The 269,021-nt window shown below is 36.4% G+C and overlaps 2 protein-coding genes and 1 long non-coding RNA gene across 5 annotated transcripts in view; 2 read left to right on the top strand and 1 right to left on the bottom strand.

Moving 5' to 3' along the window:
* The window catches only part of TMA16 (translation machinery associated 16 homolog), a 17,858-nt gene extending 453 nt beyond the window's left edge, over positions 1-17,405 (top strand). Inside the window, exons 2-8 of one of the 2 annotated variants that reach the window (XM_029962177.1) lie at positions 763-875; positions 7,697-7,734; positions 8,528-8,612; positions 9,683-9,831; positions 15,702-15,744; positions 16,700-16,841; positions 17,137-17,227. In XM_029962177.1, the coding sequence (XP_029818037.1) occupies positions 763-875; positions 7,697-7,734; positions 8,528-8,612; positions 9,683-9,831; positions 15,702-15,744; positions 16,700-16,835 (564 nt within the window). In that variant the 3' untranslated portion in view covers positions 16,836-16,841; positions 17,137-17,227. Of the gene's footprint in view, positions 1-762; positions 876-7,696; positions 7,735-8,527; positions 8,613-9,682; positions 9,832-15,701; positions 15,745-16,699; positions 16,842-17,136 lie in introns of both variants that reach the window. The other variant, XM_029962174.1, reaches the window with a different exon arrangement.
* Positions 17,406-25,588: 8,183 nt separating this feature from the next.
* Positions 25,589-175,334, bottom strand: MARCHF1 (membrane associated ring-CH-type finger 1). Of its 2 annotated transcripts, none has more exons than XM_008933124.3 (7): positions 175,272-175,334; positions 114,644-114,783; positions 71,456-71,506; positions 59,672-59,751; positions 46,570-46,750; positions 29,878-30,025; positions 25,589-27,898 (listed from the first exon to the last, which is right to left on the bottom strand). In XM_008933124.3, the coding sequence occupies exons 2-7, from the start codon at positions 114,743-114,745 to the stop codon at positions 27,597-27,599; spliced, it is 864 nt and encodes a 287-aa protein (XP_008931372.1). In that variant the 5' UTR covers positions 114,746-114,783; positions 175,272-175,334; the 3' UTR covers positions 25,589-27,596. The 2 variants fall into 2 exon arrangements, with proteins under 2 accessions (XP_008931372.1, XP_029819014.1); XM_029963154.1 differs by lacking the exon at positions 175,272-175,334 and adding an exon at positions 152,867-152,884.
* Positions 46,661-56,683, top strand: LOC108639441. Its single transcript, XR_001920490.1, has 3 exons — positions 46,661-46,771; positions 54,829-54,879; positions 56,530-56,683. It is a non-coding gene; the product is annotated as an uncharacterized LOC108639441 (long non-coding RNA).
* Positions 175,335-269,021: the final 93,687 nt, after the last annotated feature.

Below are 269,021 nucleotides of genomic sequence, written 5' to 3'. Positions count from 1 at the left end.
GGAATTCAGGGTCGTTTGTGTTTGACGTAATCTTTTTTTCCGCAGCCCTAAGCACTGATGCGAACATAGGTAATAGGAGGTACTAAAAGTGTCCCGTTTATTGATTGCCATTTATTGCGATGCAGGAAAAACCTCCTTGCTTTCGTGTGTTTTCTTTAGCACGCAGTTAAATTGCCTATGATTTCATAAAGCCTTTCAGTGCTGTTCAGACATTTTTCCACCAAAAAGTAACGTAACTTAAAGTAGTGTTACAGTGGTTTTGAAATTTATGAGTACTATTCCCTCTCTGTGTGCCATGAAGGGCTAGGAAAGGAAGGCCCCTGGCTGCTCCCTGGTGTGAGGCATTCTCAGGGTCTCTTGGGAGGGGCAAGAAAATCCCTTTTTTTATGCTGTACAAATTGCATATGGCCTTTGTCAGAAACCCAGATGCAACAGTCTGATAGAAGCTTGAATGGGGACATTTACTGAAAAGGTACAGAGAGGTAATCTTAGTTTCCTACCTGCAGACTTCTACAGAATAGGTACTTGGAGAGTAATCACTATGTAAGATTTCTTACAGCGTTTTCTGTGCCCTAGTGGTTTTGTTACAGCATGTACTGACCTCAGCTAATTTTGTTGTTGGAGAGAATGGAACTGATAAGTGCTTTCTGGGACATCGATACATGACCTTTTAAGTCTGAATCATGATGTATGTGCCTGTCTTCCCTTTCCTTTAGTTTTACTTGACTTTGTTAGTGTATAGTATCTTTGATTTCTTTTCAGCCAAAGTTACGAAAAACCCAAGGAGGGAAGCAAGAGAAGAAAGTTATCCATCCATACAGCAGAAAAGCTGCACAGCTTGCAAGGGAAGTACACAAACAGGAAAAGAAAGAAAAGTAAGTTGACTGCAAAATCTGTGTACAGACCAAAGAACGATATCACAGAGGATACTTTTTGTTTGGGGAAGCAGAGTGGTAGTGAAAAGCAGACTGGTATGCTGATATAACAACAGAAAGGCCTGTAGTCTACTGCTGGGCCACGTGAACTGACAGGTTTACATTCATTAAATCAGCCTTTACAAAGTTTTTCTGCTACTTGATTTTGGGTGTTGTCCTTACAAGGTAGGTTTCTAGTTATCGCAGTATTTTGCTTTTTTTAATCTGAGTAGCACAATGCTGGTGGTTTCAAATGAAGGTTAGTCACCTGCTTTGGCTTTACTTCAAGTTCAGTGAGAACTGAATCCTCCTAAGGATCTAGCTGAGTTTATAGAAGTGCTGAGTTTATAGAAAAGAAAACTTAGAAACCTTCCAGCAGAAGAGAGACTTCGGAATAAAGCTGAATAGTTAACTGCTCTTTGGTGGTTTCCAGCTCTTCCTTGGCAAGTTTGGTTTTCTGCTTTTAAGTTTTACCTCCCCCTCCCACAGAGGGAAAAGATAGCTGGGGAACACTGGCCTTTAATTTACATTCTCTCAGCTTGGTAGTTGTTATGCTGTGGCTGTTTTATTTAGAAAGTTATTAAAGGTAACTTAATGCATTTTCTGTCAAAGTGTAGCATAGTACTGTATAAACCATATAAAGTATAATGTGTGGATGGGCCATGTGAGCTGATCCCAAATACTTGTATGTCTGAAGGTGTTAAACTGGAAACTCCTGGTACAGAGACTGTGCAACTTTATTGTTGGGATTGATGTACAACCTTATCCAGAGCAAAGTTGTAGGGTTGCTTTAATTAGAAAGGGCCCCTTTACTAGCACAGCAGTGTCATGTAGCCTCCAGCAGAGCTGCTGTGAGAATTTACAAGTAGCATGTGTTGAGGATTGGGCAGTTTCCTAATGTGCAAGAAGTTTTTACTGCTGCTTCGTGTTTTGACTGTGCTCTCTGACTGTTGAATTTAAGTTTTTATTGTAGATTATTTTCCTAGTGCTAAACTGACCACTTTTTCCCTTAACTCTCTCACCTTGCACCATAACAGCCACTCAGAGTGCTTAATCACAAAAGATAACTGGATCTCACTTGATTCTTAGTGCTTGCATCTGTGACTTTGCCATAAAGAAGAACATGAACAAGAAGGCTTAGCAAGGGAGTGATGTACTGATTGTTCAGTACAACATGGCACACTCAATCAAATCTTTTAATGATAGCATCTGTAGCTAGATTTGTACTGATATGGACACCTGTGTTGATGTCTCTTGTTAGAGGGCTTTGTTAGCTTTTGGATCCTCTTGCAACAGCAAAAAGTTAAAAGGCTTTGCTGAAGTCAAGGTAGACAATACCCACTGCTCTTCCCTCATCCATCCAGGCAGAAGGCAATCAGGTTGGTCAAGCATGATTTACGTCGAGTGAATCCATGCTGACTACTCTTGATCACCTTCTTGTCCTCCCTGTGGATACAGATGCTCTCTAGAATGAGATGCTCCGTTGCCTTTTCAGGAATTGAGGTGAGGCTGATTGGCTGGTAGTTCCCTGGGTCCTCCTTCTTGGCCATTTTGAAGATTGGGGTGACATTTGCTTTCTTCCAGTCCTCAGGCACCTCTCCTCACGCCATGACCTTACAAAAATGACCATGAGCAGACCAGCTATGGGGTCTGCCATCTCTCTCAGCACTCGTGAATGCATCCCGTCAGCACCCATGGATTTGTGGATGTCAAGTTTGCCTAGATGTTCTCTAACCCAATCCTGCTTGACCTAAGGAATGTCTTCCTTCCAGCCTTCTCTAACCTTGGTCTGCTGGATCAGAGATTCCCAAAGGCTGGTCTTGTCAGTGAAGGCCAATGCAAAGAAGGCGTTCAGTAATTCTGCCTTCTCCGTGTCTTCTGTTACCAGAGTCCCGGCTCCGTTTAGTAACATTAACCTTAGTTTTCCTTTTGTTACTGTTGTATTTGAGGAAGCTTAATCCTTACTATTTCAAGTGTGAGGCCTCCAGGCTGATGCTAAAAGATGTAACCTTTCAGTTTGCATAGAGAAACTGTTTGCCAAGAGTAGTGTGTCAGTCTGGACCATCCAAAGTGTACTGTGATAGTAAAGTGGTCTATCTATAAATAAGATTTTTACATCTTACGCTTCTGGGTTCTAAACAATTAACTAGTGTTGTTCACAGATCTACACTTTGTAGATCACTTTTGTTGTGTTGTTCTAAAAATACATTTAAAAATTAGTTGGATTAAAAACATCCTCCAGTTGTCTATGTTCTATTTTCTGTCCTGTCTTCGCTTGAAGAGCAATTTAAATTGAAAGATACGAATAGTGTTGATTTCTTTTTTTCCCTAGTGTTTTTAAAAGACTGTTAAGGGTTCCAGTTTCTTTTGAATCTCTATTATCTTAATGATCAGCTTGTTAAATTATCAGGGTTTCTTTTTTTGGGAGTTAAACATGTGTTAAGTCTTTTAGTGTAATTACTTAGCTTTCAGTTTTGTAATATAGTGGTGAAGTTTGCATTTGTTTTGCATAGCTCTGAAAAAGACAAAATAAATTTCTGATGCTGTGGATGGAGGAAAGCTTTCCACTCCTACACTCAGGAAAATGAGGTAGCCCACACCAATTTTGTTCTTCCACGTTGCTTCTACAGGTCTATTAAATGTCTTGCAACAATTTTCCAAATTGCTTCTCTTGAACACAGTCCTGTTCTCTGGTTGGAAAGTTAATAAATCTTTTGGTACTAAATAGGAGAAGCTGCCTTGTAATCTACAGAATTTATTTTCCCAGTCCCATTTACAAATCTGGTACTTTTTGACCTTGCTTCTTATTATATAGAATAAGTTGTCTGAAGTTGGGGAGGACCCAAAACTGGAAGCAATATTCTCAATATGATCTCACCAGCCCTGAGTAAAGGGGATAGTTTCTCTGTGCAGGCTAGTGCACTTCTGCAGCATGAAAAATATGGATCAGGGCAGTAGTGAATCTAGGAAGTTCATAGAGTTCATCTGTATTATTTTAATTAAGCTGTGGATTTCCTTGCCAGAAAATGCTCTGTGATTGGCTAAATTTGTGCAGTAATACTTTTTGAACATATGTGCATTTTCTCTGATTTCTGTTCAATATAAAGGTATTACCTTGGGTGTAGGAAGCCCTGGAATGGCATGTTACTGGAGGGTGAGAATGTTTTATAGAAGTATCAGTCAACGTTTGCTTTGGTTTTGTGTGGTTTGTTTCTTTTGGGTTTGGTTGGTTTAGTTTTGTTTGTTTTTTTTATTTTTCCTTTGGTACTTGTCTGGAGACAGGAGAGAGAGACTTGTCTAGAGACAGTTTAGGCTTCTATTATTAACTTTTCTTCTATATGTTGGAGGGAAAGAAGTAACTACTGTAAATGTTGCCGTTTATGTTAACAGGAAGGAAAATTGCATGTAGTTATTAGATGCATATTCAAGTATCTTTTGCCCAAACAAATAATAACAAAGGGAAGACATTATCCACAAGGAATTTCAATACTTAAAATGCAGCACTGGGTAAAAGGAGGGAGAAATTCTTCACTATGTTGCACAAGTCTTTTACAGCTTCCGTTGTCCAGATATTCTTCATTGCAAGCATTCTTAATGAAATATGACAGCAGTAATAAGCTTACTGTCCAGAAACTGGCTGCACTACAAAAGACCAATCTTGACCATAATAAGAGGAGACAGACCAGTTGCTTTTGGAAAATTGACTGCAATCTTAAGTCTTGTTCACTTGAATTACATCTTTTTCCTGCCTGCATCCCTCTTCCTTCTCGGTTCCTTCAAGGTCTAATGAGCAGCAGCAATTTCCAGTATATTACTACCAGTTTATTCTCTCTTAATCTACCTTATTCCTTTAGGTGACTTGTTTGCTCTGTTAAGTAGTTACAGAGATGTTTTTATGAGACAGCAAAATCTGGTTCACTGGTGCCAGTAGAACACTGCTTTTTCTACACTTTAGGATTTCATACCTAAGCTAATCTAGCACTGGAATTTTTTTTTCTGTTGTTTTCCCTCCTTTCTATCGTGCATACGTTGTAATTTCTTTAGGAGTCTGAGGATTTTCGTTACCAGTATACCAGTCTAATACTGTCATGCTCTGAAATATGAGAGCTAAGGAGTTTTTACAGTGAAAGAGGGACATGGAGTGACCCCTTGGGAGTAAGCAATAACCTTCAAATATCTCCTTGAAGAGCTATTTGTTTGATTTTCCTTAGGTTTTACATTGTCTACCTTGTTAATCTCCCTTGCCCCACTATGCTTCTACTTGTGCTGTTTGCAGCAGTCATGCTTTGTGAGGTGGTCTTGCAGATTCTTCATGAGGAACTGAAAAAATGTTAGGTTTTAAAATTATTTGTTTTGCTTACAGAAAAAAATGAACTGCAAAAATCAAAAATTTTAAGTCTTATAGAGGGATTTTCATACGGAAGTATCCTAAGACGCTTAACCAAGCTAACAAAAGTGGACATGTGTATGGAGAAATATGGAATGTATTTAGCAATCTGAAATAACAAAATACGTCCTGTCAACCATGAATTTTTATTTTATTTTTTTCTTAATGAAAAACCTATCATAGTTTTCAGAGCCAAAGAAGACGTTTGTATGTGTGGATATGATGGGTAAACTGATTTGGGAAATATTTATTGTTATTATTTAGAGTAGAACAGTTGAATACAATATCTGAGATAAAGAGCTGCTGAAGCAGCATGGAGATTTTAAGTACCTAGTAGACATCAAGAAAACCACAAATCATTCATACTCAGTGCCTAAGCAGATGATTTTTGGGAGGCGAGGGGAAGAGAAAATCATCCAGAAGCAACAGCCTGCCACAAGATTGTATCCCTGTCCCTACCCTCTCCTTCCCTTGAGCAAAAGATACTACTCATTGTGTGGAAGGAGATGAGAGGAAGTTTCTTTGACCCACCTTATTTGATTAGCCTCCCTGTTAATGCTATTGTCTTCTGGCAGTCAGTGAGGTGAGGTTTTTATGAAAACTATAATAAGGCAGCATCCGAGCCCATCAGTCTTTATTTCTCTTACTGAAATAAGTTGTGTACACCAGGAGACTGAAGGTTTTTCTTCCAGAAGAAAAACTTCACTGCCTTCATAAATACATGATCTAGTGACCCTAGCAGGTGCAGGTGACAGTGTGTAGTGGTTTAGAACATAGATCCATGGCACGATTCTATGTACACAGCTTTTCTAGATGGCATCGTAGTTTTCTCCATAGCAACGCTTTGCAGAGGTGCTCGGCTGGCAGTGTTGCCATGGAGAGTTCACAGCAGGGACTGCTGGTGTGGAGTTCCACTGGGTGGAGTATGTGTCCTTTCCTTGGTCGCTGCTAATATCCAAAGCTCCCTGCAGTAGGTCCTCTGAAGGTGCCTGCCCTAGCTTTTATTGAAGGCTTCTAAAAAAATAGCTGACTCCTAAGTCCTTTTTTTGTTTCTTTTTTACAGTCTCATCCAGGTCTGTCCTTTAACCCACACAAGCAAGAGTAATTTTTGTTTTAAAATGAAAATACTTTATTTAATCACTAGCTTGTTGTCATTTTTTTTTTGGCAGGTATGCCAAACTGCAAAACCCTTGGTGGTGGGGTATCTATAGAAGTAAAAAAGGCTTTTCTTGAATGTATTAGTGGAATTCTTAGCAGCTAACACATGCTGTGCATTTGCTTTTATGTGGCTTTTAGATGGTCTAAAGTACTTCTTGAAAAAACTAATCTTTATTTTAATAATGTGGTTTTGTGGACAAGTGACTAAATTATGATTGTGTCTGGAAAGGAGGGGTTTATCGTTTGATTCCAGTTTTTGTGACAGGTGACACACTTCTGTGTCTTACTTCAGGTAAATTCTATAGAGTAAAAGAAATTTAATGAAGGAGCACATCAGTTTTGAACTGTGATGAATTTTGGCATTATTTGTTCTTTGTCAGTTATATCCTTTATGATTTACTTCATCCTTTATGAGTTTCCTATTTAATAATAATAAAAATTCAGTTTTATCAAGGGTCCTTGAATACACTGAACTTGCATGGCTAAGATATTTTTTCTAGTGACAAATTTCATATTTACTTGTTTTCTGGAAACAACAGAAAATTGCAACATCCATTGCTGCAGATTGAATCTGACACCTTCACGACAAAAGAGTGTGAGGCACAGTATTACCTGTCTTCTTTGAGAACTGCTAAATAGGATGGGAATGAATCCTAAACAGAATTGTGTACACACATCCCATAGAGTACAGAAGGCCTTGAGTATCCTGCCAGAGGTGGAGGTGGAGTTAAAAATACTTTGAGATAGGTTTTATAAAGTTTTTAATTTTGGTTTCTTAACACAAACTTTAATGATTACAAGCTTATTAGATAATAGAATGCTATTTTTCACATTGCATGCTTGATTGCAAGAATGCAGTGCATTGACATCTCCAAACTCATTAAACATACCAGCAGAATATCAGAAATACTTAAGGAAATTGTTACAATGCAGCTCTTCTGTGAAATTCCTTTTTTTCTGCTCTGAGGAAAGTTTTGCATCCTTATTTCTTCCAACAAACTGTTTAGCATAATAGATAAACTGGACAAATTTCAGATAGTAGTTTTACCAAAAAGTATATCTTTTAGATGAAACAGAATAAGTTTTACATTGTTCGCAATTTGGAAAATATTTCTGTTTGAAATTTTACCTTGACTTTCATTGTGACTAAAAAAAAATATTTTTTGGGGAATGAAATAAAGGTAATTATCTGTATGGCACTCGTTCCTGGCTGACATACCTGTTTTTTCTCTGCTAGGTTGAAGACTGACAAAGCTTTGCGTTTAAGTATCATTGGTAAGCAGAAACTTCTATTACTGAATACACTATGCAGCTTCTTAGTATAGATTCTAAGCTTTACCAACTTTATAAATAGTCCAGTTATAGTTTCTTTCTCTATAATCTGATTCTGCAGTCTTCAAATAGACTGTTGAAAATGCTAAAATAGCTGACATGTTCACTCAAGTAATTTATACAGGATTGAATCTTGGGCTGAGTATAGCCTAATCTTTGGTCGCTGTACATGACAACAAGGCAATATAGACCAAACAACTCTTTGTAAATGTGTACATGTGTTTATTGTACTTTGTCTCCATGCTATTTTTAATTGTTTGTAAATGAAGATGATATATGTAGGGTAAGAGACACATTGGGCTAGCATGTAAATTCAAAACTTTGAGAGACAACCTGGAATATTTTTCTTTTCCATGTGATTGACACTGCACCTTTTCAATTTAACTGTTTAAAAATGGTGATGATCAGAACTTTACTCAGGCATTGTGTTGTTTTTTTCCTCTTTCTAAGTTGCCTTCCTAAGCAATTGATATAGTGATATTTTAAACACTAATTTCAAGTAAATGTCTTTTTTTTTTTTCTTTTCTGTAAGGAAGGTATAAAATACATCTGAAATGATGTGAGAATGTTTCTATTACAGCTGCCTTCATACCTGGTACCTACAGTATCAGAGAGTCTATGATGCCATTCAAAGTCTTGAAAAACTGGGGGGATATTTAAAAAAATTTGAGGAACTTTAATCTGTGTTGGTGCTACAGTGCTGATACAGTCATTAATGTTAAATATATTCTTGTAGGAGAAAAACTGCAATGGTTTCAAAGCCACCTTGACCCTGACAAAATTGAGTACACAAAGAAGGAAGCTGGTGAACTAATTGAAAAGTAAGACTGCTGTTAAAAACAAGATTAAAAAGCTTGATTTGTCTTTAAAAATAATGTTCTTAAAATAACATCTGTGAAGTCCTCAGAGAAGGATTTTTTATATTCTGCTATTAATAATATCAAGTAGTTGATTTTGTTGCTACTGACATTTAATTCTATATTGAAAGATATATATATTCACAGTAAAATTAATAAGTCGTGCTGTGGGGTTTTTTTAAATTATTTAAGTATATCTAGTTTGTAGTGTGTGGAGGACTCTAAATTATTTGGACAATAGTAATGGCATACATTTCCTAGTTGTTATTCCATGGCAATTGAATGCACATATTTCATACTACTTACTCCTTTAATTTTCCTTGCTGAGAAGATTAAACAGTAGCAAGGTGGGTCAGTTTGTAGGGCAGGAACTATGAAAATTGTCTGCTAAGAAAAATCTGACTTAATTTTTGTGCTGCTGGATATATGTACCTGTGGCTTGTCACTATTTTTCACCTGCTAGCTAAATAACATAAGATACGTATTCTTACCCAGGTGTACTATATCAGTTTTCTTTCAGAAGCTCTGACATATTTTCTACAGTGTTCATGAACAGCATGTTCTCCATGCTCATCAACACTAGTAATACAGCAAAAGCAGGAAAGCTTTCTTTTTGCATTTGGGTTGGAAGTCTGCAAAAAGATACAGAACATATGCCAAAGAAGAATTTTACTTTAAAATATATGAGGTGGTAAAATCCAGCAATTAAAAGTTAGGAATACTTAGATTTAACACTGGTCTTCCAAAGTACGGGAACTGTTATAATGAGGAAGTTTTGTTTTATGCAAACACAGTTTGAAAAAAAAAGGCAAATAAGAAAACCTAATCCTTCTGGAAGCTGCATGTGATTTAAATGAAGTTCTAAATGGAGATTCCACTTCAAAGATTAAAGTAATTGTTCAAGTCTAAGAAATATCTCTAATTGAGAAAATAAATACAATTATTAAAAATAACTTCCTAGATTATCTAAGTAATTCTGTTTGCAAAATTTTTGCATGACTGCATCTAGCATAAATACATTTTATTTCTTTCAGTTATATGTGTCGATTCAATGCTGAATTGGAGCAGATTGAATTACAAAACAGTATTAAAGGTAGACAAGGAAGACAGCATGGTTCACGGGAAACTGTCATCAAGCAGACAATAGAACGTGAAAGACAACTCTATGAGGGCTATGGAATAGGTATGTAAAAGCATTAGAGATCATTCTGTGGTCACACCTGCTCATACGGCTAGATTCTAAGCGAAATTTCTAGGCATTATCTTTATTTTTCTTTTTAAAGACATTATTTTTGAAAGTAAAGCGAGATTTAATGCACCTATCTTGCATACAAATTCTGTTCAGCAGTCTTGTTTGGACCTTCATTTGACAGCTGGAACTAGACTGAAGGGAACCAGCCGTAATCTGGTGAAATGAGGAGAAGGACAAAGGGATAACGAAAGTGCAAAAAGCAGAGTTGTTTTGAGGAGAGTCAAGTACGAGATAGCAGTGACGTATTTTATTTTGACCAATAATCATGTTGGAGTAGAGTGATGAAATTAGCTTTTATGCTACAGTATTGTTCAGACATAATCAGTCCTTGTAACAGTAGAAGTATGTCGTGGAAGACATGAAAGTTCTACATTGTTCTGTGGCTTGGACTCAAAACACAGCAAGATTTGGGTTGTGTGTCATATTCCCCTTTACCCTATGTTGTGGTTTAACCCTAGCCAGCACTAAGCACCACATGACCGCTCGCTCACTCCCCCCACACTGGGATAGGGAAAAGAATTGGAAGAGTGAAAGCGAGGAACTCATGGACCAGGTGTTCAGCTGGCTCCAAGACAGCCAGGCTCCTTCACCTGTAACAGTCACTTGCCATCACTCCGAATGTCTCATCTTCCTCCTTCTTCCCCCATCTTTATATGCTGAGTGTGATGCCATATGGTATGAAATATTCCTTTGGTCATTTGGGGTCAGCTGTCCCAGCTGTGTCCCCTCCCAGCTCCTTGTGCACCTCCATCCTCCTTGCTGGTGGGATGGGGTAAAGAGCAGAAAGGGCCTTGGTGGGATGGGGTAAAGAGCAGAAAGGGCCTTGGATCTGTGCAATCGCTGCTCAGCAATAACAAAAAACGTTCTGTGTCATCAACACCATTTCCAGCACAAATCCAAAACACAGCCTTGTGATAGCTACTGTGAAGAAAATTAACTCTATCCCAACCAAAACCAGCAAACCCTGATTTATATTGTACAAATAAAGAAAACTAATGGCTTTAAATTTTTGGCGGTGCAATGTGCAGAGGCAGAGGAGTTCAGGAATATCTGTATGACTTGATGTGTAATCTTTGATTTCTTAGAAGGAGGGAGAAAAAATTAATAGGAAAATAGATGCTATGAATGTCATCAAATAGCTCAGTTGTAGAAAATCTTTTTGTTTTTGGCTTTTAAGTTTTAGTTCTTTTTTTCCTTACTGCTTTGTGGAAAGCTGAAAGAAAAAAGCAATAGGACTAGAGAAGAAGATGTCAAATGCACAAGCACAACATAAAAATAACAAAGAATCCAGAAATATTGTAGGCAAAATTTGAGGTTATTATAGCATTAGTAAGTAAAGCATTCAGAGAGCACAGTGCAACTTCACATATTAAATACACTTTCAAACCATTCATTATTTGTTATCACAGCTGTTGCAGGTTTTGCTCTCTGTCTAGAACAGTATTCATTCAGAGAAAATAGTTGCTGCTAAGTACTATAGCAACTAAATACTGTAATTAGAGATTGGGCATAAATGGAAATCAGCTGGAAACAGTGCTTTTATGCCTCTAACTCATTATTATTCCTGGAAGCTGTAGTGAGTGGAGCTTTTATAATTGACTTAGTATTTATTGGGGTTTTTTCCCCCCCTATTCTCAGGTTTTTTTGTATGCATGTGCATTTTCTATGAAGAGACTGCATAATATGTATTGTTTTCATATATGAAAGTCTCCTAAAATTTGATGCTATCTATATCATAGAATCATTAAGGTTGGAAAAGACCTCTAAGACCACAGAGACCAACCTTTAACTGAACAGCACCATGTCAGTTAGACCATGGCACTAATTGCCACATCCAGTTGTTTCTTGAACACTTCCAGGGATGATGACTACCACTTCCTTTGGGAGACTGTTCCAATGCTTAACCACCCTTTCAGTGAAAAAATTCTTCCTGATGTCCAACCCAAATTTTCCTGGGTATAGCTTGAGGCCATTTCCTCTTGAAGGAGGCCATTTCCTCTTCCCGTTGAAGATATGTGTAAATGAAAAATTAATTCTATATAGCAATGTAAAAATTAGTTTATGAAAGTGATAGATATCCAAAAATATAGAAAATTTAGTCCATTTTAAACAAACAGTACCTATATAGGGAACATTTAGTCTATCAGTGAGGTTGTTGAGTTTTGTTATCAGCTGCTTTTAGTTTACTTACTCTTTAAATAAATCTACATTAATTTTACTGAAGTTTTCTTCCTCATGTTTACATTTTTGTATATTTTTTTTTAATGAGGTCTTACATGTTTATATGTAAGCTAATGAAAGGAAACCCTAGATATTTATTTACTTATTTGGAACTCAGAGTTAGCATGCTTTTAGTGGAAAAGCATAATTATTTCATCTGAACATCATACATTTTTGATAATTTGCTTCTAAACACCTTGCATGTTCTCTTAAAAGCATAATAATAATCTAGAGGAAAAATGGCTTTTAAAACTAAACACACTAGTGTTATTAAATCTTAAGACTTCTCATTACAAGGAAATCAATTTAATTCAGATGAAAGGTGTATCATTTCCATGTATCTGCTGATGTAGCTGCTGTACTGTTTGTTAGCTGCTGTTTTCTGTAATGATCATTTTTGGATAACTGAATGGTTCTTTGTCTAAAGAGCATCTACAGTTTCCATCTTTTTAACAGGCTGTTTGTTCTCCCTCAGAAGAAAGAGAACTAAAACTATCTGAAAGGGTCAGAAACATTAAAAATACTTACTTAAATTTTTCACTGTTGTTTTGTTAAAGCACATAAATTGCTGAATAGTTCATCTTAGAAATGCCAGTGTCTGTTCCCTGAAGGACTGTCTTCATTTCTTTTCCACTAACTCCATATTTCTCTCTTCCATTTTTTCTATCTTTAATTCAGAAAAACATGCTCCTGTGACAACATTTGAAAGCAAATGAAGGAGTTCACGAGTAGCAGCAAAACCCATGACATTGGTGCATGCTAAGGAGATGCACCTGAGTTAAACAAGTTTTATTAATTCACCATAATTTAGAAAATCAGTTACTGTGCAGTGTAGAGTTACTTGATTGCCACACACGGCACTAGAGTTTCTACTTCTATTCTTAATTTGGCAACTCAGTGATTTTTATTGTGCAACATATTGCAAACACACATGTAAGCATAGCTTAAAAATTTTGCCATTGCCAAAGTAGTAAAGATCAGTTTAGTGCCAGATCTTGATTTGTTACAGAATCTTCTCCCTTCAGAATACCTGCTTTCTCGTGATGTTGGTGAGCCCTGGATGGCAGGCTAGATAAAATTGATAGAATATTCTCTTTGGAAAAGGTTCTGCATAAGTAGGTAAAACCCAATAAGTGCTTTCCCAAAACAGTCAGTTGAAAAGGTTTCATTTGGAAGTCTTGTCATTTAGTCCTGCTTTGTCTGACAAGAACACTGAACTGTTTGTTGAATCAGTGGTTTGATAGAGGGAACAAATACAAATCTCAGCCTATTTCTGGGACAGTTGGCCCAAATTAGCATGGTGCCACTTCTGCCAAACCCATCACTAAGCTCTGTCCTAGAGGCAAACAGAATGGCACTGCTCCTTGTAAAATACCTGAGAGAAGGGAAGAAGTACTTGTGAGAGTTAGAATGTTTCAGTATTTGGCACTTTGCTGCCAAGAGTGCAGTTCAAGGGACTGCAAAGAAAGCAAGCGCAACCGTAGCTTTGTTTCAAGGCTTCACTGGAAAGTATGGACGTAATGTGGCACTGATGTGTATCAGAACCAAGGAATCAGCAGGCAAAACAAGCATTTGGTAAATATTGCCTTGCCTTGCCTTGCTCAGCTGTGAGCAGTATCATATTATCTCTTTTCTGAGAAGTAGGCTGCAGAAACCAGTATAATTGTTACCAAAATATTTTGCATATATATTGTTCTTCAGTTGGTAACTTTATAACCAAGTGTGAAAGGAAGGAATAGTTTTCTGAATAGTAAAGACTATCTAACCACAAAGATGTGACCCAGGTATCACCATGCTACATTTTGTTATAGAAAAATCATCTATAGTCCTGCATTTGATAGCATGAACTCATTTATTACTGTAAGACTTGAGAAAGCTGATAAACAAAGGCAGAACTGTATTTTCAGGGTTTGTTCAAAGACAATATAAAAGTTGCTGAAATGCCACAATTTTAAAAGCTGAAATAAAGTGGATTTAATGTTACAGAGGTAGAAAGTGTCTGCCATGTTGAGAAAACTGCTGGCTGTGAAATCTGAATAGTTCATAGACAGTACTGAGGTATTTTGTACTCTGGAAAGTTTTCAAGGCTTTCTAAGGCATAAATCTCCATAAATTAGTGAAGATGTTAAACGTGGGTCGCTTGCAATACTTCAAGACTGACCAAAAAAAAGAATGACACTGAACGGAGGCAAAGTAGCTTTGGCAGCCTAGGTAAAAATCTGCATGAGTTTATGAACTGTACACCTAGTAGGGAAGTTTTGTCTGCTCCAGGAGTCAGGAAGCAAAATGGTCTGTCCTGTAGGTCTCGATACAAAGTATTTGCCTTTCTTTTTACTATCAAAAGCAATACGGATTTGTTGTGAGGATATGTTAATTATTTCTGTTAACAGGGAAGACTGAAAACTTCCAGTTATTAAAACTGTTACGTTTGTTTCTGTTCAGTCAAGAGGAACATCAGCTTCTGAGAGGAGACAGGTGCCAACAGTGTCTATAAATGTTATGTTGCATTTACTGCAGTATTTAATAGGCATTTCAGTAACCGCAGAATGCTGGTTTCCCTGTTCGTAGAACAGGTATTTAACAATGGAAACTATAATTTAATTGGAGTGAGACTAATCGTTATCAAATAGCCATTCTTTGTTTTCAGACTGTCTCATTGCAGGTAGAAGGAAGTAGTAGTATATTCTAAAATCCTAAATCCTAAATTCTAAAATGTGTTATGTTTAAATGCCTGATGTCTTACTGTACTGTTTCCAGTGTTTATATATTAAAATCATACACACACATGAATATTCTTGTACTGCATAGTAAATTTTACGAAGTGTATTTAACTGTTTCTTATATTTTCTTACTTGAATTACCAGAATGACTTTTCTAACTGTTCTGCTGATCTGTCTTGTTTGCACCAGAGACTTAAGCTGCTCTTTGAAATTTTTTCCAGAAACATTTCAAAATACTTATGGACCACTAATTTACTCATAAATTATTCTAAATTACTCATTAATTTAGAGTAAGGCTTGTATATTTAGGTCAGTTTTGAAACTAAGCTTTTTTATTTTACCTTTTTTCTGTTATGCATATTTATAATAAGTTCTGCAGAGCAGAATTGGGGGTTTTCATTACGTGGGTGAATGCACGTCTATTAAAACAGGCCTTGATCTTGGTTGAGGAACTTAGTTATGCTTTTAGAACAAATAATAATGTATGTTCCTAGTTTCTTCACTGAACATTTCTAAGGGGAAACTTTGTGTGCTTTTTGCTATTTCTGAGATGTGTAGGTTTAGAGAAAAGGGGGCACCCTTTTTTACTAAGTTGGCAGGAGTGGATTTTCAGTAACAGGTACATTTTCATTCTGGAAGTTTGTCGGTATAAAGTTCACTTCCTTTTCTTTAGCAGGGAGAGGTCTTCCTAATTATATATTGCTCTAGAAACTTTGTAATATAAATCCTTGTTCTCATTTTCTTGGGCTGTTTCCCTCTGAAGTAATATGTTCAGCTGTTTAGCTCACATTTCCTTCTTTGAAATGAGACTCACTTGAACAATGTAACTCATCTAATAGAACTTAATTTAATTCCTATTAGAAATTCCAGACATCATGAACAGAAAGCATCTCAAATTTTTCAGGTAAGTTCTTTTTATTACCACTGCTAGCCTGTTTATGCAAAACAGTGTCTCTGAAGTTGACATATTGTAAGTCTTTTTTCATTAAAAAAAAGAATTTTTGCAAAACTGTCAAAGAATTTTTCATTTGAAAAAGTGGAGTAGGCATGGCATTGCTATTTTGGCATTTCTTAGCTGTTACAAGCGAAATGCTGGTGACTGTTATTAAAACATCAGAAGAGTTAGATTCAACAGTTAGAATTCCGTTACTATAACTTAAGTATCTTTTCTTCAATATTCTTTTATTTTATTTTCTCTTTACCTAAAATTCTGACCTCAGCTGATCAAAGTAGTGTTGGTATGTGTATACAGGAGTTGAAAGTCTTAAGGAAACTGATGACTTGCATCCAGTTAAAAGATTTGGGAGCTGCAAAACTTGCTGCTAGCTCATCCGGGCCAGCAAGTCAGTATGTCCTGGTAATAGACTGCATGAACATATTTGCTGACAGCTCTGTCACATGAAATACTTTAAAGGAGAAAAAAAGGCTTAGGCATGCTTACATTGCAAGGAATGATATATCACTAACTCCCAGGGGTGGTACGTAGCCTGAGGTCATAGGATGTTAGAATGAAGCCAAAAATCTCCAGGAAGAGACACTGCTGTGTTTATAAATACACTATTGACTTCTTGACCTGGGACATCAGATAGAAGTGTTGTTGTATTGCCTTGGTAGAGCAAAAACATCTTGTAACTGGCAAATGCTGCCTTTGCCCTTGAGAAAAATTATCCATGAAGTGCACTTAGTATAATCAAGAAAGCATTCTATTAATTGAGTACTGGATTTGACTTATATTTTAAATAACCTTTTCTCCTTCATGCAGCCTTTTGAAATAACATACTTAACCATGTGAATGAATGTTTACTAACACTTTATGTCCCCTTGAAGTCAGTTGTTCAACATGTTAACATTTACCATAGATTTATGAGGGACTTTATGTATGTACGTGGCATAATAGATCTGCAAATTAAGCATCCAGATGAAGAAACTGTTCCAACCTGCTTACCAGACTGGGAGTTGAATGAGACAAACCTAAAAGCAGGTGGCCTAAAGTAACTGAAGGTACAGTAAGTCTGTGGGAATAAAGTGAATCTTGTATAGTGAATCATGTATTTTTTGTTCAGAAATCTTTCAAATCTGAAAGTACTCATTTTTTCATAGAGAAATTACAGGTTCTGTAGTTTAAAAAATCAGGTTAAATCTTTGGTGTTTATTCATACCACAGTGGGACTGATAAGGTAATTTAGAAAAGCAGCCTCAGTTGAGTTAGTATCTTCTGAGGAAAGGTGAACTAACTCTGCTGTTCCTTCCTTTCTATTAGTAATTGGTTTTCATTACTTTTCTTTTTCTTTCTAAGAGAATGGGATGGTGATCTGAGGAAACTGCCAAACATCAAAATGAAAAAGCTGTCAGCTAGGGATGCTGCTTGCAGTCACCCTGAGGTGGCAGATGTGGAAGCAAAAGAAGACTTGAATAAAGGAGAAGAGGTGCCCTTAATGATTAAAGGAGAAGAGGTGGCCCTAATGAGCACCAGCTGATTGGAAAGCTGAAACAGTGAAGGGAATTATAAGAAACCTCTTTTAATTATCACTAGAAACAAAAATAAAATTTAACTATATTTTTGAAGTCTTTGCTAGTTGCTTTTTTTTATCATCTCACTGTGTACCTCTGGTAAAGAGTAAACAGTAAAGAGTAAACAGTGTATTACTGGGTAAAGCTATATATTATTGGTTAAAATTTTTAAATATAAATAAATACTTAAAATCTTAATCTTAAAGTCCTGACTGGTTGAGTACTTCTTCCCTGGTCATAGGAACAATCTAGATTCAGACTAGAATACTTTGTGGTCAGAAAGCCTTACATTTTGCTGGTAATTGCAATAATCAGTTAAACATGAGGAACTCTTGTCTTGTACCTTCCCTTCTCTGAGAATCTCTCTCAGGAACATAGCTGGAAATGCTTCAATAAGATACTGAGTATTTTATGTTTTGCTAAGAGAATTTGAGAGAGTTACACTGTGTTGTAGAATTCAGTTCAGAAGCCAATTAAAGTCCCTACAGTCTGTTTTTAATTGTATTTTTTGTCCATATTTTTTTTCTAACCCCTGTCTTAAGCTGTGCATTTTAAAATTAAGATGCTCAGCTCTTTTAAATAGCAGGCTTGCTTTATGAAGCAACTTTTTAAATGCCTTTAAATGTGTCTTTCAGGGAAGTTGTTGGCAGATTGTCACTTTAATAACTGTAAGATGAATGCAAAAAGAGGATAAAAGGGCAAATGCAAAACTGTAATTTCACAGCAGGCATTAAGTAGGACATCTCAGTGTGTACTGGATTGGGCACAGAAGTCACAGTTCGGTTGTACTGTTTGTACACATAGTAGTAATCACAGCTCAGACACCTGTTAATTATGTGGCAATAATTATTCCTGGTGGATAATCTTTCTAGTACTTGATCCCTAGTACACTTCTGCGTGCTAAACAGCCAAGTTTTTGTCATGGTAGATAGTTACGTGGGTTTCCTAGATTTCATTTACAGATACCAATCCAGGTGTGTGTTTCCATAGCTGTGCAGCAAGAGTTACTGATGAGTGTTAAGTCTGCTAACATGTATATTGTTTTTTCCTCTTTACGAAATGGGCTTGTGCTATCCTTTCAAGTTTTAGGAAACCAGTCCGTTTCGGTTATATAGAATTGTCCTCTTTAAATTCAAGAAGAAACCTGAATAAATTTATCAGACCTGAAGCATGTGTGAGTGATCTAATGCATCTTCAGATGGACTGCAAGTCTTAAACCTGGATAGAGGTCTTGTCCTCTGACACCTGCATATCTCTAGGCCGTCATGTCATTGCTTTGTGTTTGTGTTTTAGAAGTAAGTGTGCTGAAGTTCAGGGCAGGTCTTTGTTATTTTTATAACTGTGTTAAATTTGAGCTAAGTTGTGGAATTTATCTTGTTTGATTTGTAAAATCTGAGGTGTTGAACTCTGGTGGAAGCTGAGCCAAGGTAATTGATTTGAACTGAAGTGGTGTATGTGGTTTTTCAGTGCTTTGACAGATTTTGCCTTTCAGAAGTTCGTCTTAAATTTTTGCTTGTATAGAAGGTCTGATGTGCTTTGAAATTGCAAGTAAAAACATTGCAGAAAAAGTCACTTTCCCATGACAGTGTGTAAAATACAGAAGGAAAATGAGCAGTAAGGTAACTAGAAGGTGTCATAGCAATTACAGTATATCAGGCTGACATTCTGGTGAATGCTTTAAAAAAGATTGTCATGCAAAGTTATGAAAAATGAGATGTTCTGTATTCCTTGAAACAATCCAGTAATAAGACATTACAAAAAGAAATTACTTGTGTGGTAATGTGGTAGTCAAGTATTTGAAATTACCTCTTTTTTAACATTTGTCTTTCAGACTACAAGTACATAGCACAAGTCCTATGAGGAGAGGCTGAGGGTGCTGGGGTTGTTTAGCCTGGAGAAGAGGAGGCTCCGGGGAGACCTCATCACTCTCTACAACTACCTGAAAGGAGGTTGTAGCCAGGTGGGGGTTGGTCTCTCCTCCCAGACAACAGCAGTAGGACAAGAGGGCACGGTCTTAAGTTCTGCCAGGGTAAGTTTAGGTTGGATATTAGGAAGAAATTTTTTACAGAGAGAGTAATCAGACACTGGAATGGGCTGCCCAGGGAGGTGGTGGATTCACTGTCCCTGGAGGTCTTTAAGCTGAGACTGGATGTGGCACTGAGTGCCATGGTCTAGTAACCACAGCAGTGTTGCATCAAGGGTTGGACTTGATGATCTCAGAGGTGTTTTCCAACCTGGTTGATTCTATGATTCTATACATGTTTACAGTTTGGACTTCGTTGAATCTGTGGATTTTCTGCCTTGAAGTCTACATATTCACTGCTTGTTTAGGTGGGTTTTAAACTGTCTTGTTGACCTACTGCACAAGTAATGAAAAAAGAGCAATTTCTGCATGTGAATTTTTTCCATTAAATTACCAGAAAAAATCATATGTAGCTGCCAGATATTCATAATTGAATTGAAAATAACCTAGGCATAAACTGATGGTGTGCAAGACCAATTTACCAGACAAGTTGTTGCAGAATACTAATGTAGCAGTGGCAACAACAACAACAACAAAAGTATTTATTTCTTAAATATTGATTTCTCTGCTGAGAGTTTATTGTCCTGAGAGGCCAGGAGTGGAGGGGATGCAGAGAGAGCATTTAGCCTCTCATGTTACTGAGATGAGGTAATGGAATCTCTTCTATCAGTTTCACAATGCAGTCATGCCTGTGCTTTAAGTCAGCTCTTAGGGTTTTGTATGTTGATGAATTTCTTCCCTACGGTGGACAAAAGATGAATGCTCTCAGGAGTTCTGAATTGTTATTCTCTTTTTTTTTTAAATCTAGAAAGCAGATGCTGGTAACAGTGGGAATGGGAAGTATTTATGTGATGTTCTCCATTCTTACAAGCTTGCTGTAGGGAATACTTTGGAATTCTGTTCATTTGTAGCTAAGAATTACAGGTTTTAATGTTACATCCTCTATTATAATTCTCTGTAATTTATAGGTCCTTTTTCTGGTTAGAGATTAATTTTAGGGAAGATTTTTTTTCATTCTAACTTGTCAGATAACTGCTTTGCAATATGTCCCTGTGTTGTTTTTTTTTTTTTCAGTTTTTAACTGCAAAGTTTTAGTAGTTAAAATTCATGTTTCTTTAATTATCAGGGGTCATATTAAAAATACAACGTTTCAGACAAAAAAGTAATATTTTTACATGTACAACCACTTCTATATAAGAACTTCAGGACTTCTTAATGTACTTTCCAATTCATTGCCCTGTACTTTGCAACGTTCTTACTAAGATATACTTTTACTCCAGCCACCTTTGGAAAGGTAAGACCTCTCTAAGGAACTGGCTGAATTACATTCAAACTTTCAGTAACAGCTGAGTTGTTAGTTGTGCTCTGGTTCTGTAATATACTCTGTTAATGGTCTCAGCTGGAAAGAACCAGCTGAATTAAAGTCCAGTAGAAATATGATTTTTTTTCATGTAGACAAAGCAAATGTTGACTAAAAAAAACAAAACACAAAACCAAAAAGAAATAGAAAACACTGTCCTGCTCAAGGCTGGTTGTATACAGTAAATGTAAATTGATTAATTTATGATTCTTTATTGTTGGAAAAAATTGTGACCAAATTAATGGAACTGTTCATCACAGCATCTGCTCTACAAGTTTTTTCTAAAGGGATGAGGCTTCCAACATTTGGGATGTGGAGAAACAAGCATACAGTGAAGAACTTAGCCTCAGTATTGTATTTTTCCTTTTTTCTTTTACCGAAGTATGTGATGATCCTTATGGAACTCTGCTATGTGCAGTGGGATGCAACAAGTCAAATGCACAACATATATGAAACATTTTCTGAACCATTTGTAAGTAATTTAAGGAACACACTTAGAGAGTATCGTGGGGGGGCTTTTGTCTGTTTGGCTTTCAATGCAATAGGGTATTTACTTATCTCTCTGATGAGACTGCCACATGTGAGGATAGAGTATGGGGTACAAGTACGTGTATGTTGGAGTTTAACTTTTTTAAAAACTGGGGTTTGCTAGACACTGGGGTTTCCTTGCAGATAGGAAAGGGTAGTAAAAACCCCCTCTTTTTTCCTCAGCAGAAAAAGTTTTCCACTTAAGGAGTCCTCCAGGTTTAGTTTTCTAGTAAAGGGCAAAAAAATGCCCGCAGTACAGAATTACCTCAAATTGGCTTGTTTGGTCAGCCTTGGCATGATACAATACATACACTATCCTTCTATCTTCTAGCTCTTTCAAGAGTAAAAATTCATTATAATTTCTTCCCCAAAAGAAGTAAGTTTCATGAAGGTAAAGAGGCTTTGCTAATGAGGTGTAATCAAGTTCCCTAAGCCTTAACTGCTTGGTTGCAAATATTGCTCAGGTTTCTTAAAAGGAAGAGTTTAATATGTAACTAGTTACCTGTTATAAATGAAAAATAAAACTAATTAAACTTTTGAGTTATTAGACAAAAATGCCAGCACTACTTTAAAAACTGAAGCATTTTCTAAATAAATACCAAAAGGTGGAAGCATCCTACTAATGTCAGCTCATATTCAAGTTCACACATAATCAGCCAATACAGTACCGTGATGATTTGAAAACTGATAAAATGATGATGCCCATTGCTAAAAAATGAAGTGCTCAAAAAATCCTACCCATACTTTTAATAAAACACTATTCTTTTTCCCCAGCTTTCAAAATTTGCTAGCAAACCCAGAGGTAAAGTGGCGCTTTAAGATTCACTAAAACCTCTCCCTGAAGCTCTAGACTGATTTGTTCTTTTGACTTTATCTTCAGGGCTTCTGTAAGTAGTCTTTCTTCTGAGAGCCATTAAGACTTGGTAGGTTTGTTGTTCTTTTCTGAGTTTAACCCATCTAAATATTTCTACTTTGCTTTTCATTCTATATTGTTTGTGAACCATGATTAAATTTTGTAGATCATGTTGTTCCCAGGCGTATGTATACATAGATGTAATGATCCATGTTTCATTATAGATGTATTTCCTCAATTTAATTAGTAATTTAGTTAACACACTTAAAATTACTGACCTGTCTTCTTCTTTTATTTTGAATAGTGCTGATTATTGCATTTTCATATATATTACCTTTTATGTGTTTAAAAAAAAAAAAAGGGAAGTTCTGTGATTCAGTGAGCATCAGTTATAAGTATTTGCAAGTAGTAGAAGGGCAAGTTTGTCCCTGGGCCTACACTCTCCAACAGACTGGAATCATTCTGTTCTCATTTAATCTTATTTTCTTTAATCTCTGTTTCATAGTGAAAATGTGGTACACCAATCAAAGTACTTTTGGCAAGTTCTTTGTTAACTTACAATTTCTTTGACTTTTAGGAGAGCTCATGCAAAACAGCCTCAATATTTTATTGGCTGGGGTTTTGGGGTGGGGTGTGTGTGTGGTTTGGTGTGAGTAAATACCACACAGCATGTTTCCTTTCTTATGTGTTTACAGACATCAAACTAAACAGAAATGTGTTTTTATTCTAATAGTACCCTTCATCAAGCAATTGAAGCAAAGCAAAAAGGCATAGGGACCTATACCTCTGTTCTCTTACTACCAGTCATCAGCCATATTCCAGCTAAAATTGTGATGTTTCAAAATGGCCCACTCTCTCCCCAGCTGACCATCCAGGAGAAAGATATGGGATAGATGGATACAACCCTCTGTAGAGAGCTAAATTTGCACCTTGGTTAGAACACTCTGTAGGTAGGATACTTACTTTGGTATAACACAGGCTTTTTTATAATGCAAACATGTAATATTTCTTTCATTAAAAAAAAATCTTTAAGGTTTTTGGAAAAGGAGAAAATCTAAAGTATAAAATGATAAAAAGGGGAACAAGATCCATTCTGACAGTCTGAGGTGGGATTAGCTTTAAAGTATTTTAACTGTCCAGCCCATCTTCAAAGGTTTCTTGGTGTTGGACATTCCAAAATCACTATAACAAAAACAGTTCATTCCAAAGCACTGTTTTTTCCTTAGGAAGCTGTCTTCCTCTTACCCTCCTGGAGTTGAAACCCAGTACTAGTTGTCCATTATGCTATGGATGTAAAACCATTTGCTTTCAGGGGGTTCTTTATAGAGTTGATGCCTGCAAGTTGAGCAACCATAGTTCTTTTCAAGTGTTTTTGTACCATGAGGTATTTTCCTGAGCATTCTGCCTAGCCATGGTACCCAAAACTAGCCCCTGGTAGTTAGCAAGGTTTATCAGTATGAAGTATGCAGCTGAGTATATTGTTAATCTTTCTTGTAGGAGTGTGGTCTTGCCAATTCATGTTCAGCATGTGATGCTTTATATAACAAAGTGACAAGTGTAGATTACTACAGTAATTTGAGTCATTTGTTTAATACAAATACATTTTTTTCACAACAATAAGCAGATACATTACTTTTGTTTCCCTTGCCTTCTGTCTTTCAGGACACATTCACCCACAAAAACATACACATTTTCTTTTGCAAAAGAGAGGGAGTTAAACAAGTAACACAAACTTGTAGTTCCAAATATTATACAGAGTAAAATATTTTCATCATAGAGTTTCATTGCATTATTAGAAATTATAAACTGCTCTGGTGATGGGGAATTACTATTTTTTCTACACAACAAAAATAAACACTGCCTTCAGATAGAACAGTGTGTCAATGGCACAGTTGGACTAGTTGAGAATCTTTGTAATGCTAATGATAGTCAATAGTAGTATGTTTATGCCAGTTTGAAATAAACTTTTTAATGCTTGTAACTTAGGAACAGAAATGCATGTTCACAGGTTAGGAGTATCTTGTTTAAACTTCCAGATCTGACCTGACATCAGATTATTTCTGTCTACCTTCATTAAAACTTCATTTAAACAAGAATGCAGATTAAGCTCTACTTGGTAATGGCAGCTCAGAGCAAGGTTCTGCCCTTGTGGGTTTAGCCAGGCCAGATTCCACTGTCGGCTTATTTGCCTGAGATGTACTGTGGCTACTCAGGCAGTTTGATATGGTTCTTTATTTGAGATGTCATCTTTATTACAAAGTCTTAGTCTGGATCTTAAAATCTTCAGTATACTGGTTTTTTTTTTGGGGGGGGGGGTTTGTTTTGTTTGTTTGTTTGTTTTTTTAGGATAGAATCCCATGGTTATTAAATTAATACAGAAAATTGTATTTTGTGTGGGAATGAAAAACTGCTTGTTGATAAGCATCTGTCTAGTGTCTGTATTTGTGCACTTTCCTTATTAATGAAGACCTGAATCCAAAGCATAGTGGCATGAATAGCTCCTTGCCCTCTTGAAGAGGTTGGGCCCTGCTTCAGAAACAAATTGTAATCCTGCATGAAATCCCTGAAAGCTCTAGAATGTGCACTGCACATGAGAAGAGAATGGGATGCACGAGCTAATACTGTAATACTTTAAAAGGTTAAAGACTGCTTCAAGCCTGCTGAAACCTCTCTTGCTGATGCCTTGGCTCATTGTCCATCTCAGCACAGTGTCCCATTTTGCTCTTTTCCTGCTGTCCACATTAAGTATTTCAAAGGGAGAGGAGAAATTTCAACTGAAGTCTTCCTCCATTCTTTTCTTTATTTCACTGTAAACTCAGTTGCAGATATAGCTGAATGCCAAAACAGTGTTTTGAAGGGGAAGGCATTAGTATAAAATTTTGCACATTGTTTGTTCTGTTGATGACTCTTCAGTGTGTTTTTAAAAATGTACAATAATTTTGTTGGATGCTACCATTCTGCTTTTGGAAGCCTCAGGTATTTTCTTCTTTGAGTTAAATTTTATACTTGTTCAGTTTTGAAAAAAAACCTAATGTGAATTAGTCTCCTTTATACTGAAAAATAGGGATAAAGTACTTTCAATGGGGTCATGATGCTACAGCAGGTCAAAGAACAAGCTGCCTAGAGGAGCAGGGTTACTGTTACTGAGTAAGAAACTATTATTGCAGAAAGCTCTTAATTATCCTTCATAATAATGTTATCAGTAAATTTTGCTATGATTCATCAGGTTTATTGTAAACATCCTTCCACACATTCAAATGCAGTTAGTAATTTTAAGTGTCTAACTTCAGATATCATGAGATTTACCTTTTAGCAAGTAGCTTTTACACTTTTTGTAAACCATGTTGTTGCAGACTGTCCTAAACATTGGCAGTTATGAGGCATTTGTTAGTACTGTTGTCATTCTCTGGAGACCTTCTGAAGTCTCCTCCACGATTTTAAATGGAGAAATGGTTTCGTTTCTCTTGTATGTCATTTCAAAGGAGAAACTGCTACAATTGTGATCTGCAGTTGTATAATTGGGAAGTTATTTTATATAAAAATTGTGTGACATTACATAAAAAAAACTTAACATTAATCCAACTCACCTGGAGTAACTTACAGCAAATACTGACATATGTTTAGGATCCATTCAAGCACCAAGATTTTGTGTTCTGTCTAGCCAGATGACAATCACTCGGTTACAGCCAAATTACATGAGCAATTGCAATACAAAAGAACATAATGATCTGATTAAAGACACGTTTCTTGCTAATACTGCTACTTCCAGTATTCCCTGAGCCTTAAGCCAGTAAACATTACAAAGGAATACCTAGTATAAAAACTCCAGTACATCTTAGGCCCAGCATGCTGGATATTTGCAAGAACGGGATGATTCTGCTTTTTTATTGTAAATACTTGAGTATATAAAGAGAAAATTTACCATTAGAAATGTCAAGCCTTCTGTAGAACTCTAGTTTACTTGTAATTGTGGCAGATACCCCCCTTTGAAAGAACTTGTGCTCTCCTATCCTCTTTACTCTGGTTCTTTATCTGCTTCTTTGCTTTTCCTCCTTTACCTAAATACAAGATTAAAAAAACCCAAAACTTTTAACTTTTTTTTAAAATATACATTATGTTCAGGCCCCAGACTCGTCCACACCAGTACATAACTACTCCAAGTCAATACTTGCGCTTGCGTCCTGATGGTAAACACCACAGGTATGCAAAGTGAATCACAAAATTGGTTCTTTATATATAATATACTCTGTTGGACAGAGTATTATATCTACATTCATTTATCTATTGCACCTTTTAATGCTATTCACACTTCATTTTTATATGACAATGCTCAAAACACAAAGTTAACAAATGAACTGTTGAACCTCTAACACCTCAAGTTTACCTGTACAGAAGGAAACCATTGATTTGTTTTTTTCAGCCAGGAAGATAAAAACTAACTTTTCAGAAAAAGGAGATAAAAACTAATATTTTCTTAAGATATGTAGGTAGGTATGTCCTCTTACATCTACCTTTCTGTATCGTGAATCTTAAAAAATAAAACCAGAAATGGTTTCCATCTTCAGTATGTGTCATCCTTTTTCAGACCTGTGATAATAGTCAATTTACTTTTGTGTGATCGTGCAGTAAACTGCTTTTTTTTTCATTTACAATTCTGCCTCAATACTTTGCATATCAAATTTATGTCTAATTCACTCTTATTAGTAAAATAAACAGCAGAGCTGCTCTTTTAAATGCATATCTACATATTATCTTCTCCCTGTACTTATGTTGCTGACAGCTGTATTTAAAAATATACCTGTAAGCTTATGGAGACATGAGCTTATACTGGTTGGAATTGCTTACTTTTCAAAAATACAGGCACAGTTAAAATATCCTTAGTTGACACAGCTGCCCAAGCATTCAGGCTCCGCTACAGTCACATGAACGTGCGTTGCCGTATGAAGCTTAGAGAGTGAGTGCTGTGATAGAGCTCTCTATACTTGGATTTGTTAATGCATATGATTGGATTGGTACTCTTTGAAGCATATATTTAAAAAGATAAATAGCAAATACAGCTTTTAGTAGTAAACAGATTAAAGGTTTTGGTTCTCTGTAAACAAAGTTATTATATCAGGTCTGTTTCTACTTTCCCATCCATCCCACTTAAAAAAAGAAAAAGTACTTTTGTCACATTGGTTTGGCATTGTCTGTTAAACCTGTTCTCTATTGCACTTTCTACACTTCCACTTTCACTACACTTGCTGACTAGTTGCGAAACTACTCCACGAACGGTCACATTCCATACAGTAACAAGTTGCTTTGCTGGATCCAGTTTCCTTGTAGGGTTTTGGTTTTCATATGGGGTTTTTTTGTTGTTGTTTTTTGTTTGTTTGTTTTTTTAACTGAAAAAAATGCAAAGTCATTTCTACTTTCTTGTAGCATTTGTAGTGTAGAATACACTACACCTTACACTGCAAAGAAGAAACAATGCTGTCTCTGTCAAACTGGCATGACCTCAGATGTCGTTCCTTCTGCTGCTGGCTGAGAGTTTGTACCTGTCTGTGCTACTGGCACCACCACCGCATCCTTGATGTCTGAGCTCTGAGTGCACAAAGAATTTTTCTCCTCCAGTTTTTTGATGGTGTCTGGGCAGTTCTGAACAAAGATCACTCTGTTGTAGGCTTTCAACCTGCGCCACAGCTGCACATAAACCTTACACTGCACATACATAAAGACCAGGCCCCCTGTGAATCCAATGGCCACTACAACGAGTTTTGTCCAAAATGGCCATTCAAGGACACCTGTGGAATAGAAACTATATTTATTACCACCATTACACATTGAATATCAAGTGCTGAATTTCAATCAAATGTACTGAAGCCACTTGCTAAGAATCCCCAGGTATGTACACACTATTGGGGCAGTTATGGCTCAAGTAGAAAACAGAAGGGGCTTCCTATTCCATAGACCAGCCAAGAAACTGCCTCCCACTTCTGACTTCACCACAATTTGGTCAAATAGGAAATGCAAGGGCTACTCTCACAAAGTAAGCATAATGCTCAAGACAGCAATTAAGAGATTTGCATGGTATACTTCCATAAGGAGAACAAAAAAAACCCAAGCCTTTAAATAGTTTGAGGTACTCATTTAAAACAGGATTTTTAAACTTATAGAATATTAACAAACACTACTAGTATTATTCTGGGCTTTCAGTTTTTCTTCTCCTCAAAATATGTTTATAAAAAGTGTTTTTTCTCCAGTCTTCACTGTCTTTTTCCCAGCAATTCTCATTTAAAGAGAGAAAATGGAGAAGAAAACAAACTATTTACATGTTTCTTCCTTCTCCCCCCAAATACATGTTTGCTTTTGTAAAAGTACTCCCCTGTGACAAGCAAATTTTGGGACAAGAGAGTTCTCTTCGCAAACACTTATTTTTGCACGTAGCTCCAAGGCATCTCTTTGTCCACTTTTAGTGTAAAAAAATCAGCCATTACATTTGGCAAACACTGAATTCTATACAAATCATAAATACTTTTTAAGCCTACCAAGAATAATTAATGTGATTCTTTTCCATTATGTATAACAAAAAAAAATTCATGTTAGCTGTTTTGTTATGAAAATTCAGCTAATCCACAGAAATAGCTTCCCCGTTGTAATAAGTAGGGTGATGTACTCAGAAATAAAAGTTCAAACCCATTCCTAGTACTGTCCTCAGGGCCAGGTTTTTCAGATAAAAAACAGGGTTATCCATTTCAAAAGAATCCAAAGCAAGACTTTGTAGTATATATTCATCTGTGACTTATTGAGCCTTGTTGCTTATTTTCGTCTCATAGGCAAGAAAGGCAAGCATCAAGAGTATCATCAAATATTTATCTAACTAACAAGGCACAAAGCTCCACCTGTTTTGTTTTCCATGTTAACTTCAGAATATAGAACAAAGTTAGAGAGACCTTTGCTCCCCTACTGTGCTTGAAGTCAGTTCAGATCAAAACTGAAAAGTTTTTTATCATCATGATCACATTTAAGACTAAATTTAAGACCAAATAGACTTAAGACTTGAAATGGAAAACAGTAGTTCAGTTTATCATATATTTTCCACATATGCTAAGTATGGCCCAAAAAGAAACCTACTTACACTAAACATGGATTTTGTTACATATGTCCAGTTGGGCTTTCAGGATCTCCACAGATGGAGACTCCACAGCCTCTCTGTTCCAGTGTTTAACCATCCTCACAATGCACACAACTGGAACATGGACATTCACAGTGAAATTCTATTTGAAACGACACAGGAATGGCTTTCCATGCTTCTTAAGTTCCACATGAAGGACTAACACAACTGGAACACGGTCTCTTGGAAGTTTGTATTAGGAAGCTTGTTAATGAAAAGGCTCTATCGTGTTTTACTTGCTATCAAGGTTCAAGGGAGTAATATAAATAAATTGCTATTTTAATGACCTGAACTTGCACCGAGCTGTTTGAACTTGACTCATCGCTTTGCCTGAGCTTTAGAAATACCTACATAATAGGAGATTAACCTAGCAAGAACCAGCAGGCTAGTTAAGCTGTTGTAATGATTACACAAAATAGAGTTCTCTCTGCAGGGGCATAACATAAGCTTTTAATGCTGATGCATTCAGAACTTCTGCATTAAAGCATTTGATGTAGCCATTTGTCTGTGAGCTATTATTTAAGAACAGAGTGTGACTGGTTATATAGCTGCCTTGCAAAGCCAGCCACTGCATTATCAACAACACCAAAGAAGGTAAAAGATACTTACCATTATCATTGCCTTGTTTAATTTCTTCAGCAGTTCTATCAATTAAAACATACAATGACCAAACAACACAGGTAATTGCAATTACGTGGAATGTGACTGAACACACTATTTTCCTCCTCTCACTTGTTGTCATCTGTAGTTTCTCCCACTGTAATAATAATTAAAAAAGAGGAGTTAAAAAAATCAGACCTGTAAAATTTTGCAATAAACTGACTAGACTGTTCTGGCTCTTTCTGCCAAAAACCCAAGCAGTAATAAAATTAACAAATCCTTTTATTTTGGTAATACACATTACAGGACTATGTGCATTGTCACTCTAAAATTCACAATCATCTCATTTTCACAGATTCAGAGGAATGAAGAGTTCTATTTCTGTCTGCTTGTGAATGATATCTAAAGTAATTTCACTGCAGTACAGCCATAACATGTTAATAAACAGGTAAAAAGATGAATATTTATTTTAAATTTGCGCTTCTGGTGATGAGACAAGAAAAGCCCAAACATTTGTTTGTAGTACTTATTAAAATTCGAGGAACGCAGTTATGTAACAGCCTTCCCATAAAAGCACAGGAAATGCAACTCTATTGAGGATTAAATTCAATAAACTTGAAAAGATGATTATGTGGAAATAATCGTACATGATAGCACTCAGCCTCAATAACGCAAGGAGGATCTTCCAGGCATATGTTTCTGAATTATGGTACTAGATCCTATCTTAGTTTAAAGCTATTTTAAGATTAAATAGGCTATTCCCTGCATTTGAACAGTGCAACTCTTGAGGCAATATTTTCTAATCTTGCTTGTGAGGGCATAATTTTTTTTTTAGCCCTTCTTTAAAACAAAACCCTTCTCTACTAAAACATTTGTCTTTGAAAACAGATGAAAGAATATGGCATTTAAAAGCAAAATGCCCCTATTCCAATGAATAATCTCGGAGTCGGACACTAGCATCTGAGGAAGGGAACCAGTACAAAGCACGAGACACGAGTGCCACCTCCCTGCGGCCCTGGGAACACCAGAGAGAGCTGGGCTCAGATCAGTGCCCAGCCTTAGCGGCTTAAGGCTGGGACAGAAACTTCGGCCACTGCAGAGCACTGAGGCAGCATACATGTACTTTGAAGGCACAAGTTTAGCTATGTTTTCCTTGTTTAGGTTTTTTTATTGTTTTGGGTTTTGCCGGCTGTTTACTTTGTTTGTTTGTTTTTAAATGTTGTTTCTGGGAAAAAAACAAATTTTCTTAAATTCTTTATGGTTGGAGATGGCATCTAAGCTACATGGTCAGTCTTTCACCTGAACCAATATGGTCATTCTATCCAGAACACTTTTTGCTGTCAGGTCACGTTTCGAAGGAGCACAGTTGCAGTAAAGCTGAGGGGTAAATGCCATGTCACTACGAGAAATAACTCTCAGAAATACTTCTTCCTGCCACTGGTTTTAGAGCAGGACATACCAGGACAAACAAATTTCGGTTTCTAATGGCAGCTGAAGCTTGCATGTGCCTGAGCTGTTGCCTCAAAACATAGTCTCTAGAACCTTTCCTAGCCCTTGCCAAAATTTAACGAATAATAGAATATTTTGAGTTGGAAGGACCTCTGATGATTTTTTTGTGGCTCTCTTCTGAACTCACTCCAGCATGTCCTGGGGACCCCATAGCTCGATGCAGCATTGCAAGTGGGGTGTCATGAGAGCAGACTAGAGGGGCAGAATCACCTCTCCTGACCTGCTGATCACACTTAATGAACACAAGGTTTAACTGCTTAGAAAAACGGAAGCACTTCCTACGTAATATACAGAGTCAGAGCTGTCAGTTTATTTATCAGCTGAGACATTTCAATTTCTGATACATTGACTTAGGAGTGAAAACTTGCAGGGGTTTGTATGGCAGTCTGAAAAAATAGGAGAATTAAATTAATTTTTTTTTTTAAGTAATAAAACCCCAACACTTTATATTCATTGTGGTTCATGTAGGTAATATTCAGTGGCCAGCCAGAAAGTCTGAGGCATTATTATCACAGTCTTATATTATTACAGTCATCGGGTTACACTGCATTTGACCTGGAGACTTTCATCCTTTCTGCAGTGAAAATTCAATGCAAGTCTTGCAAAAGACTCTTTCCAAAGAAAGAGTTGTCTTTGTCCAGATGGAAAAAAGGGTTTTACCTTAGCCCCTCACTTACCTATGGATGCTTTGTAAGAGATCAACATTGAATATAAAGAAGAATGAATTGTTCTTAAACAGAACTTTTCTGTCATCTCAACCGTGGTGCTACACTTTTTGGTATACTGGAGAGAAGTTTCTGTGCAAGATTTTCATTGTCAGTTATATGTGCAGTCTCATTGTAGCCATTTTATGCTCTAACAAACTCAAAAGCCTCAAAGTGTTGACTTAATGCCCAGTCAAAGACAATTGCTGGTCCTATGAGTCTAAATGTAAACATTTTGCAGGTGGAAGAAAACCAGACAAAACCAAATGACCAACAAGCAGGACAGGTAAGTAAAGGAACAAGCTCACAAACTTCTACTGAGACTTACAAGAAAGTATATGAGGAGAGGGAGCTAGCAGAAAAGGGTTAAAGCAGGCCTTTTTGCTAACATCCCATGATCAAACCTAGCCAGAAAGCAAGCCAAGGCCTACTGGACTCTCCTTCCTCTAACTGGCCCCTTTTCTTCTCCCACGAGACACTCTGCCTGCCTGCCTGCCTGGGTATTCTATCCACACGCGTATTTACCACCCCAGAAATAAGCTGGGAGAGTAGAGACTGGGAGAGGCCACCATCATGGTTATGGAACTGGAAGACACTGCAGAGTACCTTGTACTCCCAGACTGGGATACAAGAAAGGAAAAAGGTCTAAGGAGAGACTCTGTCTCATATGGCAGCATTTAACAGCTCTTAGTGTGTCCCAAAGCTGTGTCTCGGTTTTGTCCTGCCCTAGCTGCAGTCCCGTCCCAAAGCTGTGTCTCGGTTTTGTCCTGCCCTAGCTGCAGTCCCAGTTCTCTCAACTACAGTCGTGATGAGCTGAACTCAGAAGGGGAAATACAATTAAACTTTGTGTTGTACTCCTGGTGATTCCAGTGGTAGCTGACATAACTTTCCTGTCCTACTCACATATTTTAGATTGGCTGAACAGAGAGTACTTACTGTGTGACTCCTGTCACTCTGTACTAAATGAGTAATGTTAGTACATGATCCAGCAATTTATGTTGTCTTGGAGCAGAAAAGTGCAATTCACTATTTTAGGATTTTTTCAATAGCCTCATATTGAAAATTTTTACAGCCCAGGACTTGATACAGCCTGAAGTTGAGTGGGGAAGTTTGGCAGGTGCTACCTTTCATGTCACACAGCGCTTTAATGCCTCCTTAACCACTGATAAATTCATCCCTGCTGTGTTTAGAAGCTTATGCAGTTCTCATGGCTTTCCACATTCGTGATAGCAAGACAAAAATAAATTGCATCATGTTTTGTTATCTTCATCAGTGATCTAGGAAAAATGCAACCATCAGGTTGATGACACTGTAACATGCCATGCACAGAATATAAGATGCCACCAAGAACAGAAAAATAACAGAAAAGTAAGTACACAGATGCAATTTTTTTTTGAAACTTACATGTTAATACACCTAAGGTGCTCTAGAGACTGTAAGGAGAGAAAGAAATGGAAGACTAACAGCCAGAGGAGACATTTATAATAATTTGCAAATTACTGAGTCACTAAACTGTTAGACAAACTAGTTTTTGCACAACCCCCTAGGAAGCATCCCTTCACTGCTGTACATCCAATTGTCACCACCCACAGGTTCGTTAATCCTGGCAGCAGTACCAACATTGACTGGAAATCATCACAGATGCAGATGGTTTAAGGTCCTGCAAATGCAAGCAATCGCATGAATATCATTAGGCTTCATAGAACAGGTGTGCTAAAACACTTTGTAACATCTAACAACAATCAAAAGACTTTTTACACAAGTCACCAAACAAATCCAAAGTGTAACGATATGTATCCTCAGCAGAAAGCTTGGAATATCCTCAGCCCCCTTTTTATTTTCCGAATAAGCTTTCCGAACATGACACTTGCGCTGTGCTCTGCAAACCACTGGAGGGTGGTAGCACACTGTCTGCCTGCCTCAGAGGTTCCTACCAAGAAGCCAGAATGAACTGCCAAAGGAAAGAAGCTGGATTGTAAATGTGATCAGAAACACACCTCCCACCCCAGCTACTACTTACAACTACTTCTAAAACACGATGTGCACCTCAGTCTGAACTCCTATGCTTTACTGCCTGAGAGGTTTGGAATAGTCCTGAAAGTGGCAGCTGTAAAACTGTACCTTGTTCTTGGTTTCTACCTCGGGTTTTTCTTTTGTTTCTTAAAAATTATGTCACTCAGAAACTTCAAGAGAACAGTTACTGATTTCATAACCCACTCTTATAATTACAAAATGTAGTCATGAGTCTTCTGGGGAAATAAAAAAAATTAAAAAGAAAAAAAACCTAATAACATACAGGGAACTTCTAAATCATATGTAGCCAGCCACTTCCCTTTCTTGTAATGTAGTTTGAGAAAATCCCTGATATTTATTTTAAAGGATCACAATTTGCCTCCTTCCATGTCACTTCTAATAAAAGCTTGATTAACCAATATGTAACAAATAAATATGGATATTTTTTAGTATCTTCTGAAAACATTGCCTATGAGTATGGGTATGCTGCTTCATATCCTGGATTCGAACACAGCCTCTCTTAACAGAAACAAAATTGCAATTTTAATTCCCTTCTATACATTAAGCTTTCTGCAAAGTGGTTTCATGATGGCCCAATGCAGAACCGAAAGTTTCACACTGCTCACGCAAAAGCTTCACACTGCTCACACAAAAGCTTCACACTGCTCACACAGAAGCTGTTCCCACACCTCACAGTGGCACTCTGCAAACTCTGCTGCTTGGGTTTCTTTTCCCCACTTCCACATTGTAGATTTACTGCCTGCCTGCCCCCATACACCACTTTGTGTCCACATGTTGCCTCCTGCTGCTGGTTATCTTCTGTCACACTGGCCACAGTTTTTTGTCTAGACAAGATTTCGGGAAGCAACTGCAGAACCACTGCAGGTTTTCAGATTCACACCTCTACAACTGAAGGTCTCTTTCTCCTGCAGGGGCTCAGCACTGAGGATGCCAAATATTGAAGGTGAAGTTAATGGGCTGCTTTGCAACATGCTGTGCATGGTTGGACTTTTAACTCCTGGGTATTTTCAGGAACCCTGTTTTTAAAAATTGCATGTAAGGAGGTCTGACAGGGGAAGCTGGTATGGGTATGACATAGCTAATATTAAATATTTTTTCTGTTCTGACATTTTTCTCCTTATCCATCATTTAGCAAAAAAATGACTATGTATGTAATGTAAACAGCACCCACAGCTAGAAGGACTTCCTTCTGCTCTCACCTAGTAGTAGTAGTCATGCAACATTTTCTGAATTCTTTCAACAATCTAAAGAAATAGTTTGAGCCAACTTCTATCTTGAAGTAATTACTCCTGCAAAATAAAGGCTAAAATTATTAACCAGAGACTGCTGTAGAACCTGCCCTCTGCACACAGACTAAAAACACACACAAAAAGATCTTTCTTATCTGAAACCAGACCCAAAGAACCTAGCCAGCATTTTGGAAAATTAACTGGAGCAGTGTATGCTGAAGTGAGCTGAGCACTGAAATATGTCAATAGTCTGAACATATAGCTCAGAGTTATTTATCTTAGGGAGAGTGTTTTCTGGTCACTTGTTGCAGTACTAAAGGGCTCAGGCTCCACAGTGAGTTGTTCACTGCTATCAACCTACCAGCTGGAGGAAAGCAGCTGCCATGGTAGTTTGTGGGAATGGAATTTGTGCAGTGGGTGGAAGAGGAAGAAATAATAGTAATAAAGGACAACAGGGCTCCACACATGTTGGGAGAATAAAATAGCCTTGTGGAGATTTGAAGTACTCCTAAGAGATGAGAATTCGAAATGTGTTATTTGAATAAAAGCATTCTGGGCCACTCTGCCATCTAAACAACATGTGGTTACAGCCTGTACCCGAGGCACTGCATTTTAAGGAAGGTCAAGACATGCCTTACCACATCCTGCTACAAGATGAGAAGTGCCCCTCAGACAGTCCAACAGAATGTGCGAGGTCTCATGGCTGACAAGAAAAGGGTTTGGGCTATAAAAACACCTCTGCTGCGTTCTTTTCCCAAACACATCTCAGAGCACATTCAGAGAGGAATAACTGAGCAGGTTTACAGAAAATAGAGAAAACATATTTGTCATTGCCTTTTGTCAAAAGATACATCCCAGAGATGAAACTCTTGTAAGGATCAAGAATAGAAGGCCATAATTAGACCCCTGCTACATTTATCACTGAACAAGGAAATAAAATAAATTTTAAAAATCCCATGTCACATGGTGCATCGTATGGCCCTATCTATGCACAACCTTACCTTGATCTGATTAGCTCATTGGATGAGCTAGTACAAATCATTCTCTGACAAACCTGTCCGAAGTTTACCTAAAAACTATTTCTGTCCCTAGGAGACACTAAACAAAGCTGGCTGGAATTCAAATGAATGTCTGTGATGAATTTAAAATACCTATTAAAAATTTAAAACTGAACCAGAAATGGGTGCATTTCTAAAGTCACACAATTTAATTCACTTCTATGTGCAATATGCATATCTACAGTAATAAAAGAAATACATAATGAAAAATCTCACTTTGATAAACATCTTAAGATTATCATCTGCAAAGAACTAATTATTCAGTTTTATCAAAATCAAGACCGCACATTAATTTTTTTTAAGTGACAGTTAAAACCACTGGACTTAAGTGATATGATCAGTATGCACTCTTCACAAACATACTGTGTTTAGCTGTGTATGACATCAATCAGCAAACCCTTAAAAGTGTAAAATAGAAGTTGAGAAATTAAAAAGTATAAAAATTAAGTAATTCGAGAATCTAATTTCTAAAATGAAGTAGCTGGTTTTGCAATATGAAGTAATATTGAGAACACTTGTTTTTTACCAACTAAAAGAACTTCAGTGCCTGCATCCTAATCATGCCAACATAGACTAAACAACAAAAAAAATGCTATGCTTTGGAAATATAGGAATAGCCAGACCTTATGTCCCTCTCATCCAATGCTCTGTCTTGGATAGAGGCCAATACCAGATGCTTCAGAGAGACAGGCAAGAAACCCCATGGTAAACAGTTACAGCATAATGTCTCCATATTGGGCGTCTCTTTCTAGTTCCCATCAGCTAGAAATTGTTTTGCATCAATATATAGAATGCAGAAGTACTTGACAGTGTTTATTTTCCAAGCATCCTCTTTGAATACTGAAAAAACATTAACCAATTTTTTGTTCAATAGAGTCTTCAGTACTGTCATGAACTTCTCTTTTAAAATTGCTTTTTCTTTGCTTGCCTTGTAAGATATTTAAGAAAAAGATTATCTTCTAGCATAGTAAGCTTCAGCTACCTTATCTAAAAAGATAATCTTGAGAGATAAACTGCAGGTAAAACATTAAACTACTGATCAGGACTGAACTATCACCAGAATGCAAAACTATGTCTGGTACTAAGAAAAAGAGGCACCAAGAGCTCTAGAAAGATTTACTTCAGGCATATGACTTTATTACTCAAAACTCAAAAAACAAGCGACATGTGGGCAACCTGTAAAGAAACAAGGAAAACCAGGGCAGAATCGATGTCTCCACTAACTTTTATCACAGTTAGTCAAGAAAAGAAACAGATGCTACTGTTGTCAGCTCTCCCTACAGTATTTCTACCATCATTCTATCAAAAGGATCTAGTTTGTCACTTTTATTCTCTTTGCAGCTAGTTGACACCTGCCTCTGTCTACTCTGTATTTCTGAAAGAGCAACACATCTAATTGAAGGCATGACATTTCCTCCAGTCACTAATTAGCAAATGCCTTTAAATCTCAGTCCAGTTCTCAAACAACAACTTACACACACACACAAAGAAAACCATGAAAAAAAGAATCAATCAATCTGACTGCCATACCACATGAGCACAGACCATAATTTTGCTGCAAGGGCAGTTATGCTGAGATTTCACTTTCCAACCAAAGCAGGGAGAGGTGCTGCATTTTGCAGTATGTATTCAACAGACAATACAAAAGCAGCCATGACACATGCTCAGTGGAGGATTTGAGACGGATTGTGCCGTGGTCAAAGCAATCATAAGTCCTTCCTCCACTACAGTCGCCATAAAAAAACATCCCCCAACAGTCTATGCCTGAGTCTGTCTTTGAAAATCAAGTAAGATGGGTTCCCTTTGCACATTTGAGTGTATTTTGTTCTCAAATGGCGTGATGAATGTAGCATGAAGACTGGGATAGCATGGTAGAAATAGGAAAAGAAGAAAAATTAGAGTGCAAGGTGGATATAGCAACATGCTGGAGCCAAAGATTCCATTACATAGTCTTGTACACCTCTCCATTTCCTTTAATCCTTCAGTCCTGTCCAACTGAAGTGAAGTTTCTCTGAAGATCTGTTGTTTTAGGCAGCTAAGACACAGTCACAATATATGATCACAGTTTTGTTAGAAAGTCTTTACTTCAATTGCCTTCTCTCCAGTATTCATCACACTGCTTAATTTCCTCAATGTCAAAATGTCTAGCCTGCTGAGAATCCGTCTGAATTGTTACAAAGACGTGGCTTGGTTTAAATGTGTTTGTATACCAAAACCCTGTTATTTTTAAATACATTGTTGTTCAAACATACCTAGACATACCTTTTTTTTGCAATTATATATACAGTATATACACATCTGAATTGCATGCAACAAAGATTAAAAAAAGGAGCTGATGCTATTAATTATCTATAAATGTGGCTTTAGCAAGATTACTGACTTCCCATAGCTGAATAGCTACAGTTACCTTCTCTGTCTTTTAATTTTCCCACGAGAGAGATTCTTTTCATGCAACTAAATAAAAACAAAACAGAGGAAATTTGCGCTGAGGAAAGCTACTGTGATTAACACAAAACTACAGCCTAGTGGTCTGGTAAAGACCTGAGGGAAGTTATTAATTCTGAAAAACCTCGAACTAATACCATATGTTCCAATTTTGACACATACAAGTTGGAGCAGATGAATAAAGACTTCAATAATTTCTGGGGAAAAATTCCTTTTTTTCCCAAGTAATTTTAATAAAATGCTACAGGAATAAAATTAAATTAACAAAAAAAAATTAAAAATACTGAATAAACTCATAATTATCTTATTTGTACATAATTTAGATCAATTACTGAAATTTCTGTGTTCAAGAGAACATCACTCTGTCAAAGAGAAGCCATTTTTAGCATGCATTCATTCCACCAACAAGCAAGAATCAGCCTGTGAGCAGATCATTCTCACATCAATAGGTTCCAGGCAAAATAAATTTGAGGCAAATAGCAACTGTAAAATTGTATGTGTTAGTTACGTGACACATAATGATATACATTAATCAGATCGTGAATAGCAGCCCACTCCCATTAGAGTTGGTAAAATTACTAACTTCAAAATTAAACAGTAAGAATGGCATTTGTACAAAACTCCATGAATAAAAATGACTGGTTTAGGTCAATGTTTGGGTTGATTATGCTCTTTAAATTTCATATTACTAGCTCTACATTGTGTGCCAGGGTACCAATCCATTCACATTTTCTTTAGTTGCAAAGCCAGTATCAAGAGATTCTCTTAATTAATTTCAATGCTTCGGCTACACAGTCTCTCCTTGGTTATAATTATTGATGAGGTCAAGCTGTAAAACCAAACACTGAAAGGGCTGAAACAAAAAAATGAAAAGGAGACCCCTAGTTCTTAAAAAATGAGAGGCTAATGAACTGCAGGATAGTGTAGGACCCTCTAACTAAAATGGAAATTCAATCTTTTGATGCAAGTTGCATCTGTAAAACAGCTCAGATCAAACTGTTTACTTCAGCCTGAGAAAGCACAGAAGATTTGTACCTCCCAGAGCTCACGTTCATGGCTCTGTGAAATAGTGGATAACTCTACTAATACCCAGACCTAAACAATCTCCTGAATTCCCTTGACTTCTGTAAATGCTCTGAGCAGAAGCAGCCAATTTGGGTACTAGCAACTAATTAGAAGAGGACATAGTTTTCATTTAATTTTCTGGTGTAAGATTTTTCATTTGCTTCTTAAAGAATGCAAGTTCAAAGCAATGACAGTAAAAACATCTCATTCCAGCTCCAGGAAGGATTTGCTGCACTGGGGGTGTCCCAGCAAAGTATCATGGTTAGAAGGCCTTTAGAAAGCCTAAGGTTATCTTATGATGGTAGGAGGCACAAGAATTTCTTGTCAGAGGTCCATGGGTACTGGAACAGCTGTGTGCATAAAGCTGTGTCTTGAATGGAAGAGAAAGACATGGAGATGACAAGCTAGCACGAATTCTACCACTATGAAAAAGCTAAGAACTAGTATTCTTGTTGTGGCACAAAATGCAAGACAAAATTATTCTGCGAACTACAGCATGCTCTCTATATACAGATAAATTAGCAGTAATATATTAATACTCTCAAAAATTAAGAATGCAACTGTCTGAACAAAGTAGCCCCTGGCATCCGCAGGGCATCACAATCAGATATAAATGCTATGAAATCATTTTTACTTTAAAAGCTTTAATATACACATCCTCCCTTGAGCCCAAAGTTATTCTCTATAATGACTGACAGCCAATGAGAAAGTAATAGCTTTGTGCCTTTGTGCATACTGGTGAATTGTCTGACCCTACATATTGCAAGAAATTATTTGAGGCTACTGATGTTTTGAGACAGTTTACTGGAAGAAAGATAATCACCAGAGGAGGTGTAGCTGCACCAGAAATCAAAAGGAAATGTAGGATCTTCTTCTATATTAAGGAGTGCAAAGTATTCACCAAATTGGGTTGAAAGGGAACTAATCCCACAGCAAGTCAATGATACCAGACCTATGCAATATTTGCTATCACTTCTTATCATAAGCCTTATCAGAAAACAGATGAAAAAGCCAGATGGTTCATACTTCACAGCACAGGGCAATAAGAATCAAACAGCAAGCAATATGGTAATGACTGCTCAGAGTTTGGGGTTTGTTTGGTTGGTTTTCTTGTTTGTTTTTGTTTCTCCTGGGAGACTCTGCAGGTTGCTTCTGGCTTGTAGAGTCTACTCTGTCAAGAGAAGCAGTTTCTAATGATGACCACTTTTGATTTCATAGCACATTTCTCTGCAGGCTATATAACTTTTGGCAGTGATCATCATACTCTTAAATAAGGAATGTAAACACAAATTGAACCAAAAATAAAACAACACCCTTAACATATTTTGCTGTCATGAATTTTTCATACATGCTACTAGATTTTATAAGGAGAAGATTTATCCACAAAGCATCCCATTATGAATCAATTCCTCCAGTCATATTTTTCAATATTTACTCTTTCTATAAGACTGTGTTCAGCACAGAGAAGAGAGCTGAATCTGTCTCTCTCCCACATTAGGTAAGAGATTTAACAACTGACTTTAGATTAGTGCAGGTGACAACTGTTTTGTAAAAAAAGGCACCCTATGAAGTGATAACTCCAATAGGGGGGAGCAGAAGTGATGTATCTCTAGTGATACATGAAGTCTGGGAGTGAAATGGGACTTAGAGATTCACTTTAGATTTTCCTTTTGTCTGTCATAGATCAAAGCAACATTCTAATTTTCTTCTGTTGCTTCCATAGATGATTCACATTTTTTTTAAGGAGCCTGCAGAATTGCTGAATCTCTGCCTTACAGCTGGGCATTACCCATAAGTTGTCTGTTGGCTCAAACCCTACCTTTGAATTAGTTACATAGCTCCTGCTGATCCAATATGATCTTGTAACAAACAGAGTATCTTTAAACTATTAAATATTTGCTTTTGATCTAGCAGTTAAATCAGCATTATATCAAACAGTTGAAATCTTTCCCAGACAGATTTTATCACTAGTCTGACCACAAAGGGGCACTGATACGCTTGAACTGACTTTTACTTTGTATGGAAATTTGTGCCAGCCTGTTCCCTAACTTCTCTCCAGGGCCTAAATACCCTGTTCTGGGCAGCTGTGAAACATGTATCTCCAAGTGGGACATAAAACTTTGAATTTTGCATGACAGTTAAAGTTGGCCTGCATATTTTATCACTCTTGTTTATTTATAAAATAAATTATATCAAGCAGACAGAAAGCATTCTGTCCTTCTCTAATAACAGTAGCTGGATATACACGAAGTTGCACAGAGTTCAAGGGTGTAAAACTCAAGGGAGGGACCTTGTATCATATTTTCAGTATATAGGCAAATATGGAATAGAAGAGGAGTAAACATTTAAAAGATATATGTACACATTCAAAATAAATAAGATCAAGTTCCTCTCATTATCAGCATTTGGGTTTGCTTCTGTTTAATTTAACAGAAACATATTACTCTGTTCTAAAAGAAAATTCCCAATTTTCTATTTTTAAAAGGAATGCATTCAGATACCCTTTCTATCAGAAAGAAAATTAACCTCAACTGGTACATAATGCCCTAAACAAAAAATTGACTTGGTCTTCCTTAATGACCAAGAGCAACCACATGGTAACAATGTGCAGTATTGTTTATGCCTCACATAAATAAGACATTATTTGTAAATAATTAAAAAAAAAAATTGGAAGACAAAATACTCATCTCCAACACCACAGAATAATCTGTTGGGATAATGCATCGAAGCAAAACATCTCATCAGATACCAGACATCTCAAACAGATAGCAGAATTTAAATATGAAAAATATTTTGAAGTATAGTGAGACAATATTGAGAAATCTCCATTTGAAGACATTTCTGAATTTTAAGGTCCTTTTAACCCATTTCATACTCACAGTATTTCCATTCAATTCCTGCTTCTACTACGCTTTAAACCAAATTCAAGAGATATGAAATGTAGGTGCTAATATACCAGGATTTCATCCTTTTAAAGAAGTGGTTTCCTCCAGGTGAAGCTATTACCTGAGAGAGTTCAATGAGGAACTCACACAAGCTTCTTCCCACTAATTCCTTCCACAATAAAGTCACTTTATAAATTCTGCATTATGGATTGCAAATGCTGAGGTAAAGCTACAAATGGAACTGTATTATTTATAACCACAGACAGCTGTAACAGAGACTATGAGAAATAAACCAGACACACTAAGCAATGCTTAATATTTAATCTCTAAATTTATATTGAGCCGAGTCATTAGACCTACTCACATATATGAAACACTTGCAATGCCTGTTGATCAATGCTTAATAGGATTACTTTAATGCAAAGACTCACTAAAATGATTAAACTAAGTTTTATTTGATGACTGGTGCTTTCTGGGATTCTCTAATTAAATACTTGTTGCACATTGGCACAAACCTACTGATTTAATAGCAACTATCTTAATTTATGTTAACTTAGTATGCTCCACATTGTCACTTATGCATGCTAACAGTTGTATGACATGATATTCCAACATGATTCTGCTATAAAACCTTAGATTTTGACAAAAAATTTGTTATAAAATGTTGAGGGTGCATGAAAGGCTAAGGCATAAATAAAGATGGTCATTCACTACTGAAACAAATTGTTTGTTTTATATCTAAATCATGCTTTTGTGATACTGCAAAAACCAAAATTATAGATACCTGTAATTAAGTTCAGTGGTCTGTAATTTTTTCCCCTCAGGAGACCAGAAGTAGGCATGTTAGAAAGGTATTATGATAAAATTCATCATAATGAAACAATGCACAGCCAAGAACCAAACTTTAGAAACTCATATCATGACTGATGAGAGAGTAAAAATAAAATAATCAGAACTGGTTGAGAGATGCAACCCTTCCACTTGTAGAATGTCACTTCAAATCCAGGTCTAATGGCCATAGCAATGCCATCATCTGGAGCTGGTTGGAAACTTTCACTTTAGGGGAAATAATTTCCTTTTTATTTTTTTTATAAATTAGTTTCTCATGGAATTGAATAGGTACTCTTCTCTTGAAACAAAATCTATGATCTTTGTTTAGGAAGCATTGAAATGAAATCTGTTTTCAGAATTCCTCAAAGCTTATTAGCAAAATTAATAAATTTTTGGTCAACTTGGCCATTTCCACTCAGCATACAAAAAAGTTGACAAGAATTGAATTGTTTTCAGATATAACTGCTCATAATGTCCCTGCCATTATGACCAAAGAATACCAGGCATTTGGAAATTTTGATTTGCTGCTGCCAGGCCAGACTTAGTTCTGGAGACTGAAGGCTCTCGAGGTCTACTACAGAGCCAACCCTTTGCAAAACTCAAAGCTTTCAAGGTCTGGAAATCCTAGAGTCTGTAGTGCTTTTCAAATCCTGCATCAAGGAGACAGGATTGTGGAGAGATTTGGCATTAAGGGCTGCCTCTCCCATAGCACTTTGGTCTCTGGTAACCATTCTTTGTGCCAATCTTCTGAAAACACAGACTACCAGGGAATGCTGCACAGCTGAGGTTTTGGGCTGTGTAAAACCTTCCAAGAAATTTGACAGTGTTTCATTGGAACTTTCCATTTTTGCAAAATACATAGGTTTTGACCAAAAAAAGCACTTTCAATGATTTTTATAAAAGATGCTTGGGTGAAAAGTTAGCAGTCAGCTCTACTCAGATGGTAGGTCTCATGATCATTCTTTCCTCCCTTGCCTTGTCTTTACAACAGCTGTCAAAATGCTTGGTTTGCAAAACAGCTTCTCATAAACTCTTTAGTGTTTCACAAATCTTTGAACGATGGTGATGATAGTGCACAGACTTTGGAAACCTCGCTTTTGGTTTCTGAAATGAGTGTCACTTATAAGAAAGGATATATAATTAGATGCTGGGTCCATACTACACAAGTCAAATATTTGTTAGCACTGCACTTGAAGGGAGGAATGTTGCCAGCATATACTGCCAGATAGATAAACTACATTTGAGCACTGCTTTGAGCAAAAAAAAAAAAATATCCTACCTGAAAGAAGAGGCTAATCTTTCCTGTGTCAGAAATATAAAACATACCTGAGAACCAATGATAAGCTGAATAAGGTGGCAATCATTCAATTAAGAAATTACAGACTTGCAGGAATTACATTACTAAGTCTCTCAGTACTCCCTTAGTTTCTTTCAATTTAAAAATAAGGGAGAGGTGGTAATGATAACACACAGAACTAAAAATTCCTACTTCTGATATCAAGTTATGCACATTTTCCATTCCTTTTCTCCTTGGTAGCTATAAATTTTGTTTACCTTTTTAAAAGATGCTGTATTATCTAACATAACCAGGAAAAGGCTTTTGTTAAAAACACTGCTATCTGAGTATTCTCTTAAGGAAAGTAGCTGCTGTGAGAGTACTTATTAGATGAAAGGTTTAAGCAATTTGGGTGGAAAATAGAAACATATATACAAAAAGAATCCCCCAAAGATATGCAACAGGCAGGGTTTTTTAAACAATTATCTCTTTTCTGTCACATTAGTTAAAATTTATCTGCAATTACTAAAACGCAAGTGAATATAATTAAGTTTTTAGCCTTCTTTTTGTCTGTTTATATCTGTTTCGATTTCCAGCCTACCTAGTCAGATCTACCTGGCATTTGAGAACTGTTTCCTTTCCTATCACAAGCTTTGTTTTTCAAATCAACTTCAATTCTCTCTTCAGAAGTGGTTTATCATCAGGGACTTAGTAGAAAATTTTTCTGGATGGGAAATGTGAAGGAATTCCATGTGCTATCATTTCTCTGAACTGCTGCTACCCGTGCAAGGTTGACGAAACCAAGATGTCTTTTGCCATAGAAACACTACTGTGTATGCATATGCTAGTCATAAGTAATAGTTTCTACATGTTTTTCAAGGGCTCTCACACTGAAATTTATTTTAAATCAAAACTTGCCCAGTTCTAGATTGACTCAAACTTCAAAGATGCAACAAAACTCCAGGATGAGAGCATTTTAAAATAAAAATTAGAAGATAAATGATCCATTCCAAAGAAAACAGAACCCACATGTTTAACAAACCCTTTACCTTCCCTGTATTGACAGCCTGTGTAGCATTATGTTGATTTATCCTAGAAAAGAGATGAGTGCAGATAACATACATCTGACATTCAGGATGCAAGGTCACCCTGTATTTTAGATTCCATTAACTAATTTTAATGTATGAGTGATTAATTTGCCCATGAGTGTAACAGTTACAACAGATGCAGCTGAATTGACTGTGTTACTTCATAATTGCAGTCTCCACATTGGTATAAGCATCATTCTCAACTAGGAGTTAGTGGCTCAGTGTAAAAATTACTGGGTGAACTTTGTTATCCAGGAGCAAAATGTGAAAAGATTTCTTTCAGGCTTAAAAATAGGCAGATGAACCAATAACAAAAAGCTGAAGATAAAAAATTCTAGAACAAAAAACTATTATTTGTGCATTTATATTGTATGTGTGATGAGAGTCTTTAGTCAAATCTTCTGCTGCTGCAAATTAACTAACTTAAATGTAAAAATAAAATCACTGAGACTCATTAACAACAGCAAAAACAAAGCCATTTTCGACAGGCAGATATTTCTTTAATTGTGCTGGTAACTTTACACGGCCATTCTGGACATCTGACACTTGAGAATAATTAAATTCAAAAGCACCATACCTTCCGGAGAGGTTTGAGCTTGGTCTCCATTATGAAGTCATACTTGCAGAGTTCACAACAGCGCGTGTCCGAGCTCTTAATCCACTGGTGCAGGCAGGCCTGATGAACAAAGCGCAGGGTCCCTGTGCAGCGACACGGTGTGATGAGGGGACTTTCATCATCGCCCTCACAGTGACAGATCCTGACAGGAAGGACAGCAAGAGTGAGTGAGGGAACTCGCCAACCAGCAATGCAAAGGCCTTGGTTTATTTACACTGCTTTCTCATCTTCAGACTTGACATTCAAAAGATGCCAGGTGTATGACCTTTCAGATTGAGGCCCAGGAACACATTCCTTGTTCCTTTGTGCCATTTCGTAATTTCTCTTTGCTTAGTTATTTCTCTTTGAATTTGCTATGTGGTCTGAAGGTGAATCAATAGAAATAACACTGTTTTCCCCTTTTACACATGGCAGAACCTTTGAGACAAATACCAGAGCTCTTTCTAAGAGCAGAATAGTTCTTGGTCTGTAAAGCAATGCCAATCAAATCCTCAAAGGCAGACAAATCTAATCCAAGCTGAAAATATCAAGCATGATAAGTACAAGAAGTTCCTAGGAGACCTCTTTGGAGTTACACGGTTAAAAGAATCAGAGAGCAGTTTTAAGTACTCTGGAGTCATGCATATGACACAGTGTATACACACATGCACACACTTTTTAGGAGGCAGGTGTTAAAAAGTCACAGTTGTTTTTTTCATTCTTCACTGTCCCTTTGAAGCACACAGCTGTACTATCTGGAAAACAAAAACTACAGCTGTAAGCAGACCCTAAGATAGAGGTTGGTCCCAGAACAGTTTTACCTTATGATGGGATACAGAGCTTTTCGTGTTGTGGTTTTCATGTTGCATAAAGTAGTCAGTGTTCTAACATCATAATCTGATGTTTTTCTTCTCTGACACCTGTCCAAATGTCCTGCTGATCTTATTCTCTTTACAAACAGTCTCCTGATCATATCAGGAAAATATTCACCCATTGAAACCAATGGGAGCTTTACAGGTAAGCATCTCTGTGAAGGCAGAGAAAGCTCTACGGTGAGCAGAAGGCTTAACCAAACACCTGAAATTAAGGAGGTCCACTTCAACAAAGAGTAACTCCCTCCCATCCCCAACCCAGAAAAACACACCAAAGCACCAAAGCACCCAAGCCCTAATCAGTGCCTGAAGTGTTAAACTAGCATGCAAGAGAAAAAAAAAAAACAACTGAAGCCTGAGTTCTTTCAAAATAGAGAAATAGCAGTAACAGCACAGATCCTGGTATCACACAAATGAAACTTAGACCTTAGACACTTAGGAATGGTTCCCTCAGACAAGACACAGGCAGAAGCACCTGAAGATGTCTGAGGAATAACTCACCCTTTTACAGAGAAAACTGCGACTGCTCCACTCCTAGGGTAAGAAAAGGGGTAGGAGAGCCCTGCAATGAGATTGTCTTCCTACTGGTCAGGTTAGGGAAGACAGGTGACCTTCTTCCTAGCACAGGAGCTCCTGGTGTATGTCAGGAGGCAGCCTGGCAAAGACCTCCTGGAAAGCAGGGGGGAAGGAAATTCCAGTGTCTACATGAAAGATCTATGAATCAAAACTGGGAGCTTCACTATTCTTCCATGGTGTAGCTCCGAGCCATGAGAAAATGAATCTATGATAACATGAAAGCAGAACAAAGCTGCTTTGCTGGAAATATAAAGAGAACAAAAAAATCCAACAAATAAATGAAGCTTTGGAAACCTGGTCCACTAAAGTCAGGTTTCAGTGTCTGCAATGGTGCTTGCAGAGGATTTCATACCCCATGGCAATGGAGGGGAGAAGAAAAATACCCACAATTTTCTTCTTACACACACTCATTTTTTGAGACAAATTTTACAAGAACTCAATTTACAGTCTTGTCTTTACTAATCCAGCCAAGCTACATGCATCAGTAGCTTAGTTCTCCTATATGGAGATTTCTTATTGAGCCTCTAGCTTAAGCAGAACTGAATTTTCAAAACACCGAATAGTTATTTTTCTAACAAATGCATTCCCAGCTGAGAGTTACACAGAAAACATTACTTTCTTTTTAAATTAAAGCTATTCCCCAAAGGAAAACCAGTATTCCTTGTTCATTTAAATTCAAGGTATACATAATTTATTTTACAGCCTTAGCATTTAAACTATTTAGAAATTAGACAACTAAGCTATGTACCCAAAAGCCTTTATTTCTACTACTCCCAAGGTTGTTTAAAACTATTTTCAGAGCTAAAAATACAAGCCTAAAACTCCACTGGGATCTTCAATAAAGTGACACTGCAAATTTGAAACTAATAGAAGTAATCTCTAGTCCAAATACTTCCACAGAAAAACACTATATGCATTATACGTTCCATTTATGCTTTCCTTGGACAGAAGTTAAAAGCCAAATGTATAAATAACAGGGTGACACTAAGAACTTACATTATACAGAAGCTTAGACTAAATAATCAAATGGTCTCTTCTAGCTTTTTAACTATGAAATATATAACTGGAATTAAAACAAACTTCAATAGGAATTAAAGTCCAGAGAAAATGACCAAAGGTATGGCTTTCATTAGCTTGAATGCTCTTTTGTCTCTTTGGTGCAATTTAGCTCTTTATTATTTGTTTAACCAGAAGAAATTAGCTTAAAAGAAATTTGTGCTACCTAAACTTAGAATGACAGTCTAAAAATATATGGGTTTCTGACAGCTATGGTAACAGTCTTGGCTAAATGTTTAAACATCTTCTAAAGCCTTTGACCAGATAACTTGCACTTTCTGCCTCAGCCATTAGTACCACATCACAATTTTCTCTGTCTTTGGCCTTTGCTGTATTCATCTATAATATACATCATAAATATCACAAATTATAGAAAATAAATTGTAAATAATGGTTTTGAGAAATTTGTTGTGCAAGCAGAATGGAGGTAGGGATACAAAGCACAGACTTACCTGAATAATATCTCAACCAAGTAGGAGGCAGAGAACTTCCATTCTGGTTTCCAATTGTCAAATGATCATAACTGTCTGAAACTTTCATGCATCAGATCGGCTATTTACAGGGCTGAACTTATTCTGCAAGTAAAATTTGCTTGCATACTTTAGAAAATAGTTGAATGGAAAAAACATAAAACACTCTCTACAATAAAGAAAAAATATATAATTTGCTAAATCTATACTGATTTATTTACAAGTTCTAGTACAGCACTGATCATGCTTAAACTGCAGTTTCAGTTGCTCAGACACACCTACAGATTGTACATACTCAGCTTGTCTCAAATTTTTAGTCCTTTAGTAGATAAATGGCCTTCATTATAAACCAGTACTTTTGACCATCTGGAAATGGAGGGGAAGGAAATCAGCTATTTGACCTTTCAGTTTAAAGACCTTTATATTCACAAATTGAGCCTCAGCCTGCATAAATTTTTTTATTTTTTTTTTAGGTTTGACAGCTTAATGCTTTAAAGATTCCTCTCTATGAACATCCTTGCTTTTCCAGAGGAATAGATGAGCACAAGTCTCCAAAGAAGCTTTTCCTCTATAATTCATGTGTACACCAGACAACACAGGATATATGATCCATTAGCTGATCTTCCAACTCAGATAAACAAAATTTTATGTGTGTATGTGTATAATATACACCTACAGACATATCCCTATACACTGAGATCACAGAATATCTATATTTCTTTAAATAAAGCTTACTGTGAATCTTTATGAAATAATACTCTAACAGTGCTGTCATCCTTATGTTTAAGTTTTTGCTTTATATGCCAGTATTTTAATTACCCAGCACAGATTTTTCTAGCAGAGAATTGTTTCTACAACCTTCAGCACACAGATGTACCAAACAGAGAAATTAGTGCCAGCAGTGTGCATATATCAGACGAAAAAAAATCCACAAAAATTCTTTAAAGGATGTTCTTAAGCAGCAGGTTCACACACATTGCAACAAATTAAGAAAAATATTTTTCAGGAAAAAAAATAAAAATTGCTAAAACTGAAAATACATTTCAGTGTTTTATGAATTTATATAATTCATATAAAAACTGCTGCAGAGCTCTTGTATGTTCCCTACAAAACAACCCCTCCCAACCAAAACAACACCTCAAACAGAAACAGAATAGTTCAAATACTTCAATTTAGAAAACTTTTAGAGAACAATGTATGTAAAAATAGAAAGTTAAAGAAGTTTACTGTGAACATTTTAGAATAATTTTTCAGTAATTATTTTTGTTCAAAATATAACTGAATTTAAAGCACATTGAAATGATGCTGAAAAACTTACTGTAAATGCAATGTTTGATTGAGAAACTGTATGACATATTAAACTTTGTACCCTAATGACCATGCAAATTAGTAAGTAAAGTTGCCAGTAGTTTAAGGCATAGCATCTCTTTCACTAAATGGCATATTGCCACCACACATATATAAACAAAAGGAATTTCTTGTCTCATTAAAACAATGAGATGCAGATAAACAAAGCCCTCAGAAGTGAGGCATCTTCAGAATGTGGTACTGTCATACTGTCTTTAATTCCTTGACTATGAACTGTCTTCCCATGTTTCCCATGGCCCTGTTCATTGTAAAAGATAGAAGGCAGAAAGGTAAGTATGAAACAAGTCTGAAGTTGTAGGCATTCATATGCTCATTGAATTTCAGCCTATTTTCAGAAAACCAGTAAGAGCTATCTTGAATGACTGTCCTTCACTTCTCATCAAATTAAGTTGTTTTTTTTTTCCATATAAACATTTCTTACATAATCTCAGTTTAAAATCTTAAATAAAATCAGTATGAAACAAGGAGTTCACATGGTAAACTTTCAGGTTTTCCTAACAGTGATTTATTCTGGCAAAATCATAGCAACCAAAATTGAAGTCTAGATCATTATCATCTAAGCTGCTTATTCCAAGAGATACAGGTAGATTCGAACAGATTTGTAGGTTTTTCTTCACATGCAGTTAACAGTTTTACTCTCATTAAAGGGAATAGCTGCTAATCTCTAACCCTACTGGAAAAACAGCAGTTTCCCTGACTTGTCTTTCACTAGTCCACCTGACTCTTCAGTAACTACGAAAACAGAATGATCTCGCTGCCTCTGTAGTGAAGTAGAAAACACACTTATTCTGCAGGAGTCCTGTGTGCACTGTGAGACTTAGTGCTCTACTCTGACCTAGCTGGCAAATGCTCTTCTATGACAGTATCTGTATCACTCCATAGATGACTACTATCAAAGGAAAGTGATTAAAGATAAGAATCAATCAGCATGCCCCGTTTCCACTTCAAGCCACATTAGTAACCTTTTCACTAGGAGCAGCGCTGGTAGAAAAGTGTTTGCAGGAATTCTGCATCACCAGAACTCTTTCTGTGGATTCTATATTTTCAACTGGCACTGCATTTGAATACCTGATAAAATTTTCAAGGATTTTTGGCCATTACACATAGACAAGGGGTTTAACTATGGTAGTGTAGCACAGATAGCTTTTACAGACTTCCCTAAAAATACACGAAGTCAAATTTCACCCTCATAAGCAAATGTACAACCTAGGGGAATGCCTCTGTGACTTTAAAAAATAGAAGTGCAGATGGGGGCCCAGGCATAATGATGTACAATAATGCTTAAGGGCTATAAATGATGTAATGATGTAAAAACTGTATTGTTCTTTAACATTCCTGGGTAGTGAACAGCTACGTCCATGCTAACAAGCATTGCAGTGAAAATGTAGCAAATCTAGGAAATCTGTTAAAAAAAAAAACAGCTAGGGCTAAAACCTGTGGTAACTACCCCAGACACATCTTGGTGTACATTGCTTTGATTTGATACTGATTTTAGGTTGGACTAGGAATACACCTTGCAGTTTACTTTCACTCAAAGGGAACACAGTTGGCGAACCCTGAGACCAATCCTCAGCATGGTCTACACTATGGTAAAAGTAATGATGATCAGATGTGCTTCAAAAGCAGGCTTTTTATCTGAACTAAAGCACTAATGGAGGCCCCCTTTCTCAAAATTAGGAAGAGCTACAGCCTTGTGACTGCAGCATGTTTACAGCAATCGTGATGCAACTTCTAGGCACTAAATTAATGCAGATGCCCAATACCCATAGTCATCTTCCTGAGGACAGAAGTACACCAGTAGAAGAGAAATGCTTTTGAACTTTTAACAGATCTCCCTAATAAAAGAGGGAAATATTTTCTCCATATAAATATGCTCAAGGAAGATAATGCCTATTCCAGAAATACTTTTAGTGAGAAATTATTGAAAAGTCACTTAAATCTTGCTCTTCACTGGAAAGCACACATGGACTCATAATGATTATGCAGAGAAAAATTCTTACCCTGTTCAGCGGGTACATCTCATTACTATATCTCACTATTGCTAAAGGGAGCTGAGTCAGAAAGAAACAGCAGAGTTGGAAAATGTTGGAGCAAGTGAATCCCTGGATTTGATTTTTTGGCTGTGAGGATTATTAGCTTCAAGCATGAAATACCATGAGCTTCTAGGTTATCTTAATTGGACCAAAAGGAACCAATTCCACAGGATTGCAAAAGGATGCACAAAATTGCTGTCACTACTGTCTGATTTTTTCTTAGGAAAACGATTCTCCTGTCCAAAAAAGGTCATTTTCTCTTTTGCCAATTTATAAACTGCTTACAGTGCTCTTAAATAGTTAGAACCTAAAATGAAAGCAAACATCTTTATTAAAAACTCCCAGCAAGTAATTGTCATTCATAAACAGAATCCACAAAAACATCAAACTCTGCTCATGCATAATTTATCACTTGGAAAAAAAAAGTTAAATTCACTGAATATGTTCAGCCTGCAATAGGTTACAGTGTGCCATGTTTCTCTTGCTTTCATTTTACTGGCTTTTTTTTTTTTCAAATCTCATTTCCATTCTTTGCACTTTTAAATCACAAAGTAATCTAAATGACAAATTGGTCTTACTCTCCATTTAAACACAGTGTAAATGAAGCACATTAATTCTCCATACCAAATGTAATCAATTTGTATAGATCTTCCCTGTCACTCCTGCCCTTCTATTATGCCATACAGTCAGCTGTCTTTACCTGACTAGAGGAAAACACATTTTCGAAATGTTGCACCACACTAGTGGAATTTCATAATGGCCCAGGGAAAGCTTTCTCTTCATTTCTGCAAAAGTGCTATGAATTTGTATGAGACCCAAAAGCAAACAACATTAGCAAAAGCACACTAAATATTTTATTTTGTCAACATTTCTTGTCCTTCTATTAATCTCCCATTATATGTGATAAATAGGATATCTAACTGTCTGAAGAGTTACAAGTAAGTGCTCCTCAGATGGCCTGTCAGTGCCACTCAAGATATGTGTCTGACAACATTAACTGCACTGAAAAAGTTCAAAGAACTAGAAACTGCATCTTAAGATATAGATTTCCTCCCACCCAACTGATGAAAAAGTCAAAGCTTTAAGGAACTAAACTCCATATAGAAAATATGCAAGTTTTAAGTATTTAGTGATGGGACCCTTAGAACCAAGGGTATCCTCTCACCCTTGCTTTCTAGTGAGAAGTGGTGCCATTTCACCTGTTTGCATTAAAAATAATAATAGGTTTTGAGAGAAAGAAGCAGAAGCTAGGACTCAGTTGTCCCCCAGATAAATGAGTCTAACCACAACAAAGACATGCCTGCCTTGCTTTGGCTCTCCTTGCATCCTTGTGAATCATGGAGAGCTTCCAAAAGAGACTGTATAACCAGAATTTCATATTGCTTCAAAGACTAATAAACCGCCAGACCATCATACAGAGGAGGATATTCCTCAAGAAGCAGGAGATTCCTATCAAAAAGTCACCTTGCAAAAATGGGAAAGTAAGTAGCAGCCCCAGTTCTTTTGAAGGAAGGGGTGAGGAGAACACACAGGACAAGATTCAGAGACTTAGCTCCTAATGAACCTGTCATCCTGAGACCAGAAGGTATGCACTAACATCCCAGGTCAGAAACCCTCTTCAGCCAAACACTAAAAGCTGGAAGTAGAGCATTTTCCAGTTTACAGGGATTTTAGAGGGCTCTGGTTGGTATTTCAAGTCTACATATTCTGCACTACTGTTTATTCACAGGATCCAACATCATGGTTTCAGTATAAGTAGTTTAAATGAGTGTTAAATATCAGTGGTAGAATTTAAACCTATAAATATATCTATCAACTGTTCAACTTTCTCTTTTTTAACTCAAGGACTTGTTTCCTTCCAAGCAGCTTTCTGTCTGTTGATTGTGTGAGCACTCCTCTACCTGAATATTTCAGAATGTAAGTATTTTCATGTAAGATACTATCTTTTTGCAGGTTCTACTAATTAACATTATGAAAAAAACACAACCTGTTACAACACTTGATTTCCCAGAGAGAAACTACATAATCATATTGCTTCTTGTCATGTGCAATATACACTATTTCTTCCTATCTGTGATTGTGTTAGCATATAGAAATGCCCATTTTACTCTTTTCCAAAGTTTTTAATGGCCTTTAAATTTGCACACTAGCTTTTAAAAACTAAGTTTTGAAAATTATACTTGAAATAGATTCTGCAGATCTCATAAATCAATATCATCTTCTTTATTTCTTCTCCCCATCTCTACCTGTCTTCTGGCATGGTGTACTCTTCTAGTTACTTCTCAAATGAGGGCCTGCTATTACCTGACTGCATAAACAGTGATTCAGAGAGTTCAACAAAATCAAAAATCGACTTCCAATAAGCATTTTTTTCAAAGTGAGAAACTCTGCCTTATTTAAGTGCATGTGGTTTTGCTGAAATGACTGAATCAGTACTACAAAATTATTTTACACCAGAAGCCCAACTAGTCAAACAGAAAATATCTTTCAACTCTCCCATAAGATCACCATTAAGATTAATTCAGAGTCAAAACACAAAGCACTTATGATGCACTAGTGGTAATAGCAACTAACCAATTTTCTTTCCTTAGTAATCCCCATGTGAAAATCCATGGGACTAAATCCTCACAATCCATTCACTTTATCATGTCTCACACATAGCTGTTCCCTTCAGGGAGATTATCCACATGCAGATGAAAGAAAGCTATTTCTGAGGCTGTGCCTCAAGCCACATCGCAAATTCCAGCATAAAGTATATATGAAGAAAATCTCAGACACAGGGCAATTTAGGAAAAGGGGTATCCAACTGTATGATTTAGAAAGCCTATCCTGTGAATCTTAAAAAAAAAAAAAAAAAATTATGTGCCAAAACAACTCAGCAGCAGCAGAATTTATGTTGTCCCTAATCTCAGAAGCAGAAACCTTGCCTTCTAATGGATTCCAGAAGAAATCAGTAGTTCAGGGAAGAGATTGTAAAGACCATTATTGATGCCATGACACTGTTTCATCACTTTGAAAACAAAGAAACAGTGACAGTAGAAGGGCAAATATTTCACATGAAGTGACTAAGAGGCTTACTTTAGACTAGCTGAAGAATATATTGTGCCATGGTACTATATCTGACTAATGTGCTTAAGCTGGAATTGGGTGTGTCCTACCACATTCCTGCTCATGTTGCTAAATGCAGATTGAAGAAACTGCTTACAGTAGTGTTCCACTGTCAACAATTGACACTGAGGAAATAAAGGGAAAAAAAAGTCTCTCCAAAAACTTAAAGACAAAATAACTGGCACCAAGATATGTTTAAGATCCCTGTTTCTCTGCTATTTCCACACAATCCCACTTAGGTGAGGGCCATTCCTCTCACCCAGTGTTGTCATACCTCCAGAAGATATGAACAGCTAGGATGAAAACAAATTTTCCACATCACAACCAGCTATGCTAATCCAGCCTTAGAATAAACACCACAAGTCCTCTGACCTTTTTCTGTTTTTCATGCAGAAAAATGGTGTCTCTATGCTCAACTACATTGACATGTAATTATTCTTTTTTGTTTGTTTGTTTCAGATGCGAGATCATGAATTTGAAGAAAAACTCACCACAGTTTCATGAATCAATTAGGTGCAATGACCTGTTCTGAAAACCAGAAACTACGGCCTATACTGAATTGGTGGTAATGCTGCCTAAACGACCATATTAACACTGGTTGTTCAAAGTGCATCTCCACTGACAGTGAGCCTGGGGGCACACACTTGTCAAAAGCTTTCAACTTTCCTCAGTTAAACATGTCTGCCTGAAAAGTTTGCATGTACACCCAAAAGGCTCATCCTTGAAAAAAAAGCCTGACAAACAGTGCCTGAATAATTATAATAAAATTCAATGGGTCAAGAAGACAGATAAAAGACAAGTCCACTTTTCATCTCAAAGCAAAGTCAAAGTTTGGTGACTTGGGCAACAGTTAGGATTAATCTACATGAGACAATGACAAAACTTTAATATCTATCTATTTATAGATATTACAAGACTTAAATATATATATATATATAACACTGTACAGTAAAGCCCATATAAAGACCCATGCTGAATATTTTTTTCAGGTTTAGGTAGCTTAGATTCTTAATAATTATTAAATGACCTGTTATACATGTCCTGTGTGTACTACATTGGATCTTCAATATGTGCAGGCTTGGTGGTTCAGAAATTTAAGACAACTCTGAAGTTTTTGAAGTAGTTATCTGTGCACACCTCTACACACCTCATACACTGCATATACATTTCAAGTAATATGGTTACCACTGTTGCTGTTTCTTTGCATTTCCATAAGGTGAAGAGGTCCCAATCCAGCGGTCTGTTCCTGATATACAAGTTCATGTACAAAACCAGCTGGTCTTTACTCTTAAGAATCATAAATTATCATGACAGACAACAGTCAGACAATGGAAATGTATATTTATTTCTTGGTAAGCATAACAAGGAGCACATAGCACTAGCTGTATTAGTAATGGCTTATATCTTCTGCTATGAAAAAAACACAAAGCCTGCAAGTTACCTTTTTTCTTTTTAGAACTAGGATCTTTGTATCGTGTTACGGGGTTAAAGTATACTGTGAAACTGCATGATGTGGCATCATGAACTTCCTCATCCTGACTGTGTTTACATTTCCACGCTAATTTCTTCCCAGAAGAGAAAAGTGAGAAGTTTTGGGTTAACATATGAAGAAACTAAGTCTGATTTACATTTTGTAGATGAGAGTCAATGCTGGCTCACAGGTTTTGTGATGAAAAAAAAGAAATGCCCGTTTCAGTTCTGTTAAACTTACGGGATGGTGCATTTTCATTTACCACTAAATTAAGTAATTCGAGACCTCCCAGCTGTGTACTCCAAATTTGGATGTTAGCTCAGAAGTGGCTAGCTTGCTCTCATTTCCAGAGTAAAATGCTCACCTTCTGGTTGCACGCTTCACACAAGGACATCAGACTGTCAGAAGCCTGAACTTCTGAACTAAAGAGAACTCTTGGTGTTGCTTTTCCTTTCCCAAAGCTTATTTTAATGCTTATGCTGCCCAATCATCCTTTTGTATCATTCCAACCCTTGTGATGGGTACTGACCTAACAGCCCCTACACATTCACAGTGTAGAGGTGGTTGGCACTCCAAAGTGCCATACAAATTATGTCACACCAGAGAGGATGTTTTGAAGGCACCATCCATCAGATTCCTGAGGGTAATGGCAACTTTAGAGGACACTGAATCAAGACCATAAGTTTATTTCATATAAGTCAATGAAAAATGACAGATAGGGACCAAAGCTGGATTTGAACTGATCATCTAAGGAGGAAAAGCTCCATATCCCATTGTATTGAGCTATCTGGCACTCTGTTTCATTCTCTGCCTCTGGCTCAAGATTTAAAACACAGCAATAGTCAGAAGACACAGCGGGTCCCTCTTCAAGAAGATAGATAAGAGGAAAGGAAAACATCTGTTTCCCTTGTAGGACTGCTGTTTTTAAGTAAGAGAAGTATGTCTTCAGATTTAGATATGCTAACTTTTCTGTAGCAAAGGTTCTTGTATTATTTCCTGTGGCCTGCCTAGTAGTTTATTACTAAGAAGCAGTGACAGAAAGCAGTCAAGAGAAGGTCACTCAGACCATGGCATTGAGAAATTCCTCCTAAGAATGTTAAATCTTTCTTATTAGAGACTAACCTGCACACTTCTAAGTCATCAGACCAGTCATCATAGAACACTGGAGGCTTCTGAACAGCATGAGGCACAGTGGGCCCTGCCCCAGCAGGTGCTCCATTATCTGGGACTGCCAGAGCATCACTGCCAGAGCCTGCCTCTGCAAAGGAGTCCTTCAAATCTTTACTGTGTCTAAGGAAACGTGCAGGCTGACGATCTCCGTGGTAGCTTTTCCCTTTGCTTTTCCCACATTTTCTTGAGGAAATCCTTGCTTCCTGAGATGATGCTGAAGACTGTGATTCCTTAAGCCTCGGAACCCTTCGGCGGTGGTTTAAAGTAGGATTCTCAGGGTCAGATACCTCTTGTTTCTTTTTTCCCACTGTCCCCAAGGTGACAAGTTCAACAGCATTATTGCTTGAGGACCCATCCTGGTTACTGCATGATCTATTGTTTCTTCTCCCTCTCCTGGCCAGTCTGGCCTTTTCTCTTGCTCTCCTCCTAGCCTGAGCCCACTGACTCTCATCTGAAGATGATGATGAATCAGATGCATTCCAGCTGGATCTCGGAGGCTCAGGATGCAGTTTACAGTCTTTCCCCTTTCCTTGCTTTTCTGTGTGCTCACCATTGTCTCCAGTTTCTCTTTTCCGCCTAAACCTTCGCTTTACGTGTTTCTTACCAGACTCCCTATTAGAAGGGGTCAGCACCATGACAGGGGTTGCATGTTCAAGCTCATCTTCTGACAAGTCATGCAAGGTAGTAGATCTAGACAAAGCAGTAAGCAAAGGAAAGGGATGGAAATGGTAAGGGTGGGTGGAAAGAGAGAAATCACAAAAAAAAGGATGAAAATGAGAACATGAATTTTAATAGAAAAACATGAGAACAAAAGCAAAAACAAAACCAGAGAGATCAAAAGAAAACTAAAGTCTATGTAAATTATGAATAAAGTTAAGCAGAAGCAAGAGCTATACAATATTTAATAAAAACAAATAACAAGTATCAGCCATATTAGAGTATACTTTTCTCAGTACATACCTACAAATGTCCTGAGTGGAAGGGCAGACAGACAACCGTGACTGACTCCTGGGAGCTGTTCCTGTTGTAGGACTGCTTGCCTGTTGAAATAAGTTAGACAGTTTGGAATCTTTGTCCATGAAATACATTGCAGATATTTTACTGCTTTGCCACATGATAAAAAAATTAAAGTAACTGTTTCTGCTGTTCATAGCTCCCTGTTGAACATGTACAAGCTCACGAAATACAGGAAGTTTGAACAAAAGCGAAACCTATTTGTGGAACTAAGAATGACTGAAGTGTTTGAGCTCTCATTCGCTCATGACTACTTTTTGTCATTGTTTGAGGAAGCAGCTTTTAACATTTGAATTTTCATTTTGATCTACTGTAAATGTCTGATGGGAAAGGATATTGTTTTTATTTCATGCAATCAAACAACCATGATGATTCCTTTCAAAATGGCATGAAGTGCATTTGTATTATGCTAAGTGATGAAGAACCCAAAGCTAACCTATGTTGGACTGACCAAACAGTGAGAAAATTAAAGTGCATTTTAAAAGGTTTTCAAGGCAATCAGATCTCCAAGAAGAGCTGAAAATGTTAAACTGATGAGCCTGAGAAGTCCAAAGTGCAGGCTGCATCTCTACAGAACTGATCACAGCAGGAGATATAAAACATATTTAGTGTGCAAAAATTTTGCTCATAAGGTTGTTGCTACAACTTGCAGATTCAGTTACTCAATACTTTCACTGAAAACATATTTTGATGGTGTTAACAGCAAACCATTTCAATCTGCCTCACCATCTACTGGCAGCAGAGCTGTATGGACATGTAAATCCAAGGCATTTTGTTTTTTCAGGATCCCTCATGAGACACAGTCTTGTGGGAAGAGGGTTCAACACAAATCATTGTTAAAGCTCTTACCTTCCCTTAGCTGATTAAGGGCATTAGCTTTCAGTATGAAACCTATCCTGTTGTAAGCATCACTACCAAATGCAGACAAAAAAACTACAAGGCTCAGAGTCCCACAAGATTGTGTACCAGATGCAAGGGATGACTAGTAAGCAAGAATAGAAATTACAAATCATACGACGATGTAAAGGCTGTCATTGCAATCTCTTGTACTAGCAAATCAAATTCAGTCACATGTAGAGTCTGTAATTAAAATTACTTTTAGTTCAACTGTCACAGATATTTTTGTGGTGTCAAAAAGGTGTTTGAAAATTAGTAGTATGAGCAAAAATAATTACATTATTGTACCTGCTGTACAGTGTACCTGCTGACACTTCACTTTTATCCAGGGTTCTTAATATCCATTACATTTAATGCATACAGCTTTTGGAAACATCAGTCACCACTGTGTGCATTTTTGCTTTTGACTGGATACCAGTTGAGACTTAAGAATGGTGCTTTTGTATTAAAAAAATCTTCTAGCTTTTGGAATTCAAGTAACTCTTTTTACCTATTGATTAATATCACAAAAATACACCAAAATCCACTAACAATATTACTAATTTTTCACTACCATGAATGAAACTTGGAGATACAAAAACAAAGCCAACTTGAGAAATTAAATTGATAAAGCATATGGACACAATGTTTTTGCAATGTCTGGAGGAACAAGGAGGAACATTAATGTTCCTCCATGCAGTCTAATGCTGGAAAAAAAGGACAAGTATCAGTGAGAGAAACTGTATTTCACATCTCCTTTTCTACAATAGCAACATTTCAATCACATGCACTGTGACAGAGTATGAATTTTTCTTACATGCATATTAGAAACCTATGGTATATATATATGGTTGGGTATATAATCTTTTTCCACCTCAGCCTCTGTGATTAGTTTTATGTCATTAGGCATAGCTTAACTATTTAATGAGAAAGTATGTAGACATCATCACCAGAACCAAGTTGTTGGGCTATATGCTGCTGCTGCTGCATGTGAAAAAATGTCCCTCCAGACTAAACCCCCAGTGAAGGACTGCTGAAGCAATCCAGCCCCAGAGTCAAGTGTGGACTCCCGAATTCATCTCTCATGAGCTCCCACTTCTTTTTTCCCCTCACAGCTGCAGGACTGTCAGCATTGCTTCCTTCAGGATTGCTGTACTACAGGGGTTTGGCTTGATCTTAACTGGTGGTCAGGTCATCTCCATGCTGTAAAAGCTATTTTTATATCATCTTGCCACAAGCATCTTTTGAAGGGATAAGGAGAATGGATAAGCTGGCCCAGTAACCATACAGTAGGTCTGCACTGGTTCAAGAAAGTTTGAGCAGCTATTAAAGCAGGAAGTCAGCTAGACAGTTCTTAAGAAGGCTGAAATCAAGCCAAAAATTAAAACAAATTCCTTGAAAAGCTTTTACACTTACTATTTGGGACTGCAGACAGGTGGAAATCTAATTATTTTAAAATAAAAATTACATTACCAGTTTGATTACCTAAATCTTATATATCACTCTCAACTGCAAGGAGATCTGGACTCTTTCAGCCCTGCTCAGTCAAATTTACTTTCTAGTTCCCCTGCACTGGCATAATGATGTTATGTTTAGCTACACATAACTCAGAGAAAAGTTTATTTCCTTCAAAAATAATTTATGTAAAAATCTTTTAAAATAATGAATGCTTTTAGCTTGTTTGTCTAATCCCTATTGGAGCAAACATGACACTTGGGCAGACAAAATGCCAATGCACCACTTAAGTCTTCAAAAACAAAGCAAGAAAACTCCAAAATGCCAAGTTATACACAAGATAATTCAGATTCTTACCTGTGAGCAAGTTTATTCAATTGGCTTCTACAACTTTTAAATACAAATTTTGATTTTTATCTACTTTAAATTAGGTCCTAATGGTAAAAATCACAGAATCATAGAATACCAGGTTGGAAGATACCTCAATGATCACCTAGTCCAACTTTTCTTGGCAAAAGCACAGTCTAGACAACATGTCCCAGCACCCTGTCCAGCTGAATCTTAAAAGTGTTTGATGCTGTAGAAATAAAAATTAACTGATGCAGTGATTCACAAAATCAAGAAACTTAGTGTTTCTGATATTAATTTTCTGATCCTTAGTTGTGTTCCTCACAGGTATTTATTTTGTAAATAAATCTATTCTTATCTCTGAAAATTATATAGGAGTAGAGTGACCTGTTAGTGTCAAGTCTGTCCCTGCTACCACATGCCACATCAATATAATAATTCACAGCTGTTTTTAAAAACCTGTAAAATTCAACTCAGCTGGAAGCCTAGTCCAGACTTTGCCCCCAAACCCCTCTGCTTTTTCACCCTACCCTGTTCTGATAGCACTAATTGCATCTGCTTTCTGCTGCCAGCACTTCCTCCAGGCTTACCCCAATTCTTTGGGCAATATCCACTCTTAACCATCTCCTCTACAAGCTATACATCTCAAACTAATTGAAAAAAAATAATAAAAATTATAGTCTTGATTCCAGTCTCAGAGTGAAGACACCTAACGTGGCAATTAGTTGGATTGTGTATTTAAGAGAGAATTGTGTATCTTCAAGGCATATTCGACAAACCTGAACAAGATAGTTTGAAGGTATTCTGCTCTCATCTTATCAATCCAACTCTTTCGGGAATATATATGCAACAGATGTCGGAAACAGTCTCAGGTAGACAGATCTTATTGCTATAATTGCTATCCCATTGCTATATTGCTGTGCAGCACACTGAATATTTTAAGATACTGTATTTAGTAAATAGAGGGATCAGACTCATGCTGAAGGACTCTAATTCCACTTGGCAGGCAGAATAATGATTTTTTTAAAAAATAGTATTTCTTAAATGAATGTCCCTCTTCAGACAGCTATATTGTACAGCTTATTGGAAAGGGAAAACTAAACAAGCACTAATTTTATCATAGCAAATTATATCAGCAGCAGAATTAAATGTGGTAATTCAAAATAAAGCTGTCTCACAATTAATTTATAAGCAAGGTAGCTCATTTCTCTATGCTATCAACACAAGGAAGAGGTCTGAGGGATAATGCCAACTCCAGCTGATTATGTTTGACATTTCAAAAACATTGTTAGTAGAGAGAGATTCCCCAGTCACCACCTTCAGCTGTCTTGGCCAGTTTAGATGAACTCTCTAGTCAAGGATATGCAATTCAATTAACAGACATGACAGAGCACTCATCCATAATTATTTTTGGTATGTTCAACAGGAATTGATAGTGTTCTTTTCAAACAGAATACTGGTAAACACAGAGTTTTCAGGACAAGTGAGATGATAATCATGTACCTGACACAAGGGGACTTCAGTGTCACACACGTGTCTGTGTTAAAAGGCCAGCAAAGACAGAAACAGGGGACAGAGAGAAGTTCAACTGATGAAAGCAATAAGAATTTCAAATCAAGACTGCCTTTACTTTGGCGTTCAAGATCTGACAGAATTTTCCAGATAATAACAAAAAATGGGAGTACTCATAGGCCATACGTTGCTTAGCCCTGCATGTTGAAACTAGTTCAAGAACATGAGTCAAGTTGTGCTCAGAGAAGGGCTCTACTTTGACCTAACAGAAAAGCTGACTAAAAACATGTTCCACAAGTGTAAAGCATGCACATAGGAATGGAGTGAAGCTTTAAAATAACAAACCAGATGTAATGGACAGCTTATATAAAATGGCCTCACAGATATCACCAAAAGGCTAATGAATCCTCTGATGTGTCTGTTCTGAATAAGGAAGGCCAGAGACATTTCCAAAAGCTGGTCAACTTACGACATTGCTTAAGTAGAAAGTTGCAGAAAACTGACGGGTGTTAGGGCAGACAGGGAATATGTCTAATACTTTTATTCTCCTATTGAGTTTGCTCTAATAGCAATGATGCATCACAGAATCCTCCAGATCCCACCAGCCATTATAGTTAAAAAGATGAAACTCTATCCTATTTAAAAATCAGCACACAAAGGGACAGATACCTTAGAAGATGAGAGCAGTTTGCATGGTAAGAAGCTCAGCAGGAGACTGAGACTGTGTATTTTAATCTGAAAATATTTGCTTTGTAAACCATGCACCTTTTGTGGAACACATCACCTTTATGAATCTCTACGTGGACGATTCCTCGGGTCTAAAAAGTTCAAAAACCTGGTGAAGGTGACTCAAGTTGGGTATATCTTACAAGCTGTGTCTTGATGGCAACTGAAACTTATGCACATGGGTTTGGGGGAGAGGGTTTCTAGGTTTTGGTTTGTATAGTTTTGGGGTTTTTTCCTTTTCTTTACTTGTTTCTTTATGATGGTGTTCTTGCTTTGTGTTTAGATCTCAAAGCTGTTATATATAGTCTGATTTATGGCTTTACAGCAACCATTAAATTAATTGGTAACTCAATTTCTGTTAAATTAGTTTTCACAGATTTTCTGGGGGTAAATTATTCCTTCCATATTTCTTCCCTAAACCTTGTCTTTGTCTCCTATCCTCCTTCCCCTTCTTCCACCTGCCTCTGAAGAGAAGGAAGAAAGGGAAAAGTAACACAAAAGGAACAAAAAGAAATATCCTTACAATTCTGCTGAACAATATCATTCAGCCCCTTTGAAAGCCAGTATGATCATGTCATAAAATGGTTTGAAATCTAAAATCAAAATTGCAATTGGCAAATCTATCCTATTATTTAAAAAATGAAGCCAATAAAAGTACTTACAACTTTGACTTGTAGACTCAATCAGCTTGTTTAAGTTGTTTTCTCCTGTCTCCTGTCTGATTTACGTTAATCTTTATTTTCAAGGTACAGGTTTGACTCAAAAATCCACTCTTTCTATAGACACAGAAGCACTGCTAGCGAACCTCTGAGTTATCAGATGGATTACAGTTTGCAAAAGTCTTTGTATCAGAGTAACACAATAATTTTGATCTATGATTCGCTTCAAGGATGCATCTTTATAGCCACTATCACTTTCTTAATGAAAATTTTTCATACTTCTTAAGGAAAAATACTCTGATGTACGCAATTGGAACGAGGGATGTGCTGTTTCTTACACAAAAACTGCAGAACATGAGATCAGCAGTTGTGCTGGAGGGAGCTAAATGGAAATTCACCCGCAGGAAAGGTGAAGCACAAAATGTCTATCTTCTTTGTCACTAGATTTTGTAGCACTTAAGTTCTAAAAGTAGTCAGTATTAGCATTCAGAAAACCATTTAGACTTTCTATTCCAAAGAAGGCACCTGTTTTCACATATCCTTCTATCTGCAAGACTAAAAGCCTCAAAATGTTCCTATATACTAAACAGATCTCTTTTAGATGACATTTCTGCCGTCCTCTCACAAGTGCATATGTATGTGAGTGCACACACCCACCATTTGGTCTGGTGGACTTTGCAGGAGACAAACTGGATAAATTCCACTTCATGAAGATATCATTATTATATTTGAACAACTCTATTGTAGTGTGTATTCGATATCTATTTATTCCAGCCCAAAGGAAGAGAGAAACCTAAATGTGCCAAATCAAAAGAGTTGTAGAAAGAATACTGAAATTACTAAACGAGAAGAAGTGAAACCCTGACAATACATCATTACGAAAACAGGAGAAGTTCAATAAACCTCAAACTGCACAACCTCCTATGTCCCCTCCAACCCCATTTTGTGCCACTGTAGAAATAAAGTTTGCTTAAATGAATTTCTTTCTAGGACAAATACATGAAATCTGCTTCTGAGTGCCATGGTGAAAAAATAAATGCCATGTAAAGATTTCCAGAATGCAGTAGGTATGTTACATACCATAATTATTATTACAATAATTATAAACAATAAGCATATGTAATAACTTGCATACTCTGTTTACTGAAAACAAATCAAAGCTACTTCTCCTGTATGATACTGGCTATCATAGGAAGGACTGAATTCTGTGATAACAAAATGTATTCATAGAAACTAAATAGGCATTACACACTAAGTAAGCTTGTATAAAAAACATTAAGATTGTGGCTCTTAACACATTTCACACATATATGCAATTTTGTCTGGGTGTGTCAATGTGGCACATTTAGGTACACTCAAAACACATGACTGGTAAGAACTGTGATAAAGCAGAATCTGTATAACTGTACATGTTTTTGTATACATACAATCACTTTTTTTATGTTTTCCCTCCCATTAGAACATGAGTTTAAAACAGGCCAAAAAAAAATGTATCCAAGAGTAAACTGAAAATGTACTATTTTCAATGGTTTTCCCCTGGAACCAACATGTATTTAATGCAATTTTATTCATAAGTTCAAGTTTTAGGCAGACTTAGGCAAATTCTGCAGTCATGCCTTTTGCTGATTTTATTGTAAATAAAGCATAAATTGTATGGACAAACCATGAAGTATTCTCTACAAGTAGAAATCAAACATTTATATCTACGAGGGAAAAAAGGTGCAGAAACAGTCACTATGCAATTTGATCTAGTTTTAGGGTTAGGTTTTTTTGCCTTCAAAATGAATTATGTTTTGGTGAATAAAATCTTTTCACTAATTTGTTTACTTTGTGCTGTTGGTTTTTTCAGTAAATGAGAGCTAAGTGCCAGGTTAGTCTTCACCTTTGATAATAATGATTCTGTTTATGAGCAAGAAGAATCATTTAGATGACTAACATAACATTTACACTCATATTTTAATGCCAGTTTTGTATACCTGGTATTAGTCACTGTAACAGTACATTTGAAGACTGAAATTTTACACTTTAGAAGAGCAAGGACTTTTTTTTTTACTTGGTTTGTTTTCTCTTTTGAAAGCCCTAAGTTTTCTGAGTTACTACAGTAATTTAGAAGCTATGCTCGGAAAGGATGGAGCTATGTGGTTCCTTGAAAAGAAAAACCACCCACCACAAATCTGGAAGAGAATTTTCATTTATTATTAGTGTGAAATTGGCAAAGAACAATAAGAACTATGGACCAACCTGTAGCAGTGCAGTCCCCTGTAGCAAAATGCAAGGGCTCACACAATTGCTCTTTAGGATTCTGTCATACAACAGGTATCTTGGAAATGCTGCAATCCTCTTTCTGGCTATCAAAGTGCAGTCCTCTATCTGGCTATCCATGATACAAACTTATTTTAGAAGAACCTTTAAGTTCCTTTATGTTTTTTTCCACCAAAAAAACTATCATTTTTGCTTGCATTTGCAATAATGAAGATAGAAGATATTACATGTTCTGTTGCTATTACTTCCAAAGGCATGATGGCAAGTTTACCCATTAAAAAAAGTATAGGGTGTAGAAGTGAGTTCTGCTTCAAGTGGTGTAAATCATCCAAACTGCAATACAGGACTCCTCATACATTCACTGAGAGAGGATGAAAAATTTGAAAATATCAAAACCTAAGCGAAAGATTGTTCAATTTCAACAGAAGAAATTAGATGGTAATTTATAATTCAAAAGGATAAATATTATATTACTTATTACAGAACTTGATATCCAGTTTGTGAAATTTGTTTCAGAATCGGAAACAGAGTAGCTCAAATCAAGAGTTAATACGCTGAAAATAAATTTTTCATCTTGAACTTTAGTTAGCACTACTTTGACAGGCCTTTTGGTTTTTGTTTGTATCTCACTGAGAGAACCACAACCTGACACAAGAAATCAGTATAGGACTTGCATAAACATACTGTAAAAACAATTCTTTCCTTCTGCTTTTTCTCTATTGTTATTCATATTCTAAATTAGACCAGTGAATATTATCACACACAATAATCCAAAACAATCACCTCACTTCCTGATGTAACTCAACAGAGTTTTATTAGATGGATACTTCAGAGACTTGTAAAGAAAAAGTGTTCTAACACCTGCTCCAGGCTTTTGAGAAGTAATTGAGCCAAAACAAAAATCAGGCAATTTGTTCCAAGCCTGAGTTTCTCTGCATTGAAAAATAAGCCCAAAGTTCCCATTAGAGAATTTCCAATCTTACTGCTGAGTAAGCATCCTTCTCCATAGAGCTCTTGAATCATAATTAACATGCAGAAGGATAATTACAATGTTTAGAAACATTTCTTCCAGAAATCATTTTAACATAACCAGGCAGCCTCAGAAACACATATAAAGCATAACCTCTATGGACTGTAACTCAAATACAAGATTTGTTCCATTGGTTAACCACAACAGAAAAAAAATTAATCAACCAGATCCTCCTTTGACTAGCTTTTCTCTTAAATTATATACATATTTAGGAAGACGTAAGAAGTTTAATGAAAAAAATCTACAGTGCACAGAACTAAGCAACAGCAAACAGGTAATGACCTAGTCAAATTATTAATTTACTTGGATTTTAAACACATGTAGGTAGAAAAATTTCAATTCTGAAATCCAGAACGCTGCACAAGACTATCTGTTACAAGGAAGAATAAAGTTGGACCTTCTACCAGCACAACAGGAAATGGGTGGGAAAAAATGTCTAGTGCTGAAAAAAATAATAATTTAAAACCAGTAAGGCTGGTTCATAACTCACATTTCCAATAATTCTATGTTTTTCTTTATGTGTATTACAGTAGACAGGTTTTGAAAGCCATAATTAGTAACTATTGCTACACTTTGTCAATACAAGGTAGTGTAGTTTGTCCTTTCATTTGCCTAAAGTAGTTAAAATTATATGCAAGGTAAGAAAAGTCTTTGCAACATGCTGAATTTCTGCACTCTCAATGGACAGCAAAAGCGAACAGTAAAACTGAAGTGTTGATTTCCACACACATACCCCACTCCTCTAGGGAATGTTTGGTTTTAAAATCTCTAGATTGAATAGGTAAATACTAACTAGCATCTGGTGAAAAACAAATCAAAGCTATTCCTTCTCATTATGTCTAGATAAGACATATTCAATGTTCAACAATTCAGTTCAATTTGTAATAGCACAAAATGCAGAGTTAATGTACCTAGCATGCAAAATTGCCCAAACATACACTGCAAACCTCAGGTGTCCTCTCTAAATAAACAACTTAAGAGAATTATGAAATATGAATTTGTATTTGCAGAATCTTTGCTACACCTAATTTCAAAAATAGGTTGGTACAAAATCCAGTGATATCCTGGAACGTTTACTTTGCTCTGGGGCAGGAGTTCCACATACAACCGAGGGTGGAATACACAACACACAGATGTAACTCCGAACCTTTTTAACTTATTCATACAGGCAAATGAAAGCAGTAAAAGACAATGTTTTAATTACTCTAATTCATATTTTTAGATAAATACTTTCTAATTTTTCTGTCCATTGAAATTTTTACTGTGTGCAAGATCTGACACTGCACAGAACACAGCTCTTGCCTTTCGTGTATAGTTTACCTGACTTTCAATTTTGTTTTTTAAGGTGCAGTATTTGTTACTATGACTTTCTGCCATGCAATATTAACCTGCAAGGTCAGATGTTTGCTTTTCCATGTATACACACATACATAACATCCCGTTTTCCAAAAAAAGCATTTGGAAACAAAAAGCACTGGACAACAAACAAATCCGAATTTCCAATCAAAAGTCTTTCAGCATTAGAAAAGCTTCATTGGCAGGGAGCTTCACATAGAAAAATTGATCCAAAACAATGAATGATGCTATACATCAGAAAAAGATTAAGTGCAACACTGAAAGAGTGCAACTTAAAACAGTGCAAGTGTCCTGTTCTAATAAGCAACTATACTGATTACTGCAGAATATGTTAAAATAAATACTAGTTGCTGCCATGTTTCTCATGTCAGTGACTATATCTATGATTTGTCACAGTGTAACTCACAAATCTGACTTCAAAAAAGGAGAAAAAGTAATAGCAAGTCAATATAGGCTTACAGTAATTACAGACATACATTCAAAACTCCTAAAAAAATAATAAATACAATTTCACCGTGATCAAGCTTTTAATTCTATAACTATATAATTTTTAATAATAGATAGTGAGTCTGAAAGAGATTTAGCCATAATCTATAACAGGCTGTAGAATATACCACATTCTACACCTTTTTCCCTGACTTTTTTTTATTCTCTTCTTAATGTAAAAGAGCAGAACCTAACATAGAACTAGTATTTTTAATTAAAATCACAGTTCGGTTTTTCGGTTTTATGGCTCCAAGAACAAAAGAGTTTTACAGTGTGTACCCCACAGACAAAAATATTGTAGGGAAGAGTTTTAAAGATACTGTGCTTGCACTGAATGAAAAATATTAAATCTTTAGATACAAATGTAATACATGGTAGATATTTAGGCTTGGATGCAAACAGTTATTGAGTTTTTATCTTTTACCTCCTGTATATCCTGGCTTTTTGGCATAGATTTCAGCCACATCTGAACCAAAAATACAGAAAAAAGTGGGTTAAAACAAAGAACTCCAGTATAAATCACATTTTGCCTTTCCTAAAGTTTTCCTTCTTCATTTCCTAGAAACCAAAAAGCATCTAGATGTAAAGTCCTGGCTTCAGTGAACCACAAATCCCTGTAAAAGCAATTCAGAATTCAGTCCAAACTGATGACAGATACATAGCTTTACACATTACAGCTGTTATGATTTGGATAGGGCAGGGGGAGAAAAATCAAGCAGTAATTCCACCATAAGCCAAAGTGTTAATGTAACACTAAACTCTTGTGGAAAGCAGGTGAAAAAACTACATTTGTTATTTGCTTATTATTATTACACATATTACAGTAAAAACTAATTGTACATTTATACTTTATGATGAAGTTTACATGGTAAGCATAATGTTCAGCAGCAAAAATTTAAAATCTGATTTTTATAATGAAAATATTATATAATGAATATATGGTTAAGTGGATTAAAGTACTGTATATTTGATAACTTAGTTTTCTTTAAATTCTCTGCAAAGGAAATAGATTCCACATACCTTTGAAATATTACTTGATCGACTTGTGGAACGGCCTGGGGATTTATCATTCTGGAAAACAAAATTAAAAGATGAAAAAAAGTTATGTCATTTGGATTCTACATAATTGTTTTTGTGATTGTGACTGCAGAGAGTTTCTCTTCCTCTATTTTTCTTCCATTTGGCTACTGACTGTACAATGAAAGACAGCGCAACAAATAAACCACTACAATATTCTTTCAAATTACATGAATAAAAGTTGAAAGAAATTTCTGTAAGAAATTAATGCTAGCATGTAACTACTGTTGGTTTGTTTTGCAGTTTTTTTAAAAAAAATTTTTTTTTAATGAAAGATCAATGTATCATCAGAGCTTCTCACGAAAACTGGTACTTAGGTATGAAAAGGAATGTTTCAGGACAACTAATAAAAACCTCCTAGTCACACTGGACACATTCCTGCTTGAAAAGTTGAATTCATCCTCTCAACAAAATTAACTGTACTAGATTACTTCCTGGCCAGATATGTTCTGAGAACAATAAATTGTAATCAGCCAGAGATGTAGTTCAATTTAACATCTACTCCTCCATCCACTCTCAGCCTTGCAAACAACATATACAGACAATCCAACACCATAGGCTAAAATCCATTAATAAAGTGTATGTTGAAGAGCTACATTTCTACAGCACATGCTGTTTTCTGTTGTTTTTTTTCTTTTTTCTAGTAATCCAAAGGAAGGAGTGAAGCAGTGGTTTAAAAATTTGTTCAGTATTTACACTTTTCTCGCAATAGATTCAGTTTAATTTGCACTAAAAAGGTAAAATATTTCAGAAACAGAGCCCATCTCCTTGGTAAATGCATGTATCTTAAGGAGGTCATGAAAGTATTTTTCTCAGCACTGAGAATGTAGGTTCAAACAGTCAGGTGAAATATTCATGTCAACAAGATTGATTTTTACCTAGAAGGAGTTGAACTAGATATCATGTGTGTAGGTTTGTTAGATAACCTACTTGGGGGAACAGGGGATCAAAATCCAAAGTAAAGCTTTCACCTCTGTAGCTTAATCTGCAATTCATGCATCACTGTGGCAGGCAAACACATACATTAATAATTTCATGCATACATGTCCACAAAAGGCTTTCAACTTGACTATGACCCATCTCCCCTCAAAAGAGGTAAGAAAAATAAAGGAGCTTCCAGCTACAAAAGGCTCATGTCTAGCCTAGGAATTAGCATTTTCCAAATAATTTGTAGCATAGAACAGCTTTGAGATCGCAAAAATGACAAAAAAAAAAACCCTTAGGCAATTTGTCAGCAAACATTTAGAAGAAAGCACTTTTATTTGTCATTTTTGTATTAAAAAGCTGCTTTGATCTCAACTCCAGTAAGCACACCTATATGAAAAAATAATTTAAAAACTTCTTGTTGTTCCATATGCCTACATATCTCTCTTGCTTTAGACTGTAGGTAGCTTATGTTTTTATTGCATCCCTCAGTGCCATAATTTTTTTTGCACGGCAAATATTAATACACTGAACTCTTTCTACTTTGTCTTCACTAGCACTAAGTAGACTCTTGCCCTCAAAATCTAGCATCACTGAACTCTCTGACCACACAGTCCTCTCCATTTTATTCTATCATAGCAGCTAATTCTCAGGACTCAACCACCTTCAGGTTTGTTTGTCAGTCTCATCTTTTTTTTAAGACCAATTTTAAAAAAATGACTTCTTCAAGTTATGCATTCATTTATTACACTTTGCCCTTTAGTTTGCCCCCATTCTGAACAGGGAAGTGGAGTAGATGATCCTTTCTGACTTGCAGTATCCTATGATTCAAATATTACTTCTATGACATACTATCCACTATAGCTCTGGTAATTGCTTATCCTTTCTCAACAACATTATATACAGTTTTGAATGTCTGCATTTATAACCATAGGAAATACAGTCTGGATATTCTGGATACAATGTTCAGAGGAACTCTGTTTTGACCTCAAAATAATAGAAGTTATGCACCCATGAAATTAATTCCCGCTTTGTGGTTCAAAATTATGGACAGGGATCACAGTTGAGAAGCTCCCTGCTAAAAGCCTCCAGCCTTTACCCCCATCACTTGGACTAAAAAAATACATTGTATTTTCTGACAGTGTAGTGAACTCTGGAACTCCAAATTCCTTTACCATTCTGTTATTCAAGATTAATTTTCAAAATCTGTTTCTTGACTAGGGCTCTTGAGGCTTTTTACATAATTCATTCTTCTCTCTGGCACATTATCTCCTTCATTTGAGTTACAAGCTTCTGACTCTCTAACTGAAAACTCCCAGCATCCACACTCTGCAAAGTACTAGTTCATACATTAAACAGTCTAAATAGAAAGAGTGTTGGCCCTACCGCTTTTAGAAAACCAAATAAATAAATTTAATTGTCATTACTAGGTTCAGGTATTCACGGAGATTTATTCTGACAAGCACAGGAATAGAACACAAAATGTTGCACTGAAGAACCGTACATCAAAGACAGAATTCTTTACTGAAGTTCCCACTGAACTTGCATGACTATTCACACAAAGAAAGAACAAAATACAGAAGTTATAGCAGAACCACTTTTGAAATGTGTCCTTAAAGAATATCTGTGCTTCTGTTTAATGATTTATCTTTACAAAGTACTCACATTGTTAGGATTAATTGATTTTTGTTATATCTGTAAGTGAAGAGAACCTATCTTTATTGAAGAATGCTTTTCCTACAAGCTTGCTAAACATTAATAATAGGATTCTTTTGCACACATTCAATACTAATTTACATTTTAAAAGTTATCATAGATTCATAGAATCAAAGAATTTGCAGAGTTGGAAGGGTCCAATCAGGATCATTGAGTCCAACTCCTGGTCCTGTGTTGGACTCCCCAAGAATCACACCATGTGCTTGAGAGCATTGTCCAAATGCTTCTTGAACTCCGTCAGGCTTGGTGCTGTGGTCACTTCCCTGGGGAGCCTGTCCTAGTACCCAAGAACCTAGTTCTTCTGGGTGAAGAACTTGTTCCTGATGTCCAACCTAAACCTCCCCGACTTAGCTTCATGCTGTTCCCTCGAGTCCTGTCACTGGTCACCACAGAGGAGACATCAGTGCCTGCCCCTTCTCTCCCCCTCACAAGGAAGTTATAGACTGCAATGAGGTCTCCCATCAGTCTCCTCCAGGCTGAACAGACCAAGTGACCTCAGCTGCTCCTCATACAGCTTCCCCTCAAGGCCCTTCACCATCTTCATGGCCCTCTTTTGGATGCTTTCTAAGAGCTTAATATCTTTCTTATATTGTGGTGCCCGAAACTGTACACAGAACTCCAGGTGAGGCTGCATCAGCGCAGAGTAGAGGAAAGACATATCCAAAGGAATATCCAAAGACATATATGTTCAAAAATCAATTCAATTTTTTGTGTATCAAGGAGATGTTTTATCACATCCTTCCAAACAGATTATTTCAAAGAAAGTAGCATTCACCTTTTAGAATTATGCTTCTCACCAGGAATTATTTAATGTCTGTAATGAGGATTTTTGATGTCCCTGACCGAGTTTTCTAAATTTACACACACACAGTTCCGGCCCTTGAGCAAAGTTAAAAAAAAAATATTCAGAGAGATCTCTAAAATTCTTAAACTGTGTTTTGCTCCAGTCAACAAAACAGCAAAACAACAATGCGCAAGACTCCTTCTGGAGAGATATGAGCTTTTTGGGTTGTATGTTGTATTATACAGTCCTCAATTAAATGCCCCTCCTTACTACCAGACATCCTGTACCACCAATATCTCGTCTCTTCTATCCTGTGTTACATCCAGCAAACACTCATCAGGTATCTTTTAAAAAATGTGATGGCACAGAAACAAGTTCCTGTAGCTATTCTACTGGAATATCAAGAAAAATCAGTCTGTGTTTGTAAATTTTCTAAGAATTCAGTTTTTCCAAAATCATTTACAAAGGTATAATTGAAAATGTAATTCAGCCTTCAATATAAATTCTGGGAGGAAGACAAAGGGGAAATAATGCTGCAAAATTTCAGATTATGACATGTTCATGAAAGTGCTTTTGGAGGAATGTTATAAGCACTGTCCTCCCCCATCATACCAAGAAAAGAATTCTGTATGCAATAAGTAATTAAAATAATTTAAAGCAATTGCAAAATCTCTCTTTTTTTGACAGTAAACTACCTCCTAAAACTTCAGCCCAAGACTGGGTTCTTGAACTGATATTATTTTCAGTGACCATCTTAAATTTAAGCCCATTAAACTTTCTAAAGCTTAGATACAGCTCTTTTTTTCCAGTTGGGAAATGTGCCTTGCATTGCTAACAAACAGTTGTTTTTACAGGTTTTTTTAAAGCAAGAGAATAAAACTCTGTCTGGGTAGAGGAACAGGTTAATAATAATAAATTTCTAAAAGACTGCTGCAAACAGTTCAGGCTCCCATTCTAAAGGGGAAAGCAGTAGATTAGCTGGTTGCTTTCTGACTCATATATAAATATTCATGCACACGGTTAATGATTTTAAGTATTGTTGGGTAGCACAGCGCATTTTAAACTAATCCATTTGTCTGGTTTCTTTCCCTAGCTGCCCCTTGTTTTGCTCTGGCTTTGAGCATCACTTGGGCTGACCCATGCAGCTTGCTAATGGATTGCACTTCATCTCTCTGAAGTGAGCAAAACAGCATCAAGAATTAATCAGAATATCTCGGTTCACAGCAGAATCTTAAGTAACAGCTTTTGTCATACAAATACATCCAAACCACCCCAAAAAACCCCTTTGTAGAGAATATTTTGTCTTTGTTTTCTTTTCTGTGGGCTCTAATCTTTGCATCCCAGTGGTGCCACGTGCTGCTTCACACATCTGCACCCAGTCCTCAGCCTTGTAGTTCTATATATGATTGTAATGACAGATTTTCATCTACAAGTCATGTCATAACACATGTCATGCCCCAGGGTGCTGGGTTATATATTTGGGTTTTGTGGGTTAAAACCAATTGTTTGTCTGTATCATTATACTTATTGTATTATTTTATTAAATTGTTATTCTGACTTATAATCTCTCTTTTGAGTTGAGTTCATTTCCCCTGCTGGTTTACCTTTAAACCAGCACAAAGACAAAATCACAAACCAGGCAACATTTGCTTTAACTGATAAACAAAAACTCCAATGCCCATAATTAATTAAAACATAAACACACTGTAATTACTGGGCATCATGCATAATTTTACTGTGGAACCCAGAATGTTTCCAATACTAACAAACAGATTCAAAGTGACAACTCACAGAAAAAAAAAGCTCACTGGAAATATCAGACTGTGAAACAGATGTAACTCTTAATTAAAATAATAAAATATAAATAACAACAATTATTAATAAAATTAATCAAGAAAATACATATAATATTTACCATTTCTATTATCCATATACACTGTATTGCATATATATAAATAAAACAGCTAAAATTATATAGCTAGCTATTTATATTTACTCTTTATTAGTCATCTGCTACTGCAAATAGCCAGAGCCAGGATAAGTCTTCCATGGTGCACCTATTGCTGCATTATTCAAAAACTATTTCAGTTTCTTGTGTTGGGGTCTAAATTATTAAAATAAATACAAGCATATTAGTATTTATTTATGACTATTTATACCAAGAAGATAACGACAGTGTCACTACTGACAGAGCATAAAACCTACCTCTTGGCAGTTCGGACCTGTACAGTCTGTTCTCTATGGGAAAGGGGTGCGGGGAGGGGGAGTGCTGGTGATAACATACTAACAAGTTTCAGAGTAACTGGCAATTCCTAAACAGCTCTGATGTGAGGAATTTCAGTTCTGAAAGGAAGTCAAAGCAGAATTTAGCTCTAAAACAATACTGAGAAAACAGCCTATCATCAACTGACAGTTATCTTTTATTTTTCATGTAATTATTTTCTGTGCTATCTAATTCTTTTCATACTTTCAGATATCCAACAGGTAGCCATATAATTCCTCTTATAAATTAATCATCCCACTAAATAACCAAATATAAAATTATTGGTAGGTAAGTCTATATTTGAAAATGTAACAAAATTTATCTCCCTTCTTTGTAAACAAATAACTTGACATTCTAAGAAATTTTAACTTCACTTTTTTTGTTCAACATTCATGTCAAATCACCTACAAGGTCACCAGGGAAAAGACAAAAAGAGAAGGTAAATCTAAACAGACTGAAGGTCTCTGTTGTAACGCACAACCGTGGAAAACCAGCTGATTAACACAAACAAAGCTTCTGAGGGTGTTGAAGCATTTCGAAATGCCTTTCTGACTGTCATCTGTGGAAACAGACTACATAATCCAGTGTGACATAAAAAAAGCTAGTTTAATTACCCTAGAAGTTGCATGTTTGCCACATTTATACGTGGGTAGAAGAGTATGTAGCATTGATCAAGGAACCTACATATTCATAGGTTACGTAATGTACAGATGCTTTACTTGTCATAGGCCCTGTTACTTATTATGCACCTAAGTAATCCTTGTGGCCAGATTTGCAGCACAGAAAACCATAAAAATTTTACATTCGTACTTCTACTGCAATAGGGAGTTAAACATTTTAGGAAGTTATTTTCTTTTTCATCATTTAATTCTCTAAACAAAAATCTACAATGCCATCAACTGCATGGCACAGACATGCTGTGTTACTTATAGCTGCATTCTGTGCTGGTATCTCTAGTCTGCTAGATTCCTATCTCCATATCAGTCTCAGTGTAGCAAGTTATTTTCAGTGTAAGCTGCTAATAAGCATGATATATGTATCAGAATCTGATCCACCATCCTTTTGAGTTGAAAATGCTAATTACAATTTAACGAGGCTCGAAGCAATTTCCATCACAGGCCAAGATACATCAATAGCATGCTTGCTGTTCAGGCTTTCATAGTGATGCTTCTACCTGCAATTACATGCATATCTTCCATGTTACAACATTCAGTTACTTTCCCTACGTTGCACATATGTCCAAGGTCAAAATTGATCTAAAATGGCAATAAATATACCATTACATTAAAAAAAAACCAAACAAACCCAGCATTGAATCAACCTTGACACAAAGCACAAACATGCACAGAATACAGTCAGAAAACAGCACACACTAAACACTCACCTGACATAAGTGAAATTCCTTTCTCAGATCACATAAAGAGCCAGATTTTAATTTGTTGTGCCATAAGTAGCAAAAATGAAAAGTTCCCAGAAATCCTTGCCAAAATTACAAATTAAATAACTATAAAGCTGGAAATTGGTTCCACACAAATCAGTAAAAAAAAAATGTCTTACATAGTTGCCCTTGACTGATCATGAGGTAAGAAGCTGGTCAGAGGCTTTTACTGGAAAATTATTTCCGGTAATGCTTATTACGAATAAGAATGAGGTTTGTGCTGGTTTTGGCTGGGACAGAGTTAATTTTCTTCAGAGTTGATAGTACAGGAGTGTGTTTTCCACTGTACTAGAAACAGTGTTGATAGTTCAGGCCTGTTTTGGTTGCTGCTGAATAATGCCTACACAGAGTCAAGGTCTTTTCTGCCTCTCACCTCAGCCCACCAGCGAGGAGGCTGGGGGTGCACAAGGAGTTGGGAGGGGACACAGCCAGGACAGCTGACCCCCCAGACTATATGGCATCATGCTCAGCATATTAAGGCGGGGGAAGAAGACAGGGGGAACATTTGGAAGTATGGCATTTGTCTTCCCAAGTAACTGTTAAAAATGAGATATAGCTCCGCTTTCCTGGCAATGGCTGAACACCTGCCTGCCCATGGAAAGTAGTGAAAGTAGAGAAAGTTGTTTTGCTTTGCTTGTGTGTGTGGCTTTTGCTTTACCTATTAAACTGTCTTTATTGCAAACCGAAAGGCCTCTCACTTTTACAATTCTCTACTCCATCCCAACACAGGTGAAGTGAGTGAGTGACTGTGTGGGGCTTAGTTGCCAGCTGGCCTTAAACCACAACAGGTTAAAAGAACTAAACTGAAAAGGGCAGGATTTCAGAAGACCAATATACAAGCGTAACCAAGAAGAAAGAAACCATCTATGTTGCTAAGGATAGACTTGGGCAATAAGCAGTTCACTGCTGTGTAGTAACAGCCTGGTGCCAGTAGATCTTTCTGTTTCCTTGATCTAGGGCAATAGTCAGACTAAACCTACTGGCAGAGAGGTTCATGGCACTCTTCTTTTCAAAAAGAAATCAGTGTTATACCACGCAGCTCACTTCCAAATGACAGTACCTATCAGAACTAGGGATATCAATATCCTAATCAGTTTCTAGGTTAACATAATCTAAAACCCCCATAATTTCAAATTATTGTCGCCATTGTTTAAATGATGCCAAATTTTCATATTTCACAGCTAGTTTCACTCACTGAATCCATCAGCTGACAGTACTTTAACCTTAAGGAAAATCACAGGCATTTTATCCATGGTGGTTCTCTATGAATAGGTATATTCTAAAATACTTAGTATGCAAAAATTCACATCTAAAATAGTATCCGTTCTTGTCAACTCAAGAACTGTTTGGTGAACAGCAAGCATCAAGCATAACACTGCATGAAAAACCTACTAAAATTATCTGCCTATGCTCTTCAGATTGTACTTGGGAGGGAAAGAAAAAAAGAAAAAGAAAAAGAGAAAAAAGGCTGCTAAAATGATAGCTCCTAGTAGTACTTTTCTAACAAGAGACAAGTGATGCCTGTCAAAGCTGACCACATAGTCAAAAATTAAAAGCTGCAAACACAGATAATGGACAAGTGAAATCCGCCATTACCTTCTTATTAAAAAGTCACAGGGAAAAAGATAGGAAGACTATAATTTAAAAATCAATAAACTGCTAGTCTATAGTGACATACCCTGCTATTATGAAGATGAATGAAGTACGATCCACAAATTAAACTGAATGAGAAAATGCAGAGGGATAATATTCATTAAAACTGAAGACAATGTTATGAAAATAAATAAATTTTAAAAAGAATAAGGCAAATACAAAGGAAAAGAGATGGAATGAAAAATAAACATGGAAAAATGTTTTCCCTGTTTTGTCAGAATATGAAACCCTATAAAGAGTAACATTTTCTCTATGCATATGGGCATTTTAAAAAGCTTGGTCTTTAGAGACAAAAGTGATCCTACAGAGAGGGAGAGTAATTGCATGAATCCATCACTGTTAAGTTTTTCACCAGAGAACTGTGGTTATTGACATTCAGTACAAGGCTCTAATTTCTCTGACACATAGTGTCTGTAGATTTGTTACATTTAGAAATATGTCTTCACTTACAAACATCTTACTAATGTTTTTGTTTTCCACTGCTATTTGCCAAGTTACTTCTCTTCAGCAAAAACACAGAGCTTTTAATTATTATTTTATCAATGTTTAATTTGCACCATCTTGCTATATTAATCAGAGCACTTTAGTTAAAACAGGTAAGCCATATAATTTGTGATAGATTTCCACATGTCAAAACCTTCTTCCTTCTGCTGTTTGGTTGCTAATGTCTAAATTACCTGGCAATTATAAACAACCTGCATGATTGCACTAACATTTGATTTACGTTCATTTAATACCTAAGTCATGGTATGGGGATTTTGTGTTTGGGTGCGGTTGATAAAGATACCTTACCTTGAAAAACTGAAAATGTTTTATGCTTTTTTTCTCGGCATTAATCTGCTATAGAAAATGAAGACAAACACTAATTTCCATATTCTTTTTTCTATAAAATACAAATGCAGCAGCCTGCAGGTTTTAATCTGCCAATCTGCTTTGCTAATGTATGACTAGCAGTTTACCTTTGTTTCATTACTTCTGCACAGGTGTGACATATATATGTCACTGTACATCTCTTGGTTTCAAATGATAATTATCACTTCTGTTCATACTGTGTTACCCTTCTTAAATGGGTTTGACACAAAGAACAAAAAGTGAAATAGGATCTTTCGCACTATAACATCAAATTATCATTTTTTCTGTGATGAACAGAAATGGAACACAATAATTTCCCTGCAGCACTCCTAAGTCAAATGGGTCTATCATTTAGACACTGCTATCATTTACAGATAATGTATTTAAGTATTTTCACCCTTAATCAATAAAGATATGGTTTTCCATGCTATCCTGTACATTCTATCCTGGTTTTCCATTCTATCCTGTACAACATGACAGCACTTTAGTACACTGCAATGCCACAGTCTGCTCGGCGGGTTTAGGGAGGGTAAATGGATTTACTCTGGGCAGTGCATGGGAAAAACAACAAAATTCTTAGGAGGTTAAAATACAACTTTTACTTGCAAACTTTAGAACATTCTGATAGAATAAGGCATTTGCCAAAGTTTAACTTGGCAGTCTAATTTATGCACATACAACAGGGCACTTAATAAGGCATCAACTGGAATTTTTTGGTCCTGCTTACAATATGAAGAAGAAGACAGGAGAAGAAAGAGAAAGAGAAAGAAAAATGAGACAGAGTAAGGTAGATAGTCACCACCCTAGGATCTAGTGTGGTCTCAGCAGCTTTTAAATCTAGGGTAGTGGAGCACACCATGTGGAACAGCTTTTACCAGTTCAGGTTTGCTTGGGCCCTCCCCCAGGTGAGCTCACACTAATTTCAACAACAAAGTCTCTGCCTGCATTTTACACAGAGCAATGTTCCCTGCAGGCCCATGTGCTCGGCCACCCCCATTACAGTGTGGGCTGGGGCTGACTTTTCAAATGCTCATGTGCTACATAGTGCAGGGCGAGAAGGCTCAGGGGTGGGGGGAGCAGCGTGCTGTCCCACCCGCTGTCCCACAGCGCTTACCCTGTTCCCCCACTACTTCCCACCTTGTTGTTTTGAGCCAGTCAACCACTCCTCTGGTTTCTTGCATACACTAGGCACTCTATTTTCCAAAGCTCCCAGTACAAGACGAAAACTTTACTTTTCTGTAAGACTCAGCGAATCTGAGGAGAAGTCTTTTCATCACCATGTTGAACTCCAATCAATGTTTGTTCAATTATCAGTCTGAATACTCTTGATTTATCTCTCATCCATGACATCCTTTTCTCGTCCTTCAGGATGCTACCCCAAACATCTGGTGTCTGCAATGAACATCTCTTGTAAGAACACTCTTGGTGGTCAGTACACATATTTCAGCAAATAGTTGTAAGAAGTAAGGGATAGCGATTTTTTTGCAAGAAAGTAGACACGGCCTGTGGTCCATGTAATTTTATTTTTAATTCATAGTATGGCATGCATTCAGTTTTATCTTTGTTAAACATGACTATATGCAGATTTTTTTTTAATTGAAAGGACCAACTAACTTGTTTCAGAAGGTGGAATTCAGGGGTCACTTTGCTGCCTGCCTGTTATTGTGACCTGCTGGATTCCAGTCAATTAGTACCAGAGATGAAAGACTCATGATGGTCAAGCAGTTTTCTAACAGCCACGTATTTATCAGAGGACAAAAGATTAAATACACAAAGTGCCTCAATTACAATAGAGCTATAAAACATTACTTGATTATGCGTTGTATGTTCAAATATCACAACTTTGTATCTTTTATCTGATTACAAGTTTTATGTTTTTAGTGCCCCTTTAACTCAAACTCCTCTGAGTAAAGGGAAAAATTAAAGGAAATAGCACTTTCCCCAGTCCTCTAAAGGATGTCCAAGCATTCAAATCTTTTTAAAATACAGGTTCCACCTTTCACTGGCAAATTCGATTCATTATTCACCCTGAATCCACTGAACTCCCACTGCAACAAGAATAGGAGGAAAGCTATAGATAATTAAGTTCTTAACCACAAATTCTATATGTTAAGTAATAAAGCTAAGAAAAAAAAATGGAAACAGAACTGGACAAAGAACAACCTGTTGACTATATGCCTGGCTTCTGACATGAAGCAAACCTGTATCTCAAAGATCTCCATGAACAGAAATGCATGCAGAACAACAGAGCTCAGAGAGAATACTGACACTAGACAAGAGTAGGAGTAAGAGAATTTATGTTGTATTTTGGTGGTCAGGATTTCTACTGCTGAATGCAGCTGAAAAATCATAAATGTTACCAACTGAGTAATTTATTCTGTACCAGCAGGCCCTGTAAATCTTGGTGCTATGGGCCTAGCATGTCTGAAACCTTACAAGCTGAAAATAAAAAATGTAAGGACATGAAGATACTTTATGCCAATTGAATCCAAGATGCACATAGATAGTACAGATATATTCATTAGTATCTTTCCTATCTCTTCTGGAAATCCCTAAATTCATCTTAATGCTAGATTGACAACTGAGATTAACAAATAATTAAGCAGATTTTGTCTTATCATTTAATATAACTAGTTTAGTTATTATGAAGTTTGCAATTTTCAACATAAATGTAAACATTGTAACTCATCCCTCTTTAAATATCAAAGCAAAATATATACTTTAGGGCCTGAATGACAAAATTCCTATAAAATTCTTTCCAGCAAAGTTCTATATGAAAGTTCCTGGAGTGATATATTTATTTTATATATTTACATATATATATATATTCAGGTGTAGAAAATTTGAGAAAAGACAGTTTCAAGTTAAAATATGTCTCTACAACCACTTCTCTGTTTTAGAAGTAACACTGAAGTTAATTCAAATCTTTCTATGTACGTCGGTTCATCCTTCATAAACCACAGAATCATAGAATTGTTTAGTTTGGAAAAGACCTCTTAGATCACCGAGTCCTACCGTAACCCTGGCACTACTAGGTCTACCACTAAACCATGTTCCCAAGCACCATGTTTAGAAATCTTTTAAATATCTCCTGGAGTGGTGACTCGACCACTTCCCTGGGCATCCTGTTGCAATGCTATATCCTTGCTTCAGTTATCTCTAGAATATTTTATGACAGCAATTTTTCCCCCCTCTGCTTTCTGAAATATTCATTATATTCATTAATAAAAGCATGCTGTAGAAAACACAATTAGAACTCACAAGCCTAACTATGGGTATATATTCATTTATTCAGTCAGGGGATGGAGGGAAACTATTATACAAAAGTTCGGTTTTTTCCTTATAGCTACCCCGATGTTTAATTAAAAGCCTAAGTGTTGCTCCTATTTTAAACATAAAATAAAGTAGGTAAAAAGAAGTGAGGAACACGGTACAGACCTATTTTTTAGCAGATTTGCCAAGCAAGTCATACATATTCATGACAGGTTTCTACAGACAGACATGATCTACATATTCAGTCTCAAAGATGTGTTGAGAGATGGACAAGTACAGCACAGCATTTACTGATTACTCCTTCTTAGAAGATTTTGTGTTATAAACAGAAATCTCTCAGATGCAAAGAGGAACACCAAAGGGCTAAGGAGGAGGAAAGTTGGGAAAAACAGATAACAACAGTACTGTCCTGGGAAAGAAAAATCATTACCCTAGCAAGAGAAGATTTTACTGTTGAGACTGCACTTTTTGATTCTAGATGTGACAAATGAACAGAAAAATAAGACCAAAATATAAGAAGCAGCTCTGCCAAGATATCTGATTAACCATAATGCAAAGACATCGTAGATGGTTATTAATTCCTCTCAGTCAGACTTTCATGCTTAATAAAAAGTCCCTAGCATAATAAGGACAGACAATAATTCAAACTTTCCCAGGGTGGCTATAAATAACTACTTACCAGAATATAAAATAGAACATATTTATTTTATTCATATCTGTTAATTACGGCATAGAATTTAGACTAATGTGTTGGGAGTAACATCCTGACACTGTAATTGACTTGAGTATTTGCACACAATACTCTATACATTTACATGTGTTTGTCTTCAAGGCTCTAGCTGCTAAAAACACCACTGAAATTATCTAGTCTCTTATTCATGAAACATTTTAATTACTGTCTTCAATATCAGTTTAATTTTTTCCATTACTGCAGGCAACAATGAAGCATGTGTGATTTCATTCTATTCTTTTCTGTGCTTTCTCACCAAGGAATCCTACTTGCTTAGTCACAGCACAATGTGAAATAACATTACACCCAAGTCACTAGTGTCATTTTCTAAATATAATAATAAATACCATACTTCCTCTCCTTTCAGTAGATTTCAGAGTGATAAATGGTCTAGACTTTTAGTCTTCAGTACAATTGCATATTTCCAGGAGGCTGTGTTGGAAAGGACTTCAAGCACAGTTATACTATTTTAAGAAAATAAACAATATTTTGCCACTTGTATCTGAAGCAGGTATTTAACTAGTGACTTACACAGTGTCAACTGGAGATTTGTCCACTGAAGATCTGGCCCATTTATCTGAGGTAGTGGTCCCCACTTTGCAATCTGATGCTCATAGAACATCCTCAGCAACATGTTACCTTTCAGATTTTTGGAAACTAGACCTCCCAACTCATGCAAACACTGGCATATACAAATATAAAAATACAGACGGTATTCAAGGATTCATTTTAAGGTCTAAAAAACCATCTTTAGCTCCAAATGAATATTTTTTCCCTCATACAGAAACAGTACTCTTGCCAATTATTACTATAAAGAAGCAAAACAGAGCTTTCACAGTCTGAGATACTAGAGAAGAAATTATTACAGAGAAGAATCTCAGAGAATGATTAAAGATTCAGTTTAAAGGTCTGATGTTTTTATTAGGCATTTAACTGATTACAAATGCTGAGTGATCAAGAAAAGACAATGTCAAGGGATGAAATCTACATTTGTTTCTCCTTACTTGCTTTCAGAGTTGAGTTTCTCTCAAAACAGCACAAAAAGTCTAATTCTACAGAACTTGTTTGTGTTTTAACTTGGAAGGGCAACAGAACAGTATCATAGTGAGCTGGAAAAGCTGATAGGTTAGGGAAAATGTCAGTAGAGAATTGGACAATTTCAATATCTTCTTTGCTGTTCCTATTTCACAATAAAGACAAAGTATGAAGACATAATTTCAATATTCTGTTTTCAGTTTACCTTAATTCTTTCCAAACTCAGCTCTATGCTTCTCCACTTCAGTAATAAACTTTTGTCTAATTCTGGACAATTATAATGTTTCTGGATATCAGTGATCTCAGTAGTATTTAAAACATATGGTTTCTTGAATATGTTTCAAATATGTGTCCTGGTTGGAAGGTTAATTAAACTATGATTCTATCTGTTTTTCCAGTTGTAAAGGTCAGTATCCAGATTTAACCTACACTGAAATGAAATTAACCTTTTGTATTCAAAGAAAATAGATGTGCTAAAACCACTGAAGTGTGATACATCCAAGCACTACAGCATGTAACTCAGCTTACTCATCCACAGAGACAAACTAAGGAGGAAAGATAAGGACAAACTGACAGAACTTCTGAATATGGTGCCAATTAGCAGGATGAGGAATACAACCTCATACTGTGATTACATGGAGAAACTTTACTGCCAATAAAAGATGAAAACATAAACCCCAATAACAACAGCTCTGACATGATTTCTCTTTTAAAATCAGTGCATACACAGTCTAGTTGGACAGGACAGTGGAAGTCCCTTCCCCTACCCAGTGTATGCAAAAAGGCAGTCTCAACTACAGTCCCTCTGAATATGAACATCTCAGCCATCAAATTGTCTCAGCCTTCACTACTCACAGTGAGCATGAAATGAGATCACTTCCTTCCCTACATTATGTTTTCAGGGAAATTGGATTAAAATATGCTCAGAAGGCTCAGATAAAAGCAGAAGATTAAGTGTTATACAGCCAAAATGTTAAGCCTCTGAGATCCAAAGTACAAGGCAAAGTATAACAGCTCTTTGTGTAAGGAGATCCATGTGGGACAGAAGTCATGTAAATGTCCTAGCTCTCTCTTGCACAACAGATAACACTATATCCCTGGAGTCACCCTCTGACTGTGATATGTTCTCATGGTGCAAGCAACTTGCCTCTGCAATTATTTGGAAAGAAGAAGTAGCACCACTGGATTTTCTTCCCTTCTCAAGTCTGTACATGAGCTGCTCAGTAAGAATCTCCACAATGTAAGGAGAGAGCAAGCTCATAATTGCAGAAATATTAGGGGATACTTTCAGTAAAAAAACATTAACATAGCCTTGCTCAGTCTCTCAGTTCTGTGATGGAAAAAAATTAGCACCAGTAGCCCTGAATCAGCTGCAAGATGTGAAACATGCAAGGCAGAAACCCCCATCCTGCCTCTTAACTGCTCAGTCACTATGAAGAATTTATTCTTCCACTTTAAAGATAAAAAGAAAAGATACTTTTACACCATTTCAAATCACGTCTCCAACGCACTCTTGCTCTTTAAATGCCCAAGAGGATGCAGTTTAGAGTTCATATTTACATTAGTTTTTCAGTTCAGTTTTACAGGGCACTTCTCTAAGGGTTATAATGGGTACAAGTTCTTTTGTGGTGCTAAGAATATGTGACCTGGAACAGGAGCAAAGAATGAAAAGCTGTGTCTTTTACAAGTACTTACTGGACTGAGAGTAGATGTTGGAATAGTACTAAGTTCCTTTGCATCCTAAAATAAATGTGTTCTAATCCCTGCAGTTTTTTTAGCTATTTAATATAGTCAAACATTTACCTGATAATCCATTAAGGTGCTCTCTTTACCAGCAGTGAATCAGGCATCTGAATTGTGCACTGATCTCCATGACAACAAGCTTGTATATTTGGCAACTAAAAAAACACTGGTAAATTAAGGGTAATTTCCCCTCTTTTACTCTTAAACACTTTAAAAAGCATAAAAAGTAAAGAATGACATATACAATAAATGGCTCATGAGGTTTTTCATTATGAAAATGATACAAAGCAGAACTACCATTAAAAGGCAGTGTTTTTTGGAGTTATTTATTTCAGTGAATTATGACAAGACTAGTATCTGTCAAATTAACATTAGTTGGTTAATAACTAGTTTATTAAGTTTTCATTTAAAATGTACCATAAACTGTCAGCTCTCCTGTAGCAACCACTGTATAGAAATTCCAATATACAGGATATCTTATACTTAGGGTAGACTAAATTAAAAAGAAAAGCACTTTCCTCTCAAAGATTCTTCTGTCTCATACCTTTGCGAATTCATCTGGGCCACCATGACAAACTATTTACTTATTACTACTGACCATCTGTTGCCTTTGCCTCTATTATGGCTCTAAGCTTCCTGTGAAATAGTTTATCAATTAAGCTAACCAAGACAAGTAAAAATTCTTTTTTGAAGCCTTATTCTGTCTTTAGCTGATAGAATACTGTTGAGCAATGGATGACCTACTCAGGTCTGTGTCTCTGCAGCACTTCATATTCTGTTTAGCACTGTCAAGTCAAATATAACAAAATATATAGATAAAACATAGATATAAAATAGATATAACAAAAAAATGATATCTATTCAAAAGTTCAGAGAAATTAATAACATTATTAATCCATATGAAAATAACTGAGATTCATTTATACCTTGTTGAAGCCCAAATTATTCTGCATTTTGGCTTATGAAGCAGTTAGACAAGATGGTTTTTTTCTTGCCTTCACAAATATATATTGTTCCAGACTTCAAAACTTGAAACTCAGGTAAATTTTCACATTGCATTCAGTACCTTTAATGTTGAAAAAATTGAATGTACGGCTGTGAAGGGAACCTACAAAAAGTTGAAGCTGTGTCCACAGGATGAAAACGTGAATATACACTCCGAGTGATTGTATGTAAAAAGATATGAGCCAAGAAAAAAAAAAAGACAGTGAGCAACAATATGTCAAAGGCACAAACATTCACAGTAATCCTCTTCCTTCCTGCAGGAGTGAAAAGTCTGATGGAAAATTTGTGTAGTCACCAGATGGATTGGCCTCTGCACAAGAAACAACTAAATAACCATCCAAACTAGAAGGACAATAAACTGAAATATGATAAAGGGCCACAAAATTATAAGATAAATGGAAAATAGGAAATTATTTTCCAGTCTACCAATACAAGAACAAGAGAACATCAAATAAAACTAGATGACAAGAGATTTAGAACAAAGTAAATACCATAAGTGGATAATGTTTAATAAGCACATGACAATTTTTTCACAGCTTAAAGAGGATTAAAAAGTGACTGAACATACTAGCAGAAGGGGAACACATAAAAAATTACTTCTTGGCTAGGAATTCCCTGAACTACAATATCCTGGATGCTAGGGGAATAGTCTGGGAAATCATGCTAACAGCTCACGCTCTTGCCTTACCCTTCTCATAGCATTCACAATGAGCCATCGTCTGAGATAGCACACCGGCTACATGGGCTTTTAGTTTGTCTTCATTTGGACCTTCTTACATTAAGAGACCTAAACTGGAGAGCTGTAAGACTGAAATTTGTCATTTCAATTACCAAGATGGGGATAAATGAGAATGTTTCACACAATTCAATAGAACTGTTGTGCAATATTACTTATGAAAGTATTTCACTAATTCAGATCTGGAAGATATCTTTACAAATGCGAAGCAAATTATCTTAAGGTTACTGGAAGTAACTTTAGTTTCCACTAACTGGAAATTCAACAGCCCTGAAAATTGTGAGGACATATATTTTTTTAATGTAAATGTCAAAACCTGCAGTACAACAAACCTTTCATGAATTCAGACCATCCAAAGGTAAGACGAAATCGTATGTGATATGAATCTTTGACTGTTAATGCATCTGTATGTGGGGAAACTTCTGGTGAGTCCTTTGTAGCTTTGTCCACACCTTTCCCTCACAGAGTAAGTTCAGAGTAAATTAAACAATGTCCTTAATGCTGCTGAATAACATTTTGAAAATATTTTACCATTTATAAGGAAACTAAATTCAGTGATTTACCATAGCTATGCAAAAAAGCATATAAAGAGGTTAAAAATAACTAGGATTATCTGTGATTATATTTTTACTTTGAAGTTACTTGGCCAATTTGTCCTTAGTGGAAAAAATAGAGGTAGAGATCAGCTTTAGTAACAGACTGGCTAATTTTCTGTCATTTGGATTAGCTTTCCATTTCTTAAAAGCATGGCTTTCAGAAGTTTATTTTCTTCCTTTCAAATCAGCAAGCATATTCTTACACAAGATACTTGACTTCTGACAGTATGGTCCCACTACTTAGTGCTTGATATAAAGATCTATTTCAACTGCCAATTAGTAGAAAAAAAAGCACAGTAAGTCATAAAGAAAACGACAAACTATAAATAAGTCAAAGGTTCTTGTAAGCAAACATGTTCTAGACATTTTGACTGAGATGGATACCTGACTATCCACACTACTATTTCCTTAAACTGGTAGGAGAAATTTACAGAATGTCTATATCCATTTCTTAGGAAATAAAAGACAGTGTCATTTAGGTTTTCAAGAATGCAGATATGTGATACTTCAATCTTTGTTTAGAATATTTTTTTATGAAAAAACTTGTTTTAATTTAAAAAAAATTAATATGTCACTATACCTGTATTACACCTGTAGCAAAAAAAAAAAAAAAAAAAAAAAAAGATAGCATCTCAGCATACTTGTGACACAATATTTTATCAGAACTAGTAACTCCACACGTTCTGCTTAAGGTACCACTTTACACAGCATATTCTTGCATTTAGCATTGCACACTTAAAATTATTAGGTATGTAATGATGCAGACAATAGCCTTTTTTGCACTCAGGTACCAAAACCAGAAACTACATACCCAAATGGAATCCTAAATTCAGAGTGTTCTCAGGTAGCTAAAGATTTTTACAACAGCAGGTAGGCTTTATTCTGCAAGTCACTCAAGGAACAGCAAGAAACATCTAAATCTTTGAAGATACTTTACAACATTTATTTAATTGGAAGTATATAAAGAATAACTCCATTTTTGGCAACATTCCTGTCATTACAATGCAGAAGCTATGTCAACAAAACCTCATATAAACAAACACACACTCACAAAAACACAAACACACTGAGTTACTAATAGAGATAGTTGAGATTCTTTTTCAATTTTCTTTTATCAGATGTTCCTTGAAATAAACTATTTAATACCCATTAGAGTTTGAGGAAAATTTCATATGGAAAGGGTTCCCACTCACCTAACACGAGAGGTTAGTTGGTGGGATCAGTTTATCCAGCTGTGAGACTTGAATGCTACTCCCTGTTTTGTCTGATTCAAACCACAAAACTACTACCTCTCCTGGGATAACACCGCCCTACTGCTGGGAAAAAAAGAAATAAAGAGGGGGAGAAATCTTAGTTTCATCCTATTCTGAACAGGAGATTTATTTTTGTTGTTTTTGGAAAACAAAAAATCTTGTAGGCAAGATTTTTTCACCATAGTATGCTTTGAAAAACTTTACTCATCACTCCATTATAGTTCTGAACTACCTTCAAGTTAGACAGATCACTTCTGCATGAGGTAAAGAAGAAACATCATCAGAAACTATATCCACTTAGTAAGTTCCTTGCTAGTGGGCAGGATAATAAGGGTGTCTTTTTCATTCTTTACAGGTCATATGTATACATAGGGAAAACCAGTGTATAGCATATTAGTAATTACCTCCTTTCTTAATGCACTTAACTCAGCTAACAAAAGTTGCAGCAAAGTTTATTTAAATACTTCAATTTTTTTTATAAAGACCTTTGATGAACCTAGTAAAGATTTCCAGATAAGTTTTGAGAAATGAAACCAGATGTCAAATAGTGATGTGGGAATATAATTTTACAGGATGCCAGCAAAGGGGAGTGGAAGGGAGGAGGAGAAGGGTTATGCCATGCATGCTTCATTTTTTAACTCATGAGAATAATTACTCTGGAAACCCTGATGAGTAGATTAGTACTACAAAACTTCATTAGACACTACACAGAGTACTGTACAGAAAATCTGAAGGAGCTAAATGAACAAGTGTGAAATGAGAACAAGATAAAATAAAAATAAAAGAACAAGCTGATCTTTATTAGTTCTAGAGACTTAACAGTCTTAATTCATAGCCCCACAAGCCCTTAATATGAAAAGATACTTCAAAGGAAATATTTAAAGAAGGATACACAGACTCAGTGGCTTTGGGGAAAGAAAGAGAACTATCACAACTATGGACAAATATTAATTGTCTCATCAGTCTCCCCCAAGTTTGGCTTTGTTCTGGGGAAAGAAGGTGGTGAGTGACTCCACATGAGGCAAGGAAAGACCTTCACATTTTGCTACTGACAAAGTCATAATTCAGCCCAACCATGAAATTAAATCATGTTCTCCATACAATACCTCACATTTGTTCTTCTGGAAACTGAATTATAGCCCATTAGTCAACATGCCTTTTCTGGAACTCTAAATCTTTGTGTCCTACACCCAGTTGAGTAGCATCTTGGCATTGTTACTCAGATCATAACAGAAAATATTGCATTATGAGAAAGTTATAATACTCCTAAAACAGTTTGCTATGGCATTCAGTCTTCCCCTGCTTCTGTCTCTCCTTGCTCTGAACTGCTATTTCAAATTTTGCTACTATTTTTCTTTTTCCCCAGGCCTTGAAGATTAGTGTTAAGCCTCAAGATTTAATCTAAATCTTTTTGAGTAAGAATTTCTGAAATGTGGACAAATGTATAGTGTTCTAGAAGTTTTGTCTAGGGTTTACTACTGATTTACATGGTCTCATTCCTGTATCTGCCATGTGGTTTACTCTCATATTTATCGGTTCTCACAGTTACAGTTTCAATAAATACAGATTTTAATCCTGAGGAAGGTTCTCTTGAGGAATTCATAACAGCACACTGACTATTTTTCTGAAAGTGTTAATTTTGCATGTTGTAAAGCCTATTTTAAATTACCATATCTAACTTACAGTATTAAAGAATAACATGAAAATTATAACAGCATGGACCGGAACTCGATGGAGTAAGTCCCCTCTAGACACATAATATATTTTGGAAAGAATGTTTTGTAGCTTTCACTAGAGAGAGTAACTTTTTCACCAAAATTGCTGCTTAGTAGGAAATTTTTTTCCTTCAAACAGTCTATCATTCACTGGAAATATGATTTCTTAAAATTTCAAATTATTAATGCCAACAAAATGAAAATTTTTGTTCCAAACCTCACCAATACCTCCAATACCGACAGGCCTAAGCAGTGCTTCCAACGCATAAATTACCCAAGTTTTGATTTTAAAACTCCTATGAAGTGTAAAATGGTACAAGCATTTTATTGCCATCTGCTCTCAAGCAACTCTGTAAGTACACCCTCTCAGACCTCAGACTACATGTATCAAGACAAGTTATTAGAGATCTTGTAAGATGTAATATGCAAAATACAGTATAAGTAAGGAACTTGTACTGACTGTGGGGAATGAGATGCTGGAAAGCAGTGTGGAAAGGGACCTGGGGGCCGGGTCAACATTAAGTTGAATCTGAGTCATTGTGCCCTGGCAGCCAGGAGGGCCAACTGTGTCCTGGGGGGCATCAGGCAAAGCATCAGCAGCTGGTTGAGGGAGGGGACTGTCCCGCTCTGCTCTACACTGGGGCAGTCTCACCTTGAATACTGTGTGCAGTTTTGGGCACCACAATATAAGAAAGATATTCAGCTCTTAGAAACTGTCCAAAGGAGGGCAACAAAGAAGGTGAAGGGCCTTGAGGGGAAGCCGTAGGAGGAGCAGCTGAGGACAGCTAAGAGTATCATCCAAACACTTCTTGAACTCAGTCAAGCTTGGTGCTGTGACCAAGTAATTTCTGTACTACACAGAGGATTCCACAACTGTCAGTTCAGTTGAAATGAAATTCTAAATGCAAACTCTTCCAAAATCTGTACCACTTTATATTCAAATTTCATAAATGATGCAAACACCAGTATACATCTACTTTGATTTTGTAACATTATGCATTTCACCAGTAAATTAATATAAAACATATCTAAGTTGCAAGCTATACCATAAACCCTGTCTCTTAGGACACTGGTGAATATCTAATCTCTGTTTATTCTATTTAGCTCTGATAATAGTATATAGCACTGGATTTCCTCATTTGATTTAAGTGCAATGATGAGCACTCCATTAAAACCAAAACAGAACCCTGCCATGCTGTTAGAACTCCGATTTCCCCCAAACTAAACCAGAAATCAAATGAGAAACACACTTAATTAGCGACACCAGGGCAATGTTATAAACAGCAATGTAAATTTTACCTTCCAAACCAAATCTTGCCCAGTGGCCTATGCATCATGGCAGTCCTTAAACTGAGCAGAATACCAAAATTACAGTCTCTAATAAATAAACAAGTTCAGCTGTTTTAGTGGGTTGGACTACCCACTGCTGACATGAGATTGTGATGACTCTGCAACATACAATAAGGTAAGAAGTTTAAAAAAATCATTTTTCAGTCTTCCCTAAATGAAGGAAATCAAGCAAGGCTTGATGTTTTTATGTTTCTTAAGAGAATCTTGGTTACGCATCTGCAACACTAGAACTGGCTCCGTTGATACATACTGCCTTGTTATGATGCAGATTGTGATGCAGGACACGTGAAGATTTGTACATTAGTGTATTATCACCTCTCTATGCTCAGCATTCTGCTTACCTTATCAACTCAATGCTATGGTGCCACTGGTGATTCATTCAGACTTTAGTTACAATAGAGGAAGTAACACCTTAACTTCCCATTCAATTTGGTAACATCAAAAGCTTTAATGCAAATCTACACATTCAGTGTAAAGCCTCAGCTTGAAAAATCTAAATTGCCTATCATATTGGTTTCATTTATTCACTAGTAAATTGAATCCTGCTATGTGGGCATGGCTATATAGTCACAAAATTGTAATGAGGTCACTGGAAATACATGAATTAATAGAAAGTACCTGATGATATGCTCATGTTCCTGGTGAATGTTACCACCAGTGTTCATAATGAGTCCTGTGCCAGCCTATTGTCAGAAGCCTAGAACATGATCGAAAACTCTGAGATATATTTTTAAGTCAACTTCTGTTTCAGAAAAAAAGAATTAGCAACCCTGCACATACCCTAACCCCTAGTCAAACAGCCTAAGCATGCTTAGAGTTACTAAAATAACAATATTGATTTAAAAGTTTAGTTTTATTTCCCTAGTAAATTGAATCTTTACCTTTTCCTACCTTTTTTTTTGTAATTGGTTTTGTTTTCCTTAATGCAAAACCATAATTTTTCTTCTTCAAAAATGCCATGTACTTGAATCACTCTGAAAATTCCTGTACTAACTGAACTTAAAAAAGTAGCATATAATATGGAAAAATCATTAATTATTTTCACAGATAAATTTGGGAATTTGGGACAGATGATCTTGCTGGTGCCATGGGAGAATTGTAAATTTCCCATTAGTTGCAAGCAATGTAAAATTTGTATCTTAGCTAATTTTCAACTACTTGAGTACTGGAAAACAGAAATGATAAAGAGAAGTAATGTATACTCAAATAGTTTATTTATGGTGTTATTTTTAAATTACTAAGGTATTACATTAATTTAAATATAAGGCATTTGATCATATGGCTGGATACAGCCTTATGTATAATTCAGTGTTGATGTTTTAACATACACAAACTACCCAGCATATATTCATATTTATCAATTTATCAGGAGCTCAACATCTTTTTTTAGCTCACTAAATTACTGAAATTAATAATTTTTTTATAATCTAATACTGTGTACCTGATAAAACAAGTATTATATTTAGTAAGAACCCTGACATCTTAACTTGGAAGTTATAAAACCTAGCACACTTCCGCATAATAAGCATACAACAGAACAAGAAATTATTACATAAGTATAAAATTACTAAAAAAAATATAGCTTTTTAAGTACCTGCATTTATACATCTTAATGCCTATGTGACAGAGAACAGCAAAAAGCACATAATATATCAAGCCCCAAACTATTTCTAAAACAGGTTGAATGTTTCAAAAGTGCTTTAAGATTTGGAGATAAAACCCAAGCATCTCATTTCTATAGATGTATTATTGCTCTTAAAAACCTTAGTTTAAAATACTCTGAGGCTGCTGTTAAAAGATACCAAAAAGATACAATTAAATATTCACACAACTAATGTAAAGCATAAATAAAAAATACACTTCTAAATGCAAGTATACTAGCTAAAGGACTGCACAATTAAGCACAGGTAGAAAAAATAACGTAAAATATAGAATCATAGAAAAACTCTGCCTCATGACACTATATGAATTGGCTATGCAATGCTAGCAAAAAAAAAAATCATGCCTCCAACTGAGGGATAAATAAGTTAAAGTGTGTAACCTAAACAGTCTACCTGCAGCCCTGGCTATAGGACTAGTCTGACAATACTCTCTGCTGCTTTCACATACAGTCTGTATTCAGTCCTTTCTTACTGCACAGCTGTACATCTTGATCTCCACCCTTTTAGCTTTTCATCACATTAAAATCACAAAAATGTTAATTATGGTTTTCCAGTGAGAGAGCTTCCAATGACAGCATGTGATTCCAGCAAAGCCTTCAAACATAAAGCTATTTCCACATTTGTATTGTAGCTTGGCTGTCTGTCTAATTCATGAAAACAAATAAGACTACTTCCCATATAAATATGTCAGGCAGAAAAATAACTACTTTAAAATGAAGCTGAGGATAAGACTTAGATCAGACTCTGGGAGTTAAAGCAGAAAGCTCAATTCCTAGCAAAGTGCCTAGATATCGCAGAGGGTCTGCATAAATTATGGCCAAATTCTGTCCCATACCAAAATAAAGATTTGACTTTCAGATAAGTGTACCACACAATGCCAAAGAATCTAAACCACTGTAAAGGATATACAATGCTGAAGCATCCCAAAATCAGGTTATGTGAGGCACATCAATTACTTTTGAAACACATATGATCATTCTGCACTGCTGAATTTACAGAAAAAACAAGGCAGGATCAGTCTTTTAGTGACCATGGAAGACCAGTCTTCAAATAGAATTAATAATCTTTGAGTTTATAAACTCTGCTTATGCAAACTCTACTGCCAAGTACCTAAAGAACTAACCTGGGTACAAAAATATGAATTTAACATCTTTCTTCATCTATTCAGAGAAACCTTTACAAGAAGTGATATTCAAGGACAAACTACTCCTCCAAAGTTTCTGCCCTGCTTGCAAGAACCTTTCTGCCTAAGCATCCTCAAAACTCAAAAAATCTGGCCTAAATTTTAATCCAAAACCATCCTCCAAACACATTCAGCACTTTCATACTAAAAAAAAAAAAAAATTAAAAAAAAATCTTTTTTCATTTCTATACTAAAGTCAGCAATTTTTATTTACACTGAACTTCCAAGCTCCTTCCTCAAATTCCTCAATCACAAAGTCATCAGCCCAAGAAAAGCTGCTTCTTTTATCCCTTGCAAACAATAGTGCAAGTGACATAACAGTAACCTCTATGAAGCTGAAAGTCAAACGCACACATGCCTAGGTGAGAATCCTGGGGGAGCACTCTGACTACTCATCCTGATGTCCTTGCCTCTCATTCCTGAAGTGACTACACACAGCACCAAGACTGCATTAAACAGTGGGATCTGCCAAAATGGAACAGTTATTGCCACCTTCTCCTCCTCCATTCAACTAGTTTTTCACCACCTGTGAATGTGTTGACAAATTTCCTCCTGCTCTGGTTATTTGGAATCCATTGCAGGGAAACCTGAAATTAGGAGTAGCACTCTGCTTGAAATGCTTTTGAAGGTATTTCACATTATTTAGCCTTCTCACAAGAACAAATTTTTTTAAAGCATTGAGATGAATTTTTTTAATTGTGACTGTCAAAGGGGTAGAGGAAATAATTTTGGAGATAGTATCAGTAAGTGACAATGATTTTTTCCTTTGTAAAATTCACACAGCCTCAAAATTGTACAGAAACAGCAAACACATGCTAGGCCTCTCGGACTCTTGCAATTTTTTAATATGGTCTATGAAAGAGGCATAAAGGGCACTCTTTCTAAACCCATATAAAATTTGATAATGTATTTCAATATGCATCTCAGTAAGAGCCCAGAGATTTCATTAATAGTAACAAGCAGTAGATCTTTACACAATTCAGTAATTAAACATTGAAACTCTGCCAGAGAAATTAGTCAATGTTAAAAGTTAATGTTCAATGGATATTGAAAGAAATGCAAATGGTGAAATTAATGAAATAAAACACTTTTATCATGTGCTGTTAAATATCCCTTCTTTAGTTTGGGGGAGCATGTCACAGAAATATTTTTATTCTTCTACCAGCATCATTTGCTTTTGAAGGAGACATGGACATTTTTAGGTTCACCTTTTTTAGGTGAAGATAGATGTGAAGCTCTTACATTTGAATTTCATTATTGCTTTCTCATTGTTCAACACTGACAAAACAGAAAAACAATTCCAATAGCAGCACAATTTTTTCACTTTTAGGAGCAGAGTGAATAATACTAACTTCTGTCATATTGTAGCATCCTTTAACTATACCAAAAGTATAGTGTATGCCTCATATAAAGGTATTATGCTTACAGCTATAGCAAGAAGTAAACTTAATTAGAATTACAAACATATTTGCATGCTACTTAATATTAATATTTTACACTCTTAAGTGCTTATTTAAAAGTTGTATCCACTACTCAGTATAGCAACAAGCAAATTCAAGTAACTGCTGTGTGTCAAAAAATTGAGTGATGAATAGTGGAATTTCATGATTTGCATTTTCAAAACAATGCACCTGAAAAAGATAAACTAAAAACCACACAAGAATAACATCTACTAGAAAAAAAAAAAAAGAAACAAAGAAATCTTGACAAGAGAAGAGCAACTTATTTTGCCAACTTACATTTTTGCACCCTGTGGATCTCTAAAATACTGATTAGGCCCAGGTTGGCTTATCTTACAAGATCTGACAAGATCACAACTCACGGCAGTATGAAAAGTTAATTTTCTTTGTTAATGTGTTCATTGCTACTGCAAGGGGTGAGATAAATGAAATAGGGAAAAGGAATTAAAAAAAAAAAGGTACTCCAAGTCCAAGTATATTTAGCTTTTCTCCCCCCTCAATTCACATGTGTTTTAGAGACACACTTTCACCAAATCTTGGCTAAGGAATATTGTTATGAACATGCTTACTTACCCTATCCATTGGAAAAGATGCTTTTCTATATCACTAAAATGGTTAGATTTCTCTTCTTAACTCACCAAGCATTAACTAGTATGACTACCATCTCACAACCAAGATGAAGGTAAGAAAGAGTTGAGTGCACCATAAAAATCAGCCACGAAACTTTAATCACTGAACCTTCTACAAGTGTTTTTTATGCATACTGGTTTTGCCCAAACCTATTCTAATCTGAATGTTAGATAAGATTTTGCAAATCAGAACAAAAATTTTTCTAATGTGTAGTATTTAAGCTTTAATTACAAATAAGATTCATTGAAAAATGTATTCATCTTAAAAACAGCACATCTGTGAGTTGAAGTACATTGAAAATTTATGCATGGTTGGAGAGGTGAAAGGTTAAAGAGTATAAAACTGTTTTTAAAATCTTCCCCTCTTCCTCCCCCTCTCCCCCAAGACATCAATGCTGTCCATTTCTGAGGTTCTGAAATTTGAAAGACCAAATCCTGCAAAAACTTCCTCCTAACTGAAAAGACCTTTAGGTCTGGGGAAGAAAGATTTGCACACCTGAGAATGTATTACATGATGGGACATGGAAGAAAACAGTAAGGACAATGTAACATATATATTCTGAATGTGATTTTCAAGCTCAAAATGTACTGAAAGGTTTTAATTTTTACTATTTAAAACAAGAACCTAGAAAAAATCTGAAAACTTATACCTATACATCAATTAAATTTTTCAAAAAACTTTTTTTAAGCAAAGAAACTCAACAATTACTGGACTTTTATTAAAAAACAAATTTATTTTTTCCACAGCAAAGTAAAATTCATTTTTAGTTCAGTTTAGTGAGCCTTACACAATATAAGAATACATGTTTCCAAGAAAACAGCAGTTGCATGAATGTCAAAAACAGCTTCATGGTTGTGAATGTTTCATCACAGCAATCTCTTGAGAGCATAGGTTTTACTGAGGATTATAAAGCAGTTTCAACTACACTGCTTCCATTAATATAACTGTCTCAGGCCATCCAAATCCTGAGGCAGTGGCTGGAAGGCTATTAGAGAAAACTAATAACCTTTCTTGAGCAGACATGTTATTCACAGACATCCTTCTGAATCTATTTTTTTTGTATTGTCTTGAAGATTACCTACAGATCAAATACATTGGAATACATTTGGTTTTCACTCTCAGCTTTCTAAACAATGTATTTAAAAAGCCATAATTTCTTAGTCTTGGGTCTTGGACTTCATTTAGCATTAGGGTTGAAGGGCAAAGTAGTGAATATGTAATTGTCCTGGGTTTCAGTTTCACACTGCTGACTCCCTTGCACACCCCATGGATGGAAAAAAAAATATGTAAAATGTCTTTTCTCTCCTCATTCTTTATCATGGCACAGGAAACTTAATTCTTGTGGTTGATATGGAAATATTTGTCCTTTCCCAAAGTATATATAAATTTTATATTATTGAAATAATAATGCTAATCATGTGAAAAATAATATGAATATTAATATTATTATTAATAATAGTAAAAATCATCATCATCATCATCATCATCTTGTCCTTGAAGCAGCTTCAGATGGCTAATGGAATAATGTAAACACTCAGCTAATAAATGAAGTGGTTACATTTCTTGGTGGTTGCAATCAGTCCAAGACAATTGAATGGTTTATGAAATGTTTCTTCATAACTAAAACAAAAACTGCAAAACTTTACATTACTCCTTTGTATCACAAGGATTCTCAGTTTTCTTATCTCATGTTTTTTATTTATAAAACTTATCTTCTGCCTAGAATCTGTAATCAGACAGAAAAAGCAGAAAAATACATCATGAAGCATGGCATCGGAGATTTCATAGTTTACAGACCTCATTACAAGGAGATTCAAAGCACTCGTAGTGATTTTTTTTTTTAATTAAAGTACATTCTGAACCCCAAAATACATTTTTAATGCAGACATTTTGTAAGTCACTTCTGAATGCACGGATACATAGATATGCACAAACATATCCTCCCATTCTGAGTGGCCTTTATGCAGTTAATTGCCTCCCAAAAATAAATACATAAATAACCAAACCATGTTGAATTCTCTCATGTACAAAACTAAATTGCTTTCAATTAGTTTTTTTATCTGCAAGAAACCAATTGTTTTACTAACCACTCTGAATTCAGAATAAATATACAAAATTGCTGCACTAATTGCACATCTCATGCATCTGAGAAGCTGATAAGCAATGCATTTTCCATGGCAGGCACAGACTGACCAAAGCATTAACTCATGCTACTGTAATCCACATTGTTTAAAAAGTATCTCTTTGCAAATGGTTCTTCAAATGCTAAAAACTAAGTTGAAAAATATAAAAAACAACCTACCTACACCTAACCTCTATCATATTAATAAATTCTGAAGAAATTGTGAGTGACAGACAAGATCTTTATGCCAGTTTAAATTCAGGGCAGTGTATTCATGACTTTATGCAGAAAGAGCCATGCACCAGTCTCTCCTGCAGCCCTATACAACTTGCAACCACAATATTTTCCACACTACAGTGACAGAAAGGACACTGTGGAGCAGAAACATGATGCTGCAGTGGTTTAAGAATGCAGTGATTCACCTTGTTTCCTCTTTCTAAAAAAAACCTACCAATAACGTCTGAACAAGAGATAGAAGATAATAATGTAAGTAGTTACTTATGTCACAAAAGCGGATTTTTTAAATAATGCTGAGTATCTTTCATATCTGAACTCACTAAGAAAACTCATGTAAAAAGGTATTTTTTTTTCTTAAGAAGAACAGACCATACTTTCAAGATGGTACTGGAGTTTGCATTTCTTGATTACACCCTATGTATGGACATGGAATACATGAAAGCTTTTTGTACAAAAATCTTTTAGGTGACTTGTAGCATTAAAGCCAAATTTTACTGTTACACCTCACAGAATTCTTTGTCTTTTAATCACTTCTTTGGAGCCATGGAAAAAAGGTTTTCTAAAAACCACATTTATATTAATCATGTTATACTGTATATTCTCTGTGTCTATGTTGAGAAAGAAAATATGATCAACATTCAAGATCAAGCAGGAAAAATTAAAGTTCCAGTGATTAAAATACTGAAATCAGAAGCTAGATGACTATTTGTGGTTCCTGTCAATGATGGTGCATGTAAAAACTAATTTTTTTGTTTCCTTAGAACCAAATCTTCAAAACCAGCAGATTAATGATGGATGCTCCAATTTTTTTTACATTGTATCTTAAACATACTTGCATGCTAAAAGGGTAGGCACCCACAGAATACCACAAACAACGCACTCAGTTGGAAGACTCAACACAGTGAATGCTCAGCTAATTGATACTGCTTAATACATAAGCCAAGGTGAACTGTGGATATGGTGTGATAAAGCATTTGGAAACAAATAAAATTTCTTCTGGAGAACAAGTAAACTCATAGTTGTAAAAGATACTTATCAATGTGGAGTTGACATCTGTATTTATATAGAATTCACTTTTCATCCTATTTTTCCTCCATTATCTTCCTCATTTTATTTTCATTCTCCTTTACAGAACAAAAAAAAAAGTTCAGCCTAAATCACCCTCTCATTGTTTCAAAAAATTCCAGTGTAAGACCTTGATTTCAGTAACCACAGATAATTTGATGCTATCTAAATTAGATCTTGCACCTAAAATCACACTTTAATAAATCATCAACTCAGAGATGCATCGCTTCAGATATTCTAAACTTATACTTTCTATTGGTGCCTCTAAAAGTCAGTCCATTTTTATCGAAATCCCAAAACAATGATTTAAAATCAAATTTTACATTTACACTTTCGGAAAACACCTCTTTTGACTACAGACCAGAATTTTCAGATAGGCAGCATCATTAGACATTTAAAGTACTGGGAGATTAGCACTTCTTTAAAATGACATAACTATCTTGAATTGGCTATCCACAAGATCAGATCCTCAGGATTTTATAACCTCAGTTTTAAATAAAATGGCCTGAACCCACAACAGCAACAAAGCTGAAGGGAAATTATACTTAGTCTGTATAAAATACTCAATCCATTTCATACTACTGTATTTCTACATGCATAATGATTGATATTTTGATAATTTAGTAATTATCTATGCAATTATAAAATAATTTAAATTTATTAATAGAATTGCTCATTTTTCTGCATTTTGTTTTTATCAGCTGTTATTAACATTTCATGAACATTAATATTTATAGAATACAAAGATTACACTAAGCAATTAGCACATGCTGAAATAATATTATCCAGAGAAAACAAACATCAAACATGATTGAATAAATGCAAGTTTCCATAACATAAAAATTAATTCAATTATTTCAGCATCAGGAACTACTGTAGTCTAAATTAGTGTCACTTACTAAGAAGAGTATATGCCTAAATCTGAATAGGTAAAATTATATTTCTTCACTAAACATGAAGTCTGAGTCTACAGTTTTCATGTACCACACTCCAGTTTATCAACATAGTACCTTGGGAGCCCTCAGAAGCATCTCTACTGCCACTGTGGTCTTCATCTACAGTGAGTTTGTCATTAGATGGACCAACATCAACATGCTTCCTGTTCAATCATCTTGTTACTGTAAATTTCACTGCACATGAATTTACTCTGCCTACCTTCAAACTTACACTAGTCAGAGTCTGCACTCAACAGCTACTCTATGAAATACAAGGAGCAGCTATTTCAGGTTTGGAGATTTTTCTACTGTTTGCTTGTTTTGAGGGGGTTCTTTGTCTAGGGAAAACACAAGTTCAAATTAATAGCCTTTTCAGTAAATGAGCTTTTTTTCCAATCACTTTTCTTCCAAAATACACCTTTCCCCTCATTTAGGTGTTTCCCTTATATATTTCTTCCAATGGTTGTACTGAAAACACCAACTGTGGACTGATTGACAAAAAAGATTGCCCCCAATAGACTCTTGTCTGGGACTCCAAACACTGTGAGGAGCCAAATTATACCCAGGAAGAGTAAAATGGGATTGCATGGAATGAATCCAATCTTCTACATCTTTCAATTTATTTTTTTACCCTTGGTATTTGTTCCTTCACATTTTTGATCCTTTTTTAATATTTTAAACATAGGAAGGAAAGGGAAGCAAAATTGCTATAAGCTACCTGATTAATTTATGTGGAAGGAATACAAGTTCTTAGAAAAATGACATAATCATTTTAAATTCAAATATTTTATAGCCAACTACATTTTCAAGTAAGAATTTTTAACATGGTTTTTTCATACACATTTTAGAAACCTAATCTTTAAACAAACAAAACCAAAGCCTTCCCAGAACTGCTTTTAGTATCTTAGTAAATATTAGAGAAGAATAGCCCAAACAGACAGAAACATTAGTTGTTTGGGGAAACTTTTAATTTTGGCACTGTTAGGTTTATGGCTGGACTCAATGAGCTTATAGGTCTTTTCCAACTCAAATGATTCTATGATTCTAAATGAAAAAAAAAATCAAACGTGTAGGATGAAAATCTCTCTCTCACAGCAGAAAAAAAGGTGCAGTATTCTAATTTAGTAATAAAACTCAAAATACATTTATTATCACATTTACATACTGATAGAATGAGGCATTTATAGCCTGAAAAACAAAAGTGTAGACTACACACATGAGCATTCCCCACTGCAACTTAGAACATGTTTCTTGTGTTACAATAAATACCATATTAAAGCTAAGAATAACAAATACCTCCCAAAATTTAATTGGATCATTTCTGCATAAGTAGAAAATAAAGGGAAAACAAGACCTCCTCTTCGTAATATCAATACATCTGTGAAGTCAATTTTAGTTTACTTTTCATCTTTTTCTGTCAGATCATGATTATACTGCACATCATAAAATTTTGTTTCTCCAAAACAACAGAAAAGAGAAAAAGTCACATGAAAAAAATCACTATTTTTCTCTCCATCCATCATGAAAAGAACTAGTGTTTAACTTTTGGATATAAAAATGCTAAAAGTATTTGGTGCCTCTCCTCTTAATATAAGGTGGGCCAAACCTAAGATCTATATACAATACCTTATAAAAAAACAATACCTCAGTTATAGAAATTGCAACCTATGTGGTTAAGAAGTAAATAGGGTCAATGCATATTGAAAAAGAGAAAAAAATTGAAATATGAGACACAGAAATAGCAAACAGATGCTTTATCAAAAAAAAAACAGATTTTCACAAAGGATGAAATACAAACACTTCTATTTAAACAATGCTTAATCATTAGACAAATCATAGTTAACTGATCTGGTACAGAAGTTGCACCATTCGTGCCATTGATTTTTTCAAAAGAATTAGCAGGGTAAGAAAATCTAGGACATATTTCCTTTAGAAATAGGAAAGAACCCTACATGCACAAAAAAATCAGAGATGGAAAAAAAGCTAATACAAATATCGTGGGCAAATGTTTCCATTTCACATTTCAAGGATCACAGATGTGGGATTCCTGTAACCCTAAACACAAAATCACATAGCAGCCTAGGACATGTTATTGGCAAGAGTATGCTCTTTACCTTAAGTATAAATTCCCCCTTCCTAATCTCGTTCTATTACTCCCATCTCATACTTTATGAAAGGTCAAGGGGGAGGGAATATAAGATTAACCACAGATGTAATTAGCCTAACAAGGTCAGATGCAGTTTTCTTTCTCTGTAAACAGAGTCAAGAGAAGTCATATGGTCAGTATCCACATATGGCCATCCTTGACCACATAGCCATTTTAATTAAATTGACAGGACTGGCATTTCCAAGACTGAGATTTGAACTAACACCTCTGAGCTTGCAGCAGGGTACCTGGTTCAAGCTGTTATCTCCTGTGGAACAAACACTAAACTGCAGCCTATCTGTTGATTCATTTCGAGAAAGCAATTAGGTCTTCTGCCATACTTTATCCTCCTCCCTTGTATTAATTATTCAGAGTTTTTTAATCCTTCCACTATCAACCAGGATAGGTCTAACAGCTTTATCTCTACAGGATTTAAGCACCTTACAGTTTTAAGTGAAATTTCATCCTGAGTGTTCATTAGTTCACACTAATGAGGCTGAAATAATATAGTAGAAATGGCTTTCACAAACTTACATAGAAGTTACATAAAACACAAGTCAGTGCTTTAACCTACATGATGATTCTTTTTCTGCTTCAGTTCAGCACTCTAGCACTTTCTGTTCCTTGTTTAAAGGAGACACCACAATTCCAGTTGCAATGGCAAGTATTCAGTGACACTGCCAACTGGAAAACAGAGAGACAACATTAGATTTCAGAATCTTCCCACCGAGTATTTTTGGAAGAATCCATTTATAAAGGTTATCTTTTACTTGAAGGTCTGAATTCTCCCCAGACCTTCTCCTACCTCAGTCCTCCAACAAAATCTCATAAAAAGGGAAACTCATACATGCTGTAGATTGCAAGAGGCCCTACTTAATCTTTTATGCTACAGCATCTCTCTATTAGATAAGAGGAAGAACAACAGAGAACTGCAATGACGACTCAAGCTGTCTAGGTGCTCACAAGACACCCCTGATATGCTGCAGAAAAATCACCCCACAGCTTGGTTGGAAGATGGAGCTGAACGTGGGCAGAAGTGGCTCCACAACACTTTGATGTAGCATTGCACTGGAAGAACAGCCAGCTGCAGAAGTGTGGTGCACTGTGTAGCCTCCTGTGACACAAAACCAACACCAAAGCCTTCTTACTGCTGGGGAGACTTTTAGTGAGGATAGAAAACAAGAAGAATACATTAGGAAAGCATCTAGGGAGACATACAGCTCCGTGTAACTTTACTATTTTCTTCCTCTTCCAGCCCTGTCTGTAGCAAGACTTGTGTGCTAACATGAATGCATGAAATGGCCTGTGCGCATGTACAACTCTATTTTCCTGTAAAGTATAAATTTTGGATTATATTTTGCAGTAATAATTACTTTGCAAACCATTTCACAGTGAGGATGAATCATGTGGCAGAAACTGCACAAACTTATATGATTAGTACAATTTAAACTAGCAAGGTTGAAATATATATATATATATATATACACTGCACAAACTTACATGCACATACTTCCCCCTGAGCATGCAAATGATACTAGTATACACTATTCAAACAAATTGTGCATACATATTTCTGCTTACAGAACTGAGTTACACAAACTGTAGCAGTCAGCACAGTAAAGATCTTAAACTGTTTTGGGGTCTTGTAATTCAAGTATTAGACAGCAAAATACTTTACAAAAATTAGGAATCCTCAGGAATGGGAATAAGTAAACTTGCAATTCAACTTAAACATTTAGTATTACCTTGAGACTTTAAATAAGATAAAGTTGCATTATCATCTTCTACGACTACCTTTTTTTTTCTTTTCTTTTTTTTTTTTTAACATGATGGGCTTTCAAAGCTCTCCTTGCTGGTATTACTTTGGCAATAAATGAAAGAGCAGAGACATTTCTTTGATGCTTCCTATCTTGACTTCCCCACTATAGTGAAGGTGTTCAGTTAATGATGGAACTGAAGGTTTCACTGAGTCAGAATGAGAATAACCCATTTCACCTTATAAAAAACTTAGGTTAATTACTTGGCCCTGTCTGATTTTCTCATTTTCTAGAACTCACTTCCCAGACAGAAAACAGGTGATCCGCCAATCTCCTCTTTGTTTCAGTATCTATAACCCAGCATCATACAACCTGGAGTTTTACACACTTTAAACTAAATCTAAGGTTTTATGAATGTATCAAAAATTGCTAGAAAAATAATTTCTTGCACTTTCAGTCAAAACTCATGTGAACAAGTCTAATGTATTCAGACATAAGTCTCCTCTCCAAAACTAAAAAAAAAAAAATAAAAATTCTACACTGAAATGACACTTTTTCCTAAGTGAAACAGACTAATGAGACAGCTCTAACTATACAGAAAAAAACAAATTAATAGATTTGAAAGAGTCTTGAGAACACATGTTGCTATGAGAAACAAGATGCATGAAATATTCCGAGGAAAGAATAAAAGATTGAATACAACCTATTCAAACAGTAACACAGATATTTAACAAATATTTTATGCTGATATCCTCTTATAGTAATTTTATCTACAGAAAATAATTTCTTGCAAATTTCACTGATAGCAAATGCAGATATCTAACACCTAGAAAACATAAATATAATTTTAGCTATAGAGCTAAGTAAAACATTACAATATAATATGATCAACAAAAACAATAACAGTTTTTGTTATAACAATAACAATAGTAATAACAACAATAATAAAAACTTATTGTCTTACTGATGCCAGCATTCAGGTAACCTTTATTTTTTCTCTCCAATATTTATTTTTGTGTCTACAAATGCAAAGTTATATTAATTTTCTGTGTGGCCTTCGCTTTTGGTCAGAAAAAGTGAAATGAAAATTCTTTAAGTGAGGACTGCCATTTTAAGCCTCTGACAGGGAAAGCCTAACTGAAATCACTGCTCAAATAAGAAAAAACATGACCACATCTGCCCTGCTCTTAAATAATTAAATGATGCTGATATGCACTGGGGAAGAAACTGAGCACTGGGGGAGACTTACCCAAAAGCTTTGGGCCTACATCTACCCTGCTCTAATTGTTTCTGTATGCACAGGGAAGAAACACAAATGAACTCTTAACAACTTTACATTCGTGGTGAGAACATAGAAGGTGATGGTAACCAAGGTTACAACTGCTAATTGGCTTTAAATATAAGGAAAATCAACAAGATTGGCCTGGGGTGGCATGGCTTCTGAGGCCACTGACAGCTTAGGCTGATCCTGTAAATTAGAAAGCAATAAATAGTTAAAACAATTGCCCTGTGGGGCAGCATGCAGCATTGTGCAGAAGGATGTGGAACATCTACATTACGAGGAACAGTTTCCATAACTTTAACATAAACAGATATTAAGGGACATCATATAATTCATTATACTGGGTGAATAATTCTGCACTTTTTAAAATTACATTTCTCTGTTAAATCTCTCCCACAGTTTCATTCACAGATACACATTGTTTGGTTACTATTAAAGTCACTACTAGATTTCTAATAGCACTGTCTATATAAAATTTTGTAGGAATAATATTGTGGATTTCCTAGCTGATTCTGCAGCCTGATTAATAAAATCTACTTAATAGGTATACAAATAAGAAAATAATTCAGATGAAACCAACTCCATATTCTTAGATAACTACTCTTTTCTTACATCTAGTTTTTGAGTACTAAATTACACAGTTTTTCTATAACAAATTAAAATTAAATTTTAATTAAATTTTTAAACATCCCCTCACTCCCTGTCAGATTAAAAATTCAAGGCTTACACTGCTAAGGGAAACCTAGATGACCCTATTTCATACAATTTTCACCAAGGAATTACATTACCTTGAGGGAAATCAGGCAGCCAAAGACCTCAAACTCAGATCAGGAGATCCTTCTTGTTCTGAAATTAAATTTGGGGGTTTATATAAAGATCATAGATTTAAGGAATCATTTAGGTTCGATGGGACCTTTAAAGATCATCTAGTGATACATCATACCTACACTATTCAGAACTTTCACATAGTTAGCATAACTTACAGTTAAACCCCAGCTTCTCAGTTTATCATCACTGGAGGAAAACCTGTACTGGTTTTGGCCAGAATAAAGTTAAATTTCATCATAGTAGCTAGGGCTATGTTTTGGATTTTTGCTGGAAAGAGTGTTGATAACACAGGGTCATTTCAGTTATTGCTAAGCAAGGCTTACATCAAGGCCTTTTCTGCTCCTCATCCCATCCCACCAGCAAGGAAGCTGGGAGGGAACACAGTCAGGACAGCTGAACCCCACTGACCAAAGGGATAAATCCTACCCTATGGTGTCATGATCAGTATATAAAGCTGAAAGAAGAAGAAGGAGGAAGCAGAAACATTCAGAGTGGTGTTTGCCTTCCCAAGTAACCATTTTGCATGACAGAACCTGGTTTTCCTGGAGATGGCTGAACACCTGCCTGGCCATGGGCAGCAGTGAATAAATTCCTCATTTTGCTTGCATTTGTGGCTTTTGCCTTGCCTATTAAACTGTCTTTATCTTAACTCATGATTTTTCTCACTTTTCTGCTCTGCTTCTCTTTCCCATTCCACAGAGGGTGAGTGAGAAAGTGGCCGTGGGGAGGGAAATGGTGTAACTGATTTGATCAAACTCTTTAAATATTTTAGTGAGTCAATTTCTTTTGTATTTTTCCTGTGCTGCTGTTCAGTATTCCATTTACCCATGTAATGAAAAAAACTATTTGTTAATGATCATAACCTGCTTCCTACTCCACAAACTTACTTCTTTCTTCCACTAAGAGAGAAAAACATTTCTTTCCATCAGTTGGACTGGGACGCCTGCCATGTGAAAAAAGGCTGAAAGAACTGGGTTTGTTCAGCCTTGAGAAAGGCAAGCTTAGGGAAGACCTTATCACTATGTTCCAATATTTCAAGGGTGGCTACAAAGAGGTGGCTACTCCCTTTTGACAAGAAGTCGCAAGGAAAAGGCAAGAGGTAATGGGTACAAACTACTCTTGGGGCCATTCAGATGAGATTCAAGAGGAAAATGTTTTGTAATGAGAACAATGAGCCTTTGAAACAATCTCTGGAAACTTTAAAGATTTGTGTGGACAGAGTGCTGGGCCATCTTGTCTAGATTGTGGTTATGCCAAGAAAGGACCAGATGATCCTTGAGATTCCTTCCAACCTATTCTATGATTTTATGAAAAATTAATGAGACTTCTTTGTAATTTTCTTTGCATTTACCTTTGGAAAAGTGGGACTGTGAAATACCCATTTTAGGGATTATTTTTAAATAGAAAGTCTTTTAAAAAGCCTTAGCTGAATCAGGTCCACAGAGGAGCTGTGAGAAATGAAAGGTTAATTCAGAAAGAAGGGACTTGAACAGCTCATCAGAAGTGGATTTGTACCCTTAGAACAAATAATTTATTATATTTTTTACTTTCTGCTGTTTCATTATATTTGGTTTTCCAGTGCCAAAGTCTGTATCTTCACTCAAAACCTAATGGAAAATTTTTCAGTAGTGAAAGGCAAAGACTACTAAGCAAAATCAAAATTGATTTGAAACAAGTTTTCAGATTAAAAATATTCACAAGTAAAATAAGGAATTTCAGTCAACAGCTTGCAAGTTGCAAAGACATTGAAAGTAAAAGCTTATACTGAATATCATTTACTTCAGAAGTGAGGGAAAGTAAAAGCAATGGTTAAAGGAGTAGGAAGCAAAGAAAATGAAAAGGAAAGCTTGGCAGGCATCAAGAGATATTATTACTGTTTTATTTCCTGTTGAGAAGATTATAATTCTATAGACATTAAGGGACACACAATATCTTCCTCAGCTGTTTATATCTCTGGCTTTCTTACACACTTCATCAACTAAGCAGCAGTCTATTTAGCTTCATGCTAACTTATTTTTGAACAAGTTTTAGTATTAATAAAGTTAAAAGATACTAACCTTATGGATTCAACAATTCTGAACTATATTGCCAGTTTATCATTTCTAAATCCCATCTGATATATTGAAATGCTTATCTCTGGAATATCAAACCAAATTAAATGTGGACTAGCAGTCAAGCAGAAATCAAAATATGCAAATTTCCACATATCTCAATTCCTTAATGATACCTCATATTACTAGTAATACCTAAATTGTAAAAGTAATTAAATGTGAAACTAAAATTGTAATAGTAATTAAATGTGGAGATAATGTACATGAAATTTCTCTTTTCATAGAATTACTGCTTTTTAATTTCACAGAATCACAGAATATGCCAAGTTGGAAGGGATCCACAAGAACCATCAAGTCCAACTCTTAGCCCAGCACAGGACCATCCCCAAGAGTCAAACCATGTGCCTGAGAGCACTGTCCAAACACTCCTTGAACTCTGTCAGGCTCGGTGCTGTGACCACTTCCCTGGGGAGCCTGTGCCAGTGCCCAACCACCCTCTGGGTGAAGAACCTTTTTCTAATATGCAACCTGAACCTCCACTGAGACAACTTCAGGCCATTTCCTTGGGTCCTGTCACTGATCACCACAGAAGAGAGATCAGTGCCTGCCCTCTTCTTCCCCTCAGTAAGAGGGCTCCTCATACGGTTTCCTCTCAAGGCCCTTCACCATCTTTGTTGCCCTCCTTTGGACACTTTCTAAAAGCTGAATATCTTTCTTATATTGTGGTGCCCAAAACTGCACAATATTCAAGGTGAGGTCACATCAGTGCAGAGCAGAGCAGGACAATCCCCTCCCTCGACCGGCTGCTGATGCTTTGCCTGATGCCCCCCCGGACACAGTTGGTCCTCCTGGCTGCCAGGGCACTGTTGACTCATATTCAACTTCCCATTGACCAGGACCCACAGGTCCCTTTCCATAGCACTGCTTTCCAACATCTTATTTTCCAGCCTGTAGGTACATCCAGGTATGCCCCAGCCCAGATGCAGAATTTGGCACTTCCTCTTGTTGAACTTTATATGGTTGGTGATTGCCCAGTCCTCTAATTTGTTGAGATCTCTCTGCAGGGCCTCCCTGTCTTCAAGGGAGTCAACACCTCCCAGTTTTGTGTCATTTGCAAACTATCCCTTCCAGTCCTGTGTCATTTATGAAGACGTTCAAGACGACAGGGCCCAAGATGGAGCCCTGTGGAAGCCCACTAGTGACAAGATACTAGTCTGATGTCACCCCACTCACTATTACCCTCTGTGCTTGACCTGTGAGCCAATTGCTCACCCACCACATGATGTGTTTATCCAGCTGTGTGCTGGACAGTTTGTCCAGAAGGATCCTGTGAGAGACAGTACCAAAAGCTTTACTGAAATCCAAAAAGATTACAGCAACTGGCTTCCCTTGATCAGCTAGGTGGGTTACCTTGCCATAAAAGGGAATCAGGTTGGATAAGCAGGACTTTTCCCTCATGAAGGCCATGTTGGCTGTGACCAATGACTGTGTTGTCTTTCAGGTGAACCCTTCTCTTAAAGTATTCTAGATGAAGGTGAGCTATACTAACAATCTAGGATATACAGTAAACTGCAAAATCTTCCACTTTTAATGCTACCTTTTTGTGTTCTCTTCTGTAGCAGAAACTTACATTCTATATAATTCACCATTGAACGCAATAATTTTGTCACATTAAGTATGGGCTTTTTTTCACCAAAACTTCAACAACTTTCAAGCAGACCACTGTCTCTTTATTTATAATTCTTTGGAATACCACACTTCATCAGTGGTTAGGAATAATTATTCACCTTTCGGCTTAAATGTCATCCTGGCCATGTTTCAACAATTGGAGGGTAGTACTTCCTGATCACTCATGCTTCTTAGGATAGAAAAATATAGTGCCTACTTTACACTTTCTAATCAAATTGGAGCAGGCATATTTAACTGAATACGTTTCAAATAATCAGTCTTGCTGTAGTATGAAAAAGTCAGTTGAATTAAAACAAGTAGACAAGTAAACAATTTTTTTCTCTTAGATGGACGGCAGTTTGAAGCCTTTACATACAAGTATCAGTTCTTACTCACCTGCAGAGGTCTACTGATGCAAGTGGTTTTATTTCAATGAGCAAAAACTGCAGGGTTAAAATTCTTATCAATGAGTAACTTTACTGAATTTCATATGATTCACATTAACTCCACTATGTAAACTGTCAACTTTACATTGCCTGAACATCTACTATTACTAGCTCTGCAAGCTATCTCAACCATCACTTGCAACACCGTGTTTAAGATATGAAAATAATTTTAAAATCCAGTCATCTAACACAAGTTTAGACATACTATACTTTGTTCCTGTTACAGTCAGGAACAAAGAGCAAATGAGGTACCTTTAGATATTGTCCATCTGTATTCATCAGGGACCAAATGCCATAGCACTGATTAAAATCACAAAGAATGTAAGTAATCCATATTAGGTCATCTCCTGCTTAAAGACTTTACCATTCACAAAACACCAATATTGATTTATAGACAACATGCAAGTCAGAATGGACCATGCATAACAAAAAAGGTGAAAAAAAAGCAAATGGAAAGAGTAAATATCAAAGGGTTTCACACACTGAGGCAATGCAAGCAATGGCAAACAGTACAATTTTTAAAATAAATTAAATGTAACACCTCTGAAGTTCATCTGAGCATGCCACCATCATGAAATGCAACTTTTCACTCACCAAAGAAGAGTTATGTGAAGCATCACCTGAGACCTCGGGTGTTCTTGTGCTGTTTGGAAGTCTGTGAGGGTTACGAGCTATCGCTTGGCACCAGCCCAACATTTTCTCCTTCCACTTATCCCTTCTCAATTTCTGAAATTCTGAAAATAATTTAGATTCCCTGAAACATTGACACTTTGAAATCATTGTGTGCATGTCTCTGGATGCATGCCTTTAACAACAACTTTTTAAGTTATATCTGAACAAGTTAATAAACATATTTTTAAAATAACATCTGAAGAGTGATACCCTGCAGGTTAGAAAAGAGCTATGCACTTGCAGCACACTTTACATGCATTAATACCATTTCAGTGTCAGCAAATGCAGCGCCTTCTTTCCCTGTTAAATCAAGTTGTCACTTCAATTTAAAAAGTGTTATTTTAGAGGGATTTTATTACAAAATAACTGTGAGACTAGCACCATCCTGAAAAACATATAGCATTTGGACGCAAAACCCCACATTCCCTGAAATAACTAGAAACAGCCCTAAAGCAGTAGCAAATATTAAGCGCGAATCAACAGTGTAAGAACATACAAACGTGCATTTATGCCCAGACACACTAGAATACCTGGCTTATCTTGAAGTGTTTCATTAGGATGCATTGTAAATAGCAAAAAGTAATGGACACACAACAGCAATAAATGCTATGTGCCAACTGTAAATTGCATGCAAACTTATTTTTTAGTTTGTAACAATAAAAAAAACACCTTCTAAATAACACTAATGCATTCAGGAAATGCAGCACTACTAAAGTGTGGGTTTAGAGTGTAAGAAGCCTTCATAAACACATTAAAAAGTTCACAATCTAATTTTTCCCACTTGAAATTGGTAATGGAGGTATTCAGTGCAAAACTTTGCTAATTAATTACAAAGAATAACTTTGGGCTATTTTATTCTCCACCATGTCTGAAGCAATTTCTAATCTGGTTGTTTATAAAGTGTTTAATTTAAAACTTGTTACTCTGTACCATCATAAGACATAATAAACAAAAAGATTAACCTACCAGATTGAGTGCCTAGTATTCCAAACAGGGTTAGCATTAGGCTGAATAAAATTGGAACATACATACAATAATGCTAAAGACCTTACATGGCACAGAAGCATCTATGTAATGTCACTGAATATTATGCACGTGTAAAGTAGGTTTATTTTTTCTGCAATACATCTCCATGCAGTACACAAAATATGCTTGAGTCTGACAAACTACAGCCCCCTCTTGAATAACAACAGATCTACCATTTCCACACTTGACCATTAATATAGAATTTTTGAAGTAGGAAATGCACCAAGCTGTATTCCCCACAGAACCTCATGGAACTGTTAGGAATAACTGGAAATTAGCTTTAGCTTCATTGTACTGGAGGTGGTTAGGTGAGCGAGTCTACAGATGAACTCATAATTTTTCAGTCTCTTGAAATCTTAACGTGAGATAAAAAATCATGTTAGGAAAGCAATAGTAACATGAAGACTGCCACACAGTCTGTTGACTGCAGAGTCAAAGCCATTTTTCCATTATAAAATATTTCAGTGTCAACTTAAAAGAACTCAGTCCTCCAGAGCACAAACACAATGCAGGAAAAGCTTCACAATGAAAAATCCAGCTAAAGCACCGACTAAACTCATTGTCACCAACTTAGCAGCAGTCAAAATTTCCACTGGATTAGAGCATCCATCATCTTGCAAGCCCTACAAGACTGTTTATTTTCCTTAGTTCTATAAACGCAACTAGACCGTTACATACCAAACTCGATGTTTATGAGAGTAAAGAAAGTACCAGTTTGTGCATTTAAGTAACCTGTACCCAGATACAAAAAATAAATCCATGTTTAACTGTTTCTCATTGTATATCCAACATATCATGAAGTACATACAGGTGAAACTGGAGAAAAAGTATCAGGAGAATCATATGCATTCATATGTCCTCCTCTGCAACTTGGAAAGATAAGCAATTAATATGGGACAACCAATCAGAATTTTTAGGGTTTTTTGAGCTTCTATGGCAAATCATAGATAATTTCTGTATCATGTGCTCAAATACTTTTTACCAACTAAGCAAGACTGAAAAACAATGGAGTCTGACTTCTAATAACGTTGGGTTGAGAAAAAAAATCCTTAAAAAAATTAAAACCAGAACAAAACCACAAAATGCATATTTGGATTAAACTTAATAATTTAAGTCTCCTCCAGAAGAATACTAAATAAAGGTTACAGCCCAGAGGAATGTATGTATTAGTTTTTGGCTTTTTATTTCTGAAAAGATCACAGACTTCACTGTTCCTCTGAATGTACACTATGAACAAGGTGGCTACACATTCAACTGGTGCATCTCACTACCTTGGAGTCCTGTTTACTGCTTTGGTACTTTCCTGAAGAAAGAACAGGAACCTGGGATAAAAAAACAAAAGCCTATAACTTCGAAGGAAGTCTTCACTTTGTTTCAATCTTTATTTAAAAAATATTTCTTTCCAGAACAATGTTCAGATTGTAAACTTCCTGACCATTGTCCCAAGTTTGGACAAGCTTTCTACCACTAAAAAAAATCCCCAAACCCCAACCCTTAAATGGTCACTCACATACATCCTTCCCCAGAATGCACATAAACATGCTTTTGCAAAGAGAGCAAAAGTAACCTAGTAAACTTAAGTGATTTAAAAGACACTATGTGAATAAAACTTACGCTTCCCAAGTTCCCAGAGCTCTAAGGTGAGTTTGAAAGTCTGCTACACCTACTGATGAGCAGCAGCTCACATGAGTAGTTAGCTGAAGCTTCTTTTTGAACCATCACACTCTTGATCACTGATTAAGAGGTAAAGTTTCAGGTCTTCAGTGAAGACCTTTTCTAATATTCTATTAGTTCTGATGAATTATTATCTTATTATTATAGGCTTATATTTTAATATAGCTTTAAGTATGAGGCTACTTTCTTTGTTTCTGATTGTCTATCAAATTTCCAAGTAAATATTTAGCAGAAATGAACCTATATTGCTGCATTTTTAAGTGCACAGTGAATTCTTTCAGAAAAATATTTAGTGTAGAGAAGTAATGCATACTCCATGATTGCATACTCCATGGAGAACTCACTCCTGGGATTAGTCAATTCAACCTGAGAATACAACTCTTCACATAACATAAAAGCATACAACATGTAAAGCAAACTACATAGTTTGAGTTTGATCACAGATGAAGTGAAATAATAATTTAGTCTAGGGAATATTCTACAAAATGACTGCACAGCTGGATACTACTTAGAACTGATGAAGAACCATAAACCCCAGGCAACAGCTGTGGTTCAATACGACAAAGCTAACTACTTGAAGTCATTAAGTTATGAGTTTCTACACAGTTGAGACAGGTATACATAATTTTAGCAATCTTCAGCAGATCCTCTGTAATGTCAGCTGGCAAGAAGTCTGGACCCTCAAAGCCTTTAAAAAACATGTTTGTTTAGAGCTCCACAGTCTGCTTGAGCCACAAATGTGGAGTGGGTGCCCAAGACCAGTGTGTGCAATCTACCTCAAGCAAGAGCCCACCAAAGATTTGCAAGAAGACCATTCCAAAAAGTGACACAACCACCACCCCTCAGTAAGTGATCAGTCAATCCTTTCTACACTGCCTGTAGCTGTGAAGACAAGGAATCATCCAATTATAGTTACAGTCCTATTCTGTTCCTCTTGGTGTGCAGAACCCTTTGGAACATTAGCAATTCTTTTTTTGGCCTGAGCAATCAAAATGATGACTACCACTGCACAGATCGTAACTGAAAGGAGGACTTTGCACTTGCTCATACACCTGAAGAACCACCATCACAAATAAACTGCCTGAAAACAATCTTAATTCATCCCTTATAGATTTGTTAAAAAATAAAATAATTATTTTATTCATATTTTTTCAGAGGAGAAAACTTTTACTTATCATTTAGCCAAGCAAAGGGACACACACAGTTTTGGATTCAAGTTCATCTTGCACAATGTTAATGCTAAATAAAAAGGGGGTTAGTAAAGAATGATGGGCTGAATGCAGTAGAAATCTCTAATAGCTCCTGCTCTTTTTGTGTCACAGGTGAGCCATCGGCTTTTCTCAACCAGCCATCAATATTAAAAAAAATGATTGTGACAACAGCTGTAAAAGTCCTGTATAATTCAGTACTGTGGTGGTTCAGTGGTGGTTCAAGTCAGGAGGAAAAATTGTTTTCCACATACAAATCTGATAACTGTAAAATTATTTTTTTTCATCAGAAGTGTTGAGTACCATTTGCCCCTCTAAATAGAGGAATAAGTTCTTGAGTCCAGTATTGAACTAAAATAGCTTGAAAGGCCATCAAGCTACTAAAACCTTATCTTCCTAACCCATACCTGTAGCAATCAGCTAAATTACCTGATACCAAATAAAATGCCTAAAGTTCTAGCCTCATTATAAACAACGCAGAGACCAACAGAAAACAGAAAACACATGCCCACAAATTACTCAGTTGACATGAGTCACTGATACCAACCAAGGTTATAATGGTACCAGTTTTCTTGTATAGCTACTGGATATACACAATCAAACATCTCTGCATTAAGTGTATGTAAGACTCTGAATTCAAACATGTTGTCCTGTTTATTAGTGATGGTTTTCAGAAGTACTAGGGTACTACTCGAAGAGTAAACCCAATTATGCACAACTAAATGCCTTTCTGTAGCTGCAAAGACAAAATAGCGTTGTCATTTAACTTAGCCATGGAGCTCCTTAAAAACATCATCACAGTATCAGCAGCCCTCTCTAGAGCATTAGATATTTTATTATAATCAAGTTTTCTAGAACTTGCTTCAATTGTATATTTAAGCCTATAAACTGTTAACTATGGCATCTTCTTAAATTATTACCTATATTATCTAATCAATTTTCAGAAACTTTAATGTGGCTCTAATGTGCTATACCATATCCTTATTTCCAACTAAAGACAGCCTTTGTTGTTTTGTTCTTTTCTGTAACACTGCTAATATGTATTTTAAGTTGTCCTTAGCCCTTCAAGACTTTGATTCTTTTTTGTCACAACTAAGAATCTAAATTTCACTCATTACTTAAAAGAATTCAATAATTGAAAATAAATCAATTTAAAATGACTGGTACAAAAATGATTTCAGCTAACATTGCTTTGTCTAACCACTTCACAGCTAGTATACCCAAAACACAACAAGAATCTTTAAAAGATTTCAAAGAAAATAGTCTTTTGGGTTATTAAAGATTTAAAAAAATTGAGTATGTTTGTCCTCATAGTCACACTTTATTTTCTTTTCCCACAAGGAAGAGTATCTCTACTGTAAAGCAGAAAATTTTAAATCACCCAAAGCTCTTTAGAAAAACCACAATAGGGTTTTTTTACCCATGGTAAAATTTTAGCATTTTAATTCTACCATTTTGCATTTGTAAAGACTTCCAGAAGAAAATGTTGAAAATTGTATATTTATGACTACTGATTTAACGTTTAAAAAAAAAATCTTTATACATGTAGATACTCACAAATCTGTATTTGCCTATGCAGAGCTTAATTCTACTTTTTCCTTTTTAACTATTTTTATAAGCAACATCCATACCATCCTCAAATATGACTTTGTTTTCTAAAAGCTTCTTGCTGTTAATTTCACAGCTACTCTTCTCGGAAATGCTTTTCTTATTCAAGGTTAAAAACCTCCATTGAATTGTCCTCAGACTTTCAAAAAGCAAGGCAAAAGTATGTGCTCCTGGCATGCTCCTGATACAGGTGAGTGATGAAAGGGTGCCTAAACCTTCCCTCAGGACCTCTCCATGTAAATTCCAGATGCATCAGACTCCTAAGTAGAAAGGAGAAAAGCCTTGAAACAAACACAGAGTTGAGAACAAGAACAAAGTACATGTTTTTGCTTTGTGAGTTTGCATATATTTAACCACACATGATTGCCAAGCAGCTTAAATCAAAGCTTCAATCAACAATAAGACATGACTGGTAAATGCACCTGATAAACCATACTCAGCCCTTGGCAGATGAAAACCCTTCAAGGAAGATATAGAAATAGCAGAAAATTTTAACATGCAAAAAATCCACAATAAGCTAAAGCATTAACTAACTCATGAAGTTATGCATGCAGTTATACAAATGTACTTAAGAAGCTACAGTAACTCTTTAATGGACTTTGTTCTGCTTACGTAAAATTAAAAGCCTATTTCACAAAAAAGCCTATTTCCTCATTCCTACGTGGTTTATTTGCAGAAGAAGAAGGTTATGTTTATGGTGTAAGATAAAATTCACTTTGAATCAGGCAGAGCTCACTATTTAAATAAAATAGGAAGACAAAGACAGAAAGAGCTATTTTTTTATACCCTATAAAAGTTAGATGTCTGAAAGACATAATTCAACCATTAAACATCCCTGTATCAAAGGGCGGATAGTTAATACTGAATTTAAATTAGTTTTTAAGAAGAAAGAGAAAATCAGATTTCATTGAAATACCAGAAGTACACACACCAAAGTGTGCTAAGAGCATGTCTGGTCCAACAGAAGTATCTCCCCTTTTTCAGAGAAGCATTTTTAATAGAAGTTCTTCTGTTAAATACAAGGATCTGGGCAGTCACAAACCACATTCCAGTGACAACCCTAAACATAGAAAGCTCATGCTAGTGAGCAGTTCGGATACTGCTCCTATGATAGGTCAGTCATACAGAACCCACACCAGACACTGGCCATCACTGATGCAAAGAAAGGCTTATTCTGTTATTTAGATATTACTGCTCTTTGTAACAAACACAATCTGTGACAACTTCATTGCATGACACTGCTACTTTATCTTTGCCAGTCTCTTAAATTTTTCTTACCTCATTTCAGATAGCTTTCAGAATCTCTTCTACAGTGAGTAACAATACCTGTCATTACCATTAGTCATTTGCCCTCGTATTTCATTAGATAATTTTATAAAACATAATTGGTTTAATTGGTTTCTGGTTGCACGTAGCTTATGCTTATTTTTAATAAACAGTGTTTGCAAGAAATGTACTCCTGATTAGGGTGACCTAATTGTGGCCTTTCAGTACCTGAAGAGAGCCTACAAGAAAGATGAAGAGGGACTTTTTATGAGAACATGGGGGGACAAGGGAAAGTGGCTTCAAACTGAAGGAGAATAGGTTTAAATCAGCTATTAGGAAGAAACTCTTTACTGTGACAGTGGTGAGGCACTGGAATAGGTTGCCCAGAGAAACTGTGGATGCCCATTCCTGGAGGTGTTCAGTGTTAGGCTGGATGGAGTGCTGACCAATCCAGTCTAGTGGAAGGTGTTCCTGCACATGGCATCGGGTTTGGAACTAGATGATCTTTAAGGTCCCTTCCAACCCAAACCATTCTATGATTAGTGAGAATTACAGCCATATCCAGCAACACAAACCTGTAGGTATCCTGTGACTGATGAATATCATTAAATAGTTGACTTGAATGCTAGTTGACATAAAATTCAGAGTCACCTCTGGAAACAAAGGTGCAGCTATTTTCTTGTTAACAACTACAGACTTGAAATTAGTCAGAAGGTGAAATTTTACATTTTGTTGGAAGATACTTGTTAGAACATTTATTAAAGTTAAGTTGTATGTATTATAATAAAAAAAATTCTGCTAAATAGTTTGAAGAAAACTTATGTTGTCATCAAGGATTAACAGGGTATACCATCTAATAAGTTGATAAAAAATCCAAATGATGATTAATGAAAATTTGTGACAGATCTACTGAAGGCAGAAAATTTTGTTCCCTTTTCAACAAAGATTAAATAAGTCCATTTAATAGTTGTTTACCACTAAACTAATTAAAATATACTGTTGCAATTAACTCTTTTTCATAGCCCCCTCCTTCTGGTATAAATTGTGAAGATCATGACTTAAGATCTGACCTCTGCTAGCAGAAAACCATGACAGATGGCCTATTCAGGGTTTTTCAGGATAAACGGATTTAAGTTATATATAATTACTGGCCTACTGGCCTAATGCTGCAGTTACTGGTAACAGCTTAAATAGCTAGTCTCTTACATAAGTAAAGACTATGTTAACCTAAAATCTAATCATTATGTGAATAAACATTTGAATAATATTACTTTGATAAATTTTGACCACAATGTACAGAAAACAAACGCAAAAGTAGGCCTTAGAAGTGAATGAATAGGTACAAAACTATGACTCAAATAGCTAAAATAATGCTTCATTTAAATGAGGTTCTCATTAGGCAATATAATGGTGGCATAATTATTGTAAGCAATTATTTTTGTTGCTCTGGTTGCTGTCAAAAATAAATTAGGAAATGCTTGGAGAAATTGAGCAGGGAAAATAAAAGCTGAAGGATTACGTACTCCTAGTTTTTATGTTTGTAGTTAGTGAAATAAAAAGAAAAGTTTTGCTGAATAGATAATAAATCTGGAGAGGTGCAAGTAGATTGGGTGAATATCAGTACAGCACTCTAAACTGAGATAAGTGGGATTCTTAAGAGTGTCTTCAAATAGTTTCAAATTAAGCCTTAAAATTTATTTCAATACCAGACCATAATGGTTTACTAATTATTCTCCATAGAGAAAATTGCGGTTTGCTTCTTTGTGAGATGAAAACAGATGAATGCAGTACATGCAGTTATAACCACAGCTCGCACAGCTCTCAGTGAGCTAAGATTCACACAGATCATACACCTGTCACAGTTCTAATATGCCACTTTTCACAAACCATTTTTAAAAAATCAAAGATGTAGTATTTGTTCTGTTTGCTAATTAAAGCATAAAATTAGGCACAGCACCAGTTTCCCTCTTTTATTTTAAAAGTAACACTAAGCACAATATAGGTATCCACCTCTTGCAAGTATTTCCAAAGAACCTCAAAGGAAGATGACATTGCCAAGGATACTGACAAAATATAATGTTATCAAACTGAGATCTTGAGTGTACAGCAGAAAAAAACCACAATGTTTGATGGCACGGCATTGCTCCCTGGCTCCCTTTGGTGACTGAGTGAACACAGAAAGATATATAACTCTGCCGTGGCTGTGATGCAGCACCTCAGGCAGCTGAGTCCCATCCTGTGCCATCCAGGTTTGATCTCTACCTCCTCTGACTTTGCTATCACCCATAATTCTTTCTTCTAGGCTATACGGAATACCAGTGCTGAAACTGAGACAAGGGCAAGTTGCAGAGCACAGCACAAAGGTGCCCGTAGCAGCTGAGACACGTGGTCTGGCAGAGCTGTGATAAAACACTCGCTAGTGCAGTCCTGTACAAAGGTCCTGCTCCAAAAGCTGCTTAGCTGCTGCACTGAAGAGCAGCTCCATGGCTAAGCCATAAGGCTTGCCCTCGCGAGAGCTATTGCACAGTGGTATGAGACCTCCCTAGGCAGTCACATGACACTTCAGATAAGCTCAGTGCAAGTTCTGTAGTGTCATTTAATGAGGTATCTTCATGCAGTGTGCCCGCAACACCTGAATACCCCATATTTTTCATTTATTTGCCCCGTCTACAGGTGAGGCATAACAGAGACAAGCCTTAGCTTTCCAAAGATATACCACTGATGACAATGCAATTGCAATGCATAGTCCAAAGGTCATCAAAAGAGACTGTAATTTTTCCTTTTTTCTGAAAATTTCTCCCTTTTCATTTATCAACTCTGGCTTCTTCTGCCTTCAGCACTAATCTATGTATCCTTTTTGTTTCAATCACTAAAATATATAGCATTTCTCCAATATAAAATAGTCTCTTGAGCTGCTACATAGGCTATGCCTTTATTCTTTAGCTTCCCAGTTCCTTGATGTTCAAATTTAATTTATTTAGACATTTATATGCTTTACTATGAGCTCACTGAAGAGGTTTTACAACAGTCAATTTAGATATTTTTATTTCTTTAAGGTTCTATTAAGGTTTGTACTACTTTGACATTTTTAGCTCTCTGTTGTACCATTTATTTTCATATATATACGTCTCTAATCAAAGCATTTTTACATTAAGCTTTCTCATTTGAAGTAAACAAGAAAGCAACCTTCCATTCTAGCAGTAGGTTAGTATCTTCAGAAAAATATATTTAAGAAGAAATGTTTGTTGAAAAAGTTAATAAATAAGAATTTCACCAATAAAATTCTGGCAAGATGGTCGAACCAAGGTACTTATAAAATTAAATAAGCACTCAGAAAAGCACATCTACAAAAATCATATAACTTAAACAAATAATTTTCACTACAATATCAGGGGACCTGTCTAAAATTTTGAAATATATGCCATGCGACAAGTCTCAACAAGCTAACTAGAATAAGTTTCCCAAAGCCATTCCACTCTCTTCCTCAAATGCATGAGTGGATTGAGAACACACTTGCAAGTACTAGCTGAACAGATAAGATTTTATTAAGGACTCTTTCTCTATATATAGCTCCACAGAAAACAATCTTGCCCCAGGAAACACAAAATAATGGAAAACAGATGAATGCAAAAGCACATGTAGGTAGTTGGCCTATATTCAACTTTAACACTTACTTAGAAAGCTAAGCAGAGAAAAACTAACTTTGAAAGTAAAAGCTGTATTTAACCATAGGTCAGCCACCCACAAAACTAAGAAGCATTTCAAGAAGTTCTTGACGGGAAAAGAAATGTGCTGGTGAAAATAATTACATACAGACTGGCTTGCTGTTGCTACTGAAGTACTTATTTTAAAAGACTCCAAGCACAAAATGAAGAGCACAACCCCTCTCTCAGCTTTGGCAATCTCTGGGCTATAGCGAATCTAGGTCAGACCCCTGATAATTGGGTGGAAGTGGTAGGAATAAGCGAAAGACAAATAGCAAAGTGCAAACAAGACACTCAAACAGTTGGGTCAAACACGCTCATCTGATCTGAAAAATGGGAAAATGAAATGTGCAGAGAGCACACAATAATGCAAGGCAGCTTAGGAATCTTCTAGCCCAACATGCAAGCGGCCTCTGGGCACTTTTTAGTTGCTGAACTTCCTTGTTTAAGGACTCATTAATCCACTGTGCAAATCTTTACAGTCAGGTCAAGCAGTGAAGGACAGTCTGTAAACCTCATGTTCATGCTGAAGCTCTGTCACATTTTGAAGCATCAGGACATCCCCAGACCAAGAGTGGAGATGCACCACTATGTTTACAATGACAATCCATTTACCTATGGCAACACAAAGTACTATGACATGGTGTCGTCAGGACAGGGCAGACAGACTACTCTCAGATACAAAACATATTGATTCCCTGCACATGTATTTATTTAAGTCTTCACTGACTTGGAACTCAAGTTTGAGTGAAGAATTACCAATTGTTGGTAATACAGACTAACATTATGCATTTTTTATGTCTTATGTTTCCTGCACTGTAATAAAAACTATATTTGCATTAAAAATATAACTCCAGCTGATATCTAAGATCACAACATTGAGTAAAACATAGTTTCTATTTTTGCTTCTTTTTAAAAATTACATTTAAATGTAAGTTCCATCATAAGACAGAAAGAAATACATCTTTCTATTATCAACTATGCAAAATTTCATCCCAGAAAGTTTTTTTCCCAACAAGGAAAAAGCCTACGAGTGGCAGTGTAGAATGAAGGTGCCAGCTCAAAATTGCTTTTCAGTAGAGCAGTAGCTTTACTACAGAAGGATTTCCAGTTTTGCAGAAAGAACCATACAGTCCTTAAATTTACAAGAGTATCAAAGAAGTTTTGGAATAGAAACAGTACTGGGGATTAAAATACATTTTGCTTCATGTTAGCTCAGTACAAGTATAAAGAGGCATGTTATCAAAAGTGCAAAAATTATACATTCTTTTTTCACTTGCCACTGAAGTGCTCCCATGCTGCAGTACTATAATGTACATTTTTCACATTCAGAGACTGGTAAATAATAAAAATATACAGAGAAGAAAAAGGTGAACCCTTTAAACAGTATGGGAAGTTACTAATTTGGGTTTTCTTTAGTAGCTACCACAGTCATGTCAGGGGATGCTGTATAAATACATCTGTGTTAAAACAACACTCTATAGACAGCCACTAATCAGTTCAGACAGTTTGTCAGGTCAGCAGGAAGCTATCACAGGTTTATAGTAAAGTAATTAATATATAGGAGTGGGAATTTCGGGTTCCAAAATTTCAATATTTTCTTTCAAGACAAAGAGTTAACAGGAAACAATCAGCAGCAATCCCAGCATAGCATCAATTTAAACTCTGTGTTAAGAGTTTAGACTCACTATTCAGTCTGTCTTTGTACAGAATAATTCGTTTGCCACCTTCATTCATCAAGCTGTAGGTAAATATATATTATTCTGGAAATGAAGTAGCAGGTCAATCTTCCGATTTGTTTCAATTAGTCAAAACCAAACCAAGACTCCTTGGTAGGTGACAAGCAAGATAGGTAGACCCTTATTCTGTGCCCCACTTATTGCTTGAAGAAAGTCATTGAAGCTGACAAATCAAATAATAAGTTGAGAAAAGCATCAAAATTATAACAGCCTGTTATACGTGCACGGTAACTCCATTAGTTCCAGGGTCACACGCTGCTTTTTCTTACATTACTTCATAGACGCAGTGGAAAATAATCACTTAGAGAGAAGAAAAAAAACCCAGAACATGAAACCATGTTTACTGTACTTCCCAGGTCCTTCTTCAAAACATGAATTTTTATTTCCTCATAGGTTTTACTGTAACATTAATTAACACATAGAAAACTCTGCAGTATGCATATGTCACTCACCATACAGGTTACAAATTACTTGTGCCTCTGATGCAGTCACAGAGTTAGTGACAGAGACAGCCTGGCTCCAAACACCTACATTTGCTGATGTATGATATAACCACAGACATATGGGTTAAAGCACTTTAGGTGTAAAATGGTTATTAACTAAGTCCACATACAAGCTGACTTCTGAAAAGGCAAAGAAGCATTGCCCTCCTCAGGAACCACAGCCTGTGAAGGCTTGTTAGCAAAGCCACAGCATGAACATGAGAAGACAGCTGGGGCCACGCTGCGCCTGAGCAAAACATATCTGACACTCGAGGCACCAGAAGATTTTGTGAAAGGATGCACAATCATTCCTATAGAAATCAGGTTGAGTGAAGATGAGGTTACTAGTTCTCTGCAGGTCAAATTCTGTTACGCCCTGGAGACATACTATCTGGGTTTTTATTCCAGTGAGAAACTGATTGCTACTTGTCTATGTTAACATAAATTAATTTTACAACTTCACAAATATCATTTAGGTGACAGCTTGGAATTAAGCTACTCTTATTGTTCTGATTCCTGTGAAATATAGGTGCCTACCACTTTCCATTACTTTATGCCTTTTAAAGACAAAATGCTTCTAATAATCACTTTTCCAGGATTTATGCAATGAGCAACCTTTACTGGGACTGGATGGAGTGAGAATTAGGAAGGAAAATTTCCTCCCCCAAGCATTCTCCCTCTTTGGTTCTTTTACTGGAAAAAAATATATTGACATTTATTCTTTTATGACTTTTTCACTAATGTTAAGCATTTGTTTTAAACTTGTGACATCCATAAACTTTGTGAGGTCTTTCATAGATATGCACCTTTTTTTTCATCTCTGCAACACAAGGTATTTTGTAGTACAAGTAGAGAGAATAAAAACTGCCTCATAATAACATTCCTATCTTTCCAATCCTACCATAATCAGAGGGTAAAGCAGTCCTATATATAATTTACAGAGCCTAAAAGGGGCCAGTAGACTTGCAGTTTTATGTGCCCAACAGCTTTGTCCTTGACAGTGTACATGTCACTAAGAAATGTGATCTCGGCTGTCAGGAATCCTCCATTCACCAACAGAAATTTAAAGTTTTGTGGCTTTGAAAACCCATTAATCCCTAATTCTAGATGGAAATCTTGGTGCAAACACTCAACATTATGCACCTTCTTCAGCTTTTTAGTTCCACTAGATCCTTGAATTTTTAACTGGCTTTGTTCCCTCTGAACAGTTTTGCACAGCATGAGGAACATATGGGCTTAATCATTTAAGAAGGATTTCTAAGACTTGGAAAAAAATAGAAATCTCATATTTCAAGATTATGTTTCACTTAATTAAGTAAAACTATACTATTTGTTTCAAGAATTGACTCAGTGAAATCTGTCATTCACTGAATTTCAAGGATCACAAGAGTAGAGCATTTGAGTGATAAACCCGTGGGAACGCAGCTGGTGATTTTACAACAACTTTTGAAGGCTATGAAAAGTGTAAACTTCATCACCTCTACAACATCCTACAATTTATGTCTCACATAGAGGAGAAACATCTGCTTCAGAAATTTAAAAAAAAGAAAGGAGAAAAACCACAATAAAGTTTGTAGAGATATTTCTCAGCTTAGCAGGAGAAACAAAGCCAGTAACAAATCTGAATAGTCTCTAGCTTCAATAACTTTTAAAGGCACCCAATATAGCAGAATTTTTAAGAAATTCCAGTGTTCTGTACTGAAACAAAACAAACCATAAACAGACCCAAAACCCACAAGTTTCCAAAACAATACGTCCATAGTTTAATTTCTTTTGGTAGTGATCAAATAACATCATATATTATAATCTCCTGAGAGCATAATTTCTCTATAAACAGATTAATATGCCCATATAAATGTAACTCCTCCTGTCATTACACTTGATTTCAGCTCATGTTACGAAAAAAATATTTTCAAATGCTAAATGAAAAAATTACATTTATAATTTTTTGTGAATTGGCATTTCTGTTAGTGTTTTAGACATGAATAAGGTCAACTTGATAGCCTCACATATGACATGCCTTCCTTACCTCAGACATCAAAAATAGAAATGCTGATTTTAAAAAGTTAATTGGTCTCTCTCCCATAATGTCAATCGTGAGCTCATTGCCTCATTTCAACAACATTTGAAGAACAAAGGACTTAAACAAAATAAAAAATTGCATTCGTGCAATTAATTTTAAAGAATTCAAGGAACTTGTATCACACTTTTGAGCCAAGAATTCCATATTCTATCTGCTATAACCACAAGATTCAGCAAGTCCAGTTTGACTGTTGTATGGTAAACCTCTCTTGATAAAAGAACTGGAAGCAAACATACACTAGAAGGCATAGCACTGACATAACATTTAATTATCAGCAGAAGCATCAGTCTTCTGTGTTGCAACATTGTCTGACAGTCACAGAAAAACCTCTAAGGTCATGAAGTCCAACCAGTAAACCAACAGTCAAGTCTATCACTAAACCACATCCCCAAGCATCACATACACACATCATTTAAGTACCTCCAGGGATGGTGACTCAACCGCTTCTCTGGGCAGTGTGTTCACTGCAGTGCTTGATTAACCTTTCAGTGAAGAAGTTTTTCCTAATAGCCAATCTAAACCACTCCTGGAGCAACTGGTCCTGTCACTTGTTACTTGGGACAAGAGATTGACCCTCACCTCGTTACAACTTCTTTCCAGGTAGTTGTAGAGATTAATAACGTCCCTCCTGAGTTTCCTTTTCTCCAGACTAAACAACTCCAAGTACCCTCAGCCATTTCTCCTGTGTGCTCCAGACCTGTCGCCAGCTCCATTGTCCTTCTCTGGACACGCTCCAGCACTACAATGTCTTTCCTGTAGTGAGGGACCCTAAAAAATTGAACACAGTATTTGAGGTGTGCCCTCACCAGTGCTGAATATGATCACTGCCCTGGTCCTGCTGGTCACACTATTGCTGGTACAACGTCTCTGAAAAATGAAAGATTAGAAATCAACACTCTGTCCAGCTAATCTAAAATATAACACCTCTTGTGTGATACTTCAGACAGTATCTTATTAGCTATTAGCGAAACTACTAATTACTATTAGCTAAAGCTGCAATTTAGAAAGCACCTAATTGTAAATGTCTCGCTCTTTAAGGCAGTGTTGGTTATTTGAAATATGGAGCTTTTGATCTAATACTCAATTTCTGCCCATCATTCTCTTGAAATCCTTTAACTCAAGTTTTAAAACCTTAAAGTAATGAAACACAGTATATTGTAGCATATTTTTTGAATAAATTCAAAGCCAATGGAGGAAGGATGAGATTCAGGAGGAAAGCACATCTTTGCTGAGGACAAACTTAGATTTGAAATAAAGAATAAGTTGAGAACTGGTCTGGAAAATAAATACTTTGCCAAGAGGTCCAGCTGGGAATGAGGAATGATCAGGAACAGTATATATGGTCAGATCTATTTCCCCCTTGTTGCCTAAGCTGTCTGTGTTCTTCCTTACACTCATGACTATGTCCCCACATACCTCAGGAAGGAAGAAACCCAGTCCTCCACGTGGGTACAGCACAATGACAAGGGGAAAAAAGATGTAACATTTCTGTTCGTGCACAGTGACAGATGACAGTTTGAAAAAAAATAACATAACCAGGGCTTAAATTTTTATACATACTAAAATTCTAAATGCACTGTAGTGCTTCAGTGATTTACAGATGGATAAAATTTATAGCATATTCTGTGCGAATATGTTACCCAACATTTTGTAAGGAATGAAGAAATATGAAACTGAGGAAGGGCTACAAAACTTAACTAGTCTAAAAATGTAGAGGTGTGTGCTTTTTCACTTAGTGTTCAATTTAGTGGATGCCTTCCATGGTGTTTTTCTGTCACTCTCCATACAGCATTTATTTCATACTTTCTCAGCAACAGATGAAGATAGCTGAAAATAGGATCTGTAACTCACTCCACAACACGCAATCTGGTTTCAAATTTGGCACACTGACAGCAGCAAGCCAATCCCACAGTGAAAGTGACTTTTTAAAAAACTCATAATTCTCCCCCTTGAGATACTTCACTAGGAAAGCATTCAAATGAAAAAGTTGCTCAGTTAAGTATCACAAAGTAAACTAAGTAGTACCAAGTATATACTGCAATTTGTTTCTGATTAGTGGCAATAAAAATGGTGCTGCAGGTTCAGGATTTCTTCTTCAGTGTTTGCTATGAAATGTTAAATACTACATAAATTTTCCAAATGCAGATGTTGACAAATCAGCTTAGGCTTTGAAAAGAAGTTTCTGTCTTTTCATGTTTATCCAAAAAATCCCAGCACATTGCAGAATGCTCTCTCTTCATACCTTTGCAATTCCACTGTTTTCCCCACAGATAAAAGTGTTTCGAATTTAATAACAAACATTAATTGCACACTAAGATCAGAATCCAGTCTATTTTTTTGCACCATCTTCTGTTTTTACTGTGCAATTAAAAGTAATTAGACATGAATAAAAATTAAGTAACTTGGGTTTAAGTGCAAAACTCAGCACGTAAGCTTATAGTCCAATTAAACACAAAATTTGGGGCTGAAATGAGAGATTTGTGAATCAACAATAAATTGCTGTGTGATAGATGATTGCATCACAGGTAAGGGCGAAGGCAAGTACAGACTGGAAAATATATCAATGCAGTCATCCCTACATATGTAGGTAAGCTCTACAGTTGGACTTGTGCATTTCTAAAACTGCTGCTATCAATATTGACCTTGTAGTAAAAGGTAAGCAATTGGCTGAAAGACACAGAAAGTACATTAAACTGCTTTAACTATTTAGAGTAATATTTCCACTTAATTCCCAAGGTTGTTTTGTATGTTCTATATTTAAGATAGGATAATTCTAGGTTGCTTTCACACACTGATGAATATCAACGGTGGGGAATTAAAGACAACAAAAAAATAAAGATAACATTATCATCACCATGACTGCTATGCAGCTTATTCATTCAAACAAAAAGCAAAACCTATGGCTACAAATAAATTCTTCAAAAACACAAGTTTGTTATTCAAAAAGTTTTTGGATCATATTAACTTTTCACATATCTTCCTTCTCTTCTAAAAACGTAGTCCACCAGAAATCTTGTGAGAATTGGAATTGTTCAGCCAGAAAAAGAGAAGGTTTCAGGGTGATCTAACTGTGGCCTTGTAGTATCTGAAGGGGGCCTACAAAAACACTCTGAGAGCTTCAAACACACACACACAGAGTATTGTATTCTGAAGCAAAAAATGCAGTAGCTCCTAATACAGAAAACATCTGGGACACTAACATCTGGACAGCTGGTTTGGAAAAAAAAAAAAAAGGCTTTTTTTCAAAGACACAACTTGGAATTAAATACAAAATCCAGGGTTTTGTCAAACAAAAGGACCCGCAGGCCTTATACTGAAATTAGACAAACTGAAAAAATATGCAATTCCATCTGAGGATTATTTTTATTGACTCACGTAATCTAACTCTTTTACAATTCTGTATATCTAAAGAGGACAGCCCTTCTCAGCAAAGTTAGCAACATGATACAATTCTCCTATATTTTCTAGTACTACCAACAGCTATTGCCATCAATAGTATATGTGTATACTATGACCTATCAGAGAAGTTCAGAAGGCAAGATGGTTTTAAAAGTTCAGTCCAACCCTGCAAGAACTTGTCTGCTTCTTAAATAAGCATATGCAATCCATTACGGATGCAAAGCTCAAGATTATCATGGTAAAATCAAGAACTTGGATTTCAGCACTTCTCCCCAGAAGGATTCATGAAGTTGTAAATGCAGAAGTTGTAAAGGCATCAATATTAATGATTTACCCTCTGCCAATCCAGACTGCTAGAAATAACTTCAGCTCACACAGAGCTCAGTGGGGGAGGAAACCATCTTTAAGATGGATGAGTACATACTGGAAGAACCCATCATAGAAGACTGTGTGTACAAGAACTGCTTTTCAAACAGGCACTCTAAGGTGGTGTGGAATTAGTGAAATGTGCTAACAACAAAATGTAGCAAATCTGGATGTTTGATTTTGGTTTGGGTTGGGTTTTTTTCTGTTGTTGTGGTCTTTGCTGTTGCTGCTTTTTAAACCAAAATAGATTTTATTAGTCCTCCCACATCAGACCAATACAATTCACTCTAATAGCCTCTTTATCACAGCCACTGGTCATATCAGAAAGCATAAAGTATAATATCCGGAAAATATGTAATCTAAAATGTATACAAGAAACAAAACATTTCTAAACCTGAATGCCATTTTTTTTAATTTCAGTGTTGGATAGTGGTTCTTATACTCTAACTTTATACAAGAAATTTTATTAATGACTCAGAGATGAAAAAAAACAAAACCCAAGCAAAAAAGAAGTAAAAAAAAAAAACAAAACAACAGAAACAGAAGCTTCTGAATAGGTTAAATCCTAGCAAGAAAGTTGAAACAAAAGGAGACAGCACTTGCAAGTCCTCATGTTTGTCAAATGACTAAAACTGACAGTGATGAAACAAATTCTACTGAGCCACTGAAAGACATTTCAAGAAGTTCACATATTTTTGACAGTGTTGCACTGTTGGGGGCATGCCAAGTACATGGAGAAAATTACTTCCTTTTTAAAATACACCTAGTAAAGGTACTGTATTCATAGGATTTAATGAGGGATTTTTGAATCTTAAAACCTGAATCTGCTCTTTAACTAATAATGTTTACATAGTAACATCATACAGAAATTTTACAATTAGCATGGAATTTTACACATTCAATACCTCTCCCAGGTGTAAAAGATTTTGCAGAGAAGCTCACTTTTCTTCACTACAGAAAAAGACCCAAAACTTGTAAAGTCAGGATTTTTCTCCTCCTACTGTTTATTTCTACCATCAAATTAACCAGATATCATTAGCTGCACAACCCTCTTCCAAGGGATGGAAAAAGCTCTCAGCTGTTCACATCACCTTTTTCCTTCCTTTAGAACAACTAAACACCTGAGGCCGAGCTAGTGGGAAAATTACAAGTGCCCACAATAAGTCATGACAAAAAGAGGATAAGAAAGAAAACTATATTTCCAGGAATCGTCGTATCTGTTCTGTGCCTTTGAGAAAGAAAAGGCAACACTGAGAATCTGCATATCTCCTATGGTTTATCAGTAGCCTTACTGTCAGACGGTATTAAAACATATATTATGTAAGTACACTAATGGGGATAAGAGGGTTGCTTAACCTCCCAAGACAATTATATCTAATCTAGTTTCTTGGAAATATACTACCACAGACCAATTAGAGTAGGTTCTCACTGGTTTCTCTGCTTATAAAATCCCTTCAATATACAATTTACATTCTTAACTACTTCTTCAACAAAGAAGCAAATGTATTTCAGAGTAACCTCAAAATTAAGAACTTAGTGTCCTTTTTGAGCATATTAATCCTAAATTATTCACTCTGTTCAGACTTTCTGGTTGTTAAATTCTAGCAAACACAAAGAGGAGTATATCTTGAGCACTGTTAGGCTTAGAGAACTTGTTTGCTGAATTGAGTTCATTACATTCTAATAAGGGAAAGAAAACACAAATAAAAGTCATGCCTTTACATAATACAATGAAGCATCTCCAAATAACTATGGTTATGAAAAAAACTTCAGATTTTTAAAGGAATTTAGTATCTAAATGTCTGTCACAGCACTTAAGGGTATTTTGGCACCAAAATATTTGTCTCATCTAAGCTTAACTCTCATCAGTTCCTGAAAATTAGGCACAGTAAGTCACATTCAAATTATACCCTTGCATCTTCACTACTGCAGGTCATATTTACTCCTCTTATTTCTGTGTTATTATATTACCTTAACTCAGGTCTAGATTTTGAGATCAAATCCTGAATTTAAGGTTGCAAAATAACTGTCACAACCATGGCACAAACTTCAAACTTTTTAAGTCTGGACTTTGGTGTTCCTGCTAAGGCTACAGAAGCTGCATTCTGCGTTAGCTGTGCAAGCATTTTTCTGCTCTGTTACTTCATTCCATGTTGACTCCATGTTCACACCATCATAAACAGCCAGGGATCCATTCACTTCGTTTTGAGCAGAAAAAAAGAGCTGCTTTCATGCCTACATTAGAAACAACAATGAATAATGAGTATGGTCCCATGAAGGATGGGACATGGGTAAAAGTGTACTTCCTAAGAGGGTATGTTCAAGGCACAATAACAAAGCTGTTAGCAAAAATCTGTTATACTTGCTATATTTAATGTAACAGTAAGATACCAATTGCTACATTTTAATTAGGATTTACTGAAGATGGGATATTAATGAGAAAAGAAATTACTCTGCATTATAATTACTAATTCAAAATGAAAACTAACTAAACAAACAATGACAACAGAAAAAAAAAATCAAGAAATGTTTTTCCTTTATTTCTACTGATTTCTTACCCTGATACTTCACGGATTACTGAAGATTCATTTCATCTGCTTCAATAAAACCATGTTGTTAATCAACAGGGGAACGAAGGCATTCTTGCTGCCATCGATTCCCAAAGATGTTGATCAATACACTTACTCCTTTATGTGTAGGGGAAAGAAAGGAGTCTTGTAAACTGTTTGAAGATTCACTACTTTTCAAAAAAGCTAATTATGATTCACCTTTTTAACAGTTATTTTGTAACAGGACTTCAACCTTTTGTGAAGAAACATTCTTGAACTTGACATCATTACTTTTCTCAGCCAAAACCCATTCTTTTAACAAACAGTGAACTTTTATGTTTTTAATCCTTTTAATTAGAACAGTAAGTAGCTAACTGGATGATTTAGTAGTAACATGAATTATATCCTGACGCATAAGACCATTTGGATTTTAAATAGAAAATAAAAATCCTTATAAAGAAATGGTACAAGCAACAAATTCACTAAGACTAAGCCTATGCTTAGTATAAATGCTCTGTATTGTCTTCATATAAATACACATTCACATGTAGGAAGAAATAACAGATCTTATTAAAATGAAGATAAATAAAATTGTGTGGCCTGCAGTAATGGATTCACTTTCCCCAAATTGCTTTTTTTACTGTTGTTGCACCACTTTTTTCCTCATTCTTCATTAATTTCTTCTATGTTTCTGAGCAAGAACTGTTTATCTTTGTGTCATTGTAGTTACATACAGTAAATATGAAAAAGAGAACACAGTGAAAATATTTGTAGGATCAACATTATCATAATTGTGATTGGATATATGGAAAATTTAAGAAACTATACTCTTTGTGTAGAGGGCTAAGATGAGCAGAAAGTTTATTACTATCTGCTTTAAAGCCTACTAGAGAACTATCAGTTTCATATTTAACAAATAATATTAGAAGGCACTCAAAACTACCAAAACTTTCTTCTGTCTTTGTTTATTGCAATTCTGATTTATGGTAAGAAACTGCTGTAAGGATTACAGTATTACATGCCTAGTGCAAGACAATAAAACCTGATAAGCCTCTCAAATGTGTTTGCAGTTTATTAGGGCTGCAAATTTTGCTGATTTACCCATCCAACTATAGTTTTATTGTTCACTCTTAAATAGCATCATAGTCTTTTGCATTTTGGAAGAACGAGATGTTTAAAGTTTTAGCATAGCAAACTGTGGAGAGCAAGATAGGAGTTTTACAACTAGTGATACTGAAACAAATTTAAAATTCATACAGTATTTCCAAATGACTGTAAGCTTTTGTGTAAAATAACAGGGTGTCTGTTGAAGCAAAAACGTAACCTGCACTCCCTGCAATGATCTGCATACTTTGAATTTTAATAGGCTTGGTTTACAACATCTTCATCTGATTTTACTACGGAAAAAAAAAATAAAAATGTATATCATGCCACATGTTTGCTGGCTTCTAGCCTTCTGTACAGACTTTCTCAGCAGGAAAAAGGAGACACAGGACAGGGGAATCAGATACCATTTATGTTAGTCAATATCTTTCATGTCTCATAGATGATGAAAATTTGAATTACTAACCCTCAAAATTCAATGAATCTAACATTCTTGTGTCATTGGTCAGATAAATTCTTAAACTGCTATTCTGTGCTAGAAACTAGCATTAAATTGCATCATTAGATAAAATGGAAAATGAAGGGCCTCCCTGTAGAAACAAAAACTCTGAAAAGTTGGGTACAAAAATCATGTCAAACAAGAGATCTATATCAGGGGACGTATGCAAATAATATCAATCCATTAACTGACTGCAGGTGGATGAGTGTCACTTTATTAACCAGCAATATATACTTCACACAGTAAATATCACCATTCTGACTTAACAGTACTACAAAACTGTCTGTACCATCTGAACAGCCAATACACTGAAATTAAACCAGGCACTGAAGAGAGGAACTTTTAAGAAAAGATCAAGTTTTGGTATGTGACCTACTACGATTAAATGGAAGGAAAGTAAAGGGATAGCACATAAAATACTCAACAGATTAAACAAAGAGACAGATAATCTCAGAAGTTGCAGAAATGATAATGCAGAAAAAAAAGTAAAGAAAATACACTTTGAGCTGTTTGCTATCTAAATTCCTCTCCCTTATTTAGGAAACTTCAAATCAAGAGAAAAATCATAACGTTATAATTCATTTCAGAATTAAATTTTTTAATGAAACTAAAAACAAATTAAAAATGAAGTCATACTTTGAGTGTATTCTCAAGGTATTATGAAAATTGTTTTTTTTAATAAATACTGTCAGAAAGAGAAAGTAGTAACTTATCATTTTTTAGATTTTTTTATTGTTGTTTTAGCAGATTTACTTAGCAAATACTATTAACAAATGTTAAGCAAAGACTAGGAACTCCAAGTATGTTTTTATTTTAAATCTTTAACACAATCAAAGGAAGCAATTTTTCCAGCTTTATTCAGGGACATACCTGTATCATCTCTTCTGAATATTTTTCACTGAGAGACAGCACAGAGCACTTGGGCCAAACAGTTAAAGCCCAGCAAAACTGTTACCAACAAAAAACACCTTCATAATGAAAAGTGTTGAGCAACACGAACTATGAATATTGCCAATTTGTTATCTTAGCAAGCTTCTTAAAAAAATATATGCACATACACGCACGTATATGTGTGTGTCATGGGGCAAAGCTTACTTGAAGGCATCACTCAGATAAAACAAGGTCTGAACCATAGGTATGCCCACCAGTTAGATGACAATTTGAAAACCAAATATAATTGTGACTGATAACACATGTAAATGGCATAGGGAAGGCTGACCCAAATCCCTGCCAAATGAGAAGGTCTATCCTATTCCATAGGTTAGCTATGCAAGGAAAAGAAAATAAAGCAGTCATACGACTTTATGTCCTTGTAACATATTCAAGGTAAGAGGCCAGAAAGTCACAGTAACTCAGGTAACAACCACTAATTGCCTTCAGATTCATGGGGATTAGCTGGGGGCTATCCAGCAACAAAGCAATTGGCAGTTTAACCTGACCACCCAAGTCAGAAAGCAACAAAAAGTGAAGAAGGGTGCCTCTCAGTGACAAACCATCTACGGGTGCCAAAAACATGTAGAAGGCTGAGTCTGATGTGAAACAGCTGGCTACTCAAAAAAGCCAGCTGCAAGCCAGGACTCAGCATACAGACCCTTTGGAGCAACTGCCCCTGTTGCAGCCTACGGTGCTACTCAACTGGGTCAGAGGAGCAGGAGCCTTGATCAGTGTTTGTGTGTCCTTACAGTATGTGCAAGTTTCATAGAAAAGAAATCTTAAAACAGAAATTGCTGTCCACCCACTTTACCATTTTGTTTAGTGATTTATTTTATATTCTGTTACTAAATGGTTTTATGCCATATTGTTCTCCTGTTCTTGCAGGTACAACACCCTGAATTCCCCTGTGAAAATACATATTTTTCCCCTTAAGAAGGTCCTATATTATGTGCAGAACTTTCTCATATTAAATCCACATTAATATCTCTAAGAAATAACAACTGAAATTTGCATTTGAGGGACCTCAAAATGCAAAAATACATTTCTTGAAAAATCATTTAAATTAAATACATTATGCCAACACCACATTTTAACTATCTCACTGAGAGGTGGGAACCACTGGACCGTCAAATATTACAATCAAGAATCCCTAGCATCCTCTCTCTGTTTCAAGTCTATAAATTTCTTATTTTAAGTTGTGCAGTTTAAAACATATCTGACACTGATTAAGTGGTACTTAGTATTAACTGAGAATTCTGCAAATGCTGCCTGCTGTAATACAACTCTGCATTTAACAGCTATGTATTATTTCACAGGTATCATACATACTTCTTCGTCCCTGAATCTCTTACTCCAAATCTGAAAGCTAAGAACATACTGGGTATCATGAAGCTTCATTTTTAAATGTCATAAGGGAAGAGAGGTACAGCCTTTATGCAGTCATGAAGAATGAATAAAGAGAATGTGGGAAGAATAATTATTTGATGTTTAGAAATATTTGAAAACAATTTCCCATTCATCAATTCCACATACCCTAGGTAAACATGATACAGATATTTTAAATGTTTGATCATGAACTTCAATATTTATTATTTAATGAGCTATTGCTTCATTTTTACACATAATTTCAATCTTTCTTCAAGAAAGTTTCCTATTAAAACAAACAAAAAACCCAAAAAATTAAATGTAATTGCAGAAATATGTTCAGATGCAGGTGACACTGGGAAAAAGTAATTATGTCAGAAAATTACTATACTCTCTGACCTATGCCAGAGACTTCTGCACACAGAAGTCAGACTCTGGAGACTTGCAGGCATATGCACATACACACACTTCACTCATCTGGTGTCTTCAAGTTGCAGATTCTTGCTCTCCAAGTCATGAAAGTTGTACAAACTCACAGTAATAATAGGATCAGTATGGCCACCTTTGCCAAGGGGTACCTTCTCCTCACTGCTCAGTTCTGCAGTGTGGGGATTTTTTTGATAGGTATTTCCTTTAAACCTTTTGTTCTTACACAGAAAAAAAACCCGTGCAAATTTACAGTTGGCATTTCTGCTGCACGCTTCTTTATGGCCCATGCATTTATCTCTTTTTGTGTAAGATAAATTTTATGGAGCATCTACTCAGTGTGCAAAGTGTTCAGAATTGATTTTCACAGTGACCCACTCTCCTGTTTTTATATTCATAATTTTACATCATGACAAATAATTGCTATTCAGACATAAATTTTCAGTGCAGAATGAAGGCCAGCGTTTTGTAATGTGGTTTTTTGTGGCCCTAACATTAAACCAAATGCAATTGACTTTATGAGGACAGCAGGTAAAAGTTCCCTGTTGATTAGGGCATAAAATTTTTACTCTGAAATGCCATCCTTCTTCCATTTTTTCCAAAGCCAGTGTTTTAACACCAAAAAGAAGTAAATTTGGGCATTTTTTTGCCCAAAGTTCAAATTTTTCAAAACTTGATTGTCACTCACAAGTAAGTACTGTTTATACAGACCAATGATCACCTTGGAGGTTCTTTCAGCCTATATCCGATAGTCTCAATTTGTTGAAATTTTAGAGAAATTTTATCACAGGTAGTGGCATGAGGCATAAAAAAGAAAGAAAAAGCCCTTTGGGATTACCATGAAAAACAAGACCCTACAAATTGCTGAAAGAGACAGAAAAACAATCCATACAAAAAAGACCCCTGGTACAGAACAGAATTAACATTCTTTATAGAACTAATTTTACAACCAAAACGGCTCCTACATACAGTACTCAATAACCAGAAATAATCAAGCCCATTAGATGAAAGAAAGATAACCAATGATGTAAAACAGCCAAAGTCCATCATGTGAAAAAAAACCAAACCAAACCAAACCAAAACAAAACAAAAATAACCAAATAAAAAACACACACACAAAAATCCAAACACAAACAAAAAAACCCCCACAACACACCTTTCTAACTTTAGATAGAAAAATAAGTCAAAAGATTACCCTAAGAAACATGGGAGACTTGGTACCTAAAGAACAAAAACCAAAGTAGTACACAAGCTTGTGCTTCATATCCAAACACCTTCCTGGACAGAAAGAAGATCTCAGCGTATCTTCAGCTAAGATTTATTTAGTTGAAATACCAGCCAGGCCTTTGATTTAGCAAGGAAAAAGATGCCTGATGCCTCAGAAATTTCTTAAATCTCCTTGTCTGAAAGCATCTAGCATCTCATTGAAGCACTCAGCACACAGTGAGATCAGTTCTCATAGAAAACCAGCAAAACTCAGTGTTTTGTTGCTTCACGAAACAACAAAATTCAAGATTAGGGATTTGCATACCTTTTAAATATATTTTCATATTTTTATTCATATACCTTTTACCATGAATGCCAAGTGAATGCTCACGATTGTTCCCTACCAGGATTTGTATTTACATGTTCCTCTTATATCTTTTCCTAATAAAATGGTTAAAACATAAAAAGCATCTGCTAAGAGGCAAATGTTTATTGCAACACTCTTCTAGATTGCACAAAGTTTCTACGTTGCACTTAGATGAGCTTAGACAAAATAAGGGTCCCACATGACACAACCTCTTTTCAGAATTAGTCTTCTGCACGTAATAAGTTGCAATTTTTTAACTTTCTTAATAAATAAACATGTTAAGATTTTTTAAAAAAAGCCTTTGTTTAAAAAAAAGACTAATTACTCAGACAATATATTGAACATAGCTCCAGCAGTCAATCTAGACTATAAAAGACAGCACAATTAACAACTAAGAATCCCCCACCACACAGAGCAATATGCAAAGCAAAAAATATAAGGATTTTTTCTTCTTCATCATGGGAAGGACAGTGAGTTTGTTTCTATAAATCATATCTGAAACAGTAGTTCAGCATTAAAAATCTTAGCAGCAATCCAGGCAGAGTTAAGACCAAAGAAATACCATTTAGTTTTTCTCTCATTAAACTGAAGCAGCATAAAATTGGGAATAGGTATTTGCACTACAAGTGTGAGAACTCAGACATGCTATTATGTCACATAATGCCACTTAAACTTATGTGACATATAATATTACATTATTATTTTGAGTGTCACCAAAATCTTGGTTATTAGTAATGTAAGGAGATATAAAACTTATTTTGCAGTCTAAGCATTTGATTTAAAGGCTAGGTATACTTTGACTAATTACTTCATAGAAGAGCTAGAACATCAGCAGGGTTTGCTTGGTTTTATTTTGAACAGAGTAATACTTCACTACTAGTAGAAGTACAGCATTTGGTTCTTAAGAGTTCCACCCTTCCGATTCTACTCAGTGCCAAACATTATTCTGCAAGAAAGTGACTGGCAAACAGAATATGCTTGTGCACACTAGGAAGTATCAATTCTTAATGTAGGGTTTCCAAGGAAAAAAACAAACAAGAAAAAAATGTCACATGGAAGAGCTCAGTTAAACTTTAGTCAGACACATTTAACCTGCATTTAACATATCTGCACATCAAGTTACCGTACAGAGATACCTGTATAAATTGGGGTAATCATTTTATCAGAAAACATTTTATGAATCAAAAATACAATCATCAGATCTTTACATTTTCCCCTAATTCAGGAAAAAATTAGGTTAACAAAATGCTGTAGGTTAATGACCTTTTTCAGAACAGACACTAAAGTGGTACCCCAAGGTGTTATAGAATAGGTCCATCACTTGTGTATGGCAGCATTGTGGACTTAACTGCAAATAGCAGCAGCAGAGTAGTTATTCCCAGTTATGTCATAATCTATTTATTTAAGCTTAGCTATTTGACAATAATGGTTACATTAGCTTCAGAGAGAAAATTGATTCTGTCATATTTCTCCTGTAACAACCAGACAGTAGCAATTCAGAAGTAGGGAGTTCTATATTAAGATCTTAATTTAACTCAAAATCTTCTGTCCAGGTTGGTTGGTGGCAGACACTGAGACTATGACACCTCTGCAAGTAAAGACTGCAATGCTCATTCTTAAGTCATGTTATTAAGCAAGAATGCCAAATTTCTCTTAGAAGCCACTGTCTTACAATTACAATTGCAGAGAAAAAGCTTGATAACACAATCTGTGAAAATATGCAAAACCCATTCTGAATGGTTTGACTCTTTTTTCAGTTTGAAATGTTTTGAAGCAGACAATTCTGAATGACAGCCTTGGAGCCCATCATTTTTTATATGGTTACTCTTTTTAATTCCTTGTACATTTGGCATTGCACTATCCTGACCAGTCTACTGAGTTTTTTGTTTTATCAGAAAGGAATACTGTGAGCCTGATTGGAAAACCAGAACCTTGAAATAATTTATGGAATATTAAACTGTCCATCCACCTGTCTGCTAAAAACACAGAAGAGCAGTAACATGATTCATGGTCACATAAATAAAGGTTGTATTATTGAAGAAAAAAATCCTCAAACACTCATACGATCAGGCACTAAAAATTTCAAGAATGACAAGTTATATCCTGGAGGTCACAAATACCAAGTGATATGTTATTTATGATTCAACAGTTCTGCATCAAATTCTACTATTATTCTTCCAACCTCTTCTAAGTTATGATTTTTAGTTCTTATGAGTTAATATTCAAAAATTATAAATGGACAATGAAACAAGTAGTCCAAATTCTCAACCACACTCAACACATGCACAAAAGATAAGTGATTAACATTTGTATTTTAAACAAAGCTTAAAATGGCAAAAAGCAAGGAACCTCCACATGAGAAGTAAGCTGATCCAAGCTGCACTGTATGCACAGAACTTTCATGATTAGGTGGAAACGGTAAAAGCTGAAGGGTTTATTGTTTCCATGGAAACTTTTTACCTACAGGATCCACCTATAGGAAACAATACAACACATCACATTCATATCCCTTAGAAAATGGGATTTCATAATGTTCTATGAAAGCAGAAGGAGCAGTGCCACACAAATTTCAGAAGAGAAAAATGAAAGCACAGAAAAATACATCTGGAATTAGAACCAAAGTCAGAGTGCTGTGAGGTGCCCATCAAATTTAAGTGGACTATAATTTAGATGGACATTGCTCTAATGACTCAAATAACGGCATTTATGGGTGATGGAGGGAGGGGAAAGAAATACAGCTGCAAAACTACCATAAAAATACGACTACTTTCATGCATTAAATGGTTACCCATGGATCCTATGAAGAAGACCATCAACGAACCAGCACTCAGTACTTTCACTGTGGCTCAGGAGGGCCAAAGCACACTACCTGCAGACAGTGGCTACAGAGGGGATTCCTCACTAATGAGTCTTGAAACAGATTTCAAGCACAGCACGCGGATAGGCTGAGCTCACAGTGGCACTGCCCTGTGCATGCTGTGACCTCTCCTCACTGGAGGAGACTGCAGCAGCATCAGAAGGTCTTAACAGGCATTCCGGTCGCTTCCCATCAGTAACAGTGTTACAGCCCTGACACAGGGCTCGGGAAACCCAATCCACATTCCCACCTGTGTCTGGTCTCTTGTATTCAGCTCAAAAGTCTGAAGTGGTCAGAAAACTGGGAGAGCAGTAAAGCTTTCACAAGAGTCATGCAATCACTGTCCTATGCAATGCCAGTACCTTTCACTCTCTCACCCAGCACTGCAGATAGTGTCCTTCCAGGCACACAGTCTACAAAGTTACCCACTCCTCTTTGGGCCATGTATGCTGCCTAAGCACAACCATTTCTAGCTGCATCCATCATGTGATATAGTATACTCAGACATCTTGGTCCCTACTCACCAGCACTGCAGGGTTCACTGTCAAAAGTGAAACACGTCTTCAGAACATATTTCACCAACAAAATGCACTATTTTCACAAGATTTGTCCAATTAACCATTTGCACTGTAATAACGAATTGCATACCACTGGAGAAGTCAAGCAATCAGAAGCATTTTATTTTTCTCTCAAAGATAGAGAGTGTCTGAAGTAAAGGGAAGGAATATAGTCAATGCAGCAATACTAACACAGTATTGCTGTCTGACCCTTACCTATACTTCATTTTGTTATTGCACCACGTACTTGACATTTACATCCCATACTGAAATGATGGTTTCTGATTTCTTGCCCAGAACTATAAGGAGCAATAAGGGGGTGAAGCGCTAGCTGTATCTTCATTCCCCACAAACCAACAAAGCCAGTGCAACAGGCTACTGCAGTAATGATACAGTACAGAATGGAAAATTCTCCCTTTAAGCATCTGCAAGTGTGATTCCTTAAGAGAAATGATGACAGCGTGGGTTTTTCTTTTATTTGGACTGCCACTATAGAACAAATCTCTCTAATAAGACAAACACTTCTTTAAAATCAATAAGACATTACTGTACTTTAAACTTTTCAGCATGATGGTGCTGTAAATACAGCTGTAATCTCAAATTTATTTAGTGAGTAAACTAAAAGGGTTTCCTTTGGATCACATGCCAATGGATGCAGACAATCATCTAATTGCTCCAAGAGACAATTTTCTTATTATTGACACTAAAATAGTCCCAACCTTCTATATTCACATAATCAATCCTATGACTACATAGCTGGGCACATTTGGCTAATAAATGAGACAAATGAAGGTATAGGCATCATGCTAATGACTGAAAAGTTTCATTCCACAACATGAATACAGTAGAATAATGTATTCTAAACAAGTAAATGCTTCTACTGTCTACACAGACTGTTCCTGCTGTGACAATTTTAAAAGATAGCACTGATGGGGAAATGAAGTCATGAGTCTTGTGTATTCAAAGCCTAGAAGAAGAGCTGAAACATCTACTAATACTTTAAAGTAGGTTGAGAACCATCCTCTATCTTCTTATTAAAGTTAAATCATCCCATCCCATAATGTGAAACAGCTGATGTTTAATAACATTAATTAATAACATAGAGCTGATGTTTCTAATAACATTAGAAAGAAAACGAAATTAAATGAAATCTGAAGCCTAATATTTTAAACTCAGAGCCATTTTAGAGTAGGAGAGGGAAAACACAAACACAAGCACAAACTTTCAATTTACTGGAACTGGGTATTCCAGAGATAAAAGGAATTATGAGAGCTCTCTTCATGAGACTTGTAGTTAAACTTCAGCAGCATCATAAGACATGCACCAGCAGACTGTAAGCATTGACTACAAACATAAAGAGGCATAAGGCTACTGAGATATGGAATCTTAAGCTTCAAATCCTTTATCAGTGAAAAGATCAATTTTAAAATCAATACTTGTATTTGATGCATAGTCAATACACAGAAACTCAAATTGGGAAAATATATCCAAAGCATGCTAAAAAAAAGCACAGCAAGTAATCTCTTATTTTCTTATGGGTAGCAATGTTTTTTATTCACAGAAATATTAAAAAGGAACAAGGACCCAAAATTATTAGAAAAAAATCTAGCCTGTATTAGGTCGCATTTGTCATTTCTCTCACTGTCATGAAATTGCTTGTCATAAGAATCACATGGTAGATCAAAATAATAAAGTTCCCAAACAGGGGCCAGAAGACTTACTGATAAAGAACCTAATTTTCTAAAGCATCTTAAAGATAACTAAGCAAGCCTCAGTCAAATTTACAGCTGTACTTTGGGAGAACTTCAACCACTGAACACAAAAGCAATATATCACCAAAAAAAAATACATAAAAACTTCACCAGGAAGCAGTGTCTTATAACTGCAGATACACTGGGATTTCCATGCAAACATAGCGTAGAAGTCCAAACCATGGTCATGTCAAGAAAAGGAAAATAACCTCCCTTTTGAGAAATACCAATCCATTGACAATAAACAGGATTAGCGATTTTTCATAAATTTCATGTGACATCAAGTCCAAAATGAGCTTTAAATTAAAAAAACTATGAAGGGAGTTCATAGTTCAATGCCAGAGTACATTAGTAATCTGATTCATATGCTAGAGCTTCCCCTCTCCATTCTCCCATCCCCATATCTCTTGTTGAATAAAAAACTATACTTCCTAAAGAGACTGTAATTATATGACTGTTTTCAAGCATTTGTCTTTGAAAACAAACATCTTTACCCTTCCTGTAGGAAAAAAATCCAACTGTATCTATTTATCTATTAAATTATACCTAATTTATACCTAAGAAACTTTGAGATTGTACGATAATCAGCCACAAAATCAAAACCATCTATCTGGCTTGAGCATAATTTCATCAGTATCCCACAATTCTAAAACTTTTATTCCTTGTATCACATGCCTTGGTATAAGTGACATTTTTACATATCAGGAGTTATTCTATTTTCACCCTTTGGTAAAGTGATCAAAGCCACTAACATTTTTAACTACACTAAATATTATGCCTCCTTATCTAAAAAAAAAAATAAAAATCAAACCAACCAACCAAAAAATAATCACAACAAAAAACCCTAATATAACCCTAAAAAAAATAACATGAAAATCATTTAATAGACATATATAAACACTATTTTCTTTGTATCACACAAGAAGTGTATGCCTTTAAAAGTATTTCAACCATCATTACATCTATTTAAAATTAAGTAAGGAACAAGTGAGATAACATAGGTAAATATAACACAATTCCCACCAAGAGCATTTAGCTACTGCTTCCTCCTTTAAAAAACATGTCAATATCCCCTAAACTATTTACAGGCTTAAAGGTAAACCTTAGCAGAAACTCTAGTCTGGTGTTTAAAAGAAATGTTAACAGCTACTCAAAAAATTGAGTTTTCAGTTTCAATTTTGACTTGAAGATCTGCTTACAAAAAAAATGCATGCTTTTCACAATAAATGAGCACACATCATTTTGAGCAACACATTTTTTCTTTCTTTACTTTTTTTTAAGGTACAAACACTACAGCAAAATCACAAAATTCAAATCTAATTTACCATACTCCCTCCATAAATGTCAAAGTATTTCCCTGGTAGCATTTAAAGCCTCCAAAATTGCAGGTCTCTTGCTTTCTTGCTGCCTTTGATATGGCAAAAACCTGAAAACACTGCTGAAGAACACACAGAGGTCCAATATTTCTTTCACAGCACAAAACTGTGCAGACTGCAGAACTCAATTTCACGTCAAAGTACAATAAATATTGGAGTGAGGATTCCTTCTTGCATCTTACTACATTGTATGAAGTTCTGTGAAGGAAACTTACAGTCCTCATCACCTCTGCCAGAACAAGGAAATATATTAAGACTACAGAAACACAGTAGGTGTAAGTAACTTATGACCAGTAACTTATGAACAAAGAATCAAAAATAAAAGTAAAGCAACAATAACAAGGCTAAGTTATTACTTGTTAATAGTAATTACAGAATATCAAATTTTGTAACATCTTTAGGATATTTGGTTTGGTTTACGGGCAACAGAATAAGACTCATCACTATAACAAGCAAGTCATATCACCATATGAATGTGTCCAAAAGCCATACTAAAAAGGCCGTTTTTTTCTTTTCTTCTAATGAAAATCTTTCAAGATAACCAAATCGAGACTGACTGATTCTGTCACTGGGGTTTTTATTCAAGTATCTTGTACTCTGAAATTATTACACTCAGATAAACAGATCTAATTTTTCCTTCTGATGGACAAAAGTTCACTGTACTAATCCTTTTAAAAACAACATGTAAATTTTCCAGTATCACACAGTGAAAACTGGTTAAGTTGAAAAGGTGTAGTGTCTATAAATTTAGTTTGGTAGCAAGGAGTATCTTCTCTCCCATATCATGACATCAATTGTTGGCTTTTACATTCTGAGTATACAACATTAAAGTTTATTTTTCCACAGTAGTCATGGCAGTTTATCCTATGACCCTTGGAAGCTCTTGGTTAGCATTATGTAGTATTTTTGCTTAACCTTCACTCACTTGCCCTGTCCAATTTTCTTACAATATGAAATTTTCTGTCTGTACTTAACACACTTGAGAATAATAATCCATGCTCATACATACGCAAGACAATGTAAACAGAGGTTACTTTATGAACATCACTGTGTATGCTCACAAGCAAACAATAAAACTATCAGCCACAGCAGGCATATCATCAACCAATGTTCTTGAGGAATCATATACATTTCTTTTTTATCACAGGGGAGAAAATCAACTAGAAATTCAACATAACTGTTTAAATACTATATATATATAAAATAGGAGTCATATATTAATATGGCCCTGGTCTCAAGGCACTGAAGTCTATGTTTTCAAAACTATAACTAGATTTGGAGTCCTGATGACAATTTGACCTGATTCGCTCTGAACAACAGTTCTATTAGTAAAGTCTTCTGAAAACAGACACCCAAGTGTTTTTCTTTGTCACAGAAACATAATTCTACACTTCACTATAAAGTGATGATATTTCTCAAATATTGAAGAAAGATGAATTAAGTACTGAATAAAAAAAAAAACAACAAAGCCCACATCATGTTGTGAATGCACTCTATACTCTATACTTCATTTCTGCAACGATCTTTTCCAACTAAAAGAATAAGAAAGATAGCCTGTTCACTTAAATGTTTGAGGCAAAACAAGTAGCACTAATGACTCTTAAGCTTTTCCAAAATCAGTGAAACAAACTAGCAAAAGATTATACCTGCATACTGAAATGTAGTGCACAGCTGCTGCAACAGATTATTCAACACCTAAGCATTTTCATTGCTTCATTATGGAAAAAACCTACCTCATCTTCAGACTATATTCAAAGAGGCTCTATAGTTAAATCTGATGTAAATTCCATGGTTAGCTACAACTTCTGCTAGTTACTGAGGCAAATCATTCAAAAATTGTAGGAATAGACTGCAGTAAAGTTTTTGCTCCCACAAAGGATACTGCATAGAAAGGTTGTCTGTAAAAGCTCTCTCTAGCCATTATCACACCTCTAATCCTAATATTGGTCAGATATTCTTTATGGGCACTTGTGGCTCCAAATCAGTACCACAATTAATATTCTTAATGATAGACCAATGTTTGGCAATTATCTATAAGTGTGCATAGACACACATTAAAACCTTCAGATAAAGCATGTCTATGAGCATCTAAAAATGACAGAAAAGCATTACAGAATGAGTTGCATCATTAAGAACCTCAGTTGTATATGATTAAGTCAGGTAGATTTATGTAATTCACCATGAACCTGGAAATAGTTCACTGCAGCAAGCTCTGCAATTAGGCAGAAGATGAACTCTTCATTAATTTTAATGCTGTTGTATGGACATCATATAAAATTCTTTGGCAGTAACAGAATTTGGCATACAATCCTAACAATTGTTATCCTAGCAACTGGAAGACCTTTCAGACATTTCCTTTGTTCGTGTCTTCCTGAACCTGAACCAGCTTGATGCTCTCAGCTAGAGGCCCATTTAACTACTTTATTTAGCTTCCACCTCAAAAAGCTTGTAATGGAAAGGCAGAGGAAGCAGGTACTTGCAGAAACAACAGCAGTGGATACCATGAACCCAGAAGACCCTCACCAACAGAGATACATACACTGAGTACCAGCAAGGAAGTTTCCCTTTGTGAGGACCATGCTGTGCAGGATTTGCTGAGATAAAAGACCATCTACATAAGCCTGAGCAATCTCTGTTTAGCCAATAAAAAGGCTGGTTCAATTCTCCCACACTACATCCATAAAACAAACCTGAACATCATAGTTTACATAAACTGCAGATATTATGTGAAAAACATTAGTCTCTACCACTCTACAATCTCTATCAATAACATTAGGGATTTTTACACTGTATAAATTCCAGCCATAAACCTTAAGGGATGAGCACATATTCAAGCAGTATGATTAGGCTCTGCCCAGCAGAGAGCAGTTTAGCAATGAGTACCACGTACTTGAAGTTTGGTTGCGAGTTTTTTAGGTTGGTGTTTGGTACTTCTTATATTAATTTTAGATGAGAACTTTCATGAACTTCATTATCCATACCATTTTGATAATTTCTGGTATATGACTTCCACAACATTCAAGAAGAAACTTGGTTTTCCGAGACACTGGAGTCTTGCTGAAATGATGCAAACCAGCCCTCACAGGAAAAAAAAACCCAGAAAAGTGCATGAGATGATTCTTACAATGCAGAAGCTCTGCACTTCCTCCACTCCTAAATTAACGACCACACTTATCTGACCAGAGTGAATGTTGCATGTATTCTTCAGTTAACTCCAATGATCAAATTAAAACAAGAATCTCAGAGAGCAATTTTAAGCCAAGTAACATTCTATATTTCCACTTTTCGCGCCCCAAGTCTTAATACAGTTTCCACCTGAACCTTCATCTTTAACCAGTCAAAAAAAGAATAAAAAAAAAGCAAAAGTTTTCCATTTCAGGACACAAATCTCAAAATGTTAGAAACTCTGATGCTAATGCTATCAGTAAACAACTGGAGACTACTTCTAGGGAAGGATGCTGCTTATACAGAAGTGCTCAAACAAAAAACAGAATAATCATATTCAGTGAACTTTTTATAGCCAAATGTTGGGGAAAAAAATTATCTCAAATTAAAAAAAAAACCAAGACCCAATGCTTTTCCACAAACACAGACCTGTTACAAATATCAACCATCTGTTGAACTTAACAGTTTCCTGCAAACTATGTCACACAAACACAAAGAGTCCTTTCAGGGATGCAGTTTGTCACAGTCTCTCAGACAATACTTAAAAGACATCATGTTTGTTTTCCCAATAGTTCCTTATTTTCCATACAGTGAGAGAAAAAGAAAAACATAGAGACAAGAAACATGTCTGTAAAAAGCAGATGTCTATGTTATATACATTTACTGCTACATCTACAAACAGACTACTTATGTTTTGGGATTGGAAGGGATGTCTTTTTTTTTTTTTTTGGTCTTGCACAATGCATGTTTGATCTACGTAGCAAAAGAGATTCCAACAGGTAGGTAAAAATACCACTAAAATTACACAGATTTTCTGTATTTTTTCTACTAACCACTAATACAATACAAATCTACAGTTTCTTCTTAACTGAGAGACAACAGGATATGATATTTACTGATGAAACAACACTTTTGTATGTTTATGAATCAAAGAAAGTCAGTCAAGGGATAAAAATCTAAACACTTATGCCTCTAAAAAGACTAAGTCATAGAGCTCATGCCTATGTTGCCTATGAATAACACGTGTATTAGAAAGACAAGCTTTAGAATGGTATTTTTCTTGGTTTTAAGCAGAGATAGGAATTTTACTAAAACTACTTTTTCATCCAACTTGTTATAAAGAAACTGCTACTTTACAGCTTATAGGGAACAGTGACTGTCAGTATTAGCAGGCTGCAAGCACTTAAATGAAATTGTTAGAACCCCCTAATCCAGTTTCCAACTTCCTTCATTTATTTATTTTGTTTTTAAAATAGGCTCCTTCTTTCTGTAATGCTGACATGATGCTATCACAGAATCTTGCTGCAGTGTGCTAAAGCTGCACCCATGTGTACTGTGCAACGCTCCAGCACACTGCATCCTGCTGAGCGGCCAAACCTACTGACTACCAAAGGCAGACTTGTCCTACCATAGCAAATCAAAACCTTCCTCTTACCTCGACTTCCTTGCTCTTCTCTTTGTTTGTGCCCATTGAACTTCTCCCATTGCTGGCAGTCTCCCGTGTTGGAACTACAGAAATCTGCTGGAGGGGCATTTTTACAGTGCTGCAGGTTGCCAGTACCTGTTTGGATGCCTTATATCTTCACTCCCCCCGAGAAGCCCACCTGTATAATTGTTCATATCCTTTCTTTGCCAAGCTCAGCTCTAAATAAAAAGGGGAAAATATTATTTGAGAAATGGTATAGCATATGCCAGGGTCTTCCATCAAAAGAAAAAGAAAAAAAAAAGCAAAGCAGAGAAAATTGCAAACACAAATGAGACACAGCAAACAAAGAAGTAAGGTGCAACAATCCAGAGAGTTTCACATGCTTAGAGTGATGAGTTGCTGCAAGTCTGTGTCCCTGGAGCACCCCCTCACACCACTATCCCCCAAGAGCACTGTGGGAGACAATTCAATTTCTGTGTTACCTAATAACTGTCATGGAAACCAAGGAAACCCGGGTCTCGCAGGCCTTTATTAGCAATCGCTTCCCACTAACGGCACAGGCTCCCACATTTGCAGCAGCTGCCACTTCTGCTTTTGTTTCCCATCCGATTCCACAGGAGTCCACTAAGCACCCCCAGACACTGCCTCGTGCTGACTAGGTACAGCAGCAGAAGGCTGAAAAGCTTAGTGTCCTATTTTGGAGCCAAAATCTCCTCCTTTAAAAGCACAGGATAGCTTGCTGTGTCCTTCATGCGTCTACAATAATCTGCTTAGGTCAAAGGATCTGCCTTGAAGTGAATAGCAGCGGTGAGCAAATGAGGTGTAAAAAGGAAGACAAGACTGGGAGGGATTGCAAATGTGCCTTTCTGAGGTTGATAGTAAAACGTTAACCCTTTGCTGCACTTGTCTTTTCCGGAGACATCACGAGAAGCCAGCTCAGCAGGGCAAGCCAAAGGCAGACACACACGTGCCTTTACAGTACTCACACGCGCTCTGGGAATGTCATTTATGTGAGCTTCTCCCTCCCAACAACTTCAGTTCTCTCAGTTAACAAGAAGAGGAACACCCAGAAAAACTGTTTCAGCATCTCTCCCCCCTTAAAATGCAAAATAATAGAAGAATATCCCAGGTGCTGTATTACAAAAATGGATATGAAGAAAGGAAACTCTTAACATTTATGCTTCCTTAAAAATTTTATTATTCTTGACAAGCATTAGAAATGCCAGCAAAATTGATTTTGATTAAAAATAGTAAAGAAATTATTACATCAGAAGTCAAATTCTTAGCACTGTATAAATAACACAGGAATGAAATAGAAAATAAAAAACACCCAGAGCAAACACCAACAATGTTTTAATATGTCAGTTAAAGAAAAAAACATTATCCAAGCCTTGATTTAAATAATTTCTAGCTGTACACAGTAGCACTTGGAATTCTAACAAGAAATAATAGCATTATATACAGCCTGGATTCTCTTACAAAGCCATGTGGGGAGGATTTAAAATACTGTTGATTCACTACTCCACTACTTTAGTTATTATTTCTCAGTCTGAGTTAATAGTGCTTACAAGGGACTAGCCTGAGATAAATTGGGATCTGGCTCATGCTGTCATCTCAGTTTTACATCACTGGTCTAAACTAAGGTATATTGACACACTGTAATATAAGAGTTTACCAAATGCATTAACAGAGAAACATAATCTGTAGTAGGAGTTTACAGATGCTGCAAGACATGTGTATTTCTGCACATTTTTATATTTATATATTTATAAAATATATATATATTCTATATATCCACAGTCATGGAATAGATTTACAAAAAGTAAAGTCTATTGCCATTTACACAGTCCCTTTACACATTTTTAGTTGTATTTTACATGCTTACTCCATTTTTCATCTCCTATATTTCAAAATTAGTTTGAATGTAAGTTTAAATAGGTTCCAATGTATACAGGGAGATTTTTCTGAATTTTGAATATAAATAAAGAAAAAAAGACAAGCTCCAACTCTACCCAGACAGTGATAAGTCAAAAATTTATTCCAGAAGTATTCAAAGACAAGAAATGTCATACACCAGGCAGGCAAAGTCTAACTGTAATCTTAAATTTGACTATAATGTTCCTTTTCAGTTTAACACAAAGTTTTAAAGCTACAGAAAAATTCTTTTCCTTCCTCCGAGGCACAACCAGATTAAGAATTCCTAAGCCTGGTTCTACTTTGTCATGATAATCACTCACCTCTTTGATAAAAACATTGATAGAAAAGTAGTGGGTTTGTGGTATTAAAATGGAACTTTCCTTTATATATGCTTTTGTGTCTAGTTAAGCTTAAAAAAAAAATCAACCTGCCTTTTGATACTGTGCCAATAAATCATATGAACTTGAGATTTAAATCAGAGATTTCTAGGTTAACCAGTAATCTCTTTAATCCCATCTATGTCTGTTTTAGGCAGAATAAATACCTTAAAGGGTGTGATGTGCTTAGTTGTTTTTAAAATTATGAAGTTGTGTGGCCCCTCTTTTCCCCCCAGAGTGAACCTATAACGTTAATACATATGTAACAAAAAAAAACCCTAGTCCAAAACAAGGGCTATATTCTAAGATTAAGGAGGTCCATGTTCACATTCTGCTTGACTGTTTCACTAATTACATTTCTTCACCATGTGCAGATTTTAAATTAATATGCAATTGCCTTCACTGTACATATGCTGGACATGGCTCCTCTTAGTCCGAGTGCTAAAACAAGTGGCAAAAACAACTAAGCCTCATACTGCTATATCTAGAAATATAGAGAGTACCACTACTTCATGATAACGAAGCTATTAGAAAATACGAGACGTATCCAAATGCACACTGTAAAAGTCAGTGGCAGAGGTGCAGTTGGGATCATTTTTCACTAAACTTTTCCATCTTTGGAATGGAAAACTTTTGCTTTTTCAAGTTTACTATGATAGAATTATAAAACGTAAAACTTTTGCACAGGTGTTAATACACCCATGATCTCAGAACAGCAGTACAACATCAGAGCACATCTTGAAGAAACGATGAAACTATCAATTTCAATTTACAATGTGTTTTTAGCTCCCAGAGTCCCAACATACTTCAAAGTTGGAAAAAAAGTGATTTTATATATACACACACAACCCTCTTCATTAGAAAATATATCTATTTCCACTCATTCCCCACGGTGATCAGCCTGCGGTGTTCTATTTAAAGAATGCTAATTTTGGCAGATGTACCACCCAAAGAGCCATAATTTCAGTGCCATGCCTCACCCGAAGGACTGCATGACAACTGCTCAGTGAAGTATGAAGCTGCCTTGCAAAGCAGCATGATAGGGTTTTAGTCTCAAGAAGATAACAATGATATAAGAGAATTGGTCACCTGGAGCAGGTGAAAATGACATTGTCAGAGAAGAGATCTATTGTTGGATATGCATTAGTAACTGATTTACATTTTGAAATATAATTCACAGTTCTTGAAGTAAGTAACTACAGAAGAGAGAAGTGTCACCTCTCCCTCCTCTTGCTTATGGTTTGAAACCCTACTAATCCCAACTCAGATAAGCCAAGAGATCCAACTTCGTTTTTAGTCACCCAACACACTCCCTTCAGTACATACTTTGTGAACTGTCAGATCTCCCATCCTTTAAGGCTGGGAGTTTCACAATGTAAGTCTGCTCCCTAGCAGTAGACCACCGTGTATGTTTCTGCTCTTGCCAGAAACACATGCAACCTCTTCACCTATTCCATTTCCCCATGGCTCTCTCACACTCAGGACACATGCATTCCCTGCACAAACCATCCCTGGAAGCATTTCCATAAGAATCTGACAACAAAAAGGGATAAGAATTGTAACCCTATATACACACACAATCACACAATGTTTTTAGTTTAATTTAATAAGGAGCACATTATCTTCTCACCATACCCATTTACACAAGACTACTGCATCAAACTAAACGAATCTGATCAGCTAGGGTCAATAGTTCAACCATGGTGATGCAAGTGTCAATGAGAGAATGAAAAACAGCAATACAACCCCTTTTTTAACACAATTACAAGGAAACGATGTACTAGTGTACTGCCAGTTCACTGGCAGCTTATATATAAGATCTCTGCCTTGTTGCCATCACTTACGGAATCTCAAATTTTTACAAGATTCTTTAATTGAAAAAAAACATAATAAGTTTACCTCCACAAATACCACTATCAGACAAAGGTAATTCTAATTCTTTTATGCTCACATAAAATGCTCTTTAGATAAGATGTAGTGTACCTATCATATGATATTTCAGCCAAAAGCTATCTTGAATTTAAAAAAAAAAATCATTGTGGACATAATACATTTACAAGTTGGTAGTTTGGACTCCACATTATTTGTCAAAAAGATACATTGGCTATGAATACACAATATACAAAAGGCTACAGACATATCGTCTATAGTCCTGAGATTTAGGAACAACTTTCACTGTCCTCGAAAACTAAACAGAAAAGCTACAAACACTGTATATACTATGCTCCTTTTACCATCTAACAGGGATAGTTTGTCTTATAATCACAGTTTAGATACAAAGAAGAAAGTCTGAACACTACAGCAGCTGTGGAAGTAGATGCATACTAGATAATGATCAACCAGGATGAAGGACAGTCACTTTAAATTGCAGAAGCTTCTAACACTTAAATTAAACGTGCAGCTAGCAGTAGTCTAATGCGGACCAAACAGGACTGATATAAAGCAATCCCCTGGATTTCCACAGCATCCTGAAGTTACATGACACTAGAACCAAATGAGTTTTCAGAAAAATGAAAAATTCCTTTAGATCTTCTCCCATCCTTTAAGGCTACTACAGTTCAAAGTTAGTCATGGAATTACAGCAAATATGAAAGATATCTTTAGCCAAACACAAATATCCCAAAGCAGCAGATTTCAGGTATCTTTTCCTCTGAATGGGAAAACCTGTTGTTCTCTGCCGTCTGGACAAGTGTGTCCTAAATGCTGTTCTGCACTGTGGGCTGGCTTCAAACGGAGGAGCCTCAGAAATGCAAGAGTTTTCAGCAGAACTCATATTCAAGTAAATCCTCATCAAAAGCAACATTTAAAAGTTATTTTAAAAACGTGAATAGATTTTGCAGTCTTCACAAATCAGAATGAATGGCTGTGAGATGTCATATCAGAAGTCACTCTTTAAATACTACACGGAGTTGGTACAAACTTGAATGTTGTCATCATGTTACTAGATCCTCAGGGAGGTTTTGGTGGCTTTTTCCTTTGTCTCCTTCAGCTTCACAATTGACTGAAGTGCTGAGAACTATCATGTAATGTAATACAGCATGTTACAGCAATATAAGTGTATTAAAGGTATTAAGTAATCAACTGAAAATTTCAAACTAATGTCTTTGGATATTTTTCTATGTTGCTATTCACAGGATATTGTACATTATTACACATCCTTTCATCAACAGCATTACTAAGCACAGGTCATCTTCTCCTCCATGGACAAGCTAAAACAGAAGTGAGTGCAAACATGGAAGAATCTATTTGCCACTTGCATATTCTGTGTAGATATATTGCCTAAGTAGAACAGCCTAGAACATTTTTAGAACATCAGAAAAGCCAAGTTCATGGAAGGGTACAAGTCAAAAAACAAGCTAAAAAATCAAAAACTAATATCTGAGACTGAATTAAAATATCACCAGTACCTCAAATAAAAGTTTAACCAGCCGAAACTTAGATAAAAGTGAGATAAGAAATGAAAGAATGGTGGCAAATTGGATAAAATGTTGCCCGGGCAGTTAAAACAAATTATCTCCATTATCTCCTAGATAACAGAATTAAAACCAACTGAATTTCACTGCCAAACACAGATTTTCACAGATGCCTCCAATGTAGTGTGTGCATTAAGTTTATTTAAATTAAACCAAGCATACTATTCACTTACCACACTACAGTGTCCCCATGAAATAGGGAACAAGGGAAGACTTGCAAAGTTCTACAAACTGCCAGTAACTTGAACAGCCCATTTAGAATTTTTGTTTACTTGGAGTTTTTTTTGTTTATAAGCAAAAAAAGGCAATGACCAACTTTAAGGCAAAATGGGCAGACTATGTATTCAGTGAATTTACATTACAAAAGAACTGAAATTATCAGTGTCCACTGAAAAAAATATTTATACTGCAGTGACACTTACCTACTCACTACACAGACAGGAATCCTATGTTCATTCTAATTTGCAATATCCAACTTGTGTGTATGCCCACAAGTACTAAAAAGTCCTATTACTTCTCTGGGTGAAGTATGATGAACATCTACCTTTGTGATAAACATTAACCTCTCAACCATCAGTTTGCTTACAAACGGTGCTGACCTTCAGCAATATAAAGGCAGTAATATTTAATAAAATTACACTGTATAAAACTATATTCCTGGTTTTGCAGTGGTGGAATTAATCTGCATGCCATGCTGTCTAGCTGCCCATTTCCACCAGCATACAAAATTTAAATGCTGTTGTCCATGTGCCTCTTCAGAATAGAGGGTAAATAAAGATATTGCCACCTAAAATATTACTTCCCACTATTTTTCGCATTATTTCCCACTTCTTAATGACGCAGATGAAAAAGGTATTTAAACAGCTCTCTATCATAAGGTGGTTAACAGTCTTTATGATAGAAACATGACAATTTAGCAAGCAGTGGAATCCACCCTCGTAGTTTTGGGTTAAACACTGCAAACCTGAATCCATTAATCTTAAAAGACTTCCAGCGTTGCTTGCTAAGAATGGATTCAACTTCTTAGCCAACCTTCAAAGCTGTCAATCAACACAGGAGGACAAGGACATAACGCTGGAAGACTTGTCCAAGTCTTTCAGATGAGAGCATTAGAAACAGGATGAAGTTTAATAGTACAAGCAGCAGTTATGGCACTGGTAGAACAGGAAAAAGAACTCAGGTAGCAGCCAGGAGCACAGACTGATAGTAAGGATCAGCGTATTTCTTTATGAAAGGATGACTGGAAAATGCTAGTTATCATCAGCTGCAAGAATGTAAACACAGTTCCAATAAAGCAAGTTATTTCCAATTCTTCTTAGTCCTGAAAAAAGTACACCAATAACTTCCTCAAATACTAGACCTTTTACTTCTCAAATTCTGATCACCAGCATCAAGGAGAAGCTGAACTTGAAGACAGTGAGAAACTGTTATAAAAGACCTGCATAAAAGAAAATCATTTGCTAGCTCATTTGCTTCTGTTACTAGCCACATATTAGACTGGAAGACCAAGACTGTTTATTTTTAATGCAGATATTCAGGTGCACAGTATTATGCTATGAACTGTGCTCTGGATCATTATTTGATAAAGAACAAAGACAGATGCACAATTCGTGATCAAAAAATAAAAGGTCCATCTGTGTGAATACTGAAAGCCTACAAAGATGTTTGCTAAGCATTATTTGTTTTGTGAATCTCAGCTGCCAGGATGTTTAAGGGATAAGAAAAATGCAAGATATTAATTAAAACATGCAAATGAATATTCATTCAAACCACTTTTTATAAGATATTTCTCCTCAACTTCCTACAGGTGTCTATTGTTGATTATACTGTATTTTTGCCTTTATTTTACATGTCTATCTTATAAGCTTATAAATATTGTTAGTTCCCTCCTATTTTCATCTGCTGTGACTCCTTTATCTTCCTTTCCTTCAGAAACATATAAGTAAAATTTTATCTTTGGCTAAATACTCATATTCCAAGAACTATAACTTCTCTATTTTTTTAGTATTCTATTCCATAACCAGAGTTATTGACAATACCTTGAAAAATGAACTCTTCTATATTGAACTGAGTTTTTAACCTTATGTCCAGTTTGCATTGGCTGTTTGGGTTTGAAACTTCTCCCACTGCTTCAGAGAGAGGACAGTTCAATGCTAGTATGATAAGGATCCCATTAAATTACAACAGTATGGAGTTAGAAAGGATTTGTGGAAACTAACATTACAGAGATGGCAAATTAATTTTAAATTTGCTGGTGGTTTTGACCCACAAATTGCCCTGGCTTCATAATTTTAAGAAGACTATAAAGAGTGAGATGTATTATGCCTCTCTTTAATGCTATGAAATAGCTTAAATGAATTCTGATACCAAGATTCATTTTAACTCATATTACAGTTCATCCACAGGATTAACCCACTTTAAAAACACAAACTTCGCATTCTTGAATCATTTGCTTTACAGAAGCACAGAATGGGTAAGGTTGGAAGGGACTGCAGCGGGTTGACTGGTTCAACATCACCGCTCAATCAGGGTCATCCAGCATGGTGCCAACAATGCCAATGTTGTAGGTTTGATCCCTCTAGGGGACATTCACTTAAGAGTTGGACTCAATGATCCTTGTGGGTCCCTTCCAATTCAGAATATTCTGTGATTCAGACCCTGGAGCACATTGCAAAGGATTGCATCCAGACAGCTGTTGAATATCTCCACTGAGGGAGAGTCCACAACCTCTTTGGGCAATCTGTTCCAGTACATAGCCACCTGCACAGTGAAAAAGTTCTTCCTTGTGTTCAGGTGGAACTTCCTGTGCATCAGTTTCTGCCTGTTCCCTCTTGTCCTATTGCTTGGCACCACCAAGAAGAGCCTGACTCCATCCTCTTGACACCCTTCCCTCACATACCGATAGACACTCTCAGCTGTCTCTTCTCAAGGCTGAATGAGCCCAGCTACCCCAGCCTTTACTTGTAAGGAAGATGCTCCAGTCCCTTAATCATCTTTGTTGCTCTCTGCTGGACCTGCCCCAGGAGCTCCATATCTTTCTTGTACTGAGGAGCCCAGAACTTGACACAGCACTCCAGATGTGACTTCACCAGGGCTGAGCAGAGGGGCAGAATCACCTCCTGTGATCTGATGAATAAATTAAACAATACTGGGCCCAGTATTGAACCTTGGGGGACACAACTAATGACAGGCATCTAGCTATAGCCTGTGCCCTGATTATGACCCTCTGGGATCTGCTGTTCAGCCACGTCTCAGTCCACCTGACTGCCCACTCATTCAGTGCACACCTCCTGATTTTTTTTCTATGAGGATGTTGTGAGAGAGTATCAAAAGCCTTGCTGAAATTGAGGTAGACAATATCCACTGCTCTTCTCTCATCAATCCAGGTAGTTGTTTCATCGTAAAAGGCAATCAGGTTGGTCAAGCATGATTTACCTCGAGTGAATCCGTGCTGACTACCCCTGATCACCTTCTTGTCCTCCATATGGATATAGATGGTCTCCAGAATGAAGTGCTCCATTGCCTTTTCAGGAATTGAGGTGAGGCTGACTGGCTAGTAGTTGCTTGAATCCTCCTTCTTGCCATTTTTTAAGACTGGGGTGACATTTGATTTCTTCCAGTCCTCAGGCACTTCAAAGATGATCATGAGCGGTTTAGCCATAGTGTCTGCCAGCACTCTCAGCATGGACTTGTGGATGTCAAGTCTGCCTAGGTGTTCTCTAACCCAATTCTCCTTGACTAAGGGAAAATCTTTCTTTCAACACTTCTTTACCCTGGTCTCCTGAGTCAGAGATTCCTGAGGGCTGGTCTTGTCAGTGAAGACTGATGTTAAGGTGGCATTCTGCCGTAATTGTGCCTTCTCTGTATCCCCTGTTATCAGGGTGTCCCCTCCAATTAGTAAGAGGCCTACATTACCCTTATTTTTCCTTTTGTTATTGATGTATTTGAAGTAGTTCTTCCTGTTTTCCCTGACATCCTTGGTCAGATTTAATTCTGGATGGGCCTTGGCCTTCCTTGTCTCATTTCCACTTACTCTGTCAACCTCTCTATATTCATTCCAAGTGGTCTGACCCTTCTTCCATCATCTGTGTGTTCCCTGCTTATGCTCAAGTATTGATAAGCGTTCCTTATTCTTCCACACAGGTCTCTTGACCCCTTTGCCCCATTTCTTGCTCACCAGGATACATAGTTCTTGAATCTGGAGGAAGTGATTCTTGAATATCAACCAACTCTCTTAGACCCCTCTTCCCTGCAGGGCTTGTTCCCATGGGATTCTTCCAGGAAGATCCCTGAAAGGGCCAAAATTTGCTCTCCTGAAGTCCATGTTTGTATTCTTACTTGCTGCCCTGCTTCCTCCTTGCCTGATACTGAACTCCACAATCTCATGGTCAATACCCAAATATTTTGGTTTAATATCAAAATATTTCCTAAGTTTAAAAGTAAACACTATTTTAAGTGGGCACCACTGCTAAATTACTGCAACCCACCTATTGTGTGATTTATACGTAGAAGGAAGTAATCAAATTTTATTTCCTTATAATGTTACCCAGTATCTCTTTATTTATTTTGCAAATTAACTGAAACTGCTGTAAATTTAAATGCTGTTGTATCATTCTGTAAGAAAATTATTGATGTTTTTCAATAAAGCATAAGTCCAGAAGGAACTGATGCCTGGCTGATACCTGGGGTCAGAACCTTGTTTGCTTGAGTAAACAGATACCAAGGAAAGGAAACAGACCCTCAATGTAAATGAGCCACCAGAGGGAGCTCATCCAGCCTGCTGAGTATAACAGAACTATATTAACATTGGCAAAAGTTAATTAAACGTTTTTACAGGGGTCACTGACTGACTTCAAACAAAACATATTCCCTGGGTGAAACTCTACATGCCTGAGAAATTTAATGAAATCAGAAAGGTTGCTTCTTTATCAAACATGGAATATATTTCTGATTAAATAAAGACAATTAAGTATAGAAATATGTGATACAGCATTTTTCTAAACATGCACAAGTTTTTTCTTCATCCCTCTTTATTTTCTCCAGATAAAAAGAATTTCCAAGTGTTGTTAAACTACAAGACAAAAAATATGGAATTAACTTTAAAATTTAATCTTAAAACTGGAAGTATATCGAAAGCAGAGTCACACAAGTAGTACAAAGATATTAATCTCTAATCAAATGTAGTTTGGTATTATGATGCTTACCTAATTCTGTAAATATTTATTACACTTAGATGGACATTGCAATACTAGCTTTGAATTTATTATCACAATACAGCTTTCTCATTTTAAATTGTAGCGAACCCAGATTCAGAAAACAAATCCCTCAAGCTCCTGTTCTGAAGGATCTGATGATTACTTTCAAACCTGTGAACATTTTTTGAGAAGAAATACGGAAATACGAACTATTCAGGTTTTAACACGTTACTAATTGACAAGAAATCAAGAGTTTGGAGGGGGTTGTTTTATCTTTTGCTTTTCCATGGAGCTCAGCATCCAACAGTGGTAATTCATCTAGGAGACACGAAGGAGAAGAAAGACAATAAAATCATTTCCTAAAGAAACACACCCGTCAACATAAACGCGCAGGCAATTCAATGCACTCTCTCTATGTATTTCTGAAGATTATGTGTCTTAAATACTCATTCCAAATTAACACACCTCTACCACAGATTTAAGTTACATATTCCTTTGTGTTACCCATTACCAGCTTTCTAAACATTGCATGATTAATTTGATCATACTTTTATCTTACCTCTGCCTGGATGCTTAGCTTTGGAAGATAAGACTAAACGTGTTCTTTCAGGCTTCAATAAAAAGCTAAATTCTCTTTAATAGTACATGAAAGTAGTACTTTTTGGAGTTAACTCCTGTGCAGTATGAGAAGACTATGAAAAGCACTTGTTCTGTAATCACACTGCTACTTAAGCACTGGAAGAAAATCAAACCTGAGAAGACCAAATACCAGTTACAGTTCTTTTAAGTTCCACTAAGCACTTCAGAGTGTCAAGCTTCTCCACACAGCAATTTCACCTGTAGTGAGCACAATTTTTCATCATTCGCCCATACCAATCAAAAACAATCAAGAAAAAGGTTACAATTGCTCTCCAGTACACATTCTGAAGCCACCCTTCCCAAGAATATTTACAGACATAAATAAGTTTTTTCTTGTTTTTCTCACTGAATAACTGCATTTTTTAAAAGAATCTGAAGAGGTTATCAGGAGCCTAAATTAATGAAGGGTCAGATTTGTCAGTGTCCTGCTGACAGTTTTTTGTAGTTTCCTACTGAAAAAAGTTTCTTGTGGGGGAGGGAGGGCAATGGTTAAAATTCAAATTCAGATAATGATTTCCTGTTCCATCATTTTCAGTCTGTGTATTTGCCTAGCATAATTTTAAGGGTGGACCTTTGCTGTGTAAGAAATGTGTGACATTTGTGCCAAGGCTGTGATTTTGTTCATGTCTTCAATATAAGTTTGAAGTTCAGAAGCAGATAGATGGGAGTGGTTTCACATCTTGGAGGTGTTAGTGTAATCCTAACTTTAAGACCTAGGGTATCTGTGCTGCTCAGAGAATGGGAAATAAAGACTTGCAATCTGGTGTGCACAATCCATTTGCAGTACATTTCCATTTGCAGTACATTTTCTAGTAATAAACACTGCAAGCGGGGAATATATCTTCATTCAGGTACCCGGTGTGGAAAAAACGCAAGGGTAGCAGCTGTCTCAGAGTAGATGCTATATGCAGATATCAGACCACATTACACAAACTTCAGCTAATAGCTGTGGAAAACCTCTTTCTCCAATGCACAAAAATATCAGGTTCAGTAACTAGGTATATACCTCTTGAATATACCAGCACAAAACTACTTGAAACTGCATAAGGAAATCCAACACGTACTTGAAGCAAAAACAGTTACAAAATAGCGGAAAAAGAAAAAAACTGGGGAAAATTAATAAAGACCTTGGACAATATCACTATTAGACTATACTGTGTCAGTTTAATAGGCACATAGGAAAAAATGCTAGATGAAAAGTAAAAAAAAAAAAAAGAACAAAAATATCTCAAAACCAATATAATCAGCCTTTTCCTAAGAGTATTTCTAAATTCTGCACCTAAAGATCCTCTACTTTGGGTGCCGCTTACTTAGTGCCTTAACCTGGGATTAGGCTTTGAATTTTCTGAAGAGTCTGAATAAATTTAAAGCCTTGTGCCTGCTAAATTTCTAAGGCAATTTGACACCAAATTCCTTGGAAAATCCACCATGATCATATTTGAAAACTGTATCCTTTTCACTTACTGACGGATTTAACCTACACTGAATATCTTTGAAAGATATTCTTGATTTGTCCTTTATTTTCTTCAAAGAGAATTTAATGAAATTTTGGTCTTTGCATAAAAAAGACATATTAAATATCAAACATGTTTCATGACAGTAGTGAACCAGTTCAGGTCAAAATAGAAGAAATCTAAAAATACAAAATATTTTTGAAGCTGAAATAATATTTTCTGAAGTTAGCAAAATTTCCACTTCAGGCAAACACTATTTTGAGAAGTATTGTGAAATTTCTTTAGAAAAGAATGCATAGATAACATTTCCATGTTTCCCAGAAAGATGAGTCTCAAAGCACCTGAACAAAGCCTGCACCTTTAAATATTCACAAAAACTATTGTGGCACATCTTGTTCTGATTACTATTTTTTTCTAATATCATCCATTGATAAACACTTTGTAGATATTAGTATTTTAATAAACATTTACCTTAAAATAACATTCTATCTCATTAATAGATAGTAGAACTTCCTCCTAGTCAGTTCTTGCTCACTCCCTCCAGTATTCCTCAGCTGCCTGCAAAGGCATTTTATCACCTAAATCTCATCCCACTGGCTTTTCCAGCCTAAGTAGTAAACTTAAACAAACTTAACTGAAAACCCAGAGCTCTCTTATCTCACTGAAATTGTCATTTTAGATGGAACATGCAATTAAGAAATGACCCCTCGCTAGAGGATTTTCCCCTCACTAACGGTAAGGAAAACTGAAGTGACATGAGATAGAATAAGACCCATAATAGACAGAATAAGACCTATAATAACAATACTGTAACATGCATTTACCAGAAAGACTAAAACGATGGTGTCTATGAGACACTAAGCAATGAATGAAGCAGCTTTGCTCTCTCCTATTACTCAGCTTAGAATGAAATACTTTTCACAGCCCTGAGTTCTTGCTGTCCTACTAACTTAAAAAAGCTACAAGACTGTGTCAACTAAGCCACAGCTATTAGTGGCACTGGGTCAAGAGTTTCATTACATTTGTGACGCAAAGAAAAAATTTTCCCTTTCTGCTGCATGCTGTGAAATCCACCCCGGATGCAATTAATAGCAGGTACAAATCTGGTTTTAGATCAAGTGCCCTACTGTTGCAATTTTTGGAACTGCTTGCTTTAGAAAAGCACTGAAACTCCCCGCTGTCGCCTGAGCGTGATTCCCCGGTAGTACATGAGTAACAAAAAGCTGAGAGGTGCCCTTCTTTAAATTGCATAGCCCAGTTTACTCAAGGCAGTGTATGACTACGAGTATGACGCAAGCATGAACATCTGCCTTCATACGCTGTCTGTTCAGTTACGGGTGCAATTTCTTCATTTAACCAATAATCACTTTATTTTCTTTTTTTACTTTTAGGGAAAAAGCACTTCATTACAACTTTCCTTGTAAGAAACTTAAAGTCTAAGAAACTTTCTTTCAACCAGAACATAAGGCATAAATGATGGAGCAAGTAAGCTCTGCTTATAGAAAAAGCTACCACTGTAAAACCTTATTTTCAACCCATGTGTTTTCTGTATATTTAGACGGTAGGCACTCCCATAGGAAAAGAATATTTCTTAATATGCATGTCATATCTAGCAAATTGGAAACCCAGTTTTATTAAAATAGGAACACTTGTTAAAAAGAAAAAGACAAAAGGATAAAAATTCACTGATATCAAAGAATCATTATAATCATTCTTACCTCACACTTCTTGCAATAATAACAGTGCTCAACTTATGTCTGCAAATATCATCTTTTCTTCCATTCATGGATCACAAATGTGAAAACAACTAAGCATGATTAGTTATTGGGGTAGTTTTATTGCAACAAACAACAGAGACTATTGCTATGACTTATTTAACATAAAGTAACCACATTACAGGTACAGCATAATAGAATCAAAACAAAGCTTTGTATAACCAACATAAAAAGAAAGAAGTAGGAAAAAAACTCCCCAAAACTGTTACTGTAATTGCTTTCTCTGTTTTTTTGAGGGATGTGTCACCAGTTTCACAGAAGCAATTGCCACAAGGTCATAAACATTCACTGCAACACTCCCACCCTATTAGGTTCACCTCAACAGTACAAAATCCACAAAACTTCGACAGGCAGAAAGACAGATGAAAAGGACAGACTACTAAATTGGAGGAGAGGAATGATGAAGAACAAAAGTGAATAAAGTAACGAAAGATACACAAAAACAATAGATGAAGAATTTTACCAGGACAGAAAACAAGGGCCTATTGAATGAAATTGTAAGGAAAACATTTCATAAATTGTAAAAGGCTAGAATTTTTATAAAGCATAAAATTAGAGTAAATAATTCAGTTACAGGTTGCAGTTAGAGTCATAGTAACATTAAGAATTAGAAGACAATTAGACATTTTGTTGAAAGAATTGCTTCTAGGATACATTAGCAAAATCAAAATTTAGGTCTCAGATGAGACTTTCACGAGCTAATAAGATATTTTTAATTGTTACTGGTTATGACTACATCTCTTTAGATGAGTTACATCTGTCTACTTCAAGGTGTTCAATATGGCATCATGCCACCTAATAATAATAGCAGTAGTAGTATAACTGTACTTAAATGCATTTGTCAAATATAACAAAGTTTTTATTCATGAAGACATCTTTGAAAATTGATTTATGTGGACTATTAAAAACACTGCAAATTAGAGAAATCTTCCAGGAAAAAAAACAGTAACAGCTTCCTTTTGTATCTGTTTGTCTCATTATAACTCTGCTTATGCAGAATATATATATACTTTGTATATTTAGCTCCATTTAAATATAGTGTGATTTGCTTAGGAAGAAAAAAACATTATTTAAAATAAAATACAATCTCTTCCAAAACAAAAATCTCAGTTAGTCTATCTACAGTCAGAAAAGAATTGTTGACATTTTGCTTTCAATTTCTCTTTATGACCAATGCAGTTACATTTTGTCAGCTCTCAGGAAATGTCTTCACTGTAACATCTTACACAAAGACAGTTCCAGTACAACACACATATACTCCCACTGCCAAGTCAGTACACATGAGGGCAGAGACACTTCCCAGGTACCCTAAGCTCTAACCTTCAAGTGTCATGGCTCTGCTCTTTCTCCATGTCAGGAGCAGGCTCAGCTGCACTCCCTTCTCAGGGGTGTTCATGTTTGAGCACATGAAAGCCAGGCTATCAGACCTTCTGAAACCATGAGAGATTCATGATGGGAGCACCCAGGAAACTAAGGCTGTAAGGATCATTCCAGTATCTTCCTGCCCTCTAATGTCAATTGAGACAAAATATAGATGATATAACCTCCTTCTTTAAGATGCACACTACTGCCACCTCTTCAACAGATCATTTAAATATGAAAGCCAAGTTCACTTCAAAATGGAAGTTGTTGCATTTCTCTTTCTTTGACACACTGGGGAAAGAGTTTATATATACCATCTAACCGTAGCCACTCAAAGTGTGCACACTCTACACTCCAAAGCAAATTTTCTCCTCTGTTAAGCCAGATGTTGGCACAAATTTTGTACTCTGAAATTAACAGCAGTCAGTGATGTCAGTGCTAATGTAGCCTCAGGAATTAACTTTTATGACATTTTACACGAAAGAGTATTAAAGAAGTTTTTGCTTTAGCAGGAATTCTTGAATGATTGCTGTAAAACATTCCAGGAACAGTACCTTCCAAATTAATGCAAGATTAATACCAATCATACCTCTCTGACCTATGCACAGGGTTCCCTCAGCAGGGAACCCTCACATGCAGGCAGCAAGCACACACACAGCTCTAGTCTAGCCACATTCCCAGTCAGAGAACAATCAAGGCATATTGCAAGGTGTACCTGTTAGAAATTCTAGCTACAAACTACAGTTATAACTATGTATTTTAAGTATTTAAACAAACAAATACTACCTATCAGCAGTATTCTTCCAATTTTACCACTCATAACAAGATAATTGAACCTGGAAGTCCAAAGATTGCAGCAACAGTTATGCAATGCTAGTAATGGGAGGTGGCAATACCGCACAAAATCTTGTTTTCTCAAGATCTTCTACGCGGTTCCGTATAATATAGACTATGTACACTGCTGGGCCAGTCAAGCAAAAAAACCATAAGCTGCTGATATGTCCTACCTCCTAGTAAACAGAAAGCTGCAGATAGCAGAACAGGCAAGTTTTGCTTGTTTACTTCTTTTAGATTATTGACTCCTTTCACTGATTAATCACAAAAATACAAACATACATAGGAAGCACATCAGTATTCCTACTGCCCTCATGTCAGTTTGTCAGTAATATCTTATGTCACTCTTTGGATTGTTTTCTGTTTCAATAAACCTTCTACTTATAGTTGCACTCACTTCAAACCTATTTACAAAGCAATAGCTGTATAAAAAGGATATCTTGAAGCCCGAGTACAAAAGTCATACAAAATCTAAAAATACAAATAACCTATCAGAGATTACTGCATAGTTGAAAGGCAATGCTCTTACAATGCACACGATTTAAGAAAAAAAAAAAAGGCAACAAAAACAACCCCAAACTTAAAGCCACACAGACCTGACATCAACGCTAAACTAGTTACTTGAGGAGCAAAAGCATCTCTTGACATTTTAACTGTTTTCTAACTAGCAATTTCTTATGATTCATGCAGTGTGGGTTTACCTGAAATAGACTACAACAATAAACTGCAATCAAAATAATTACAGAAGTATGAATTAGCCTCTCTCATTCAAGTTTTGAGCCAAGAGCTTACACTTTTTTTTTTTCCAGGAAACTACTGAGGTGGCAGTGGAAATGGAGAATCATTAGACCATCCTCACGTGAATGTGCCCACAAGAACAGTGCTGTCTTTGGTTCATTACATTAATAAGTATCCTCTCTAGTTTTGTAGATGGCACCAGAAAGTAACAATCATTACAGTCTTTCAGACAGTATCAGTAGTCTATGGCAACAGTAATCCTGCAAATGACATCTCCTGAGACAGTCACCTTAAACTTTAGAAGAGTTTAAGTCTCCTTTAGAAGAGGGAGACACAATGCTCAGTGACACATCAACCCCTAGGCAACATGAAGGAAAAAAATGTAAGTTGCTTCTCTACCAATATGAGGTTTCTCAGGAGTGTTCTGTTTTCAGTGGGTCCAAACAAGCTTCTCAGAGATGAGTGTACTTGCGTGGGCATTCTGGAGGTCCTGCTGCACCCCTTGCATCTCTCTGACAATACAATACCTCCACACTGCGTAAATTATTGAGAGTGGAGTTGAACTTTTCATCTGTCAGGAAGCTGAAACAAAGTTTTTTGCCCAAAGGCAGGTAGTATGAGATGCAGACATACAGCCTAACAATAACCATATCTCACCTGAAATCGTTGTTCCTGTAAATTGGCGTGAATTAAAAACTATAGGGAATTCTCTTTGCACTTTTTCTAACATCATTATGACTTATGCTCTAAAATGCATTGGTTTTGTTTGCAGGACAAACAACTGTTTGCAAACAGACTCAGCAAAAACAATTTTCACTGGCTCTTAATCCCAGATAACGTTTCCTATAGACTAATTGTGGAGTAATAGCTAATGAGTGTAATAAACAGTTGAAGTAAAAATGACAGGCTACATAATGGTACTCATTCCTTCCCTTCCAAGCTACTGCTACAGCATGGTCAAGACAGTAGCTTCAAGACAGAGGCACATTTTCACTAGTACCATTTTGATGTCTACATGTGCATTCTGACACTACCTGAGATTTAGGAAGTTTATGCCTAAAGAAAACATTGATTGCATACTGTCTGTAAAGAATAAAATATTTTGTTTTAGTTTCATCAGTGGTCTTAACTATGTCAACATATTTAACTTACAGGACATTTTTTCCTGACCACTACTTTCAGTTAGTATTAGGTACCATATATTTTTAAAAACATAGAATTTTCACAGAGCCTGTCGTCTTAGTTCACCTTCAGCAAATCATAGGTAATATCTGTCTGATTTTAACAAAGCATGAAATTATACCTCAGCAAAGCAAATTATCAAGCAACAGGGACAGCTGCTGTATTTCTTAGTGTCATCAGTTCAGATATATCTATTTATATTCCTCAACAGACCCCTTATAAAAAAAAATCTTCTTAATAAGTAATAAAGCAAAAGACGAAAGACCTTTATAATAATTCTATTCTCCTTACTCTGCAAGTTAGCACCGTACAAGTTTATGATCAGGAAGATGCTTACAGTATGCAAAAATGCTACAGTTATAACTTGTATAACCTGAATATATTCACCAAACCCAACATGAAAATTTACACCAGGCAACACATGATATAGAAGTTCAAGTCTAAGTTTAGTTCAGAAAGACAAAAGGCAGGCATGGGGAGAGCAGTGGAAGATTCAATCCTCAGAGATGACTGAAACCTTAATTAGAGTTGTGCAAGACACTCCTTGGAAATTAATATGCTCTTAGGGTCTTGGAATTTTCTACAACAAAAAATCTTCGCTATTCTTTACCAGTTTCTAAAGACATCAATTCTTACTCCTGGTTTTGGTAGGGTGTTTTTGGTTTTTAACTGGATTAGTTTCACCTTTTTCCCTACTTGCACTAGACTCTCATCAGGATCTCCCAACTCTGTACTGCCAGTGGAATCAAGAGAAGATTTCAGATCTCTTTTTTCAGAGGGCATGAGAAGAATAGGAGAAAACTCCCCATGGCAGGGGAGTTGAAACTAGATGATCTTTAAGGTCCCTTCCTACACAAACTATTCTATGATGCTATGACTTGTTCACCAGCTAACATTAATAGAAATAATACATGCAAATTCCTTTTGGGAGAAAAATATAATAATTACAAACCCAATCAAAATTAAGTAATTGTCACCATGATCTACAAATCTCAATGAGTTATATAGTTACATTTCTGTATGTCATGACAGCCAGTTTTACAACACTGATTAATTCATTCAGAATACTACCAGGTACAATAAATTTATAACAGAAAGACTTTTAATCAATATAACAATCAACAGTATGGAATTATTTCTAACAAAAAGACTTGAGAAAAATAAGTTGGAACTATCTGATGGTTAAAAATGTTAGATTTCTCTCTCTTGTAGCAACCTGTGCTCAGAAAATAATAATAGTAGTAGTAATAATAACATCCTTTTTCCTCTCTATGTTGACTTTTCTGTTTATATATATATATTCTGTTTATATATATATTTATACCAATATAATGATTGAATATGTGAATTATAAAATCAATTGCAGTCTTCGGTAGGAAGTATGCTTACACATTGCCAGCTCTTTAACTAGACTTCAAAATTGTCTATAACTATATAGTAATAGATTTTTTCTGCTATTTTGTCCTCAAATGCAGTCACAATATTAAAATCAGACAGAAATCAGCATATTTGCAGGATTCCAAATAACGCATGTGTTGTCTGGGAGGCTGCAAATGTGCTTTATTGCTCAGTGTGCAATACAACATGTTTGCATCCTATCAAAGACTTTTCTTCATGTTATTACCTAAGAATTTTCCAAGTCACTTCTGTACTTTTGTCCCAAATGTTGTCTTATCTTCAATGAATATAAATATCTCTAATTGATTCACATCTGCAGACACACACTTCTATATCTACAGGTATACACAAATAAAATACTTGGATTTCTCAGGGAAACATGAAGACATGAACAGACTTGAAAGAGAAGACAAAATTAAAATATATTAGACAATTCTAACTCAATCTTAGCTCTTATCAGTTTGTGTAGGGTTTTTTAAGGCTACCATTATGATGCTGGAAATCCACTTGTCTGACTAGTGCTAAATAATACTGAAAATCTGACAAATTCAGTTATTAAGACAGCATTATCAAAGCAGTAGTTTCTTGACTAATTGTAAAAGTCTCCTTGAATTATCTTAAAATAGCCTCTCTAAATTCTTTGATAAAACCAAAGGAAATGCACATCATCAGTCATTTTAATACATTTAAGATAACACAGGGCAATTGCTGAAGTTGCACCAGTACTGTGTGAATATTAATACAAGAAAGACAATAATGTTCAGTTTTTACTTTACAACTCAAAGTGCAGAATTAAGATTCTAATTTCTGACAGATTTTCTTGTTTGTACCTAATTTATGGTTGTCTAAGTTACATCAGAGCATTAAAAAAATACTGAGACAAAGAAGAACTTTTTGAAAAAATCAGAAATAAATATCAAGATATTTTCTGAAACTTCATAAAGAACTTGAATTGTGGAAGACTAGTGTTTCCAAGTTTTTATTTCGTTGCAGGTTTTACGTCAAACTAAATTACTTGTGCTGCCCATGTATAGACTTTGCTGCTATTTTAAAATAGAGTGCTAAATAAGGAAAAAATTCTGAAATCATTATTTTTTTAAGTTTTTTAAAGCTGCTATTGTCAATTTTGAAACATTTTTCATCAGTACCTTTTTCCTTAAAGTTTTCAAGATCTTGATATCTAGTTGATGTTCAGTCAAATCATGACAATTACATACAAAAGGGAGAAAATTAATATACTGCCTAAATTCTAGCTTGCAAACTCCCAATCGCCTTCATGATACCCTTTTTAGGCCTATCTATATATTTTTGAATTATACCACTTGATGGGGACTAAGAACTTCAGAATTCTGCTCTCAGTTCTACCCCCACGTACGTGTATCTGTCAAAATCAAGCCTAATGTTTTTAGTTCTTTATGTAAAATGGATCTCTTAATACTTTTTCTTGCAATATTGCTAGGAAGACAAGTTCATCTCACTTAAATATTTTGATGTAGACAATTGGAGTTGAGATGAAAACAACAGTTTAAATTCCTAAGTGGAGTTTACTGTGAGATGTATGTAAAATTAAACAAGTTCACTGTAGCTTGAAGAAAATTCTTTGCTACAAGTGACACAACTGTAAAGGGCACAATCATATAATTTAATAACTCTGAAAACCGAAGATGTCTGAGTCACAACAGGCATCTGCACATGCAATCTTTGCTAAAGAATTTTAGTGGAAAAGTTTCACACTCTCATATAAGTTTGGATGATTTTCACCTTTCATTTGCTTTTAAAAGAATTTCTGAAAAATAAGCTCTTGCAGTTTAGCATGCATCACAGTGGATGTATAACCTATAACGACTCAGCATGAAAATCTTGCTCATTAGATTCAAAACCTCAATAAAAGAAGAAAAACATTTGCTTGCTCTTCCCTAAAATATAAAGTTAATAATAGTAGGTGTTAAACGTAATGCACTTGATAAGATATTCTTCACAATCAAGCTGCAAGTCCAGTTCAAAATAAACTGGTTTTTTTCTAACTGTACAATACAATTTAACATTTAACAACAGAAAAGAAGAACTTACAGGTAAAGCAATCTTTTAGAAAATTTCTGCTATGACAGAGCTTCACATGACCCTTCACATTACTTCCTGGGTTCATTTCCTAGAACAAACAGAAACAAGACACATGTGAAACCAGTTAGAATGTTAAAATAGTGTCTATTTAATTGTCCTAAAACATGCTATGAAGCAAGGTTTGGGATAACATTTTACGCTGGTGTCTTCCAGATGATACAACCTACAATAAAAATTCTGGAACTGAAAGGTAGTCTTAAACAATTTTTATCAAATTCTTCACCAGATACTGATAACCATTAATCTTTCTGTAGAATTTGAGACTGATTTGAGATAAATCCTTGATTTTCCTGAGCACAGGAAAACTATACATGATTTTCCCTCTATCAGCCACACTAGTGGAAAAAGCCTTTTTATAACCAGCGAACCCATACAGCATTGGCAGAATAACATTCAAGAATAAATAAAGCTTAATAAAAAAAAAAAAAGTCAAAACATATAATTAGTTCTCCAGCAATGTTTTTACATAAATTTGCTCACAAAAGAGTACAAAAGATAAAACACTTAACATTTACTACATTGCTGTTCGTGTATGGGGTGGGGGGTGTTAGGGAGTGTGGGGGCAGGGGTGTCAAGAGCATGGAGAGCTCAGGCAGTTTTCTCCTCAATGCTTTCAGAAAAGCAGAAGAGTCAAGAAGGAGTTGACAGATCCCACATGTCAACAATTGGTTGAGCAGTTGGTGTGGGCAAGAGGGTTTTGGATTTCACATGATCATGGGATATTCTACGAGGACAGAGGATTGTTTAGCAGTGATGTTGTCCACATAAGTGGGGAAAAATATTTTTGCCAACAGGCTGGCCAATCCAGTAATAAGAATTTCAAACTAGGAATAACAGGGTTAGGAGAGGATGACCAGCAATCAAAAGAGGAAGTGAAGGACCAGGTTGGCAAGCAAACAGTGTCCGGCAATGTCAACAGGAGGAAATTTGTAAGCAAAAAACCGGGGCTGTAAGGGTCCAACTGCAACTGTGTGCATGTACATAGAGAAAAGCCTACCAGCCTACCTTTTCCAGGAAATCAGTTCTCCAAAGAGCCTGTATGCTAATACATACAGCATAGGGAACAGGCGGAATTAAGAGGTGCATGCAGTTGGAGAATGACAACTTCACTGGGATCACAGACATGGGTAAATAGCTCACATGAACATGAAAGGGAACAGAAAATGTTTCTGCTGGTGTTATCTGCAGCATAAGGATGACTACGGAAAATGGTGGCCCACTGCTGATGAAGATCTCACAAACGATATGAAGGCCAACACACTGAATGCCTTTCTCATCTCACTCTTTATTAAGAAAACCATCTCTCAGCAACCTCAGGTCTCTGCGACCAGTGGGAAAGCCTGGAGCAAGGTAGGTTTCCTCTCAGTGGAGGAGGATCAGGTTAGGAAGCATTTAAACAAAACGGACACACACAGATCCACAAACCATAATGAGATGCACCCACATGTACTGAGCACTGGCTGATGTCATCGTGAGAGCACTCAACCACAGAAACATCAAAAAAGGTCACAGTGATCAGGGTGGAGGGAGGAAACTCTGAGGACTGGAAGAAAATAAATATCATCTCTACTTTAAAGAAAGTCAGTCACAGTTCACCTTGACTCCTGGGAAAGGAATGGAGAAATTAAACCTGAAAACCATTACCAAACACAAGTGGGATAAGAAGTTGTCTGGGCATATTGAGCATGGATATATGGAGGGGAAATTGTGCCTGACCAACCTGATAGCCTTTCACAAAAAGAAGGCTGACCGAAGGTTGACCCAGTGGACAAGGAGAGAACACTGAACATTGCCTATCCTGACTTAAATAATGTTTCTCTCAGAGCCTCCCATTGTCTTCTCCCTGACAAACTGATGAAACACAAAAATTTCAGTAGAAATTCATCAATAACTTGCAAGGTGAGACACAGTGCACAGATAATGCAAAACTAAGAGTATTCGATACATCAGAGGGTTGTGTTGCTATCCAGAAAGACCCTGACAGGCTGAGAAATGGGCCAACAGTAACCTCACAAAATTCAACAAAGGGAAATGCAAATTCCTGCACTTGGTAGGAATAATCCCATGCATGTTGGCAGAAAAGGACCTGAGGGACAACAAGCTGGCCATGAGCCAGCAATGTGCCCTCACAGCAAAGAAGGCACACAGCTATCAGGGTTGCATCAGGAAGAGTATCATCAGCATATTGAGGGAGGTGACCCTTCCACTCTACTCAGCACTGGTAAGCCACCCTGAACCTGGGCCCAGTTCTGGGCTACCCAGAAAAAGAGAGACATAGACTTAGCGGAACAAGGCCAGCAAGAGACCATGGAGGTAATTAAAGGACTGGAGAACCTTTCGTATGAGGAGAGGGTATGAGAGATGGAGGCCTTGAGAAGAGAAGACTAAAAGGAATCTGTTCTGCGCTTACAAATACCTGGTTGGGGGCAGAGTAAGGAAGGCAGTGGTATCAAGTGAAAGGAAAAGATGAAACAGGCATAAATTAAGTACAAGATATCCCACTTAATGTTGTGGGCGTTTTTTTCCTATGAGAGTAGTCAACCAATGGCATGGGTTGCCCAAGATACATCTGAATCCTTGCAGATATTCAAAACCCAACTGGGCATAGACCCGGGCAATATGTGATAGGTGACCCTGCTTTGATCAGGGGGCTGGGAAATCTCCAGAGGTCCCTTCCAACCTCAACAATTCTATGATTCTGTAAAGTGTTTTATTTAACTGGTCTTTGCTTAAAATAAATTGAAAAGAGTTTAAATTAATCACCCATGAAATCTCTTCTCCACGATGCATGGGAAAAAAATGCACAATCAACCTCATTGTGCTTTAGCTAGTGTAAAAGGAATAAAAAGGTTATAGCTGAAAGCTAGCAACATATAGTAACTCTGATAGTCATGCCAATATGACTTTTGGCCTCTCTGATATTAATGGCAAGACTTTACAATCACAGATTAAAAGCAACAGAAAAAATTCAGATACTCTGATCCAGTTCATTGTCTCCCTCTCTAGAGACAATGACCCACCTGTCTAGAGACAAAACCCACCTGGATGCATTCCTCTGTAACCCGCTCTAGGTGACCCTGCCTTGGCAGGGGTGTTGGACTAGGTGATCTCCAGAGGCCCCTTCCAACACTAACAATTCTGTGATTCTGTGATTGTAAAAGACAAAAATTTTCCTCTATAATTCCTGCTTCTAACTCTCCCAGTTTCCCATGAGAAAGCAAATATACATAAACGTAGAACTTCAGGTAGATATTCACATTTGATTTTTAAAATGGATTAACAACAAATATATCAAATGTATTTCGTTTCATAATGGAAAGATATACTGAAAAAGCAAACAAACATTGCTCTGACTACTCAAAAAAATTGGATAACATGCACACTAAAAATGTGAATCAACTGTATGGAGTTTGGTATTTCATGGTATTTCATAGTAAATGAAAACACCAACACTTATGTAAGCATTCACGGGTTTATGACAGCATGACCCAAAGAACTGTTCCACTGCATGTGGCGTAATCAACCCATGGAGTAAGTTTTATAACTCATGAGAAAAGAAGCATAATTAGACCGTAGAAAGTTCAAAGAAATATTTTGTAGTCAATATATTACTTAGAGGGAAAAAAACCTTTAGCAGTTCAAATCATACATCTTCAAGGAAGTAGATTAAGCTTTTCTTTTTCCATAAGCTTTGCTTTTCACAAGTTAGAATTTGAGCTGTTGAAAAGATATGACTAGAAATTATATTTCAAATTCTCTAATGATCTATTTCCTTAAAGAAAAAGCAAACAGCACGTGCCTCTTTTATTCACTGCCAGGGAGAACAAAGAATACATGTTAAATAAACAGCATGTTTCTGTACATATATACTCATAAAAAGGCACATTTTATTTATATCGTCACAGGGATATCTTTTGTGTTCATGTTGCTATGGAAACAAACTTCTGTGCCAAACACATGATTACAGAGACATTCTAGTTCTTAAACAGGGTATGTATCTTAGCCTTTTTATTTTTTAAATCAAGGAAAAAAAGCTAGTGTATAAGGTTACAGACGAGCTCTCAACAGTCAAGAGCATGTGAAGCTAACAAAATTATAACATCTGAAACACAAGGACTTTTCATTCCATAGTGTTTGTGTGCTTAGATGTATCTTTAGAGGCTATCTCAAAAAGCAGTAGATTACAGCATAAAGTTAGGACATTACTGTTTTGCATAACATAGAAGATGAAGCAGAAAAACCTGACATTTTCTTTGATTTGTTGAAAATAAAATTTATAGGAAAACTTCACTATGGAACTGCTCATATCAAACAGCACATCCATTAAAAAGAGGGTGAATCAAAGAACGTTACATAGATTTAAGTTCCTGTTTTCCTGTTTTTGCACAGAACATTAAACAATATCTATTCAATACCTGTATCTGTTTTATTTATCATGGTCCATCTGCTCTGCAAATGTTCTTGCAAAGCAGTTTCCCATAGCAACATCAAATATCATATAGTCTCAGTCTTCTGTCAAAGCCCTTCTGAATTTCAAGCAGCATATTTTTCTGCAGTATTCAAGTAAATAAATAAATGGAGTATTTCATCAAGAAAAAATGAAAAGCACCAAAAAATGAATTTAACAAATACCCATAAATAAATCCCATAATTTCATTTAAATAATTACATTTAAAATCTAAGGCAGGGTGGGAGATATATGTTATTTAAAAAATCTTGTCAATATGATAGTAGTTTTTACTTGATCAAAATTTCAAAATCATTATGTTACATGGAGCAAAACAAATTGTGCATGATACAAGTTTTAAAGAATAAGGTTACACTATGCTGGAAAGTAAGTTTTTGAATGAAAGGCCCACAATGGCTGCTTACTATGGGACAACTTCAGATAGATATCACCTACAACTCATTATTAGCCCATCTAAATTTTACATCCTCATGTTTACAATGATCAAAGAAATATAAGAGGAAAATTTCTCAATACATTTTCATGTAAGATAAAGAAGAACACTGATTTCATGAAAGTAACTCATATTTTACCTGAGATTATATCTTGAGAATTTAAGACACGATAGAAATATACATTTTTACGTGAAAATCTTCTGAAAAACTCTCTTAAAGGAAGCACATAAAAAATTCTATACCCCTCAGTAAATATCATGTTAGTCTTGAGCACACTGATTCTGTGTGAAATTGCAACACAAGTGTTCTTCAAGCCGTAAATTAAAGAAGAATTGTCTTAATTTAGGAAAATTAGCCTACTGAATTTCAAAGTCTGATATCTTTATTTTAGATTTGTCTGTCCAAAACCACTAGAATCAAATCTCCCTAGGGAGATTTGAAAGGTAATCAGACTTTCTGGGTCACTTCTACATCACCATACTTTAATTTATAACTTATAGCTACTTTATGACCCACCACAATTTAGCAATTTTAGATCCATAATAAAGAGCAGGATTAAATTCCCACAATCATTTTCTACCAGCATCACCCCCTGTCCCGGTTTTGGCTGGGACAGAGTTAATACTCTTCTTAGTAGCTGGTACAGTGCTGTGTTTGGGGTTCAATATGAGAGTAATGTCAGTAACACTGATGTTTTGATTGTTGCTCAGTAGTGCTTACGTTAAATCAAGGACATTTCATGTTTCCCATGCTTTGCCAGTGAGGAGGTGCACAAGAAGTTGTGAGGAAGCACAGCTGGGACAGCTCACCTGAATTGACCAGAGGGATATTCCATACCACAGAATGTCATGCTCAGTTTATAAACTGGGAGAGTTGGCCAGAAGGGGCCAATCGCTTCTTTGGGATAGGATGGGCACGTGGTAAGCAATTGTATTGTGTATGACTCATTTCACTTGGGTTTTATTCACAGAATCACAGACTCATTCCTCTCTCTTCTTCTCATTACTATTATTATTGTTTTGTTGTTTTTATTATTACTATTACTATTGTATTTTGTTTCGATTATTAAACTGCAGTTAATGCATGAGCTTTACTTTTTTTCTGATTCTCCTTCCTACTGGAGGGCAGAGGCAGGGAGTGGGTAAGTGGCTGCCTGGTACTTAGTTGCTGGTTGGGGTTAGTCCACGAAACTTCCTTTCACCTATACATTTCCTCAGGTTATTCTTGTGTTTCCCCAGGCATTCTCTTTTGCTCCCCTTGAAACTTGGCTCAAACAGGTTTTACAGATTGGTCTAGATTGCTGGTCTCTCTGGTGAAATTTCGTACAATAATTTTGATATTTTTAGTTAGAAAGGCTTCTTTGCATGTCTTAGACATAAATGACACTATGTTCTAATGTAGCAAATGTGGTATTTCTATGAAGCACAGGATAGATCTCCAATAGAAGGACAACAAGGTCTGTTGCATATGCAGGAAGTCCAGTACACTTTATGAATATATGCAAATGTTGCTGGAGAGAAAAATCCAAAATACAAACACAAGAGCCCTCTTGCCTGCAAATAAGAGCACATTAAATACCTCTTTAGTAAAGCACCTGCAAGCTCAACTCCTACCTTCCCAATGGTTTTCTATACCCATCAGCCAAAGTACGGTGCTTACAATCATCAGTACGCAGATAGATCTATTTTATCATTACACTCTAAAAAACCTTTCTTCTGTATTATTTTTAATAGGCCATTAAAGTATACCCTTGATTGATGAGGGATATGTTTATGTTTTCTAATGCATTTTATTTCTCAAGCAAAGACAGGTGGTAGCACTTCTGCCATCAGTCACCGGGGTGATGCTAAAAACTGGTAAGTTGATCCTTAATTGTATAAACCTAACCATGGATGTACTTTATTATGCTTTACTATATACAAAATGTTTCTCTTAAATGTGTAGGTTGATTTGCAAGAAAATCAAAGGCAAAAACATTTCAGTCAAAATTACAGTGAAAGCTATAAAAAGTATATTACTGTAAGTTTTCATCAAATCACACTTACTCTGTGTTTACCTGTCCATAGGAGGATTAGATTTCGGCTCATTTTGAAATACCAGAGTAAAAACATCAGTGATGAAATGATCAGTAATAGTCAACTTCATTACAAGAAATAGATACACATGAAATAAACTGATCACAAGTAGAGCATGTTTTGAAAAATATTTTTCAAATATGCTACTTCAGAAGTAATGATTTAATCGAAAAATAAAATACAAATTCTTAAAGGACTAACATCCTGCTTTTTCTGACGGTGTCTAAAAGGCTATAAAGCCTTTAAATTATTAGAATCTAGTCTAGAAATGGCTGAGCAGCCAGGTCCGTATTCATTTATCCTTTGTCCTTTTAAGCTTTCAGGGTGCTGTGTAGCCATAGTAACTATGCCTTTTCTCTGCAAAATCCATTAGCTGGTTTCAATCTGGGATTCAATACTACCATAATCAAAGCCAAAGATTAAAAAAAATTGTGATTAAGAAAAAGATTGTTGGTGACAAGCATTTCTATTCAAAGCAATTTCTGCATATCTATGCTTTGTACCTAACAGCAAAAGAAACCAAAAGGTTAAAAGGACATCAAAAGATAAATTCAAAATTAATTTTAAAACTAGGTTACCATCGAGAATTACACACTACTACCTCAAACTGGATCTCTGAGCAAAACTAGCTCTCATTTGCATTAAGTCAGTCAGTGCTGCTGGCTGGTCATCAATGAAACAGCACAACAGATCACCTTTCAACCTTGCCATCTCACTCCCTTTCTGACAAGCAGACTAGAGTGCAAGTATTAGGAAGGGAGACCAGGAATTGCACTGCAATTTGGTAAGGCTGCGAAAAAGATAAAAATCACCTTTCTTCCTTCTTTTGTGTGACAATAGAGACAGAATACAAATAATCTGTTGTATTTGTATTGTAGAAGAATTCTGTCAGCAGGAAATGGAAAATCTTGGAGTTTTACTCCATATAGACAACTTTGTAAAATGGCAGATGTTTTGGAAGACAGGATAAGCTTTATCCTGTATCCTATTTGGATATGTTGTTTTTAGCCACAACAATCCTGAGCAACTTCAAATGCCAACTCAGCCCCGACATTGGTTACAGGTTAACTAAGCTAATGACATGGCCACAGTTTGCTAGAATGCTAATTACCAGGAGTTACACTTGGTAACTAGGAGGAGGCACGTTTTTCTGCAAGTAGTTGGAACATATTCCACAGTTGGAATCTGCAAGTGTAGGAAAATCTTTCACAACCCACTAATTTAAAAATAAAGAATTCCTTGAGTCTTTGTACTGGATACCACATTCCTTAACTGAAAATTTCCACTCACTTTTCAGCTATTTAACTGTTAGTTCAACATCTGCTGATTTTTCTGCTTCCATTCACTTCTGCATTATATTAGAATCAAACATGATTCAAAGAAATATTCAAGAAAGTATCTGCCATTGTAAGAAGTGTGCATATTTGTGCTGGGGAATGGGAAGATATCCACTAATAAGAGAAAATGAATCCATACTGGTATTTTATTTCTGCTTTCTTGCTCTTTGTCCTGCTACTGCACTTCTTGTAACAAACAACAAGACAATATGGCAAGGCCATGTTCATATAAGATAAAAAAAGATTACATGATTATTTTTAAGAGACCACAAAAATTGCAAAATGAAATAACACTTGCATTCAATAGAAGCAAAAACAATTTCATGAGAATTACCTGAATCTAAATCTTCTGCTTTTTCTCTATAATATACAACTTGTAAAGTCATAGCTTCATTGATGTTAATAGCATAAGTGCCATAAACTTCAGTAGGGTGAAGATTTCACCCTATGTATATTTAATGACAACGATGACAAAACAGAGGATTAAAAGTCATGCTTTCTCCGTCACCATGGTAGAGGACAAAGTCATGTCACCATAGTTCCTACACCTGACTCGTTCAATAATTTCATGATCATCAGCTTGGCCCTAGTCTAATTCAGAATGACAGAAAAATTCAGAAATCACAGCACAAAGCTCAATAACAGCTTTTGAGAGTTCAACACTCAAAGCAAGATGAACAAAACGCTTCTTGCCAAATACTCTTGGTNCTCTTTGTCCTGCTACTGCACTTCTTGTAACAAACAACAAGACAATATGGCAAGGCCATGTTCATATAAGATAAAGAAAGATTGCATGATTATTTTTAAGAGACTACAAAAATTGCAAAATGAAATAACACTTGCATTCAATAGAAGGAAAAACAATTTCATGAGAATTACCTGAATCTAAATCTTCTGCTTTTTCTCTATAATATACAACTCGTAAAGTCATGGTTTCATTATGTTAATAGCATAAGTGCCGTAAACTTCAGTAGGGTGAAGATTTCACCCTATGTATATTTAATGACAACGATGACAAAACAGAGGATTAAAAGTCATGCTTTGTCCGTCACCATGGTAGAAGACAAAGTCATGTCACCATAGTTCCTACACCTGACTCGTTCAATAATTTCATCATCAGCTTGGCCCTAGTCTAATTCAGAATGACAGAAAAATTTAGAAATCACAGCACAAAGCTGAATAACAGCTTTTGAGAGTTCAACACTCAAAGCAAGATGAACAAAACGCTTCTTGCCAAATACTCTTGGTTCTGCCTTTCAAACAAAAACAGACAGAGGCTCACCTTTACTTCAAAACATTATAAGCATATTGAGGAAGGCAGGGATGTTCTTAACAGTTAGAACATTTTGACAAGACGCTTAGAGACCCAGATTCAATCTTGTCCTACGCATTAAGATACTCAAAGACACAAACCTGAGTACCCAAAGAAAAGAAAAAAAAAAAAAAAACCTTTGTCATTAACAATGACTTTACAATTTTGACCACTCATGCTCTAGAACAAAGTACTTCTCTCCGTATTGACGGAACACTCTGTGAACTGTTATCTTAGGAGAAGAGAGCAAGATATACAGCTACTTTCCTTTTTCTACCTAGTCTTCCTCATGCAAAAGGTTCATAACGGGAAGCAGCACTGATGGGACAAATCACAAGAAATCAAATCCAGCTCTGAAGAGAATTCAGAAAAATAGAACTTAAAAAAAAAATCAGAAAAGCTAGAGATTTGATACAGTATAAAGAGGTGTAGGTGCTCTCAAAAGACTTGCAAGTGTTGCAGAATCCGATGACAGCTTTTGCAAGTACTACAGCTTAGAATGCCTTGAAAAATACCAGTAATTTTCTGTTCCCAGAGGCTTCAAATCAAAATACTGCACAGCATTCTCTACGTACATGCCTGTTTAAGCAACTTTACCATTCACCTACATTTATTCCATACAGTTTTTGTCAAAATTCAAAAGCTATTGTTCTTTCCTTTTCTCATTAAACTAGAAGAGACACAAAAACTTTAAGCCACATATTTTCATAGCTTTAGTTTTCCTTTGATTTAATTCTACGGTGTTAATGCCTTTAAAGCCCTAGGAATATTCCACAAGCTTTAGATTATGGGGGAACATGAGCTAAACCTCTCTTTGAAACCTGAAGTACCAATTAAAATAAACTTGGAAGTGGATGAGTCATGGAAAGCTTAATTTTGCTTGACATTAGAAAACAAAACAACCTCACACAAAAAAAATGCCCATATATAATTTTCATCTGAGAATGTTTTCTATGTCCAAGGATATTACTTCTTTCATATAAAGCTCTCTGCTTACTCTCCATTTCAACACACTGCAGTTGCCATAGTTACCATTTTACATGACCACACTCTGAGTGGTCACCTCACATTCAGTGAATCCCCAAAGTTTTCAAGTTTGCAAAATATTTCAAGATTTGTACAGAAATTTTGCCATGAGTTTTCACTAAATGATTGGCAGGTGCCAGGGCACATTCAAACAAATGTCTCTTTTTGAAGGCTGGATATTTTATTTGCTGAACTGCAAACTTTGAGCCACAATGAAAGTATAGGAACTGAATGAAGGTATAGGAACTAGAACCATGGCACAATTCATTAATTATATTCTAAGAATTTAGAAATGCCATTTTCATTATTATCTATATGGTTTTAAAGTAAGGTGATCCAATTGTAAGCAGGTTTCCTCTTTCCAAATTCCAAAAATAATGAAGAAAAATCCTTAAAAATTCCTAAACCAAAACATAGTAAGCAGGATCTGAGTCTTCTTATAGATTTTACAGATTGACCTTCCCTAAATGGTTTCAACACAACTATCATGAGCACAAAACACACGATCAGCAACCATTCTCCTGAGCTTGACAGATGACAAAAACAAACCATAGCGATGACAATCTATAAATCAGGTGTCACGTCCATAACAGTTAAGTCACTGAATCCTTAACTACTGCCCCGTAATAAATGAAAGTAGATATATTGGATTTCTGCATGAGGTCCCGCAGACTAGCCCTTAAGGAATAGGGAATATAAAAAACTCTGCTTGAAGGAATTCTGTGTTGTGTCTGAAATCCTTCATCTAATACAGTTTACTGTCTATTGACTGATATATAAAATTCAGGTACACATTGCATCTATCCAAGAAACAGAATTTTCAAAAATCAGAAATGAATTTGTGTTTATCAAATGAAGTGTTGGATCCTTGGACCCTTCCAGAAGTTTCCAAATACACAAAGGAAAACTCTTTTCCCTACTTTTCCTGTAGATGAAAACACAAACATTATTATAGAAACTGCCCTAGCTTACAAATATGTGATTATCCCCCCCAAAAAAATGTAAAGATTGAATAACTTGAAATATATCTTTTAACAAATTAGAATAAACTAGAGCCCCTTCAGTTTGTTCTGTTAGATCAGGTGTCTTACATGCCACTCAACTTTTCTTTTGTCTTTCCTCCTCCCCAAATCAAAAGAGAACACAATGAGATGACAAGAATCCACCTGGATTATACTGATATGATGCTAACAGGGAAAGGGACCTAATGGAGTTATGAAAACATCCTTTCCATCCACTTATTACCATATAAACAATTTGTAAATCAAAATTTTCATCACAAAGCCTCTCTAGCTCAACCATTAGCACTAGGGATCAAATGTCAGAAAAGGTTATTTTCATATTCTCCTGTGATCTTTCATATGCAAAGCAGCATCACTCTGTCCCGTATCTCTCAAACATCCTTGGAGATTCCACACTGGTTTTAAACTTAGAATAACAATGACAAAAACCATCTGTGACAATCCAGCACTTTGCCATAGATGCATTTATTTCCACACCTAGTATGTTTGGTATCTTTCTCACTTATATTTGGCCAAATTTTTTTAAGTTGCTCTTCTGATGACACTAACCCTGCAGATCTCAGGTTTTCCCATGTAGATAGAGCAACTAGAAGGGTTCTTCTCTTTCCAACATTTCCCCACCCTGGCCTAGCTTGAAAACAAGAGGACAGTGGAGGATCAGTGGATCTAGAGGCAGATGAAACAGATGTAAGTGCTTCCCTTGAGCGTCAGAAATGAGGAAGCCAGATTTCTGTACTTGGTTTTTAAGGTGAATTATGTTAACAACACACTATCGCATTCTGCAAAATATTTTGGTCTCTATGCACAGACTTCCACGTTTCCATATGTATTTAAAAATCCTTGCTCACATTAACAGCTAGTATCAATCAAGCTCTTTCCTCCTAAAATCAACAACAATCAACAATGAAAACTGTCCACAGTGTTGAGCTCAAAGCATTGTAGATCAGAAGCCAAAGACACACCCCAGCTGTCTACACAGGAGCCAATATTGTTCAGTATCTTCATCAACAATTTGAAAGGTGAGACAGAGTGCACTTCAGCAAGTTCAAAGATAATGCAAAACCAAGAGATACATCAGAGAATTGTGTTGCCATTCAAAAGTACCTTGACAGGCTGCGAAAAGAACAAAGACAACCTCATGGAATGCAACAACAGGGAAGTGCAATGTCCCGTACCCACGGAGGAATAACACCAGGCACCAGCACAGGTTCGGGGCCAGCTTGCTGGGAAATAGCTTTGCAGAGTTGGATCTGAGGGTCCTGTTGGACAAGCTGACCATGAGCCAGCAGTGTGCCCCCCATAAAGGCAAAGGCGGCCCACAGCAACTTCACCTCTCCAGGAGGTCAGAGGTGCTCCTTTCCCTCTGTTCATTACTAGTGAAAAACATCTGGAGTACTGACTCCTGTCCCAAGATTCCCAGGACAAGAGAGATATGAGCATAGAGTGAAGCAAGTTCAGCAAAGGGCAACAAAGATGATTAAGGAACAGGAGCATCTTTTCTATGAGAACCTGAAAAAGATGGGGGGCATTCAGCATGGTGACGAGAAGCCTCAGTGGGATCTCATCCATGTTTATAAATACTTAATGGAAGGCATAAAAGAAAGTGACAGGCTTTTGCCAGTGGTGCCCAGTCACAGGACACAGGGAAACGGGCACAAACTGAAATACAGGAAATTGCAGTTAAACATCAGGAAAAACAGATTGGGTAAAAATTGGAGAATGTCACCAAGGTTGCTTGTGGAGTCTTCATCCTTGTATAAGCTCAGCAAATGACTTGACACAGCCCTATGCACTCTACTCTGGGTGACCCTGCTGTAAGCAGGGAAGCTGTGCTGGACAATCTCCAGAGGTCCTTCCAACTTCAACTATTATGTGATTCTGTTAAGGACTAACATCTCTGGTTTTAAAAAGGGAACCCATAAAAGTCTTCTCTGAGAATTAATGTGTCTACACAATGTTTTGTCATGATCCACTATGTTTTTGCGTTGAGTCGACTTCACAAACAACTGAACCACTATATTCTCATTATGTCTGACTGCCTGTTGCTTTGAAAGTAACAATTCTCATATTCATCAGCAACACTAGCACCCAATGAATTGCAAAAAGAAAAAATTTAAAACAAATAAACCGGGGAAAAGTGTTTACAGGAATAAGTATTACATGATTTTTTGTTTCAATTGCCTTACACTAAAATTATTTCATAATGTGATCACTTGAATTTTATTGTGTAGATTTTTCAAAGTACCATCTGTTTTCCAAGTCCTGGCAAATTTTGCCATTAAAAAATCTGAATCCCAGCCATCTTCATTCACTATACAAAGAAGACATTGCATATCACTGAAAGTCGGAAAAAAAATCTCAGAGTTTGTAATTCTCTATGAAGTGAGTTGTTTCTCTCATTTTCCATTTCCAACTTACTATTTTACAATTTAAAAGTTATGTCAACTCATCCATAACCTCCTTTTATGTTCTATTTTGACACTTTGTGAATAGAACATTAATCTAGCATTTAAATTAATATTTAACTGAAGAGAACTCAGTTCATGAATTTGAGAATTCATAGTACCTAGTTGTCAAGCAACATCCAGCAAGCTGTCATGAGGAAGAAGTACTGTACATACCTTCCTGCCCCCAAATGCTGTCTCCCTTTATGGACCTTCATTCCGTACAAGGAGCTGTTCAACCTTCCCTGAAACATTTTCTCCCACTTTTGAATCCAGCTGGAATTTTTTCACAATCAAAATCATCACTAGTTTATGGGGTTTATGCTGAATTCATTTAAACCTAGGTTTCTTCCATGCTAAGTTACCAGGAGGCTGCTCAAATGATCCTTTTTCTAGAATTAAAGAAGGAAATAAAAGCAGAAGGAAAAAAGTGGGAGAATTTTTGAGGTATTTCTGTCTTAGAGTTGTTTATGAATCTACATCTTCAGAAACCAAAAGAAAGTATAGCACAGAGTGAAGGATAAGTAACCAGTGACAGGGTGCATAAACTTCACTAGATCTCAAAGAATCTGAAGTTTGTTTCCTTATGATAAAAAAATACATTGGGGATATCTTAAAATTAAGATAGAGAGGTATCCTAACATAGCCTTTCACCTCTATCCTATGACTTCTGCAAAGAGGAAATAAGATTTTCTGTCTGTGATAGTGCCACTCAGAAGGAGTGTTAGTACATTTAGATGACCAGCTACCCTAGTGTGCCTCTTTGCTAAACTGATAAAATCTTACTTAACAAGCTAAGGTAAGTACAGGTGGAGTTCCTGCATATCTAAGATGCACATATAATGAAACTGTTGTCTTAAAGTTGGAGCTAAAAGTTTAAGTCAGTTCCTCAGGTAGTACATTTCCTGAAACAGAAGAAACATGCAAAGCACTGTCTTACCAGTGCTAGCCTCTTTGACTTAACATTTTCAGTCCACAACTCCATATACTATATTCACAAAGCCTCCACTGCATAACTTTTTTTCCTCTACTAGAGAGGGTGCATTATTATGCCTTTACATTATTAAACCAAATCCCAAAACTATAATTGCCCTACAAAATCTGTGTAACATACGTGTCAGACAACATATATACCCTGAATTTCTAAGCGAATGGCTAGTGCTAAGATAAATCTTCAAAAAGAAACTGCCAGAGGACCAAAAGCATTTTTTGCTTAAACTTTTATTTTCCCCATTCTCAGAAAAAGAACCAAACCAAAACACAACAAAAAACCCCAAACAAATGAGCCCAACTCCATTTTACTTATGCACAAGGAAGGTACATCTTCTCAGACTTTTTTCTAGTAAATACTCAGGGAATGCCAGCATTTCAAACCACTGCTACATTGAGATATTCTACACTTCATAAATTCAAGTTACTATTTGGTCCCTGAAAACATGACAATACAGTCGTTGGTTTGTCTCTTTAAAGCTTTTCCAGTAGCTGACTTTTGAAGACCAGGGGGGCCTCACTAGAATTGAAAAAGGGTGATAAGATCTTAAAAAAAAAAAGGAGGGTGAGAAGGCAAGCTCTGCAATTTAAACAAAGCAGCACTTTGCTTCTGCTTCTTGCATGTGTTGCTGCACACTGCAATGGCCACTCAAATTTGCCAGAGTTTTCACTGGATTTACCTGCATTACTGCTTTAGGCTGAAGTCATCAAGTACAACAAAAGGGCATCTAAATTGATGTAGTGTGATTTTCTTGAAAATTAGTTAGAACGAAGAATGAAACCTTGGAATAAAGAAATTTGGTTCTAGAGGGTAAGCAGAATGAAAAGTTTTGCACACAGTCATCCTTGCCCATATCCCATCCCTGAATAGCGAGTTTCTTTTACTGGTCTCAAACCAATGCTGAAATTCTGGCAAGCATCTGGTTTCTAATGAACTCCAGGCAGTTCTTTTTCAATCTTCCTGAAGACTTTTCTAACCATCTTTAAAAACTGATCCCACAGAAGCCTTCCTGCTTCTCATAAGCCCATCTTACTGCCTGTTTTAAGCCTTTCTAGCAGCTAAGGCAGTCTCCGACCACCTGCACAACCCAGCACTACCAGAGCCGTTCCTCAGGCAAATCCTGGGAGCTGTCTGCTGGCAAGGAGCAGTCACCCCTTCCTCCCCAAGATTCCTACCTCGACCATTTCCTAGCATCTGAAGGAAGGCAGCCCCCTTCCACAATGCTCCAGCTATGCCCCCTTCAGCAGAAGGAGATACAGAGCAGGTAATAAACTGCAAACAAACTAACAAACTGCACAGAGAAACCATCACACCTCAGTGCAGATTCTTAAGGGATGAGGTAGACAACACCTCTACAGATGTGCAATTTTGGAATGATTTCAGGTAAAGTTCATATGAGAAACACATGATTTCTGTAGATCCCTTCCCACCATCTAAATAGCATTTGTTCTCTGTTACTTGCTCATGTTTTTCCAATACACTTTGCCTCACTGAAGCACTAAGGGTTGGCTAACATACACTTAAGGATCCCAAAATGAAAGCTGGGAGGCTTTTGTCATTAATTACTTCAGACATCAAGTTCTGCAACTCAAAGCTCATCATCTCAAAACTCAGTCACTCTGCTGCACTTCAGTAAATATCCCCATGATACATCATCAAGCATATTTTTCACATCATCTGTAGAGGCTGAAAATTGTCCTCCTACTATGGTTCACTTGAAATGGAACTGAATTGAGGAAGAAAATGATCATCATCTTCCAGGTCCCAGTTGAGATGCCAAACTGCAGAGAAAAAAAGATTTACATCCTTCAGAAAAGGAAAAAAAAAAAAAAACAACAACCAAACCCAACAAACAAAAAACCCTCCATCCAGTAAGACAGTTACCACTAAGGCAAATCTTCCCAAAACACCAATCAGCAAGGCCTACAGAGTCTATATACAAAAGCATGCTTCTGGCCTCCAAGACAAGAGTCCAGTCAATGGGCCAGAGAGCAAGCATGACAGCGAGTGCATACATGCCCTAATGGATTTAGTTTTCATGATCACGTGGCTGTGGTTGTGCCTAACGTCGTACATTACTAGATCTTGTCAAATTAACAAAATACCTCTAATTCTTAGAGCTGCCATCAGGTATCTTTTAATTAAGGAAGAATTCATAGCTCACAGTAAACACTTTCCAACACATCTCATTATATCAGATATTGTGTTTCAAACTCTGAAAGTCTCTCTCCAACTGTTAGTACGAATATCCTTATTTTATCCAAATTCTATTTGTGTGATCAAGAAAAAGAATGACAGCATGTGACTATTAAACTGCTTCAAAGAGCATACTGCATCCACAACTACTATTCTGACTGGGCATTTCCCAAAAGACTCAGTAAGCCTAGTGTACACACCTGCCCCACTACTGCCAGCAGTCCCTCAGAAAAATCACTGCTAAATAAGGAAAGCAAAACCTGAAGATGTGAACCAGGAAAAAAAAAGTAATAAGTACCTTTCCCTTTAAAAGTCCCAGATGGCCTTTTGACATCAATGCCTGCTGCTATAAATACTTTCTACTGATTCAGTAATTTAAATAAAAGATATTAAATTGAAAACTACTCATAGGCAAGATTCATAGCTGGAGTTATGGCTATTTACACTAAGGTAAATGACGCCTGTAAGAATGTAAATTTCCTCTCCTGCTCTGTACCTGGCATAGTATTGACTGCAAGGTTTCAGTCTACAGCTTTAGGCAATCAATGGTCTAGCTTAAGTAAAGTTACAAGACTGTAAAAGATGTCTGGAATAAACAAACATAACTAACAAGTCCATTACAAAAGCAAAGTAGAATTGCCTGCCCCAGGAGATAGGTTTGTCTGTGTGAAACCAGAGCTTTCGAGTTGTAAAAGGCTCTGGCACATACTCCCGACCTACCTAGAACTCCTCAGAACTCTCTCACAGGCATTTACAAACTCAAATTTTAAACATAATCAAAGTGTGAAACCAAAGACCAAGTCTTTTCTATCAATGACAAGAAAAAAATCCAGTGCACAAAACCTCTTCCCTAAGGAAAGAAAAGGCAATAATTAGACCACAGACACAGACTAACATCCACAAATACTACAGCTATGTGTTTGCAGAACACAATACACCATTCAATTGCCAACACAGTTGTAATATCAAACACAGAGCTCAAAATCTTAGGAGTCATGGTGAATGGTGAATGAATGGTGAATGAACAACTATCCTATTGAAAAACTAAATGAAGAAAATAAGAAACCTGTATATTGTTGAATCCAACCACTGTTTCTAGCTATTCATCTTTTAATCCAGATGACAGACTGATTGACCTGCAATGGCAAAACCAAAAACTCTCACATATGACTTATTGTGCCTTGATAAATCCCCAAAGAAAAAGAAACGGAAATTTGATGCCCACTAGTCCAGCAGGTAGCTTGTATTTTATGGCACAGTCCAAGAATTTCTTTTGTCCTTTTCCTGTTTCTGTTAAGTGCCAAGGACCTCATTTTGTGGTGAACAGATTTCTTCAGGGTAATATTTTTCTTGCCTTTGTCTTCATTCAGATCCATGTTTTAATTATCACAGAAGCAAGAGCTCCAGTATTTAAATTCTTGCTCCCTTGTGAGTTAAAATAAAGATAGTTTCTATAATTGTTTTTTGGGGTTTTTTTTGCTGCCTGGTTGATTAGATTCATAAACATACTGTACGGGGAGCCAATTCTCACAGGACTAGTCTAATTAAGAAGTCAAATTGCTATGCTGATTACAGACACTCTTCAAGAACTTTAAAATCAATAGTTCTCAAAGTAATTTCAAATCTTGTGTGCTGTTTCAGGGCACAGTTATATTTTTTGTTGTAATAGAGTATTACAGTTTTCATGACAAACACTGAAGCAGGGATTTTTTTTAAAAAATTGCCTTCTGTACGCATGGTGGTCATTCACTTTACTCACATATTTGCCATCACACTTATCAACTAAAAAAAAAATTAATTTCAATGCTATGAAACATTCTCAGTTTTGTGTTATAGATTCTGACATTTCAGAATAAAAAACAGTTATAATATGAGGTTATATGGTTATGATTTCATAATAATCAAGTTGAATTGGTGGGCAAGCAAACTGCTGAGGGAGCTCATTGCTTACCGTATTAACGTGCTGAGGGTTCTTTAAAGGCTTAAGACAAAGGGCTAATTCAGAAAAAAATCTGCTCTCTTGAAGTAAACAGATAATTCATGATCCATAGTTTCTTTAGCCCTAATGTTTAGACTTCTTCAAAGCACTTAGGCGGCTAGGCTGTTTTTCAAGTAGTGAAAAAATTTCCAAGAGGAGACACAGAATTTTGAAAAAGAGCAAGTTTTGCCATTGAAAAATTCTAAGTCTTCCACAAATGCTGTTGTACCAGCAACCAAAACTATTTCAAGAATCTGACTAGCACACTGACTCGTGAACGAATTATCACTCTTGTCAATCCACAATTCCCAATTTTTTTTAGAACAATGCTGTATTCACAAAGAGAAAATCCTCCTCACATAGGATACCACTTCCAAAAGCTTTATATTTAACAACTACAGCTTTAAATGTAATCATGGTGAATCCAGCACCAAACAATAATATGCATTTTCAACTTTGCCTCCCAAAGGTCTCTTTTAGTAATGATGGTATTTCATTATTGGACAGATAAGGATATAGTATGTATCTTTTTCTTCTAAGAGTTTCACTGATTAATGAATGAAGCTAAAAATTAGTTCTTAGTCATCAGAGAAACAGAAAAGTTTCAGGAAGTAGTCTAAAGAAGCAATCTATCTTAGAGAACAAAAAGAAATAAGATGATTATAGGAGGAAAGGATTACTCTTATATGCTCTAACTGTATATATGTGTATATATATATATATATATATATATAAACATGATCTGTTATTCAGGATGTTGCAATGATTAGAAATAATAGTCCAAAGTTAGGAAAAAAAATGGGATGCCAAGGAAAACTACTGTATGGTAATATTTATCAGGCTATAAAAAAAACCTGTTAAAAAGTATGAACCTGAAAGAGCTAGGACTTTTAGAGTGTAACAAAGCAAATAAATATAAGAAATACTTTTATGCCATACTGAGGAAGTGAAAATTACAGCTTAACAGGTTTATTTTCCACCTCTGATATCTATTATTCATTCCAACACTTTCTGCTGAAATAAATATCTGAAAAGAAAATAACCAAAATTTTTCCTTATTCCAGAAACCAATAAATATCTATTTTACTCCTAAGTATTCAAAAAGTTATGAATAACACACAAGCACTGGAAAAATGCAAGAACACTTATCATACTCAAACACGTACTACTCAGATAGAAATTCAGCATTTTAAGCAGTCCAATAACAGTATGTAATATCCTTTTGAAAAGAAAATCACATTATATCTAATTATTTTTAAAGTAATTAAAAATATTTTAAATACAAAAACCACAGAATTCTACCTTTCTTTTCAAGACTCACAGGTCTGTGGGCTCAATATGTATTAAGACATGACAGTAAAGACACAGGTGGGATCCAAAATAAAGCAGTTTATAATACGCTATTGTGCAAATTTCAGAACATATGTTATGCAGGACAATATTAAGGCACTGGGTATCTGTAAACAGGGAAATGAACAAATGGGGCAGGATGTGGCAATGTGCAAATATTTTATATCTACAGATGTGCAAACATCTAATTTTGGTTTACCAAAATGATAAAATAAATATAGGCCATTTTTGGTCAGTTAAAACAAAAATATAAAAGAGTTCTGGTTAACCAAAAATTACAAAAATTATCTGTTTTCTTGAAGTGCTCAAGTGTTTCTTAAACATTCATCTTAGCACGTTATGTTTCCATTTGGCATGGTGTAATATGGGGCCTGTTTTTTCAAGAATACAGAAGTAAAAGTCAAAGCTTTGTGCTGTTTTTGATTGAGGCAAATTAGGCATTTCATTCATCTGAAAAGAATTTCAGCATTTTCAGCATGAAATACTATCTTTTTTACTTTGCTTTTTTCTTCTTCAGAAAAATGTAGGCTGTCTTCTTGTGGAATGAACAAATCACTAAAGACAGAAAATATATGTCTAGTTTCAGTCAGCTCAAATATGAATCTTGTGAAAAAGTTACCCCATCCCTTAATCCTGCAGAACAATTGACTTCTGGAGTTTTCTCAATTTATCTTTTGTGTACAGTCAGAATTTGTCAATGGAGCCATTTAAAGGAAAAAGTGCCAAGCCTTAAAACTATGTATGCATTTAAAGCTTGTTATGCCTTTTCTAAAGTTGTTGTTGTTGATTTGTTTGTTGTTTGTTTAGTAAATATTATTTTATCTATTCACTGAAGTAGACTCATTAATACTGATTCATTGTATTGGCTTCTCAGTTGAGGACACCAGTCCTTTCTACTGAATTAATAGGAAAATTTCTTCACCACCTCATCTAAACCCCCATGGCAATACCCTTCATGTCACATTCTGATTGAAGGAATGTCCTATTTACAAATTCTGTAAGAATCAAATGTTAAAATAGGAAATATTTTCAAGTATGTAGATTACAGGTCATTTTTATGCCTATGTGGAAGCAAATTCTCCTATGATGTTTTGTTTTCCTGCCATGTCCTAGAACTTCATGGTTTGATAGACAAGTAATAAAACAAATCAGGAACTAGCAGGAGGAGGTCCCTTATCACACCAGGTAGAAATTTTTCTTCTAGACTGTAAAAGTTTCGGTGCATCAATCAGATATTCCATTATAACAGCAGCACTAAAATATAACTATAATATGGAGAATTAGTTGCTCATTATTCTGTGACTAGTTCAAGTTCAGTCTGTACAAGTTTCCCTATTCACCCCTACATTTTTAACAGTTTTTCACACTTCATAACTATTTATAAAGCCAAGATTTCAGTGTTTCATAGCATTTTTATAACAACCCTACCTGCAAGCAAAGTCACTGTTCCACACAGAACTTATTGCTGACTTATTGCTTTCCTTATATTTAGAATTCTCTTAATCTGCTAGGAATAATAAACTCTATGGTTATGAAGTCAAAACTCTACAATGTAATTACATTGAATAAAAATGTAAACACAGAAATGTATTTAATATTACACAGACTGCTGACAAAATACAGAGTGGAAGCCTGAACAGCAGGCATCTCAACCAAGACACAGTCACCAAATTTAGGCATCTCTCGATATTCATATGTTTGAGGGAGCTGAAGATGAAGTACTGCAGTTTGGAGAGAGATAGTCTAAAATGAACACAGATGAACACACCCCATAACTTCAGCCTCCTTGGCACTTTAGAAGGCAGGGGATTGAACTAGAACATAAATGCACTGATCATACAGTTTTTACTGTATACAGTTCCAAGGTACTAAGATTAACTCTGATGTGGTGCTTACAGTCTTGCAGCAGTGGAAGAAGGAAACAGTAAGACTCACCCTCCTCCCTCTGTCCCACCTGGTTCTTCTAATCTAACTAGAGCATTTACATCTGTGGCTGGGCCTGTACTTTGATTGTGTTATTATAATCACTTAATACATAAACCTCATTGTTATCAAAACTATTGATTAAGTTAAGGACCACATAAAAGCTGAGTATTACTGTTTTCACTTAATATACAAAAAAGACTTTTAGATCTATATAAAATCAATGTTTTCTTGTCTTATTTTAAGGTTACTTTTCCGCCATACAAGAAAGCAAAACAATTCTATCAATGCAACAACTAGTCGCATTATATTCAGTGCTATAAGTAGACTTAGCTGTCTAATTTCAAGTAAAATTAATTCAACAGATCTCTCACCAAGCTATTTACCAAGTGGCATTTCATAAAACTCATCTACGAAGCTAGATGGGAAAAACTTCTGCATTACTAAGCCCTATGAATTTCACCAGTCTTGCAGCAAAAAAAATGCTACCAAAGAGCTAATTTTGGTAATGGATAAAGTTCTACTTACATATTTCAGAATCACAGAATTCTCAGCAAAATATGTTATTTGAATGTTTTTGCTGTTACTACAAATATTATCACTTTAAACTGAGGCTAGACAAAAAACCTATCAGAAGTATCATGCTTCAAAAAAAGTGTTCTATTCCATCACAAAAAGGAATATATACTGAGAGTCAGTAGTCAACAGCAAAATAATAGCACCCTATTCATGAACTGTGCAATTTTTTGAATTTTAAATAGCTACAATGTAGTACACATAATCTAGGGTAGAGGTGGAGAAAAATCACCATTGATTCTCTATCCCCTCAACAATAAGTAATTGGACCCAGGAGCTAAATAGTACAGATTAGCATTAAAATACAAGTCAATTATTACTAGCTGTAATGTAACATTCTGAATGGACAATACTCCGAACAAATACATGTGGAGTTAACTAGAACATGGAGACCAACAGATGGCTGAATAAAAAGAGCCAGGAACTCCTATTAGTTTCAATTAGAGATGCAATTCACTCTTACCTTGTACATCCTTTGGATATCTGTATTATTTCAGCATAACACAAAAAACAACAATACATCATTACAGTAGAGAAGAGCTCTGAGATGTTCATGGCGTGTACATTTTTTCCCCACCAAGGCAGGAGTTAGTGTTCAGAAAGAAAATGGATAATCAGTCGTGATGGAACAGGGACACACTCGAAGAATTCTGTAATTATTGCCCTGTTCCCGTGAAATGCCCGATCTCGTGGACCAGCCATAAAAGCCTTGGAACTCGATACATTGTTTTCTCAATGGAATGACAACAGGGTATTAAGCAGAATGAAGTTTTCCAAGTAGAAAGTCTCAGCTCTCAGGTGCCCACATTAAGAGTCCAGGGGAGTATTTGGCCTCTGACTGAATTTTTGTAAGAAGGAAGATATCAGTGATCCTGGATCCGAATGTAAGAGCTCAAAGGATTATCAATTGCCTTAGTGGAATGACAGCACTGACCACCATCACTGGGAGAGATCAGAGAGGCAGAGAGGGAAAGAAATACAACTGTAAGGGCAGCTACCCATGAATATCAGGCATACATCACACAGGGACACAATGCAGAGAAGAAACTTTTAGCGCTACGATAATCATTTCACAGAGAGCTGGTTAGCGAAACCATTAGAGATGTAATCCCAGAGTGCATGAAGGATCTTGTTCAATTTTTTTCGGTTGAAAGGCACGCTAATAATGCATTCAGACTCAATATCCCTACAGGAGTCACAAAAGCCAAAAAACCCACCACAGATGTATGTGACTTCCAAAAGGAAAATGACACAAAAATGAGAGAGCCTATTAAAAAGAAGATAAAAAAGAACTGCTAAAAGAATTAAATTCCACGGACATCATGTATCTCGCTGAAAGACACTATACTGAAAACAGTGCCAGCAGACATCACTTATTAAGAAAGGTTTGATTAAAAGTTAAAAGGAAATTGACTTGGAGAAACAGGCTAAGAGTAGCTTTTAGAAATAAGAAAACAACAACAACAAAAACTTCATTCATTGAATAGCTTAGGTTAATCTCAAATAAAGATAAAGAGAATCACAGACCCTAGAGAATTAAATAAATAAAAACAGGTAAAAAAAAAAAAAGTCTGGGCAGTAATTCAGAATTCAAAGATACATACTAAATGCAACCCCATTCAGAGCTAGGTCTCTGCTAGAAATATATTGCTTGCTATTTTATCACATTCTTGCTTCTGGTGATTTTACTCTTAAAAACTTTTGTCAGCTAAAACTAAAAATTCAGACAGTATCTGCTTTGCTGAAACATGGAATGTAAAAGCAAAGAAAGGCTGGCAAAGATCTGAGTTTTAAAATCTAATGAAAAAATATGACTAGCTGTAAAACTGCATTTTTGCAGAAGGTAAAAACAGTGAAAAACTGTCTCAATGCTAGAGGTAGGACTTTTCCGCTTTATTTGTTTTAAGGAAAAACTAATGCAAAATTGCTTGCACTGATGTATTCCTTCAAAGACTATTCCAGTTGACAAAAGCCGAACATTCATGTCAGCCTCGTGCGGTTGCCAGTTTTCTAGCAATTTTGTCATATCTTGCTACTCCTGTTGCAAGGAAAACTTGTAAAATTTGACATTTAAAGGCATAACTTAAATCAGACCCCTATCTTACCTTTACAAACATGGATATTTACTGCCAAATAACATGTCCTGTGGTCAGTTATGGTCTACTTATTTTTACAGTTACACTTTCATGATTTGCATTTTAAAATAAAAATAATAGTGTTGACTTGTGCAAACTAAGGGTTTATTAAATAAATACTGTAAACACAAATTGATTATGACCACAATAGTAAGAAGTCATCAACTGTATTTTATTTTTCAATGACTAAGCTGAATTCCCTCTCTCCTACCAGAACTAAGTGATATGCCAGCAAGAAAGAGCATCCCAAGAAACCCTGACATAGATGCAATCCACAAAAAGTTGATGAATGTACAATCAAGTACGTTTTCTGTGCACTTTAGTTATTTGGTTCAGGTTTCCCCCTACAAGTTAGTGACAGAATCAAGAATGGTGAAAAATAACAAAGAAACAAATGTAAAGCTATTACCATGTGCACACATAGAAGTATATCCCATTGATATACTGGTTTTGTGTCTGGATACGAGTTAAAAAAAAAAAAATAGAGAAAACTAGAAAAAAAAACACTACAAAACAAACAAACAAAAAAAACCCCCAACCAACCAAAAACTCCCGAACTGAGAACTTTACCTAAACAAACAAATTATTTGGTATTTCAGAGAAAATAAAAACAAACAAAAACCAACCAACCAAACAAACAAAAAACCCACCAAAGAAAACCCAAAACACCCCACCTCCCCAGTACCAAGGGCAGTACGAGCACTCAAATCTGTGTATCAGGATATTTTAAAAGTGTCAGAGGTACCATTCAGTTTTTTCCTTTCACCCAGGCATTATGGTCCAGACAACACATTCTATGTTCACTATTTCCCAGAAGAAGAAACATGGTGAGGACTCTTCCAGCTCCACTGCTTCAGCTTCTTCAGGTCAAGTTCAATACAAAAGTCTCAGGAAATATTTTCAGACAGTTTTTTAATTAAAGGTTATCATTATTTTCACTCCTCAGAAGAGCAGTTTCTTTGCCAGTACTTGTTCTTTATCAGCCCCTGCGTTCAGCTCCCATAGTAACTCAAAGGAAATATCGTGCATTTACAGGTACATTTGTGCTGTTTTGCTCTATGAACTGTTACAGCAGAAGGATTTTGCAATATCCAAAACCTAAATTCACTATATACTCTAACTAGTATGATATCTGATCAGCAAATTAAAAAAAAAAATATGAAAGAGATTATAAAAATGTTTGGATCAGAGCAATAAAGCAAGCCAATTCAATGCAAGATCTTGAGACACAAGAGACAGGCCTCTTGAGTACTTGGCCTTCAGTGCTGTGCAGTGAAATGAAGAGACAAAATGAGCAGGGCCCTGGTTACAGTGAAGAGGCAGTTTAGCATGTAGCTCCTTATCTATCTTTTAAGGTATTAGTCATCAAATTTCCATTCATGTTAAGTGCTCGCAAAAGCACACAGCCAGGCATAACCATATTAGTGAACTTAATAATGTTGACACATTAAGTGTGGAAGAAAACTTGGTATTTCAAGGAATGAGCTGAAGGTTAGAAGCTTCCCTACCCCTTATTTTGTCTCTCTCCAGCTTCCATCAAGATAGTAAAATATTACACAGCATGTACTCGAAAAGAAAAAAAACATATTTCCAAAAGCTATGTTACAACTTGAGAGAGGAAATTTACAGTACGGTGAACACCTCACAACACTCTCTGGGGAACAGTGTGGGAAGATAGATGTGAGAGAACAATCTTAGAAGTCAATTCTTCCAGACTAAAAATAATCTTCACACAGTTAATTTTCATGTCAGCACTTAAGGGAAAGCAGGTAAGAGGAAAACGTCTTACACACAGTGGGGTTTTTGTTTTTAAATAAAGTGCATTAAATAGGAAAAATTATACCATTAGTGTAACTCAACAGCTTCAGTACCAAATTCTCAAAACAAGTATTTGGGAAGGAAAAGGAACAGCAACAAGAGAAGATTGTTGATCTTCTCTGTGAAAAAACCCTGTCAAACTGAGATAATGCATTTAAGTATTACACTTTGGTGGAAGGTTTTATTATAACTTAATGTGGATGTAGTAGAACACTTGCTATATTTATTTATTTCAACATAAGTCTTTGTAGCACTGGAAGCATAAATCACAGTACAGCAGCATAGTTAGCTGCACATGTGATCTGAGCTTATCCCCTGTGCTTAAACTGGCTCTTAAAATCAGTTACTCCATAGATATGTAGCATCCTTGTCTTGGAAATAATTTCAGAAAATCACACTCACAGCTCTGCACATAAAAGCTTATGATGACATGAGTTACATTTCTTCATGAAATTCAGTGAAATTCAGGAACACAAACTCCTAACAGCTGATGAAAAGCTTCTCAGCAAAGAGCTTAAATAAAACATAATTAAATGCAAAAAGAAAATCAATTTTAATTTCTAATTAATAGGTGTCTTGTCAAAATACATTTCATCTAATTAACTGCACACACTCAAAGCTTGCATCTTCTCACTGTCTTGCTGTGGCACTACAACAAATTCTACTACAACACCACTGAATCACTATCCTAGCAAATCATAATCTGTTTTATAAAGAGGCAAAGTTTGAAAGGCATGTTTTTGTTAAACCAGCTGATAGCAAGCAAGTCCACAGAGAAACTTTTGGCACACAAGCCCTTCATCAGCTCAGAAACAGAAAACAAATGACAGCACCTCATTAGAAGAAAAGTGTAAACAATTTACAAACAATTAAAACTACATAGAAACAGTAAATAATAATGAAAATATCTGAGAAAGTTAATCATCTGAGTAGATTACACTAGAATTTCAACCTTTTGCAACAGAAGTACTCCAAGCGACATCTACTGTAAAGGCATCTTCTTTGTCTGGAAGTGGTAAACACAGGCTTGTTCAAAAAGTACTATGGCAATCTAAGTTGTAATTTCGTCACACAGTTAGCTACTAAGTGGGTTTTTTTTCCCTCCAGTGATAGTTGAATGGTTGAATGATACACAACAAAAAAAGTTCTTTGACTTCAACAATTATGGTGGCAACTACATATTGGCTACTCAATTATCCTGTTCTGACAATCACAGAATAGTCTCCCTCAGAAATAGGGCTGACATTGAAAAGCTGTATAGATAACTACTTCTATACTCGAGTTTTCATGGGTTTAAAATTTAAGCTTGAAGACAAGATTCTTACCTATGGGATAACTGCTAAATTTCAGGTCAACTCTGAGTTTTAATGCTGTTGAATGGAAGAGCATATGAGAACATAATGATAACTCAAGGACTGATGAGCAAGCATGGAGAGATTTAACAGACTTCCTGTTTCTGAAATAATAAAATAATTTCAACATAATTCTTAACACACATCACTGTATTTGCAAGGTCAAGAGGGGCAGGAGTGCAGTTTTACTTATCTTCTAAAAAATTTAGACACTTTACTCAAGGGTGCAGTGAGTTGCTCCATGTGCCCAGGAATCCTTACTGTTGAATAGATGTAAGCACTCCCATTTTTAAAACTCATAGAACACTGAAGACAAAAGACACTACCCTCACTTCGTACAACATCTAGGCAGGACAACTTGTCTAGCTTGCAAGAGAAACATGTTTAACTTCGTCCTGAACTTGAGAAGACTAAATCCATGTTAACCACATCCTTCACATTCTTGTGGACTGTGTTACTTACCAAGCTTCTGAACATGTACTGGTAAGAATTTAAAAAAAAAAAAAAAAAAAGGAAAACTGAGGCAGGATAGCAAGAACATGGCTAGATAGACTGGGCAGAGCATGAATCAGAGAAAACACAACTTATAAGTTACATCACTTGCTCTGAAGATTATTACTTTGGGACACAGTTCATTAAGGAACAATTTCCAAAGAGTCAGTTTGGGTTTCTCTGAAACACAATAAACTATATAAGAACCTATGGATAAAGATCAGGATCTTTATCTTCTTCCCTACAATAAATATTGTCTTAAGTAGACATAAGCTAGTTTTTCCAAGTTCAATATCTGGAAAAAAGGAGTAGCAACTACTCTTCTGTGCATTCAAAAGATTACCTCGGTAGGTCTCATCAGGGTCAAATTCATGTTATTAATAGCAAAATCATCATCCTTTTGCTCTTGCTGGCCTCCTATTGCTGGTGTCCTCTTGCTAGTCATCCCTACCAATCATATTATACTTCACAGTACTACCTGGACTGTATCCTTCGCAAATCTGCAAATGACACTGAAGTAGAAGAAATAGCTGGCATAAACAGTAGAACTTTGACTGAGAGAAACCTCAGCAAAGTCGAGGACTGAGCGTCATGAACCTAATTAAGTTTAACACAGAAAAGCACAAAGTTTTACACCTCCAGCAGTGTAATTGCAGTGTAGACCAGCAGTCAACACCAGGTCCCAGCACATGGTGGACATCAAGTTAAACAGCATCTAGCAGTGCCCTCTAGTCATGAATAAGGCAAACTGCACCCTGAGCATCATTAACAAGGAGGGCCCAAAGAACAAGAGAAGTTATTCTCATCTTACAGTCTGCACTGATGAGATTGGCATACTACAGAGCCAGCTTTTGCAGCCTCACTTCAAAAGCAAGTTGGAGAGATCCAGCAGAGGCCTGTCACAATGGTCCGGGGACTGGATCCCAGGATGCACAAAGAGAGGTTGAGGATGCTGGCCTTGCTCAGCCTGGTTAATGGTAGGCTATGGGGGCAAGCTGATGTGAAGGGGAATCACAAAGACAAGGAAGCCAAATTCTCAGTAAGCAGGGGGAAACAGCCACAAACTGGCATTTGGGAGGTTCAGGCTGAACATCAGCAAGACAACATTTCCATAGAAGAGCAATGCAGGTCTGGATCTGGTTGTCCATGGACATATGGAATCTCCACATCCTTGAAGACCAGACAGAGTCCAGGGAGACGTGACCCAGTGCTGGCCATAGCCCAGCTCTGCCTGAAATTTGGGCTTGATAACCCCTGAAGTCCTTTCCAGCAGACGCATCTACAATTCAACAGATGTTTAGCTGAGAAGTGCTTTCATGGATGCCTCATTCTCAGTTAAGGCTTCTTCCTCCTATCACTCTGTATGGTCACACTGACATCTTTTTGCCTTTATCCATATTCTCCCAAGAACAAGTGAAATTGAGGACAAGGTGGTATTAGAATGATCAAGTACAAGATAACCATGAATGACCCAATCTTAGGAGGAAAACCAAAGAGTTTTGAAAAGATAGTCCTTCCCTTGGGAGATATTTTTCTTCATCTAAACAGAAGATCTCTTGGATGTAAATGAAAACCAGATTTAATATAATGCCACATGCTTTACTGAATGTATGAAACTACATTAATAATATGAGAATGTAAGAGGTTGCAACAAATAACTGAACCAACTTTTGATCCCTTTTCTTTTTTTAGTCAATATTGTCATCTTGTCTTTTTGTTCATTCTCACCTGACTGTGTCTATCAATTTGTTCCTCATTTAGTTTGCAAAGTTTACAGGCAGAAAAACTTTCTTTTTTGCTGTTTTATTTTTGTTGTTGTTGCTGTTGCCTCGGGTTTGTTTTCTATACTTTTCTTTTTTAAGGTCTTGGCCATTACAAGAACTGATAAGCCTTAGAATAAATTAAATTCAAAACCCCAAAATGAAATGGCTATGACAAAAAGATGTACATTTAGGTTAAAAAGGCAGGATGTAGACAAAGAAAAATCCTCAGTAAATTGGCTTGGCATTTATGCTGTCTTTAGCCCTTTATTCTAGACCAAAAGCTGTTGCCTAATATTAAGAATTTATCAAGAAATGTGCTCAAAGTAGTAAGGCAGTCACATGATACAGCTGTAGAGAGAAATAAAAGCTTGTCTATTCTGCAGAAAGAGCTGTCATTAGATAAGCAAAGAAAAATAGCACAAAGAATTATAACTTTGCTTGTACCAATTTCCTCGGAATCTTTTTTAATCCATTACACTGAAAGACACTATTAAAGCTGTAGTTACATCTCCTGGTTTGAGAAAAATGCTTACAGTAGGAAAAACACTTGCAAAACCATGAAGCAATAAATAATTCGACTTACAAAATGGGCAAAGGATCTGAACAAAACAATCCGTATAAATTTAATTAATTGGAAGCTAATACAAAAACGTTTGGCAAAGAAAATCTCAGTTTCCTTTCGTTAGAGAAGGATAGATTCCAGAATTAGGTTAATTACTGATCAAAAAAACAGCTCCAACACTGTATTAGCCAAGTGCTTTACTATAGTACAAAAGGCATGCATTGCACCACATTATGTGATTCACCTCTGTTACCAGAAAATTAATTCTAGCTATCTCAGTAAGGATCTTACTCCTTGTGTCCATCTACTTTGCAACCTGGTAGAAATAACATGTACTACAGGAAATCAACAGAATGAAGCATTTTCAGAGAATAAACATTCTTATAAGCATAAAAAGACCAGTAATATTAATTGTGAGGTAAGCTGAAAAATGCAGACACATTTGTGTATTGTAGAGAGGAGGACAATAACAATACTGAATCCCTACCAAAAGTATTTTCTGGGACTGTATTCCAAAAAGCACATATTAAGAAGAAAGATTTAAAAACAATCAGGAAGGTGATTAAACCTGAATTCAAAGTTTAATCTTTGGAATGAAAAAAATAACCAAAATATTTTCTGAGAAAGTTTAGCAGAAGCTTCCCTTTCTGTCTGTCAAATAATTCATAAAATCCTCATATAAAAAAAAAGACTTGACAACCATTCTCCTCCACTGATGTCCCCTCTTTAAAATTACCACCAAAGTGTACATCTCTCAAGTGTCCTGCCATCTGATCTCCCACCTTTGCAAGGTAATGACAAAGCAGGTCTGCCTTCCAGGATCAGCAAAGCTTATCTGCAAATTCCTTGCTTGAACTATTCCATATAATGAAAACAACTCCTCCAAACAGATTATGATTTATCACCAACATCACAGATTTTGCTGTATGAGGATTAAAGAACAATACATTTCACATAAATTATTCATTCACACACCAACTTTAAGACACTGCACAAAACTGCATGAATATCAACAACAACTCTGAGGGTGCCAGAGGACTGTCAACAATGGAAAGTAATTAACATATCATTTTAAGAATTAATTTACTTAAGGCAGATTTAAGTTTTGCCCATACATAACTCCTGCAGTTCTCCCTACTCCTCATACATAGAAGGGAAAGGAAAGTTGCCAGTGGCTCATATAATCATTGTTTCAACCTCACTTAAAATTTATTATTTTTTTTAATAATATGCAACTTGGAATTCCCTGATTATCTTCACAATTTTTAGAATAAAGCACTTTAAAATCACTTGAAAATGAAGGTTTTAGGTTTAAATTAGATTTTTTTTTAGATTTAAAATTAGATACAGTCTGCACTTTATCTAATTTTAATAAAACAAAAACAAATGAAAACCCAGGGTGACTCTGAATGCGTGTACTTGACCTACATGCACACAGTTCCTCATAGCTGTCTACTGAATAGTTGTACTCAGGACATGGTGATGCAAAATAAGAAGCATTTTAAAAACCACAATATTCTTTTTTTTCCTGTCAGGAAAGTAATGCATATTGTTCCTATCCTCTTTAAAAAAAAAAATCTAAGCTACATGCAATTTTTAAGTATGTGAATATCTCTCATATTCTAATCACAGAACAGTGGGCATATAGGCTGAAATTGATAATCAAAAACAGCAGAGAGGTCTCATAGGATTGCCACATCCCTTACAAACCACATTTCTAGATGGAAAGAAGCCGTTCACTTTGCAGGGAAGCTGTCAGTTGACCAATAGCCACAAGAGATTCAGACCTTGCGCTTCTGGAGCAGAATAACTTGCTGACCAATAGCACAAGTTCTAGTATTTCAAGGGAGAAGAGCAAATCCAAAATGACAGAACACAGCTTCCTAGGGATTACATGAATTTGGCCAGTAGGTAGGTCCATTTAGAAATTTTTATGAACTTGGAATTGCCATTATAGCTCAATATGTGCAAAACTGTTATGAAGTTCCTCCCAAGGAATGAAGGTTGTTTGTTTTAACATCTGTGTATTCATAACTTTAGCACTTAACCTGCTCAGAGACAAGATAGCACCCAAGTGCATGCAGAAAATAGGAGATTATGGTAAATAAAACCAGTTGGAATTCCATAACTTAACTAGAAGATCTTCATTTCACTCTTGAATAAACACCTTCACCATATTTTGTTCAAATACTGTATCCCTCATTTACTTCTTTCATAGTAACAAATACATTTTGAAAATTCCTTATAATGTTATCCATAAAAGTGAGGCTAATGTATGTCTCTTTAAAATTTTGACGGAAAAAAAAGAAAAAAATTCAAATAAGAGTAATGTTATAATTTCATAATTTCACGTTCCAAAGCACCTTTAAAGGAGTAAGTCAAAACATTACTCTACAATCTGTTGCATAATAGTCAGAGCAATAAATTACATACATTACCATAAAACCATAATGCTATCACAATTTTGTTTTATAATGGAGTCCAATTTTCTCTAAATTGAGATGCTCTGCTGACTAAATTGAAGTTTAAATCGGATGACAGATGATTTCTGATACACACGCACAATAAGAGAGACTACGCCACCCACCAACAATTTTCATGTTTGAAACATAACAAACAGTTTGGTGAATATGAATCAAGAAACATTCTTCACAAAAAAACAGAAAATGTGATTGGAGAGATGATAATGTGCTGTTACTGCCAGCCATGGATTGCCACCTTCTGAAAACTGAAGGTTGAGATAATTATATTATGCAGAAATTATTAGAAACTTTAGTAGTAGTAAGATTTCTCAACATTTTAGAAACTGCAGCACAAGTTGAACAATGTATGATCTTCCAGCACACATTTTTATGGGAAAAGATGATGCTTCTACATGTTTTCCTCCTCTTTCTAAAATATATTATTCTGTCAGAAAACTTTGTGCAAGTCAAAGAATCACAGAGTGGGTAAGCTTGGAAGGGACCAAGCTCAAGCAGGGTCATCCTAGAGCACATTACACAGGATTGTGTCCAGACAGTTCTTGAATATCTCCAGTGAGGGAAACTTCTCTGGGCAATCTGTTCCAGAGCTTGGTCACCCATACAGTAAAGTTCTTCCTCATATTCAGGTGGAACTTCCTGTGCATCAGTTTCTGCCCATTTCCTCTTGTCCTATTATTTGGCACCACCAAGAAGAGCCTGGCACCTCTTGACACCCTTCCCTCAGATACTGATAGACATCAAAGAGATCCCCTCTCAGTTGTCTTTTCTTGAGGCTGAATAGACCCAATTCCCTCAGTCTTTCCTCATAAGAGAGATGCTCCAGTCCCTTAATCAAATTTGTTGCCCTCCACTGGACCTGCTCCCAGAGCTCCATGTCTCTCTCGTCCTGAGGAGCCAGAACTGGACAAAGAACTCTAAATGTGGCCTCGCCAGGGCTGAGTAGTGTAGGTCACCAACTAATTAAGCTTTTAACCATTTGAATTCATAACTATTTTAATTAACGACAATTCACAGGACTACAGTGACTACAAGCTGATTTCCTTGCATTTAGAATTATCTTTCAAGTGTAGTGTACTTTATGACTCCCTTCACTGATTACAGAATTGCAGCTCACCTTTCTCTGCAGAGATGATGGTAAAAAAAGGAGACCATTATTTCAACAGCAGAACCTCCCCCCGGAAAGGGATTGCATAGCAATCAAACCAAAGAGAGCTTTATCCACAAGGAAGAAAATGCTGCCCCAGACCACGTCTCTGTAGCCTGTGGATGGTATCCTCTCTTTTAAATTTTGAGGAACAATTGTAAGAAGGCTTTAACCAGGAAAATTTTTGTGCCCAAGATAGAATTTTTTGACAAAACCACAATTTGCCACGCTAGACAAAATTCCACAGATGAGGCATTTGAATGAGCTATCGAAAAAAAAAATCTGTTGTGATTTCTAAATGAAACTGAAACAGCTTTCGGCACCTATAGGGCATGACCTCATTTTATAAATACTATCTACCATGAAACAGCTTTAGCTCAACACACATACGTTTTCAAAGATAAGCTACCCAGCTCCTGTTAAAACAGAATAAACACATTTATAAAATAGTGAAGAAGCTTTCAAGGATAGGAATATTGTTGTCTACACTCTTAAGTAGGAACTTCAACCAAAAAAACTAGCAACACAAATATCCTTACATTCTAACCTTAGATCACATTTAACAATTTAAAATATTAAAAAACTGGTTTGAGTCAGACTTGCTGAAAAAGGAGTTTAAATAAACTCAAGTTATGTTTTAAAATATCCATTTCCTATGGAAAAGAAATTTCCCATTTCAACAAGGTTTTATATGTAGGTTATTCATGGCAGATTGTGACCTTTCAACTCAATTGTTTTTAAACATATTTCTTGTTGGATACCTAATGTCATATATGCATGTAAATCAAACTGGAATGCTTGAATAAAGGTGAATAATTAAATTCTATTTTTGCAGCTTTCCAGCTTTTAAAGCATTCCATAAACTGTTACAGCTAAGAGGGTCTTCAGGAAAGTCCCCTCTTATGCTAAGACTGCATAGTTCAAATGCCTGCTTTTGTTCTTTGTTCAAGTCCTGTTCCATCCTGCACATAGCCTGGGAACCACACAGAGATAAAAATTATGGAAAGGGGGTGGCCAGAAACTTTAATTCACAGTCCTGCTGCGAACGCTATTGATGTCAGTCCTCCTGGGACCAAATGACAAATGAAGGCAGTATCATTTAAGGCACACTCTCTGGCAGCAGGATAGTACTGATATTTCCTCTGGTTTTGTACTCTTTGGAGGCAGTTGCTTTAACCTCTGCACTGGAAGAACAGAAATTTCTGTTTCATGGATTGAAGTATTAATTACAGTGAAAAAGTTTAATTCCCATTATGTGATTATATTATTTTTACCTTCAGCCATCTTAAATAAAAATACCTCACTAATCCTTACTCATTCCTTATTGCTACTGTAGGAAGTTAAACCTCTACCATTCATTTCTATGAAGTCAAATGAATGGAATAAAGGTAGTATTGCAAATGGAATTCAATTCCAGATGTGTTAACTAACCTAACATCTAATCTTTTGGGAAGAGATATTTTACAAGTTGGAAGATACCTCTATAATCAAGAACTTTTATATCATTATACAAATGAAGCCAACACACAGGTTTCATACACAGTGTATTCCAGATTTCAGAACTGCTACAAATGATCAAGAAATCACGACTGTGGCAAATGAGTAAAACCAGAGGATATAAACCAGTAATATACCAGTATTCATAATGTCTCCAACTTTCATCTCCTTGGAAAAGATTTAAAATCTGTACACACTTCCTGGTTGAGCAACAGAAGTTATGCACGTGTGGAGAACATATGCCCACAATGCTACCATGAAAACCAGCTGTTTTTATAAAGGATACAAATAAACCATTAATAGAGATCCACCTATTTCATATGCGCATTATGATTCAGAAGAATGAAGTCAAGCAGTATCTTAAGTAGACTACTGTTGCTGTTAAAATATAATATTTCTTGAGCAGGGTTTTTGATTCATCCGTCTTGTCTTCTTCCCAATTTCCAATCTAACAACCTGTCAGAACTTAATATTGATTCTACATTGATGACAATCTTTGTCAGCTAGATAAAATGCTTGACATTTCAAGTTACACTGCAAAAACTAGCCCTTTGCTACCTACCTTCTCCTGTTTTCTTCCTCCAAGTCATCCTTTTCCTCAAATAGTAGGTTACATATTTTTAAATATCCTAATTGTTCTTAAAGCAATTAATTAGCTATGTGATACTATGAATCTTCCAACAGAATTTGTCATAGCATTATGTGTATTCCATTCAAAATACACATATATGCCCATATATGTGAAAGAGCTGCCACACCCTAGTTTGCCATGATTTTTTTCAGCAGATGCCAGAAATTCCTTTCCTGGTAGTATTCCTGCATACCTGTCAGGCGTACCTAAAATACCCTACAGTGCAGTCCTCCTACTTTAAAGGTACATCATTAATTGCCCAGAAGAAATTAGCATAAGCAATAAACAGTGAAGCATTTTTAAGCCCTTCATAATTCATTCACAGCATCCCAACTATCCCAAAACCACACTACAGATGCTCTTTGTCCTGATTTTTAAAAATCATTTCCCTTCAAAGCTTTTGTGTTGCAACAACACAAGTCATAAGGCAGTAATAATTCCTACCCTAAGCCTTGATCAGAAGTTCACTGAACCAATAACCTTAGGCAAAGGTTTGAATCAGGTCAGCAATGTTTCTAGCATACTACTACTGTGTATGATTCCATTACTACTGTTGTACATTCCACTGTGTTATTCCCTCATTTCTCAATAGCAAAGATTTGTACAGTGTTCTTTAACAAATAAGTGAACACATGTACTCTATTTCTGTATTGAGGGGGAGGGGGGTGTGACTGTGTATGTGTGTATATTTTCACAAGGACTTCTATCAATACACAATATATAAAAGTTGCTGGTTTTAGAGAAATGACAGCAACAGTAAACGAAATTTTTTTCCAGTAAATTTTCACATTACTGCCCAAGTTCTCTTTAAATACTAGAGAAATATGGAACATTTTCTCAGACAATTTTTGTTTAAGCTGTTAAGCAAACCATTATTTTTACTAGCTGGTATTCTCCCTTGGAAAAATAGTACCAAACAGCTTTTTAAAACGTAGGTTATCTTGAAGATGTTTATCTTGACAATACATACACATGCAAATTTTAAGTTACTCTAAAAAGTACCACTGTAAAAAGTAAAAACTCTATCATAAAAACATTGTTCAAAGACTAAAATATTTATTTTCATGTAAGATGCTTTTTTTTCCAGAGGCTAAAAATTATCACTGTTTTGTTAGTACATGAAATCAAAATATAGTCCTATTTCCTAAGATAAATTCTTGTGTTGTTTTAATACCTTACTTACAAATGAAATAGAACGGTTATAGATTGGCATTTCAACTTATTTTCTTCAGTGGAAAAACCAAAAAATGGGAGCCAGAGTATCAACATTGAAAGTGACAGTATGGTGGTAAACATTTATACTGATGTTATTTTACTTCTGTGAATGTATATAGCTTCTCATTATAATACTAATATGAATGAGATCATACACTAACTTGATTACCTTCAAAACACCTGGATAATTTATCTCTAGTTTTCAGTGTAAATTTAGGAGATTGCATATATCAAGAGTGATTTGTTTTCATTATCACAATATTAAATGAGTTGAACAGCCCAACAAATCAAACATGACTAAATTCAATACTGAAAAAGCAGCCAAACGTGTATCTTGGTTGATCTACAAGTACACTAACATTCAGTCTCTCACCAATTTTAGAAAAACTGCAATTTATTCCTGAAGAAGTCATAAATAGTACCCTTATCAGAATGGTCATTTATAACACTCAGAAGACTTTAATGTTTTATGGACACAGACACATGCAAAAGGAAGAAGGAAAAGGAATATACTTCCATACATTACTAACTATATTAGACTTCAAGTGTTCCTAGGAAGCCAAATGATTAGTAGAGAATGCCTTAGAAACTAAACTGACGTGATACTGGAAACTGAAGAGTTTTGAATATACTTCTCCAAATACATTTATAGACACATATAGAATATGCCTCGTATAAACCAATATTCGACTTATATTGGAATGTCTTTAAATGACAAACCACTTTGCTTTTCAGAACAAGCATCTCAGATCTGTTGCAGCAACTCTGCCAAGCTAAATTTTTCATTTAAGTAATGGCTTGATACATAGATGAAAACAAAATTCAAATTGTAACTATCTTGAAAAGGTCATCTGTTTGAACCTTATCCCAAAGGCCATCTGGATTTGCATATGCAATTATCATTATTTTAGAATGGCAATCTTGGGTACTACATCATAGTTTATGCAGAAGAATTCATAGGTATTTAATATTCTTATAGGAAAAATTCACTTTTTCATGTATAATGGCCCTCTGGATGCAATTTAGAAAACTCAAAACATTTTTCCAATGCAGTATAAAAATTTATCACTTCCACTGTTAAAAAAATTATACAACATAACATTCTTCCAGTTTGTGTTGCATTGCTTTGCCCCTTAAACAGAGATCTTTAAGATATGCTTTCTGAAAGAGATTTCAGCCTTCTGTTCATATCAATATCTTATTTTACCACCACTGCTGTTGATCAAAATGTCTCTGTCACTTGAATCCCTTAGATAAAAAGGGCACGTAGACATCCAGGTTTCTTCCTTATAGAATAGAATCATAGATTCATAGAATATGCTGAGTTGAAAGGGATCCATCAGGATCACTGAGTCCAGCTTCTGGCCCTGTGCAGGACACCCCAAGAATAACATTTTACACCTGAGAGCATTGTCAAGATTCACTAGTTAGAACAATAACAAAAAAAATTTTGAATCCTCTCTTTAGGATGCATTCATAAAAATTCCACGAAGGAGAAAATTTAAGAATCTAAGTTGTCTAATTTGAAAAGGAACAACACTGAATTTGGAGTAATTTTTTTCTTTGCCTGGATTTACAAATACACTTTTAAAACAATGAGCTATGGTTTTCAATACATATTTAATATTAACCTCCTGGTGGAACTAGATAATCAGTAATTAATATCCCACACTTCCAGTTTGCAACTTCAGTCATTCCCTACGCATCGCTATTTGATGTAAGATTCACTATTATTAATCTATTTTATTTGAATTAGACCGATCTTACATCAATTTGAATCACATCTGTTACAGAGAGTTAAAAATCACTATAATACGCATTTCTACTTTCTTAATCTTTACTAGAGTTTCCAACCGCTGGCTTTGCAATGTTTTAAATACAATCTTAGTTAGATGAGGATATATAGAAAATATACAAATGGAACTTAGCAAGTGCCAGAAATTCAAACAGCACATTTTTACACAATTTGAAAATGGCAGGCACTGCCAGTTGCAGGATCTTTAGAAGATAATAAAATCCACGACTGGCATGTGAGTTCGCTTCTTCCCCCTACTTTTACTGACAGTAACAACTGACTAACTTGCAGTATGTATGCTCCAATTCAGTTATTATTTCTTAACAGTCCATTGCCCTTCTGCTACTAATTAAGCATTTTTTCACAAGGACTTTTATCAACAACTTTTTGCACAACAGTGCAGAGATTTTCAGAAAACAAAAAATCTGAAACAAATTGCAAGTTACTGCTCAAAACAAATATCATGGCCTTTATAAAGATCACATATCACAGCTCATCATATCCAACTTATTCCTTTTTTACAAAACTATCACGTCTACATTTAGAAGACTATACAGTTTTCTCTGAAAACCAGTATTTTTTGTTTCATAAGATTCAAAAAACATTTTCCTAATTTAATTTTTGTAGCTTTATTTACTCTTATTTTTCTTACACAGAACATCCAGACAGATATGTAAATTGCTCAGCTTTCTATAGGTGTTTTTAAAGAGATGACCAAGTCTACTCTTAGAGTTTTAAACTTGCAGTGAGAAAGTATCTCGCTTAGAAATACTGATAAAACTTACAAATGCTAATTGGGTTACATATGTGATTTTAATAATAGAGGTGGAAAAACTGCAAGGTGATTAACATGTATTTGTTTTTTACTGTAAACTTCCATTTAATTTTATATAGAACAATATAGAGATAAAAGATCCATGCATAACAGACAAGTGAAACCAGATACAAAAAAAAACTATTTACAAGGAGTGAAAATATCTGTGGATATAAGGAACTGGCAAGCAAAATAGGACCAGATAGCCCTGCAACTTCAAGTCACTCCACTGCTTCCTGTGGTATATACAAACCATATTTATCTTGGATCTGACGTCATTTTGATTCTAGCTACTGAACTGTATAATAATAGAGTTAATATTTTTAGTATATGTAGTTAAAATAGCAGCAAACCAATTCCCCCACTGACTGAATGCGCTGAAAAATAGGTCCAGAAGAACATGTGTGCTCAGTTGTAGTTCAGAAGCTTGAACAACGTTTACTAGCATCTTTCTGCACCACAGTTTATTTGAAAATGCACAGCATGAACTTTTTAGCAGTTTTCCCCAGAGGCAGTAGTGCCAAAAATAAAAACCAGGGGTTTCTCTCAGCTGCCTAAGCATGTAATATTTATTTGAGTTCTTAAAAATTTCCATCTACACACTCTCTGGAGGCAACTTCACCATCTTCCATGACAGTACTACCCAAATTCTCAGGCTGCCTTATCTTTCATCACCTTTCTTTCTTCCTCTGCATATACTCTTTCAGTAAACTCTACTGCTTCTTTCTTCTAAGTCTATCCTCCTTTGTCACTCTTTCTTGTCTTGAAAAAGACATTTTCTGCCTTGTTTGCTTTCTCTGCTTCATCCAAAACTCTTCCCTTCAGCTGCTTTCCCAACTACATTTTTTTATGAGTTTTTCGTTTGCTTGTCTTGTCTGCCATCCACTTTCCACACCCAGTCCAAGGAGGTAACAAATGCGTTTCTGTGGTATAATCTTATTACATATATCTCTCTGCTCAAAATCCCTAAAGCGTACTATGAGGTTCCAAAGGCTTCTAGTGGCTCCTCTCTCCATGAGGAAAGACCAGGGAGTCAGCCGACAGACTGACTTCATTGGGACGTACTAAAATCAGTGTCTCTTTAGAGCCATATTCCTCAGAACCTCCTTCTCATGTGATATTTAAAAAAAAAAAAATCAAATTACTGTAATTTGGAATAAAACACCACTAAATTATTGGAACATTTTCAGAGTAAAAATGGTCACTCCAATTTTCAATTCATTTTAGATACTCTTTTCTTCTTTTACCCCTTTGTAACACTTCAATTTTAATGGCAAACTGGATTATCACAATTAACTTTACAAAGAACAATACATTACTATTATTTTGGGCTGTTTCCAAGTAACAAATTAATTCAAGACAAAATTTCATAATGCTAGAGAATTTTTGCCTCACAGCTGTAGGTCTTCTCAACGAGTCTATGCATGTCCCAGCCCTATTCTGTGGTATTCACAAACTGAAGTACATACAGCTGAAATGCTACTAGATTAATACTAGTGTTCCCTCCCTCTGCCTGCCAAAAACAAACAGAAAAGAAGCCATTTACAGTTCCTAGAAATGTTGCCTAATACTGACCATAAATCTGAAGTCTCTGAAAAGCCCCTGCAATTTTCCATAAATACTTTATTTTTCCCTAGCGACGGCTATAGGGGATTTGTGACATTTTGAGGCAACAACAATGCCCCTGAACAGCAGGAAGCAGGACAGGAAAGGGTTTCAGCAGAATATGGAGCTAGCTGCAGAATCCATCTCACCTCCAGGATGAGGTTTGATTCAGAGATGAATAATAGGGCTGATGGAGTAATCAAGACTACATTCCAAAGGACCTTTGTTGGCTCAGAAAGAACAAATCCTTTGAATAAAGTTTCTCAGTGGATAAGAAAGGAAATTGAAACCTAAGACATGTTAGATACTACTGAACAGACAGACAGAACACTAGTATTTGTTTTTTCTATGAAAAAACCCCAAATCTTTCCATTGTTAATGGTTGCACAAAGAATAGGAAGACAGAGTGATGGACTAAAGCTTTTTTCTTTTTTCATCAGTATCTTACATATAGCCATGAAGAAAGTAAAATAATTCAAAAGCGTCTTCTCAATCTTTCTCCACAGTATTTTTATTCTTATTTTAAGAGAACATCTATTTGCCTATAAGGGATACCTAATGGGTATCCAGAGAGCTGCAACTTTCAGTAGGACTGCCTCTTTTTAAGTATTGCAAATTTTTGTTTAATAGGAAAGCCAGACAGTGTCTACCAGTAAGCAAATTAAAACACACCAACCAATTCCTGTGAACACTTCAGTTAGTTTGTCAAACACAGAGCAGCCTACAGTGCTCTAATAAGCCAGTTTATTAATACAAACCGCTCCACAAATAGACTTGAGAATTCCACTGAGAGCTGATTAACTCACACACATGACAGATTCCAGGAAACCAGGAAAAAAAAAAAATTGTAGTAAGATATGCAGATCATCAATTCTAACAGTTCTTCACATACAGTAAAAAAACCACTTTTTGCCTCTGTTACCATTACACAGCATCCTGAAACACTTAGCATTTACTGTCCCAGAGAATTTACTACCCTTCAAGTAGAACTTTAAATGGAGACAGACACTAATGCCTCTCAACTACACAAAAATGCTGGGCAAGTTGGCTTAAAAGATCTCAGTTGAAATAACTATCATCCTAGTTTATCAGTCGCTAACCCATTTAGATCTGTCAAGCCCTTAAAGTGCTCCATTATGGGTTGACATGTCACTGTATGAAGTTCTATCTATGTATACAACTGTGCTGTAGTTGCTTTGTGCCGTCACATGAAGCTGAATTTTGCTGCTTTATTATTGAACACGGTAAGAAGAGTCTTACCAGTACACCCAACATCTGTAAGTGCCCTATAACTTTATTTAGACAAACATTTCTTGTCATGATAAACAAAATAGGTTAGAATTTGCTGTCAGGAAGCCTCTGTTACATGACAAGTGTGAAATCAAGAGTAATCCATGCACACACTAGCTGTGGCTGAATTTAATACCTGAGTGTATGTGAATTGATTAAGGCAGAATAAGGCAACTGTATGGAGATTGGAATCTTACCAGTCAGCACTAACTGCTGGAAATAACTTGGAATACAACAAGCACCATCAGTCTACACTAAGAATGCTGACCAGAAAGCACAGAAGACTACAAACATAACAAAAGCAAAGCAGCAGAACAGCTACTTTATTGTGTCCAGAGGAACCTCTATGATAAAGTTACTCTTCCGTGTAATTACTTGGTCTTGTTCTAGAAAATGCAACAGTTAACAGAATGAAAATACAACTTCTTCTAAGCAGCCCTTCAAGGCTAAATACAATGGAGCAATCACATTATTCTTTGTCTTTGTGGCAAATCTGTCTATTAGTAGTAGTTAACCTCCTCCTTGCCAGACAGCTGAGAGTTCATGGAACAGGTTTTGCAGGGAGGCTGCATAGTCTCCAGCCATAAAGGACACCCAAAAGTTGCTTGGAGGAGCACCTCTTCTGGCCAATACCATGTTGAATGTGAGGCTGCACTTGGGCCCTCCACAAGTACCTGCCAATCAACATATGTCTAGGGTTCATCAGCTGTGATGGTTGCCCAGAGTAGTTTGTGCTACCTATCCAGAGTGTTTGTAGTGCTTTTGTTTCTTCCCCTTTCCTTCATTTGATGGAATCAGATACTAGATTTTGCTCACAGTGATGCAGAAACAATTCAGAAATAATTCATCTACATACAGAGAGTTGAGAGACAGGCTTTTCACAGACCTTAGGTTTAGACAGGTTAATTCCTGTTCTGAATTAATTTTTCAATGAGATTGTCCAGTAACCAAAAAATCTGCAAAAAGATAAATTCTAAATTAAACACCAAAGCTAGATACTGAATTCTCCTAACCCACTAGTACTTGAAAAATATTACTACTTTATCCCTTGAAAACTACACACCAACTTGAAATTTTATTTACAAATACACCTGAAGGCCTCTAATCTTAGTTTTTAAAAAAATTTTAGAAAGGAAGTGCTAAGAATTTCTTTCATCTACAACAGCATTTCAAAAATACCAAGCCACAGACATTACAAGAAAAAAGTAATCAAACTTCAAGATGTATCAAACATTTCAATACTGGAAAAGCTACTTGGCTGCATAGTGTGGGGGGATTTTTTACTTGAGCTGTGGATCTTTTCAGCAGCTTCTGGAACTTCAGATGTTCTCTATAAATTACTCCTTCCTTCAACAGGGAAACTAGTAGTTTCTTTGTGGGAAGCAGTATGGCCAAACAAAATAAGCTGGAACATTATTGAATAGAATAAAAAAATGCTGAGCATACATTTGGTGGCAAAGAATAACTAGTCAACACAATTAAACCCTTAAAAAACACATTTTCCCTAGCACTTTATGAGCCTCTAAAAATTTCCCAGTTTGAATTAATTAATGGGTAACAATAAGTCATTATACCAAGAGAATTTTCTTCTGTTCTGAACCATCACATATTGGTAACAAGTACAGCAGGTTTCCCATACGAAAGGACAAGGTGAATTAGAAGTATAAGCTCTTTGTGTCTCTGTATTCTCCTTTTATAGTTTTAGGTAATCAGATATCAATTTATTCTTCCAAAGTTCCATGCATTGATTATTTGAATGAAATATATTGCCACAAAGAATTTCTTTTTAGATTATAATAAAGGGCAAGAATGCTTCATTTCTTCTCCTTGGTTTGCTCTATCCACAGAACAGTTTAAAGAGTCTATCTAAACTCTAAGGGAATCGCTGCCTGTAACATAAAATTACTCTTTAGCTGAAAGCATTGCCTACTTCATCTGCTTCAACTACAAGCCTCCTTTCAACAACAAAGTAATCAAAGAGATAAATGTGGTTTTTTTGGTTAAACATGACCATGATGCAGGTAAGGTATTTCCACGTACATAACCTGCAGGACTACTCCTTGATATAATCTGAGGCTTCAGAACGCAGAATTATATTTTTCAAGGCAGTTGAAATAGACAAATATACCTCAGGACAAGTTTTTAGCAAACTTTGGGAAAGGACAGACAACTTATCATAGAATCATACAATCAATCAGGTTGGAAAAGACCTCTGAGATCATCAAGTCCAATTCTTGATCCAACATGGCCATGGTTACTAGACCATGGCACTCAGTGCCACATCCACTCTCAGCTTAAAAACCCCCAGGGATGGTGAATCCACCACCTCCCTGGGCAGCCCATTCCAATGTCTGATTACTCTCCCTGTAAAAAATGTCTTCCTAATATCCAACCTAAACCTCCCCTGGCAGAGCTTAAGATCGTGCCCTCTTGTCCTACTGCTGGTTGCCTGGGAGGAGAGACCGTCGCCCACCTGGCTACAACCTCCTTTCAGGGAGTTGGAGAGCCTGGTTTCAACCCCTCCCCCCTTCAAACCTAGTTTAAAGTCCTCCTGATCAGTCCTGACAACCTATGGACTAGAGTCCTTTTGCCCTTGCTAGATGGATGAAGTTCATCTGACTCTAACAGGCTAGGTACCATAGAATTAGCCCTATGGTTGAAAAAACAAAAATTCTGCGGGTGGCACCAATCCTTTAGCCACATATTGATAGGATGGGTTTTCGTACTCCTCTCCTCATTCATTCCTGCTACTGCAGGAACTGAGACAAACACCTCCTGTGCCCCTGTCCCATTAAACTAATTGACCCAGCCCCTTGAAGTCCTTGCTACTATTGATGCACCCTTGTAATGACCTTATCACTCTCCACTTCATCACCCATTCAAATATTACTGTCTTTATGTTCTTCATGTTTAAACACTGACAGAGAATCTGGGAGGGGGGGGAAGAGGAAAGAGAAAGGAAAAAGGGAAGAGAAAGGAAAAAGTTAAATAAAACCAGACTATAAACATTAATGAAATTAATATATACTGCAATTTATTGCAGTATAAAAAGAAAGATAAGATTAAAGGGGGGTTGACCTCTTCTTTGGACAGGATATAGAGGATCAACTATAACTGCAATATTTTACAACAGATTGTGTTTCAGAGGAGATGATCATATAGGGCAGGCCTGAAGCACTCTACTGCTGTTCATGCAGAGGCACTTTGTTCCCAAAAGGTAAAATCAATATACTATTTACCAGAAAGCTTTACAGAAACAGGAGTAAAAGAGGCACTGTCATGCAGCATGGTATAGTGTCAGATATAAACTTTCTCTTCCCCAGAATGCAGCTTTCCTTTTTTTACTTGTCTGCTCAGAAAACAACATTAGGTGAAGGAAGGCAGAGGACTACCATTAGATTCTCACTGTATTATCACTTCCAACTAATTTGAACACCTTAGAGGAACATTAAAGATCAGTTTCCCAATCCTATTTTGGAATCAAATGAACAAGTCAAACTTGATGAATATTGTGACTAAAAAGAAACCCTAAAAGAACTCATTCAATAATCATTGAAATGAACACAAAAAAGCAGCCCCGTTATCTAACCAGAAACTGCATTGCAACATTAAAAATTAAAAGTCAGTCATAGAACCAAGAAGAAAAAATTAAATGCATGATACAAATAAAGACGTAGACAATTTTTAGGGAAAAAAAAAAAAAGAGCTGGATGGACCAATTTTTTTCTGTTTTTTCCTCCCCTGAGGTAAATAAACTAGTTCCATAAATATTAGATAATACTTTTTTCCATTTCACACGGCTTCAATTGTAACTTGACAAAAAGCATAATCCTTTTGCTCAAATTCAAGATCTCAAGAACACACTAAGTTGAACTATATAAAAGTCAGTACATCAGTAGCAAAGCAAGTCCTACCTTTGTTTACAAATTACACCTTCATATCTTCCCAAATTAAGGGTCATCCCCTTTTTTGCACAACTCTTTAAGTAACTTTAAGTGGTTTAAAGCAGACTCATTTGGGGAGGAGCTGAGAGAGCTGGGATTGCTCAGCCTGGTGACAAGAAGGCTCAGGGGATTTAATCCATCTAAAAACCTGATGCTGGTAACTAAAGAAGATACAGGCAGACTTGTCAGTGGTGTCCAGTCACAGGTCAACAGACACAAATTGAAATACATTTAAACACAAGAAAAAGCCTTGACATGCTGTCCTCTGTACCCTCCTGACCCCTGCACGTGCTCCTGCCTGTCCCCACAGTGTTGGGTGATGTGCTGTAAAGATCAAACACTGTAACAGGCTCTTCCCAGGCTGGTTGTTGAGTCTCCGTCCTTAGGAATGCTCAAAACCTAACGTGACACATGCCTCATAAAACTGTTCTAGTTGGCCCTACTCCCTACAGGGAGACTGAGCTACATAATTTCCAGAGGTTTTTTCCAACATCAAATATTCTATGATTAAAAACAAATCTAAAATTACTCCAAACATTGTACTTTTAATTGGCAAAAAATATCCATGCTTTGTTTCACTGGAAAAGGTATTCCAGAATTCACCTATAGGTAAATCCTATTTTTTCTGGTTATATCATAAAGCATTATAAATATGCTACAAATCGACGCAACAGCAATAATTTTCCCCTAGACAGAACAGCAATAATTTTCCCCTTGGAGACAGAAATCCCATCCACTCCTGTTAGGGTCAAGATTCTGGGAAACTGTACTTCAATAAAGTTAACTGAAGGGGGGAGGGGGGAAGGAAAAAAACAATAGAAGTGTTACAAGTTTCACAAACAGAAAATCCAAACTACTCCAAAACCGAGGTTGTTGCAAATTAACAATACTGCAGACTTGGATATATCACATTACATGTATATGAAAAAGAAGTTTGAATGCCAAAACACAACAGAAATGTTGTACGCAAAGATTAGTCATATGTTTGACAACTCTCTGTATGCAAATTGGGCTATTCACAGAAAATTACAGTAGGCCTTAGCATAAGTGCTCAGAAAGCTAGGAAGTGCAAAGGGAGTCATTGCAATGTTTACCAACAGACAAAGAACAAACAAGAAAAAATTTTCTTTGCAGAAAATCCTTCCAATATATTAAGAAAAAAAAAATTAATTTCCACACAGGAAAAATATTTTGGTAGGTTTACTGAACAAAAGATGTATGGTTCATAATTAAAACACCAAATAAATTCTAATAAAATAAAATAACTCCATGAATTCTGAAGAACAAACACAAGGAAGTGGAATAATGTCTAATACTATGAGTGGATATAAAATGTCAGGTAAAGGAATTAAAAGTGTGAGGAAACAAGCTTGGACTCTGTCATTTTACAGACTTCAAGGCAGAAACAGTGAAGACAGAAAGGAAAGAAAAATATGAAGTGCAATAGCTTTAACTTCTGAAAACATGGAAGAAAAGACATAAGTGACATCAGAGAAGAGAAAAAAACTAACTTTGCAGGTTTTCTTTGGCATGAGGTTGTTGGAGTTTTTTTCCTTCCCCTCCCAATTTAATTCTATAAAGAAAGGATAATGGCAATATGGGGAAACAACTAAAGACTGTGAAAAACTTTCAGAAATCAAGGTTTGCTTCATTTATTACAAAACTTTGGACAAGCTGCTAGTATTTGGAGTCAAAAATTAGGTAGAATTTTACATGTACATAAAAATACATTGTACCATTATTTCTTACGTGCATTTCTGCTAAATTCTAAATTCTCAGATTCAGCAGTCACTTCACAAACAGATGGACCAAAATTTACTCTATAATTTGAAAAGCATATGCAAGGGAAGTACGGAAGTTTCACACCGCCTACTAAGAATTCGAAACATGATTATGGCATTCACTGACCAATCATTCAGAAATCAAATGATATCTAAAACCAATTGCATACATATATAGCAACTTAACACTATTGCTATAACATGATAAATTGTAGTATTAGGAAGACATTTCTAGTTTAAAAATAGGGTAGAAACAAAGAAGTTCTCAGTCTTTCAATGAAGTGTCATAACAGTCAACAGCCTTAACAGCAGGTGTTCCTCAAGCTTGTGCTCAAGAGGGGTGACATCAAAGCTGACATGTGCTCTTCCCACCCATTTGTTCCATGACAGCAAGGAAAGAACTCATCAGGTCAATTATGATTTAATGTTGAGATTCTAAACCACTTGTAAAAAAAGCAAAATATACCCAGGGACAGTAAATCTTACAGCTCTGTAACCCAAAATTAAAATGAGCATTTTATCTCAGAGTGCAAAATACACAAATTAACAAAAAATAGCAACACTCTATTTAACACACTTCCATTAAAGTATGTAACAGCAAGTAATGAAAGACAGAGATTTACAGATAATATTGTGGCTAAAAATCTTTCCACCACTTCACACTTAGTATAGCTTCTCCTACAAAAATCTTGTGGACTCTACTAAATATCTACCAATATTACCTCGCTCATGAATTCCACCCATTATGTAGCAGTTATGCTAACCAAGTCTTTGCAAAATTTCCGGCTATGTATTAGACACAGAAATCAAAAGAGCATAAAAATTATCTCGATTCAGGAAAATGCCCATCAATTTTCAACTGTTTCTGTGCTTTTAACCAGCTTTGATACTTCTGATAAAAAAAAATATATCTTGGTGCCCTGATTTAGAATCTCCAAGGGCTCAGAGCAGAGCAAACCCACTGAAAAACTCTGTTTGAACTACTAAGAGAAAGATGTCTCTGCTTCAGGATATATAATTACAAAAAAGGGAAGGGGTGGGGGAGATGGAAATAAACACAAGCCATAAATAACAAAGTGCTGAAATATACACTAATTAATTCTCTGAATAAATAAATATAATCTCTCTAGTGATTAATTTTTTTGTTATTCTTGTTATTCCAAAGACCGCCTAAATCACTAAATTCATCCAGTACTATTGCAAAGTATTTCATAAGTGACGTAGAACTTACGGAAGGAAAAATACTTACAAATACGGGCCTTAATAAAAATGCTGAAGAAATTAAAAACACATTACAAACAATTTTTTTCCGTATACTGGCATATAAAGGAAAACAAAAAGAAAAAATGGCAAGAAAAAAGTAGTGGTTAAAGGGGCATAATCAAAGCTTAGCTGATTTTGCCAATGATTAGATCAAATTTGACATAACATTTAGGAAATGAAATCTTGTTAGTGTTTCCCTGTAACTGTCTCATCTTATTCTATTGTTATATCCTATCTGGAATTAGAAAAACAAGTGCTATCTCTGAGTATCTTATCCAGGTATAAATTGAGTCTGTTCAGGTGGAGTCTAGAAGTTTTACAAAAATGCTTGTACCTCTGCTGAACTTGGACAAAATAAATAAAACAAACGCAACAGAATTATTCTAAACACAGAGATTCGCTAAAGCTCAAGTAACAAATGAGGAATATATCCAAAAATCTGAAATACTGCTTTGCCCAGGGAAATGTTACATTGTTGTCAGGTTTCCATAGTCCCCTTCCTTCTCTTACTACTATCCGTATTACTATTATTTAGCCCTTTCCCCAAGCATTCAGTATCTCCCAAAAGAATGAGTACTGACAATTTATAAATTCTTACCATTTGATTATAAATTAAACCCAAATGACACTTACACCTGTAAGTCACCATTAGTTTTCTAACAGACTGCATTCTAGCAGCAATAGAAATTATAGTATGCAAGCCTCAACTTCCCAACAGTCCCTTCAACTTGTTGACCCTATGAGCACAGGATGAGCAGTATCATTAAAACAATCTCCTCTCTCTGGTGAGCAGTGACAGGACACAAATAAATGGAATGAAGCATCATCAGGGTAAGTTCAGACTGGACATTAGGAAAAGGTTATTGACTGAGAGGGTAGTCAGCCACTGGAACAGGCTCTCCAGAGAACCAAGCCTGCCAGAGTTCAAGGAGCATATGAACAATGCTCTTAGTCATCTGGTTTAGTTTTAGGTAGTCCTGCAAGGAGCTAAGAGTTGAACTTGGTGATCCTTATGGGTCCCATCCAATTTGAGATATTCTATGATTCCATGATTCTCTATTTAACACCTCCATGATGGCCTGGATGGTGGGATGAATGCATCTCATCAAATTCACTGGTTGTTGAGGGGAGGGGTTCACACAAACCAGGGTACCTGGCTGCGCTTCAGAAGAATTGCAACTGACTGGGCTGACAAATCTCAAGAAAAATCAGCAAAAGACAACCCAAAATACTATAACTAGGATGGAATAGCCCTATGCGAAAGTCCAGTGTGAGAGCTAAATGATCAGAAATCAGCTTTGCACAAGAGGATGTGCTCGGTCTGGTGGACAATTCAAATATAAGTCAAAAATGCACCCTTGCAGAAACCGAATGCTAAGGACATCCTAGACTGCAGTAGCTACAGCAGAACCAGCAAGAAAAGGGAAATGGTTATTCAAATCCACATCTTTCAGACTACCTTTTGAGTACTGTATTCCATTTTATGCTCCCCAGTATAAAACACATTGGAAAGACAATGAGATGGTTTGGGGCTAAAGTACGGGATGTACAGGGAGCAGTTCAGAGAACTATGTCTGTTCAGCCTCTAAAGGAGAATGCTGAGGGGACATCACAGTGCCACACTCAACTATTTAGAAACAGAGCCATACTTGCTGAAAAATCCACAGCAAAAAGATGAGAGGCAATGAATGTAAACTGAAGAAAGAGAAATTCAGATTAGATAAAAGAAAAAAAAATGTTCTTCATAAAGATGATCGAAAACCAAAACAGGCTGTCCAGGAAGACTGAGGAATCTTCACTCTTGAAAATATCCAGAACAAGTAGACATGGCCCAGAACAGCCTGTATACCTTCACAGCCAGTCCCATTCCAAGCAGGCAGCTAGACAGATCAATTCCAGATGAAACAGAAATGGTATGGAATAAGAGGCAGAGATTGTACCAGGTCTGGTTGGGGTGGAATTAACTTTCTTCAGAGCAGGCCTTATGGTGCTGGGATTTTTATTTGTGGTTAAAATGGTGTTGGCAACACACCAGCATTCTACCTATTGCTGAACTGTGCCAGCACAGTATCAAGTCAATCAGCTAAGTTATGACAAACAGACCATACCATACAATGTCATGCTCAGAAATAAAAGCTCAAGGGAAGGAGGAAAAAAGGGAAACAGTCACGGTTATGGCACTCATGATGCATGCAGGAAGCAGCTGGACATCTGCCTGACTACAGGAATCAGTGAATTAAATTTCTTGTTTTGCTTTGCTTAAGCATCAGACTTGTGCTTTTTCTGTTAAACTGTCATTACCTCAATCCGTGAGCACACTTGCCTTCCTTCTATTTTCTCCTTGTCCTACAGGAGATGGGAGTGAGCAAGATGCTGGGGTGGTGTTTGGCTGTTTGACGCCCTTCAACTTGAATGACTGTATGATTCTATGATAATTCTTCATATATGTTTCTCATATATACTACAGGTTTCAAAAAGAATCTCATAATGCTGTGAGAAAGAAGTTACTCATTAAAATTTTGGACTACCCCAAACTTTCTCAAGTTCTGTTTGTTTTTTCTTCTATGTAAAAAGTATGACAAATTCAGTATTGGCCAATATCCCAGGAGGGGCACAGATCAACTGCTACAAGCCAAGAGTGTACACATTTATCTTCGTATCCATTCCACCAATATTCACTCAAAAGTGAAAAGAGACAGGAACAGTCTCAAGGAAGATGGAGCAAAACTGAGAAGAATGATTAGATGACGCATCATACTCCAAGTTTCTATGTGGGTATGTGTGAATTCTGACATATTTAAAAAATTTAAAGTATTTTTACTCTTGTGAGAGTTCAGAGAACATAGCTGAGCAACTGTTTTAACATGAAAACTAAAATAAAAATGTTGGCAGATGCACTGGATTTGCTCTCCTCCCAAGGAGAAGGGAAAAAAAAAAAAACACAAAAAAACCTCAAGGGAAATAATTAAAGCATAAGCCAGTAAGACACATCACAAGGTTTAATGGTTAAGATTTAAGGAATTTGTTTGTTTGTTTGTTTAGGTTGAGAGTGTCGTGGACTATTTTCCCCTTTTGCTTATTTAAAACCAACCACCTATTTTATCTTATGCACAGGTGAAAACAAGGGAGTACAGGGTTACTCTGAAAAGTCTAATGAGCTGCTACAAATGCCTCAGATGTTTTTATCAGAACTAGAATAGAATGTGTGAAAACAATGAATATGTTTATTTTATAACGTTTGACAGACATACTGCATTTACATTTCTGAGATGCAGAAGGTTTGAAAGTATAGGCAGCAATGGACAACACAGGTACACTCACTTTGAAACATTCTCCAGACAGGCTTCTGGGAGCTTTTGTATTATAAAACTTTCCAACAGACCACCACATGCTAGTAACATTATGATCTAATTTTATAGCACAAAATTGCTGCTTATGCATATTTGATAGCCTTGCTCAGAGACATCTGCAGAAAATCAAATGCTTGCAAGTTTATGTTGCCACATCTAGCTTTAAAGACAAATTAAAAATGCTCTCATTTTCATTATATTTGTTTTATATTACCTAAATAACCATGCAAGATCATATGGTATGAGTACCTGCAAAGAATTCATGATTTGCTAAACTTGAGATTGAACAACAAGAAAAAATCCGTACATGTTTACAAGTGGAAAAGGTAGGTGACATGGGATGACAATAATATGGAAATAAGTTGATGTAAGAATGAAAAGAAGAATTGGGGGTGGCGGGGGTTAAAACCAAATTATGAAACATCTGGAATAACAAACAACTTGATAAAACAATATTTGCTTACACTGAGTACTAATAACGTAGAACATATTAGAACTTGAATTCAGAAAAAAAAATATATACCTGCATCAATTAAGTGGATCCTTTTTTTCATTATTGTTGTTGACATTACTTGTATTATATTTGCTCTTCTGGACAAAATACTCAACAAGACCAAGCTAAGTTTTGTCTGCTTGATACAGAAAAATGAAGCATGAATTAGGAATCCGAAACTCCATTCATGATGCCATCTATCAAGACCCAGTTAACAGATGCCAAGGTACGTTAGTCAAAGTGAATGTGACAGATGAGTTATATTACAATGGATTACATATGGTATCCAGCTTTTCAAATTAAAAAGTGAACTGTGACACCACCAGGTTATTTTTAAAGAGGCAAGTGGGAGTAGGTTATATTCCTGATTAAGAAATCTAAAATAAGCAAAGTAAGAAAGGGTCATCTTAGGAATTAACATGTTTAAAGAGCAATATAACGCATGAAAAGAAAGGAATGTGCTCTAGATGCTACAGTTATATCAATCCATATTCTCCTTTTCTTTAGCATTTTGATCTGGTTGTTTTGAGTTTATGCATTGATATAAATGCCAACCTCATGCAGCAGCAATCTCCTAATTTTGAATTTATCTTAATAGTAATGGGCAAGACTTTTAATAAGCTTTTAGGAGTTTATTTCTTCTGTTATGGGGAGTTTTGCTTGGTTGGTTGTGTTATGTTTGGGGGTGGGGGCTGTGGGATTTTTTAGGTGTAATTTCTTTGGCTTTTTTTTTAATGTTTGTTTGGTTTTGGGGGTTTTCTGTTTTTTTATTGACTCAGCAAGACCAGAAAGAGGAGGAACAGGAAAGGAAAAGGAGGAACTGAAGTTTAGTGAACCAACAGGTGAAAGCCCATACATCACTTGTCATAGTCAAATGAGGACCCTGTGTCCATAAAAGGCTTATCTTGTGCCTTAGAAAGAGACATACAATTAGAGACTGTTGTAACAGGAAACTATAATCTGTGTTGGACAGATATAGTGATATGAGTTTGTTCTACATAGTTCAGAACTCGAGTACACTCACACCTTCTGTCAAGTCTTTTGAAGTGGCACAAATTAGCTGCTTTACTTAAAAATGAAAAAAAAAAACAAAACAAAACAAAACAAAAAAAAACCAAACACCACCTGTCCCAGCAAGAAATCATTTTCTGAAAAACACAATCATAAACTTGATTTCACTAGTAGTCAGTTCTAGCAGCACTCGCAGTGATCAAATTAAATTCTCAACTAATATGTGATTTGAACCACTCAAAATCCTGAACTCCTTTAGCAACTATTGAGATTCAGTTAAGTAACATGGAGATCTATTAGTGAACATAATAGATGAGCAGACATGCTCACTGCCACTCACACTATTCAGATGTGCTTGAGTACTACACAACAAAACATTCATAAAGAACTTTAACTCAGAAAAAAAAAATAAGGGAGGTCTTTTGTCCTGAAAAAAAAAAATCCTTCAAATTTTTACTTTTTCAGCCCTTCTAAGTTCACATATGTGCTTTGTGAAAATACTCCACTAAGACTGAAGAGTTCTTCCTTCCTAGACTGATCTTCTTAGTCATAGAAAGATCAAAATATGGAGGGCTATCATTTCTGCATAAAAGAGCCAGATATAATAACAGCCTAGAGATTCATCACCTTTCCTCTCATTAATGAGCTAACTCTCAGAAAGACAAAACCACAGAAGAGCAAGATAATGTACTAGGCAATTCACTTATTCAAGTAGCTTCATGTGGCCATTTTCCATGAAAGATCTCAAGAACCAAAGCTTATTTTTAACATTAGATGAAGTACCTAGTAAAAGACATCTTTTGCTATCATTCCTTTCAAAACATAGTGGGAAAGACGACAGAAAGAAGAAAAAAATTAAAACAAAATATTTCCTACTTTCACCTTTTCTCTCCTTCTTTCCTGGTTTTCTTTGGAGACTCCCTGGAGCCACAGTAATGATGCTTCAAAACATACCTCTTTCTTCTCTGGATCAAACATGCCATCACCAGATGTATGACTGATAACAGACTCAAGGCTTGGAAGGATTCACTGGGAGACACAAAACATTCCTATGTAAAGAGTTTTATTGTTTTTAGAGGACAAGCTTGTTTTCAGCTTCGAATTAATTTTTATGTAAAATCTGGAAATGAGGGAGTGGATGGGGGTGAATATGTCAAAACATAAACCTCTAGATTTTATTCAGCCCAACCAATTAAAATACAAGAAAAAGACACATAACAAAATGGAAGAGCTCCTCTCCGAAGGTGTAAAAGAGATAGTGAAGTTCCACACTTCAGTTTAATTTCAAAATATTTCATGTGAAAATGTGTGAAGTCAGAAAAATTTTACTTTAATGGAACTAAAAAAAGACAACATTCTCTTTTCTTGCACCAAGCAGAAGTTGCAAGTAGAAATATTTCTAGGCTAACTCTTAAAATACGGTAGCTCACAATTGTCCTAGTTCTGGCCCAGATCAGGGGAGGGGGTGTGGCCAAGACATTGTGTTATTAGATACCATCTTATGTAATGGCCTGGGGCAGGCAAAGGGGACTCTCTCTCACTTCCACGAAGAAAGGGCATGGTTTTCATTCAGGAGCAAGTGTGGCAGACAGAGTGATCAGGGTGGGGTGCCACTGGCTGTGGTCATGTCACCTTGGGCTTTGGTGAGCATTTTGCATGTAGATCATCCTCTCCTTGCACACTTTTGTTATTAGCACTTTTGTTATTGTTGATGTCACTGTTTGTTTTTTTATCTCATTGCTGTTCCCAGTAAATCTGGTTATCTCAATCAGTAATTTTTACCTTTTCGTGCCTCCAATTCTCAACCCCATCCCTGGATCGGGAAGAGGGAGTGGACAGGAGAGGAGCGAGTGAGCAGTGTCTGGCTGGGAGAGTCTTGCTGGGGGACACTAAATTAGGGAGTGCTGTTCCTAAACCATGACAGCCCTATGACAACACAGAAATATGGCAACAGGTACGATGAGGAGGTTTCATGATGGAAGAGTTTCATATCACACTCTGCAGCTAAAAAAGCTCTACCTGCTAATCAGAACTTGCATGTCAAGACTTGTTCTCCATGACAAACCAGAAATCACAGAAAACCAGACATCTTCCCTGTCAGGCATTTATAAGCATCATTACAGGATGGTTCTTAAGACAGCAACTAAGTGATGGAGAGAAGCTACTTCTCTTTGCGTGAGGAACTTCAGGAACAAGGAAGGAAAGGTACTAAACAGCATTTTGAGAAAGAATTAGAAGATTATTTCTTCTGTGTTACAACATAGTGTTTAAAAGCTACAGATTCATCATATTTTTGTGAACACTAAGTCACATAAAAGTAACCTTTTAAAAAAGATTCTTCACACTGAAATGTAAAGAACCTTTGGAATCCGTAAAAAAGGAGAAAGGAAACCACATCACACGATAGATTTTGAGAGTGATTAAGCAAATGCCAGTGAACAAAATCACATTGTAGATAGTGCTTTCTTCATTTATTCAAGAACAGTTCATCACTTACAGAACATAATTATACATTTTATCCCACTTGGTATTATGAATGCAATCACAGAAGTAAGAGCACATGTATTTTTAAGCATGATGATTTTAAAAAAAAAAACAAAAAACAGAAAACCAAACCTGTAGCATCTGAAGACTGTTACTTTTATTCTTTGTTCCTGACCAAAGTTTTTTACAACCATCAAGGAAATACTTTGTAATTGTAAGTGCAGGACAATAAAATGAGAAAAAAATAATCTATAGATATTCTCTATCTTGATTGTGACAAATAAAATTTCCTTAGACCATCTGTTCTTCTTTAGGTATAAAAGCTTCCAAAACAGAATAGGGTATTAAGCAGCCATCCTGCACAAAAGTTTCCTGTTGCTAAGAAACAGGAAGGAAAATAATATATCCAAGGTCAGCTGTTACTGAATTGATTCAAGCTGATAAAATTTTTGACCCAATTTGACATATTTCATAAGGAATCAAACTGACCATTTGTTTAGGCTGTTTGCTGTTTCCATAAGCTGTATTCTGCTTAGAATTTTTATATTTGCATGGAGATGATGAGAAAAACTGTGTTCAGTGAACAGTGACAGAAATGTCTCTCTGGTTAGGCAAATCAACAGGGAATTACAGTACTTTGAGAAATCGTTCTTGAGGAGTTCAAAAATTCATTGCATTTTGTATGACCTTTCATTTCTAGCAGCTTTTTCATTGGACAGACTTTAGTTCTAGGTTTAAGTCAAAGGTTAACCCTTAAAATGCACCACTTCTTTCAACAGGTAAATTAAAGACAATGGTTTCACCTGAGGCGCGACTTCTGTAAACATGAAATAAGGCATTATTTTCTTGCTATTCCCAGCTCATTGGTTCAGCTGCACTCCCTCTCAGAAACTAAGAAATCCAAACCATATCTATACAAAATAAAATCCAAATAAAGTATTAATACAGTGAAATTACCACACGGCTTCCAATCGTGTTACTTCAAAAAGAGCACACAAAACAAGTCCCAGGTTTGCTACATAAACATTTAGGAAAAGATGTCTTAAAAAACATTCAGTATGTCTGCAACTCAGTATCATTACCCATTAAGCTTAATGAATTATGATTTTTTTTCCAAAAAGCCAAAACAAAAAGTCACCATTACTTTAAAGGCTTCCAATAAAGATCAGAGAATAAGATAAGGAAAGTTTGGGGAGTTGTTTTAAAAGCATTGCTCAATTTAATAACCTAGGTTCTTCCCCAGCCAAGTTGTAGGGACACATAGAAGCAATCAGGTACTTCGCTGTTTCTCTTTCTACTCTTCCTACAGGTCTGCATAGCTTTTATCAAGTAGCACATTGAAGAATTTCCCTCTTTCACTCTAGGGAGTTAATTACACTATATACAAGGCCCTGGAAAACAATATGGTTCCAGGCCCAAAGAGTACCATGTTATAGTCTACTAAACATTAAAAAAAGATACAAAACAAACAAAATGTAAATAACAACACCTTCTACAAAAAACCTAAACAAAACTGCTAGACAGCAAGTGTTTTTGTCTCTTACGCAGTCTTTCCCACTGGTTTGCTGCATAAGCTTGAACATATACTGACTATAACACATGCTCAACTACAGAAGTACAAATGTTTATCTTGATGCCTACATTCTTCAGTTTGAAAAGGCAGTTCACAAAAATATAGCATGTGCCATACGGCTATTCTTCTGGCTTGCAAAATACCTCTTGCTTACCAGGCTTGTTCCTGACGACTGCCTGAACTCTATAAAAATAGTTTCTTCTTACTGCCTCCTATTTGTTCTCTATATTTTCTGCTTATTATCTCCTTTGAAAATAATATCAGTGATAACACATCTCTTAAGAAAAAAGGGAACCCAACAGTGATAATGCCACATTTTGGTGCTGAAATAGCCACGGAGAGCAAAGGTCAAACAGCCTCCTGCACTCCCAAGGCTTCTTAGTCACATCAAAGGATGCTGGTACCTTTGGGGATCCTGTATAACCATTCAAAATTGCCTGTATTAAAAATAATTATTATTGGTGTTGATATATTGAAATACTATTTTAAAATTTAGTTTCATTAATTTACTATTATTGATAATGTTGATATATTACAATAAAAAATAAAAACAGATGTTTATATTAAAAATAAATTGTCTAATTAATACAAGATACTCAGTAAGAAACCCCATCCAGTCTTTTTCCTTCCCCTCTGACTCATTCTTCATTTATGGACTAAATTTTAGTACTCTGGTAATACACAAGACTTTTCTAAACCATAAATTGGTTTAGCCTGTTTCCACCTTTGAGACCTCTTAACCCTGCCAACAGTTCTCATGTTGACAAGGAAATGGAAGGCTATTCCAGTCTGTGACTGGACAGAGGTTTCAGTTCAGCATAAAACAGGTAGTAGGGAAAGCTATGCAGCAAATTTCTACATCAGCTCTTACAAAAGGAGAAGATATTAATTTGAAAATATCTCACTCATACTCATCCTTCCAGAGATTTCATTCACTCCCAATCTCAAACTCACCTACCCACAAGTGACACATCTGTCTAGATGCCAGGATCACCTGTGCACAACAAAAAGGACAAGAGGCACCAGCTATCAAATCCTCACAATGTTTCTGGCTTTATTCTGAACTTGAAACAACAAAATAGTTCTTGGACAGATCTTCATAGATTTTAGGAGCCAGGAGTGGGGTGATCCTCTACACTAAAACCCTAAATCTCCATAAATCTTAGGCCAGTTTGTTTTCTAATCTGTTTTTCTTCATTTGGAATATGGTCTATAGCCTGTTAGTCTGTTGGGCACGTAGGAAAAGTACTAGTGCACATAACAAGCTTCCACTGACAAGTCACTTGCTCTTCCAGAGGGTATCCTGGTCTTGACCCAAATGAAGTATTCTTTTCTTTTAACGCTTCTGCTGTTTCTGTTTGCTAAACACACCATTTCTACTTCATTCATACCAACCCTCATATATCTATTACAGATCTCTAAAAAAGATCAGCAAAGGTAAGTCAAGCCATCACAAACAGCACAAACTGTCATTCCTGGAAATCCCAGCAAAGAAGCCAAAAGCTGATGACCATCAAAACCAGCATCTGGACAGTGCTCTCAGGCACATGGTGCAATTCTTGAAGTTGTCCTGTGCAAGGCCAGGAGCTGAGTTTATCTAAATTCTGTTTTCTTGATGTCCATCTGCAAAGACCATTCTTGGTTATCCCATAAATTGTAGGTTGTAGTCTTTCATTATGACAATGTACCATATGGGAATGTTTCCAAGGGATAATTAGATACCAACACACAGTATCTTTATGGATAACAGCTTATATTTTTCCTCATAAAGAATACTTTTACTTCCTGTCTTTACAGCATTTGTCTCCTCTGTCTTGATTTTGGCCATGAACCAGAAAGACAACTATGTGCTCAGGACTTTCCACAACACTAATACTGATATGTAGGTAGGGAATCCTTCTCTCTAAAGAAAATGTTTTTGGTATTCTGTGTAGCAACTGTTTATCAACTATGCATACTTTCAACAGCTAACAAGCAAGTTTCACATTTAATGCTTTCCACTGAGAACATAGGTTCTCAACAAATACAACTAATTACTATACAGTACCTAAACTAACAAAATTAGGAAAGAGGACTTAGTTTGAAGGAAGATATCTTCTGACCCAAAATAACCACAGAAACATGAAACAGAGAATCAAGGCAAAAGTAGGCGAGTCTCAATGAACATTAAATTGATTCTAAAATCCTCCAGTAAGTAAACAAACACTGATTTGTAGAAAGGGGATTAGACCACCAGCTCTTTCAAAAAAACTCTCCATTAACCATTTTTTATTGCTTTCTTTACAAGGTATGGGTTCAGTCAAACAATTTCCAACCTAGAAATAAAACCATCCAGGGGATTTTTTGTTACAGAACATTCCCTAACTGGGAAGCAACGTTTCCTGGCAGAAATGCTCACAATTGTCAACTGTTTTGCTACCTGAAACAGCCTCTGTTATTTCCAAGTACTTGCAGTACCTGCCAGTTCTGCAATCGTTACAGCATTCACTACAGGACAAAACACAAAGCCTAAGCTTAAAATGTTGACTGAAAGCCAGACTTGCTGTCTAACAGTTTGAATATTATGCCAAAAATAAGCAGTTAGTTCAACTGGACTACTGTCAAAACCAGACCTTGCTTAACACAGTAGTAATGAGAGCTGTGGCAGAATATTTACTTTTTCAGCATCACAAAGTTCAAGACAGGAAACATTCTAATCATGTCCTGTTAAGATGCATGGTGTTTGTGCCTGTTTTCTCAGCTTTGAGGCTGGAATAAGGCTTGGTGTGTTTGTCCAGTGAGGACACTACAATTGTCCACCAAGAGAAAGAGCAGTCACTTATAGCACCACCTGTACAGTCCTGCAGAGTATGACAGCTAACCTTTCCCCCGTGGTTACTATTATCACGTAATTACTGCTATATGTCATACTAATATAGTAGCTACATGACAGTAGGGGTAACCATCAGCCAACTGCAGAAATGGAAGGCATGCTCTTCATTGCTTCAGCATTAAAAAAAAAAAACCAAACAAAAAAAACAAACATTGATCTAGCAGGAGGATATTTTATATTCCTTGCCTGTGAAAAAGACCAGCCCCCTCAGGTCTAGTTTAGAACAATTACTTTCATTTTGCCAGAAAAAAAATTTCATTTTCATATTCACAACAGAAGTGGCCAGTCCGAGTGAAAATACGAATATGTAAGTTTGTTTGTAATTCCACATTTACTGCCTAACAGTTAATTTGTCAAGGGTGTATATCTAGGTATTTAATTCTTTAGAGTCTTTCAACCTATGTGACTATTCAGATTTTGAAGCTTTTCTTCATTGCCTGTCTGAGCAGGTGAACTTACAAAAAAAAGGGTATGTGTTGTATGAAAGCTGTTGAAACAGCATTGACTTCTAACTCCTTGTATCTCATTTCATCTCATTCTAGAGACGAGCACAGAGGAAAGGCCATACCACTGTCACAGACTGAACAAACTTGATAACAATTTTAAATGCAAAAATGGAAGTGTAGCAACTGTGTCTGACAAGGAAAACTCACCCCTGCAAGGCAAAATGTTGCATTTAGTTGCTATCTGATGTTACACCTGAAAGATGTATCTATTTCACTCTGATAAAGTCCTTGCTGGAACAGATACAGTCAAAAATATTTTGATATGTCTGTCTACTCCTAGATTTCCATAGCTGGGAAAAAAAAAGATGCCAGCAGTTAAACTGGTGATATTTCTAATCACAGCAATGGCTAGGGTTTACTTCAGTTTAGCACATGCCCCTCCACACAAAAACCATCTACGTGGACGAATACACACAAACTGCTCCAGAGCCGGCACTAGCTGTGTTTTTGCTAATCAGGCTTGTGAAAAAGAGTCAGCAAATTGGGTAACAGTCACAGTAACAGAGCATTATGCAGATTCTGGCCTGAAGGCAGAGCACAAGCAGCTCTGAATATGGGGAGAAGAACAATGTGTTAAACTAGTCGACTATTAAAATAAGGTGGAGGTGCAAAAGATTTGACCTTTTTTAAGAGAATGTACTCTTGAATGCTACTCTAGACTGCATTTCTTTACCAGTTTCTCCTTCTGTTCCTCTTCCTTCTCCCCCCACCCCCATTCTTCTTTTTCTTCTGGAAGCCTTATGGTTTGTCAAGTAATTTTTTTTAAAGGTTTAAAAGAATTAATGGGATGAGCAAACAACTTTCTGGGAGCTCTATCCAGGATGTTTCCTTGGCCATAAATAACTAACTAGTTTCAAAAACAGCATTGCTCTATTTCAGTTGCAGAGCAGGTGGTCTGTTAAATCCTAAAAGTTATGTCTGTTAGTTAAGTGTTCATGTAAATATTTCATTAGGCTTCCTGGCTTATAATAAGCATTGCTTAACACTATTTTATGCAACACAAGCTGCAGAAATCATTCTACCAAGGGGAAAAGAAAAAAGATGAATGAGAATTGGATAACTGCAGTTGTGGGGTTTTTTTAATATCAAGGAAAAAAGATTATGAATTTTAAGTTAAATGTGCCTGTTTAGGGAAGATACATCTTGTTTCATGTTGACATTTTATAGTCTAGGCAAGTAAGCCCACATTATCCCTTTGCTTTCTTAATTATAAACTTATTCAATTATTTTAAAAAATCTTTCCTTAAAAAATTACTTTATAAATAGTTTAAGAAAATATAGGACATGTTTTTTCACAACAACTTACCATAAATTAATTTATTTCTATAACATATTTTGTGATCAAAAAACATTATTAATCTTTTTGTGTTCCAAAGCAATAAAGAGAAAAAGTCAAGCAGGAGTAGCATATAGCTGTTTAGATGTTAATAGTCAATCTATTTGTATTTCTATAAAGTTGAGGGATCTATCTGTTGGTTGACTGGTGCACTCCCAGAACACTAACAATTAAACACTACCAGAAGTTGCCTAGTTTCTCTGTCAGTTTTGCAAGACATCATCTGTTTTATTTCCTAGCATTTCTTCCTTGGAAAGTGATTTAAATAATCCTAAAATGCAAATAACACACAGGATTAATTATACTTTAAACAGCATTTTTATTCCTATTTTTATTTTTTCTTGTTCATAACATTGAGGAAAGAAACATTTTCCTCAGACAATTTTAATGATCCTGCTCTCAGATGTCTGTTATATTATTTGTTCTCTCATGAAATAAACTATTTTATTATTAGCCCAAAAAGCAACATTGTCTGTCATAATTCTTATTAGTTTGTCAGCATAGAAGAGCATAATTCACTGCCCTTGCAATAACGAAGTTTTGCATTCTTCAACAGTATTGTGTAGAGATAGTGAGGCATAAAGTTGTAATTTAGAGATCCAAAAATAGGCTTCGATTCTTATTTAACTAAAGGTGAAATCGAAAAGTTAATATCTGGAGGGAAAAAAACAGATTTCTTTTCCCATTTCCAGTAAAGCATCTGCATTCTCTCTGTACATTTAAAGTAACGCACAACAACTGCGACGATTGCACAGGGAATTGCAGACAACATAATGCATGAAGAACGATTATGGAACCGCACAGCCAACACGGCATTAAGGCATGGACAACCTTCCAGCTCTATAATGACTATTTCAGAGGAATGAAAGTAAAACTCATACAGCTGCAGTCCTATGGAGACCATAACACTACAGAGCGAAGCAGAAAGAGAACTGGAGTAAGCTTCACACTACTCCTCAGTAATATTAAAGTAGGAAGCTAGGTCCAAGGCTAAATTATTAAAAGCGAGAGCAGAATTCTCTTCTACAAATTTGCTAAACCAAAAGGTACCCATTATAATGTAATATCATTTCCTGAATAATACTGAACATTTTTAAATGTAGACATGATACCTGGCTCAGAAATATCTCCAGACACTAACACATAGAGCTGTACAGTCTCTACAGCAAGCAAGCACTAAAATTCCTAATCATCTAATTCTTCTGCAGATCAGATCCTGACTTTCAGATCAGGCATCCAGAAAAGGAGAAGAATGACACGGTGAAAATACACATTTGCAAATAAAAAAAAAATTAAAAATACTAAATAAACAAACTTTAAAAAATAAAAAATAGGTCTAGCATCAAACAGGACCTATGTGGGTAGAAAAGGATATACGCCATATATCCCAGGCAACATTTAGCTGCCTGACTACAAAAAGTCCTCGTCCCCTATTGTGTATTCACTGTGTAGTATAAAATGAGCTTAGAGCTCTACAGATAAAAATGTCATACAGCTCTGATTTATCGCCAGCACATCAAAATTTTGAGCAACGGTTCTATGGAAAGGGGACAAAAGGTATGGAAAAAGGTATTATACACATCTGTAATACATACTCACATACACCAAAGAAACCTGCAGAGCAACTGGGGTCTGCTGTAATAGCCAAAGTAGGTAACACTGACGAGGTGTTATCACCTGTGTGATCGATAACTCAAATTAATGGGACATTTTGTCTATGCTGTTGTCACCCTAGCACATCAACCAGGCTTCATTTGGGCACACCTGCCTGTCTGCCTTCACCATCTCAAACCACACATGCTGTGTTGAGCTGATGTTCTTGTTAACTAGTTCCTTATTATTCTCTCTCATTAGTATCTTTATCTGAATCACATCCTACCAGATCAATTCTTATTTTTTAGCACATATCATTTTTCTAGCCTAGACTCTGGATATCACTTCCCCATCCTACAGTTTGACTCCTCAGGTTTCATGCATTCATCTCTCTGGGTTTGTTCCCTTCCCTGTTATTTTCTGCTCCTAGTTTTGCTTTTGCAGGACTCTTAGTTCTAAGCAGCTTTCTCTTCCAGAGTTCCCAGGCAGCAAACAGCAAGTGTCAGTTGGGCTGCTCAACACCCTCATCTCCCACAGCCTGAAGGACTCACGTCTGTGATTTCAGAGTAATCCCACTTTGGCCCAGCCATTAAATTTTACAGAGGTTTTAGCCAATGAAGTCTAGGTCTTCCTAGAGCAAAACCAGGTGTTTTTGAGTTTTACTATTTTCCACAAGCAATTAAATCTTCTGAGGAAGGGGAGAAACTCGTTCCTCAGACAAGAATCAATCTATTCTGTTTCAAGGGCCCTATCCTGAAGCATCAGTATGTTAAGTTTTCCTCTGCATTTGACAGTTATCTTTTGCCCCCCAGCTCAGCTCTCTGACCTTGCTGAAACCTTCAAAAATTTCTACTCAAAAGACTGGCAGACATCACACAGGGAGTTTAAAGCCCAGCAAAAGGTGTAAGTAACAATGACCAATGTCAAATATCAAGAAATGCTGACTTTAAATAGATTATTAGGATAAAAGAAGAGTATTCATCATTTATCACATTGTTAAACTACCATTTCAACTACCTACTTTAGAACTTTACCCAAGAAAGCTCCTTTCTAGTTTTTTTTAGTAATTTAACATTTCTACATGTTAAAATTTCCATTGCCTTTCTAAGGAAAATGCTGTTACCTCCAAATTGTTTTTACTTTGCTGTAGTTGTTGAAACTGGTTGCTTTTGTTTGAAAACCTTTCCCCACACCACCTTGGACAGAGAGCTGCATCTGCTGTCAAATATGCTTTTACTATATTGGTTCACTTTATCTTTATTTTAGGAAAATACTACAGAAAAAGAGTTCCTTGCTCCATGAATTTAGTTCCTTGTTCTGATAGGCATCTCATGATCTTTATGAAAACTTCTTCATAAATCTCAGACTCTAACACAGTAAGATATAGTTTGAAATAAAATACCTTCAGTTGGGAGACTATCGATTAGAAACTCTAATTTCTACAGTAAATTTATACACAGCCAACATGGTTATTTCCTCTCCTATCAGCATTGCCTCATTCCAAGTAATTCTTTCCATGTGATTATTCCCACACATTTATACAGTACTTACTCTATACATTTCATTTTACCATAGAAGTCAAGCTTCCAAATAATGACATAATACAAGTCAAAAAAGGTTGACACTGCATTTTGTTTCTTAAAAACAAAATTGATCTTATTTACAGCTTAGCTATAAAGACAGCTATGTAAGCACAGCTGAGGCAAAGGGACCCTTAATCAGTCACACTTCCTTACAGTATCAGTCTCCTCGATAAATTCCTAATACCTTTTTCTAATTTTCTTTTACTAATATACACAGAAATACCCCTTCCTACAAAAGCACTTTAAGAACTTGATTAACACTGACGTCAAAACCATAATCCTGCAATTCCCTGGATTAATTTTTCCCCCTTAAAAAAAAAAAATAAACCAAAAAAAGTACACTACCCTATCACTGCCTAATTAGCTAGCTGCTCCACTTCCCAATCAATCTGGACTCAGATTCCAACTTAATTTCCATTTCCATACTTCTACATCTTTTCCTGCAGGCAACTCGAATTACTTCTGTATAACATGGCACACAGTGTAGTTTTTTAGACAAACCTAGACTTTCAATGTTTCCCATTCCCACTCTTGGAAACACATCTGATGAACTTTGTGCTCCTTACTCCAATACCCTTTGCAAGGTCTAAGTCAGCTTGATAGTTTCTCTGTGCAAGCTCCTGACTCCAGTCCGAAGGCACTGAAAACTTAGTTGTGATGATGAATACAATCATTCTTTCATGAGTTCAAGTGTATCTTAATGATGGCTCTGCAGAACACACATATGCTTAACTGTGGTTTAAAAAGAAGTAATTATAATGGTTACAGCCTTTAGAAGTAGCCTAAGTTCTGAAAGACATATACAGAAATACTGGTGGCAATTCTGGAGAAAAAATGAGTTCCATTCAATTAGGTACAACATCACCACAGGCAATCAAAAGCACTCCCTTGGTTTTTGTTTTTTAACAATTATCATTATCTGGATTCCTCACAGATGTTTAAGTAATGTTGTAAACCATACTGTAGCTTAGTGCTACTGACTAGTCCTTTAACTGAAGAATAATCCCTTTCAAGTTTTAAAATAAAAATCTAACTTAACTAGATTTCACACATCATGCATGTGGAATTTGTATTCCACAGCATAAAGCCAAACAAGGAGGCAGACAGAATGTGCTCTAAAACAATTAAATATTTTTCATTCCCACATATTATTTAACAAAATATTTTTATCATCATTTTACTCTGTAAAATTCCAATAAGCAAATGAAGATGGTTGTATACAGTTAGACTATATGATAAAAGCTCATTTTAACCCCAACAAAGGAGCACAGAGAGACAGTGACAAGTGGGGGAACACAAATAATATCTTGCCCATCTTCTCCCAGGTCCACAACAGGAGTAATTAGCCCATTAGAGAACTCTCTCTACAAACCCCAAGGACCACAGGGCTTCAGAATGACAGGTAGGAACACAAATTAGGGACTTGGAAGGAAGGGAGGCTTCATCCAGACTCTTCCCAGGGTTATCACAGGAGAGCCTCAGTCACACTGTCCAGGTGTTAAACCCATCATGTGAGTGCCCAGGGGTGTGGGACACATTATGGGACGTAGGGGAAGGGCATTTGGGGATTGCACAGGACTTGCTATGGGATGTTTACAGGAGGAGCGAAAGGCAGGAACAGAGATGGATTCACATGATTTAGGGAGGAACAAGCGTGAGAAAATAGAGGAGTAAGTGGATAAAAAGGGCCAGTTGCATGCAAATATTTTGCTGGTTGAGTCACTTGCCTCGTCATGCACTTCCTCTCTGATCAGTATAGTCTGTCCTATCTGCTTATTAAATCCCTTCTAGTTCTTTTCTGGGTGAGTGGTTCTGTTCATTCTGCATGTGTGCACAGGGGGCTGAGCACAGCAACTGGGGTGGGACTGCCAGCCACCAGAGAGACTGGGGCAAGTGGCTGCAAGAGTCAGCCTGGGCTGTGTCATGGGAACATGTGTCTGCAGTGCAGCACCTGGAGTGGGTGGAGGAGCACATTCACCTGTGTGCATGTGTACTGGGAATGTGTGTTCAGCCTGGCTGCTGGGTGGACCTGGGGCATGGAGCTCTGGCAGTCTCATCCCTCTCAGGCTGCAGAACTGGCCTGATATTTTCCTCTAGCACAAGGGAAGAAAAGGTTTTTGAATTTTTAAACACAGCAGATGTTTAAAACAATATTTTCTTTTCCCATTTCACACATAGCAATCATCATCTTTCATTCTGTATCTCTGTTCTGTTTCTTTTTCCATTACTTTTCCACTCAGATCATTTCACCCACTTCTATCAATCTTCTCTTATCATAGATATTTTCTCTCCTCCTTTTCACTTCCACCCTACACCATCTCAGATTTTAGCAGTTTGTTTTCCTCTAGTCTGCTTAGGCCTTTCTCCATTTTCAATAATCTTACCTTTCTCTTCCTCTCCATAAAATTCTTTTTATCATTTCCTCTTTAAATTTCTCAACCACCCTTTCAGTAGGGATAAAAACTGCCCCTTACACATTCTGTCACTTCTAATCAGAGTTCTTCCCGCTTGCCAAAATCTGTTCTTTGTAACATCACTCTCTTTCAAAGCAAAACACATGCAACTGAAGCCCTCATCTTCTTACTTAAATAAAACAGGGCTGTTTTAAAACACTGACCAAACAGGGTTTGCACTAAAGTTTTTTCACAGGAGGACAGAATGAAATCAGTACACTATTACTATGAATGCTGTTCAAAAGACTCAAAAAATTTAGAAAAAAGTTACAAAGTGCAAGAGACTGTTCACGTAATAAACTTATCAAGAAAACACTCAAGGGTTATCTGTTTCTTTTCCCTTTTTCCTCTGTGTTTTGTTGGAGAAAAATACAATTTGTGAGACTTTAATTTCTTAGGCTTTGCTCTACCTTAAGTCACCCACCTTACCAACTTCAACATAACCATATAAAATTGCAAAGTTGAGTTCTTCACTCTAGCAAGAGTTTATCAAAGAGCTATTATCTCTTTTAAGCATTTTGCCTTTAATAGACAGGCAGTCCCTTTCTCTCAGCTCTACAGAATACTGCATCCCACCAACTGTGAAGATCAGCATTTGAGATGGAATTAAATTTGGATTTTTTTGCAGGTATGCCACCTTCCATCCAATACCTCAGATCATCTGTTAGGACTTCAACTAACTTAAGGCATTGATTTTACTGTTTGATTTTTAAGAAGGTATTATACAAATAAGGAAAGTTCATAGTAAACATTTTCAATCCTGTAGAGTTATGTTTACTAGCTTTATGGAAACATCTGACTTCACAAAAACCCACACTCATCAGCTGACTCTTTAAGGCTGTTTACCCCCAAATAAAGCTAGCACAGAGAAAGACAATTTGATACCATCACTACATAGAGAAATTTTCTACATGGGACTGAGTAATAATTCCAGTGCCATTCGTTGATGTGTACTTGGCAGAAAGATTTTAAATAGAAGAGATCATACCCCTGTGAGGAGATAGCAGACATCTTTTGAAGGGGGCTGGCACTCAGAAACCATGCTTTATGTTTCTCTCCAAAGAAGCAGCACAGACCCTCTGAGCCTGAAGCAGTAATGATGTAGCATAGCACATTATCCACCACAGGCCAGGACGGGAATGTGCCTGCATTCATAAATTACGCAGCAAGGACTGGTCACACAGCCTGATGCCAGTTTCATATACTGGAAATGCTGAAGTAGAAGGTCTTCCCTTGGGAACCGTAGTCATCCCTTTCTTATGACAGCCAAGGAAGCATGATTAGATTTGTGCTAGCACATGGGACTTTCACTCTGAAGCCTATTTCTGAGCAAGGGTTTTTCCTTAGTCCAGTTGATGGCATCAAGGTCCTTGAAACAGGAGCAACAGAGAGCTCACTGCAACTGCCTCTGCATTGAGCCAACCCTGAATATCAGAGATCTGGAGTTCACACCATGTCCTTCTGCTACAGAAAGAGCTTCTAGCTGGTGGTTTCCAGCAATACACAAGGATTAATGCTGCAGTCCATATTATTCTCCCAGTCTCCTTTCATCACACTTAAGTCCTACAATGTCTTACAGTAGACATGGGCTTCTCCTTAAAACTGTGAAAGAGAATCATAGAATATCCTGAGTTGGAAGGGACCCATAAGGATCATCAAGCCCAACTCCTAGCCCTGCACAGGACCATCCCCAAGAGTTACACCATGTGCCTGAGAGTATTGTCCAAACACTCCTTGAACTCTGGCAGGCTTGGTGCTGTGACCACTTCCCTGGGGAGCCCATGCCAGTGCCCACCCACCCTATGGATGAAAAACCTTTTCCTAATATATAACCTAAACCTCCTCTGACATAACTTCAAGTCATTCCCTTGGGTTCTGTCACTGGTCACCACAGAGAAGAGATCAGTGCCTGACCTTCCTTTTGCCTCCTCTCATGAGGAAGTTTTAGACAGCATGGAACACATGCACACCCTTGTCCTGTCTGAAGACAGCTCCAAAAGTTCACTTCTCCACTGGCCAGAAATCTTATGTTAGTTCTTTTTTTATTATTACTTTATCTCATGCCAAAATTTTGTCCCTATAATACATACCTAACTTGGCTCATGTTACATCAATTTCACTTCTGAAGCAGTGTATTAGTAATAGGCTTCCTCTTCAAACTTTCCTCCATGCTAAGTCCCTTTCTTCTATAACATGATTGGCGCTTTTTTTTTCTTCTGGAAAAGACTCCAGAGAAGAGGACCTTGAGGAAAGGAGGGAGAACCCTATCTCCCATGAGACCCACAGTCATCGAGCCATCACAAGGTAAGCTACACTCTATGGAGGCCAAGGAACTGGCCCCTCAGCTGCAAAGATGGCCTTCCCTTACAGTACTTTTGTTTGGAATCTCTTCTCTGCTTTAGACAGCTAATGGGCAGAAACTAGAAAACAGAGATTAGTACGCTGCTGACCTCAAACACATTTTCACTCCGTGATGCAGCATAACCAAAACAACTTTGGCGTGCACAGCTGCCCCCTACATCTCCTCAGTGGGAGACCTAACCATACAATGCCATGATGATTACATTTCCAAAAGTTCCTGCAGAACCATGGTGCCATGTCCTTTCCCCAGAGTGTCCCCTCTACAGCTGTGTAACACATGAAAAAACATAACACAATGTGAGGGAGCAGTTAATTGTAGTACTTATAAAGATATTAAAAAAGAATAGAGAAACTATTCCTATGAGAAGAATAGAAAGCCTTACATGGAAATCAGTCAATGACCACTACCTTATTTAAAGAACTTAATTTGCAATAGAGATAAACAGAAAAGGAAGAATGTTGTTCTGAATTGCAAATGAAACAAGCTTCTGGTTTTAGATTGTCAAACTCCCCTGTAGGAGTACTTAAACTGTTTAGTGTTATGAAGTATTTTGTACCCCACATTTTCCACCATGTCCCACGTTGCCCACTATTTTAATACAGTCAAATTTAACACATCCTTTTTGCAGAAATCATGTTTGACATCTAATTTTGTCTACCTGAAAGTCAATTTGGAGGTACAAATACACCAAACTTTGATTTCAGTTGCTGGTGGGCAATTGTAGAAACATTCCCAGTACACTGTACTCTTCTTAATCTTCCAGACTTAAGTTACATATTTTATTCTACTTATGTCTGAGAGTTTGGACTACTGTTTTTGTCTACAAGGCACAACCACACTGCTGTAAGTGAAATAAAGACAACTTGAGGTCATGCAGTTTGCCTTTGCAAAAATGCACGTAATGACTAAGATGAAGTTTTAACAATTGTTTCACACTTTATCAAATTATCAAGCTATTACTTCACAAAATCACAGAATAGTTAAGATTGAAAGGGACCTCAAGAGATCATCTAGTCCAACCCCCCTTCCAAGGCAGGGTCACCTAGAGCAGGTTTACATAGGAACACATCCAGGTGGGTTTTGAATGTCTCCAGAGACAGAGACCACAACTTCCCTGGGCAGCCTGTTCCAGTGCTCTGCACCCTCAATGCAAAGAAGCTCTTCCTCACGTTGAAGTAGAACTTCCTGTGTTTTAGTTAATGGCCATTGCTCCTCATCCTATCACTGGGCACCACTGAAAAGAGTCTAGCACCATCCTCTTGGCACCTGCCTTTGAGATCTTTATATGTATTGATGAGATCCCTTCTCAGTCTTCTCTAAACAGGCCCAGCTCACACAGCCTCTCCTCATAAGAGAGATGCTCCAGACCACTAATCATTTTGGTGGCCCTCTGCTGGACCTTCTCCAGAGGGGAGGATAACCTCCCTCAACCTGCTGGCCACACTTCCTGATGCACTCCAGGATACCACTGGCCCTCCCAGCCACAAGGACATGCTGCCAGCTCATGGTCAACTTGTCATCCATCAAGACCCTCAGGTCTTTCTCCTCAGAGCTGCTCTCTAGCCCCCAACCTGTACTGGTTCCTGGGGTTATTCCTCTCCAGGTGCAGGACCCTGCATTTGCCTTTGCTGAACTTCATTATGTTTCTCTCTGCCCAGCTCTCCAGCCTATCAAAGTCCTGCTGAAGTAGTGCAGCCATCAGGTGTATCAGCCACTACCTCCAGTTTCATAACATCAGAAAACCCTTTGTCTAGGTCATTGATAAATAAGTTGAGTAAGACTGGACCAAGTATTGATCACCTGGGGAACACCACTGACTACGGGCCTCTAATTGGATTCCATTCCACTGATCAGGACCCCCTGCCATTCAGCCAGTTCTTCATCAACCCACATTTCCTGAGCTTACCTATGAAAATGCTGTGGGAGACAGTGTCAAAAGTCTTGCTGAAGCCCAGGTAGACAACATCCGCTGCTCTCCCCCTGTCAACCCATCCTGCCATGCCATCATAGAAGGCTGTCAGATTGGTCAAGCATCATTCCCCCTTGGTGAATCCATGCTGACTACTCCTGATGACCTTCTTTTCTTTTACATGCCTGATGATGACCTCCAGAATGATCTGTTTCATCAACTTTCCAGGGATGGAGGTGACTGGTCGGTAGTTTCCTGGGTCCTCCTTGCCCTTTTTGAAGGTGGGAGTAACTCCGGCTTTCCTCCAGTCATCAGGTACCTCTCCTGCTCTCCATGGTTTTTCAAAGATGATAGAGTGTGACTTATGGGTTTTAAGTCTGCCTAGACAATATCTAACCCAACCCTTTACAACTGGGAGGAAAGTCCTTCTTTATCCAGCCTTCCTCTCTTACCTCCAAGGTCTGGGATTCCTGAGGGCTGGCCTCAGTAGTAAAGACTTAGGTAAAAGAGCCATTCAGTAGTTCCATCTTCTCTGTGTCTTCTCTCACCAGGACACCCAACTGATTCAGCAACATCTCCACATTTTCCCTAATCTTCCTTTTGCTGCTGATATACTTGTAAAAGTCCTTCTTTTGTCCCTGATATCCTTTGTCAGACTCAATTCCAAGTGGGCCTTGGCTTTCCTCATTGCATTCCTGCATACTCTGATGATGTTCCTATAGTCCTCCCATGTGGTCTGCCCCTTTTTCCACATCCCATAAATTTTTCTTCTGTTTGAGATTTGCTAGAAGCTCTCTGCTCATCCATGCAGGTCTCCTGCCCCCTTTGTTTGGTTTCTTGCTCACAGGGATATAATGGTCTTGAGCTTGGAGGAAGTGATGCTTGAATATCAACCTGCTCTCTTGGACCCCTTTCTTTTCTAGAGCCCCAATCCAAGGGATTCCTCTAAGTAGGTCTTTAAATAGGTTGAAGTTAGCTCTCTGGAAGTTCAGATGGATGGCCCCAGACCCTCCCCAAGTCAGAAAATTCTCAAGATTGCATACAGCTAACCTACACTGACACCACTTTTCCTACCATGCCATGCAATATATCAAGAAAAGCTTACATAGAACAAAACTGCACTTCTATTTTATCTTCCAACTTCCAGTAACAGCTGCATCTAGCTCCAGTTTCTTTGCTCTTCTTTCTTTGTTCATTTCTTATATAGGGTAGGTGGGTGCATATTCACAGAACACTTCTGCTGATTCAGAAAGAACCATTGCCTCTAACCACCTGCTCAGCGCTGCCTGTGCAGACAGACACACCGAGCATGCAATACATACAGCCACCCTACTCCAAAACAGAGTTCAGCCAAGCTAGTACGGGATAGCAGCTAACAAGCTAAGGTTTCATGTTGTGCTGTACTTTCCACCACTGTCATAAAGTAGGCATGCTCACATGTTATAGGGACAAGCATAGATGGGTCAATTCTGGAAGACATTCTTGTGAAGAAATCTGGTAACAGACAAGCAAAGTTAGTGGGATAAAATCCAGGCAGGAACATTAAAACTCTTCCTACACACGAGGTACTAGAAATGCTTTCAACACCTTGAAAGCCACATTCCTCATACAAAAACATTAATTTTGTAAGATTATAAAAGAACTATAAATACAGTATTATTTTCACTGTAAAATAAAAACCTTTGTTTTTCAATAATCACGTAGTCCAATATTAACTTTATACCCATCCACAGCTCAGCATTGCCAAGGCCTCTCACAATACACTCATTATAAGACCTATCTTGTACACCTGTCCTAAACCCAACAGGATAGCACTGTGGCAATACAATCACTCAAAGCACCTTTAATGATTCTGTATCAAAATCATTCCATAGAAGGCAAGTTACAAGCAGTATTGAAATACCCAAGGGAGTTGTGAAACGACACTGAATAATGCAATATTATCAAAATCCCTACTACTTTCAAATTGTAGAACTCTAATTAATGAGATTTAAGTTTCAGCATATGCCTAGTTGCCAGTGAAACTGGGGAAAGAAAAAGGCATGGATACACAAAACCAGGTAAAGTTATTTTACCATTTCAAATTGCTTTAACTGCATCATAAAGTCTACTTTTGAAATAGGTGTTTATTTCTCTTTCCTGAAGAATCTGATATAAATTGCTGTATTATCACACACCTTCCTGGAACAAAATCCCCTTTTCATTTACCAATGAATTGGAAAAATACTATCCAGCAGAAGAGATATCCTTTTGTCTGGCCTGTGATCATTCTCTTCACTTTAAAGGAATGCACCTCATTAACCCTAGTAATTAACAAGGTTATTCTCATCATATTAAAGGTTTAAGTTCCTCTATTAAGTCATTATTTGAACTTGCACTGCTATTAAGATGATGAGGCTATTCTGGATTTAATTTCACATAACAAGATGTTCCTCTTTAAAGATCCTATTTTTTTTTCAAGTCAAGGCATATAATTTCATTGTCTTGTATGCTACATAGAATCATACAATGACTTAGGTTGGAGGGGACATGGACCATCTAGTTCCAACCCCCATGCCACAGGAAAGGACACAATTAGCAAATCTACCTGATTAAGGAATGTATAATATACTTACAAAAACCCCAAACAAAATCAAAATTGAAAACCTAAGAAGGGGTAAGGCAGTAATGCAAACAGTCAGCAAAAACATTAAAGAGGCATCTGGCAGCAGCATGGCTGTGGCAGCAGGAACTAGAGAGAATTGAAAAGGAGAAAAGGACCAAAACTATAAGGAGATGTAGTCTTGGGAAAAGACTACTAGTAGATGTATGAACTCCTAGCTGGACCATTTCAATAAGACTCCTCAGACTACAGAGAAATTTCCAATTCCCATGCTTCCCAAACTTCCAATTCCCATTATGTCCCTGACTACAGCAGGGGGGTTGGAACTAGATGATCTTTAAGATCCCTTCCAACCCAAACCAATCTACGATTCCATGCCCTTTGCAATGAAGTGTATAATACATATTTGGGGCATTTTCCTCTTAGATCATATGTGAGGTTTCCCAGGACTGTTTAGCTAATAAAGTCTTCTAAATATCTAATAAATGCTTTAATTTTTGCACATAGGTGTTCATAGCACATGAACTTTCTTCCTCCACAAGATAAAAGCCAGTTGTCTAAGTCAGACAGCTATTCTGAGGATATTAAAAATTGCAGCAGTCACATATAGAAATCCCACATCAAATATAAAAATACAGAAGACGGTTTATCTCATTGTCCATGCTGACATCATATTAGTTGATGTGTGCGGTAGTTAACAAACATACAGGAAAATTAGTCACAATTACTTAGATTTGACTTTGTAGGTTTTACTGGCAGCACACCTAACACCAGAGAATTCAAGCACCTTAAATGCAAGTATCTAGCAACATCAAATTAACACTAAGGGTTTTGCAAACAAGCTTTCTTTGCACAGAATTCAGTCCTTGTGAAATAACAATAATAATATCCTTTAAATGTCAGATAAATCAAGAGAACTTTCTGTTATAACATAAGGATTATTACAGTGCTGCCTGGATCAAACAATAAAAGAAAACAAGTTCATAGAGTTAAGGTCAAGGTCAGCTGCCAGCCTATAGGAGAGTTTCAAGAACTGCTGGTTTGTCCCATCCATGCACCTTAAGAGGGTGTCATTCATTTCATGTGCATTTCCACATGGAATATTTTCGGTTTTTTTTGTATTTTAAAGCACCCACTGCTAAATCTTGTCACAAGTATTTAGCAATGTGAGAAAAACATTAAACTATTCCCATAAAGAGTGTCAAGAGTGCTGTGAAATATTCAGAATAAAGACACTATGCAAGTCTAATCAACATAATAACTCCCTTGGGAATTATCAATTTGCAAATCTCTCAAACCCCTAAGAAGGGTAAAGAAGTTGTTGAAAATATAGCAGAGTACCCACAAATGAGCCATATATTGCTTCTTTTTTTTAAAGTCTATTGCAAGTAACTGTTCTTCAGCAGAACAAACTATGCACATTGCAAATGAGATTAATACAGGACATAATGGAGAGCAATATTTAACCATCACAACAATTTTATGTAAGTTTGCATGAGACTTTTGGTCTCATGCAGAGTTTTTACCATTATAGGAACTGCCACCACTGCCTCCAGCACACCCTTGTATGTGGTTTGAACATTGGGAAATTCACCTGAGTTCTCAGAGGTTCCACTGCTATCTTTGTTATTTAACACATTTCAGTTTTACTTTTTAAATTGTCCTTTTCCCATTGAAACCAATACCCAGTGAACAGCAAACCTGTGAGTTTCATTGCCATTAATTAGTTTCCTTCCTCTCTCAAACATAGTATACACACAGCATGCATCTCCTCACACCCCACACCCAGGAGACTTAGGGACAGAACCCCCAAACAGAAGGGTTTGTTTTTCAACAAGAAGTTTAAAGAGCTTAAAACTACTAATTTTTTTCCTTTCCTTTTTTTTAAACAAACACTGAAAATAACCAGAGTGGCATTGGCATTGCTTTAATCAGTTTAAACTTGAAGACAGGAACTCTAATTAAAATCGGGAACTCTAGCTGTAAGAAACAGCTAATTAGTTCCCAACTTTTTAATGAAGTGCTGTGGTGGAGTACATATTAGCTGTTCAGTATTAAAAAGGAAATGTTCTGCAAGATAAGCTCATTCTCTCAAGTAGTACATCAGTTTGTCTATTTATTTCAATCCATGCCCTGTCACAGGGATTTAAGAAAACGCACGACAATAACTATCAGATTTACAGATCTCCATCCATACACAGTAAGATAATTGAACTTCGAAGTATTTCAAAGAGAGAAGGAGAAATACAAGGCAGTTCATTACCTTTCTGTTAGGCAATGAAAACAACTGAAATCACATTACAGTATAAGGCTGTGTTTCCCTCCTTTCAATTCGTTCTTGGCCACAACTTGCAAACACAAGGAAAAAGAAGACGGGGAAGAAGCGAGAGGAGGCATTTTATGCTTGCGTTCCCAAGAAGTCTGGGCAAAATATATGCGATACAGGAAAAGTGAGAACTGCCAGATAAAGAGAAACCTTGGCCAGTGAGTCTCCGCAAGACATGCTGACAGCACTAAGAACCTGAACAACTTCGTCCACATTTTCACAGCTTTTAGTGTCCCCTTTTGTAAGGCTGGTACTTCTATCCCCCCCTCCCACATACAGAGCATCAACTAAAAAAGAAATCACTTAAAAATTGATTACAAACAAAGGCCAGGTTCTCCCGGGTTCCCACGCCAGGATTTTCAAACCCGCGTTCCCTCTTGTCGCGACGTGCCACACTTACTCAGAAAGCCCTGATCATTAAAGCGGCATTTTACGGTGGTGTCAAGCGGAGGAGGGTGTGAAATCGCCCCCGAGGGGCCGGAGTAGCCAGGGCCGCTGCTGCCCAAGCGCCGGCCCGACGGAGCGGCCAAACCAGCCCAGGATCTGCCGGGAGCCCTTGCCCTGTGCCTCCCGCACCCGGCACCGCCCGGAGGGACCAGGGGTAGCACCAGGAGCCCGCGCGGGTGCCCTGATGCGCTTCTCCCAAAAAAAAGACCTCAAAACCACAACAAAACAAAAAAAAATACCAACACGCGAACCAACGAACGCAACACCCAACCTAAGCCCATAACTCCCCCAAACCCAAAAAAAAAAAAAAAGGCAGCACTCGTTACCTTCGGGAACCCAGCAGGTGTCCCCGCCGCCACCCGTCCGGGCCGAGCCGCGCCGAGCCCCCCGCGCACTCACGCAGCGCGGGACGAGGTGCCGCGGAAAGCCCGCTGCGGGGCGGCGGGTCACACTCGCGGCGCCGGAGATGCACCCTGCGCCAATCGCCGTCTCCCACCCAACACGGTACTGTGCCAACCACCCCCGTAACCGCCCGCCCGCACGCGCCCCCGCACCGCCCCATGATGTCACCCCTCCGGGACCGCCCGCCCAGCCTCCGCCGGCAGCGGGCCGCGGCATGCGGGGACCCCCGGGTACTGCGGGAGGAGCCGTCCCCGCGCCCTTCGCTGCCCCCAGCCTTGCCGTGTCCGGAGGGGCGGCTGTGCCCCCGGCGGCCGCTCGAATGGAAACGACTACGTGGGAAAAAGCCGTGTGGTCAGAGCTTTCACGCCAGGGGATTCGCCCCCTTTCCTTCTCTCGCACTGTTTCTGCTTTTCCCGTGAAATAGCCTTAAAAATCAATATGTTACAAGTATAGAAATCGCGCGTGGAACCCCTGGGCGAGGAGAGGCAAAGAAGTTGTTTGCAGGTTTATTTCCCTTCGCATTAAAAACTGGAGTGGTCGCCTGGATTCTCCCCCTCCCCTCGGAGAGCTATGCAGAAATGGCATCTCTAAGCCTTTAGTTCAGCACGGAGAAGATTGGGGGGAGACACGACACGGGCGGGGAACGACAGGGGCACAGGACAACATGCATCTCATGATTCTCATGTCGTGTTTGAAAATAAGTTTGAACGGCTTAGATACCTTAACAAGCTAACGTCCTGAGGCAGCATGCTCAGGTGGCGGGCCAGAGTCTGATTGTCAAAATAAAATGAAACATCTAGCATAGACCCAATTTCCGGAACCAAGATACATCTGCTATTTACCTATCTTGATAAAGGCTTCATCACCAGAACAAACCATTCCAGACTGATTTAAACTATGCCTCTGTGGTCTTATGAGACAGAAAGAATAGAAGAGGACATAGAGACTTTTTTTTTTACTAATTGTGCTTGATTGGCATGTCTGGAAATTAAATAAAACATTGGTCTGGGGTGCACTGTGGAAGGAGTGGTAGTACAAGCCTTGGGCTTCTCCAGAGGGGTCCATTACAAAGACTGAAGACTGTCAAATCTTGCTATAAGGGCAAGCGTATGCAAGCATCACCTTCATCATGATTAAAACATTAAGCAGACATCTCTGTATTATGGAGCTCACTCAAGCAGATTAAACTATTATTTCTCATGTTTTTCTGGGTCATGGTATATGACCTGAAGATCAAAATGTGAGAGGTTCTCTAAAGCTCTATCTGCTTGTTATGTATTTCTTCTTCTTTTCTGATAAATAATTAAAAGGAAATAAAGCTGTTCAAAATTCTTCTCTCACTTTCTGTCACTAGTTTAAAAATTCTTTTAATTTTCAGCTATATGCAGTTATGTTTTCACTTATATTCACAATTTTTATCTTACCTTATTCATCTTTCTTTCTTAGTGAGATTTCACCTATTCAGGTTTGTAATAGCAATTTTTATACCCTGAAAATAAAATAAAAAATGGAGCTACATCAGCCTCAAATATTGCTGCTTTGTTTCACCATTTTAAGACACTGGCATGGCTACTCACCATATCAAAATACATTCCTTTCTCTCTTCCAAAGGAAGTATTTGGGTGTTAAATTGTTTCCTATTATCTGCAGAACGATTTTGCATAAAACTGGATCAGTAAGACCACACATGCAGGTATGAGAACTCTCCTTCCAAAAAGTCTTCCACCCACCTGGGATCCTGAAGCCCCAGGCAGAGGCAGTAGTATCAAGCCTTTGCTCATTGTACTGCATAAGTGGACTAATCACTAGGGTCTAGTAAAGGCTACTGATCTCATGAGTCCAGTGCTGTTTAATTTTGGTAAGACACAGGCAATGATTTCATTAGGTGGAACACAAAATTTAAATGACAAAAATACCTCAGTCGCACACAGGTGATTGATATTAAGTGAATAATGAGGCCACTACCAACATAAAGCAAGAGGCAGGCTGACATTTGAACGGTATTATTTAACTGGAAAAAAGATGTATACTGGAGAGGAGATGCATAGCAAGCAATTAATTCAGAGAAGTTAATATAAAAAAATGAGCTCAGTTTGCCATTGCAGAGCAATTTCTTCACAGTGAATTCCTCAGGAGAGCAGAGCGTCAGTCTGTCGGTGGGAAAGGCACATTATAATTGCTACTACTGTATCAGTTAACACTGGTGGAAATACTGGTTTAAAGGGAGCTGCAGCTTTCTCTAGCTAGTTTTTTGGATTCCTTCATACCTTGACCCCAGTAACAATCCTGTAACCACAGCTGCTGTGATTCCATGTGACTAAGACAACCAAGAACCACACACCAAAGCAACTTATTATGACCAAGGAGGTGTCTGAGTTCTTTGCTTACCATACCCGGAATTTTTTTCTTTGGAAATATTAAATATTCAGTATATTTGCAGCCAGTATATTTAGATTTCTAGAGAGATACTAAAGTTGAGGATGAGTTTGTGCTTTATGAGTTCAGAACCATAGCCTTTAAATACAAGAGTAAACTTTTCTGGGTTAATCCTTCCAAGTGTCAGAAATTAATATGATTTTTACAAACCTTTCCTAAACCTATGTGTTCTAGAGCAACAAACTTCTACTGCTACAAGTCACAAAAATCCTATGTTAAATTCTCAATTAAAAAACCAACCAACCAAAAAAAAAAAAACAAAACCACATTTAACATGGTGAACATGGCAAGCAAAAGAGAAGAAACAAAGAATCATGCTGTGCACATTATTTAAGGCAAAGCATAAAATTAGGAAGGGGATTAAGGTAGGAAAAGTTACAAAAAGTACTTAATTATAATTTTTTAATAAAATTCAAATTTACATAAGAATATTACGTTAGTTTTCCCAAAGATATTAATAAATTTGAGTCAGGTTCTGCAGGCTTGATCCATGAAATTAAAGACTCTTCTACTAAGAAATAAGAAACTTCATTTTGTGAGCCATTGCCACACTCACGGGATGTGATGCACTGCCAGTTCAAACTTCGGTAAGATGTGCTGACCAAAAGTGACTCTTTCTTTCATGTATTCCCAAACCTCACAGTATTAGCATTAATGAATATATAGCTGATGTGGTGAGCAAGATCAATTTACTTCTCAGGCTGCCAACAAATCTGGATATTTTAGAAAATAATGTGTACAGCCCCTTCTCCAGCTGTCACCAATCACGAGTGCCCTCACAAGAGTAGCTGAACTCAGATCAGTCTGGGGGAGGGAAACTCTGCAGCAGAAATGTGATAACACTAACTCAAACCAGCTAAAAAACACATAAGAATAAAGCAGTTGCTCCACAAGCAAAGATTTACAATGTTCTTGATGTCCATTTTTTCAGTAAGTTGAAAATAGGTGCCTTAGTAACCAAACCTACTTTACAGTAGAACGTCTCAAAATGGGAAGGACTAAGCTTGTGCTTTTTCAGAGCTGACCACACCCTGGTAGTTAGGCTAAAATGAGAAACAGCTTTTAATCTCTTCAAGCAGAAAAAAGAATTGAAGTCTAACATTTAGACTGGACAAGCATGTTAGCCACAGAGATAACAGATAAAAAGAGAAGAAAAAGTCTTCCTGTCATTGAATGAATCTCCAACAATTTTGTAACAATATCATCATTTTCATTACATTTCAATTTGTGCTTTTAGAAAAATAAAGCCTCATTTCCATTGGGGATTTCCAGGATAAAATAAAAGATGCTTCATTTGTTCATATTTAAGTCCTCATTGGACTTTGAATAGAAGGTAGCCATGGTGAAACACTGCTAGAAATGCATATCCCCAAGACCAGGTAAAATGTGTTTGTTAAACCAAAAACCTCAAACCTAGAAGCCAGCTGCTTACTCCAGCTTTACTGGAGTGCTTACCTAGCCTGCTGTTTGCCATGCTGCTATGTTTCATATGTATGTTATGCTTCATATATAGTCAGAAGAAGAAGGAGATAAGAGAGAAGACAGAAAGGTAGAGTTATTTCACATAACAAAGAATGACTGTAAAGGTATAATGAAGGAAGGACAGAAGTTGCCTTCCTTGTTCCTTTTTCCTCCTCTGAGTAAAAAGCTCAAAATTGAAAGTCATTCCAAATTTATGTCACATTTCCTGCTGTACACTCAGAAACAGAAAAGCATACTGCCCATTGCCTGAACTAACCATGCTAACAGGGAATGTCCAACTACTTGGATGATAATATTAAGGCATAACTCTTGTTTCTCACTTTTACCTTGAGTACTCATCATTAATGAGCCAGTTTTACTTTGACAGATAATGCAAGTGAAGTCCCCATATATGTGAACACAGACACTATGCCTGTGAAGGATTGATGGGTTTCTTCATGGTGCTTCTTTGAATGAAGATCTCTCTACGCAAAGTGTTTTTAATACGAAGAATTAATTTATTATCCTTTTCATAAATAAACCTTCTAAATTTTATGCGCAGTTATACCTTTTTTCCATTTCATCCTAATACTAGCTCCTTCCTTTCCCTTCTTCTCAAAACAACATAAACCAGTACTTATGTTGACACATGGAATATAAGGATACAGTGAAGTCTTAGTAGCATCTGTTTTTATTAACTTTGTATAACCCAGACATTTGTTTTCTTTCATTCTACAAATGTCTGCTGAGAGCCTAAGGGCCAAAATGCAAACACATTGGTTTGTTGTAAAACAGAGCTCTTCAAACTGAGGACTAGAGGATATCTGGCTGTAAGGATATATTTATTTGCCATGTGCTGCAATGCGAGGTCTGTTCTGAAAAGCAGTGAGTCATCTTTGTTATGCTAATATAAAATCTGTACTGTATGTAGTTCTATAGGGGAAGGTATGAAACTGCTGAAGTATTCTTATTAAAAATTTGAAAGCATTTCAACTAAAGGATATACAGATACAGTATGAGTATTAATGTACTACTGAAACACAGCACACAGAAATCCACATATGTAAGGATATCCTAACAGAAAAACTGCTTTGGTAATTTAGAATCATGAGTGCAAAATATTACCTCTCCTGCTAGCCTCCCTCTTTTATCCTTTTATCTTTTAAACTATCCCTACAAGCACTGCATTTCAAGTTACCTATCATACGATTTTAATATGGACCTACACGTCTTCATGTTCTACACATGATGTGAAGTTGTTATACTGGTTACCCAGTAACAAGTGTTTTAAATAGTTGTTACTTGCATTTAAGAGTGCACAATACCCCCTCATCCCTTAGGCTGTTCCTGCTGTCAGTTTGTTCTATGCTCTCATACCAGAATTCACAATACAAATATTACACCAAGGGGTTATTTTCTCTGAAGTTTTACCACTGAATTGCAAATATCAGTGTTTCAGTAGCCAATATGCTTGCTCAAGATGACCAATTCTATGAAAACACTGAATATTAGGACAAAAAGGCATGAAAAGCCGTCTACCACCAAAACCACGTAATAAAATAAAAATAAGAAACTGACGAAAACAATGCTATGAGGTAAAAACTAGAGACTGTTTTGGTATTTGCACTGTTTTCCATCTTGTGAACTTTTACTCCATGATATGTGCAGTTCCTAGTGTGTATTTCCTTCAGAAGGAAAATCTTAATTCAAACATTGAATAAAAACAAAGAGATTTTACAGAACTGAAAAAAAAATTAGTTATTATGACAATCCAGGATGAACATTTTGCCAAGTAACACTTACAGTCTAATAAATGAATTAAGTTAGGTATTACAAAAGATACTAGTAAGTTTTTTCGTATTTTGGTTTCTTGGTAAGGTAGATAACAAGTACACTGTACCAATTTTTGCCAATAGATGTGTTTGTCCCACACATAATATTTAGCAGCTTAAGGGGAGGAGTTAAACAATGATTCAGACAAGTGACCTCAATGAATGCAATGGATTGAAGTGTATTGTCTATATAATAATGCATTATTTTTTTAATAAGTTTTAATTATCAAAATTTCTAAACGCATAAGCTAAAAGTCAGTCTGTGGTCTGCAGTTTCTCCAGTTGCAAACTGAACTTATATACAGACATCAATACAGGATTTAGAGGCTACAGAACAGACATGGACATACGCATAAGCAGTTAGTTTCAATCATGAGATTATAACTAAAGTATACACAAGTTTTCATTCTTGTAAAGAATTGCTATGTTTCCCAAAAGAAAGGGCCAATGAATCTATCCAGGAAGCATTCTGGATACAAAATATTGCCTTTGTCATGATGTTCCCTTCTTCTCAAATAGCAATATATAGCCAAAAAGGGAAAAAAAAAAACCTGTTAGAACTTCATTGGAATTGTAATACTGCTTGGTTTTCCTTGAGCCTGAAACTTCTGTCCCTGTAACAGGAACACTAATTCATCTAAAAAGATAAGGAGATCCACATTTATATTGGCATTTTAACCTGCCCTGCAAGCCCAGCATGTATGATACCTATGGAATTTTTATCTCCTCTCAGTTTAACAGTCATGGCATGCTCTGATTATTCCTTGTGCTTCTCATAAGTGATGGTTTGGGTATTGGTGATAATAATCTCAATTCATTCCATGTGCTCCAAACATTGCTTAGGGCACAAAGAAAGTTCCTTTGCTCCTATTTTTATGTTATTCTTTGAGCTCTTTCCAGGCTTTATATGGTTTCCCCATTGCAGATGGAATCATGTATTTCACTTGTAAGAGAGAAGCAACAATATGCTTTACTGATATAAAACAAAGAGTTAACAAAGTTCAGTGGTAAATGTGACAGCGGTTTAACAAGACTTGACACTTGATTATTTACTACATAGAGGACAGGGTCAGACAAAACTGTCATTGGGACCCTCCCGTTGAGTCATGAGGTTCAGAAAGGACCCTTGAGTTCTAAACTTTCTTAGGGAGCAGTCTAAGTGCAGATGGATCCACTGCTAGTCGCCAGCTTGGTCAGTGGTTTATGTCTAAAGGATTACACATGCACAGTCAATCCTTTATATCACTTAGTTAAGATTTCAAAGTTTAGCATGCTATTAATCACTTACCAAGTATCTGCTGCAGCAAGGAATCTCTCATCCTTGAGTAGTACCTTGAGAGGCATTCCTGCTCCAGGGGACTTTCTGTGGTGCAACCCACTGTGGTAGAGAAGAGCTTAGTGGGCCCTGGGCTGTCCACTATTTATGGAGTAAGATGATATGACTTGCAATCATATTTGCATACCAGCAAGATGCCTGGGTCACTATTCCAAACAGCCTTTGGCCACCATGTTGCTATCCACCCATAAAGGAGGAGGATGCCTCCTCAAAGGAGGCACTGCCCCATGCCCTAATATCAAAGATGTGTCCCGTTTACATATTCCCTAGATGCTTAACTGTAGTGTAACACAGCAGCTCTGTTGGTTTCATTCTTTGTATTAAAGCAGAGCAAGCATTTACAGGCACTATAAAAAAGTGCATTTTACAACTACATCTTATTCAAAAATTCATCAACAGTGGCTCTTTTTTTTTGTTGAAACAATAAATTAATATTCTACAAGACCTTCATAACTCTTTATAGGCTGACACTATACTGGAGATGCTAAATGCTTGCATGCCCAAATTTCATCTGTAAATGCCACATCTGCCTTGTTCTCTCAAGCACTTACATTATCAGGATTAAGTCTCTATTTGGATACTGCAGTTTCCCATTCATTCTGATGTGGAAGACCAATTCCACTGTATAACTCTGGCCACTGAACTTTATTTGAATTGGAATCACTGTCCTGTGTACAGATGAGCTACAAAACTCTGCAGTAGTTCACTTGGCTGGTTTCCGGTTTTCACATTTGTACTTCTGCTGAAGATAAATATCCTATAAAGTAGATATTTTTACTATGCTGGCAACAGGCCATTCTTATTTAAACTGTTGAATGCTGCTACTGCATTCACAGTTTGTGATGTTTTTCTTTCTCCTGACTTGAATACTGTGTGAACCAATTTGTCTCTTTTAGTGCATTTCATTATGATACATAATTTGGAATTGCTGGATTCTCATTATATTTTTTTTCCTTAATTAAAAGGGGTCTTTTGGCGATAGAAACCCCTTCAGTCTTTTTTGTATCTTGCGTTTTTTTGTATCTCATCTTGCTGATGAGATAACTTAAGTAACATGTTCCTTTATGCCTTGTTCTCATTTCATTTTAAGAAAGAGTAGTAATTGAAGCCTAATAACTATCATCCAGAATTCATAGATCTGAATTGTTCACAACTCCAGAACTGAAAGATGTAAAAGGAATCACTTTTTATTCCATGTTACTACAACAATTTAGATATAATTATTAAGGTATTGCATTAACCAGTAATGGCTCTGAACACATGACAACTGTTAACAGAAATTAAATTTGAGGTCGTTCATAATTCTGGGAACATGTGTGTAATCATGCTTCTCTCTGGTGACCAGTAATAGAACCTGAGGGAACAGCATGAAGCTGTCAGGAGACATTTAGTTTGGATATTAGGAAAAGGTTCTTCACCCAGAAGGTGATTGGTCACTAGAACAGGCTCCCTGGGAAGTGGTCACAGCATCAAGTCTTTCAGACCTCAAGAAGTGTTTGGACAATGCTGTCAGGCACATGGTGTGATTCTTGGGGTTGTTCTGGGCTAGTAGGTGGATTTGATGATTTTTGTGGGTCTCTTCCAACTCAGGCTATAAATGTGACTCTTGGAAACTCAATTGATTTATTCCAAATTGATTAAAGATAATTGAAGTTCAGTTCTTAATTAAAAATGTATGGCATCCATCTTTACCTGCTGTTGACGATTTAATCAAGCCTGAAAACACAATACTACGTAAAGAAGCACTTTCTGCTGAAGTTTGCAGAATGCAGAAAAGAAGGGAAATATCAGTAAATAGCTCATGTAAATATGCTCAGATGTGTATTTTCATTTAGGCCTACCTGTAGTGAGCATTAATGTGTAAATACCAGTTTTCTTTCTGCATTTGACATGACAAGATTCATCCACTGTTTAGGCAGTGTGAGACAATAATTTTCAAACTGTAAAAAAAAAACCAAACTGTAAAAAAATCTATAATAACAATTGATCTGAAGAGTCAACCTGACACACATTCATTGCTTTGATTGTAGTAATATCACTCACACAAGTAACTCTTGGAAACTACATATGCTCATGCTAAAGAACAAATGCTATAATATCACCCTATAAATCAAAACAAAAGCCTTAAGTGAGTCAAGCTGGTTATTAAGACAGATGAAATGCATCTTTATTTTTCACAGAATAAACTAACAGAGGAGTTATTTCACAGAGTCTAAATACGGCATCTGTGGCTTCAGATATCCACAGACAAATTCATATATCTTGCTTTGCTTATAAGGATAAGCATGTACTAACATACATTACCCAGTTAAAAACAGGCTACCTTTTAAACCAATTTTGCTGTAGCTCTCACTTCTGACAATCTTAATGTCTTCATAATTGCTACTGTCATAAATTGCTGTGAGTTTTCAGGAATAAGTTAGTAACTGTTCGTTGCCATTTGAATTTGTTAACACAGATCTCTGATCTTTTGCAGCCTTCCTGCTCCCCATAGTCCTGAAAACAAAGTTAAAGAATGGAGGGTGTTTGTACCCAGAAGAAAGTTTTGTTTTGCTAAGTCCCCAAAAGATCTAGCACCTAATTAAGGTTTAGTTATGTGCTCTGACAAAACGAAGGTTATTTCTTCCTGGTTTCAGGTGCCGCAGAAAGGGATCTGGGGGTCCTGATCAATGGCAAGTTTAATCTGAGTCAGCCGTGCCCTGGCATCCAGGAGGGCCAACTGTGTCCTGGGGGGCATCAGGCAAAGCATCACCAGCCGATCGAGGGAGGGGATTGTCCCGCTCTGCTCTGCACTGGTGTGGCCTCACCTTGAATATTGTGTGCAGTTTTGGGGTGCCAGAATATAAGAAACATATTAAGCTGTTGGAGAGTGTCCAGAGGAGGGGCAAGGAAGATGGTGAAGGGCCTTGAGGGGAAGTTGTATGAGGAGAGGTTGAGGTCACTTGATGTGTTCAGCCTGGAGGAGACTGAGGGGACACCTCATTGCAGTTACAACTTCCTTGTAAGGGGAAGAGAAGGAGCAGGCACCGATTTTTTTGTCTGTGGTGACCGGTGACAGAACCCAAGGCAAGTGCCCGAAGTTGTGTCAGGGCAGGTTTAGGTCAGAGAGTAAAAAAAGGTTCTTCACCCAGAGGTGGCTGGGCACTGGAACAGGCTCCCCAGGGAAGTGGTTACAGCACCAAGCCTGACAGGATTCAAGAAGCCTTTGGACAATACCCTCCAATACTTGGGGATGGTCCTGTGCAAGGCCAGGAGTTGGACTTGATGATCCTTGTGGGCCCCTTCCAACTTGGCATATTCTGTGGTTCTGTGAAATATCACATAAAGAGAATCCAGATTTTAGAAAGGAAGCTATCTGAGTGTACTGTCTCACCCATAGTCAGCCCCTGCAAATTCATATTATTTCAATACACAATGACAATCCAATGAAAGAGGAAATCAAAACCCTCAGAAAAACTACTGCCCAGTAGTATCCAGCTTTGCAGACTTAAACAACTCATATAAACAAACAAACAAACAAATAAATATTTTTTTTAGGTAGAACACATCAATTCTCACACCATTTTCTCTTGACATGTCCACATGCAAATAGAAAACCCCAGTAACAGAGAGAGGTTATTCAATGCCAGGTGGTGTTCTGGCAGTAGTGAAATTCCTTAGGGTTTGAGAGGTAAGCAAAAGTGTGTAGTAGGAAAGAGGGTATAGTATTTTAATTTTTCAAAGGTACTTTTGTCTCTGTAGAGGAAAGATTGGGAGACTGTCATAGTTCTGAACACAGGATGCAATGCTCAAAGAGAATGAAATTGAGATTATGTGGGCATCATCACCAGTTCTTTAATTTTTTGGTCTATCATACCTGAATTTTATTGAAGACCACTGGGAGGATGCTGAATTTGTGAGATATTTAAATTGGGTTACACTCAAGTCTTTGAAAGCTAGAGTAACTATCCTCAAATAAATATTTCAGAGAACAATTGTGTAGCTTCTTTACTAAGGCATTTTCACTGTGATTGTGGCAAATTGTTGATATTCTTAGGAATATAATTTCATTTAATAGTTCATCCAGAGAACACAAAAATTATCCTCACTGTATACAATGTCCATTTTCCTCTTTATTCCGGTCATTAGAATGTACTAAAGGATTTGTGTTATTGCTTTTAGGAAAACATTTTCCTCAACCTTTCTTTTCCTCCCCAAGTCAAAAACACTGGAATACTCTGAGACCTTTAAACTTACTGTGCTGGTTTAAAAGTAAATTGGCAGGAGAAATGAACTCAGCTCGAGAAAGATTACAAGTCAGAGTTACAATTTACTAAAAAGATTACAATAAATACAGTGATACAGTGAAAATTGGTTTTAACTCACAAAGACAGATGTGTAACCTTGCACTCTGGGACAAGAGCAGAATGGTGTTCCTTAGCCCCTGTGCTGAGCACCACATGGTCCCCCCAGGTGCGAAGTAAAAGGAAAAGAAAACCTGTTGGTCTGGATGATGGTCACAGTTCTGTTGAAGTAATGATCACCGTCCTCTTGAGAGTGGCATTGCAGTCCTGTTGAAGTTCTGACCCTCCCCTAGATCCAAGGAATGGTGGTAGAAAGCCCCAGGTGGTAGAAGTTCCATGGAGTCAGGGAAGGAAACCCTCCATCTCTCTAGTGAAATCGGAGTGTGGTCTTTCATTGGGCTCAGGGTAGGTGGGAATGCCTCTGGTACCTCCCCTGGGGCGGGGAGTTGATATAATACTGGATCACTGGGACATTTTAAAAGTCTTTAATACCTTCTAAGCACAGGTGGATCCATTATGGCCATCAGCAGAGATGAATATCTTCAGGCCATGTGTGTGAATTGTCCTGATGTCTCCCTGAGGGGAGTTATCACAGATGAGTCATTAGTGCAAGGACAAAGAAACAGTACCCAGCTCCTAGCCTAAGGTAGCAGGTGTCCATGTCCTCTGAGTCATCAGCCTTCCAGTCTTTTCACACTGGTGGATACATTCTTCTCCTAGGATAAGAGTACCACCCTTACTTTAAGTCTCTCCCCACAGTTTAAATTAGTAGGCATATTTGGAGAAAAGATGAGGTGGATACCAGAGTCTTTGTGTAACCCAGGACACTTATTTACTCAATATGGGAAGGTTCCTTGGAGAGGGACCTGCTCCATAACCCAAAGAGTTGTTGAGATTAACGATGTGGCAGGTATTATGCATAACAGGTTGCAGAGAGGGTGATGTAACAGCAGAGCTATTACCCATTTTGCAGAATTGCAGAAAAGAGCCCTAAGTTTTACATTTTCTAGGAATTAGGTCTCAGACAGAGACATGGTTTGTAATGAGATCGAAAGCTGTATGCAGTTTTAAGTTTTACAGTTTTTCTTAATGCACTAATGATAATTCAAAAAGTCATTAAAAGATATGTTTTAGGGAATAACAGCAATCAGAGTCAACTCAAAATATGCAGATACATGATTTATGCTTCTTGGAACCAGAACTTTTTTTTCTCAAGTTGATTCAGAAGAAACTAGGATTCGTGTGTTTTGACTAAAACTGCATCCAAACTTTTCCAAAAGTATTTATTGTTTCTTCCTTTTTTTTTTTTAATGTGTCTGTATGTCGGATCCAGTTCATCTGTCATGGTCCTAGGTTGCTCACCATAAGGTTAAAACTTTAAGAAGACTTCTGCGTAAAGAGTTTACAATCATTGCATTTTTATGTTCAAAATTTCAGTGGGCTTTGTTTGCACATAATTACCATCGAACATGCAAAACTAAGCCTATGCTCAACAGACCTTTAATTTAAAAGACATGCCATGTCATCATCCATGTGTGTAGAGAGAATTTCTACTCTTCTTTCCTGCAAATGTGTTACTGATGAACAGCTATATAGTTGCTCTCTGCCACTAAGTTATCTCCATGTAGGTAATGCAGACCACACTTACCAAGGAGATCTAAGTATCTTATTTGATTAGGACATCAAATTAATTATACCACAAAGCAAAGCTCCAACTTGAAGAATTAAAAAGTACGTACTGAAAGTATATAGAGAAAACAACAGGTATCACAAACAGCATTATAACAAAAGGTGTAAAGAGCTAATGATGGAAGGATTAATAAAGTCAATTTTTCTCTAGACAAAGGCTGCATAGAAACAACTCTGAAAGTGCTACAGTCATGACATGAATTAAAACATTTTTCTCTCTATGTACTAGTAGACCTTTCAAAGCTTGTTTTGTATTACGTACCACACGTTGTTTTGAATATTCTGTAGCCAGTTTTCTTCCTATCCACATGCTTAATACATATTGAGAAACAAACATTAGTCACTTAATTGCTTGTTGATTTTGTCAGAGTACAATAGTACTAGTTTGCATGGCAACTGATCTGCACAGATACTGATTTTCAGAAACTGTCTCATGTTCTCAGAAGTATTTCCTTTGTTTTGATATGGGGGAAATCAGTTGTCTAACAGACCCCCTAATTAATGTAACAAGCACTTTGCAGAGTAGGAGGCTTCCACAGTCATTAAAAAAACTGTGGTAAACTATGGGGGAACTTTTCGGATAAACCAAATTCCGATGTTAAAGCATTTCCTCAAATCTATATTTACTTTGGATAATATTTAAT

This window comes from Manacus vitellinus, unplaced genomic scaffold (genome assembly GCF_001715985.3).
Source record: "Manacus vitellinus isolate BGI_N305 unplaced genomic scaffold, ASM171598v3 scaffold_0_pilon, whole genome shotgun sequence".
NCBI classification, from domain to species: Eukaryota; Metazoa; Chordata; class Aves; order Passeriformes; family Pipridae; genus Manacus; species Manacus vitellinus.
This window is presented reverse-complemented; position numbering and strand designations above follow the sequence as displayed.

What these genes read in the sequence shown, in the direction of transcription:
- MARCHF1 (XM_008933124.3), bottom strand. Translation starts at nt 114,745, where the DNA reads ATGTTGGGCTGGTGCCAAGCGATAGCTCGTAACCCTCACAGACTTCCA. An exon ending in CTTCACATAACTCTTCTTTG is followed by an intron (nt 71,507 to 114,643) that starts GTGAGTGAAAAG and finishes TTTGTTTTCCAG; the next exon opens with AATGATAAATCCCCAGGCCG. An exon ending in TCCACTCAGGACATTTGTAG is followed by an intron (nt 46,751 to 59,671) that starts GTATGTACTGAG and finishes CCTTCCTGTCAG; the next exon opens with GATCTGTCACTGTGAGGGCG.